Source organism: Gossypium arboreum, chromosome 1 (genome assembly GCF_025698485.1).
Source record: "Gossypium arboreum isolate Shixiya-1 chromosome 1, ASM2569848v2, whole genome shotgun sequence".
Classification (NCBI taxonomy): domain Eukaryota; kingdom Viridiplantae; phylum Streptophyta; class Magnoliopsida; order Malvales; family Malvaceae; genus Gossypium; species Gossypium arboreum.
In genome coordinates, this window is record NC_069070.1 from 231,913 (window position 1) to 510,017 (window position 278,105).

Here is a 278,105-nt window from a genome sequence, read left to right on the forward strand (position 1 = left end):
TTATAAGTTAAAAATTTGACATAATCCAAAATTTTTCGTACAAATTTGTACGAACCTGACATTTTGGTACTTTTGGAGGAGTAGCTAAGTTTAAGATATTGGAAAATTTATTGAATCCCTTTCTTTTTTGCCAAAAAAGGGAAAAAAAAACCTTTGATGATTGCTTCATTCAGTGAATAAAAAATAAATAAATAATAAATTCACGGTAAGTAAAATTCGTACTCCCAATGTATTAGAAAGGAAAAAAGTTTGACATCCACAGCCTACTACCATTAGGGAAGGGACCCATGCCAATGTGTTAGTTAAAGTTGGATGAGACTATACTATTCTTGATTCAATTTCTATATTTATATTTTATCTACTTAAATTACATTAGTAGTAACTTTATTAGTAGTAAATTTCTTTTCTTTGGATAGTAGAGTGACTAAAAAAAAAATTTACTAATAATTGATCGAGTAACTGAAAATATTTTTTTGGTTTTTCCAATATATTCACTAGAATGAGTCTAATGACTAATTTTTCGTGTTTTATAGGCCCATTAAGGCGATAGACATTGACGACTAGTTTTAAAGTTGCTCCATACTCAAAATGAGGATCAGACCGTCAACCAATAGTTAAGGTAGGAAAGACTTTTGCCATCTCATCTAACCTCGCGGTTCAAATTTTATTTTTTTAAACTTATTAAATTTAAATATTTAAGGACTCAAACATCCTAAAGGATGATTTAACTAATTTGAAATTGAAAAGTCATACTTTAATTAATATGAAATAAAAATAAATTAAAATTATTATTTGAAGTTTGAATGGAACAATAATTTTTATGTTATGGAGCAATAATTATTACTTGGACAAAAAGAAATTCAATTTTCAACGTGAAAATAATTATCAAGTTCAATAATTAAATTAGATAAAAAATATTAAAGTTAAAACTTAACTTAATAAAAAAATTTAAATCTTAATACGAGAATAATTATCGAACTTAGTTCAAAAATCAATTTAACCCAAAAGCAACGAATTTTCTCTTACAATCTGTAGTCCTAGATTAAAAAATGTGCATATTCCAAAAGGGTTCAAAAATTGGACTTGACTTCAACAGGCATTTAAGTCCAAGTGGAAGTGGTCAATAATAAAATTGGTAAGAAGTCTTATCATGTGTGACTAAAATTAAATGCAAATTTGTATATTTTATTATTTTAAATGTGAAAAAGTGGAAAATAAAAATAAAAACATTTTTAAAAAATTACTGTGTTTCATAGGAAAGGAAAGTTAAATTAAAATAAATCATTCTACATTAAAATGATAAAACATCATAAATTGAGTTAAATTTACAAATAATTTATTTTACTTATTATATAAAATACGGAATATGGATTTGAATTAAGGTAAAAGATTTAATATTTAAAATAATTAAAATTATACATAAAATTCGATCTCGTGTATAATGTAATACATGAATTATGATTTTCGTTCAAATTTATGTATAAAATTTCGATTTGATTCAATTTTTAAAAACGCTAACATATATAACGCCTTTTTATTTTTACATATTGTATATACAAATAATTATATTTATACAATAGATTACAACCAATTAAAATAAAAATATCATACTACAATCAAAAGTTCGCGTATATATAATTACATCAAAATAAATTTATACATATCATATTATAAAACTTGTCTTGAAATGCAATCAAAGGGAAAGAAAGGGTCTTGCTTAGAAGGATTTACTCCAAAGCCAACTGTGGTTTTCTTGCTTATAAAGATTTGCTCAATCGCTCCCTCTCTCACAATTCTTATTTATTTAAAGAAATCTTATTTAAAGAGCCAATGCCATTAAGCCCACAACAATAATGTATTAATTAATTCAACCATGCAACCATGTACATCACCTTCTTTCTTTCTTTTTTTTCCTATCCACAACATTTATAAAAATATTATATCTGAAATTAAAAATCAAAGGTCCAATCAGTTTAACTAATTTTGTATAATTAAAAATCATTATCGATAAAAATATTTTTAAAATTTGTCAAAATTTTAATTAATTAAAATGAAAATTAGAAGTCCAATTAATTATCTTTCGATTCAGTTCTTATAGCATTGACCTGCGCTTAACTATAATTATAAATAATATTAATACGATGTCACTTTTATATTTTCATAATTTTATATTATATTTCGTATAATTATAACTTAAAAAGGAATATATAATAAAATAGGGACGAAATAATTTAAAGGAATCCAAATGAGAGATTAGGTATCTTAAGGATAAAATTCAACCCTCTTGGGGGATTAACTAATCTTATACTACAAAAAGGTGAGTCCCCAATATCCCTCCACCAATGATTAAGAGCATTAAAAAATTGAAATGAGAAAAATAAAGGGGGGGGTTAGCTAACATCCAAATCATTATCAATGTTACATCATTAATTTTGAATTAGTGGTGTCTTAATCAGCTAAAGATTTGCGCGTCGTCGGTCGTGTCTTTTGGGCACGGACAAGGTCGTCTTACAACAATGGTTGATGACAGTTGTGGAAATGGTATGTGCCAGGTGAAATAAAATAAAATAAAACTTAGGCAAGAAGGAAAAATATTTGATTTCAATTAGGGGAAGTAATTCATAGAATTGTAAATTAAAAGTTCTAGGTTGGAATCTTATAAACGAAGAAAATAATTTTGAGAAAATTTTGCTTTGTTTATAGATTAATTTAATTTAATTTTGGATTTAATCGAAGTTTAATATAGCTATTAGATATTGAATATTGTTGATGGAGTTAACTTATCCAGAAAAATATTGTTGAAGATTGTTGATTAGTTCCTAATAATTAAATATATTATGTCACATACTTTGATAGACCTAGCATGCTGTGGGAGAATGCTCGATGGCGGGGACCTAGTTCACAAAGCTAGGAGAGCCTCAGCTGGTAAATTTGCAAGACTTGAGAAAGAAGTGTCAGTATATAGTGTGTAATAATTATGGAGCCCACTTGCATATAGCGGGACTCAAACCAATAACCTGAGGTTTACGCAGGAAATAATAGTAGAGCTGAGCAAAAAATTTGAGAAAATCGAAAAAACTATTCGAACTGATATTTTGGTTTGGTTCAGTTCAATTCGTTTTTGGGTTGATGTTATCGTTCAAATTGCACAATTTAGTTCGGGTTCGATTTTTCTACATGGAGCCCGTTTTATTCAAATTAAACCGAATGAAAAAAAAAATCATATTTAAAGGAATAATTCTAACAGAATAATAAATTAAAAATTTTAATATATATATATATAGTCTAACTCATTTACCTGTATTATTATTATTATTATTATTATTATTATTATTATTATTATTATTATTATTAAAAACTAGATATGATCATACAAAAGTTAAAAATTATAAAAATATTTCATAAAAAATATTACGAAAGTAATCTAGTGGAATAAGTAAAATTATTTAAATATAATAATTATAATTATAATTTTAAGAAAATAATTTATTAACCTTTATAATATGTTATTTATAAAAAAGTAACTACACACAAGTTGTTAATTAAAACTAATTATAAAATATTATATAATATTTTAAAATTATTTTACTATTTTAAAATAAAAGATTTATTTTATATTAAAAATTAAAAATAACAATAAATTCAATAAAATTTAAAATTCGATGAAAAAGAACGTCCAAACATCACCAATTCAATCCGATTTTCAATTTTATGGATATTTTTCTCGAAACTTCCTGCCTTCATTTATGCTATAGGGACTTGATTTAAACTCTATGTTTACATTTTTGTCACCATGCTAGAAAATAATTTCAATTTTCTCCGTCAAATTTTCCAATAAGCTACTTTGTGACAAATCTCAAATCAATTGGGAATCTAATTTCAACGAAAATCAGTCACCGACCGGGTCTAATAATCCAAATATTGATTTCAATTATTAAAATTACAAAAATTGACCGATTTAAATAAGGTTAAATTTACCGGACAATCAATCGAATTTTAAATTGTTTAGATTACATCCTCAAAATCTCAGTATATAATCAATTAACATTTTTCATCAGTTTAGCCATCAACTTGATTGTTAAATGTTAAATTGAATCTGATGTGCAGCATGTTTAAGATACCGTATCAAAGTTCAAGCACGGTATACCTATATTTGTGTTTTTTTTTTCTTTTTAAGAAGTAACATTTCAAAATTTGAATAGCGCTTTATATGTATATTTTAGCGGGTCAAATTCAATTTATTATTATAGTAGATACACAATTGTTTAAATTTTGATTCACACATCTTAAATATATTCCACATCTAATCCAAATTAGCATTTAATGTCTAGGTTTTTAGTTGCACTGAGTAGAAGAACCCAATTGATACAATACTAATACTTTATAGGACTCAATTGGAATGTTCTGAAGTTATAAGATCAATTTAAAATTTTGATAAAATTTTAAAGATATTTAGTGCAATCGACCTATTTTTATAGAGTTTACAAGTACTAATATTATGAAATAACAAGTACAAACAAATGTTTGAGCAACTACAAGTAGAACTAAATCAATACAAGGCACAAACATATGAAAACCTAGAATATAACTGAATTAAAACCCATACATGACAACAGTAAATGGTGAGACTTAAGACCCGTACATGACAATTATACATGGTAGGACTTGAATCTTCATACTAAAAAACCTAGAACCTCAATATTTGTCAACCAGGCTAATGCCTCGTTCACATAATGATCCTATTTAACTATAAAAAGAAAATGCGATAAAAAATCGATAAATGTTCTTAAATAGGGACTTGATCAAATTAGTCCTATACTCTTAAATGGATCAATTTAGTTCATGTATTGTTAAAAAGAATCAAATAAAACCAAGCTGGAATAGATTTAACATTTACTGTTTAAAAATGTCATTTACTGTTTAACAAAGTTAAATGAAAACTTTTTAATAGTATAAAGACTAAATTGATCCATTTAACAATAAAGGGACTAATTTGATTTAATCATTATAATATAGGGACTTCCTAGATATAAAAATTCAGGCCATCAAAAGAAGGGGAAGTAGAGATTTGAAAGGAAACACATAGGATATAGAGTTAGAACCAATTATAGTGTCTCTATGTAGTTTGTGAAAACATAATGAGGAATTATATGTTAGCTCATCTTTTGATGAATAAATTATAATTTGGTCAAATGCATATGATTTCAAGGCAAAGTGAAAGATGCTACATGCTCAGTACCATTTTCTTTTTTTTCACATTAAATAAAGAGTCATGAAAGATGCAAGAATCCTTATCCATTATATTTCAAATAAGTCCCAAAATATATTATATTATATGAAATTCATCATTAATGGGGGAATTGACAGATTCTTCCATGTGCCTACATTGATAACAATGTTTAAAATGGGAAAAACTTGGGATCCTCTTGCATCAATTTTAGAATAATTACACCCTTACCTTAAACAAATGAAAGTGGACATATAATGTAGTGACACCATGTGCTTTTGGTGTCTAAATCAAATCCTAACAGTTAAATTATCTTTTTGGTCCTTTTATTATGTTTATATTTAAAATTTAGTTCTTATATTTTAGTCTGATTCATCGTTTATTTTATAATTTTATTAGTTAGTCTAAACAGTACTGAACAAGATTAACTATTTGAGTTAAAATATTGATTTGTCGTATAAAAAATAAAAGTTTGCATGACGAGTTGTAAGGGATTTTAAAAAAATAATCCACATCATTATTTTAACAGAATAGCTAATGGTGTGTTATAAAGTTGGATTAACTAATGATATTATAAAATAATTAATAAGTATAACAATTTAAAGTATAATGATTAAATTATAAATTTGAATATAATAAAGGGACCAAAACCACAATTTGACATGTTATAACTTATTTACAATTGATAATGACAGAAAGAGAAAAAAAAGGGCCTGAGAAACCAAAATTGTAATGGGAAAAGAAATTTGGTAAATGATTTAATTATTGAAGTCTAATTTTAGGGTTTTCAAAAAAGAATTAAAAAAAAACCATGAAGATAATGGGTTTCTTCTATTTTGTGCTTGACCAAGTCTATTTTTAACTCAAATTATGTAATTATTACACGTGGAAAAAGTAAAGAATAAAATTTTGAGAAACATTGAATTCCAACATAGGCGAAATTAATAGTAAGAAATAAAGACCTTCAAATTTCCCTCTTCTTTCTTTTTTTTCACCAATGGTCCACCGAATAACATTCTTGGACTTCCCTAAATTTCATGCATGGTGACAGATCATTCAATTTAATACTTTCTATTGATTCACGTGGTTTAATTGAATAAATTATTAAAAATAAAAATAAAAATTTTTAAAATAGAAAAATTCAATTTAATTATTGATTTAATTAGTTCATAAGTTCATTGGTTTGACTCTTTATTTTGAATCGATATCCCAATTGATTTTTAATCTAATTCCTTAAGGATGTGAATGATACCTTAACTTAATAATAATAAGATGATTTGAAGAATCCTGAGATTTAACATCAATATCGTGACAACTTCTACCTTTGCTAGTGATCAAATAAATAAAGTTAGTTGGTTATTCATTACGTATTTTCATTATTGAACCAATTAATTTAACTGAATTCTAATATATTCTAATTTTCTTTCAAAACATATTTATCATATATAATATACAGATTTTAAACCAAGATTCAAACATTTGACTTCTACGTAGGAGCGATAGTGAGAGAAGCAGTTGGTAGGGCCTCGATCTCTTTAAAATAAAAAAATTATTTTTGGTCATTTAAAATTTTATAATTAGTAGAAAAATTATATTTTAATCCAAAAATAATAAAATTTTGATTTACTCTTTTAAAAATTATAAAACTATAAATTATTAAATTAATAAAATTATATTTTAATTCACGTAAAAATATATAACTTAATTTCGAGATACTAAATTTTTGTTTACTTTTTATACTAAAAAATCGATTGAAACAACCTAAGTGATTGATATTAAATTTGATTCAATTAAGACAATGGAATAAAATAAAAGAAATCATTGATGAAATCAATTTTTATTTTATTTTTAAATGGAATGAAAGGAAGGAACACTAAAAAAGATGCCGCCATGCAATCATAGCCGACACGTCTTAACTAAATCCCACGTCGCGGCCCTTAATTTGCTCAGTGTTTATGGAACAATGAAAAGAGAAAAGCTTTATTAGCTTTGAAAAGGTCAAAAGCTTAGCCCACCGTTTTGATTTCACACATTTGAATTTTTAAAAGAAAATGTAAAATGTAAAATATATATATATATATATATATATATATGCATCTACCAAATTCTAATACGAAACTTCTCTATTTTATTATTTCAACTCAAACAAAAACAAAATTATTATAAAAGTGCTTATATTAAAAATCAAATTGTAATTTATCACTTTTATTAAAAAATAAATTATTTTTTGTTAAAATTTATATATTTCTACAGTAAAAATTAGTATGATTGATGAATAATAATACAATTACATGTGACGTGTCGTATTATACATCATGTATACATATAAAAACCAATTTATGTTTTGATTTATAAATGAGATAAAATATAATTTAACTTCTAATATAAAAATTTCTACGATACTTTTATCCCATACATAATATATACGTCGAAATCACGCATGATGAGACATAACATAAGTTGCTGAATAATTCAAAACCTCTACTTTAACCAACATTGCCACTTTTGAATTTTAAATATATTTTTAATTAAAAATAGACCCCTTAAATTTTATACTACATCTACTACTATTTTTGACCATATGACTTCTAACTTTCAAGTTTTTTATTTTTATATCCTTTTTCCCTCCTCAATTTCAGCTCATGGGTCAATGTTTTCTCCTCCCTAATCAAAAGTTAAATTTGGGTAAGTGACTCAAATCAATGTAACGCACAAATAAGGAACAAAAATGTGTATGGCAAAGGAAAGTTCCACGTTGCTGTCCTCCCAATACCCAAAAGTAGAAAAAAGCAAAAGCCGATGGTTTATTTATGGGGTATAATCCTTTTACTATGTTAAAAATTCTAGATTTAATCTATTTATCTAAATTTAATGTAATTAGATCTTCTCTACTTTTATAATTTACACAAAATTTATAATTTTACCGATTTGGCCCTTAATTTTTCAGCAAAATTTGACCTTTAATCATTAAAAAAATCATTTTCCTTTTTTTTTTGCTTGGAAATGTTGGCTAAAACATTAATTTTTAACATTGTTGTTGGTGTGATAACTCGTATAACAGTCTATGTGCACATCATGTTAACATAATACCATTGTTTTATATGCCATGTAAACAAATAATTATCATGAAGTACGCGTGGATTGCTATCCATGTCGTCATGTTTAAAAGTTTAATATTTTAGTTAATATTTTTTATTAAAAAACATCATTTCGACTCTTTTTCAAATGGTTAATGGTTAAATTTGACTATTTTTAAAAAGTTGAGAGCTAAATTTAACTAAAAAAATCAAATTGGAAAAAAATTAATCATTAAGGACCAATTTTAACATTATATCATAATTTTATTAGTAGATCCATATTGATACCACGATCTTCATAGACAAGTTTAAAAGTGTAGTGCAAGATAGACTCTCGGGGATTTAAATCCGTGAGATTAAGAGTTTGTCTCCCGTGCCATATCACTTTAATGGTAGCAACTAATCATATAATCAACGATTGAAATAAAAAGAGAGAAAAAGAAACATCAATTTATCGTTAATCATGCCATGTATTATTTGCATTAAAAAAACACGAGTTTATTTTTTAACTAATTAAACTCATTTCAACATCAAAGGAGCGAAATTAATTTTAAGAGAAAAACAACGTATTCAGTAATCAATTTAAGAAATTTTAAGTCATTGACGCAACTTCCTAGTTTTAGACATAGCTTGATCAAACGACTACAGTCTCATCATTTCTGTCTTTTAATCACAACCATTGATTTAAAAAGGATTTTACGACATCTTACTATAATAAGATTTCACTTTATATGTTATCTAGCAAAACATCTTCAATTTCAATACAATAGAGGGACTAAATCCAAAATTATACCTTTTAATTTTTTAAATTTTATTTATAGTTTTCACATTTGGATGTGGATGCCACCATGTTTTCACATCTGAAAAAGTAAAGGGAGGGGCCTCTCACCAAATTCTATTTTGTTTATTTATCTATATTTTACGAGCTACCTGCTTTAGTGATAAGGCACAAAATGAGAGGCCAACTTTGGGTTTAGGGCACCATAGAATATGAAGATTCTCCATTTTTGTCACTTTGTCAGCTCTACCTTTTGGTTTTTATTTTACACCAATTTTCCTGACAACTGTTTTTCAAGTATTCTTTTCTTATTGTACTTTTTAGCTAATTTCTTAGAATAATTAATTTAATTTCTTTATTTTATTTATAAATTAATTTTATTTATTTTTAAATATATTAAATTTGGATTATTAGAATCTTTTAAATTCCCCACCTCAGCAATGACAGCCTTTCCTTTCCCCAAAAACACCTTATCTATGGAATTTATGGACAAAACTTTAGGTGGAACCATGATGTCATGATTCACCCAAAACATGAATAAATGTTAGGAATACATGCCCATATACAAATTTCCTATATTGTTTCAAATAATTTTCTAAAAAATTAAAATATAGGTAAAAAAATGAAAAAGAAAAACCCCACTAGGATGTATTTTTCAACTTAATAGAAATATACTAATATATGCTAATTGTTTTTTAATGATTTTTATATTTTATAATAAAATATATTATTCAACCAAAATTCATCACTTACTATCATTTGATTGTTATAAATTTTATATTATTAAACCAAAAGATGGAAACTATTAAGGGTATAATTAATTTTTAATTAATAAAAAAACTTAATTAAGTACGAATTTTATATAATGACTCAATAAAAAAATAACTTTAACGTATAAAAGCTTACGTATATGCTTGTTTAGAGTTAGGGTATGTTACAAATCTTAAAAAGAAAAAGAAGTTAATAGTGACGTTTACGGTCACTAGAACAATTAATGAACAAATATTAAATAAAGAATCTTATATTAAGTAGAAGTTAAAATATAATTTTACCATATAAATAAAAAGTTAAAATTTAGTTTTTAATGGTGGGATATTAACTTTGATTTTTACTTAAATGTTAGTGAATAATTATGGCCTAATAAATACCCCATGACTAAGTTTGCTAGCTATTTTTCCAAGTATTGGCCAAAAATTTGAGCAATTTTGCCATATTTGTTGTCTAGAAGGTTTGATTTGCTCAATGATGTCAACAAATGTGCTACTATTAATGTTGATTTCTTCTTCCTTAAAAAAATTGACTTAGTAAATAGAAAATGATTGGGTTAAGCAAAGACACATAGCTTTAACAAAGTATTGACTTGGGTTTTCTTTTTCCTTTTTGAGGATTTTTTAAATATATTTATTCATTTACACTTAATTGTTTAAACTCTTAACTTATGATTAGTTTTTAATGTGTAAATACTAAATTGACTTTTATTGTTTTTAAAAGTTAAATTTCGATAATTAGTATTTTAAAAAGAGTTTAAATTTTTTAATAAAATGCTAATTAAAACATTAGTTTTTTAAAAGATGTTGACATGACAATCCACGTTGCAATTCACGTATATTTTATGCTAACATATAAATATTTTCCTTATGTGTAATGTCAAAAAATAATTTAAAATTATAAAAAATATTCAGAAATAAATAAAATTTAAGAATTCAAAAAAGTTCATAAAATTTTAAAAATAGAATGAAGTACTCGTAGATTGCAATGTAGGTTGTCATGTTTAAAAAATTTAATGTTTTAGTCAGCATTTCAATTAAGAAAAGCAATTTGACTCTTTCTGAAATGTTAATGGTCAAATTCAACGCTTTTTAAAATGATAAGGATCGAATTTAACTAAAAAAAAGGAAAAGAAATAAAGATCAAATCGACAAAAATAAAAATACTAAGAGCTAAATTTATTATTATTCCTTTATAATACTCGGTAGATGAAGATATTATACATCTAAATCTACTCGAACTTACGTGATTCAAAACTTTCCTAACAACATTGATATCAAATCAATTAATTTTGCAAAAAGGAAAAAATATAGGATCTAATTGCTTTATAATTTGATGTTCTATCTTTCCTAATTATTGTATCATTTGTTGGGTCCATTTTGCTAAAAGGACTAGACATAACTCAAATGGTTTTTCAAACCTCCAACAAGAAAAATAATAACCCTATGGTCTAATGCCATGCATCTCTCAATTCTTTTGAAGGGTTTTTGATTGCATGAAACAACCAAGATTTTGAGGAAAGTTGTCAAAGTACTTGTCAATGTTTTTGTTGAAAGGGCCATGCTTGTGGGACATCATTACTATTTACTTCAAAAACCCCCCAAATTCATGACATGATTAACTTCAATATGTTTTCTTTTTCTTTTCTTTTTTTTTGTCCCAAAATTTTGAAAAGAAATGTGTTTAAAATTAACATAAAAGTTGGTGAGGTAAATAACCGACAATCCTTTTAACCAAAGAATGGTGTTAATATTGTATGTTCATTGAAGTTTGGCTCGATTTAAATTACGGATTTTATATTTTATTTATTTTATCTATAAAGGTGAAATTAGAAAAATTTTCTGAAAAATCGGGATTATGTTATATATTTTATGGGAGTTAAAAAAAATTCACCATTGTATCAGTTTATACTTTTATAATTTTCAGGACTAAATTGAAAATTGAATATTTGAGTGAAAACTATAAATTTATCATGTATTAATTTATAAATTTATAAAATTTATGAGGTTTAAAACAAAAATTTCAATTGATGCAGACCCCTTGACTGCCTCCTCCTTTCACCCCTATTCATCCATTTTTTTATATAGCTAACCTAAGCCCCTGACACATATTATTATTTTATTTTACTATCTATATTATTAATTTTTTTGAAGGATTTTATTATTTTTAAAACATAAATCATTTAATTGTTTTAATATTTACATTGTAGTATAGCATATTTAATTTTTCTTATGATATAAATTATGTACCATATAAAATAAATGAAATAAAAACATGAGTTGGGTTAGACTCAAAATTTAATTATTATTTTAAATAATTTTATTTAGTTGATTAATGAAGTATCATGTCATACATAATTATTATTATTTTAAATAATTTTATTATAAGTTCTGATCATATGTTATTTTCACACAACACTTTAAAACTTATGTCTTCTTATATTGATAATAATATTTATGCCATACATAATTATGAAGTGTATTTACTTGAGTAATTAAAGAGGAAGCAAAAGTTAAATTCTAAGTTAAATGGGCTTTAAAACAAGCTTTGCTCTTCCTTTTCAAATTCAAGCTTAGACCCAACACTTATAATTACAACTATTGTTTTAAAAACCCAGTCCAACATCCTGCTTTAATTACAGTTATTTTTCTCCTCATCATAGAAAAAAGGTCTTAGATTTTTAATTGGTCAAAATTTAAGTAGCTTATATTCTAATTATATATTTCATATACACCTTTTTCATAAAAAAATATTATAGACAATTAGATTTATGACATACCCACAATAGATGAAAAAAATTTATATAATAATTATACTTGTTAATTTTTATATAGAAACTAAAATTTTTATATGACGGTGTCTTTCGTTATTGATTTATAAAAAATATGAAAAATACAAAATCGCTCACATCATTATTTAATTTGTTCAGTAAATAATATGATTTTTTTGGTAATTTCATAACTGAGTTGAGACCTGGTTGATGGTGATACCTAACTCAGTAAAAATTAGTCCTTTTGAGATTCGCCATTTGTGGTTATTATTCTTAACAATATCGTCTTTAAAGTTTGAATCTAAGTTGTCCTCTTAAGATTGCAAAATAATTTACCATTATACCTTACACTTTTGACATTTATTTATTATTTTAATATGTATATTAAAATTGTGACACCACACATCCAACACAACCGTCGAATCTGAGTGTGTGACAACACATTACATTACCAAAGCAACTGTAACCATTTCAACATAATTTCACTAGGTTTAATTCACATATACCAATAGCATATCAAATAAAACATTAATAAAATCATTTACATGCATTTATAATGTTTATATATCTTATTTAATCTAATTACAGAATCATGCTAAGTTAAAATCAGAGTTAGGACACGAATCTAAATTCTCTTGTCAAAATTCAAGATTATGTCTCGAGACAGGAGATTTCATATCTCGAGATAGGCTGTAATTTAATTTAAAAATTTTAACTTTGAAATTTACTTGTCTTGAAACACTAAAGAGTGTGTCTCGAGGCAATGTCTCTTATGTCTCAAGGCCACCTCCCCTGTTTTCCTATTTTGCTTTGATAGTTGGATGCCTCAAGACATGGAGTTCCTGTCTTGAGACCTAGAGCAGAGAAATATCTATTTAGCTTTCATGTACTTTGTCACAAGAGAAAGGTCACTTGTCTCGAGACTCAGGAACAATTGTCTCAAGACCATATAGATATATCTCGAGACTATGGTCTCGAGACCACAGGGTTTTGAATGCAAAAATCATGTGGATTTTTGTTCTAATGGTCTCAAGACATGTTCTTTCTATCTTGAGACTTAATGATTAAATAGTCAAAATCTTACACTTTTAAGTGTCCAAAGCCTTAACTAAATAAACCTAAACATCTCTAAAACATACCACAAATCATATTCATCCAATTAATCTATCGTAACATATAAAAATATTACCAAATCATAACCTTCAATACGTAATTACCAAACCAACCAATTTGCATATTCAAACTCATGAAACCAAGCATAATCAACTAGTAATCAAAAGATAAAAATTCAACCACAATAACATTATAGGTCACTTACCAAAAGTGCCACAACTAACTTAGGTAACAAGTCAACCAACCTAATTACATGCCACATGACCTTAAAACATGAATATATACATACAAAATAAGATCTTAATAAATTTCGAGCTGAGTTGGTATTGGATGCTTGACCGGGAAACATCTAAAACTTGAATCTAAAACATGCGCATGGAAATAAACAAATATATACATTGAGTGAAGTATACTTAGTACTGCTAACATAATTGGAATTCAAATATAAACATAAATAAATCATATAAACATCTATATATCAAACATAACATATTAATCGATAACTAAATTTGATACCAATTTCATTAGCATGTATATACTATGAAATCAAATAATTCTTTATCATTTGATTTTATTCATTTCATTTAGATGCCCTTTCATATAATGAGATTCTCTATGCACCCTTAGGATATTTGCATCTGAATAATTATATCACAATAATATTTCATACCAGCATTAATATCTCACTTCAAATACATATGTTTTGAAATATAATCTTGTACATGGCCACGACATACCAAAGTCGCAATCTCAAGCCCAGACACCAAAGTGAGGAAGCTAAGTCGTATGAGTTCCAAGTAGCGACACCAGAAGATCATGGCCACAGCATTGAAGCTCCCAAACAACCCCCGAAGCCAACTGACGAGAGTGTTGAAGAACCGAAGCCTGACAGGTGAAAAACTGCAGAGACAAGTTTTTGTCCAAACTAACTTAAGTCACTTTTAATTTAAGGGCATAATTGTCAATGTTAGGTTAAAACTGCAGGCGCGATTATTAACCAAATCAGATATAAGAACGGATACTCGGATTAATCCACCATTACACCAAATCCCACCAACCACACTAGTATAACATGCATATAGCATTGAATGTAACACGCACAAGGCGTTAAATATAACACACGTAAAGCGTTGAAACTTCCACCTATCAAATGGACCCTATGGCATGCCAATTATACCATTAACTCTATCCAACAACGTTAATAGGAAAAATTTCATTATTAATTTTTGTATATCATCAAACAAGCATTTATACATGCAAATCATATGCTTACGATCACAAATCAATTAATCAAGTAATATGTGCCTGTCAAACGTAATCATGTTGATAGTTTATGTAACAGCCTAATTTTCAGTGGTATCGGGAATAGAGATTTGAGATCACTAAATCCGATGGGTGAGTTAAAAATTTAATAAATTAATACTTATGAGTCAAATGCGAATATAAAAGCATTTTTGAATTAGTGAATTTGGTGATTTAAAAGAATTAATTAGGTAAATTGGGTCGAGAATGAGGTATCAAGACCTCAACTTCATAAATCGAGCCATAAATATTTTTAGAAATATTTATGGAGTGTTGGTGAGGTAGTAGTAAAATTTAGTCAGAAAATTTTTACGTTTGGGTGGTTAATTAAATAAAAAGGACTAAATTGAAAAAGGGTGTAAAAGTTGCTAGAAGGATTAAATAGCTCAATTGTCAAATGAGGAAGGACCTAAAGTGAAAATAGTCCTAAAAGAGATATTTTGGGCGTCAATAGCTGAGAAAAATCAGGAAATGGATGAAATAAGGGCAAAATTGGAAAATTGCCAAAATTGGCTAAATAAAAATAGGACTAAATTGGAATATCTAGAATTCTCTTCATTTCTCTTCATATTCATCAGCTGAAAAACAGACATGGAGGAGGGTTAAAGCTGGTTTTCATACTATAGCTTTATGTAAGTTTAATTCTTGCTTTCTCCTTGAAATTTTTATGTTTTTGTGACTTTTACAACTAGGTCCACTTGTTGAATTCATTAGTTTTTGATTCTATGAAAGAAATTGAAAGTTGTTATGAATATGTGCTGGAAGTATATGATGATTTGGCATGGAATTAGAGCTTTAAATTATTTATATGCTGATTTTATTGAAAGAATTGAATAGAAAGTGAATGTTTGGGACCTAATTGTAAAAGAGTTTGAAGTTAAAGTTTCATATGGAAATTCTGAATTTCAAAATTATGAAATAACTTATAATGTCTAGAAAAGTGTTAATTGAGAAAATTATCTTAATTGAGGGTTAATTGAGTAAGGACTGAATTGTATGAATTGTGAAATTTGGGGCAAAATGGAAATAAATATTTTGCACTAAAACTGTTTTAGACAGCAGCAGTATTCTAACTTTGAAAAATCACTAAAAATTATAGAAATCGAATTAAAGGATGAATAAAATATGAAATTAAAGCTTATTGAGTCTAGTTTCTTATAAAAGAAATTATGTAAGTAATGGAATTGTAAATCATCAGATACAATAACTTTTGTGAGACAAGGTCAGAATGATTTCGAGTTCCCCTGTTCTGACTTTGGAAAATCATAAAAAATTGGATAAAAATAATTAGGGGCTTAAATTTATATGTTTAGAATCCTGAATGAGTCTATTTTCAAGAGAAACAAACAAGGACATCATTCGAATCCTGTACAAGAAGATAATTAATTTTTAGTGAAGAAGGGTTAGAACTGTTAGACAGCAGAACAGGGGAGACTTGAATGAATAAACTATATTAATTGGCCCAACAAAAAATTATGAAATTTTTATGGTAAGAAGGTATATGAGTCTAGTTTCAGAGAAAATTAGCGGATCTTAATTTGGAGTTCTATAGCTCAAGATAAAAATAATTTAGTGACTATGACACAGATGGATAGCTTGAATATTCACATAAGTAGATAATGAAAATTATGGATAATGTTACTTACAAGTGTGTTGTTTATACTAAGGATGTGGATGGAGAGGAGGAGGAGGAAAATATACATATATATGAATGACTCGTGTATAAATTGATCACATGCCGGTTATAATCGATGAGTATTGGATTAGAAATGATATAATGTTTTATTTGGAATATTTATTATGAAATTATGATTATCGTTATAATACAAAATTGAACTTGTGAGTTTATATGGCTAAATTTTAGTGATTATTTGTTAATTTTATGAATTTTATGATGAGTTATTTCATATGTATTGATGATAAAATCATGAATAATGTAAAAGCATGAAAATTGAATAAATGATCAAATTGAGCATTTCATTCGGTGACAAGATGAATTGAAGGAAATGACCATGGTTGGACCATGGAAACAAGTGATAAGTGATAGCTTCGCTACACTTATCGATCAAGGACAAATGAAAGTGATAAGTAATAACTTCGCTACACTTATCGATTAAGGACAAGTGAAAGTGATAAGTGATAGCTTGGCTACACTTATCTGATCAATGGCAAATGACAAGTGAAAAGTGGTAGCTTCAGCTACCTGATCAGTGAAAAGTGGTAGCTTCTGCTACCTAATCAGTGAAAAGTGGTAGCTTCGGCTACCTGATCAGTGAAAAGTGGTAGCTCGGCTACGATCGATGAAAATGGTAGCACCAGCTACTTGATCAGTGAATAGTGGTAGCTTTGGCTACAAGTGACAAGTGACAAGTGACAAGTGATAAGTGACAAGTGACAAGTGATTTCTGTATAAGACCATATCTGGGATATGGCATCGGTGTGATATATGCTACTGTATAAGACCATATCTGAGATATGACATCAGTGAGATATGTGATTACGTGTAAGACCATAGCTGGGCTATGGCATCATTATGTAAAGATGTGTAAGACCATAGTTGAACTATAGCATCGAAAAAAAACGAAGTACTCAATTCCGTAAGATGTTCACTAATTTGAAGAAGTTTGGTAAGTATTACATGGAATTATGTGACATAAGGAAATACGAGTTAATGAGACATGAGCATAAAACTTGGTTGATGGATGAATTCATTTGTGATTATATATTTCTACGCCTTGAGTGTATTATCCGTATGAATTGGTACTCCAAATGAGTTAATGAGAAAACTTCTAGTATGAAATAATCTGAGTTCGAAATGAAATATCATGAAAACGTACTTGAAATACATTGGTAAGTATTGTATATGCTATTTGAATTCATAAATGCGGAAAGCAAATGTATGTGGAAATATAAGATGATGATATTTGTACATGGAATTTATTTATGAATACTTACATCAAAATTTATATGATAAATTTTAGTGAACATTGAAATTGGGCTCAATAAGTGATTTGGCAATTTAAATCGTAATTGGTAGGAAGAGTTAATGAATTGCATATTTATGAATTGTTACGCGTATTTGTCTGAAATACGAGGAAGTGATGGTAATTGATACATGGAAATATGAAACTATGATATATATAAAAACATGGAATATGTTCGATGAATGTGTTCATTCATAATTATAGAATTATGTACCTCATGTGTGCTATTTGCATAAAGATGATATTTCAAATACTTTGGTGAATAAAGCTTAAATATGAAATAGTATGAAATCGAAACAAATTGTTATGAAAATGTGTTTAAATTATCTGTAAGTGTTTCGTGCTTCTCAGTAATGCCTCGTACTCTATTCCAGCGACAGATACGGGTAGGGGGTGTTACAGTTTATTAGTTTCGATCACTTAACAAGTCAAACAAATACATTTAGATATTTAATGAACTCAAATTATGAAAGCACAAACAAAATTAACTATTCATCGACGACTTTTCCATTCCCTTTGCTTTTTGACATCCTCGCGTCGTCTTTAGTTACGTACGGAAAATTTAGATGCTCAAATTCATTAGTTTCTACAACTCGAACATTAAAACATTCTAATTAAACATAAATTTCTTATTCATTTTAGTCCCTATGAACCCCAAATATCCAAAATGCTCGTTTCTCACAATTTTCCTTATCAAATTTAAATATTGCTAAATAAATATACTACAGGACCTCCTACTATCTTTATTCATTATCAATCCTCGAAGTTTTTATTCTTTACAAATTAGCCCCTACTTACACATAATTTAACTATATAATCTAAGCTTGATTCAAGCTTAATTTAACACATTTTACAACAATTTCAACATATTCTATTATAATCTAACCTAGTATAAACATATATGAATTTTAATCTTTAACCTTATAAGTTTTCCCAAGCTTTCATCAATGGAAATTTAATTTCATATAAATACTTACTAATTCACTAAATTAACTAATGGATTCTTAATAACTATTGTCTATTAACAAAATTCTATTGAAATTTAAGGAAAAGAACTCACTAATACTTGATGCAAGGTGCGACAATGGTGGCTTGATGAAGGAAGAATTTCTTTCTTTCTTTTGTTTGTTGTCTTAGCTGAACAAGGAAGAAGAGAATTGAATTTCTCTTTCATCCTACAACTTTCATATTTACATGCATGATTAGCCTAATATTTAACTTAATTATTTCACTAATCAATGGTTAATTAAAGCATAAGATTAGTTAATGGAAAATGATGAAAATATTGATAATTAATCATGTGTCATAATTTACAAATGGTTTATTTGTTAATATAACCCTTGTTTAATTGCCATTTAAGGCACTCACTAAATATTTATATTTTAACAATTTACAAACTCAACTCAGTTGACTCAATCCAAAACAAAATTTCACGACTCTGCTGACAATTGAATCGTTATAAAAATTTAAAAATTAAATTTTGTCACGCCATGATTATGGAATCTCCAAGGAGACTCCAAAGTCATTAACTCTATAAACATTCTGCTAATGGATTACGCTATTTGCTCCTCAGATATCAAAATTTATTAAGCTAAATTAAAAAAATAAGTTAAATCCCAACATATATATTTTTTTAAATTTCACTAATACAAATATAAATACCTTTACTATATTAGTATTATAGGATAACATGTATATATCAATGGATATTTATGGTTGCTATTGGATCGTGCAGACCAACGGATTTCTTCTATTAGTATACGACAGTTTATTTGATAATCTAAACTTCAGCATAACAAAAGGACTAAAATCATAATACGATCAGCCCAAATGATTAAGTCAAATACTTAGGTTTATTATAACTAAAAAAATTTAACAAAAAAAGGGCAAGAAAGCTGAAGTCAATACCCGAACCACCCACCCTTGCTAATTGGTGGCCTTTACCATTAAAAGCAAAGGGTCACAATTGGTGCGCTCTTGACTTCACCTATAACCCCCCAAAACCAAAGTTTTCAAATTTAACCCTCCATCATCATTACACTCTTTATTTACCACAATAAAATTACTACAAATCCCAGTGCATGATTTTCAGTAAAATTACCAATAACTTCCTCAATTAGTTAACAAAATTAAGGATGTTATGGGTAATTCACCACTCCCCAACACCCTATTTTTCTTTACCATTGTCACCTTCATTGCAAGACCCGATGCAGTTGTTACTCAAAGCACTACTGATTTGTTGAACGGTGGTGCATAAATGATTGTTAATGGCAGCAATGCTCGACAGATTGATCTTTGCCGATGGTATTGTGCTGGCTAGAACTTGAAGTCCGACGGTGAGTAAACTTCCTGTTGTAATATTATGCCCATTTGCTTCGTCTTTACACCCACCATCATTCATCAGTTCCATTGGGGTTATAAAAAAGCCTAAGGGAAGCAATGGGATACACGACGGGTCCTCGCCGCTCATCGCCAGCTGAACGGAATCCACGTCTACGGTTGAGTACACGATGAGGCTGCCGGATTTGTTGGTGCAGCTCTCTTGTAGCATTAGGTCTACGTGTTGTGATGAGTTGCTGGAAACCTGTGCATTTGAAGGTTATAGGGTTTTAGTTCCATGTCGAAAAGGGGGGGGGGGTGTTGTAGAAAATTGAAGTGAATTACGTTGATTCTAAGGAGTGAAATGCAATTTCCAGGATGGGAACCATTAGCAATATGAGCCACTTCATGTAAGGCATTCCCATTTGATAGCACCTCCAGCTGCATCATAGTATATTACCAAGTTTAGCATCATAATACAACATGCCAAAACACCTACATTTATAGAAAATATATGAAGTAAAATGGGTGTTTTTACATCATCTTAAATAGAATATATTTACTAGCAAGTATTATCAATTTGATTTTAATAGATAATATAAAAGCATAGAGTGAAATTTAAAGTAGAGGGGTTAAATTCGGAATATGAGTATTGTAGAGCAAAATTAAACCATAGAAAAAGTAAATGGAACCTGAGCTCGGCGGCGTTCATCCCTCAAAAGATCAAAGACATGGTGGTGAGGGTAAGGCAGCCAAGTGGTGGACACAGCACAAAGAATGAGTCCATTGGGTTGACCTGCTTCACTCACTTTCCTTGTGGTGATTCTAACAGTATCATCGGAGGAATCAGGAACAGCTGTCCAAACCTGACCACTGCAACTGCTGATGTTCACACAGAATGTTCTTATCATCCTTTGGGACAGTCTCATTAGATTCTTCCTTGCTTCTGGTGATGGTATCACTGTTTGTGACAACGATATTGGTGTAATGTGAATCTCATGGTATTGAAAAACCAAATAAAAAAGACATGACAATATGTTAACAACCTCCAATGTCGGGGATATTAGTGGCCATGAGACTAGCAATCCTTTCGCATTGTCTCTCTAAAACAGCTAACCAACGATTTGCTCCAAATGCCATCCCACTGTGTACGAAGTGGCTGAATATTTGATGGATTGGTTTCTCTTCTATCTCTGCATGTTCTACCCACGTTACCTGCATATTTTCAGTATGCAAAAGTTATTCAATTTTAAAAAAAATCTCAACATAAAAGTTCTAAAAATCGAATGGACGCACCCGTGAGTAGCCATTAGGCATGTCTTGAATCAAACAACCAGAAGGCCTTCTTTTGTATAAAGGAAATGATGTTTGTAAACTGTTATGAAAGCCATCGAGTGGGAAATCAACGATTGCCCAATACGTTTCATCTTCTACATTTTGTTGTTGGCAATATCGTAGGAAATATGCCTCTCGCGTGGGCACCAATGGCGACAGCACATGCAATTCAGCATACATCTGCACAAATAAAACAATATTAAGTCGGATTATTACAATAAAAAATTGAATTAACCTTCTGATACGAGTTGATACCAATTGAAGGCAACCGTTGGTTCCCGAAACACCTTGTGATATAACTTGAACACATTTGGCTCTAGCTACTAATGAAGGAAACAGCTCCATCCATTTGTTCTACAATAAGGAGAAAACACACAATTTAAAGCGATATTGTTGCAATTAACTATAGTATTATATGAAATTATAAGGAAATGGGAGCTTACGGCATCCACAAATGCATCTACCAAAGTAATGCTATTCATTATAACCACTGAACTATCACGGCTAGCTTCGGTCCTGAATTCACTTGAGCGTTGCTTCAGATTTAGTGGCCAGTGGAACATTCGGATATGTTCGTCGAGGTTAAGCACTTCCTTCCCGGTTTCGTCGTTACGAACCCAAAGGGGTTCGTTTGTTCGACACATCTTCACGAGTTCATCGGTGGCGGACATAGCGAGTTCCATTGCAATAGTTTTCTCCTCTTCCATTAAGATGAGGTTGTTATTGTCGGGATAAGAGGGTGTTTCGGACAAGATAGGAGGAGGCATAGGTTCAAGGAATTGTCTTGGATATATGTTCATGTCCAATTCTAATGAAGGTGGCATCAATGCACCCATTGTTTGAATTGGCCGACCAATGTAGCGTGAAGCTATAGCGCACACACGTTCCAACTGTCCAAACATATATTATATTGGGATAATATATATAATGGTAAAAGTATCATGGACATCCTTACAATAAGAGTTTGATTGCATTTTACTCACTCTATTAAAAAATTAGATAAAATAGTCATTATACATTAGGTGAATGAACAAATTAACCTTTTATGTTGAACAAATAATCAAGGCATGTGTACCTTATGCTGACATAAAGGGATCAATTTTTAACAATAGAAATAAGTGAAATTTTTAACAAAAGGACTAGTTTGTTTTTTATGTTATGTATATGGATTAATTTTCTCATTTTTAAATAGTGAGAGTAAAATGCAATCCAACTCTTATACATAGAGAAAAGTAGAAATGTTGATGAAATAACCTCTTCACCAAGCCGAGCATTCTCAATACGAAGTTCATCAAAAGAAACCCCACCAGGCACAGGTGGACCACCACAATTTGGACAAACGAGTTTACTGAGTTCAGCTTGTAGCCTGTAAAACTCGCTCTTCAAAGAATCATTCTCAGCTCTAAGTATCACATTCTCCGATCTATCTTGTTGAGCCTAAGCATTGAAAAACCAAAAGAGTGATAATGTGTTTAAGAGGTCGAATGAATGAATTTAGATATTAAGTGTAGTGAGAAGCACATGAGCAGGTAAAGGAGTTTAATGATGAAACCCCAGTAGTCCATATTAATGAATTACAGACTGTATAGTTTACAGATATACAAAGACTAACACAGCAGTGGAGTGGCCCCAAATTAAATAACATCCTTCCTTTTCTGCTCCTACCATTTTTCTCTAATAAAAGGGTATAGCTGTTTAGGGTTTTAGCTGGTTTTCATGCAAATGCCATCAATGCTTTTTCCTCGGGACTCGTTTTTTTCTGTTTTGTGTTAAATAAAGATTAATTATGATGTGCTTACCATTTAAAACAGCAACGCTAAACAAAACACGGTTTTACCTTCATCTGAGTACGCCGGTTTTGAAACCAGAACTTGACTTGTCGTGGTTTCAGGCCAAGTTCTTGACTCAGTTTCATCCTTTGTTTGTCATCTGGATGAGGACATTCCTTAAAAACACTGCAAAAAACACCAACACCAACATTCTTCTTTAAAAACACAAAGATTTCTTAGAATTATATATATATATTTTAAAGAAAAATGAAATTACGCTTCCAGTTCTTGGATCTGATGAGCAGTGTGTCGGTGGTAACGTTTCTTCTTCAATGGCTGCTCAGTGGTTTCTTGTAATTCACTTTCGGAACCACTTTTCATCTCCTCTTTTCCTCTCAACAATGACCCATTTTCTTCTTTCTATTAAAAATATATAATAAAAACATAAAATAAATGGTTTTTTTTTCTCTGCCTGTAAATAACATGAAATAACAAAATAAAATAAAAAAAACTTACAGGGATCATAGGAGGTAAAGGCTCCAAAGGCAAGTAAGTGAAATTAGGGTTTTGAAATGTTGATGTAAATAAAGTTTCTGAAGACACCACCAGATTCCCTCCCATTGATGAAATAGCTTCACAATCTCCATACATTTTTCTCCCTCTTTTTGTTGCTCTCACAGTCTTTGCTTCACTTGAAACGCATTATATATAAGCAAATATGTATCGCTCCATATATATACATATATAAACAAAGAATTATTGGGAAGAAGACAGTAACATATAAGAAAAGAGCAAATTATATAGTCTAAAATTAAGTGCTAAAAAAGGTAAATGATGTGATCTTTTCCAAAATGAAAAAGACCACTGCTTCAGCTTCAAAAAAAAAAAAACCAAAAATTAATATAAATTAAATTAAAGAAAAAAACTACCCAAAAAAAGTTGAAGAAGGTGGCTTTACAATATACAATGAAAACCCACCTTGAACCAAAACTTGAGAAATTAAACCAAGCAGAAGAAAAAAAATGAAAAGTAAAATAATAAATAATAAAAATGTAGGAGTAAATACCACAACTAATGTTGTCGGTGTTTTCTTTTGCAGAAGAAGATGAAGAAGAGAAAAAGAAATCTCTCCCTCTATTTCTTTTCTTTTCTTTGCTTTTTTACTTTGATTTGTATACCTAAAATAGACACTCTCAGCTCTCTCTCTCTCTCTCTCTTGCTTCTTCAAATCATATTTTGTTCTTAATTGCATTGCACATCCTTTATTTTACTGTCCAAATTTTAAATTTATTTTAGAATTCCAAAAAATAATTAATTAAGTCCTTAAAATATGAGTATGGTCTGCTCATTAGCCTAGTTGTTGGCTTGGATTGGATGTGAAACTGAAACTAAAAAAAATTGATAGTGGAGCATGTTCAAAATATGTGGATCAAATTGTAAAGATTTTGGAGGTCCCTATATTAGGATTTAGATTTCATTTTGTCCCCTTTACTTAAAAAATAATCAAATTAGTCCATTAGATCAAAGAGTAAACAAGCCATTTCTGTTAAAATTTCATCCATTTCTACTTTTAAAAATTAACTTAGTTGATGGAATAATCAGTCAGTTACACGTGACGTGTCATGTGTACCTTGTGCTTATATAGAGAGACTAGTTTTTACGGTAGAAATAAGTGAATTTTTAAACTAAAAGAACCCGTTTGCTCTTTGATCTAACGTCTATGAAGTAATTTTCCCATTTTATGAGTAAAAAATATAAAAATGCAATCTAACTCATCGTACAAAGAGCTCCATGATATTGTTAGTGTACTTGTGGCATGGGATAACTAGGATATTTTAACTTCAACTCCAAACAGCACTTAAAACCTAAATTGATAGCTAAACTGAGAGAAGAAGGACTTAATTGATATAAAACATAAAACTTAGAAAACTGAATTTGAAATATTTAAAATCTAAAGTACAAATTAGAAAACATTTAATGCAATTAAATACAAATATTAATACAAGGATATTGTAACTGCGGTTTCAGATAAATCCAAATTTTATTACAGTCTGATCCTCTCTTCCATACGTTTCCCAAAATGAAAAAAAATAATAAAGTAATTGAAAGTCAAACATTTTTCTAAATTGATGTTTTCCTTAATACACGCACATGCCTATATCGTGAACTTAAAGTTCCTCTGATTTTGATTCCTTATTTACTTTCACGCTCTCTTTTCGCGTACGTTATTTTTGCTATTGTAGTTTTTTTTACTTGGGTTAAAAACGAAGTCAAAAAGAAAAATTTAGGAAGTAAAATGTCAACGTTGTCAAATGATCCTAGCCGTCCATTAGGAATTGTGGGTAGAAAATGTCAAACGTAAAAGGATCAAAGCCGTCCGTTTCTTTTAGAAGTGGACCCCACAAAAGAAATCTTAAAGTTAGTGAATAATATTAAATATTATTAACGAGTTAATAAATTTAAAAATTCTTAAAATAAATAGAATAAATTACACTAAACTATTAATATGTTTACGTTTTAATAATTCACTTTCAAAATGTCACAAAATGGCCATTGAATTACTCGAAAATTTTCATTTAAGTCACTAGGATGTTAAAATCGTCGTTGTACAACCTTTTCTATTTGCATCACATGCACCAATCAAAAGCTTTCCTTTCTTTTTTTTTTTTTTACACTTTAGTTTTTTTTTTCCATAAAACAATTTTGAATTTAGCAAATTTGCAAATTAAAATCCAAACAATTTTTTTCTTCGATCTTTGATACTAACCATTAGATCGACTTAGATCTAAGGTATGTTCTTTTACTTGTCGATAAGTACTAATCCACTATACCAATCGTCGTTTAGAACTCGCTAGCCAAACTTCTTAAAAAAATTAACAACTCAGTGACTTGAATAAAAAACCTTTAAATAGTTCAGTGTCTTAAATGAAAACTTTTGAATTATTTAGGGACCATTTTGTAACTTTTGAATTTGAATGACTAAAACATAAACTTACTAATAATTTAACGACCTTAAGTGTAGTTTATCAAAAAATATATAACTATTATATTTTACCAGGTGATATCTTGTGGTTTATTGATAGCTTATAAATTTATACATGGTTAATGCATCAAATATGTAAATGGTGAAGTATTATTGAAAATGAAGTCCTTTTGTCAAATTTTGTTATTAGTTCCTTTGCTATGTATAAGTTGAGGGTTTAGTTTTTATGCTCTAATTTAGTTATTATATTTTTTGAATTTTGAAATTTCAATCCTGACCAAGTAGTAGTTGTTGAATTTGTTCTCTCTAGAGTCTTACGCGACAAACATATCACAAGTATAATGTCACTCTAGCTTGCTATATCCGTTTATGAATTTAATCACTTGTGATGTTTATAGTGTGACATACTTAAATCTTGAGTGGATGGTAGACTATGTGTGTGTAACTTAAACACTTTGATGTAAGTGAAAGCCTAAGTTCAAATAGAAAAAGAACTGAAAGCCAATGTGTTTGGTGTATGACTTCTACAATATGTAGCATCATTCACAACAGTGAAATTCATAGCTCAAGATAATGGTAAAGGATATATTGCTATAAAATAACGGAGTAGTTCGTGGAACAAGAATAATAGAGAAGATCATTTGGTTGAAAGTTGAGAACAATGAATGTCTGTTAAGCTAAAAACACATGTACGAATTCGGTTAGGGTTTATTGCTATAAAACATCACAAACATGTCATTTTTCAAAATTTTAATTTTCTGTTGTGCAAGAAAATCGTTTTCAAACCAAAATTTTTCCAACAGTTTTCTAATGAACTGATTAGAGATGTAGTTGATGTTAAACTAACAGAGAGCATGAAAAATTCCCTGGTTTCTCCTATAAATCAAGAGGAGATTAAAGCTACAATTTTTTTTTGATGAATATTGGTAGTAAGACTCCTAGACTAGATGGGTTTTCAACAAAATTTTATGCCTGGTGATGAATGTATTATATGGATTATTGAATTTGGCAGGTCTTCATGGAGTGTTTGGCTATCATCCTATGTTCGATGTTTAACTTTTTTTTGTTGATGACCTTTTGGTATTCACTAAGGGCAACTCATAATCTATCTTGGTAGTTGGAAATGCATTAGATTTGTTCTATAAAATATCAGGGGGTTTTAGTTGAATTTTTTCAAAAGTGAGTTATATAATGGAGGGGTTGGCTCAGATGAGTTGTTTTCAATTGTGGAAATTACTGGGCTAAAGATTGGAACACTCCTAGTGCATTAACTTAGGGTTTCACTTATTGCACAAAACTTGAAGAGTGGGAATTGTGATTCTTTATTGGAAAAGATTACTAAACACATTTAAAGTTGGGCTTCTCAATGTTTATCTTATGTTGACAGACTTCAACTTATTCAATATATATGTTTTGTTTAGTATGCAAAACTTTTGGTGTCATATTTTTCTTCTTCCCTCTAAAGTTATTAAAAAGGTGAATAAGTTGTGTAATTCCTTTATTTGGAAAGGGCATGAGCTTTTTTCTAAAGGTGCCAAAGTTAGTTGGGATAAGGTATATTATCCTAAGGCAGAAGGTGGTCTCGATTTTAAGAAACTTTCGATTTGGAATAAAGTTTTCTTGATGAGATGTTTGTGGCTTATCCTAATCAAGGTTGGCTCTTTCTGGGTGGCTTGGTCTAATCTATATGTCATCAATTGTCCAAATATTTGGAAAATGCAGTCTCTACCTAAGTATAGTTGAGCTTGGAAGAAGTTTTTAAAGCTTAAGGATGTTATGTTGAATTTATGGGTTCTACCAAAGCATATAAAGCTAATAGAATCCAGGAAAGAACTGGAAAACAACTTGACAAAATTTCTTGGCATATAGTGGTATAGGGGAGCCCTACAATTCCACGACATGCATTCATCACATGGTTATACAAACCTTTGGAGAACTGCACCCCAAAAGCTAGCTATTGAGGTTAGAGAGCCTAAGTCCATATAAATCCGACTAGGAAATCCCTTATTTTCTTATGTGGGATCCAAGTCTCATTCCTTGCAATTGGCATATAACAATCCACCATGCTTCGTAGCCTCGTCACCCATGCGAACTAGCTTTGCGCTAGCTTAATCTAGCCTCAGGCGAACACTGCAACGTCGTCGTCACCACCCACACCACACGATTGCAACTGAGAAACATGATGACTGACTCTGATAACACGTGATATAAACCTTTGAAGAACCACCCCAAAAGCTAGCTATTAAGGTTAGAGAGCCTAGATCCATATAAACCCCGCTAGGAAATCCTTTATTTTCCTATATGGGATCCATGTCTCATACCTTGCAATTGACACATAGCACAGTCCAAGACAAGTTACACAGTCAAACTGATACTTTATGTTGTTTGTGTGACATTAAGGATGAGTCGAGTAATCATTTATTTGTTTCTTATTTGTTTTCTAACTTGCTTTAGGTGAGAATTTTGTTGGCATGTGGGGAGTTTTTGTGGCATTAATCTTGTGCTAATATATTGAACTAGGTTTTGGAGTATGGGAAAAGGAAGTCCCTAAAAGTCACTATTGTAAAAGTTTCTTAGAATGCTTTCATTTACTATGTTTGGCAAGAGAGGAGTGAAGATTGCATGGAAAGTCATCAAGGCAAATTCAATTCTTTTTAATTAGATTAAAATTAATGTAAGGTTTGAGGGCTAGTGGTATGCTTTATTTTACCTATTATATAAAGCTTTTCTATTTTTTCATAGTTGAATTGAAATATTCACTTATCCAAAAAAAAATTTAAAAAAATTGTGATGAACCTAAATTTAAAACAAAATAATTTTAACAAAGTTAATAGTTAGACTTGAAATTTGAAATCTGAAATGTAGTGGACTAAATACTAAAAATAAAAGTACAATGACTATATTTTAAATTTGTAAAGAGTACATAAACTTATAACGTATTTTAACCGAACTAGAAATCATAGTGTGAAGAAGTGATGGGCTTTGACCCTAGAGTATATGGTCAATCCCAAGCGACCATTTATATTGATCCAAGGCTTTGAATCATATATTATACATAAAATTGGGTGTTGTCCCAACTAGCCAAGATAATTATTGTCATGCAAATAGGTTGGTCTCTAGCTTGCTGAGGTAATGACTGTAGATAAAGATAATCCATAATTGTAGGAGTATTAGAGGAATAGTAATTATTGAACAAAAAAAGAAAAGAAAAAGAGTAACAGTAACTGATTTGAATAAATACACAAAGGGTGAAAGTGGAGTGGGTGAGAAATGCTGTACCAAAGTAAATGTTAGGGGTGGGGAGGGGGAACTGTAATTGAATATATGGGTGCTTGTTGGAACCAAAAGTCAGCAAAAAGCAACAGCCCATGAAATGTCACAGTTGTGGGACATTTCATCACTCCCATTTCGCATCATATATATTTGGTACTTTTCATATCGATTTTATAGTTCAATTTTATGATTTATGGCTATTATTCTGGCGATGTCTTCTCCTTATGAAGACAGTATATATTACTATTGTATTCAACATTTGTTATTAATGAAAAGATAAAAAAAAAAATCAAGGGGCAATACAAGTTTGAATATTAAAGATGATGTTTTTAGGAGGAGAAGTTACGAGCTTTGCACATAGATTGTTAAATAAACATGAAAAATACAAAAATTCGAAAAAAATTAAATTTTTTTAAAGAGAAATAATATATAAAGTTTTCCTCTTTATAATGTACTCGTTTATTTGTTAAAATTTTGGTACAGAGATGATTATTACGCACTTATAATAATATTTGATTCTTTTTATTTAAATTTTTTTAAAATACATAATGTATTAATAATATTAATTACTAATATTCAGATCATGTATTTAATAAAATTAAAAATATAATTCTATTTATTTACTTAATAAAATATGATTAATAGATTTTTATGTAAAATTTAAACATTTTATTGAAATAAAATTTTAACTAAAATTTATGATTTTTTATTGCAATTATGAATAAAACTAATTTTACCAAAATTTGAGATAAGAAATTGTTACAAAGAACTGATTGAGTAAAATGTGTAATCCATAGTTGATCACAATAAACTTTGATTGATATAATAAAATATTATCACAAAGGGTGGTTGTTAGTAAAATGTGGGGTTTTTCCCTAGATTTGTTGTGATTAAATTCAATGTTTGCAATGATTGATTTTAACATATCTGTTGTAACTTTAAAAAGACACATGAACATTAATAAGTAAGATGAACAAAAAAAAATCACATTGGGAAGTAAGGATAAAGATATTAAATTATAATTTTTTAATATAAGTAAACGATTACAATACAACAGGGAACGAAAAAAATGGTATATAAACACAGAGATCAAACCTTAGAATTCATGCTAATCAATTAGAGGTGGATCCTGAAAATTTTTTTAGTGGGTCAAGATTAAATTATATATTTTTATGAGAGTTAAAATGTAATTTCATCATTATATTGACTTTTATCTTTATGATTTTCAAAAGGACTAAATCAAAATTTTAACATTTTAGTGGGAGAAGTATGATTATGGTATATTATATTTTAACTTAAGATTTTATAAATTTGAGGTCTAAAGTAGTGATTTTTTTTATTTTAAGGGTTATTTAAAAAAAATTGAGAAGAAATAGAAAAAGAGAAAAGAGAAGTGAGGTTAGAGGGTGGCACCCCCTACTCCCCTTACATTGAGTGCATTAAATTTAGGGTATAGCTAGACATTTATTGCATTTATATGATACAATAAGGTATAAGTTTGATATGTTAATTAAGTGAATCTCATATTAATTACTGCCTCATTCATAGTTTATTTATGTTGTACAATTCTACAACAAGGAAGCAAATATAATATATAGTTTTGTATGAGAATATATTATATAGTAATTAATTAGACCACCATAATAATCCACTTAGAAAATAATAATAATTTAATTTGTGTCCAACAGTACTCCACATTTATTTTATCAACTTATTTCTCATTCTCTGGTCATATGATATCATCAATGCCATTAATTAATTAATTAATTAAATACATGCATTAGCATTGAATATATAATAATAACTTGGAATCAATTACCTTCTCTATTATTATATAATAATAGCAACACACGTACACATCCACCCCCAAGTGTTAACATTAAATATGGTCTCAATGTACTTTCTAACATTTGAAGCTTTAAATTCGTATTTATATCTGAATTTTTAACATTTTTATTTATTTAGTTTGAATTATTTAATTCGATATATACTCATAATAATTGATTCCGATTATAATTATTGATATAACTATAACTTAAAAACACACACCCATAAAAACACTAAATTTATTGGTCAAAAGTGATACTTTGAATCTAGTTAGTATGAAATTTGAGATTTTTGAATTTGGTGAAGGTTATTTTGAGCTTTAAGTTATTTGAGTTTATAATACGAGTTTTTTGATTTTTTTTTTGTACTTTTTCAAATCAATTAGGTTTTTCGAGTCTAGTAATATCAAGTTTGAGTTTATTTAAACCATTTAGGATTCAAATCATTTTCAACTTCAAATTATTAATTTTTTTATGGTCAAATTGATTTGATGGAGTTGAAAATTCAAATCATCAAATCATATAATTTCATAAAAGGAATCATGTTTATTTTTATCTTTTAACACCCAAGGTTGTATTACCATTTCCTCATTTGGTTTTGAGCTTCATAACTCTCATCATTTAAATCCAACATCCTTTTTTCATGAAATTAAGTATATTTATATAGGAAATTTCCAAATTACAAAAATGTCAAGTGTATGTATCTAAAAGCAATGATGAACAATCTAATCCATGAATGCAATTACTCATTTGCCCAACTTTTGAATCAAGTATTAATTAAAACGTCTAATGTTAAATTGAGTGATAAGTAATTTTATAAATAAATAAATCTTTTATTAAAGGATTTAATTTAACTTAATTTTGATTTTAAATAAAATTTAATATGATTACTAAATACCTAGAAAAGTAGCTATTGCTTTAATGAAGTTGTTTAGTAAATTCAATGTACCCTAAAAGGAAAAAAAGGAAAAGAAGATAGAGAAAGAAAGAGGTGGTCCTTGTGATGAAGACACCCTTGGATTTTAGCACAAATGGTCAAAACCCCATTTATGTCTTCACATTTATGCCAAAGTCTCCCTTCCCTTTAGATTTAATAATTTGTGTATATACTTGTGATGTATAAATATGATTATTATATATTAGAGGTAGAATATAATTTTGAACCTTCAATTTACAAATTACTTCTATTTTGGTATTTGTATCTTTTATGGTCCCTAAATTTGAAAAATATAAAAAGTTTAATGATGTGACGCTACGAGATTATATTATATCATCACTTAAAAATTAAAAAAATTACATAATTTTTCAGGTGATGATGTGGTATAATCTTAGAGTGTCACATATAGTATTCTGATAATCAGATTAGTGGTTGAACCGATTAGACCATTGGTTCTTGATTTAATCAATTTGATTGATTCGAAAGTTATATCAATAATGATTAAATAAAAAAAAAAACCACTTTTTAAATATTAAACTAGTTCAATTATTGTTTTTTGTCTCAGTTTTGAGCAATTTTCAATTCAATTGATTCTTGGTCCAATCAGTTCCACTGACCAATCCAGTCATGTTCCAAGAATATTGGTTACATCATCAAAACTTGATGAAATCTAAGTTCATGTACCAAAGTGGACTTAGTAAAAAGTTCAAGGACCAAAAATTAGATTATCCCTAAAAATAAATAAACTTTAGTTAAATTGGTAAAATTAAGCCTTTAAAAAATGATGATTTATGTTAAAATCTTACTTTGTATTGATTTAAATTGTTTTTATGTAAATTTTATATAAAATTATAAAAAAAACAATCTCAAAATAATATTTATTATTTTATAATTTTTTAATAGTTTATTAATTAAATTGAGACATATTTTATATAGCATAGATATTAAATGTGTTGTTATATAAAAATATATTAATGCATCACTTACACTTTCCTTAAAATTTTGCTAAAAAACTATGAAACTATTAATTAATACTTGTAAGGAGGAGTACATTACTCACCTAAATCCACTCAAGTTTGTATCCTTTAAGATTCTTCACTTACTTTTTATGTCTTAAATATGTTTATATTTAATAAACTAACAAAACATAAATTCTTCATTTATTTTATTCTTTTTATATTTTAAATTATAGTTATTAAATTGATTAATTAAAATAATTTTTTAATATATAGTTAAAAATAATAAATTGACAAGATATTACATATATGATAATATGTGTTTGCTCTAATAAAATTAGCGACTTTTGTTTCTTCGGATTAAAATTTTAAAAATTAAAAATTAATTAAATAATTTTTAAATTTATTTATTAACTTGTTAATAATTATTTTAATATTGTTCACAAACTTCCATATTTTTTTCCTGGGGGGCCCACTTCGGACGGCTTTGATCTATTTAGCCTTTGACATTTTCAACTAACAATTCCTAATGGACGGCTGCGGTCGTTTGGCAACCTTGACTGTTTTCTTTACTAAATATTTCGTTTTGACTTCGTTTTGAACCAAAGTAAAAAAAAGGTAAATTACACACAGGTTACTAAACTATTAGTAAGTTTATATTTTAATCACTTAACTTTAAAAAGTTACAAAATGATCACTAAACTATTCAAAAATTTTCGTTTAAGCTATTGAGCAGTTGAAATTGTTTTTATCTCCAATCCTCGACACTGATTGTTAGATTGACTTGGATCTAATGTATATTCTCTTACACGTTGATGGGTATTGATCTACCATATCGATTGTTGAATTGTCCTATAGAGCTCGCTAATTGAACTTTAAAAAAAATTAATAGAAAAGTGACTAAAATAAATTTTTTTGAATATGTAATGACTTACAAGAAAATTTTTTAATAGTTCAATGATTATTTTATAACATTTTAAAACTAAGTAACCAAAATGTAAACATACTAATAGTTTAGTGAGTTAGAGTGGAATTTGACAAAACATTTACAATAGCAAAAATAACGCACGCGAAAAGAGAGCGTGAAAGTAAGGAATCAAAATCAGAGGAACTTTAACCTCACGATATTGGCATGCGCGTGTATTAAGGAAATTTAAATTTAAAAAATGTTTTGACTTTCATTTACTTTATTTTTTTTTCATTTTGGGAAACGTATGGAGGAGAGGATCAGACTGTAATAATATTTGGATTTATTTGAAACCGCAGTTACAATATCCTTGTATTAATATTTGTATTTAATTGCATTAAATGTCTTCTAATTTGTACTTTAGATTTTAAATATTTCAATTCAGTTTTCTAAGTTTTATGTTTTATATCAATTAAGTCCTTTTTCTCTCAGTTTAGCTATCAATTTAGGTTTTAAATTGCAGTTTGGAGTTGAAGTTAAAATATCCAAGTTATCCCATGCCACAAGCAAAGTAAAAGTATCATGGAGGCCCTTGTACTATGAGTTATATGCAATTTGCTTTTTTTACTCATAAAATGGGAAAGTTAGTCATAGACGTCAGATCAAAGAGTAAATTGGTGCTTTTGGTTTAAAAATTCACTTCTACAGTTAAAAACTGATACCTATATATCAACTTGAGGTACATATAGCACGCCTAGTGTAACTGTCTGATTATTCTATCAACTAAGCTTGTTCTTAATAGTAGAAATGGATGAAATTTTAACATAAAGGACCGATTTACTTTTTAATCTAATTGACTAATTTGCCTATTTTTTAAGTAAAAAGGGCAAAATGTAATCTGAATCCTGGTATAGGGACCTTCAGAATCTTTATATTTTGATCCACATCCACTATCATTTTTTCAGTTTCAGTTTCACATCCAATCCAAGCCAAGAACAAGGCTTATGAGCTGATGATAGAATTAATACCATACTTATATTTTAAGGACTTAATTAATTATTTTTTGGAATTCTAAGATAAAATCAAAATTTGGACAGTAAAATAAAGGATGTGCAATGCAATTAAGAACAAAATATGATTTGAAGAAGCAAAAGCGAGAAGAGAGAGAGAGGGGACAGAGCTGTGAGTGTCTATTTTAGGTATACAAATCAAAGTAAGAAAGCAAAGAAAAGAAAAGAAATAGAGGGAGAGATTTCTTTTTCTCTTCATCTTCTTCTGCAAAAGAAAACACCGACAACATTAGTTGTGGTATTTATTCCTACATTTTTGTTATTTATTATTTTAGTCTTCATTTTTTTTTTCTTGTGCTTGGTTTAATTTCTCAAGCTTTAGTTCATGGTGGGTTTTCATTGTATATTGTAAAGCCGCCTTCATTCGACTTTTTTGGGTTGTTTTTTTCTTAAATTTAATTTATATTTTTGGTGTTTTTTTTTTTTGAAGCTGAAGCAGTGGTCTTTTTCATTTTGGAAAAGATCACATCATTTAGCTTTTTTTGCACTTAATTTTAGACTATATAATTTGCTCTTTTCTTATATGCTACTGTCTTCTTCTTCCCAATAATTTTTTGTCTATATATATATATGGAGCAATACATATTTTCTTATATGTAATGTGTTTCAAGTGAAGCAAAGACTGTGAGAGCAACAAAAAGAGGGAGAAAAATGTATGGAGACTGTGAAGCTATTTCATCAATGGGAGGGAATATGGTGGTGTCTTCAGAAACTTTATTTACATCAACATTTCAAAACCCTAATTTCACTTACTTGCCTTTGGAGCCTTTACCTCCTATGATCCCTGTAAGTTTTTTTTTTGTTATTTCATGTTATTTACAGGCAGAGTAAAAAAAAACATTTATTTTATGTTTTTATTATATATTTTTGAATAGAAAGAAGAAAATGGGTCATTGTTGAGAGGAAAAGAGGAGATGAAAAGTGGTTCCGAAAGTGAATTACAAGAAACCACTGAGCAGCCATTGAAGAAGAAACGTTACCACCGACACACTGCTCATCAGATCCAAGAACTGGAAGCGTAATTTCATTTTTCTTTAAAAATATATATATATAATTCTAAGAAATCTTTGTGTTTTTAAAGAAGAATGTTGGTGTTGGTGTTTTTTGCAGTGTTTTTAAGGAATGTCCTCATCCAGATGACAAACAAAGGATGAAACTGAGTCAAGAACTTGGCCTGAAACCACGACAAGTCAAGTTCTGGTTTCAAAACCGGCGTACTCAGATGAAGGTAAAACCGTGTTTTGTTTAGCGTTGCTGTTTTAAATGGTAAGCACATCATAATTAATCTTTATTTAACACAAAACAGAAAAAAACGAGTCCCGAGGAAAAAGCATTGATGGCATTTGCATGAAAACCAGCTAAAACCCTAAACAGCTATACCCTTTTATTAGAGAAAAATGGTAGGAGCAGAAAAGGAAGGATGTTATTTAATTTGGGGCCACTCCACTGCTGTGTTAGTCTTTGTATATCTGTAAACTATACAGTCTGTAATTCATTAATATGGACTACTGGGGTTTCATCATTAAACTCCTTTACCTGCTCATGTGCTTCTCACTACACTTAATATCTAAATTCATTCATTCGACCTCTTAAACACATTATCACTCTTTTGGTTTTTCAATGCTTAGGCTCAACAAGATAGATCGGAGAATGTGATACTTAGAGCTGAGAATGATTCTTTGAAGAGCGAGTTTTACAGGCTACAAGCTGAACTCAGTAAACTCGTTTGTCCAAATTGTGGTGGTCCACCTGTGCCTGGTGGGGTTTCTTTTGATGAACTTCGTATTGAGAATGCTCGGCTTGGTGAAGAGGTTATTTCATCAACATTTCTACTTTTCTCTATGTATAAGAGTTGGATTGCATTTTACTCTCACTATTTAAAAAATGAGAAAATTAATCCATATACATAACATAAAAAAACAAACTAGTCCTTTTGTTAAAAATTTCACTTATTTCTATTGTTAAAAATTGATCCCTTTATGTCAGCATAAGGTACACATGCCTTGATTATTTGTTCAACATAAAAGGTTAATTTGTTCATTCACCTAATGTATAATGACTATTTTATCTAATTTTTTAATAGAGTGAGTAAAATGCAATCAAACTCTTATTGTAAGGATGTCCATGATACTTTTACCATTATATATATTATCCCAATATAATATATGTTTGGACAGTTGGAACGTGTGTGCGCTATAGCTTCACGCTACATTGGTCGGCCAATTCAAACAATGGGTGCATTGATGCCACCTTCATTAGAATTGGACATGAACATATATCCAAGACAATTCCTTGAACCTATGCCTCCTCCTATCTTGTCCGAAACACCCTCTTATCCCGACAATAACAACCTCATCTTAATGGAAGAGGAGAAAACTATTGCAATGGAACTCGCTATGTCCGCCACCGATGAACTCGTGAAGATGTGTCGAACAAACGAACCCCTTTGGGTTCGTAACAACGAAACCGGGAAGGAAGTGCTTAACCTCGACGAACATTCCCGACTGTTCCACTGGCCACTAAATCTGAAGCAACGCTCAAGTGAATTCAGGACCGAAGCTAGCCGTGATAGTTCAGTGGTTATAATGAATAGCATTACTTTGGTAGATGCATTTGTGGATGCCGTAAGCTCCCATTTCCTTATAATTTCATATAATACTATAGTTAATTGCAACAATATCGCTTTAAATTGTGTGTTTTCTCCTTATTGTAGAACAAATGGATGGAGCTGTTTCCTTCATTAGTAGCTAGAGCCAAATGTGTTCAAGTTCTATCACAAGGTGTTTCGGGAACCAACGGTTGCCTTCAATTGGTATCAACTCGTATCAGAAGGTTAATTCAATTTTTTGTTGTAATAATCCGACTTAATATTGTTTTATTTGTGCAGATGTATGCTGAATTGCATGTGCTGTCGCCATTGGTGCCCACGCGAGAGGCATATTTCCTACGATATTGCCAACAACAAAATGTAGAAGATGAAACGTATTGGGCAATCGTTGATTTCCCACTCGATGGCTTTCATAACAGTTTACAAACATCATTTCCTTTATACAAAAGAAGGCCTTCTGGTTGTTTGATTCAAGACATGCCTAATGGCTACTCAAGGGTGCGTCCATTCGATTTTTAAAACTTGAATAACTTTTGCATACTGAAAATATTAATAAAAAAAAAAAGTGCAGGTGACGTGGGTAGAACATTCAGAGATAGAGGAGAAACCAATCCATCAAATATTCAGCCACTTCGTACACAGTGGGATGGCATTTGGAGCAAATTGTTGGTTAGCTGTTTTAGAGAGACAATGCGAAAGGATTGCTAGTCTCATGGCCACTAATATTCCCGACATTGGAGGTTCTTAATAAATTGTCATGTCTTTTTTATTTGGGTTTTCAATATCATGAGATTCACATTACACCCATTTTATTGTCACAAACAGTGATACCATCACCAGATGCAAGGAAGAATCTAATGAGACTGTCCCAAAGGATGATAAGAACATTCTGTGTGAACATCAGCAGTTGCAGTGGTCAGGTTTGGACAGCTGTTCCTGATTCCTCAGATGATACTGTTAGAATCACCACAAGGAAAGTGAGTGAAGCAGGTCAACCCAATGGTCTCATTCTTTGTGCTGTTTCCACCACTTGGCTGCCTTATCCTCACCATCATGTCTTTGATCTTTTGAGGGATGAACGCCGCCGTGCTCAGGTTCCATTTACTTTTTCTATGGTTTAATTTTGCTCTACAATACTCATATCCCGAAATTTAACTCCTTTACTTTAAATTTCACTCTATGCGTTTATATTATTTATTAAAATCAAACTGATAACACTTGCTAGTAAATGTGTTCCATTTAAGATGATGTAAAAAAATAAAAGATTAAAACACCCATTTTACTTTATATATATTTTTATAAATATAGGTGTTTGGGTATGTTATATTATGATGCTAAACTTGGCAGTATACTATGATGCAGCTGGAGGTGCTATCAAATGGGAATGCCTTACATGAAGTGGCTCATATTGCTAATGGTTCCCATCCTGGAAATTGCATTTCACTCCTTAGAATCAACGTAATTCACTTCAATTTTCTACAATCCCCCCCTCCCTTTTTCGACATGGAATTAAAACCCTATAAGCTTCAAATGCACAGGTTGCCAGCAACTCATCACAACACGTAGACCTAATGCTACAAGAGAGCTGCACCGACAAATCCGGCAGCCTTGTCGTGTACTCAACCGTAGACGTGGATTCCGTTCAGCTGGCGATGAGCGGCGAGGACCCGTCGTGTATCCCATTGCTTCCCTTAGGCTTTTTTATAACCCCAATGGAACTGTTGAATGATGGTGGGTGTAAAGACGAAGCTAATGAGCATAATATTACAACAGGAAGTTTACTCACCGTTGGACTTCAAGTTCTAGCCAGCACAATACCATCGGCAAAGATCAACCTGTCCAGCATTGCAGCCATTAACAATCATTTATGCACCACCGTTCAACAAATCAGCAGTGCTTTGAGTAGCAACTGCATCGGGTCTTGCAATGAAGGTGACAATGGTAAAGAAAAATAGGGTGTTGGGGAGTGGTGAATTACCCATAACATCCTTAATTTTGTTAACTAATTGAGGAAGTTTTTGGTAATTTTACTGAAAATCATGCACTGGGAATTGTAGTAATTTTAATGTGGTAAATAAAGAGTGTAATGATGATGGAGGGTTAAATTTGAAAACTTTGGTTTTGGGGGGGGGGGGGTATAGGTGAAGTCAAGAGCGCACCAATTGTGACCCTTTGCTTTTAATGGTAAAGGCCACCAATTAGCAAGGGTGGGTGGTTCGGGTATTGACTTCAGCTTTCTTGCCCTTTTTTGTTAATTTTTTTTTTTAGCTATAATGAACCTAAGTATTTGACTTAATCATTTGTGCATGTCTAATTATGGTTTCAGATCATAGTCCTTATCAATTTTATTTAAAGTTAATTGTATTAAACATTTATAAATTATATCATTTATTTTAAGTTGGTCCATAATTTTTAAAATATTTTAATTCTATCTTTAAAGTATCATTCTTATATTAATAAAGTGTTTTTTTGCTGTTATACCTCTATGTGTCCCCTCACGTGTCATAAATGGACAATCCACAAGCTCAAAATGTCCATAATGGCGAATCTCCTAATCAAATGAACTTGGAGAATCTTTAACCATAGCAACATGTTGAACACTTATGGATCAGTTCATCATCGCTAGATGCACATGGGATCTCAAACTTATTGATAACTCAGTTGTTTTAAGAAGTCATATTTTAGAACATTACATCATCATTACTGTAAAGGAATAAGTTATAACTCCACTGTTAGTGAGCTCAGGGCACGTATTTCTTATATAAAAGCTCACCATAACATATGAGAACAAATTAAGACAGAGAAATCACCTTTCCCTCCCCCTCCTTCTCCTCCTATTAAGACCAATCTCCTAGGACATTTTATCACCATCTTTGCCCAATCGAGGGTGAACCACAACCATGGCATCCAACTCCTCCTCCTTGTTAATTTCAATGGTTAACAATTACTAAAATCATTAATTTAACTTTTAAATGTTAATAGCAGAAAATGTAACGAAAATATGTAAAACAATATTAGTTTTAAGTGAACTTTGATTATGTACAATTTTATATATAAAATTGTGATTTGATGCAATTTTACAAATTATTTTACATGTATTCATTTATTTAAATGTGTACAGTTGAATCAAAATTAAAGTTGTATATATACAAATGAACCGCAATTGAGTTTTATATATATAATAGCACCAAATCAAAGTTAATGTGTTAAATTGCAAGTTGAATTAAAATTCATATATGAAGTTAATATTTATCTCTAATTTTACACGGGAATAAGTGAATCTATGTCTAGACACTATTTCTTACATAATTAATCTACAAGAAAATAAATTCTATGTTGTATAAAAAAATTCAATTGAAAGTTAGAGAAGAGCACTATTTTCCCGAAAGTCCCTGCTTAGTTTTACGGAAAAAACTATGGAATCTAAAAGGACCTAAATTCAAAATATACAAAATTAGAAGCAATCAAACCTGTTGAATTCACAAATCTAAAAGAGAATGAACATAGATACATGATTTTTCATCCAAAATAAATTTCGAGATTGTAAGATTTTTCAGTACTGGAAAAAAAGTCTAGTCTTTTTCCAAACTTCATAGTAATGATTGAAATGGTAAGCACCGTCATCTCTGATGATCCATTGGCAATCATGGCATTGCAAGAACACCGTGAACGCCCAGAAAGCGCCATAGGTTTCTTCGTCGATGTGAATGTAACACCAGCGGAGCGGGAAAATTAACTCCACAAACGACCACGTTATGCTGTCCCCTGGTTCCATCTTTTGCAATCCCTTGTATTCCCCGCTTTCGTCGAATCCACACTTTAAGTAAACGCTGTGGCTGGCTTCGTTTATTAAGGTCACAGTCACCGTGGGGAAAATACTATCAAGGAACGCCGATGATCGGATTGAAAATGACAAAAGTTGAAAGGTAATTAAGAATGTGAAACCTATGAATTTATGGTTACCGGCCAACATGGCTATGGAATTTGTTTTTCAAGTGCTTCACCTCAATACAAGGACAAATATATGTGATTTTTAAGGGAGGAATTTAGGGCTGTAGAGAAATTTAAAGATATGTGGTATTTTTTACACATACTTGTAGTTGTAAATTCATTTGTGATATGTGGTTGTCATATACTGACGAAAGAGATTAATCGTTATAACCTTCCAAATCCATTGATAATATAAAGGCTAAATGCCAACAATACTAATAGTCAAAAGGGTTGCTCCGACAAAAAATGTATCGTTGCTAATGGGGTTAGTCAGCATGATTCTTGTCGTAACCATTTTTTTGAAAACGGGTATCGACTTGGAGAAAAACGAAAACGGGAGTCGCCACCAATCTTTTTAGGTGTGATTGGATCACCTTGTAAAAGTGGTTGTTTTTAATAAATGGTTTGATTTATTTAAACAACAATTTTGGTCCACGTAAATCAAGAAAACAGGTTCGGGAGTCGGTTACGCACAGGGAAGGATTAGCACTCTTGTAACGCCCAAAAATTGGTACCTAGTTGATTAATTAGTATCTTAGTGTCGAAAATTGAAAACTTGAAAGACTTTGAAATACGATCCCTCTTTAAAAAATGCTCAAATGTTAAAGACCTTCTCGTCTCAAAATATAAAATGTCACATCCAGTAAGTTAGGACACGACGTCTTGAATTTTCGAGAGCGAGCTCGCCACTTAAAGTTTGCGTATTTTAACTTATTAAAAGGATATTCGTTTGTTTAGAGTAAACGAGAGAAATCGAAACCCAGTGAGTTAGGGCACGTTTTCTCGAATTCTCAAACACCGAACATTGCCTTTATTTTCGAAGAATCTTATTTCGAGGTAACAAAATGTCATACCCAGTAAGTTAGGGCATAACACCTCGTATCTCCAAGAATAAACATTTTTCAAAACTCGTATCGCGATTTAAAAGAGTATTCTGTTATTTAAGTTAAAGGAGAAAAATCGAAACCCAGTAAGTTAGGGCACGATTGTCTCGAATTACCAAATACAGAATATCACTTTTATGAAAGAATTATTTTAAGGTGTCGAGTAAAAAAAACATAATGTGATTTATAGTAAAACATAAAAGCAAATTACGGTACTAATACGTAATAATAAGCACGATAGTGTCAAACATAGTAATACGAGCAATTATGAAAGGTGAAACAATAGCAAGGCTAATAAACAAAAGCATGAGGAAAATGAAATGATCGAATACATAAGTAAATTATCGAAAATAAAAATGAATAAAACATGGAACAACAAATGGCAACGATAACGAAAACGATAACAATAATAATATAAATAATAGTATAAAGCGATAATAATACATATAGTATTAAACATGATAATAATATCAATAATGTAAACATGGAACATATATATGTAAAATACGTAGTACTAGATTAAAAATAAAAATATAATATTTATTGAAAACAATGATAATATATACAAGAGTAACTAATAATAACGATACATAAATACATACATGCACGTATTGAAATATATATGTAATAATAGAAATAATAATAAGAATATACGTGGTATTAAAATATATGTACATGATATAGTTTTAAGAATATACACAACATGCATGGTATTAAAATGGTATTAAAAAACATAATACATACATATAAGTATTGATAAAAAAATGCTAATACTAATAATGGTCATAGTAATTACAATAAGGATGATAATAATAATATTAAAGTAAAGTAAACAAAAGTAATCCCATATATCAATATATATATACATGTAATGAAAATACACACTACTATATAATAATAATAATAATAATAATAATAATAATAATAATAATAATATAGAAATACAAAGAGCAAATATAATAAAAATATTAAATAATGAAAAAGCAATGCTATATATATAAAATATATATATACGTGTATGTACATAAAATATACACTAATATATAATAATAATAGTAATAATAATAATATTAAAATGCAAAAAGTAAACATGATATAATAGTAATATTAAAATAAAGTAATTAAAATAATATTATATATAGAAATGTACATACGTACACATGTAATAAACATACATTAATCAACAGGAAAACAATAGAAGTGCTAATAAAACTAGTATTAGAATAAAAATAAAAAATAAATGCAAACATAATAATATAAATAAGATAAATAGAAACAATCAAAAGCAATAGAAAGGATATAATTGAATCTAAGAACACAATTTTGGGGCAAATCGTAATAAATAAAAGAAGAGGGGATTAATTCACACACGCAAATAACCATGAAGGACTAAAACGGACAATAGCCCTTTGTCCCAAAACGCGCAGCTTCAAAGGGACCAAATTGGAACCGGAGTCAAATTCCTGGGCATAAATTAAAAACAGAACAAAAGAAATTTAAAAGCAAGAAATTGCGGAAGGGCTAAACGCGCAAATAGCCCTTCCGCCAAAATAAACACGCGGATCTCTTCCAGGCGAGTCGGGTCTCTGGGTCGGCACCTAAACGGCACCGTTTTTGGGTCTGGGTCTGGGCATGAAAACGGTGCCGTTTTAGTAGGCTATAAAAGCCTAAAATTTTCCAAAAAAATCATTTTCATCAGATTTTAAAAAAAAAAAAGCAGGAGAGAGCTCTCCTCTCCTCTCCTCTTCTCTGAAGATGGCGAGGACTCCGGCCACAGGCCCGATCATCGCCCGCCGTAGGTGCCGCCGCGCCGGCCACCATACACGGTGGCCGAAAATCGGAAAAATGGTAAAAATTTGATTTTTTTTATTTTTTAAAGTATATTTATAATATATGTATATATGGGTAAATAGATTTAAAAAAAAAAAGAAATCAACGATAATAATTAAATAAAATCACCTTGGGCTATTTTGATTTTGACTCTCTGTTTGGGATTGCTTTTCTGCTTGGTTTGTTATTATTTTCTTTGAATCACTGTTTGTTTACATTAAAAAAAAAAACTCTTTCCTACAATCCGGTTGTCCCCCCTTTACATAGAATTTTTAAAGGCTTTTATAGCCATTTACAAGTTGCTTGTTGATGATTATTTCTTCTCTCTGCAGGTGCAAGTTGGTAGTGGTTGGAAATGGGTGTGTTGGTGAAAGACAACTGGTAAAGGAGTAGGTGGCCAAGGTGGGGCGACGGCTAGGGTTCAGCACCACTTTTCTTTGCTGAAAATTGTTTAGGCTTGGGCTAGGGTTTTTTTTAATTTTGGGTTTGGGTAGTTCTAATTTGGGCTGGTTTTGGGTATTGGGTTTGGGTAGGTTTAGTTATTGTAATTGGGTAGTGGGGGTTTATTTCGGGCCAAAATTGAGCTTGCACAATTCTATAGCAACGATCAATAATCATTGGTATATATACGTTGTTAATTCGTCAATAAACAACATGTTAATCACAAGTGTAACTCGATTTGTTTTTGACACGTAATATAACTTGTCATGTTTATTTGGCATTTCTTTTATCGAAAAATATCGGAGTCTTTAAGCAAATTTTTAAGATTTTCTACAACACTTTATTGAAGTGAAAATTTTCACTTAGTGTTGTGCTGGGCTGATTTGAGTCGGGTTAAGTAAAAATTTTAAGTTTAGATTTGATCAGAAAAATGGGTTTAAAATTTTGTCCAAATTCGATCTAGATGAAAATGTTAAAACTTGAGCTCGGTTTGGCCCACCAGATTAAATTTTGTATATTATTTTTATATAAAATAAATTTAAAAATATAATGCATCAAATACACTAAAAATATTAAAATAAATATTTCCCAATAAATGAAAAAAATACTTAAATAATACTAATATAAATGCAACTTAACAAGCAAATATATCTAAAATAGTATCAAAATTAATAAAAAAACAAGATTTATACAATATTCAAATAATAACAAAAAATAATAGCAATATTATAGCAAAACAATGAAAAAAAATATGGTAAAACAGTAAAAAAATTAGCAACATTTTTTTTTTGCAAATTCGGGCCAACCTCGGGCCAAAAAAGCTTATTCGAGGTCTGACCCATTTAGAAAACAGGCCTTATTTTTTTTTGTCTAAACTCATTTTTCGAGCTTATATTTTTGTCCAAACCCTCTCACTTTTCGGACAAACCTTTGGGTTGGACCACTCGACCCGGCCCATGGACAAGTCTACTTTCAATGTGGTCAAAGTTTCTTTATTTGAAGAGATTTATTTCCTTAAGAATTAATATTATTAGAGAAGATCTCTACTAATTCTTTTCTATATTTAGCTAAATTTAAAGAGATAACAATCATATTGATTGTAAATTTGCAAGTCATTATATGCTTATTTAAGATAATGCGAGTGAAGAACTTATTTTAGTACAAAATATTGTATACAAACTATCATCATTATCATTATTCACTTTGTAAACAAGCTTTTGCATTGCGTTGCCAGACTTTTATGTTCATTCATTACTTGGTAAAATTGAAAAAATGAGAGGAAAAAAACTTACTTATGTCTCTCTCTCATTTTCTTTGATTTTATCATTTAAATTTCAAATGATTTATTTTTACGTCGTGGAATGAAAAAATGGTAATCTCTCTTTTATTTTTTCTTCTCGCTTTTCTTTTCTATTAAGTACATACAAATTTTTTTTTCCACAAACACGAGGATGACAAGTTCTAGATCCACTCCAATAAACTATATACTAATAAATCCATAGGTCGTTATAATTAAAGCGAGTTGTAAGTAATATATATGATTTTTTTATACAATATCTATTACTATCCATAATTCGTAACTCTTAAATCAAAGGAAAATACGTTCTTGAATTCACTTTTTTTAATTGTTGTAATAACAACTGTACTAAGTGAGCTAATAATTTTTTTCATTAAATTTCTAAAGTTTAATATTAAACCATGGACAATGAATGGAAAAAGAAAGGCAACACATGGAAAGAAATAATAGAAGAATTTGACTCACTTGTATTGATATTATTAACTATGAATGTGGCATTATAAGAGAAAAGATCGATTAAGTCTTAACTCGATTGGTATGGGTATTGTTGTCAATGTAGGAGGATATGGGTTCGAGTGCGTTGAAACGCATTATCCTCCTACTTATGGATTGGGGAGGGGCTATGGATAGTTTTAAGCATTGTATCAAAAAGAGATTAATGATCTAGCTAGCCATTAAATCTATCCTTTGTATTTGTTATGTATGTAAATTTTCGAACCGATCCGATATATCTATCATATCGATCTAAGATATTACATATATTAGTATTTATTGGATGATTGGATTTTTTAATTTATGTCAAATTTGACATATATAATATATATATATGAATAGAACATAAAATATTACACATATAAAAATATACTAAAGGTTTTACCCTCCCAAAATTTAATATATATGAAATATTAAAATTATAAACTAAACCAAAATAATTAAATAATATAAACATTTTAATTCTTAAATATTGTTGTCATTGAATATTAGATCATCTTTGAATAAAGATTCAACCATGAAGAGCAATTATTGTAAGTAAGGTATTGAAATCAAATCATGCTAATTAAAATCAATTGATAAAAATGATTATAATAAAATCAATTCAGAATTGAGATTTGAATACTTTAGGGATTAAAGTGTGAAATAACCCAAAAGTGAAAGCAAAGAATTTAATGAAGGCAGGCCAACAATTTAATTAAACCAAAACCACTCTCTGTTACCAAATGCCATCATCTCTGCCCATGACCCATTCAACACTCAACATATTATTTTAACTTTTGTTGTGAATATAAGAATATATGACTTTGGGTGTAAATATAAGAAGATGTGGTTAGGGTAAAGCCAGAAATTTTTTTTTAGAAGAGGTCGAAATTAAATTTTAATTTTTAATAGTCTATATCTTTATAATTTTTAAAGGATTAAATCAAATTTTTAATACTTCTGGGGGAGCCAAAGTGCAATTATACTTTTACTAATTTAAAATTTTAAGATTTTCTAAAGGGCCTAAATAAATAATTTTCTTTTTTAAGGGGGTCGAGGCCTCTGCCGACCTCTTAAATATGCCACTAGATGTGAATTTGAGAGTGAGTTGAAACACATTATCTTCTTATTTATGGATAACGCCCTAACGGTTGATGATAATATTCTTAAGGCAGCAAGAATTACGTGCACCAATCACGGAATTGCTCCAATTTTCAAGTATTTTTTTCTCTCTCTACAAATTTTCTACTACAAATTGAAAATCAAAGGCGTTAGCAGGAGGATGATTTTAATTATTAATTTTTTTTATAATTAATATTTTGTCTCCACGGTGTGGTGTGTGGACTTTTTTCATCCTTCTTCTAAAGGGTCAAATTATGATTTCAGTCCTTTAATTATACTCAAATTTGAAATTGAATGTCAATGTTATTTTTTCTCATTTTATTATATTCAAATTTGAAATTAAAATTTAAAATCTATATTGTTAAATCCTCTCATGACTTTAAGGTTTAGGAGTGTACTCGAGTCGAGTCCGAATACTGACAAGTTTGAGCTTGACTCAGAATTCGGAGTTCAATGCTTGGCTTAAGCTCATACGTATTCAAGCTCGAGATAGACTCAATAGTTAAGCTTAAATTAAGTTAATAATATATTAAGGGAAATAATATAATTTAATAATATAAAATAGGGGAAACTACAAGTTAAGTCACTTATATATGGTTCAAATTACGTTTTGGTCATTAAACTTTAAAAAGTTATGATATGGTCACTAATGTCAGTTGTTTATTACATTTTGATCACTGAGTTGTTACCGCTTGTTACGATGATTAGGGTAAAGAAGGAAGGAATTTGTGAATCTTGTGATGATTGAAGCTAATAAAGGTTAAGGGTTATGGATGAATGATTATATCGTAATTTTTTAAAGTTTAATGACCAAAATGTAATCTAAACCATACATAAGTGACTAAATATGTAGTTTAACCTATAAAATATTTAAAATATATATTAAAAATGAAAAGTTCGATAAGGTTCGCCAGTCGTTCAAGCTGAATATCATTGAACTCAAATTCGATTTAATCAATAGCTGAAACTCGACTCAATAATTACTGAATCAAGTTCGAGTTTTTTCAAGTCAAACTCAAATAACTTACAAGTACCGATGTCTCATTTTCACCCTAACAAGATTCAAGAATGAGTAAACAAAATATATATAATTTAATTTCGTATAGTTTCGGATCTACTTTTATAGTTTTATTAATTAGCTGAAATAGGTAACATAGTTAACTATTCTAAATAAAATACTAAAGTGGTTTTTCTTAAATAATCTCATTTGGCTTATTAAAAGAGTACTTAACTGCACTACTGAATCATCAAACTATTACCCTCATTTTAAATTAGTCCTTAAATTTCAAAACATTCAATTTACATCATCAAATTATTGAAGTAATATTAATCGAGTTCTTTCATTATTGAAGTAATATAAAATCGTTAATATACAATATAAAATTTTATTAGTCATGCTCTCTTTTATTTTTAAAAGTTATGCAAAAGAGTTTTAATTTTTTAAAATTCATTTTAAATTATACAATATAAAATTTGACATGTCATTGAACGTTGAAAAGCAATTTTAAAAACAAAATGACATGATTAATATAAAATCGATAATTTAAGGATGTAATTAAAACATTCTAAAATTTAGAGAACAATTTAAAATAAGATCTTATTTTGAGGATGTTTGGTAGAATTATCTCAAAATTTTAATAATAATAAAAAAATAAAGATTGACCTAGAAAGGCTTTTCCATTTATTCCAATAATTTTTCGGTTAGTTCTATTATGATCCGGTATTTGGGTTAGTCACCGGTAAGCAAAGTAAAAACAGATCCATCAAAAATGGAGGAACAACATTAATATCGATTTTCAAAAACCAATCTTCAATTCTCTTACAACACTCTTTCATGTTCTTCCACCTAGTTTGACTTTCTTTGTTCTTGTTTTCTTTTAAGGTTTTTAGAACATGAGCGACAAGGAAGAACCAACCAAGCTAAACGACGAACAAATCGGCGAACTACGTGAAATCTTCCGTTCATTTGATCGGAACAACGACGGTAGTTTGACTCAACTCGAACTCGGTTCACTCTTACGATCTTTGGGTCTAAACCCGAGTTCCGATCAAGTTGAAGCGTTAATACACAAAGCCGATACGAACAATAATGGGTTAGTTGAATTCTCGGAGTTTGTTTCACTGATGGCGCCGGAACTGTTATCGGAGAAATCGCCTTACAGTGAAGAACAATTGAAACAATTGTTTAAGATGTTCGATAGGGATGGTAATGGATATATCACCGCAGCTGAGTTGGCTCATTCGATGGCGAAGTTGGGACATGCGTTGACGGCGGAGGAATTGACGGGGATGATTAAGGAAGCCGATACCGATGGGGATGGGATGATTAGCTTTGAAGAATTCTCGAATGCGATTACTTCAGCTGCTTTTGATAATTCTTGGGGTTGATGGTGAAAAAATATAGAGAATTATTTTTGTTATGTTCGGCTTCGTTTTATGTTTTTTTTTTTTTGTTATATTGTGTAGTTTAATAATGGAGAATTTTTAATTTTATTTTTGGTGTTTATTATAGTGTTTTTTCAGATAATAGATGAACTTTTATGCATGATAATCATAGATCTTGCATAGTAGTATCTGTTTGTTGGATTAAGATCTCCGGTGGCATCTCCTGTTATACGATTTACGGTGTGTACCTTTTTAGTGTTGTATAAATATTCTGTTTCTCTCACATTTTGCAATCTTTAAAAGCCAATAGCCGTCGCCAGTGGCCTTATGGCCGGTCGTCAGCCCTCCTCTCCTTTCTCCTATCTCCCTCCCTTCCCTTTTCCCTTTACTCTCTCCTTCTCCCATCTTCCTCTCAGTCCTCTTCCTTTCCTTTTCCTCTTTTTCGACAAAATAACCTGGTCTCTCCCTCTTCCACTAGGCTTTCAGCCTCCAGAAAGGTGGAGGAGAGACCCTCAACTTCCCTGTGGTCTTTCCATGGCTCTCTTCCAAGAGCTTGTCTCCTTTTATCTAGTCGGGAGCTTTCTCGATGTCATTTTTGTTTGTTTTGGCAGGAAGACTATGCGGGGTTGAGCACCATTAACCTTTAGTCTTGAAGGCTTGTGCATGGTGATGTCGATTGAGCTGCTCTGGATCTCTGTGTTTCGAATGCTGATGTCCTCTCAAAGGCTTAGGATTTACAATAGTCGGTGGCACCAACGTGCTCTACGGTGTCAATGGCGATCCTCGTTAGTAGACTTGTAAGTTGAGAGTACGACAGCTTCACAGAGATTGTGGTCCCCGTTTGCATCTTACGGTGACAGATTGGAAGTGGTGAGAATAGGGTTGTCTCCTCTCGTGTTGGGTTCGGTCATTTCAACTCTTGTATTTTATGTTTTATTTTCTAGACTTTTGGATCCTTGTACTCTTTGGATGTCGATATTAATATCCTTTATTATTATTTTTTGTGATTTACCGATTAGATGGCCTTAAGTAAAGTTTTGAATGCATATAGGGTAAAGTATGACGTTAGTGGTTGTATTTGTACAGAATTTGATATTTGGTTGTTCTATTTTAAAATTTTATTTTTTATTTTTAATTTAAAATTTTTAATTAAATTATTATGTAGTGTCTATCAGAATTTATTAATCTAACATGTTAATATGTTAATTTTTTTTTCAATCATATTGAAGCAACATAATTAAAATTTTAATAATTAAATTAAATTTTTAAATAAAAAATCAAACTTAAAATTTAAATTTTAAAGCATAAAATTATATCTCAAATTTCATCAAACTAGAATTAACAACTAATTCATATATCATTCATCCATTTATTAACAACAAATTATGTAAAAATGTTCCAAAGGTTGAGATGGTTCCAATTAGCAATGATTTCAAATGTCAATGTTACATATGAGAAAGTAGTGCTGCATTAAAATAAGAGCCTTACAACAATGATTCACAAGTATTAAAATCATTATATAAATTATTAATAATTCAAAGTATGAATATATATATATATATATAACACCTTACACTAACTCGACACGAAAATAATGACATAATATGACCAAAAACATGGATTATTATCCTAAGTAAACCCAGTTTAGTGGTTCTCATGAAAGTTTCATATTTTTGAAACTCCATAAATGCAAGCAGATAAGGTCTTTCATCTTCACTTGCGCACCATCCATTGCATTATGTCCTTTCTAACAACTCCCTGGTCTCTCGTGTAGTTCATCCTCGATGCGTCGGATCCGTTAATGCTCAAATGCCGGCACCGATTCATGTTTCCGGTAGCAGTTGGCGGTTGCATCATCATTGCAATGGTAGTAGGGAAGGACTTAGGCCATGTACTTGTTAATGAACTAAAAAGATGTCTACCAGCATCATGGTTTCTAGGTGACTGGTTGCTTCGCGGAGTTTTCGGTGAAGATGTGTTTGTCACTTGCTTTGGCATGTTCATTTTTGCTTTGTCAGTACCGTGGTTGGGTTCTTGCTGAGGCGGAGGACCTCGGATTTGAGCTGAAGGTTTTATTTTATGGAGCCAGCGGAGGATACAATCACCAAGGTTTCGACCAACTTCTAAGTCTCTATGCTGTATATTCCTGTGAACCTTGAGTGCTATGTCGAATACAACACGCGTTCTTCTGGTTGCGGAAATAGGTAACAGATTCCGAAAGAAAACAGGAGTTAGCGAATGCCGTTTCGAGTCCTAATCTTTTGCAACGTTAACCAAACATATGATATTCAAGACCATGGTTTCCCCTGGAAATGAAGCTCACTACAAATCGGTTTACGTAGTAAGAAAGGTTCTACCTTAGTACAAGGCTGATGCCCCCGTATAAAACGGGCGAGAATGGGATCGAATAAAAACATGGAGGAACAACAAGATCACAAAATTAAAGTTCCTGCAACACAACACTGATGGAAATCTAGGAATGATCCAAAAGTAAACAAGACCACTACAGATCGGTGAATCAACTACTAACGGTTACATAGTAAGAAGGGTTCTACCTTAATAGCTTCGAGTAAGTAGCTAGGCTAGGCTGATTCCCCCGTATAAAACAGGCAAGAATTCAATCGAATAAAAAGCATGGAGGAACAACAAGATCAAAGAATAAACGATCCTGCAACACAATATGGAAGGAAAATATGGGAATGAATCATACATTACAACGAGTTCATGTGTTTCACACTCGAGTAACATAACTGTACCTAACTGGGAAGGCAAAAGAAAGGGGGGTGTTGATTTATGTACAGATATGATAGGCTTCTTTCCTCTCATACTTTAGCAACTTAAAGAAAAACTTAGATAGTTATGGAATTGTGACTTCAGGTAGCACATTCATACGGTCCTACTCGGACTCTTCAGTTTTATTGAAGTACCCGTCTCGAACATATGAATATGGGAATATGACCTCTAAGGATCTTTCAAATGCATAGGAAAACTTAGCGTTCATATGCTTGGTTAAAACGCAAGACATGTGTGCTGGGTAAAGTTATGCTAAACAGAACTAATAATACAGTGTGTTCACATAATTACCCCAAACTAAAACCACCTTTGCTTGCTCATTTAACAGTTGAAAACCAAATACATCTATGATCTAACTCATAAGAAATTTTCAAAACTAAATTCATACTATACCACAGAAAAGGAATCAAATACAAATAACCTTCGGCCAAGTCAAATTTGACGGTTGATTCGGTTTTATAGTGGTTAAAATAGATCAGCTATAAATTTTCATAATAATATATAAAATTTTAATCAAAACCCACCCATAGAAAAAGAAAAAGTTGATGAATAGACTTCACTGATTGGACCGACTAATGTTAATTGAGTTGAGACCTAAGTGTTTTGGTTAAAGTATTAGGTTAGTCAATTAAGTCAACGTCAGTTTTTTTTAACTAAACTAACTAATCAGACCAATTCCTCTTCCCTACCCAAAGTATTATACAATTTTTACCACTAATTGAGTTGAGACCTAAGTGTTTTGGTTAAAATATGTATTTGCTCAAACTTATATCCTCTTGATTACAAATTGATTTAAGATCCAATCCGTACCAAGTCCTAATTTACTCACAATGATGGTTAATTATTAGTGAATGTACTTAAGAGATCCTTCATTATAAAGATCTAATCAAATTAGTCCCTCACTATTAAATGAATCAATTTAGTCATTTTATTAAAAAAATCAAATAAGATCAAATTAGAATATAGTTAACATTTATTGTTTTTAAGACATTTTTAAACCATAAATATATATTAACTATATATGTTACATTTGAACTTATTTGATTTGTATAGAAACTAAATTAATCTATTTAATAATAGATAAACTAATTTAATCCAATTCCAACGGTACAAAATTTTGGAGATTAAACTTATTTGATTAGTATAAAAATTAATTTAATCCATTTAATAATAGATTAACTAATTTAATCCGAGTTAGTTTTTCAAGCGTGATATATTCCTGAATTTCATTGAATGCTCAGAAAACAAAAGATTCTTCAAGGTGCCTCATCATAGCCTAATACCTATTCAACCTCAAGCGCTCATTAACAAACAGAGAACTAAAAGTATTTCACGGTTAAGTACTTCCAAAAATTAATCAAAGCATATTCTTCTTCATACAATGCAAAATCAATCAATGCCAAAAATTATATGAACCAAACAGATATTTAAAAAAAAAAGTAAAAATTAAGAAAAAGAAAGCGAGAAATCTCTGTACCTTTGAACAAATTGTTGAAGCCGTGGCTGGTTACGACTAATAATCCGTCGCTGAATCTTCAAAGCAAGCTTGTAACTTCGTTTAAGCCCCAAGAAATAAGCCGATCCCAATGCGATCTCCCACAGCACCATTTTTTCCTCTTTTTTTACCCCTCAAAAATCAAAATCCCTGTTTATCAACAGCTTTATTCTTTATAAATCTTCATCAATGGAATTATTTTTTTTATTTTACTTTTTTATTTTTTGCTTTTGCAGCAAGTTTGAAAATTGTTCGTTTTCTGGTATTAGGAGCCGAATCTTCGATCTCGCACTGACGACGGTTTCTTTTTATTATTATTATTAGGTTAAATTCTGCTCTTGGTCCCTAATTTTGCGTAAGTTATAGATTTAGTCCTTATATTTTAATTTGAAATTTTTAATCCCTGTATTTTTCAATTTTTGAAATATCAGTCTTGGCCAAATCAAATTGTAGCAGTTAAATATTAAGTTAAATTCTAGGTATAAATATCAAATTTATACATTAACTTTGATTTCTTGCAATTATACACTCGAAACTTGATTTGTGGTTCATATTTGTACATATAACTTTGTTTTCTATTCAATTTTATATACTTAAAAAATGGCTATAGACATTTAGTTTCATATTGAATTAACATAATTATTTGTGTATGTAATATATTAAGGTAAAACGGTGCTAATTCGATAATGTTGTTAGCGATTTATGAAATTTGAATAAAATCAATTTTTCATTTATAAAATCATAGAAAACCAAAGTTCATGTATGACATTACGTATTAGATCAAAGTTCGTGTATAGTCTTGATTTTTATCCCTAAATTCCATCATTTATAAAAGGTTAAATCCTGCTATTAGTCCATTTACTTTGTGCATGCTGTGAATTTGATCTCTATATTTTAATTTGGTCATTTTTAGTATTTGTACTTTTCAAATATTGAAATTTCAGTATTGGTTAAATTGTAGTTGTTAAATGTTAAGTTGAATTCTATTATTTATAAAAGGCTAAATTATGTTATTAGTCCATATATTTTAGGAAAATTGTGGGTTTAAACCCTAAACTTTAAATTGGTCTTTTTTAGTCTCTATGTTTTTTAAATTTTAAAATTTTAAACCTCACTAAACGATAACTGATAAATTCATTAAATTCAATTATTTCCAAAATCTGATCCGATTTGATTGCTACTTTTTGGGTAAGCACTAAAATTTTAAAATTCGAAAAGTAAAATGACTAAATTAACCTGTTCTAAAAGTACAAGGACTAAATTTAATCAAATTAAAGTATATGGATTAGATCCATAACTTTCAAAAAGTATAAGGACTAATAGCATAATTTAACTTTTATAAAATCATATGTAACAAACATAACAACACATGTGTAATACCATGTTTGCTTGTTATTTCCAAATATATATATATCGTTTTATATTAGTTAATAGATTTAATAACCTATATTATAATTGAAATTTTCAAATTTCGAAAAGTATAAGGATTAAATATGACCAAATTGAAAAACAAAGACTAAATTAATAATTTATTCATAATATAGGTACTAATAACAGAATTTAACCTTGTCATTATTTTTGTTAATTGTTTGAGTTGAGCTCACTGCTAAAATCACCGAAACACCGATCACGACCGTTGATAATATTTGACTTTTTTGGCCAAATTTTAGAGTTTCTTTTTAATCTTTTCTGAAAGGCTTTAATATTGTAAACTTGGACAAGTCAACCTTTTAAATATTCAAGCCAATTTTATGTAAATTTTGGTTATTTTGAGTTCTATTAGGGTTTGTGTCATTGGGTTTAAGATTTGTATTTTTTAGATTGAATTATTACATGTTGGAATTATATTACAAATCATTCTGAGTTTGAGTTTGAGTTATTTGTATGTAGTTATTTATTTAGGTCATTCGAGTTGGCATAATGTTAAATTTAACTTTTAATATTTACATCTTTTATCATTTTAGCCCTTTATTCTTTATTTGAATTAAATTTGGTCGTTAACCTTTTAAAAAAATTAGTTTTTTAATAGAAATATTGACTAAAACATTAATGTTTTAACGATATTTGTGTGGCATCCTGCTTGGTGGTCCACCTATACTTAATGCTAATATGATACTATTTATCTTACATTTTATTTCACTAAATAATTTAAAAAGTATAAAAATATTAAATAAAAATACACAAAATTTTTAAAAATAACATTGAGTACATATAAATTATCATACGAACGATCATGTTAAAAAAATTTAACGATGCAGTCAACATTTTCATTAAAAAGAAATAATTCAAATTCTCTTGTGCTCAACAAGATTCGGCATTAGGTATTAGTCGCGAGACTGTTTAAACGAAGCCAACTGATGGAGGTTCAAAGTGCAACATCGACGCTGCCACGCATGCTTTACATGGCGTGTCAACCTTTACTGCTATTTTTCATGACCATGCTAGTGTCTTCCTTCTTGGTTATTCTCACGGGCAAAGCTAAAAATATTTTTAAGGATAGGGAATTAAATTGTATATTTTTATAATAATAATAAAATTTTATTATTTTAATAGTTTATATTTTTATAATTTTTAAATAATTAAATTAATTTTATTTATTTTTTGGGGCAAAGTACAATTTATCATATACTAACTTAATTTTTTTAAATTATAAAAGACTAAAAGTAAAATTTTTCATTTTAAGGTGTTGGGCCATTGCCAATTCCCTTGATACCATCCCGGTTATTCTAGCTCTTTTCCTTGTGTTATGGAGTCAAGCATGGCTTAGGAGTATTTTCTGGGCTATTAAGGATATATTTTCTTGGCTTAAGAGTTTGAATTATGACAATATGATTGTTGAATCTGCTTGCTTGGATGTTATGATGTTATGAAGGTAAGTTTGGTGTTTTACTCCAAGACTGTGTAATGTTGAGATCCTCTTTTCAACATCTATCCTTCCAGTGGACACGACAAACTGTTAATAAATAACTCACGAGCTTATTTGGGTGGCGCCAATAGTGTTGAAGGACATAGATCTGGGTATACAAAGTAAACCAACTGGCTTCGGTGTAGTCATCCCCCTACTTTAGTTGATTTGGTTTGTTTTTTGCCAATTTTATTTTATTGAAATTCGTGTTTTACTTTAAAAAATAATAAAGGATTAATAGTAAGATTCCAGTATTTTTTTTAAAATTAACGTAAAATTTAATTTAAAAAATAAAAAATAAAAGCCAAAACCATAAAGAGATATATTATATTTTTGGAGTTGAAATTATTGTGAGTTTAAATGTAAATATAAATCGTACCAAATTCAATCCGCTTGCATTTAGGTTAGTTCATATTCAAAATCGACAGATTGAATAATTAAGCTTTATACACCTTGACTTTATTACACTGCTTCACGTGAATTCTCATTAGGCATAATTATTTATTTGGACCTCTAATTTTATAAAAAAAGTCATTTTAACTCTCATCTAATTTTTCATTTTTTTTAGCTCTTAAACTTACTCTTTTTATCAAATAACTCCAAAATAAATGTAAAAGTTAACTTGTTTTAATTTTGCTGATGTTGCATACACGTGGATAACACATTAGTATTTAATTAATTTTTTAAAATTTTAAAATTCAAAAATATATAAATATTTTAAAATTAAAATTATTAAAAATTAAAAAAATTATTTTGTAATATTTTTAAATTTAAAAATTAATTAAATGTTGATGTGTCATTTACATGACAATTTACATATGTGCCACATCAACAAAGTGAACAAACATTAACTTTTCCATCTATTTTGGAGTGATTTAAGAAAAAAATACAAGTATGTCAATAAAAGAAGCAAAAATTAAATAGAAAGTTAAAATTATTTTTTGTAAAATTGAAGGGTCAAAAAGTTAATATGTCACTATATCGTTATTTTGTTAACTATGCCAATTTTTAACAGTATTAATAGATGAATTTCTTAATGAAATGACTAATTTGCTTTTTAATCTAACGTATAAAGATTATTTTTCTTTTTTCTTTTTGGGGTAGAGGAGGTAAATCCAATCTAACTTCTAATATAAGAGTTAGATAGTAATTTTACCAAAGTATATGATATTAATTTAATCGTGCCAAAAATTCTTAATCCTTAAGATTTAAACTTAATTACGTTTCTATGACATGAACATTTAATATTAATTTATAAACCAAGCATTGAAGAAAAAAGAAAAAGGTAAAAGATATCACTCATGATCTAATCCTTTTACATATTATTGGTTAAAATTTGTTATTAGTCTTTATATTTTGAAAAATTTAAAATTCAATTCATAAATTAGGAAAAGGTTACAATTTAAATTTTTTAATTAAAAAAACTAAGTTCCTAATAATTAAGTTATGAAGTTATACAATTACACGAGTAATTGATGACAAATCTTGACAAAGAAAAAACTATTTATGTCAACAATTGAATTAAATTTTTAAATAAAAAATAAAATTTTCAACTTTTTACTCTATTAGTGATGAATGCAATGTTTTAGAAACCATATTTATGCGTAAATTAATTAAATCATTTATTTTCAGTTCAATCAATTCTATAATAATTAAGTAAATAATTAAATTTTTATAGAATTAAAAAAAATATTATAATTTGGTTCAACTGGTTCAATAGACAATTTTATGTTTAGATTTTTGTCTTTTATCGATTTTGAATGATTCACTCAAAAGTCGATTCAATCATTTTATCTAAACCGGTATATCAACCAATTCCTGATTCAAACTGTTTCAAAGGAAAAGTGGGTTTAAATACACTTGAACCGACATCTTCTTAATTGCCGCAATAGCAATGGTGCTAGTTAAACTAAGACTCAATCGGCTTGAAACTTTAATTTTGAATTATTATCTTATTCATGTATTAATTTTCTTTATTCCATAATTCTGTCCATGTCCCCCAATTTATGGTAAAACTACCATAAGGGCCCCTATGCCATTAGTTAGATTGTATTTTACTTTTTTTTATTAAAAAAATTATAAATTAATATCTATACGTTAGATTAAAGAACAAAGCAATTTGATCTTTTTGTTAAAGAATTCCATCCATTTTTGCTATTAAAAACTAATCCCTATACATTAACATGAGGTACATATGGCATGTTCATGTCACTATCTTGTCATTTCGTCAACTACGCTAATTTTTAACAATACAAATAAATGAAATTTTTAATAAAAATAACTAAATTGCTTTTTAATCTAATGTACAAGACTAGTTTACTCATTTTTTTAAGTAAATAAGCTAAAATACAATTTAACTTCTAATGCAGGACTTTCAGGATAGTTTTACCTTAATGTATATATTTTTGGTAACATATATGCCCAAAATTTTAGCATATCCTTCGTCCTTACAATCTTTTAAAAAAATAAAATTGATTCTATATCATTAATTAGTATATTTATTTTGATTTATTAATTAATTTTAGAATTATTCTTTCCTTTTTCTTAAAATACCCGATAATTAATCAATTAATGCTTAATTAAGATAATATACTCTCAGCTAAGCAACGACGGCTTAAGAAAAAACCTAAATTATTAAGCCGACTGTCACACATAGTCATTTTCCTTCAAGAAAATAATACTCAAAAATATACATCTTTTGTATCGCTTCACCTCTTTCAATTATTTTTTCACTCACTAAGAACATGCAAAGACAATCCTTAGGCTCGCCTACCTCTAAGCTCCATATCCATGGAGGAGAAGAGATTACCGGAGCAATCGTCGACGACGATGACCACCGCAAAGACAGTAAGTCTCGCCGATTGACGTTTTCGGCTTCTTCTTCTTCTTCGTCGCCGTTGTTGTTGCCGTCGTCTCCTAAGTCTGAGAAGCTCATTCATCTCATTCCTGTTCTTACTCTCCTTTGCTTCCTCATACTTTACTTAAATTCTCACAGTCCTTCGCAATCTGGTACGTTCTTTTCGGTTCTCGAGATTAGGACTCGAGGCTACTCATTTAATCTTCGTCGTTCGTTTATTTTATTTTGTTTATGTTTCAGATTTGGCAGCTTTTAATGGATTCAAGCATTCCTCAAAGCATTTAGGTATAATGCAGCTTCAACTCACCTTTTTTTTTTCTTGAATTTTTTTTAATTTTCATCGTTTTCTCCAGATTCACGTGAAATCGGCGAGGTAAGCCGATTTATGGAGTTCCGGAGAGGCGATGTTTTGGCGATTCGAAGCCAAAGGAACTTGCAAGAACTCGATAAGTACATCGTCAAGTCTCGGCCACACCGGAAAGTCGCCGATTTCTAAGCGGCGTACCGTCGGTTCATCTTTCTCTCTCTTTCCGCCGTTGTTTCGTTTCATGCTCTAGCTGACTATAAGTCCACACGTGCTGGTCACACTTGCACGTGCGAGGCATTTTTTTGTTTGCACATGTAAATTTAAATTGCATGTTAATTTGTTGGCTTGTGTGAGGCAAATATCTTAGCTGGCGCTACGTGTGTAGGGCTTGATCGTCCTTGTTCACATAAAAACATATAATTTATATATTCTTGTATATAAATTAATAAAAAAATAAAAATAAAATGGAAGAAACTTTTTGAAAAATAAAATACTTCAAATTAAAAATTTCGAATCGGCTAATGTGCGCCTTTTGGGAGTGGTGGGCGTAAGTTAGTGAAGGAGCATAGGGTGGAATCCAGCTGGAAAATTCAGACCGTTATTACTCCTCGTGTTTCGGTTGGGATGCCAGCTAGAAAGTTGTACTAATCGCAGGAACCTATTAACTGCTCCAACAAGGATAATCCTACTATTTGATTCAGTGATTTTTTGGGTCTAATTTAATTTTTAGTCCTTTTATTATGCTAAAATTTAAGATTTAATCCCCTCACTTTAATTTAATATAATTGGATCTTCTTTTATATTGTTATCATTAGGTTTTGTTGTCAGTAGCTATTGTTAATTTAATATGGATTTTTAAAAATAATTGTTGAATGGTTCATTGAATTTTTCTAATAATACAAAATTAAATAAAAAACCTCTCCGGCCCTTTTACTTCCAATATCGAATAAATTGGACATTCTAAAAGACCACAATGTTATTATTTTTTGTCTATTATACATAATTTTGGTTGGTATGGTGTCATATTTAGCCATTAATGTTTATATACAGAATGTATAAATTTTATGGTCTAAATTTGTTAAATTAAAATTAAAATAATAGAATTTGTAAGCTTTGGGAGTAAGTTTATTGTTATACTAATCAAAATTATATACAGTTGATGAAAAATATTAACGTCGTGATTAATTGTTTTAGTTACTCATTATCAAAATTGATAGAAGTTAAATTACTCTAATTTTTTATACACAATAATTTGCTAAATATTGAAATTAAAAAATTAGAGATATTTTCACCAAAAGATCACTTTAATATTTACAATCTATATTTACAATCTTTTAAAATTGACAAAAATAAATTACTCTCTATTTAAATAAATTAATTTACTCAATATCGAAATACCTTAAAAAAATATCGCTTTAATATCTGCAATTATTGTTATTATTAATTTACCAGCTCTAACTATAATTAAAGTGTGTTTAGGCTTTAAAATATTTAAAAACTTTGGAGTTAGTGGGGGATTTTATTGATAAATTTTAAGCTGCTTTATGAGTGATGGAGAAAGCAATGGTGGTTTGGATTAGAACGAGAGGGGTTACACGTGTCAAAAGTTGAGGTATGATGTTACGTCAACAACAAGCCACAAAAATTGTCGGTGGTTACCCAAGAATCCAATTGGTTCAAATTGCCTTGTATTCCTTGCTTTCGCCATTGACTTTACTGTTTGGTAAAAAGAAACATAATTAGTTTTAACAGTGAAAATGGAATTTTTTTTTCTTTTCACACTTTCGATATTCCGTAAACTAATGTCTTCGGATCCCATAGTTTTTTCATTTCTTTTTGTGTTTGTCGTGAAAATGAAATGAAAAGTAAGCTAGAAATGCAATGCTTTGTATGGTTTTATTTGTACGTGTCTGCCATGCAATGCAGGGTTGATAATAAGAAGTGGTGATTAATTTCTGGGGTTTTAATCAACATGTTTGAAGTTTTAGTTTTTTTTTTAATGATTAAATTTAAAATTAGTGTTAATTGAAAACTTGATATTATTAGTTTTTGTTATTACGTATTTGGTTTGATTGATTTTGGGTAATATTTAAAGTTTATTTCTAAATCATTAATTGAAGAAAAACGTGTTTATGTATATTTGAATTCACGTTTTGCATATTATTGCAATAGTAATATTGTTGAGCTAATATTTAAATTTAAATTTTAAGAAAAATCGTAATTCAAATTTAAAATTAAAAGAGCAATTATAATCGATAATTAATAGATCAGACTCGTTGACGATCTTAAAAGATAATTAAAAAAAAATAAAATTCAAAACTAATACAATTTGTGGGCGTTTTCAGCTATACAATCATAAGTCTAAAGTTTGACTATTAAGCTTAGAAATGAGAGTATAATAGTAGTTCTCAATAATTGAGCTGACGAAAATTATGGTCTACATCCACATATGCCTCGGTAGAAAGTGGATTAAAGACTCGAGACAGAAGACGAGCACAATCAACTCACACCATGCCGTCGGAGTCGCGCACGATTACCCCGCACGCTCCTTTCCTCTCGGTTGTCCTCCAAACAACATCTAAGTCTAAGCTTGAGCACATCTCCACTATGTGCTTCCCATTTTGCAATAATGGGCTGGATGGGCAGCGTCGGCACATACAACAATATGTGCACCCTAAAGTCCTTGTGCAACATTTGTTGTCATAATCAGTACAAAATTTATTATTTTTGGATGTTCTAATTCAGTTTTAATTATTGAGGTAATGATTACAAAACTTGAGAGGCAACCTATTGTAGTCTAACACCCAAATTCTAGCAGCCCACCTTGTGGATTTGATCCTCATTTTCTTAACCTTTCTTTTTCAATGAATTAAATAAAAAATAATAAACGAATGGATGCTTTGCAGATAATGTTGTGCGTTTGGTAGGTTGCTAGTGGACCCCGGCGTCACGATTGTACCTCAAAGACACTGTCTCCATATAGCAATATTTACGGCGCTTACACCTTTGATACCCGAGTTTGATTATTATTTTAATATTTTTATTTAATAAAGTATTATATTTTGGTATTTAATGATAACTGCGGTAACATTTTAGTGTTTAATTCAGGTTTTAGAGTTGATATTATAAAATTTATAATTAACTAATAATATTTGCAATTAACTTTTATCAAACCTACTCTAAAATCCAAATTAAATCACATTCATAGGATTGTATTTGACAAATTAAAAAATTCACAATTAACACTAAATTTATTGTATTAAAAAGTATGAAAATTAAAGCTAATAATATTAGCAATTAACTTTCATCAAATCAACTCTAAAGTTTAAATTAAACACTAAAAGTTAACACCGTTACTTTTAAGTTTTAAGTATCAAAATGTATAACTTTTATTAAATACAAGTACTAAATTGAAGCAAAAAATAACCTAAATATCACATTAAAAACGAAAACCGCAATTTATTCTTGGGGCTAAAATAAAAGTTTTAAAGTTAAACCCAAATTCTAATTAGGGGCAATTTCAATTTTTAGTTTCATTTTCTTGGTTTAAATTAGTTAAGCTCAATGTTTGAAATATATAGGTTAAAATAAACAAGATTTTACTCTTTCTATTAGGTTAAAAATCTCATTCAAATTATACTAAATTTAAGTAGAGGGATTGAATGTCAAATTTTAGCATAGTAGAGGGACCAAAAATAGAATTAGACCAACAAACAAACATAGTTTATAAGGGATATAGCATGGGTACAAACAAACATGTTCTTCAATTGCCAGAAGCACAAAAGGTAACTTATGGCCAAATCAACGTATTACCACATTCCGCATGAGCGGAACATGTAGTTGCTTCGTCGACAACAGCGACATTGGTGACCACCGTCGGAATGACATTATCGCTACCGCGAAAACAAAGTGCGGGGGGACAAGGACATGCCTGAAATAAAGTACCTGCACTCAAAAAATCATACCACATGTGCAATTGATCACTCAATTAAATTATCTCATTCTAATATCAGAAGATTAGGGTTTAAAAAATATGATTTTTGTTAAGAGAAAGTCGGACTTGTTTTGGGAGAAGTCTTTGAAGTGTTGTTCAGGGAGTCGATAGACTCCACAACGGTGAAGGTATTGTGCGCAGGGTGTCTATGCTCAATTTTATACTCGAATTTTATCTCCAGACTCCGTAGAGAACCCTTGATGGCATATTAGAAGTTTTGTATTTAAAAATTAAAGTACAATTGAAAATACATATTCAAATTTAATAAAAGTGGGTTAATATTTTTTTAACAATATTAGAAGAATAGAGGAACCAATGGCAAAATTAGACCATATTAATTAGTAAATTTAAGCTTTTGAATAAAGATTCCTCCACCAACCCCAAACTATGGGCTTTTTATTTTATTTTATTTATTTACCTACTTTTCTAAGTTGTTTAAACCACAAGACACATTTGCATCTTATATTATTTATTATCATATGTGTTGCATGTATGCAAAACTATCGATTTAGGCCAGATTAATTTTGAGTCAATTTAATTTAAAATTTTCGAATTATTTTAGATTTAAGTTGATTTTGATTAGAGAAGTGTCATATATATCATTATCTTGATTAATGCTTTCTTCTAGACCTATTAATTTTAAATGGAACCTGAAAATTTGATTCAAGTAATTTAAATCCAAATTCAAACCAACTCAATTTGATTATTAAAAAAGTTAACAATCTGAATTTGTCCAACCAAAATATAAATTGAGAAATTAATTAAAACATGAAATATTGTAAACCCAAAATAATTCGAATACTAAATTCAAACCGAACAAAACAACTCAAACCTAAAATAATCCAAATCTGAAATTGTTCCAACCCAAAATTACCCAAAACCTGCATGAGTGTAACATGTAAGTTTGGCACCAACGACAACATTGGTGGCCACCGTCAAGGGCGTAGATAAAGGCCAGGCCTTGGGTCAAGGGCATAGCTAGAGGGCAGGCATCGGCTCCCTTGGCTCAATAAGAAAATTGCTTTATAACCCTTCCCTAAAATTAAAAGATTCAATTTAGTCCTTTTAACCTTTAATTAAATGAAAAAAGTTTATTTCAGCCCTTTTAAAAATTTAAAATTTAATTTAAACATTTTTAATACAAGATTTTTAACTTCACCCCTGACTACTGTTGGATTGCCGTTATTACAAGAGCAAGCTAAATAAGTGCCAAACTCCGTCGTTCGACTCAAACCCGAAATGACCTAAACTGACCCAAAACCAAAGCCTCAAACTCAAAAAGACCATAAAAATAAACTAGAGAGAAGACTAAGAAACAGGAGACAATCTCCAAATCAATATCAATGGACACTACATCTATCATGAAGCTTCAATAATTTTATAACAGAGTATACATTTAAAATTTAAACACCAATTTCAAGTACCTTATAAATAGATCCTAAATCATCATTTCTAAGAACTACAGTTCAATTGGAAGTGTTTACCTGATCAATGGAATGAAAACAACAAATTCAAAGGGGCATATAATGCAAAAGGATTTCACTTTTTGCAAACTTTCAATCCTCAAGTCACTCCATTGCAATGCTTGATCCTCCACTGGTATTAAAAAGCTACAAAGGGACATTAACAATGATAAAGATGAGAGCATTGATTTTAAGCTCACTCAATGCCCAGTTCAAAAAGCGGAGGTAAATATTATTAATACTAGGCTTTCCAAAATCCGAATCCGAGTCCTTATTTCTTCCTTTGTTGGTCCGAAACTCTAGCTCCCATAATCTTACAAACAGGCTCGTCTTTCGACCGAAGAAACTTTAGAGCAGGATGAACCTTGAGGTCTCCTACTAACAACTTCTGACCACCATCCAACTCGCTTAAATCAACATCAATATATGGAGGAATAATGTCTGGCGGGCATAGGAACTTAACGGTTCTCTTGATAGTATTCAAGAACAACCCTGAAAAATATTTAAATATATGCATGAAAGAATTATATTAGTTATAACAATATGGGAATGCAACAAATAAGATGGTAAAAATACTATAGAGGCTCCTTTACTAGGAGTCAGATTGCATATTGTTCTCTTTAGTCAAAAAATGGGCAAATTAATCAACGATCAAAGGGTAAATTGGTCTTTCTATTAAAATTTGCATCCATTTCTACTGTTAAAAATTGGTCCCGGTACATTAGCATGAGGTACATGTAATTGTCTAGTTTTTTAATAGTATAAATGGATGTAAATTTTCAGAAAAAGGATCAGTTTGCTCTTTAATCTAATGTCTAGGGACCAATTTGTCCATTTTTTACTAAAGTGGGCAAAATGCAATCTTGACTCCTAGTACAAGGGCCTCCATGATTATTTTACCAAAATAAGATTCATATGGACAAAGTAAATTATATGAAATATATTAACCTTTGAAGTAAGGATTTACTTAAAGGCAACATAAGATTTTGAGACAAATATTTAATGGCTTACATCAAACAAAATGCTTCACTCGCTCGTTCCATCTAAAACTACTAACAACAATAGTGTGAGCACTGAGCACACCACTAAAGAGCGAGGCAACGTTTCTCGTACATACTAGCAAGTTATTGCGTTGAACAATCTCTGAATGTCTAACTGAACATCCTTACATAGGATGATCAGAATTAACATGAAGGTTATTCATACGTACTAGGGGAAGTTTAAAATTTAATATACCTATACATTATCATAAAGGGCTAATAGAAACCCGAGATAATATGAAAAACTAACACCTAAGCCCTTCGATCTCGCCACTCATAGTTCGCACTTGGACATACACTTAAATCCAAACTTTTAGCCATTTTAAGAAAAATTGGTGGATAGAGGCGAAAACAAATACCAAAAAATTTGCAATTAACATTTCACATTTACAGTCCACATAATCGAAACATTTAAGATTCAAGTATCAAATCCAATGAAGTTCATTGCAATATTTTTACCTTTCCTTATTCCAGGGCATACATCTTCTCCTCTAAACACAAGAGGAATATCCACTTTCAGCAAAGCATTGGAAGGTGCCCGTATGAAGGTTACATTAAGAGGTGCATCAGTCCCCGCATGCAAATGAAGCTGAAACATCGATTCAAAGTTATATATACATCCAAATTCAATGGAAAATACAGCCGACTAAAGGAAAAAAGAAAACCCAAAAATCCCAGTGAAGCTGAAAAATTGACTCAAATTTTTATATATACATTCAAATTCAATGAAAAATACAGCCAATTAAAGAAAAAAAAAACAAAAATCCCAATGAAGCCGAAAAATCGGTTCAAAGTTATATATACATTCAAATTCAATGGAAAATACAGCCGATTAAAGAAGAAAAAAAACCCAAAAATCCCAATGAAGCTGAAAAATCGATTCGAAGTTATATATACATATTCAAATTCAATGGAAAACACAGCCGATTTAAGAAGAAAATAAAAAGAACCCAAAAATGCCATTACCATTCTAGGAAGAACCCGAACTTTCTCAATCAAATCACCAGTCCCAAACTCCGATCGAACTTCAAGATCAAAAAGCCTAGAGAGAAAAAACGATTGACCCAGATGCTTAACCAGTTTTCTGATCTGATTAGTTTGAACAGATATGAGTCTCTTATTGCCTCCATGTTGACCATCTTCTTGTTCGAAAACGATGCTTGGGACTCGACCCACTTTCCTTTCTTTGGCAGAGATGTTTTTGCCGGAGGTTGAACGTGGAATGGCAAGAATAGTCTCGGCGTATTTAGGGTCAGGTTTGGGGAAACCTTCAAGGTAGGTTAATGGAGATGGTGAAGATGATTGGTCTAAAGCAAGAGCGGCTTGAGAGAAGAAACGGAGATGAAGGGTTTTGTGGGAATGGGATAGTGTACGGTGGATTAACGTAGCCATTACCGGTGACTGCAAAAAGAGGGGTTGAGTTTAGGGTGTGGGGGGGTTAAGGGAGGTTTTCGTGTTCGATGGCTGAAAATTTTGGGGGTTTAAGGAAAATGGGCCGAAAATGTTAAGGTTCGGCCTTAGTTTTCTTTCGGTTAAGTTCTGCCATTAGTCACTATACTTTGCGAACGTTATGGATTTAGTCCCTATACTTTAATTTGGTCATTTTTAATGCTTATATTTTTCAAATTCTAAAATTTCAGTCCTCTCCAAATAATAACTATTAACTTCATTAAGTTAAGTTCTACTATTTCTAATTTTTTTCGGCAACATATTATCATATATGTAATGTCATTTCATCTTTGTTATTTCCACATATTACTCATTAAAAATTCAGTTAGTAGGTTAACGAAAATCATTTGTGTCAAGACCAAAATTTCAAATTTCAAATTTCAAACAATATAGGAACTTAAAGTTATCCAATTGGAGAATATTGACTAAATCTACAATCATATGCATGGTACAGAACTAGTAATTGAACTTAACCAAACGAATTTAAATGCTACTATTTGGGTTAGGATTGAAATTTCAACATTCGAAAAGTACATGGACTAAATCCAAAAATTTTATAAATTACAAGGATTAAAACTAGAATTTAACCTATTATATGCTACTTGATTTGAACAACATGTAATCAAATTAATCAAACCATCAATTGTTGGTTTGACCGATCCAATTAATCCGAGTGGTTCAAAGGAAACAAATTATCAAAAATAAAGAATATTTAAAAAATTATATAAAAGAAAAGGTTTAACAACAATTCAATAGGTTTTTTTTAGCTTTCTCCAGGTTTGCGGCTCAATCAATTTTACACCTTTCGCTTGTTTAGTAGGTCAATTGATTCCTAGTCCAACTAATTCAATTTGATTCAAACAACACTAATTTAAGTATAAAAAGACATTAACTCTAATATATTTAATCTAAACACTAAACTAAATTGGATTGATATGATTTAAACTCGAAAAAGCATTTCAAAATAATTCTAGCTCAAAGTAATAAAAATATGAAATCATTTCACCTAAAAATAGACACCTAACCTTAAATTATTGTGTTAAATTTAAATCCATTACAACACAATTTTTTAATTACATAATTACTAAATGAGAATTTTTTTTATTTTAAAAATCACATTAACAAATTTAACCAAAAAATTAACACTATATAAATACTCGATGTTGGCTACTAACATTTTATTTTTTATTTAAAATAAAAATATTATATTTTAGGAAATCTTGCTATTAAACATATCACTTCTAAAATTCAAAAATACAAGGATTTATAGCATATTTTAACAGGATGAATAAACATTAAACCTAATAATAAACTTAAACTAACTTGCCTACACGTAATCCAAACGAATACAAATATTCATACAATGTGACATTACATAAATCCAATCAAAAGGTGAAAATTTACCATAATAAAAACAAAACAAATCCCAAAAACCAAAAAATAAAAGGAAAACATCAACAACAATGTGATGCCAAGAAGATAAGTAAATATATGAAATGCTAAGGTATAGACTTTGGCCTCCACAACTATTTACTGAAGCAGCAAATCAAAGGATCAAACCTTGTGCAGGTGCAGGCTTAGATGGTTGTTTACTCGAGGCAGAATCTTTCGGGGACTCGGATAAATGAATCTGCGCAAAGTCATCAACCACTTTCCGTTTTCGTTCTTCTTCAGCTGCTCCCACTTTTTCTTTTGTCTTTTGGCCAACATCTCCCGCTGCTTTTGCAACCTTATTGAAAGCATCCGTTACCCATGTAGCACCGGCGGATATGTACTTGTTCTTCATAATGGCAGATCCTGCACCGCTGACCTTTTGCTCAGCAGTGGCAAATGCGGATTTTGTTTTCTCCGAAACGTGGAACTTTTGATCCATTTCTTTTACTTTGTCAGTAATAACGGTAGTGCCGGCCTGTATCTTCTCGGTGAACCCAATTTTCTTGTCGAAGGATGCAACTTTGGCTGAGGCTGTCGATGTTAATTGGTGCTTCTCGTCAAAGGTTTTTGCCTTGTTGATTGTATCTTTGCCTAAGATGAAGCCCTTAGCAAGCATGCCGGTGACAACATCCTCAGCTTTTCTAATAGTCGAATCAGCACCACTTGGAGTTTTATTTTGTGTTGCCTACGGAGAAAAATATTTTAAGGTTTTGGTTTGGCATTTGAACTATTAATAGAGCATGATACTTACAGGGGGCTGTGCGAAAGCGGCCGGAGGCAGCTTGTAATCTGGAGCTAAAGAAATGCTAACAGATAGACCAACTATCGTTGCTCCCTGAAACACAAGTACTTAAATCACTTATCTAACTTGTGTAGTATAGAGAAAAAGTTGGCAAGACAATCAACACAAGAATACAAATGAAAGTACCTAGCAAGTCCCTCAATTATAAGGAACAAATTAAATTAGTTCCTCTATCATTAAATGAATCAATTTAGTCTCAGTACTGTAAAAAAAGAATCAAATAAGACCAATTTCAACAAAGCTTTTATGGATCTATAAATTGAATCTTTTGTTCGGAGAAGAACTACAAATGGAAAATATAATTTTCATGTCATTTTTTAAACTGTATATGTTAACTCTATTATAACTTGGCCTTATTTGATTCCTTTTAATAATATAAGGACTAAATTGATCTATTTAATAGTAAAGGGACTAATTTGATCCTATCTATATAATAGAAGGACTTAGAAAATACGTCCACCCATTTATTCATGTCAGTCAAGCAATCATTTATAACTTAATACCATTGCATAGTAAAAATTCTATACTTCAGAGTAAAGTAACAATACTACTATTTCCCTCGAAACCGATATCCGGCTTAGCTGTCGACTTGGTATAGTTTTAGGAGAAACCTACAGCAGAACATTTTTAGAGTTTCGATGCTTTTTCTCGTAAGTTTTGTGGGTTCTGTGGTACCAAATGGTAAAAATATGACTCCAGAAAGGAAAGTCTGATATTCGATATAAAAAATACAAGCTATAAATAGATCGATAGTAGTTAAATATTTGCACAAGAGTCACACTGCATATTGTCTTACGTTATGAATATCCATAAAGAAACCAAAGGCAATCATTTCCAAACAATCAAACAAGAAACAAGATGCGCTATATTGGAATAATTGATAGTATGAAGTTGAATTACCGAAAGAAGAACAGCGGTCTCTGCTCCTTGCAAATCCTTGAAAGTAATATATGCAATTTGAGACCCTTCATCACCTCTGCATAAGCATATAATAAACTTTATATCCATAGAACGGCAATTTACGAAAAAAGATGATAGGAACTAAAAAAGCAAGCCAACCTCTGCATTTCGACATATTCAATATCACCAGAAAAGGAAAAGAACTCTTTGATGTCTCGCTCGGTTGCTTCTAAAGAAATATTGCTGACTTTAATGGTCTTAATCTGCAATGACAAAAGAAAACATTGACTTATTGAATCCTGATAATAACTAGGCTAAGAGAAATAACAGTTATCAACCTAAATTAATCAATTATTAACAAAATTCGAACCCAAAAACCTGATCTGTTAATCAGCCCTAAACCCAACTTGATCATACAAACCCAAAGACTTGAACCAAAACTGACATGAACCCAAAAATAACATGAATTCGAAAGGATCCAAACTTGTAATGACCCGAATTGGAAACCTCGAGCCTCAAACTTGAATGACCCTAAACGCAAAATTTACCTGAATAGAAATGTGTTGAGGGGAGGTCAGACTCGCAATGGGAGAAGTCTTTCAACCCCATCAAGGCCAAATGCTCACATTTCCTTGGTGGGCGAGACACTCCCACTCTGTGAACCCGTCGAGGGCTCTCCACGGAATTGAGAGACAAAACCCAAGAATAAAACCGATCACAGACACTCCAGTCACAATACCTCCACCATTGAGAGGTTTGTCAGCTCTCAACGGACAACACTTTGAAGACTTCTCCTAAAGCAAGTCCAACCTCCAGGCGACAAAATGAATTGAAAATTTTAAAATTCCAAACTAATTGAACCCAAAACCAACCTAAACAGCACAATTGACACGTCTATCTCCAAGTATGAAATCCATTGCTATATAAAGTACAATTCAACCTCAACAAGCTTACTTGTAGAATACAATGGAGCAATCACATGCACATAAACTAAAAATAAGTACAAAGAAATTAAGTGGGCAAATCTAGAATGATTCAACTGATGCTATGGTGAACAAGAAATCATCAATTTCTTACTGCCAGAACCAGGGACGAAGACACAAGGGGCAGGCAGTGGATTTAGCCTCCCCACCCCCCCCCCCCCCCCAAAAAAAAAAAATGGTAGATTTGTCATTTAACCCCTTAAATTGTTATAAAATTACAAGTTAATATAATGGTATATTTGCATTTTGGCCCCCCAATCACTTACAATTCATCTCTGGCCCCTCTAAAGCAAATTTTTGGCTTCGTATCCAGAACACTTAAGCTTCCTTATATCACTCTTTTAGCTATACAATAATACAAGTGCATTCAACAAGCTGGCTTACTATCAAAATTCTAAAAGGATTAAAAGCTATAATTGCTAATTTGCTATTAATGTCGGCAAACTACAATCAATCTTCTTGGTTTTTGCTCCCATAAATTCAAGTCTCCATTCTTTATCAAACATCTAACAGTCAATTTTTTCAGCAGTATTAGCTCATTAATAAAAAAAAATCCATCACTAATTAAGTACTTCCCAAGGATCCAATGAACCTCAGCCTTAGATTAAGCAGAAAGTTACACCAACTGTTGGATCAACAAAGAAATGAAGAAAAACCCAAAGTTTGGAACAAAAGAAACAGCAGAAACTATGAACAAAAATCATATTGCAAATGGAGAAATCAATTAAAAAAAGAAATGAAAGGAAAAGAAGAACTAACCGATGCCATGGTCAAAGAAAAATGATAAAGTTGGGTCAATGAATGAAGTCTGTCTTAAGAAAGGAAAAAATGAGGGATTTTTACTTAAAGGCATAAGCCATAGGGGGGAAAGCAGATTGGAAGGCAAGGGGGGTTTGGGCACGTGACAGGGCGTGGGAGAGAAAACAAAGGCTAAATGGGAGGGAAAGGAAATGCCAATGCATTGCTTGCCCGCCGGAAAATGGTTACACGTGCCCGAGAGAAAAAAGAAATAGATAAATTACACTAATAATCACTTAATTATTAGTATTTTTTAATTATTTAATTATAAAAAAATTATAAAAATGATCACATTATTATTTAGCTAACTGTAGCAATATTTAAAATTAATATAATAGTAACTTTAACCCTCAAAATTTATAATTTATATCAATGTAGTCTTGATTCTAAAAAACCTCAATATTTACCTATTGTATAATTTATTTTATTTTTCAATTTTGCTTTTCTTTATGCATTGATGATTAATTTTAAAAGATTGAAAAAAATAAAATTTATTTTAGATTTTTGGGTGTTTTCCTTTTTGTATATTTTCAATCAAATTTAATTAATAATTTTAATATTTTTAGCTTTTTAAGTGAAAGTGTTATAAAAAAGTAAAACTGAAAAAAACACATGATGTATAAATATTGAGAATTAGATTTTTTAGAATCAAGACTAAATTGACACAATATATAAAAATTTAGGATTAAAGTTACTATTATGTCAATTTTAAGATTTGTCGCTCTTAGTGATAAAAGACAAAATTCACTTTTTATAGTTGAGGATTTTAAAAAATTTATTAATAGTTCAATAATTATTTTATAACTGTTTATAGTAATTAAAAATAATTAATAATTTAATGATCACCAAAAATAGGAGAAATTACTTTTTGGTTACTAATATTAAAAATCTGAGTCCATAGCAAAATTTGAACCCTTTGCAAATATTTAGTCCTTAGATTTAGTAATTTTTTATTCATATTTGTTTGTGAATTTTGTAAGGTCTTTCTAATTTGGTCTTTGCATTTGGAATTTATTAATATTTGAATTTTTTAAATAAAAAATATATTATATGTAAAATAAATTAAGTGATAATATGACATAATTTAGAGTATCATAATGTTATTATTTTTGAATGAAATTCAAATTTAATAATCAAATTAAAAAAAAGTTGTCTAATTTCAAAGTGTGGACCCAAAAAATTAAGGACCGAATTAAGAGAATTACTAAATTTAGAGAATTAAATTGATTTATCTCTTCTCAAAATGAGCAAAGTTTGAGATAATAAAAAAAATAAGAAGAAAATCAATGACCCGAATACCATTCACCATCCGAAGTGGATTTCATGATTCACCTATCATCATTCCTAGCTTAAGGTCTTGCCCTGACTTGTGCCCACTCAATAATAGAAAAACAACCTAAAATAGAATCTTAACACTAGACCTATTCATGATTCAAGTTTTTTGGTTCGGTCCGAAAACTAATTTGAAAACATTTGAAAAATGAGAGGATTTTGGTTAAGTTATAGGCCCAAAAATAGGCTTTGACAAAAAATAATGCCCGTTTAAAAAAGGAGTTAGGTCTTAAGTAAGGCTTTTGGCCAAAGCTTGGCTCGATCCGACCTAGATATGAAAAAAAAAAAACCTAGTTTTTTTATTATTTTCTTATTTTTTTCACTATTTTGCTACCATTTCACAATTACATTGTTACTATTTTGTTGTTATTATTTAGATATTATATAACTCTCGTTTTATTGTTAATTTTTTTATTATTTTCCACATTTGCTTGTTAAGTTACATTTATCTTAGTGTTATTTAAGTATATATATATTAATTTATTTTCAATTTGTTGAGAGATATTTATTTTAATGTTTTAATATTTTTGATATATTATATATTTTTAAAATATATATAATTAATCTGAGCGAGTGGGCTCGAATTTTGATATTTTTATTCAGGTCGAGCTTGGACAAACTTTTAGACCCATTTTCAGGCCATGCCTAACAAACGGCCTAAACTTTTTGTTGGACCGAATCTGACCCGACCCATGGACACCTCAATCTAACACTATAAATAAGTATCTTGGATAAGAGAACCACAAGTGCCTAATATTGATATTAAATTTAGGACAAGATTGTGGGTTTTAAAATTTTTATAAACCTAATAAAATTTTTAAAAAATTTGTGTACAACTCAAATTTTAATAATTCTTAAAGGTTTAATATGATTTCTAAATATATTAGAGGATTTAATTAAAATTTTCAAAAAATTAAGAATACACTGAAAATTTTCAAAAATTCACTTCAATGACCATCCGTTTATTAAGATAAACTTGATTCAAGTCAACTTCAAGTTTTTAAAATAAAATTGGTGATCAAACCTGTCAAACCATTAATTATCATTTTAATTGATTTGTCTAATTTAAATAAATAAATTATTAAAATATATTAAAATTGATTCGACCAGTTTGAATAAATTCACGATCAATCAAGTTAATCTCTTATTACTGAATGATATGATTTACATGCTCCATTTTTCTTTTTCACCTAATCAAATATCATATAGATAAATAAATAGATAGATAAAATATAGCCATGATTTTTTAATTATAAGGATTTTTATGTTAATTGGATTTTATTATAATAAAGATTATTTATAGGTTTGAAATTTTAGAGAAATAAAAAAAACATTTATTATATATGGAATTTATAAATAACAAATTAATGTATTCCAAAATCACTTTTCATCTATATTTAGTTTAGGAAATAAAATGATTTAAAACATATTTGCAAAATATATAAAAGAAAATTTATTTATAATATCAATAAAATAATTTAATATATTTTAATTCATACATAAACTTAGCTAAGAAATTAGTATATATGTAGTCTTCTTTTTTTCTTTAACAGCCTTCTCGCCGTGTTTGTTATTTTCCCACCCTCTTTCCCGAAAAAATTTAATCTCAAAATTTTCTAGGGAAAGCGAGGGTTTATTACAAACACAGCTATATAGTGGAGCAGTAATCATGAGCTTTCGAGATCTGGAAGCCGGACGGCCATTGGTGTCGAGGCAAAACCTGATCAACGGCAAGCAAGACGCCACGCAAGCAGTAGCCTCTGGCATTTTCCAGATCAACACCGCAGTCTCCACCTTTCAGCGGCTCGTCAACACCCTCGGTACTCCTAAGGATACGCCTGAGCTCCGAGAAAAGCTGTGAGTTCTTGCCCAATTCAATTGCCATTGCAATTTTTAAGTGATCACATGATTTCAATTTTCTTAGTCTTCTGATTTTGATTCAGAATACACGAAATTTTGGTTTAATTTTGTTCAATTGCACTTAGCTTAGCTTCGATCTTCTATTTGAAAGATTTAATTACGGATGATTCACTTGTTTCTTTATATATACTGCCAGTTAGCAGACTACTTCCTTGTATTGCGTGGCAAGTAGTTCTTTCTTTCGAATTTCTTAAGTGATTTTTTACTATATGCTAAATTATATTATCAGTGTTCAGTGTAGCTGATATGGTTAACTTGGCAGGCATAAAACAAGGCTACATATTGGGCAATTAGTGAAGGACACTTCGGCTAAACTTAAACAAGCTAGTGAAACAGATCACAGTGCCGGAATTAGTGTAAGTTCGGGATGATAAACTTGGTGTTTTCCATTCATATACACACATACATATATATATATATATATTCATTCTATTATGTTTGTGGCAATTCATGCATAGATTAATGAACTTATTGCCTAAATCGCTTGATCAGGGTCAAAACCAAAAAAAAATTTGGATTGAAATTAAGTTATATATTTTATGAGAGCTAAAATCCAATTTTACCATTGTATTAGCTTATATCTTTATAAACTTTAGGATTTTCACGGGGCCAAAATGTAATTTTATCATGTATTAACTTATAATCTTATAGATTTTGTAGTGTTTGCAAGTGCAAATTTTCCATTTTAGAGGGGGCCAGGGACCCTGCCTGCCCCTCTTTTCTCTCCCTCCCATTTCTCTTGAGGAAGTGCTCGATGCCTTTTAATTCCTTTAATTAATTATAGGCCAGCAAGAAGGTAGCAGATGCTAAACTTGCAAAAGATTTTCAAGCAGTTTTGAAAGAGTTTCAGAAGGCTCAACGACTTGCAGCTGAAAGGGAAACATCATACGCTCCATCTGTTCCCAAGGCAGTTCTTCCTTCAAGGTATCTAACTGTAGGAAGGTTTATCTGTAAATAGATGGGTTGTAGTGCATTCAATGTTTGGTGTTCATGGCATACACGAACAATTATGATGGTTTTAACAAATTACTTATAAAAATCTATATTTATTATTGATTTTCTGCAATTTAACGGTTGCAAATACAAAGGATATGGTGGTCACTTTTGTGTTACACTTTAATCATGATTTAAGTGTTTGCATGTTATTCTTATGCTCGATGTTTGTTCCTGTTATACACAGTTACTCGGCTGATGAGGTAGATGTAGATTCAGATGGAGGGGCTGTACAGCAAGCCTTTCTTCTGGAATCAAGAAGGTAAGTTCTCTTTATAAATTCTTGTGAATCATCCTTTACATATATCATGCAGACTTGATCTTTTTTCTGGAATCTGGAGATGGATTTTCTTGTTTTTTATTCCTTTTTGTTGTTCATGGTCATTAAGCAGTTTGGTTCAGTTTTTTATATAGATTCTGGACTTATATGAATCCTCCATAGTCCAGGCCAGTTATTTTTCCTGGTATGTGTGTGTTTGCGTTCGTACACTTTTTTCCTGTTTGTTATATGTATATGCATGTATTAGATTAGAGCATCATAATCAATATAGAAGGGCAATACATATGAAGGATTCTAATTACTTAGGAAGGGCAATTTCTCATATTCATTCCTTCAAGCCATTTATAGACACAATACAGGTTTTCTATGATTTGTTCCCTGATTTTTGGAAAAACTTTATGTGATCCACCGTGCTATTTGTTTGTAGACTGTTTATCTGTTTTGTTATCATAGTATTTATTTTTATGAATGTATTATCACACTATGGCCTTAGTTTTGAAAATCTTCTTCTTGCAGACAGAAGGTTTTGCTGTTGGATAATGAGATCGCATTTAATGAGGCTGTCATTGAAGAAAGAGAACAAGGAATTCAAGAAATTCAGCAGCAAATTGGTGAGGTGAATGAGATCTTCAAAGATCTCGCAGTGCTAGTACATGAGCAAGGAACTATAATTGGTAAAGCATTTCAGTTTTTGCATTAGATCACGATGAATTTTCTGACCATTTAGGTTATGTTTTTAAAAGTAACGAAACTCAATCTATTCTGCAGATGACATTGGGACTCATATCGAGAATTCACGGGCTGCCACTATACAGGCTAAATCCCAACTTGCAAAAGCTGCAAAGACTCAGAGATCAAATTCTTCCCTGGTAACATGCAATGCTCTGATTTTTATGTTTTATTGGATTCTAAAATTTTGCACAGTATGTAAAGCTCCATCATGACTAACGTACCCACTTTGTTTGTCCCCCTTTTATTGGGGGCCATTGGACATAGTGTGCGGTCGACTTGTGATCTCAACCAAAAAGTTTCAACCTTGATTTACCCAAATTCAAGCTCGATTCAATATGATTTGACTCAAACCCGAAATAGCTTGAATCTGAAACAAATGACCCAAACCGGAAATGACTTTTCAAGTAAACCAAAATGACATGAACTCAAGATGATCTGACCCGAAAATCTCAAGTGGCCTTCTTGAATGATCTTAACTTGAAATGGCTTGAACATGAAACAACCTGAATGCAAAATGACCTGAAAATTTTAAAATTCCGAATTGTTCCAAACTAAGATTAACCAATCCACAACCAATCTGATGGATCTAGTCTATGGCTTCTTTCCTTTGGTGGACATGTGAATCCCTATTGATTGCACACCTGAGTTGTCTAGTAAACTGCCGATGGGTAAAAGTATCATAGAGGCTCCTGTACTAGGAGTTAGATTATATTTTGTACCTTCTAATAAAAAAAAATGGGGTAAATTAATTCTTATACATTAAATCAATGAGTAAATCAATCATTTTTATTAAAAATTTTATCAATTTATACTGTCAAAAACTAATGTTGTTAACAGAATAATCAAATAGTGACATGTAGTGTAACACCTGTATCTCACGATGATGTAGAAAGACTAGTTTTTAACGGTAGAAATGGATGGAATTTTTAGCTGAAGGATTAATTTGCTTTTTGATCTGATGTATAAAGATTAATTTATCTATTTTTTGAGTAGAGGGAGAAAAATACAATCTGAATTATAGTACATGGGGGTCAATAGTACTTTTACGTTGGTTTCATCATCGAAAGCTCCCATAATCAAATCCATCCAAGAACTTAATTCGCTACTCGTTTTTTTGGGCAGACCTGCTTGCTTATGGTGATATTCGGAATCGTGATTCTGATTGTGGTCATACTACTAGTGGTCTAATCCCAAACTAAAGATCATCTCAGCAACGAGACGCTGATCTCTTCGCCTATGTATTTGATTATGTTGTTCTATGAGATATGATGGCCAACAGGAGTTCACTCCTAGTCTTAGTATAATATATTGCGTGTAGCTCTATCATCCATTATCATCATATGTTTGTTCTTTGGGAGGGCGGTGTGTTTCTTTTCTGAAAGTTGGTGTTTGGGTTTGTAGAATGTGTGCTACTGCTTTTTGTGTATTTTACCCTTTTGTTTTACACTTCTTCTGATATTTACTGTGGTAAGAGTTTTAATTCTTTGGCTTTCGTGTCAATATGCAGAGATACATACATATATATATGCATTTGCATAGTCTTATTTCCATGAAATTGTGATTGTGCTACCTTTTTGTATATTTCTTAATGATACCTAGAGAACAATTTTATCATGTAGAAATTGACATCATGTTTGTTTACTTTTGGGTCACCTTGGGACATAGGGTGAGCAGAAGTTGGTTCAAACTGGTTTAACCCATGGTTTTTGGTTAAGCCGGTTCAAATTGGGATAAAAAAAGCTTAAGTATCAAAGTGAAAAAATAAATATATTTCGAAAGTCAAATCATGAATTAAGCCAAATTAAAAATTCTGTTAAACCCTTATAAAATCATTAAAAAAAAAGTTAAGTTAACCATCTCAACGTTCTTCCACTTTAACTGCTATATTAGTTGCAACATCATCAAAATTTTTATCAATTGATTTTTGAATTATTTTCGATTAAGTATTTTTAGTACTATATCTCAATTTATTTAATTGAATCAAACTGATTGATACTCAAAAATTTGAATAAAAAATTTTGATTTTAACTTTTCTACAAGATATCTCTTCTTTGTTAGTGCTCAACTAAAACCTATTTAGGTGTAATTTATTTCTCCAAGTAAAAAAGTTAAATACAGGGTTTAGATTTGCAGTCACAAATGCAAATTAGTGCTCTTAATTTTCGATGCAAATTGAAAAACTTGTTAATTTGAAAACCCCCAAAATAAGCCTCTGATCAAACGATTGGAGAAACCCTCAAACTACAAAAAAAAAAAAACGCCCTCAAAATTGATGAATCCTTCATCGCAATTCAAAAGTGCCATTCACAAAAGGGTGATGAAGAAGCTCATCCACTGTCCCTCTGTTTCTCCAATCTTTCTCCAAACACCTTCTCACAAAGCTCCTAAAATATGGTGAAACCGTTTCTGGCATCTGCGGCCTTTCTCCGAAGCATATAGCGCACATCAATGCTGCCCAGTCGGGTTTTTCTCCGAAAGCGATTAACGGATAACGACCGACACAACATTCCAACACCACCACACCTAGCGACCAAATATCGCCAACGAAACCATCAGCATTACCCCCATTCCACCTCTCAGGATCGACCCTTTCAGGGCTCATGTAAGCGCATGTTCCCATGAACGTATCGTAGGCGTTTCGTGTGCCTACGACAATCTTACTCACTCCAAAATCTGCGATCTTCACTTCTCCTTTCCCATTTATCAATAGGTTCGATGGTTTTATATCACCATGCACGATTTGCATTCCGTGTAGGTATTGTAACCCTCGCAAGACACTTCGGGCTATCCCCGAAATTACATCTTCAGGCAAATTTGCCCTCACCCGAAGTTCGTCGTATAACGATCCTCTTTCCATATGTTCCATAACGAAACAAAGCTCTCCTCCAATAGTATCGAACACCGCGAAGCATTTCACAACAAATTGCGAATCAACCCTTTTCAAGATTTCAGCTTCGCATGCCGCTTGATGTCTTATGGCGGTGTTTTGATCAAAACGAAGTACTTTCAACGCGTAAACAGATGAGCTTTTACGGTTCCGGACTTTGTAAACAGTGCCACCATTGCCATGGCCGATAACCGAGAGCCTTTCAAGGTCAGAGAGGCTTTCGATGTCTGGAGATGTTGGACCAATGGCAGATAACAATGCCGTGTAATGAGACTGTTGCAGGAAATCGGCTGCCGGCAATGGTGGTAGCGATAACCGGAGTCCCTGTTGGTGCCTTCTCTCCCTAACTAGTGCCATTTACACACTTGTAAGAAACAATAATGATAGATCAAAATCAATCTAAGAAGTATAAATACAAGAGATGTTATGCTGGGCAGTGATAACTCCATGATTTATGGAACTGTAGGTTATGTGAACCTTTGTTAGTTCTGGGACTAACACGTGTCTTTTTATCTTTTTTGGGTTTTTTTTTTTTGTAAGATATAAATGTATTCTCTCTCTAGTAACAAGATGCCAATTTTCATGGATAATCGTTAAACAATAAACATGTGCTTCTAAAATTAAGATCTCAAATGCAAAATAAGGGGAAGAGATTTTTATTTCAGCAAATAATGATAATAATAATAATAATTAGACAAGAGGTCCCTAAACTATAATCTAGATCTTAAGTAGGTCCTCCATTGACCTAGCTGTTAGCTTAGACATTACATACTAGTTCGAAACATTTAAAATACAAGGATCAAATTCAAAACATATATATACATACGCATGGATCGATTAGATCTATCATATTAAAAAAAATAACCCTCCTAAATTTTAATACAATATCTATTTTTTTAACATGCTAGATACAAGTTGTCCAGGTATAAACATGTTTAAACTTTGATTCACATACTCTGAATATGCATCATGATACAATAGGCTAATAGAAAGACTTGATTGATACACTACTGATATACATTTGGCATTTGAGGACTAAATTAAAATCGAAAGCATAGTTCGGGGACATCTAATGCAATTAACCAAAAGAAAAAACTTTAACCACACAAGGGATGTAAGTAAATATTAGTAGTAAGGTAAGGTTAGAGAGTTAATAGGATCACAACGCGAAATGGAAGGCCAAACCATGTAGCAGTCCTTATTCCCCATTAACAACTATAACAAAAGCTTGCTAAATAAATCGAACTTCAAAAAGTTACGAATATAAGACAATCAAGTATCAACTTCATGCAATAGTCCTAATATCTAAAAGCCTCTCATTGCCTGCCCCAACGAATAAGAACAAATGTATATGCAGTGTAATATTGCATAATGTGCCCCTTTTAAACTATATTTTTTGTCTAAAAATATTTTTAAAAAAATTTAAAAAAAAAAAGAGGAAATGGGGGTCTTGTGCAATGTCTAATTTTCTACAGATTTCATGCTTGATACAATCATATTCTAATCATTTACAAAAATAATCCAACATTGTAACAGTTAAAACTGATAGGAACATTCATGGAACAAGCCACAAACAGAAACCCATGCAAGTTATATATACATAAAAGGTAAAAGTAAAACGAGGGCCCTTGTATTAAGAGCTAAATTGCATTGTACTCCTTTACTCAAAAATTGAACAAATTAGTCTTTATACATTAAATTAGAGAGCAAATTAGTCCTTTCTATTAAAGATTTCATCCATTTCTATTGTCAAAAACTGACATGACTGACAAAATAATCAAATAACATCAAGTCTACCTCATTCTAACACACAGGGACCAATTTTCACAGTAAAAATAGATAAAAGAGATAATGGAGACATTAGTCGTTTTCTGACGCCTAAAATAAGAGGATCATGTGATTATAGAAGTAAACAAATATAACTTTCGCGTTTACCTAAAATAAATGAAGGTAATGTACATTTTGGTACAAAGGCTTATGACCCGTTGTTATCAGATCCAAGAAGACCCATTTGTTCTGTAAGATTATCCATATGCTGAGATTCGTCCCATCCTTTGTCCATTGGCTGCCCTTCATTTCCCTCGCCTTTACTATCCATTGGCGTTGATTCAATATCCTCAGGCTCTGGACTTGGCACAAGAAGGTCTTCCCAAAAGGCATCTATGTCAGGAAGGTCATCAAGTTGGAAGGGAATTGAACCATTTACAACTAATGTAGAGGGATCAATAAATCCACCATTCCCAGTTTCAGATTCCACGTAATTTTCTGCTGGTATATCAACAATGCTTTCTTGGACCATTTCCGGCATTTCAGAAGCCTCAGGCATACTTATATCTGTCTGCGGAATGGACATGGATGCTGGCTTTTGTGCTCCAACAAGTGCACTCATATCTGGAAATCGCGATGTTGTAATTTCTTCGGAGGATGTTGTACATGGGGAAGGTTGTATTTCAGATATTGCAGCTGAGGGACTATGCCCCGGAATCCATGAAGTAGCTGGCACATACGTTGAACACCCTGAAGTTGGTGGGACCTCTTTAAGAGTCACCCCTGAAACACGGCTTGCAGAGTTACCACCATCCAATCCACTGGATGCTGACACACCATCACCGATCAGGAAATTCTCATGATTCTTGTTAAAGGAGTCCAGCCTGGGAGAGGAATCCCCTTTCATAATCTGCATCAGCATTTCTTTCGCCTCATTCAAAGGTTGATATTTAATAATCTGTCCATCAGATGCAGCAGAAGTATCATTACCATCCTGCTTGAGCCTCCTTTTCTTGTTGGCTTCACTTATGCGCCTATTGCTCTCATTTTGTTGCTGGACAAATTGAGCCAAAAAGCCAGGGCTCTGCATAGCCTTTGCTAAGAATGACATCATCTGCTGCTGACGCTGCTCCATCCCCTGAAGACGTTGCACCATGGCCTGCAGCTGGTTATCAGTAGCCTGTTGCTGTTGCCTCAACCTAACAAGTTCCTGCATAAGCACATTCTTGTCTCTCTTAAGCCTCTCAACCTCTTCCTCAAGCCCAAATTTCCCAACCTCAACACAGGCACCCACAGATGAACTCTGTCCATGTGATTGCTGTGTCTGCTGATGACCGTGGCCATGAGCTGGCTTTCGCCGGCTAATGTTTCGAAGTAGGTGTTTCTGACCTCTTAAAAATCCCTCATTTGCAAATTCCCAACGGTCTGGATCAACCTTTCGAAAACCCTGTCAAAACAAAGAGGCAAGAACAAAATAATTTGGAGAAAAGCAGATCACTCAGAATAATTGTTACTAAAACATAACACTAAGTAACTAAAGTAGGTATGAAGCAAATGTCAGTGCCAATTAGAAGAATAAATATCATGTCCAAAATATGATTCCATTCTCCCTTAAAATGCTAAAGATTTCAAGGCAATACCATTCAACAATAAATCATACTTGGTTTCAGAATTCAGCAGCTGCAAGCAACTTGTCTCAGCTTCTGAGTAATGGTGCAAGTATCAGACAATTAACACCATTTTATATACATTTTCACCTAAAATTTTTAAGTGAAAAAAACATTTCCCATTTACCACAGACAATCACTTGTTGGATGCCACAGATTTCCCATCTCCATTCCAGCAAAATGATTAAACTATCAATCAAGATCAGTATTCACTGTTTATATTAAGAAAGCATGCATTTGATGTGGCACCTACATTTGGAACATCATAAACAAAGAAACATATAACTCAACTCAAAAGGAAATCAGGGCAGGATCATGTCATAAACCACCGCCAAGAAAACCAGTGGTTTTACTGTTTTAAAGAGATGGCAGTGGATAAACTGATACTTATAGAAGAATCATGCAATTAACAGATTACTTTATCTTCAATTTTGTTGCTAGCCAAATGCAGGTAGTAGAACTTAGTCAACACTCAACACAAGCGGTAAAAGTGTACATAATGATATAAGCAGTAGCTGTATTGCCGCATTATGGTGTAGTTTGACGGGTGCGAAAACGAATTAAAAGTAAAAACAACAATTTGTTTCCCCCTAAATCTAAATATCTTTCTCATCTCTTCCTTTCTTCTTCTTCAAAATCATTCTTCATTGATACATCTTCTTTAGTTTTCCGGAATTTCTTCATTTCCGTTATCTCTGATATTGACAATCAAGCTGAGTTTCCATCGTATAAAGTTCAGTAAAAGTAATGTATAAAAAGCAAAAAAGATCTTAAATCAGTAATCCTCTAATGTTCCTTTTCCTAAATATTCTCAGCAGTCTTATAGATGAGTCGATCAAATCCAAACGATTAACACGATTTGGAACAATTTCACATACGCAATAAATCCTAAGGAAGACGAGGGAAAAAAAAAACTTCACAAATCAAACTAAAAGAAACAAAATCAATTAAGATTTTCCATTTTTTGTAATAAAGTCAAGTTCAGATAGTAAGTAAAACTGAGTTCAAATATAAGCGAAAGGTAAAAGAGAAAAAAAGAAAAAAAAAATGGCGTACGTAAGTGTTTAGTTGCCTGACGAAGCTTGAGAAGTTGTTATGCTTGAAATACTTAGGCAAAAGATCCCGTGCGAACTCCGGCGGGTTCCAAACAACGAAGCTATTGTTAGATGGGCTCCAAGAAACTATAGCATCGGTAGCAGGATCATCCACCATATCGTAAGTCTTACTCAGGAAAGGAGGTGGAGTGTTAACACTTTGCACCGGCACCGGTTTCGGCGCCGTTTGAGGTTGCGCCGTCGTTTGAGATTCTCCGCCGCTCGTCGACGCATCGTTTTGGCTGTTTCCACTGCTACTCACTCCATCCATTCGACTTTACCAGCTTTTTTATAATTAAAAGAAGTGAAAATCGGGAAAATTTAAAAAAAAAAAGCCAAAAAAAAAAAACAGAGAAAGGGTTCTAGGGTTTTAAGAGATTGTTAAGTTGCGCCATTGGAGGAGATTTGGGATTTTTTTAGGGATTTTGAAAAATGTGAGACTGAAAGATAGTGGTGGGGAGCAGAGAAAACAGACAGGTGGCTGTACGGACAAGACTGATATGGCGTTTTATAGGGGAGATGACAAACCGGCACGCAGCGGTTTTTTCCTTTTTTGGGCTTTTTGAGTCACGAAAATTAAATCATATAAGGGCAAAATTAATAGCTAATTACTTCATTTTCTACTTTATTTAGAAATTTTTTTTTTTCTTGATTTCAATATTTTTTATTTTTATTTTTAATTAATGTTTGTTAATTTTTTTATTTTAATTAACAAACATATTGTTTTCAAGTTTTTATTTTATTTTTAATTAATAATTTATTTATGTAGACAATGTAGGTAGAAAAATAAAGATTTAACATGTAAAAATTATATATAAAGAAAAATATTAAAAAAGAATCAATTGATATATTTTTAAAAATAAATTTTCTTTTCACCTACATTGTATTAATAAAGAAATTATTTATTAAAACATAAAATAAAAACTTGAAAACAACATGTTTGTTAATTAAAGCATTAATTGAAAATAAAACAAAAAAAAATTGAAAGCAAGAAAAACAAAAAGTCTAAATGATGATTTGAACTTAGTTACATATTAAAAAAATATTTTTCATAAAATAATTTTTAAAACACATATACTGCATGACGCGTTTTTTCTCGTAAATATTTAAATATCTTTGTTGATGGTGAAAGAAATAATTTGCATGCTAGTCATGTTTAAATTTATTTTATCTTTCTTTTATTTATACATTTTTAAGAAAAAATAATTAAGGAAGCACGTTATATATAATTTGGTATTTGAATTTAATATTTTTTTATGTAATATTTACATTTTTATTCAATATGATATTTGTATTTTACAAAAGTTATAAATTTTTTTACATAGAGATAATAATGTTAATTTTTAGTATTTAATTCGGGTTTTATATTTAATTTGATGAAAATTTATAATTAGCTAATAATATTAGCGGTGAGTCAAGGGGGCTGGCAGGGCTTTAACCTCCTAAAATTGAAAATTTTCTATTTAAACTATTTATAATTTATAAAAATTTAAATTAATAATTATAAAATTACATTTTGGTCCCAAAATAATAAAATGATTTAATCCTTTAAAAGTTATAAAGCTATAGACTATTAAAATAGTGAAATTGTATTTTACTATCATAAAATATACAATTTAATTCGATCCCTAAAAAATTTTTTTGACTCATACTTGATATTAGCAATTAACTTTTATTAATTTGACTTTAAAACTTGAATTAGATCATATTCATCGATAGTATTTGACAATTTAAACACAAAATTAAATAAATTCATGATTGACACTAAATTTATTCTATTAAAAATCATGAAAAAAATCAAACCTAATAATATTAGTAATTAACTTTCACCTAATCAATCCTATAATCCGAATTAAACACTAAAAAGTTAACACTATTACCTTTTGATATAAAATAATATATAACTTTTATCAAATATGAGTATTTTATTTAATAGAAAAAATAACAAAGATACCACGATAGAAAAAGAAGTGTCAAACTCGGATACCAAATAATATGTTTAGCTTTAAGGAAAAATTTAAAAGTTATACTTTCAGATAATCTTATATTCTGTTAATTAATCAACAAAATCTTTACCTTTTAGGTAAATGAAACTAAAGTTATAAATAATATTACACTTTGATAATTCTATTATCGGAAGTAATATTTTTTCCTGTGAATTAAAAAGCATTTTGATTTATCTTTACGAGTTTGCATCATTTTAAATTTTGTCATTTAAATATTTTTAATAAATTGAATAATTAAAATGTTGATTTTTATGCTGAAATCGAAGAATAAAAATGGTAGTTGTAAATGACATAATTGTAGTTGGCTTAAGATCATCATGTCATGAACATTGTAGAATATTATGCTTCTTGCTTAAGCGCCCTTTTTATAATATTGGCTATAGTAATATTCCATGATTTTTCATAATATAAGGCTTCAATGTCATTCTCCTTTTAAATCAAACTATATAAAATTACTTCCTAAAGTTAATAATTTTATATTTTTACCTTCAAAAATTATAAAATAGTTAAAAGTATGTAAAAATAAAGTAAAACCGACTAAATCGGTTGAACTGATTGATTTCGATTTAACTGGTTGGTTTATTCTATTGCGGTTTTAGATCTATTGCAAAGGTGGGTAAAATGGTTTAGTTGGTTCAGTTTTTTATTTTTGTTAACTAAATTAATCGACTTTAAAATTTTATTGTTTTAAAATATTTAAATCCAACTCATATTCATATATATATTATTACCTGAGCCCAAACCCCCAAAAAATAAGTAAAGGTGCTTATGGGCTGGTTTGGGCTAAGCCTAAGTATGATATTAACATGCTTTATATTTTTTCAAGTTCGGCTCGGGCTGAAATATGAGTTTAAAGTTTTTCTCAAACCCGCCTATATTTGCAAAAAAACTAACCTAAGCTTATTTTAGACCCGCTCATATTATTATCATTTTAAATTTTTTTTATTTTATTTTAATATTTGATGATTTTATACATTTTTATTTATTGAAAATTCTTATATAGTAATCATAACATTATTTTAATATTTTACATTAGAGTAGTATTATATATTTAGTATAGATTTATTTTTAACGTGTTCTAAATTACATAATATATAAAAAGTATATAATATAAAGTATTATAAACTTAAAAATGAGTTAAGTTGGTCGGGTTTGGGACTTGAATGTTCAAGCCCAAGCCCAACCTATATTTTAATTAAGAATAATTTTTTGCCAAGCTCATTTTTCGAGTCAAACATTTTTACCCAAATCCTCTCAAATTTCGAATGGACCTGAGTAGATAGTCCGACTCATGAACATGTCTAAAATTAAGTACTCCTAATTATATTATATAAACTCAAACCCAACTAAAAAATTAAACCCAATACAAAAAAAAAAAAAAGTAATGTCGGTTAACTGACCATCTAAAGCCAGTTCGATTTATTTGGCTTTATTCATAAAGCTAGTTGATTTTGGTTTCTAGAAAAATGAAGTCGATTAAGTCAATTTCCAGATTTTTTGAATTGAACTGACAGTTTGTTAACATTTAAAAATAGTTATTGAACTATTTAAAAGTATTTATTTAAGTTACTTAATTATTTGAAATTTTTTATTTAAGTTATTTGGCTGCTAAGGTTTATTTTTATTTTGTAAGTTTTGCTAGCCAGAGCCAAGTATGATTCGATAATCGATAGGTAGATCAGTACCCATTGACAAGCAGAATAACATACCTTAGATCCAAGTTGATCTGACGATCAATGTTGGGGATCGGAGAAGAAAACAGTTTGGATTTTAATTCGCAAATTCGAAACGTTCAAAGCTGTTTCATGAAAAAAACTGAACTGTAGAAGAGAAGTGCAGACGACGTGAACAAAGAAGGTCATAGAACAACGATTTTAACAACTTAATAACTTAAATGGAAATTTTTGAATAGTTCAGTAACCATTTTGTAACTTTTTTAAGTTGAGTCATATTTTAATGATCTTAGGTGTATTTTGCCCATAAATAAACAAAATCCTTAATTTTCTTTTTGAATTGTAGTAAGAAATTACGATTAAATTACAAATATAAATATATATTCGAGTAATCATAAATATTAAATTATTATAAACAGATTATCCACAAAATAAAATCAAGCCATTACAACATAAACAGATTAAAATCAATACAATCTCAACTAAAACTAATAAATTAAATTAAAACTTACACATAATAATCACATATAATAAAATTCAAAAATTAATACATATAATTACACAAAATAAATCTGGAAAATAAATACTGGTTTTCCCAAATGAGCCATAGCGAATAATTTCTCTGGCAAGACATTGCACTTAGCGACTTTGATGAAACATGAAAAGAATCACATGTACGGTGTTGATGTCAGATAAACAACATTAATTGATTGCATGAACCCACAACTGTCCCTTGGACCCAACTAGGGTTTAAATTGATAGCAATGTTTTCGAATTGATTTTAATTTAGAGAAGTTATTTTCAGTTTAAATTATTTTAAATTAAAATTATTTTTATATTCGAATCATTAATTTAAATTTAATAATTAAAATTTTAAATTAAATCATTTTAAATTTAAATTTTTCATATATTTATTATTTAATTTAAATTTAATATACAAATTATTTTGAATTGAAATAACAAAGTCTATAGGGTTCAACTAATTTCAAAAGGGTTACATGTGATTTTATATTTTATATTTAATTTATTGAATAATATGTTTTACAACCTCAAAGATAAATATTTTTATTAATTAAATAAGATATGTATAATTTATAATAAAAGTAAATTAATTTTGAAAAATAATTCAACGATTAAAATAACAAATTTAAAGTAATGAAAATAAAAAAATAGAAATAATTGAAACTCAGAATAATTTGTCATCTATGAGTCAAAGTTTTATCTATAAAGCAACGAGGACACTAAGGGGTAGATAGGGGCCTTGGCACCATGTCCCCCTCAAATGAAAAATTATCATTTTAGTCCCTCGATATTTTTAAAATTACAAGTTAATTCAATGGTAAAAATACACTTTAACCTCTCTTAAAGATTAATTTTTTAGTTTAACCCTTTAAAATTCTAAAATAACATACATATAAAAGATAAAATTGTGTTTTAACCCTTTAAAATTTTATAATTTAATTTTGATCCCTACAAATAAAATTTTGGCTTCATCCTTGCTATAAAGTATACTTATTTTAATGTTATATTGCTTTTCACATATGATTTCAAAGCATCATGGTAAAAAAAAATTCACAATTATGTAAGTATTATTAAAATCATGAATTAATTGCACTAAACATCCTTAAACTATGAGCCTTATTTTAAATTGGTTTTCAAATTTTAAAACATTCTAATTATATCCTCAAAATGTTGATATTAAACCGCAACCTACTGGGTTAATGAAATTGCTATATTTCATAATTGTGCTGCTTTTATGAAAATCTTATAATTGAAATAAATGCAAACACATGGGTTTATGCATAGTTGGGTAGATTTCCACATCAAAATTGAATAATTGAAGGATTCCTTTTTCCCTCGTGAAAATTTGTAATACCAAATGATATGATTGTTGGTTTAAATGAGAAGCCCATGGCCCAAGAGAAAAAGCTAAAACTTTAAAAATCCATGACTTAGGAGTTCTCCACATGACACTAACAGATAGGCACAATACTTGATTTAGTGACAAATAATAAATTTAATAAAATAATGTGAGAAAATGTTATAAATAAATAAAACAAAGTATCGTAGAGAGAGATGACGGGGAAGAAGGATGAAATAGATGTCGGAAAATAAGTGCAATGGTGGGTGGTTGTAATGGAAATGATAGGTGATTAAGAAAAGTGAAAAGGGTACTGGTTATTTTGAAACTCCAAGCCATCCTCTCTGGGATATACCAATAGTGGACTTTTGCATTGTTGTATGTGTTTCTAACAATTCCACTTTTAAGCAGTGGCAAAACCAAAAAATTAGTTGAAGTGACAGAGATGAATCATAAATTTTAAGGGATTAAAGTATAATTTTACCATTTTGAAAAGTTTCTTTTAGTGACAGAGACAACACCATTGCATACCCCTGCTTTGAAGTAATCTAGAGTACTCTTTGTCATTGCATGCTAAAGAATATTTCAGAAGCAGGAACTATAAATAAATATGTTAATCTGTAAAATTTTATCTTAAATTGTTTAAAAGTATATTAAGTAATGAAAAAAAAAATTCACTTCATTTAAAAAAAATTAAATAAAAAGACCCTCTTGCTTTATGTTCCTTTCTCCCAAAGTATTTTGAATATCGAACCCTTATGTTGGATATGTAGAGATGCTAACAAGGTTACTATTTGGATTGCTCGGACAACCTTGTCACAAGCGGATTACCATGTTTGGAATATCTTTTCGACTAATTTAGTTTCTATTCTAGTTCATGATTGTGTTTCCTTTGTGAGTAATGTTGGAAGGGATTTAAGATCAAGTGTATGAGATAAGCCTATTAACTTGGAATAGTTTTATTCCTCAAAACGTCATTCTCCTTCTTATTTTTTAAATATTTTTTAATAATTAAAGTCTTAACATGATTTTCAAATGATGATGTTATTGGATTGAAAAGAAGAAACTTAAAAAACAAGAAGTTGCCATTTTAGGTATTTATGGACTTCCACCTCACTAGCAATGACATGCATTTGATTCAATGGCCCCTTTTGTAAACCACCAAGCCTAAACTTGTTCCCTTCATAGCCATAAATTTCAATTTCTCTATAACCATAAGGTCAAATATTCTACATTGTATTCATAACGGGTTTAGGTATAAAGGCGAAGCTAGAAAATTATTTTAGGGCAATCAGAAATGAATAAAAAATTTTGGGGATTAAAATATAATTTTAAAATTATACTAACTCACGACTTCATAAAAATTGAACGGATTTTCTATTTTTTTCTCAAAAGTTCTTCTTTCTATTTTACGAAAATTAAGAAGTTTGTATCTTTACCTTAATTTGTCATAATTTCGTTCTTTATTCTTTATGAAAATCGAGAAGCTAAACTTTAAAAAAAAAATTTAGAGGCGAAAGAGCAATTTTATCATTACACTAATTTGTGACTTTATAATGATTGAAGGAACTATATAAACAACTTTCCAATTTAGCCACTGCCAATCTCCTTGTCTTCACCCCTGTTTACGTATTATACATTGTCGATATATAAATTTATACATTGATATTAAACCGTATGATAATCTTTTTAACCATTAATTAAACCTTTTCATATATAATCCCTCATGATTCTTCATTATTAGTATATGCAATTATAAATAGCACAACCTATTATAAATAGGTTCTGCATTAAATCAATCTAAAATTATTGATCCATAAATCCTAGGTGGTTGAATATGTCCCGGTGCTTATGACAAAATTTGAAATTTAATCCTATATTCTATAAAGAGTTAAAAATAATTTTTATTTATTTTTACTTACTATTTATTATAATTATTAAATTCATAATGATTTATTTCTAAAGTTGGTATGATTGCATAAATTTATTGATGGAAAATTTTGAACAGTAAATACTAACAATACTAAAGAATTTTTAACTTTTAAAAGGATTAAATTTCAAAATTTATCAAAATATAAGGACTGACGAAAAATTTTGACCATTTTGGATGTTTCATTTACTGTTATATCAAAGCAAGGCAAACAAGGTTCAAACCTCAGATCCAACCAACTCTTGATGCTAAATTTATTTCAGAGAGAGAATGTAGAAGATAAAAAAGAAAGAGACTTGATACACAATTGGTCGAATTTTCTTTTTTGTCCCTCTATTATGCTAGAATTTGAAATTTAATCTTTATACATTAATTTAACATATAATTTAATACTACTGTTAATTATTTCAATTAAAATTATCACATATATTTTTCTTTCAACACATCTATTTCAATACACAAAAAGAAAATGTCTACATGATGAGTTGAAAAAATAACTAATGGTGCTGAATATTAGGTCTAATTACAAAGTTCATCCTTTTACTTTATGAAAATTGATAAGTATCTTTACTTAATTTGTCATAACTTGGTTCTCCTTTTTTTTACGAAAACAGAGAAGCTAATCTCAAAATTCTTTGCAAAAATCAACTGTTGAATAATTTATATAAGCAAAAATCAATTATTTAAGTTTTTGTTTTTAACAACAACGTAATTAACTTCTCGATTTTCATAAAGTATAAGGATCAATTTTTAACAAATTAAAGTAAATTGACCAACTTCCCAATTTCCACAAAGTAAAAAATGAATTTCATAGAAGATCTAAACATTTCAACTAACAAATGGTGTCATATAAAGGAGAATCAATTTTTTTTTGGAAGTTTCACTATTATAAACATAAGATTTTCAAGAATACAATACAAGTACAAATATATCCGCAACCAATTAAAATATAGAATTAAATTAATATAAAGCACAACAGACAAAGAACTGAACCAAACCAAATCTGAAAGAACCGAACAAAACCCACACATGATATACTCACTTGGTGAGACTGAAGACCTACACATCGCAATTGTGCATCGAACCTTGATACTCAAGAACCCAGGGTCTTTGCTGCAAATTTAAGCATAATAAATGGACCAAAACTATAAATTTGACCCTTTTTAATGTTTCATCATTATTAATTCAACCGTCACACACACCAGAAAGGAGACTTCACTTAGAAACTGTTTTTTACAGCTCGTTTAAGATTGCAATAAAAGGTTCCATCTACTTCACACATATACCGCTCCTCCATTCCCTTATTATATTCCATTCATTATTTACAAACTCCTCTATATCCCTTTTTGTATTTTTCAGACAACAAAAAAAAAAAAAATGACACCTCCGGCCGGTTCATTTTCCGGCGACCGAGATGATGACGGCGATGCCACGAAGAAGAAGAAGAAGCAACGGAAAGTTCCATTGTTGAAGCTGTTTTCATTTGCTGATTTTTATGACCATGTGTTAATGGGATTGGGATCACTAGGTGCATGTGTGCATGGTGCTTCGGTGCCTGTTTTCTTCATTTTCTTTGGCAAATTGATTAACATTATAGGAATGGCTTATCTTTTCCCTAAAGAAGCTTCTCATAAAGTTGCAAAGGTAAATTTCGAGTCGGGTTGAGGGTGAGTCGGTTCGTTTGAAGTATTGTCTGTCGAGTAGGATCTTTATGGAGAGTCATGTACGGTTGCAAAATGGGCTGCAAGGAAGAAACCAGCAAATTAATTTGGGGATTAAAGATAAATCATAAATTATTAGGGGTTAAAGTGCAATTTTATCATTATACTAACATGCCATTTAGTAAAATTTAAGAAACTAAATGACAAATCTACCATTGAGGGGGTGGTAAGGCTATTGTCTACCCATTTGTTCCTTGAAAGGGCACCTTGATTAGTGGAGATATAATCCGCAAGAGTTCATGGGAAATGTGGTAGTATTGTGCGTATTGTTAATTATAGAGAATGCGCGTGGGGGAATTAGAACCACCAACTACTAACACTTTTCCCATGAGCTATTGCTGATTGTATCTCCATCAACCGAAGTGCCTCTCCCAGGGATGAAGACAAAGGGGTAGGCAATGGCGTTGGCCCGCAAAATGGTGAATTTGTCATTTAATCTCTTAAATTTTTATAAAGTTACATGTTAGTATAATGATAAAATTACACTTTGACCCCTCCAATGATTTATGATTTTAAAATAATTTTCTGGCTTCGTCTCTACCCCCTTCCGTAACCGTACACAACTCTCCATAAAGACTAAGGACAAAATCCCGATACAGGAATAATACCTCTGATTGTTAGAGGTCTAATCGATTACCTGATAAAACTTTTCCAAAGGAACCGGCCCACCCTCGATAAACCTTTAAACGGACCAACCTGAGAATAATATTTTTAAGTGAATATAATGCATTTCTTTTTCTTTTTTTTGCAGTATTCGTTGGATTTTGTATATCTCAGTGTCGCTATTTTATTTTCATCATGGATAGGTACGTTAATGTCTGTCTCTCTGCCTTAGGTGAAAACACTTTATCAATTGATTTGGTTTTAGTCCCTCTATTGTATTAAGTTTTAGGATTTAATCCTTCTACTTTAATTTAGTATAATTTGATCTTTTTACTTTTTTAATTTTATTAATAGATCTAAATTGAAGCCAATGCTAACTGGTATGGTTAAAGTGATAATTTTTAATTGTTATTTGGTCACATAGGTTTCTTGAAAAATTCAATCAACTATGTTCAACCAAAAATAAATTTACATGACGGTCTAACGCTTAAAACTTTTTTTTAAAAGAAAATTAAAGTTGGAAAAACTAATAATATTATAAAAGTTGGTATCAAATTAGGCCAAATTAAGCTTGGGGGACTAAATTCTAAATCAAAATTTAACCAAAATTAATCAAATTTTACTTTTGGTCGATCATATTCCTAGACTACCCATAACCCCAATCAATCCCTAAATAAGAATATCTTCACGGGGTGAATCTAAGGGGCAGTAGCATTGGCCCCCCTTAAATGGCAAAATTGCTTTTATGTCCTTTTAAAAGTTTTGAAATTATAAATTAGTATAATTTTGAAATTACCTTTTGCCCCTGCCCCCCAAATTATGATTTGATTTAGGCCCTCCTAAAACATTTTTCTACCTTGCACATCTTCCAAATGTTGCAAACAAAAATGATATCAACCGAGTTAAGACTCAGCCGACCGCTTTTTATTGTACTTTACGAATAACTTTGAATATGAAATTATAGAGGTGGCTTGTTGGATGCATACCGGAGAAAGACAAGCGGCAAAAATGAGGATGGCATATCTAAAATCAATGCTAAATCAAGATATAAGTTTATTTGACACAGAAGCTTCAACTGGAGAGGTCATTTCTGCAATTACAAGTGACATTATTGTTGTTCAAGATGCCCTTTCTGAGAAGGTAATTTTTTTTTTCAAAACTCAAGCCTCTTTAAGGGAAATATAAGGTTAATTTATGGTTTTGATCCATCTACTTTATTTAGATTTAGTTTTTACACTTTATTTTGGTGAAATTTGATTTTTTATTTATAATGTTGTTAGTTATAATCCAAGTGGTTAACATAGTTAACTATTCTAATTAAAATGTTGACGTGATTTGAAAAAAAAAAACTTTTTACACTAAAAGAAACCCAAGTCAACGTGATGAGTTAGAATATTAAAAAAAAAAATTAATGTAAGCATCAGTGGTAGATCTTACCACTAAGTTTCGGGACTTAATTAAAATTATAAAAATTTGGGAAATTTAATTTTGGGTGCTTAATGAGATTTTTCATAATTTTTGAGGGTCTAATTCAAATTTTCAAAATTTTAAGAGCCTAGTGAGAATTTCTAAAACTTATAAGGGCCTAATTAAAATTGTTAAAAATTTTGAAGGGCTTAATGATAATTTTCCAAAATTTTGGGGGTCAAAGCCCCTAGCCCTGATTACATTCTGCCTCTTGTTAGCTTTTTGATTAAAATAGTTAGGTGGAGAGCTAATTAATGATATTATAAAAGTTAATGGATAAATTATGCCATAGAGACTAAATATCAAATTTGAATATAGTAAAGGGACAAAAAAATGTAATTTAACCAGGAAATCAATGACCAAGGAAGAAAGTAGTTGAAAACTTTGCCTTTATAAATGTATAAATTGAATGAAATTTGCAACACTTACTAGCATTTATAAGTGGGTTGGTTTGTTGGGTGATTTACTACATAAGGGGTTCTATAATTATATATGTATATACTTTTTTGTCAGCTTGGTCACAGCAAATCTTAAAAATAATGGTCATATAGGATAGGGATGGTTGTTGAATATTGATTGCTTCTTTCAATTACTTTTTATTTTAAACCAAAATGAAAAAAATAAAATATTCGGGTGTTAATTTGATAATTACAAGTTAATTTAAATACCCATCTCCAATTTATACCTTTTGTACTTAAATGAAGAAATGTTAAATTGTGAGGGTGGAATAGCTAGTTTTCTAAGCTAAAAAAAGGTCTAATTTGCTCTCAGTCCCTGTATTCTTTAAAATTTTAAAATTTGGTCCTTTTACTTTTAACACCAATTAAAATTAAATTCTAACCCATAAGATTGTGATTCGTACATTTGAATGTTACAATGCTATATATATTCAAATATAATGAAAATACATTAATAGTATCATCAATTGGGATTTAAATATTTACACAAGTACAATATAAGTACAAATATATGTTCGAGTAACTACAACGTAAAATCAAATTAGGGGTGAAGCGAGAAATTTTTTTTTTGGGGAGGGTCAGAATCGAGTTATGTATTATTATGAGAGCTAAAATACAATTTCATCATTATAGTAGCTTATATTTTTATAATTTTTAAATGATTAAATTAAAATTTTATCATTTTAGGGGTGAAAGTGCAATTTGACCGTTTACAAATTTATAATTTTATAAAATATAAAAAACCAATGTAATATTTTCCCATTTTAGGGAGCCCTGACGAACAAAAAACCATACATGGCATATACATGATGAGACTAAATTCTATGAAATAAAAATAGAGTGACTAAATTCATACTTACTAAGAGTATAAGGACTAGGCGCATAATTAAACCTTAAAGAAAATGCATGCATGTAAAACGAAACTGTTGCGTTTAATTTGTTTATGATGCTATCTCAAACGATTTATTTTCTCTGTATTTTGAAATTTTCTTTCTCGATATTCTCTTCAGCCAAACAAAAAAAGAATTGTTTATGATGATGAAAGATGATGATGGCAGGTTGGGAATTTCATGCATTATATAAGCAGATTCATAGCAGGTTTCAGCATTGGCTTTGCTAGAGTATGGCAAATCAGCCTTGTAACTCTCTCCATAGTCCCATTGATAGCCCTTGCTGGTGGCATTTATGCTTATGTTGCCACTGGTCTCATTGCTCGAGTTCGAAACTCATATGTCAAAGCTGGTGAAATTGCAGAAGAGGTCAATTCTTTTATTTTTTTTCAATTCCCCCCCTCAAGATATTATCTGCCACTGCTGAAAGTTGAAGCTTTTAATATAATTTGTTTGAATTTTGCAGGTGATTGGGAATGTAAGAACAGTACAAGCATTTGCAGGGGAAGAAAGGGCAGTGAAATCATACAAGGATGCTTTGATGAACACATACACGTATGGTAAAAAAGCTGGGTTAACAAAGGGTCTTGGCCTTGGTTCACTGCATTGTGTGCTTTTCGTTTCGTGGGCATTGCTTGTTTGGTTCACAAGTATTGTTGTTCATAAAAACATCGCAAATGGTGGGGATTCTTTCACTACAATGCTTAATGTTGTCATTTCTGGCCTGTAAGTCCCTTTTCTTCACTGAGGACATTTCACAAACACTGATATGCAACTTGAATTTTTAGTATTCTTACCGGTTGGATCTTTGTATGTTTATTACTTGGTTTTTTGTTCTGTTTCAGGTCGTTAGGACAAGCGGCACCAGACATATCTGCGTTTATTCGAGCAAGGGCAGCTGCGTATCCTATATTCGAGATGATAGAGAGGAACACAGTTAGTAAAACCAGCTCGAAAACGGGCCGTAAACTAAGCAAAGTGGAGGGGAACATTGAGCTCAAGAATGTATCTTTCAGTTATCCGTCTCGCCCCGATGTGGTCATCTTCGATAGGTTCTGCCTTAACATACCTGCTGGAAAGATTGTAGCTCTTGTCGGAGGGAGTGGCTCGGGGAAAAGTACGGTCATATCATTAATCGAAAGGTTTTACGAGCCACTTGCAGGAGAAATATTGTTGGATGGGAATAATATCAAGGACCTTGACCTCAAATGGCTTAGACAACAAATTGGTTTGGTTAATCAAGAGCCTGCTCTTTTTGCTACTACCATTAGGGAGAACATTCTATACGGAAAAGACGATGCTACACTCGATGAAATAACGCGTGCCGCAAAACTTTCTGAGGCCATTGCCTTTATTAACAATCTCCCTGATAGATTTGAGACTCAGGTTGGTGAAAGAGGAATACAACTATCAGGTGGACAGAAGCAAAGGATTGCGATATCTCGGGCAATAGTGAAAAATCCATCTATTCTTTTACTCGATGAAGCAACGAGTGCCCTTGATGCAGAATCCGAAAAGAGTGTGCAAGAGGCACTTGATCGTGTGATGGTGGGACGAACGACGGTGGTGGTAGCTCACAGGCTTTCTACTATTAGGAATGCAGATGTGATTGCTGTTGTTCAAAGTGGGAAGATTGTTGAAACCGGTACTCATGATGAGCTTATTTCAAACCCGAACAGTACTTACTCTTCGCTCGTTCAGCTTCAAGAGACATCGCCTTTGCAACGCTACCCTTCACAAGGTCCTACTTTAAGTAGGCCACTCAGGTATATTTTCAATTGGATCATTTTGATGACCTTTTTGTATTACGGTGCAGCGAGTTAGAAATCCCGAACCAGTGAAATCCAGGGCTTCTTGTTCGTTCTTTTCATACTAAAGCAGGCACTCTTATCAAGTTTCTTGAATGCTATTATAGTGAAGAGTTCATTAATTAGAAGTTTCCTTTTCTTTTATAGTGTGAGTTATTCACGAGAATTATCCCGAACAAGGACGAGCTTTGGTGCAAGTTTTCGTTCTGAAAGAGACTCAGTTAGCCGTGCTGGTGCTGATGGAATCGATGCAGGGAAACAACCTTATGTTTCACCTGGAAGACTGTATTCTATGATAGGACCTGACTGGTATTATGGGGTCTTTGGTACCGTTACCGCATTGATTGCCGGAGCTCAAATGCCTCTATTTGCTCTCGGGGTTTCTCAAGCTCTCGTAGCCTATTACATGGACTGGGAAACAACGTGCCACGAAGTCAAGAAGATCGCCATCCTGTTTTGTTGTGCTTCTGTCATAACGGTCATCGTTCATGCAATAGAGCACCTATGTTTTGGCATCATGGGAGAACGACTCACTCTTCGTGTGCGTGAAGGGATGTTTTCAGGTAATATGAGACCAAGCCTTTTCTTTTCCTACGATGTCTCGATTCTTATTTTCCTCTTATGACTACGATTTGCAGCCATCTTGAAAAACGAGATTGGATGGTTCGATGACTTAAACAACGCAAGTTCCATGCTTGCATCTCGTCTCGAAACCGACGCCACGTTTCTAAGAGGTGTAGTCGTGGACCGGACATCGATTCTCATACAAAACGTAGGCTTGGTCATTGCTGCCTTCATCATTGCATTCATCTTAAACTGGAGAATCACACTTATTATCTTGGCCACTTTTCCATTGATCATAAGTGGTCACATTAGCGAGGTTTGAACACCCTTTCCCACCATTCATATACATATACATATACATATACATATACATATAGTGATGTTGTTCTTGGTATGGTTCAGAAACTATTCATGCAAGGCTACGGCGGTAACTTGAGCAAAGCATATCTAAAAGCAAACATGATCGCCGGCGAGGCTGTCAGTAATATGCGAACTGTCGCTGCATTTTGCGCTGAGGAAAAGATCCTTGATCTTTATGCCCGTGAGCTCATAGAGCCTTCGGAACGTTCATTTAAACGTGGTCAAATTGCAGGGATATTCTATGGGATTTCCCAGTTCTTCATCTTCTCATCTTATGGCCTTGCCTTATGGTATCAAAGTTTTAGCCATACATATGCATAAACATATACATATACATATGCATAAGTTTTTTGGTTTTGATAATTTGTGTAGGTATGGTTCTGTTTTAATGGGGAAGGAGCTAGCTAGCTTTAAATCGGTCATGAAATCGTTCATGGTGTTGATTGTGACGGCATTAGCCATGGGAGAAACGTTGGCACTGGTCCCGGACCTTCTAAAAGGGAACCAAATGGTGGCATCGGTGTTCGAGATTATGGACCGGAAGACGCAGGTTGTTGGGGATGCTGGCGAAGAGCTAACAAATGTGGAAGGTACCATTGAGCTAAAGGGTGTTCACTTTAGTTATCCGTCGAGACCGGATGTGGTGATATTCAAGGATTTTGATCTGAAAGTTCGTTCAGGGAAGAGTATGGCGCTTGTGGGACAAAGCGGATCCGGTAAGAGCTCAGTTCTTGCTCTTATACTTCGGTTCTACGATCCAACATCTGGGAAAGTGATGATTGATGGTAAGTTTGTCTCCGACACTCTCCGAAATTTAAAGACACGGTCATTTTTATTGGTTTCTTATTTGCTAAATTGTTGCAGGCAGAGACATTAAGAAACTAAAGCTCAAATCCCTTCGGAAACATATCGGATTAGTCCAACAAGAACCAGCTCTTTTCGCCACTTCAATATACGAAAACATCCTATACGGCAAAGAAGGAGCATCTGAATCTGAAGTGGTCGAAGCGGCTAAACTCGCCAATGCACATAGTTTCATAAGTTCCCTCCCCGAAGGTTACTCAACAAAAGTCGGCGAGCGAGGGGTACAACTCTCGGGTGGTCAGAAACAAAGAGTAGCCATTGCTCGAGCTGTCCTCAAGAACCCCGAAATCTTGCTGCTCGACGAAGCCACTAGTGCTCTCGACGTCGAGTCGGAGCGCGTGGTGCAGCAAGCTCTCGACCGGTTAATGAGGAACCGAACAACGGTAATGGTGGCTCATAGGCTGTCGACAATTAAAAATGCGGATCGAATATCGGTCATTCAGGGTGGACGAATAATTGAGCAAGGGACACATTCGAGCTTAATCGAAAATCGGAATGGACCGTACTTTAAGTTAATCAACCTTCAGCAGCAGCAGCAAATGGAACAATAGTGTCAAATTTCAGTAAGAAAATGAAGAAACAGGTTATGCAGTTGCTTTGTTTAAATATTTTACTTTCTTTTTTTCACTAAATTTGGATTCATCTTAACTAGAGCCATTCTTTCCATATGAAGAAAATAATAATAATACATATGGAAGAATATTGTAACAAGTGGGATTTTTTTACAATAACATGGATATGATTAAAGGTGTTAATAAATCAGATTGGATTGAGTTTAGGTCGAATTTACACATATTACATTATCATATTTTATATTTGTTTCAATCTAATCTGACCCAAATATAAGTCTTAGGTATTTAAGTTTGGACAAGTAAACCAACCAAAACTAAATATCTTATATTGGTAGGGTTAGAACCCATGGCATTAGTGGGTAAGGGTATGGGTTCGAACCCCATCAAGACCATATGCTAAACATTTCCTTGGTGGTTAGGCGCTCCCTAAATACTTTTAACCCTTTTGAGTTTTCCTTAGAGTCACGGAGCCAACCTTGGGCCTAAAATCAAGCATAGACATTCCATACGTAATACCTTCGTTCGAGGGTCCGGTCAACTACTTGATGGGTGGCACCTCAAAGACTTCTCTCGAAAGAGAGCCGACCCCCTCAACAAACACAAATATGAACTGATTGTAAAATAAAATAATGACCCGAACCTAAAATGATTTTAAGTTGAAAGTTAATGCTTAAACTCAAAATAACCCAAACCTGAAATGACATAAAAATGATTGTAATTCGAAATGATCCAAGCACGAAATGACTCGACCCATCAACTCAAGCCTCAAACTAGAATCACCCAAGTCCAAAATGACTCGAACTTGGAATTATGGTTTTAATCTCTCTCTATATCTTGATATTTGGGATTCTCCAATTTGGCATAATTTGATTTCTTTACTTTTATAATATTATAAGTCGGTCTAAATTGACACTACTGTTAATTGTTGACATTCAAATGATGATGCGATTTTTTTTAACATTCTTAAGCATTCAATTGGGATATAAATTTACGATTAGTTAAATATGGTTGATTGGATTTCCACATGCCCTTGACTATGTTATCAGTTTGGACATACTAATAAATTATAAAAGTAGAGAGGCCAAATTATAACAAATTAAAGTAAAAAAAAAGGGTTAACTCTCAAATTTCAATATAATAGAGGGATTAAAACAAAATTAAACCATTTTTTTTATATTTATACCCTTGGCATCAATATATTTACAACATAGTATAATTTTTGGCCCTTGAGCTTGGCAATTAGGTCCACTTTGGTACTTAAACTTAGCAACTAGATCAATTTTTTGGTTAATGTGCTTGGATTTGGTCAAAATTTGATGATGTGGCCAATGTTCTTGGAACATGATTGGATTGGTCGGTCGGATCAATTGGATTGAGAATTGATTGATGTATTGGTCCAAACAAAGGGGTTGAACTGATTGAATCAACAGAAACTACTCGAAACTGGAAAAAATAAAAAAACCAAGACAAAAAACAATAGTTGAACAAGTTGAATCAATTTAATATATTTTTTAATATTTTATGAATTTTTAATTAATTATTGCTGGTCTAACAATTGAACCAATCAAACCGATATCGAGAACAAGTAGTCTAATTGGTTCAACTGTGGGTTCAATTATTAGAATACTGTATGTGACGTTCTAAGGTTGTACCAAATCATCACCTGAAAATTTATATAATGTTAATTTTCAAGTAATAATATAACATAATCAAAGAGTGTCATGTCATCGAATTTTTATATATATTTTTAAGTTCAGGGATCAAAATAAATTTAATTACTAAATTCAAGTATCAAAATAGATAAAAAAAATTATAAATAGTAAAATGAATCTAATTACCCGTAGCCAAAAATTATATTGTCCTAAAATCAAACGAGAAAGTGAAGCAAAAATAGTAATTTTATTACATTATAGGATATTTCTTGCAAATGAGTATAAGAAAATTAAAAAGATTTGAATGTTTGTACAACGAACTTGAGACAGCAATTTAGACCATTGTTTTTGATCAGTTTCTTGTTCAGAGTTGACTGTTCTTTTCTTCTTGTCGTTTAATCATCGTAGTCCAATTTTTGATAACAAAAGCAAACTGTCCCAAACTTTATTTATTAATATTTTTTTAAATGTTAATTTCATATTAATTATCTAATTTAATTGACTTGCTAAACAAGAATATGAGCTAAGAAAGTTTGAATTAAAATAAAAAATAAAAAAATAAAAACAAGCAGATCTTAGTCTATATTTTCTCATTGACTTTTTTATTTGTGTAAAGTCAAACATTTATATCTTAGTTTAGAAGTTGAATTGCAAAAGATTCGTGTTCAAATTCGATCTCTAATCTAATTTTCAACAGTATAGTCGATTTCGATTGTTTCGGTCTGTATGTAACGTTTCGATAACAATCCCATTTGTTTGTAATTATTTTTTGATGTTATAAAGAAACGATATACTTATAACCAAATTTTAAGATTTAAATTATGTCTTTAATAAAATTTACAAATGTAATTTCATTTATAAAAGACGATTTTCATTTAACGAGATATGAGTAATAGAATTTTTATATAAAACTTAAACAATTTATTAAAACAATATATTAATTCACGCCTTGTTTGATAACTCATTAAAAATTAAATCAACTGAAAATTAATATTTTAAATAATATAATTTTTAAGTATATTTGATAACTAAACATAAAAAGCAAATGATAGAATTTTTTCAACGAAAAACTTAAAAAATGATAAGTAGATAAAGAGCTACTTATAAGTTAATATATAATTTTTTTCAATTGTTTTTTATTTAATTTATTTTTTAACATTATCCTTTAAATATTTTGCATTTAAAATTTTAAAAATCACATTTATCAGATAATTTAATTATAATCCGTACTTAGTTTTAATTTTAAGAGAAAAGACTATTGTCGAGAATTAATTTAGTAAAATCTGCAGTTCAAGAGTTTAATTAACCTTGCGTTACCCATAGGTTTTTTTTTCTTTTTAAAGGGTTGGTAAATGTTTGGTTGTTTTGAAGTTAGAAATGGATTTAATTTGACCAATTAATTAATTAATTAATCCATAACAAGTCAAATGTAAATTCTCTAATGTTTACGTATTATTTAGGGTTACTTTTTAATTATTTAATGATATTTCAATAATTTTTTATGCTGTTAATACATAATTTTGATAAATTTTTACCCTAAACTTTAAACTCGAATCTAAGTTCAGGATTTAAGTTTGAGATTCAAGGTAAAAAATTACCAAAATTATATGCCAATGATATAAAAAATTATTGAAATACCATTAAATAATTAAAAATAGACCATAAATAATGTAGTTAAAAATTCCATAAAATAATGTATATATACATTTATAAATAAATCCAAAATTTTTTTTTATCACATTGCTAAATTTTACTGAAATTTCAAAGTCATAACTTGCTTGAAGAATGCCAGACTGGAATTAATTTAAAATTTACAAAAAAGAAAGGCTGCTTTGTTAATTGGGTGATCTACCCATAAAAAGGAATAAATGAAATTAATAATATTATAGTGCGGTCTGTTTGGGGGATTAATTAAATTATATGAACATTGAACATAAAATTAATTGATGCAAATGATGTCAATATTTGTTGGAAATTGACACCACTGCTGACTGATAAGGAAGCTGCTTAGAATTCCTTGTGAGGGACTCCAATTCTTATAATATGATATTCCTTCATCTTCTAATTAACCTTGCCTCCACTCATGACATACACAATGACCAAATCAAATGAAATTATTTCCTACTTTTGTGACAACATTTTTATTGTGATGATGAATCTTCAATATCAACTCGATAAATCCTTTGATTTTTCACTTTCATCCAAGGATTGTCTTAAACTCGATCTTATAAAAGGAATTTAATCTCTTTTCCATTAGCTCAACATAATTAGAGAGTGGTTTTCTAATTTCTTTTTGAGTTTTCTGATTATTGAAATTTTAGAGAGAACTTCTAGCTTCAAGTACTTCTCCTTATGCTTTGATTTCTAAATTTCTAAACTTGTGCATCTGTGTTACATGGTTTGGAGGTTATAGTATTAATTAACTGAAAGAGAGTTCTTATTTAATTAAATTAGAAATAAACAATAATTATTTAGAGTTTGTTAATTTTGCTAGCTAGATATACATATGTCTAGTAAGTTGCAACTAGATCAGGTGATTACTCCAAGTAAAATCAGAGATGGGCACCAAAAATTTGTTTGTGCAAATTGGAATCTTCTTATGTCTGTGGGATTTTACCCTCACTCGTCAATTAGCAACCTTATTTTTATACTCTAAACTGGATTACTATTCTCTAAGAGTTTCCCTTGAAATCTTAGGTGTAAACCATTACAATTTAAGTACTCAACTAACCTAATACAAGTCGTGTATATATACAATTCATTTAATTTGATAAGTTACAATCAATTGCAGTCACATTTTCACATGATTAGCCACATAAAAAGGTTTTCAATTATCTTTATAATGGTTGAGGTCTTCAATTATTTTAAGTTACAATCAGTTATAATCGCATTTCCACATAATTAGTCATATAAAAAAGTTTTTAATTATCTTCACGACAATTGAGATAAAATTTGAGATCTTCTTAATATTCAAAAGTCAATATAATCAGATTTTCTAAAAAAAAAATTGGATTACATTGAAAGATTTTAATTTGATCCTTGCTTGATTTCTTATCATCATGTTTTAGCATCATAGAGGTCCATATAAAAGTATCGGAGTCCATGAAACAAAGGCTCGTGCAATTTTGGATATAAAAATGTGTCAAGTCAAATAAGTCAGGTTTTATCCAAATTTTAGCTATTACGCAAAGTCAAACTAGTGTTGTAGCTAGGAGACAAAACTACTCTAACATACAGGGTGAAATTAAAATTTTTTTTAACAGGTCGAAATTAAATTGTAATTTTATAATAAAAAATATAATTTTATTATTTTAATAGATTATATCTTTATAATTTTAAAGGATTAAATCAATTTTTTATATTTCAAAGGTCAAAGTATAATTTTACCTTTACTAATTTAAAATTTTAAAAATTTTAAAAGAGCCATACAAAAAAAATTCATTTTAGGGGAGCCAGGCCCCTGCAAGCACCCCTTAGTTTCGCCACTGAACACACACGCTGAGTTCTGATTGATAAAAATTTCTCTTCTACAATATTGATTGAAGAACTATACCCAAATACATTCCCATTTTACTAGATAAATGTTAAAACTACACATGAACTTTAAATTGTTGTGCAATTTAATATATAAACTTTGATTTAGTGTAATTATACATATGAAACCTTATTACGATTTAAATATATGCATGAAACTTTAATTTTGATTCAACTATACAAATTTAAAGATATAATATATCAATTTAATTTTACATTAGATATGTATACTTATTTGTATTGCAATACGATACTTAAAATGGTGCTATATCAACTATTATGTTAATAATTTTAAAAATTAAATTAAATTAAAATTTCATATATAAAATCAAAATTTATATATAACATTGCATATTAAATTAAAATTTATGTATAATTAATTACTGAATTACAATTATTTTGTTCTTCAAATAAAGAAGTTATTTATGAGACAAATAGTAAAACTATTATGCTTCAACTGCCATATCACAAAGTGTTGACCCATTTGCAGCTGATAATTGTCAACTTTTTATTATATAACTATATATTCACTTAAAATTAATATCACTAACATTGCATTATATTATATTTTTAAGCGAGACGTAGTTTCAAATTTTAGAGACAATAATATCAATGGAACAATTATGAATCTCCAAAAAATTTAAGCTAAAGTCTTGTTATTGACCAAAAACAAGTCCCTAGGCTTCCCAATATCACGTGCTTGATAAAAGTTCAACCAATTTCATCGTTCAAATAAATTACAATCTTGTAATACAATTTACCTAACCCTTGTTATAGGGTTCATCATCCCAAAAAAGCACTACTTAAAATAATAATCATATGAGCTGCCACGTTACTTCCCTGAGAAAACTTGTAATAATATTATAATACAACAAAAAGAATGTTAAATGACATCAATAGTTTGAAATCACACAGCCCCATGCAGCCTATAAAAATCACCTCCATTCTTGTCTCCTTCACCAAACCACCATATACAAAATTGGAAAACCCTTATTTTCCTTTGTTCATAAGCAAACCCTTGATATTTTAACAATGGGTAGGTCTCCATCTTGTGCTGATGATGCTAATGTGAAAAAAGGGCCATGGACAGCAGAGGAAGATCAGAAACTAGTGGATTACATTAACAAAAATGGCCATGGAAGCTGGAGGATTGTTCCAAAGCAAGCAGGGTTGAATAGGTGTGGCAAAAGTTGTAGGTTAAGGTGGACTAATTATTTGAGACCTGATATTAAGAGAGGGAAGTTTAGTGAAGAAGAAGAAAGGCTTATTATTAACCTTCATTCAGTCCTCGGGAACAAGTACGGTGATCAAACTTTTTACCATTTGGTTCAATAGATTTTCTATGAGAGTTGATTGTTTTGTTCCCTCTACTTAACAAATAAGTAAATTAATCTTTATATGTTAAAATAAAGAGTAAACTGATCTTGTCTTTTAAAGATTTCATCCATTTTTATTATTAAAAATTGGTCATTTACATCAGCTTGAGGTACACTTGGCACGCCATGCCAATTTTAACAGTAGAAATGAGTGGAATTTTTAACAAAAAAGACCACTTTACTCTTTTAAGTAATGTATAGGGACTAATTTGTTAATTTTTTGAGTAAAGGGGCAAAATGCAATTTAACTCCTAATACAAGGGCTTCTATGGTACTTTTATGATTTTTGATATATTTATGATTTGATGTTGAAACTTGATTTCCATGATAAAAGTACCACGGAGGCCTTTGTACTACACAAAAAATGGACAAATTAATCATTGTATGTTAAATTAAAGAATAAATTAGTTTCTTTATTAAAAATTTTATCCATTTTTATTGTTAAAAATCCGGTTCTTGTATGTCGGCATGAGGTGCACATGTAGCTGTTTGGATATTTCTTTAGCTACCCGCCAATTTTAATGATAAAAATGAATAAAATTTTTAATAAAAATATTCAGCTTGCTTATAGTACAGGGGTAAAATATAATCTTACTTTTAATTCAGGGCTTGCATGATACTTTTACTGTTTGCAATAAATCTATGATTTGATGTTAGAACCTTGAAACTTGTTTTTGTCGCAGGTGGTCTAAGATTGCTGCACATCTACCAGGGAGAACAGATAATGAGATAAAGAATTTTTGGAACACGCGTATTAGGAGGAAGCTATTGAACTTAGGGATTGACCCTCATACCCATAAGCCAAGAACTGACCTCGATCATCTTTTGAACCTATCACAATTGCTTTGCGTTGCACAATTAGGTAACACTATGAACCCTTTAGATGCTGCTTTTAAACTCCAAGCTGATGCAGCTCAACTAGCCCAAGCTCAATTGTTTCAAAACCTAATGCAAATCATGAACACTAATAAGGCTGCAAATGTTGAGAGTGATGGGTTTCTTACATTACAAGAAAACACAAACCCAATACCTCAAAGTATCCCAAACAATGGTTTTATTGCTGGTGTAGTCCCTCAAACAAGTGACCCATGGGGTTTGAGCAGTTCCTTTGAACAAAGAGAAAATCCAGTACTTCCTGGGTTAGTTTCAATATCACCAGAGAGTAATTCAACAATGGAAAACAAGGGCAATAATGAAACAGATTCCACCATTTATGAAGCTTGGGAGAAGTTGATAATGGAAGATGATGAAGCTGATGGTGGATCCTATTGGAAAGAAATGTTGGAGTAGGTGTTTTTTTCTTGGATTCTTTCATTCATGATTTCATTTTTCATTTTTTCAGTTTGTTGTTTAATTATTTAATTTAAATTTAATTTAATTTTTTTTGCTCTTGCAGCCTTGCTTCTTCAACCTCTTCACCTATCTCATGGTAGACCACCATTAGGTTTAAGGGACAAAAATGAAAGAAGAAGAAGAAATCCAAATTCATTCATTATTTTTCCATTTTTTTTGCTAGAGTTCTTTCATATACTTTATTCATCTATTTTATTCATGTAGGAAGCTTATAATTCAGCTACCTCTTTGTAAATCTTAGAATTTTTTTTTTATTTTTAATATTGAGGGTGACTAACCCAAGCCAAAATTAAGGATGATACATGGAATTATATCATGATATTGCATTTTCATATTTATTTTACGATATATGAAAGTTTTAACTTTTTTATTTGCATTGTTTTCCAACAATATCATCTCTAAAGTTTAAATCTAAATTCTTTCAATGTGATATGCTTTTTAACTTTTAATAATTCATACAAGTTATATAATACTAGATTTTATTATATCCACGGGTAGATGAAAGAACACGTAATATTAATATTATATTTATAAAAAAATTAATCAACAATTGAGTGATAGATAAAATAGTAAACTGCTTTTGAATTAACTCAATTAAGAAAATTACTTAAAATCATTTTTAAAATAATAAAAATTATTATAATTATTTTTTTTGTGTGTTTTAATGTTTTTATGATAAAATTTTAAATAAAACAACTTTAAAAACAAAGAATTTTTCATTATATTAGGTCTTCTACTGTTGCATCAGAATGAATAACAAATGATAATCAATGAAAAATGTTTGTGATTAGTATTAATAATTCAGTTTTGGATATTAGCATTTGTTTTTGTCACTAAAAGTCATTAATAGTAGTTGAACTGTTGCCTTGTACCTTTGTGAATATTTTCCGTCGGAAATAACCTATCAAAACCATCACTTAAAAAAAATAAAAATAAAAATCGAGAGTTAACTAACAACGTTTTGACATTATTGGTAAATGTTAAGATTTTGGGTTTTTGAATATTCAAGTTCAAATCTCATTATGCGTAATTGTCATATGTGAGTCTTTAGTTCTAGTATGTGTTGTCGCCATATTTATCTCGGATGGACTAGTTAGACTGAAAACCAATTGGTATATTAGACTTACTAGTTCGGACAAAGGGTTGAACCGATTGGATATTGAACTGCTTTGAACTGAGATAAAAGAAAAACTAGTTAAGCTAATTGTTGAATCAAATTTTATAGCTTTTAATAATTTTAGTTTTTATGAATTTTTAATAGTTTATTTAATTAAAACTGGACTAACAGTTGGACCAATTGGACTGAGAATCGATGGCTTAACTAGTTCAACCATTCGTCTGGTTCCTAAAACCATGGTTGTTGTCGTTCATGGATTTTAGTCTAATGGATCCATTTTAGTTCAAATTATTCCGATTCTTAGTCCGTTTTGTATTGATTTGTTTCTACTTTTAAAATTGTTCAAACATGTATTTCTGATTGTTGAATGATTGAGTTGCATTTGTACTTATAAACTTAAAAAAAATTGAGAAATCAAAAATCAATTCGACATTGTAGCGTTTAGACAGTTTTAATTCTTGAAATTTTTTTGAATATATCATAAATTGAAAGATTACATTATGAATCAAATTAAATTTTTTTTATTTAATTTATAATTGATTTTATATATAAACTCTAAAAGCTCGACGATGTGACACATGACTTAAAGAACTTATATTAGTACATTGTCAACAAAATTGACGACTTATCCTACAAACATCAAGAAGAAGACATCTTTTCGAAAGTTATATAATTCTCTATAATGTCTTTATTTCTCTCCTCACATTTTTTCACTCAAATTACATCAACACACTTAATATCTCTATTCTTGGGATTCGAAAATTATAAATAATTTAAGCATTGTATCAATAGTAACATATATAATCTTCACCTTTAAAGACCCAAACCTTTTAAAAAAAAATACTGCGTGGGCAGTGGGCAGGAGGCGTGGCCGTGACGGAGGCAAAGCAACGTCGTGGTTAAAACTGAAAAACACATGGTTGTTGACCAACAAAACCCAATCATTGTCTCTCTCTTTGTCACTTTTGTCTGTGTTTATGCCTTTCTCCACCATTTCACATGCTTATCGTGGCCTACGTGTCTCCATCTCCGCATGTTATTACCATTTATCTTTCTTACATTTACAAATAGGGTATACTTGGCACTAAGCTATTATTAAATTTATATTTTAGTTATTTAACATAAAAGAAATATAAAATAGTCATTAAATTATTTGAAAGTTTTTATTTAAGTCACTAGACTATTAAATTATTTTTTAAAGTTTAATTAGTGAGTTTCAAGTAACGATTTGACGATCGGTACGATAGATAAGTACTTATTAATGAGTAGAATAACATACCTCAATCCAAGTTGATCTGACAATCAATGTCAAAAATCGAAGAAAAAAATTATTGAATTTTGATTTACAAATTTATGACAATCAAAACTATTTCATATAAAAAGAAGCCTAAACTATAAAAGAGAATGAGAAGAAGAGCTTTCGATTTGTGCTAGCGGTGTGAAAAGAGAAGTCCATACAACAATGATTTTAAATGCCTAATGACTTAAATGAAAAATTTCAAATAATTTAATGATCATTTTGTAACTTTTAAAATTAAGTGATTAAAATATAAATTTACTAATAGCTTAGTGACCTTGAGTGCAGTTTACCCTTACAAATAATAATCAAACAAGAAATAATATCAGTATTTCATCTCTCCTCACAAGGGAATTTGAAACCAAAAGAGAGAAATGGAAGGTAGAGAAGAGGTAAAAGAACCCAAACCCAGTTTCCCTTTAAGCTTATGGGAACTATCTGTAGCTTCAACGGTGGTGATTGGTTTCCTTTTAGGCCTTGCCGGCGTTTATCTCACCATGCCTGCATCTGATTATAGCCTCCTCAAATTCCCCAGAAGCCTCGAAGATCTTCAATTACTCAGGTTTCCCTTTATCCTTTTCTTTTTTTCTTAATTTGGGGGTGATTTAAATCTATTGCTCTACTGTCTTTTGTTAGTGATTGTTAATGTACAATGAAAAAACTTGTGATATTTTTGGGGAAGAAACTGTAGGAATGTTTTGTTTTGAGGAAGGTAAATTATACTATGTTTATGTTTTAGTGATTCAACTTAAAAAAGGCATTGTGTAATTTGTTTTACTTTATTTTATAATTTACTTCTCATTATGATATTGAGTTAATTTTTAAAAAAATAAAAAAAATAAAAATTATTATCTTGAATTTTCAGGTATTTTTATTTTTATATTTTTAATAAAATTTAATTGTTAAATTTTTTAACTTTTTAATTTAAATGGTCACAAAAGAAAAGTAAAATTAAAAAAAATCAAATTACATGTAAAATTGAGAGTTAAATTTTTAAAATCAAAATTAAATCAATATAATTTATAAATATTAAGAGTTAAAATTGATATTATGCTAATTTTAAAATTTCTATTGTTGTTGTTTGTAAAATGTATGATACAGGGATCACCTTGAAACTTACACAAGTGACTACACCATTCAAGTGTTGGTGGGATATTGTGTAGTTTATATTTTCATGCAAACTTTCATGATCCCTGGAACTGTTTTCATGTCATTGCTTGCTGGAGCTTTGTTTGGTGTGTTCAAAGGTGTAGCTCTCGTTGTTTTCACCGCTACTGCCGGTGCTTCTTCATGTTATTTCCTATCGAACTATTTAATTTTATTTTTTTTAGTTACCAATTTGCTAACAGCGATGGCTTTTAAAATTGACAGAATAGTAAATTTTAACCCTCTAACATTTAATCATTGTGTCAATTTAGTATTAATTCTAAAAAAAATCTAACCCTCAACATTTACATGCATTGTGTAATTTATTTTTTTTGTAGCTTTGCTTTTCTTTGCTATCCCCTTTCATCCAAAAAGTTAAAAAAAAAAAACCAAATTTAGCTAAAATATACAACAACTGAAAATACCCAAAAATTCAAGATAATAATTTTCATCTTTTCTCATACTTTTAAAATTAACCCTCAATATCATAAAGAAAAGCAAAATTGCCAAAAAAATAAGAGACTGAATTACAAAATATGTAAATGTTGAAGATTAATTTTTTTTTAAAATCAAAATTAAATTGACATAAATGATAAATAATTGATAAAGATCATTTTGTGACTTTTCATAGTTAGGAGTAACTAGTAGTATAGTTTACCCTTTTCGATTTAAGCCATTTTTGCTTACTTTGAGGCTTGAGCTAAGAGAGTGGAATAAGTTTTTGAACTTCATGCTTGTAGGTAGCTCAAAGAAGAGAGTGTTTATTGAATTATATGCTTTTCCTAAGGCTTACACCGACTTTACCGAATACGTTCATCAACGTTGCTTCGCCTATCGTCGACATCCCTTACCGTATTTTCTTCCTTGCAACTTTTATCGGACTTATCCCTGCTGCTTACATTACTGTCAAGGTATGTAACTATAGACTTCCATGTAAAAGTCGCAGTGAAAAACCATGGTGTTCTTGATTAATAACTCGAGCTTCACTGTTTTATCTGCAGGCTGGAATAGCTCTCGGCGAGTTACAATCGGTAGGGGACCTTTATGACTTCAAGTCAATCGCTACTCTTTTCATTATAGGAGTTGTTTCCGTCACACCTACGCTTATGAGCAAGACCAAATCGTAATGTTCGATCGACCATGCTTGCTTCTTGTACATGGTACTTCAATCTTCCAGGTAGTCATCAGTGTTGCTTTTTGTAATGCAATGTGCTTTGGTTAATGAAATTCACTGCCATACACCATGGTCATTTTCAGTCCATATGAGGAGAGGAACATGAGAAGAAATTAGGGAAAGGCTGTTACTTGTTTTGATTTCATTAGTGTTTTAGAAGCTGTATATCCTTTGAAGTTTTTTATTATTACCAATGAAACATCTTTCTTTCTCAGTGTTTTGTCCTCCTTACGTTAGTAATCTCCCAACTAACTAATGGTAAATTTTTTTTTGTCGTTAACTAATTATGAAAAGTTACACTATGGTCATCCAACTATTCAATTTTGTCTAACAAAGGCAACTTTTAAAATTAACATAATAATAACTTTAACCCTTAATTATTTGATTTTTTTGGTCAACCGTCGTTAAATGACCGATAGAAAATTGACGAGGTAGCTTTTACATTGACATGATAACAACTTTAACCATCAACATGTATACATTGCTTCAATTTAATCTTGATTCTAAAAAATTGAACTTTCAACATTTACACATCGTGTAATTTGATCCCGAAATCCATGCATGTGTATGTATATATCTTGGTAAAAGTACCATGGAGGCCTTTGTACTAGGAGTTGATTGCATTTTGCCCCTTAACTAAAAAAATAGGTAAATTAGTCCTTGTAAGTTAGATCAAATAGCAAATTAGTCATTTCTATTAAAAATTTCATTCATTCTATTGTTAAAAGCTAGCGCGATTGACGAAATATCCTAACAGATAAACGTGACGTGCCTTTTGTATCTCATACAAACGTACATGGACCTTTTTAATAGTAAAAATGGATGAATTTTTTTAAAAAAGGATCAATTTATTCTTTGATTTAACGCATATGACTAATTTATTTACTTTTTTAGTAAAAAAGACAAAATGCACTCCAATTTTTGGTACAATGATCTCCATAATATTTTTAATTATCTTTCATACTTTTAGTAGTAGCACTTTAAAATAAATAATAAAATGCTTTATTATTTGGGTAAACTACATTGGTGGTCATCCAACTATGAATAAGTTTCCTTTTTATCACTCATCTATGAAAAGTTACAAAATAGTCATTCAATTACTCAATTTTTTTTCTTTTTAGTCACCCATTGTTAAATGATTAATGTAAAGATGACATGACAACTTTTAAAATTGAAATAATAATAAATTTAGCTCTCAATGTTTTCACATTGTGTCAATTTAGTTTTATTTTTAAAAAATTTAGCCCACACATCACCTAATTTTATCTTCTCTTTTACATACAAAATGTGTAAATTAAAATAAATACATAAACACATTTAAAAAAATCCATTTATTTTTAAACTAGACAATCATAAATACATTTTTTTAAATTCCTTTTATTATTAAACTAAACAATCTTCAAATATATTGGTTTCCTTGTACTTCAAATAACTAAAATTTGATATCTCTCAATGATAATTAATTCATTTTTTGTTAGTTTGAGTCGACCATCATTGATGAAGCAGATTAACACTCAAAATATTTTAACCAATTAGGCTTACAATTGGGTTGAATTAATGAAGCGTGTATTTTTTTTTTTATTCTCAAGCAATTGAATCAACTATTTTTCATTTTCAACATTTGGATCATTCTATTTCTTGTCGATGCTCATTTTTTCATTGAATCAATGCAGGGACAATGTCGAAAAGGGTTACAGAAAAGCAAAAGAGCAAAAGGATAAAATTACACAATGTGTAAATATTGAGAGTTCAATTTTTTAGAATCAAAGATTAAATTGGCACAACTATAAATGTTAAGGGTTAAAGTTGTTATTATGCCAATTTTAAAAGTTACCACATCAATTTTCCATTAGTTATTTAACAGCGGGTGAACAAAAACAAAAAAAATCAAATAATTGAATGACCATTTTAAAACTTTTTATAATTAAGAGACAAAAAAAATCTTCCTTATAGATAAGTAACTAGCAATGTTAATTACTCAATATTTTATTACTTTTTATATTCAAATTTGACATCACCCATCTCATAAACCACTCTAATCATAAACCACTCTAATCCAACGTGCTCTAAATGAAACATATAAAAACCAATATCCTTCACGCTTTTAATAGTAGCACTAAAGGTGTTTGTCGACCGTGTCGGGTTAGGTTTAGTTCAAGTTTAAGTATGATATTAATATATTTTATATATACTTGCTCAAGTTCGGTTTAGTTTAAAATACGAGTCTAAATTTTTTTGCAAACCCACTCATATTTTCAAAAGATTAACCCAAGTTTATTTTAGACCCGCCCATATTATTTTTTAAAATTATCTATATGATTTTAAGTTAATATTTAATAATTTTATATTTTTATATAGCCATCTTAACATTATTTTAATGTTTACATTAGAGTAGTGTTATATATTTAGTATAAGTTTAATTTTTAAAAGTGTTCTCAATTACATAATATATAAAAAATATTATAAACTTAAAAACGGGTCAGGTTGGACTCGAGCCTTGAATGTTCAAGCCTAAGCCCAACCCATATTTTAAACGGGTCTAATTTTTTTGTCTAAATCCTCCCAAATTTAGGACAAATCTATAAATCTGGACAAGTAACCCAACACATGAATAGATTAATTAATTAGCACTTTAAAATGAATATATTATTCAAATTTGACAAGGGTCAATTCTTAAACCACTTTATTCCAATATACTTAGATTACATTTTTATTATAATACAAGTTCAAATTTACACATTCACGTATATAGATTACACTATTATATAAGTGATACTATAAATTAAACTTGGATCTCGAATATAAATCAACTCATTTTACTTAATGGACCTATGAGTACTCAGGTTGATAATACATTTTTATTAAAACCCATAAATGGGAGAAACATAAATTTATTGATCACACTCCATGATCGGCATTAAGATTAGTACAAATTCATTGGGGGGACAATAATGGTGCCAGTTTCCAACATCTGCAGGAAATGTTGAATTGATTCTTGACTCACATTAAAGCTCATTTGCGATATTGATGGAATCGTTTTCAAAATCGAATTTTTACCGGCTATTTCTCCCGTTACCGCTCTGCAAATCAATTAAAAAAGAAACTAATTATATATATGAAAAATATAAATATATTAAGGATCATATAGAACTGGATAGGAATGGATATTGTCAAGTGCTCCACAACTGAACTTGCCATCCACCCTAACTTCGATACATCATTATTACCTTGGATGCATCTATTTTTGTCTCGTCTTATTTTATTTTGATTTTTTTTTTATGAAAGAAATATAGAATACATACAATTTTGTCATACATCAAATACATTATATAAAAGTAAGATGATAATTTTACTTTTTTAATAGTTATTATATATAAATTTTTTTGAAGTAATAGTTATATATACATATAAGACAGAAGAATTTAAGGTTTACCATGCAAATTTATTTATTTTTTACTTTTTAATAATAAGGGTTTAGAGACCGATTAAGTCTTAATTCAATTGGTCTGGTGTTGTTACCAATACGAGAAGACGTGAATTTGAGTGCGCTGAATCACATTGTCCTTTTATTTATGGATTAGGAAGGGGTTATAGGTAATTCTAAGCATTATATCAAATAGATCAAATATAATTAGAACTTATAATGAGATTGTTCAAAATAATAGATTGTTCAAAATAATAATAATACTAAAAGGGTAATAATAAGGGTTTAAAGTGAAATGATAATTTCATGTATTAGGATAAAATGAGCCAGGGTCAAGGGTGACGTCAGAAAGGGTAGGTAGAGTTTTGGACTCTCCTAAAATGAGAAATTTGTAATTTAGACTCTAAAATTTATAAAATTATAAGTTAATGAATAATAAAATTACAATTTGATCCCTTAAAATGATGAAAATTTGTTTGGGTCCTTTAAAAAAATTATAAAATAGTAAAACTACATTTTACCCCTCATAAAAATATATAACTAAATTTTGACCTTACCAAAAAAATTTATGACTTCATCCCTGATCAAAGCAAGCAATTATTAGAGCTGTTTCATACTCTGCCATCCAAAAAAACCACCACCCCGCCCAGAAGCCGGGTTTTGTCATCCCTAAAACATACATATATATATAGATATAACTAATTATAAAAGAAATAAAATAATTTGCTTACCTTGTAGATGTTACAATTGAGACCAATTCTATGCCTTGTTCATCAGCAGATACAACAACCGCGAACAACTTCGGCACCACAAATAATTGACTAGTTTCCACTTTAGTGTTCAACACAAGCTTGCCATTGATACCCACAATTTGCACTTCACCACTTCCTTTCGCGATGTAGCAAACTTGTGGCTCCGTTGCGTACGACGGTGCCCTGGTGGCGCAGCTTTCAAGCACCAAGCGACTAACATCAATCCCCACTTGTTCAAGCAAAGGAAACTCCGTACCCTTTATGGTAGTCAATTTGCCACCATTGTCGACTTCAACGTCGGGTTGTGAAGCATCCATGTTGTGGATCAAAATATTTGATACCTCCTCGTTCGGGATTGGGATTTTTCGTGCTTCTTCTTCACTAAGCTTGATAAGCAACACGCCCTTTTGGCTGCCAACAAGGTTTTTAGCCTTGTCGGCATTGATTTGGTAAGTTTTGGCAATGAATTCGGGGGAGAAAGCCCGTAAGTGACCTTGTTGTCCGGTTAATAAGAAATAGGTGATTTCTCCGGCGACATAGGCCTTGGTTGCATCAGCCATGAATATTACAACCACATCTGAATCTCCATAGTTGTACCATGATGAAACTGATCCACAGGGAATTGGTAAAACATCCCCTTTTTTAACACCTATGAAACCCATGTTTTCCTTTGTGTTAATGCCTGGTATTCTTAATGCAACTCCACATTTACCTAAAGATAAATCAAAAGTAATGTCAATATTGTAAGAACCGGATTGATGGTTGAATTCATTAGATTATCAATTTCTGACTCAATCAATTTGACACTAAGTTCAACAATAATTAAATAAATAACTACAAAAATTATAGCAACTAGTTTAATTGTCAATTTTCATTTCAATTTCTAATTTTATCAGTTGAGAGAGGTTCACTCAGAAATTTATTCAATCTCTTTATCTGGATTCATATACCAACCAGTTTCTAATCTGACTACCCGATCGGTAAGAGATCGGTAAATAGATTAGTGAATGCATTATACCGCATATGGCTTAACAGGGATGAAGAGCTTTAGTTTGGACTTGATATTTAAACCAAACTTTATGCTTTTGTAATTGTGGATAATACTTGATTTATTGGCCGCAACAGTTCACATAGTCATTTTAATTATATAAAAGATCCTTTTACTACACATTTTGATAGATTTAGTTCTACTGTAATTTTATCTTTTTTTGTCCTATACTTTTTTAAAATTTTTATTTTCAATTTCAGTCCTCGGGCAAACTTTTCCTCATTGATTCAACCAAATAAATTGATCTAGCTTTTATGTGAACATATTGTAATGTGACATTCATACTTTAATTTTTTTTGCAGCTGGACAAATATCATTTCTTTTTTCTTTTTGTCTTCCTTTAAATTATGAAAAGAAATGCAAAGATATATATATGCCATGTCATTGCATTTAAAAAAAAAAAAGCTTTGTCAAATGATTTGAAAGAATTAAAAGAAAAAAAAAATCAAAACTGAACATACACATTGAGGGGCAAGAAATGAGTAAATAATAAATAATAATAGAGGGACTAAATCCGAAAAAAACACATATTACAAGGACCATTATAGAATTTACCCACTCAAGACTCACCTTAAAGAACATAACCAACTTTGGAGCAATCGGCATAGTGAGGAAGAGCAAAGCCCCGAGGCTTCAACACAAGCTTACCAGCTGCAACTTTGGCCTCACCAAGGACTTGAGAATCGGCAGCTGCCCAGTGGTAGTACACGCCTGCTTCAGTCTCTGTGAACGTTGCCGGAAACTTGGGAGACAAGTCCATGTTCATTTTTCTTACCTTACCTTAATTCTACAAATCAGTTATACATGAAAAATACAATGAACACCCATATATAGAGAGAGAGATGGAAACATTGAGTAGCTTTTCAGTATAAACGTCAATTTGGTAATTACAACCATGTAATGAATTTCACTGAGAAAAATGAGGAACACTTTAAAAAGGATAAAAAGCCATTAGACGAACAGTTTAAATGAGAAAAATTAGGCTTTTATACATGTATTCAATATCATACCGAAATTGTTTCGATTTTAAACCGACATCTAGTAGTCTAAATTTTGTACGGGTCAAAAATTTTTAGACCATTTTATGTGTTTTAAGTTTAGTGTTTAATTAATATCGACTTGTACAAATGTGTATAGACATGTACTAGTTGATAAATTTTTTCATTTTTAAACTAACTTTTATTTTTTTATCTTAACCATTTTAGTTTTCCTATAATTACATTTAAAATTAATAATTATTAAATTAAATTATCAAACCTAATTAATAATTTTAAAATTTATATGTAATATATTTGCATGTTTATAATGTATAATTTATTATTTTAACAAGATAATATATAATTTATTAAGAAATTAAAAGTTAAAATATGCATGTGAAAATATTTAAATTAATAATTAGATTAGAAATATATGTGTGAAAATTATTTTAAAATATCAATAAATTTAAAACGATACATCAAACATGTCAATACCAGTATATATTTGTACCAAGGCAAAAACGATACGCCCATCGATACAATATTGAATACCTTACTTTTACTAGCGATGGCAACTAGGGGAGATGGATTTATTCTAAACTTGAACTTGAAATTTCATACAAAACCTGAATTCAATCTGCCCAAAGTTTTTTCTTTTTCATTATTACTTCATGACATGTGCCTTATATCCACTAATAAGTATCGGTTACAGTGGTAAGATACATTGTACTCCCAATAAGATAACGTAGTTTGAACATTGAAGATAACATTGTTGGGATGAGTAGTCACGAATCTTGAACATGAATTGGTAAACGTGGACTAAATTTATAACTTTGTACATAATACAGAACTAATGACACTTATTTAACGAAACAAATTTAACTGTTACATTTGAGTTAGCACATAATACAGGAAAATAAAATTTATAAATGTTGTGCGGAAGCGTGTGAAAGAGTAAAATTATTGTACTGAAAAATCACACTAAGTTCAATTCCCAGGAAAGAGAGGTAGATCACGAAGATCACTTAAATACCAAGTCTTTCCTAGCGAATATCCTCTATCGTAATTTAATAGCACAATAAATCACTACAATCATATTCACAAAATATGCAAAATAAATAATAAAGAACACCAGAATTTTAACGAGGTTCAGCAAATTTTGCCTACGTCCTCGGGCACTACCAAATATATTTCACTCCAAAATTACAAGTGAAATTTACAAATAGAGAGAGAATAATGCCTTAAGTAGAGAATGGCAATTATGGGATGAAGAAAGTAAGAAATGGTTAGGCCTATTTATAGTTGAGGTTCAAGGATCAACTTGCAATGTCCCTATACAATTAGGGACCGAAATTGCAATTATCCCATGCCAACTTTTAACCCAACTTGCCAACCAATATTACTTTCTACTTTCGGTGCCCACCCATTTTGACTTTTCAAACAAATGGGTGGGGTCCAATAATCTCCACCTTGAAGATTTGATTAGGATAATCTTATCTTCACACAATTCTTTCTGCCTTTGACAACAATACTTGATAGTGCCTTCTTCAACTGTTAAACTTGCAGGATATTAATCAAGTTCAAACAATGTTCAAACTTGGTTACTGTTACCACCTTGGTCATCATATCTGCGGGATTATCTGCAGTCTTGATCTTCTGAAGACAAATTTTCCCCTCATCAATAATTTCTCGCACAAAGTGGAAACGTACGTCAATATGCTTTGTACGTGCATGATAAACTTGATTCTTTGCTAAATGAATAGCACTTTGATTATCACAATACACGTTAATATGCTCCTGGACCAACCCCAAGGTTTTAGCCATACCTTGTAACCAAATAGCCTCCTTTACAGCCTCTGTTACAGCCATGTACTCGGCTTCTGTGGTTGACAATGCAACTGTAGACTGTAATATAGACTTCCAACTTATTGGTCCTCCAGCAAGTGTAAACACATAACCGGTGGTTGATCTTCGCTTGTCCAAATCACCGGCATAGTCAGAATCAACGTACCCAATAACACCTTTACCAAGTGTATTATCTTGCTTGAACAGTAATCCAACATCTACGGTCTTCTGAATATACCGTAGAATCCATTTCACAGCTTGCCAATGTCCTTTTCGAGATTATGCATATACCGCTCACTATACTAATCGCCTGTGAAATGTCTGTATTGTACACACCATTGCATACATCAAGCTACCCACTGCATTAGAATACGGAACTTGCAACATGTATTCTCGTTCCGTATTCGTCGAAGGAGATAGTTGTGCAGAAAGCTTGAAATGAGAAGCCAACGGGGTACTTACAGGTTTTGTCTGCTCGTTCATGCCAAACTGCTGTAGTACCTTCTTCAAATACTGCTTCTGAGACAAGCTAACTCTATCATGAGCTCTATCTCTCCATATTTCCATGCCGAGAATCTTTTTAGCTTCTCCTAGATCTTTCATCTCAAACTCGAGATTGAGTTGAGTCTTCAATCTTTCAATCTCAATTTTGCTCTTAGATGCTATTAGCATATCATCAACATATAAGAGCAAGTATATGAAAGTTCTTTCTTGTAGCTTCTGAAAATACACACAATGATCAAATTTGCTTCTTGTGTACCTCTGCCCTTTCATGAACTGATCAAATCGCTTGTACCACTACCTCGGAGATTGCTTCAATCCATAAAGCGACTTTGTCAGTTTGCAAACCAAATTTTCTTTTCCAGCAACCTTGAATCCATCTGGCTGAGTTATATAAATTTCCTCTTCCAAATCACCGTGTAAAAACGCGGTCTTCACATCAAGCTGAACTAGTTCAAGATCATATTGCGCAACTAAGGCTAGCAAAATCCGAATAGACGAATGCTTCACAACTGGAGAAAACACTTCATTGTAGTCTATTCCTTCTTTCTGAGCGTAACCCTTTGCTACCAATCTAGCCTTGTATCGAATTTCATTTTTATCAGGAAATCCTTCCTTCTTTGTATATACCCATTTGGATCCAATTGCCTTCTTCCCCTTTGGTAATGTCACCAACTCCCAGGTCTTATTTTTATGAAGAGACTGCATTTTTTCATTCATTGCTTGCTTCCACTTTACACCATCAGGGTTACTTATTGCTTCTGTGTAAGTAGAAGGAACATCATCATCTGTAATTGGAAGTGCATAGGCCACTATATCATCAAAGCGAGTAGGCTTTCGAATCTCTCTTCTTGGCCTTCTATATGCAATTGAATCTTGTTGCTGTAGAGGTTCTTGGGTAGGAACCTCTTCATCATTTGTCCCTTCAATATTAGCTGGATCATCGTTAACCTTTTCAAGCTCCACCGCTGCAAAGTACTTACTGGTTTTGTCATCCTTTGTGAATCCTTGTACTTCAACATGGTTGATTCATCAAAAGTCACATCTCTCTGAAAACAATTTTCCTTGTATCGGGACACCGAGACGGTATCCTTTTACTCCATCGGTTATACCCAAGAATAATGCTTTCTTTGCTCTTGGGTCTAACTTAGATTCTTTACATGATAATATGCAAGTGGAACCAAATACATGTAAAGAATCATAATCGATGTGATTTAACGATCCACATCTCCATAGGAGTTTTTCCATTTATTGCGGTGATGGCAAACGATTAATTAGATGGCAGGCATATGTAACTGCCTCAGCCCAAAATTCTTTGACCAATCCAGCATTAGACAACATACATCGAACTTTCTCGGATAGTTCGATTCATGCGTTCTGCCACCCCATTCTGCATGGTGTATCCCGAACATGAAGTGTCGCACAATGCCCTCATCTTGGCATACTTGTAGAAATGGATCGTTTTGTACTCGGTACCATTATCTGATCGAAGTTGTTTGACCTTTCGACCAGTCTGAGTCTCCACCATTTTCTTCCATTTCAGAAATGCATCCAAAACTTCACTTTTTCTTTTCATTAGATACACCCATACTTTTCTTGAATAATCATCAACAAAAGTAACAAAATAGTGCATACCTCCCAAAGAAGCTACTTTGGTAGGTCCCCACATCATCGTGAACGTAGTCCGAATTCCTTTCAGATTGTGAATTGTTTGGACCAAATTTTACCCTCTTCGCTTGCCCGAACACAATGTTCACAGAATTCCATTTTGCAAGAATTTGCACCTTTCAACAAGCCTTGCTTCGCCAATGTCTGCAAAGCTTTTTCACCAGCATGTCCCAATCGCATATGCCATAATCTAGTAGCCTCTGAATCTACATCTTTTGTAGAAACTGTTGATGTTGATCCAATAACTGTACTTCCATTTAAAAAGTACAAGTTATTTCTTCTTGTGCCTTTCATCACCGTAATTGCCCAGCTACTACTTTTAGTAATCCATCTCTCAAAGTGATTGTGAGCCCTTTAGATTCTAGAGCCCCTAATGAGATGAGATTTTTCTTCAGGCTAGGTACGTAGCGAACATCTGTCAAGACTTGGATTGAGCCGTCGTGATTCTTCAATTGGACTGTACCTACTCCCATTATCTTACAAACACTATCATTGCCCATAAGAACAATTCCACCTTCTAGCTCTTTAAGGCTAGAAAACCAGTCCTTATTAGGACACATATGGTAAGTACATCCTGAATCCAAAATCCACTCATCCGTTTGACATGCCATTGCCATGCCAACCAAGCTAAAGTCCGACTCCTCATCATGCTTCACACACATGCATTAGAAATAGCCTTGCCCTTTTGTAGCTTAGGACAATTCTTTTTCCAATGCCCTTTTTCACGGCAAAAGGCACATTCATCTTTGGCAGGTCTCCCTTTGGACTTTCTCCTTCTACCAGATTCTGTCTTTGTGTGAACGACCTCTTCTTCGTTAAGACTTCTGCAGCTTGTATCTCTGTGATCTCTTTTATCTTTCTTTCGAGTCTCGGATCTATACAACACACTACTGATCGCATCAAATGTGATCGTGTCCTTCCCATGAAGCAATGTGGTGGTAAGATGATCATATTCATCGGAAGGAATTCAACAACAATAATGCCTTGTCTTCATCTTCAAATTTCTCATCCAAATTTAGCAAGTCTGCTAAAATTTTATTGAATGAGTTCACATGGTCATTCATCGACATACCGGTGCATACGTGAATCGATAAAGTTTCTTTTTCATATAAAGCCTATTTTCAAGACTTTTCGTTAGAAACTTTTCTTCCAGTGTATCCCATAACTTCTTCACGATGTCTCCCTCATGACAGAGTACTTCGCTCTTTGGCCAAACATAGGCGGATTGTACCACACTCTGTCTATTGATCTTGGCCCACTCTTGTCATCCATCTTGTCGGTTTTTCTTCAAGGGCTATATCTAGCTCTTGCGACATAAGACATCCAGATCTCACATTGCCACATACCAAAATTATTGGTACCGTCAAATTTCTCTACTTCAAATTTTGCATTTGTCACAGTAGTCCTTGCTGATGACAATGCTGCTGCCATTTTTCTCCTCAATCCCAACTACTGTATACGTGAACAGTACTGTATACGTGAATAGTGTTGTATACGTGAATAATACTGTATACGTGAATAGTGTTATATACGTGAATAGTGTCGTATACGTGAATAGTACTGTAAACGGTTGTATTCCCCAAGTACGAATCTGGCTCTGGTACCAATTGTTGTGCGGAAGCGTGTGAAAGAGTAAAATTATTGTACTGAAAAATCACACTAAGTTCAATTCCCAGGAAAGAGAGGTAAATCACGAAGATCACTTAAATACCAAGTCTTTCCTAGCCAGAATATCCCTCTATCGTAATTTAATAGCACAATAAATCACTACAATCACATTCACAAAATATGCAAAATAAATAATAAAGAACACGAATTTTAACGAGGTTCAAAAATTTTGCCTACGTCCTCAAGCACTACCAAATATATTTCACTCCAAAAATTACAAGTGAAATTTACAAATAGAGAGAGAGAGAATAATGCCTTAAGTAGAGAATGGCAATTATGGGATGAAGAAAGTAAGAAATGGTTAGGTCTATTTATAGTTGAGGTTCAAGGATCAACTTGCAATGTCCCTATACAATTAGGGACCAAAATTGCAATTATCCCATGCCAACTTTTAACCCAACTTGCCAACCAATATTACTTTCTACTTTCGGTGCCCACCCATTTTGACTTTTCAAACAAATGGGTGGGTTCCAATAATAAATTTGAAAAATACGTTTGATTATTGATATGTAACAATCAAACCGACAAAGACAACACAACGGGGTCGACAATCACACTGAATGAGGCACGTTCAGGATGCTATTATAAATAATGCTTCTACTATTGCTTGTTGCTAGGTTTGGTTAAACATATGAATCAATAATCTAAAAATAATAGAATATTTTGAGTAGGGATGAAAACACGATTTGATTCAATTCGATAAAAACACGATTCGATTCAATTCGATAAGGTTGAAATTTTTTAATTTTAAAATCTAGTTTCGGATAGATTACATCGAGTTTAAATCTACATTTAATCGTGTCAAAACATCATTATATATATAATATTAAGTTTAAAATTTATGATACTAAAATTTCTATTAATATGTCGTGGTCCTAGCATAATTATACTTAAAAACAATTAATGGTATCATTAAAAAATTAAAATAATAAAATTATCATTTTATTTTGATAAAAATAAAAATATGAAATTCGAGTCAAATTAAAGTTGAATTTATCTTTAATTTTGTGAGTTGGGTTTAGAACGAATAAATTAATATATAATTTTGGATCAAAGTGGAATCAAGTTATATTGGGAGTAGATGAGATTGGGGTTGGGTGGACAAAACCTTCACATTCAGATTGCCGGCCGATTCAGTGTACAAAAACAAATTATTTGTATGGTCCAAGCAACAAGCGAATACAACAAAGTTTTTAGACAATATATAGAGGTAAAAGAGAATCACGACTAAGTGTAGAGTAGCCTATCTTTGTTGGGTCTCTACACAATTTTGAATAATTCCATTATTAGTAAGATAACATTGTAAATAGGAAAGAGTTTCCCTTCCATACATGATCTCTTCGATAATAAATCAATCCAAACCCTTCTTTTTATTTAGAAGCTTGTATTCCTTAACATATTTTCTAAGAAAATACAGAGAGTTGTATGGAGATAAAGATTCATGTTTGTAGATTCGAATCCACCCATTTGAGAATAAATAATCTCTCTATTTGAAAAAGATTAGTTTACAGATACGATAAATTCGATTAAGTTCAAAATTTGTTGCAACGAATGAGGAAATAAAAAATGAAATAAAGAAATCATAAAATTAGTTTTTGTTTACGCAGTTCAAATACAATGATCTTATGACTTCAGAATTTAGGATATACTCTTATTCAATCACCAAATCAAATAACTGTGATAATCTGTTTATATTAGCTAAAGCCCATAACCCCTTACAAACTAAATTCATGTAACCTCAATAGAGAATAATTAATCACTCGACATACTCCAGAAACAACTCTCGACTTAAAACAAATTAGTTCTCAATACAAGAAAAACAAACAAGGCTAGTTACATATATTTGAAATTATTGTAGATTTCCAGCTCTCCAAGTCGTGAATCACTTAAGGAGGATGACACTAATTTATAGGTCGAATAATAGTAAGATATTCTCCTCCGAGAAACAGATAAATCCTTGACAAATTCATTAAGAAAAATTGATAATTATCTTTTAATTAATTCTTCATTCAACAAAGTGATAATGATAATAATTCAACTCTGATCCAATAACCTTATGGCCTCAACTATAAGAACAGTTGGGGAATTAGAGTTTTAACCGAACATCAACTGATGTTTTATCATATATGCCGCATCTTTGTAAGCCATACTCATCATATATTACATTTAATGTTATTAAATTATTAAAAATATATATTTTAGTTATTTAATTATAAAAAGTTATTAAATTATTCGAAAATTTTTATTTAAGTCACTAGTTATTAGGTTTTTTGTTAAAAAAAAGTTTAGTTAACGAGTTCCAAGTGACGATAGAATTTTGGTTTACAGGTTCATGATATTCAAAATTGTTTAATAAAAAAGCTGAACTATAGAAGAGAAGGAGAAAGAGAGCTTTCAATTGGTGCAAGCGGTGAGAACAGATAAAACCATACAATAACAATTTTTATAACCCAATGATGTAAATAAAATTTTCAATAATTAATTAATTATTTTGTAACATTTTAAAATTAAATGACTAAAATGTAAATTTACTAATAATTTAATAACTTTGAGATATAAATTTTTTGTTCATAGCACATCCTCTTTTTTCTCTCAAAATACGATATCTTTTATGAAAAAAATATATAATATTTTTCACATACATTGAAAAGAAATTTTTATATGTAAATAATTAAATTAATTAAATTTTAAAAAAATCTTTAGTAAATAGAAATTTGAAAGTCTATTTGATTGAAATGCTCCCATGGGGACCACGGCCCGGATGAGGGATGAATGCACCAGCGCACAGCATTAGTAGAGTTGGAGATTTTACGGATTACAAATAATTTTTGACTTCGTCCCAAAACATGCCTCTTGTTTTTTTGGAGTATAAATAGTTTTATCAGGTGTATAAATGTAATTTTCTTTCTTGTTTCCTGCTTTGATCGTTTGCTTAAATCTTATTGCATATATATATATATATGAGAGCCTCGAAACAAGACATCAAGTAGAAGAGGATTGTTGTCAACGTAAACTTTACGAGTGTAAGCTTGCTTCCTTGTGATAAACATTCGGTTTTTCATAGAGCATGTTTGCTAATCTTATCAAGGATTCTTTCATGATACATTTTTTTATTATAGGCGAAAAATTATCCATATCCAACTCGACTTGAATTGATTCAATTTATTCCTAATATAACCTGATTTTGATTCGATCCGATCTAAAATTAAATATTAATTTACCTGCCCCGAATCCAATGAAAAAGAATTTAATATAAAATTTATTATCATTTATTTTAAACTAATATTATATATAAAAAAAAGGTATTTTGGTAATTAGACTGAAATGGATTTTCCTATCCCCGATCTTGACCCGATTTGAAGAATTAAAGCCTCGAAATCTCTACCCAAAAACATATAAAAAAGGTAAAGCCCATCAAAATCCCTAAAAGCTCGTTCCTTTTTTTTTTCTATTTTTTGGGTTCTTGGCCCATGACTTGCCACAACAATGGTAAAGCCTAACCCATTTACAATCGTCGAGTCCACCAGGTTTTCGGCTTTTGACCCATTCAAGGTGAAAAATGGTGTTTGGCTAAAAGGTGGGAGAATTTACGCTCGCTTCTGCAATTATTTTTAAATTTTTTTGTGTTAGATTATAGAAACTTGATTCTAGTTTCTGCATTTTTTTTCCTGTTTTACTAGCTTAGCTCTGATCTTCTGTAATAAATTCACAACTGCGTTTTCAAACTCTTCGTCAATGGATTCCTTCCCAAGATCTTTGAATCCCAACAAGCACCTAAGAGAACAGTTAGTTACTCTCTTTTTTTTTTCTTCTCAAATTTCCCAATTTTTTTAAATTTAATCTTATAATTGCAAATCCTATTGAATAAAATACTATAATCTACAGATTCGTGAGCAATTTGCCTGGATCTTCCATGCTTGAAGTCTCCGCTCTTTTGAATAATGTAGCTGTAAGTTTATCGACACTTCAATTTCATTTTAATTTGTTTTATCTCTCAAATAAATGTGTGTTATTTTTAAAATTTCTTTTCAATTTTATATTCAGCTTCTAATGCTTTTGCGGCACACTTTCTGCTCTCAAACAGTGAATGGTAAAGTTATCGATTTCTTTGTCTCTAATTGAAATGATTTATTGTAGAAACCTTGTTCTTAAATGTTTTAATTAAGGCCAAATATGCAGCCCGTCCCTATATTTATACTCGAATGAAATTTGAGATTTAGTTATTGTACTTAAAATGTTAAAATGGTTAATACTTACTTTTTCAGTTTAAGAATTTGCAGAAAATATACTCATACAATCTTGCAAATCATTATGAACTTAGTAGTAAGCAAACTTTGATAGAAAATACTGTATGGCCAACTATTGAACTAAAATTTTTACATTCAAAAAGCGGATATAATTTTTAACTTTTCTTTTTTTGAGAAAGTATTTTTTAACTTTTAAGGGCAAGAGTAAGGTGTTGTTTGATAAGCTGAAATATTAAGTTTTGAATTTTTTAAGAACTAAATTTATATTAGAAAATTGTTTGCGGAATTAGTAAACCCTATAATAAAATTACAAAAAGTTTAACGGTTTGTCAAACACACCCTAAATCTTAAACTTTGCAAAATTAAAGCAATTATTGACATATTTTCACTTTTTAATAAAACAATAAAGATCAGAAATTCAAAATTTATATGGCTTTGTAGAATTCATGAGTGCTTATCATTGAATCTGTTTGAGCAGATGCTTGTAGGAGTTTAAAGTCTTACCTAGCCTCAGTAGCTTTGGATTATGTCTTCATTGTTCTACCCACACTCTTAATTTTCACTGTAAGTACTCCCAATTCGCATTCTAAAGATTTTGTTAGAATCCCCAAATTCGACTTTTGTTGTTTGATAAAAGAGTTATTGGTGTAATAGGTTCTAGCAAAGTGGGTATACATATGCATGATTGGGTTATTATTCTTGCTGATCTTCTTTACTGCAGTCAAAAGGTAGAACTTGATGAAAGTTTCATATATGCATTATTTCTTCAATCATTACTCATTATTCTACAGAGAACTGTGTTTTTGATGTAAAAGTATATTAACTCAAAGCCTTCTAATGCAGAACTTACTCTTTGCCTTACATGGAAGGACCTAATGCTTCAAGGGCAAGCATATCATCTTATAGGGTTGTTACGGTATAGTGTCTTACCTGCTTGTATATTATGCTAATTGGTTTCTTTTGAAATTACTATCTTTGCTTAATGTACCTTTTTGAATTTGTGACAGATTTTCAGTGGGAATTTATTGATATTCTTTGTCACTTACTTGTGTATCTTGGCTGTTGGTACATTTTTTAATTTGTAATAAATTTTCAGTGGGAAAATTTTGCAGATGTTTATCACATGCTTGTGTATCTTGGCTGTTGACTTCAGAATATATCCTAGAGAATATGCTAAGACAGAGACTTACGGGACTAGCTTGGTAAGATATTATCAAGGTCGTTAATATTTTTCTTTTCATCTTCATGCATATTATTTCTTTTTGCTAATAATTTAGTACTAAGTAGGTAAATTTACAGCTTTTTAGAGGTAAAACCCATGTTAACATTTAATCCTATACCCTCGTACATAATATTTTTGTTATTGTTGTTCTCATAAGGGGTCTTTACATCCTTTCAGAAAGATTTTGTTATTGTTGTTCTCATAAGGGGTCTTTACATCCTTTCAGAAAGATTGTTGTTCTCATAAGGGGTCTTTACATCCTTTCAGAAAGATTTTGTTATTGTTGTTCTCATAAGGGGTCTTTACATCCTTTCAGAAAGATTATTATGTATGAGAAGTGGATGTCTACATTCATTCACTTTGAAAACTTCTGAACTTGTCCTACCAATATCTCAAAACTTATTGAATTTGTTTGTATTTTCAGTAAACTTCTATGTTTTTATCCTGGAAAATAGCAATCCCAAATATTTTATCATATTAATGTTTTTGAACCTTGCATAATTTTTTTAGATGGACCTTGGAGTTGGCTCCTTTGTGCTAATGAATGCAGTTACTTCACGGCAAGCACGAAAGATCAAATCATCAATGTGAGTCGTTATATTTTCCAGATGCTGGTGTTAACTTCTCATGTATATTGCTTACCATTGTAAATTCTTTCTCTTCTGAGCATACATTATAATTTTGGCATCACAATTTTCTTTTGTGCATGCAGCATATCTAAATTTGGTATGCAGTATATAGATGTATATTATTTCATATCTATGTTCCACTAACTTTTCTCAATGCTTCCTAAGGAGTTGGTGGAAGGCAGCCTTTAAATCTACAACTCCACTACTACTGTTAGGATTTGCTAGACTTGCTTCTACATTGAGTCTAGACTATCAGGTAGAATATATTTCTTTGCGCTGGACTTTTTGTAATAATAGTTGTTTGCAATGGAATAGGATAAGTTGTGTACTATATCTACTTGCTAATATAAAACAAATGGAACTCTGGGAGATGTCTAAAATAATGCTCCAAACCAGTTTGTACTCAAAAGCATTTTGCATAATAAGCATAGAATTTATACAGACTGGTTTTAGTTAAATGACGTCTTTCTTAATGTTGGTAGCTCAACATTTTAGCTGTTGATGATTGATGATCAACACTTTTTTTCGTTTAATGGAATTTCTCCCTTGTAGGTACATGTGGGGGAATATGGAGTCAACTGGAATTTCTTTTTCACACTTGCTGGTGTATCTATCCTTACATCCATTTTAAATGTTCCCGCAGAATATTCTGGAATTCTTGGTTCAGTAATTTTAGTTGGTATACCTTCATATTTATGAAGCTTGTTTTTATATTCTGGTATTTGCTTTTTGATTGGTCCTATACAGTAAGTTGACTTTCTAACTCTCAGGGTACCAAAGTTGGTTGACTAATGGGCTAAATGTTTATCTTCTTTCTAATGAAAGGGGTACGGATGTCATAAGCAGAAACAAGGAGGGAATTTTTAGCTTATTTGGTAAGGACAATTTAGGACTGTACCTAATGTCCCATCCCATTGCTGTATGCTTTATCATAGTGTTTTTATTTTTTTGCACCTACAGCTTTATTCTTGGATATGTTGTCTGTAAGATTCTTGAGATCCCCTGAGAAAAAGAACTGTATTCTTTGCATTTTGATGTCGATCTTCGATTCAAGTCTCATCTAGCTGAAAAACAGCTTGTATTGATTAGAAGGATATTGAAAATGATAAGGGGAAAAGAATTTCTATATTAATTTTTAGGACCATTTCTTCCATTGGAGATTTGTCTTCTTTCTACGGAATAATAGGCTACTAATTGTTCTTTTTCATCTAAAAAGAGTAAAATGGTGTCATGGTCTATGCAGTCGCTTTTTATTAGTAACTCTTCTCATCATGTCATCTTGATACAAGATTTTGTCAAGTGATTACTTGTTATCGTACCCAGGATACTGGGGTATGTATCTTGTTGGTGTTCAGGTCAGCTACTATCTCTTCTTTGAAAATCATACTACCAAGCAGCGAAGCAAGCATGAAACACGAATCAGAATCTGCCTTCTTACTATTATGTTTTGGTATATATAACACTCATGTCGTTTTTGTTGCCAAACTTGGTTGTGTTCTTTCCTAAAAAATTGATTGCATGAAGAGTGACCTGATTTTTGTAACCTTTGCTTGTCGCAGGATTTTAACGTTGCTTATAGACAGATATGTTGAAAGAATTTCACGTAGAATGGTAGGATATCGTATATTTACTAATTTGTAAAACTACTTGGAATTCACAATCATGATTCACTAAACCGTGCTATGCAATTTTTGCAGTGCAACCTGGCTTATGTTACTTGGGTGGTGGCTCAAAATCTACAGGTTTTGCAATTTCTTCTTCTTCTTCCTCTCTTTTTAAAATTTCTTGAGTTAATTGCACCAAACAGCCTCAACCTATTGACCTTATATCAATAAGGTCTTTTCATTACTAAAATCATTAACTGTTAACCGAGACATCAGATCTTATGTGGCATAATTTAAAATGAAAATTTTAAAGAAAAATATTGTAAAAATGGATGTTGAAAAATCTTGGTTTTGAGGGTTTTGAAGCTTTTAAATGAATTATCATTCACTCTTTCTTTTTCTTTTTCTTTTTTTGTTGTACTTTATTTTTATTTTTATTTTAGAAGTTATGCAGCAACATTTTACTTTTCTTTGAAATTTTAATTTTAAATTATATCATATAAGATTTTACGTGTTATTTAATGGTTAAATTAACAGTTTCAATAATTTGGGAATGTAATTAGAACGTTTTGAAGTTTGGAGACCAGTTTAAAATGAGTGTCATAGTTTAGGGATGTTGGATGCAATTAACTCAATTTCTTTTTATTACATTTAAGAAGAGGATTGGATGGTACTGGTTCTATGATTATATGTGCTTGTCAACTACAAGTTTGAGTGAAAAACAAAGACATTTTGTGAGCAAAGTGTCCTTTTCTTCTAAGATGTATTTTGGTGGAGCTATTAAACTTAGTTTGAAATGTGTAGAAATGGTGTCAATATGGTAAGACTCTTAAGGGAAATTTATTTGTTTCTACTTAGGTATCTGAAGATTGACTATCAACCATGACACTGCTAGGAATTTTTGGGTTTGAATTACCATGTTTGTTCTCTATTAGCCTCTCAAGAAAAGTTCACTCAGAAACTTTGTTATACAAATTGAACCCTTGCCTGTTTACCTTTTTTGGTTGTCTTTGGTTATTCTGCTTGTATTTGGATAGTAAGAGACGGAGCAACATAAGTTTTTGGTATACTTGAAGAACATAGATGCAATTACTTACACAAGATAATTGAAACGCTTGTTGGTGTTTCATTTAGTGTTTCAAATCCTAATAATAGAAAAATGTCCTGGTCCCTTTGAATGGTGATGGATGTGTGTAGTTTTATTATCTAGTATCACATGAGTTGCATAGCTAACAAAAGGTTTACCAATTGCTTCAGGTATTAGCACTGCGATTGCTTGCCGATAACATCATCGGGCGCAAAACTTTATGTCTTGAAAGAGCATTTGACCGAAATTTATTGGCTTCCTTTCTTGTGGTAAATTGAACATCCCTCTTTTTGGTAAAAGTACCATCGAGGCTCTTGTAGCATAAGTCAGATTACATTTTGCCCTCTCTACTAAAAAAATGGGCAAATTAATCCCTGTACGTTAGATCAAAGAGCAAAGCGATCTTTGTGTTAAAAATTTCATCCATTTCTGTTGTTAAAAACTGATTCTTGTACGCTAGAATGAGGTACATGTGGCACGCTACGTGTAACTGTTTGGTTATTCCGTCCATGCCAATTTTTAACTGTAAAATGGATGAAATTTTTAATAGAAAGGACCTGTTTGCTCTTTAATTTAATATATAGGGATTAATTTGTCCATTTTTTAAGTAAATGGAGCAAAATACAATCTGACTCCTAATACAGGGGCCTCCATAGTACTTTTACTCTCTCTTTTTTTAGTCATGTATGTGCTTAAAGACTCCTTTATCGTCGCAGATCATCATCTTGCTAAAAAATAAATAATGGTAACGGGTTTTCTTGTATTTGATCATTTATGCAGGCAAATCTGCTAACAGGCCTGGTAAATTTATCTGTGGATACCATATTTGTGTCGCCATTATCAGCTGTTTTGATCTTGGTTTCTTATTCTTTGACATTGTGTTTTGTCATGATACTCGTAGATTTTTCTGGGGTGAAATATAAATTTTGGTAGGTTTAGGGATTTGTGTTATACAATACAAAAACATGAACCTATTAACTTTGGGATTTTAATTTTATGCCTTTATGAACTAGGCTCCTTTTTGTTCCAATGTTAATTAATTTAAAATTCTTGTACCATTGTTACTTGCTAGATATAGTTCATCTATATGTATATGTAATCTATTTGTTCAATGAATTTTGTGTTATGAATGATTTGGAATTGTTTTGTACTTTTATTTTTATGAATTTAGTCTTTTTAATTCTTAATACTGTTAATATTTTTTGTTAAATTTATTGGTATAACATTTTAAAATAATAATAAAAAGACTCTCTTGGTATCAATATAATTAAAGAAAAATGTTGTAATAAATTTAAATTTAACAAAATAATTTTAAGAGGGTTAACAATTAGATTTAAATTTTAAATTTTAAATTTTAAATTTTAAGTCGTAAAAAGTTTTTAAAATATTAACTCTTGTTAGGTACTAAGTATAAACTTTTGAACAATAAAGGTTGATATTTAGTTTTATTTGATTCTTTTTAAAATACTAGAAGTAAATAAGTTTATTTAATGGTAGAATTTACTAATTTGATTCAATCCCTATAATAATGGGACCTACCAAGTAATTTCACTAAAGAAAAAACATATAGAGAGAATGTTACATTTACAAATTACTTTCCTGATTCATCAAAGAAAAGTTGGAGAGAATGTAACATTTACTTTCCTCATTTGTATACACTGCTCTGAAAAAGGATGGAGAAATATGAAATCCCAGTGAAGATTTAAGACTCTTCGGTTTGATCATCGGGTTCCTTTTGTCCCGTGTTTTCATCTCCGGGTTCATCGGCTGTTTTCTCACTGAATTTCAAACGTAGTGGCCGGTCCATCAATTCCTGCAAAAACGAAGAACGATGGAATGCATGACAATGTGTTCTCATTCAAGCTGATAAACAAAGAAACTTATGATGAGAAAAAGTTTCATTAACAAAGTGCATAAACATTACAATTTAAGTCCTTACCACAGTAGGTAAAAGGGCCATATTTGTCCTCTATGGCCCTTTTACCTACTTCATATTAAGTATCGGATTGCATTCTATTATTTACACTAGTTTTTAACAGTAAAAATGGATGAAATTATTAACAAAAAGAACCTGTTTCCTCTTTGATCTAACATACAATGACAATTTTGTTAATTTTTTAAGCAACGAGGCAAAATACAATTTGACTCCTGACACAGAAGTCTCCATGGTAGTTTTACCTATATAGAACAAATCTGATTAGTACTTACCTTCCCATTGAGAGTAGAAATTGCAGCTTCAGCCTCTTCTTTTGTGGCAAATGAAACAAAGCCATACCCTGCAGACTGTCCTGATGGGGTACCGAATATAACTCTGGCCGAAACCGGGTTGAAGGTCGAGAAAAATTCTCGGAGATGACTCGACCGGACTTTCCAATTAAGATTCGATACGTAAACCTTATGGCATATTTCGCGAGAAGGAAGTACAATCGGTTTAGATGAAGCTGGTGAAGGTCTCTTTAATCTCTTTGCAAACTCTACCTTTACAATTCTCCCTGAAACTTCCTGCACAAGAAATCATGAAGGTACATACAAATGGAAAGCAATTTCTTGATAAAAGTACCATAAAATATCCTTTTTACTCAAAGAACCATTTTGCTCTTTTTCTCATTAGATGAGACAAAATGCAATTTAACTAATAGTATAAAGGTCTCCATCGTACTTTTATCATAACTTCTCTTATTACATTTAAAAGAATATGAGCTAATTAAAGAATAACACGCGTTAAAACATGTTTGAATCTACTACAACAACAATGTTAACCGAGTTAAAATTCAATCGGGAAAATAATTGAATATCATAAAACTTATAAACCACTGACATAAATGAGACCTTCAAATGACTATCACAAGATTTCCTTTAGACTAATGTAAACAATTAAAATGTGTTGAACCAAGTTGATTAGCAGAGTATATAAATGGCAGACCTTTAATGAACATGGTAGAGAAAAATAAAAACATATCCTTCAAGCACAAAAACTAAACAAAAAGAGTAAAAAAAGTTTAATTCTACTATTAGTCCTTATACTTTGCAAAAGTTCTGGATTTAATCTTTATACTTTAATTTGATCATTTTTAGTCTCGATACTTTTCAAAGTTTGAAATTTCAATCATTAAGTTCATTAGGTTATGCTATTTTCGAAATCCAATATAGCAAACATATTATCATATGTTTAATGTCACGTCAACTTGTTACTTTCATATGTTACTAAAAAATTTGTTAATGGATTAAGGACGAATATTTGTATCAAAATTGAAATTTCAGAATTCGAAAAGTATTGGAACTTAGAATGATTCAATCGAAAAATACAGACTAAATCTACAATTTTATGTGTAGTACAAGCCTAGTAATTGACTACTCCTATTTGAGTCAAACTAAATTGACCAATTCAAAAACTACAATGACTAAAATTGATCAATCTAAAAAGTAGAGACTAAAATTAAACAAATTAAAGTACAAGGACTAACAGTAGAAATTAAAAAAAAAAAACACTTACGTGAGAATCAAGGTTATCTACAGCAGCTTGAGCTTCATCACCAGAAGCCATAGTTACAAAAGCAAAATTCCTACTTTTCCCATCTGTTTGCTTTATAATCTAAAAACAATACACAATTCCACATAGCAAACAAAAGGAACCATATCATAAATCATCACAAATTTATATTTTTCTATAAAAAAAATCACTAAAAAGGTATTTTTTTGGGAAGGTACCTCAACATCTTTAACATTCCCATATTGGCCAAAGAGATCTTTGATATCATCAACAGTAAAAGCCCAAGGCAAATTCAAGACAAAGAGCTTTCTTTTCACATTTGGTTTCTGGGTTTTCTCTGTTTCAGCTTCAAAGCTTATTTCTTGCAGGGTAGAACAGAGTGTAAAGCTCAGATTTTTATGGGTGATGATTAATGGAGAGATTGAGAAATTGTGGGAAAACAGAGGGGTAGTAGACATTGATACATGGGAAGCTAAGGAACAGAGCTTTGTGGGTTTGGGACATAATAGGGTTTTAGGGTACCATGGAAAGGAAAGTGCTGCCATTTTTTATGAGCTTGTAAGTTTCAGCAGCAAAGATTTCGACTTTGGGAAAGATTTAAACTTTGGATGAGTGGATAAGAGATTTTATTTGGCAGATTTAACAATGTCATTTTCATTTTTTTTCAGATTTTTTTCCAGAATTTTACAACATTTTTATGATGGAGGACCGAGCTAAGTTGTGTTTTGTTAATTTTTTTTTACCAATTAATAGTATTAAAAATTGGCGAAATTGATAGTGTTATCTTGTACTAATGTATAGGGATTAATTTTTAATAAAATATTTAATTTATTTTTTGTTCACATGTATAAGAATTAATTTACCTATTTTTTAATAGAGGAGGCAAAAAGTAAACAGATCCAACTATAAAAGGTTGAAAATGGTCACTGAATTTTGTCTTTTTTATCACTGGTTTAAAATTGGTGTAATAGTAATTTAACCCTTAATATTTATACATTATATCAATTTACTCTTGATTCTAAAAATTTAACTCTTAACATTTACTGATTGTGTAATTTGGTATTTTTATATTTTTATTTTTATTTTTGTAATCCTTTCACCTAAAAAGGTAAAGAAAAAGATCAACTAAATTTGATTGAAAATATAAAAAATAAAAATATCCAAAAATCCAAGATAATAATATGCACATTTTTTCATTCTTTTAAATTAACCATTAATGTCACAAAGAAAAGCAAAACTACAAAAGATCAAATTACACAATGTGTAAATGTTGAAGGTTAATTTTTTTAAAATCAAGACTAAATTGACATAATTTATAAATGTTGAGGGTAAAAGTTGTTATTATATCAACTTTAAAAGCTGCCATAGTTAGCCTACTGGTGAAAAAAAAGACAAAATTAAATAGTTAAACGACCAAAAAAAATTTACTAATAGTTGATTAATCGTTTTATAAGTTTTCGTAGTTAAGTGACTAAAAATAAAATTATCAATAGTTGAGTGACTACTAGTGAAATTTATATTTTTTCTTTATTCATATGTAATTAGTGACATGTAATAAAAAGCAATTAACATGTCATCGGTTTATTAGTTACAAAAGTATTATACGTTGTAAGAAGAAGAAAAAAACTTTATATATTTATATTAATGAATTAACACAAATTCATGGCAAAAGATAAGACCATCCACGTAAATTTGAGTCAGCCAAAAGTAAAAATTTGCTTAATTAATGAGATTCGTTCAGTATTTAATATAGAAAGTTAGAAATTTTTGCCACCATTTTAGCTTGAAGATAAAAAAGATTGATTTTTTTCTCTGTCAGCATCCAAATTCCAAAGAACCCTAAAACAAATCAAATCTTTATTAAAATGGAAAGTAAAACTTTTTTCATTTTAGTACATTCTTCCATTTCTATAAATTCTCATCTCTTAAACAGTCTCATTTCATTGCTTTTCTCTTTTATTTTTTTTTTCTTATATAACCCTTTCATTTTTGCTGTAAAAAATGGTGACTATTTGCATTGGCAAAGGTATTTTGTTCATTTTATTTTATTTTTCATTTCATTTTCAATTATGATTAGAATTTATATGATTTTAATATCATTAATAATGTCATTTACTGGTGTTTAGTTGATCAAGCAAAGGGGCAAAAGATTCAGCTCGATGCTAATGAATTGGTATCAAATGATGAATTTGCATTGCCTGAAAAGAATGCTTTTGGAAACTCATTTAGGTAATATATATACATATGTATGTATGTGAAAGTTCATGATTCAGTGCTATGGTTATGTGAAGAACTAGGAGAAGTAAAAAAAAAATGGGTGCAAAGGATTGGTTTTGTTTTGAATTTCAGGTTTTGATTGGGAAGGAAGCAATGGAGATGTATTTATGCATGCATGTATGTGTGCGTGTGTGTGTAATGGTGTTTTTGAATATAGCTAATTCACTGTTTGTTGAAATGACTGACAGGGATTATGAAGCAGATAATGGGAGAAAAGACATTGTTGAGCAACATTACAAATCAAGTCATATTAACCAAACCTATGATTTTGTAAGTGAAAATGTGTGTATATATGCAAAGTTGATATATTAACATATTTTAATTACATAATAAAATGTATAGGTGAAGCAAATGAGGGAAGAATATATGAAGCTTGATAAAGCTGAAATGGGGATATGGGAATGTTGTGAACTACTCAATGAAGTTGTTGATGATAGTGATCCTGATTTAGATGAACCCCAAATTCAACATTTGTTGCAAAGTGCTGAAGCAATTAGAAAAGATTATCCTAATGAAGATTGGTTACATTTGACTGCTCTTATTCATGGTAAAATAATACAAAAATCCTATAAAAATTTTCATTTTCGGTGAAAGCATCATTGAAGCTTTTCTATTAGGAGTAGGATTACAGATTGCATTTTATTATTTCTATTCAGAAAATGATAAATTCATCCTTATAATAAGAGCCTCTGTGATACTTTTATCTCATGGTAAAAAGGTACGATAATTTTGCTTTTACAGATCTTGGAAAAATCTTGGTTCTTCCAAAATTTGGAGGGCTACCACAATGGGCTGTTGTTGGTAAGTGGTAGTAAAAAAAAAGATCTTATATTGCTTTAATGCCAGTGTTTCATTAACAAAAATAGCTTGATTATAACAGGTGATACATTCCCCGTGGGATGTGCATTTGATGAGAGCAATGTTCATCACAAGGTTCTTTTTTCTTTTTTGATCAATTTAATCATTTTTTTTCATTAAAAAAAGCTATGATGAATTTGTGTAAATTGACATACCATTTTTGTTTGTAGTATTTTAAGGAAAACCCTGATTTCAACAATCCAAAGTATAATACCAGAAATGGAGTTTACATTGAAGGATGTGGACTAGACAATGTGCTTATGTCATGGGGGCATGATGATTATATGTACATGGTATATATATATACATTTTGACCCCATTAATATAGATCCTTCTAAGCTAAAGTACTCAATTGTTTCTTGCAACGTCATAATGCTGTAATGCAGGTTGCCAAGGAGAATGGAACCACATTGCCTTCTGCTGGATTGTTCATCGTCCGATACCATTCGTTCTATCGTAAGCATTTTTTCTGATATCGATGCTGTTTTGCCTCCAAATATCATAATCCATTTTACTTAATTTCAACATATTAATTGCAGCATTGCATAAGTATGGAGCTTATTCTCAGTTCATGAATGAAGAGGATAAAGAGAACTTCAAATGGCTTAAAGTATTCAAGTAAAGTGTGTTTTTTTTTTACTCAAATTTACTATACTGTTAATTTATTCGGAATTCGGGTTTGAATCTTGTGGACTATATTGTTAGGAGCAGGGTGGCCCTAAATTAGGAAATTATCACTTTGATCTATTTAAATTTTATAAAATCATAAGTTAATAAATAGTTAAATTGTATTTAGACCTTTCAAAAATGATATAATTTTAATTTAATCCTTTAAAATTTAAAAAGATATAAGCTTATACGAAAAATTTGTATTTTAACTCGTGTAAAAACGCAAAAGTCAATTCCCCCTATAAGGGGGCAGGCAGTGGCCTTGGCCACTCAAAAATGGCTAAAGTGTCTTTTAGTCCCTTTGAAATTTATGAAATTACAAGTTAGTATAATAGTAAAATTGCTCTTTGGCCCTTTAAAATTTATAGTTCATCTCTTGCCCCCAAATGTAATATTTTAGTTTCGCCCTACCATGAACCCAAAAAAATTAGTATTTATGGATTGTAAAATTGACTTGGATTGACTTTTTCATGAAATTATGACAGCAAATATGACCTTTATAGTAAAAGCAAACTCTTGGTTGATGTTGAGAAGGTGAAGCCATATTATGAATCCCTCATTGCAAAAGTCAGCTCTTTTTACTCCAATTTTCCCTTTTTTCCCCTTCAATCAATGATAAACTCTAAAGTTTTCATATTTGATTAAATGCAGTATTTTCCAGCAAAGCTGAAATGGTGAAAAGCTTCAAAGGCTCAAAACACAGCTGATATATTTATGAGGATCTTAATGCCATTTTCATATGTTTTTTTTTTATATATTTTTAGTGTGAATAAAGGACTTGTTTTGTTTATTAGTAATAAAGATCCTTGAATTATTATTGTCAAATTTGCTTGTGGGTTTGTTTAATTTGTCTTAATCAAATCAATGTTAAGACCAAATCATTTCTAATTATAGGGAAGATCATTGCATGATGTGGTCTTCTATTTGATGCAACAAGGCATATAAGCATGTGCATGAAATTTAGTTGATTAAGGAAGCATTGGTAAGTAATCAAAGTTGAAATAAAGAAGCAAAGTCTAAAAGGTAGTGCAAAATTTTTAAAAAAAAATTCTAATTACATCCTTCAACTATCAATGTTATATCAATAAAGTCTTTTCATTATTAAAATTATTAATTTAACTATTAAATGAAACATCAAATCTTATGTGATATAATTTAAAAGGAGAATTTAAAGAAAAGTAAAAATTTACGGCAATCATTTTTTTCTTTAAAATTTTGATTTTAAATTATGTTACATGAGATATGCCATCTAATTTAACAGTTAAAATTACGATTTTAGTAATTGAAGGACTTTATTGATACAACCTTGATAGTTTAGGGATGTCTAGTATAATTAACTCTTTTATAAATTTTAAGAACAAAATTAAATATTTAAACTAGTTTAAATTCAATTGAAACGGTCTTTTATTTAGTTTAACTAATGTTACACTAGTCTCATAGTACCGGTTAAACTGATTGGATCATCAATTTTCGGTTTAATTGGCCGGTCCAATTTTGTGTTTTTCTTGAGATTCTTTTCTTTTCCCTTTTCAAAACATAGTACTAAAAAATGATTATAAAGAACCTAAAAAGAAGCCCTTTAAAATTTGTTATAAACTACTTTGCTTTAGTACCTTTCTTGGATCCAAAGCAAAGAACAAAAACTTGTGGGGATTACATAACAAAACCTCTATCTTATACCCCCTTTGGCAAATTCCATTTTCATTATTCCCCCCCCCCTTCCCTTCACCAAAGGCAAAAAAATGGCATTGAGCAACAATGTGATAGGTGCAATCAACTTTGTTGCTATGTTGCTCTCAATCCCGATCCTTGGTGCCGGAATCTGGCTTTCGAATCAACCGGCCGACTCTTGTCTTAAAATTTTGCTATGGCCTGTAATAACATTAGGTGTCTTAATCTTGGTTATGGCGCTAGCAGGTTTTGTAGGAGCATTTTGGCGTATCCCATGGTTACTTATGGCTTACCTTGTTGGCATGCTAGTGCTTATCATATTGCTTGCATGTTTGGTTATTTTCACGTATATGGTCACCATTAGAGGGTCAGGTCACATTGTTCCTAATAGGGCATATTTGGAATATCACTTGGAAGATTTTTCAATATGGCTTCAAAGGAGAGTACGAGGTTCTTACAAGTGGGAAAGGATTGAAACATGTTTGAGTTCAACACAGATTTGTCCTGATTTGAACCAAACTTATACAATGGCTATGGATTTCTTTAGGGCTTATTTGACTCCCATTGAGGTAAATCCCCCACTTTATCTGCTTATTCTGAATTGCAGGATTTATTTTGAAAAGGGTTAATTTCATAAAAGTTCCTCGAACTTCAAAATATTTTAATTAGATCCTTAAAGTATCAAATATTACATCAACTATGTCATTTCTGTTAGCATAGCTGTCAATTTAGGTGTTTAATGGCAGTTTCGGATTGTCATCGATCATTAATCAAATTAAAAGAACCTAGGGGTAAATTTGGTTCAATTTGGTTGGGTTCTTAGTTTTGAAATTTTAGACTTATTTTAATAAAATGAGTTTTATTTTTGGTTTTGGATATTATTTGATAAAATTTCAAGTCTTTTCATAAATATTTTCAAATATAATTTTTAACTAAATTAAAATAATCAATAACTCTTATATAATTGTTCTGTTATAATTCGGTTCAATTAATTTAATCGCCAGCTCAAAAATAATTAAAATTAATAAAAATCAAAACATATTAAAATTTTATAAAACCATTTCAATCATCAGTTTTGTCTCAATTTTTAATTTTTTTACTGGTTCCAAATGGTTCTCTCAAATGCTAGTTCAACCCCCCACAGGTGAAGCTAGAAAATTACCTTAAGGATGACTTGAGATAAATTATAAAATTTTAGTGGGCCAAAGTATAATTTTACTGTTACAGTAACTTGTAATTTCATAAATTTTAAAGGGGTTAAATGATAGATTTATTATTTTTGGAGGCTAAAGCCATTGTCCACATTGTCTATGCCCATATTTAGCCCTATGTCTAGACTAATATATAGACCAGTTCTTGATTCAACCGGCCAATCTAATCCCATTCAAATGACACTAAATAACCGTAATTTCCCAGTGTATTCTCTCAACTTTTTATCTTTATGTTCTTAATTTTGTTTTACAGTCAGGGTGTTGTAAGCCACCAACAGAGTGTGGATACACATTTGTGAACCCAACAAATTGGATCAGTCCCATTAACAACATTGCTGACCCTGATTGCATTCAATGGAACAACGACCAAACAAAGCTCTGTTATAGCTGTAATTCTTGCAAGGCAGGATTGCTAGCAAGTTTGAAACAAGAATGGAGAAGGGCCGACATAATATTGCTTGTAACTCTTATTGCTTTGATATGTGTGTATTTAGTTGGGTGTTGTGCCTTTAGGAATGCCCAAACTGAGGACATATTTAGAAAATACCGACAAGGTTACTCGTAAGCAGGTAACTGTGTGGGTTTTAGTCTTTATAATATGTGCATGTTGCGGGATTTAGTCTTTATAATTTGATTTAATCATTTTTAGTTTATATATACATATATATATTTAAAAATTTAGATATTGATTCAAATGGTAGTTGTTAAATTTGTGAAGTTAAATCATGTTATTCTTGAAATCTTATACAGAAAATATATTATTACATATGTAATGCCATGTTAGTTTATTATTTTCACGTAATGCTCAAAAAAGAAAAGCGATGTCATTTTAGTGAAGGGTAAACTACATTAGTAATCACCCAACTATTATTTGTTTTTTTCTTTTTTGATCAACTAACTATGAAAAATTACAAAATAGTCACTTATCTATTCAAATTTGTCTTTTTAATCACCCAACTATCTTGGATTTTTGGGTGTTTTTATTTTTACATTAGTCACAACTATTGATCAAAAAAGATAAAATTGAATAGCCGGGCGACTAGAAAAGAAAAAGAATTATAGTCGAGTGACTACTGATATAGTTTACCCTTTAATTAATGGATTTAACTATTACTATTTGAATAAGGACTGCAATTTTAAAATAAAAAAAGTATAAGGACTAAAATGATGAAATTGAAAAATAAAAACTAAATCCATACTCAGTTCAGCAACTATAAGCCCAAAACTGTAGAACTAGATTGAACTATTTTTATTTGACATACTTAATTGGACTCAAAATCAGGCCGAAGTCTATGGACCTGGCGTCCAGACAGGACCAAAATATGTCTTTCATTTCTTCGACTTACAATAGGAAAGTAGAATTAGTTGAGTGTTAGGAACATATTTTTGGATAAGATATTGCCTGCTTTACATGGGATAATAGCAATACTTATGTCTTCTATTTTTTGTTATCTTTGTCCGAAACCAAGGAAACAATAAGTATTCCCATCACTAGAGCTATAAATTATTAACTAAATTTGATTATTCAATTCGAATTCAAATTCAATCCAATTTAATTAAAAAAAATTAAACAAATTGAATTCATTTAAATTAGAGTTGCTTAAAACTGGCTCAAAATTAAAACAATTCAAATCTTAAAATGACTTGAACCATAAATTATCCCTAACAACTAACCAAAGATTGCTTTGGCCTTCAATGTGGTAAAATTGTCCTTTTAGTCCTTTAAAATTTTATGCAATTACAAATTAATATAATGGTAACTTTCTTTTGACTCCCCTTGAACAATCTTGTAGATTGGCCCTTGGAAGTAACTTGGATTGACATGAATTTGAAATGATTAAAATTTAAAATAACCCGAACACGTAATGACTTGAGTAAAAAAACCCGAACCCTAAATCTTAAGATAAAAACAACCCGAACATTCTCCCCCCCCAAAAAAAAAGAAAAAAGAAAAATACCCCTTTAATCCCTTGAGTATTTTTAAAGTTTTAAATTAATTTAATGATAAAATTATATTTCGACTTTTTCTAAAATTTAAAATTAAATCATGCCCTCTCCAAAAATAAAAAATTTATAATTTAATCCATTATAAAATTTTATATTAATATAATAACAAAATTATATTTTTAACTCACTAAAAATTTCATAATTCAAATTCAACTTTACCCTTCAACCCGAACGGTAAATGAATTGTGTCGAATTCTCGTCACTAAAATGTCAGTGATGTCATGTCAGCCAAAATAGACACACAATTACAAGAGGCATTGACTGGTTCAAAGTTTTTAAGTCAATTGCCAAAAGCCGAGGGCTCGTCGCATGTACTTGGCCACAACTTGCAGTCTACACTTAAGTTTGTGGTGGGGGTTTGGTAGGTTTGCAAGGACTGGACTCTGTGTGTGGGTCACTGAATGGGACTCAAATTTCAAACCGTTCTTTAATGTAAAACAATGGTAACAAGCTACTTGACTTTTCGTCCTTCGATTTCAGGTCACAGGCTTAAATTGAACACAAATGAGGGTACCAAGACATTTTTTTAGTCAATATGACTCATCCTATGCATGTCTAGAAATTAAGGTTCAATATATGTTTTTGGTCTTGTATTATAGTGAATTTCTCACTTTAATCCTCTTATTATTGTCCATGTGTTCTCATTTGATTGGTTTAAATGGTCAATGGGCTAACGTGACTTATGGAATATTAAAAGTAGGGGTCAAATTAACTAAAAAATATAATAAAATGATTAAAGTGAGAAATTCATTATAATATTAAAGGATTGATTTTAGATCAAATCAATTTAAGTTGAGTTGATTTGAATTTTAAAATATTTGATGAACGCCTCACATGGTGCACTGAATCACATATCAATACATACTATATTAAAGTTAATTAATTTCTTTAAAGTGTTTGCCCATAATTATATGTTTAGGGTTTAGAATTTATGGTTAATGAACTCGGTATTAATTAATAAAACCATTGTTAAATTAACTAGCTAGAAGCTTTACTAAATCTTATTAAATGAATTATAGGTTGAATTGTAAAAGATTTATATTCGATTCTTTAGTTCACACCCATCCCGAATATCTTTATTTTTTAATAAAAAATCTATATGCTAGTTTCAACTTTTAAAAAAACCAATTATATAATAAAGTCATCGATTTTGGTTCTTCTATTAGGTTTAAATTTGTGATTTAATTAGTCCATAAGTTTTAATTGATTTAATTAAAATGTTGATGTAAATTTTTATTATTAAAGATTTATTTCAACTTATCATATTGTTGGGTTTTTTTTTTGGTTTAGGAAAGAAGATGTGTTTTCATGAAATTAAAGTTAGCATTTAAATTAAAAAATAACTATTGTTGTTAACAAACTAACTACATTATAAAATTATAGGTATCAAATTATACCAAATTAAAATATTGAGACTATCCTTCAAATTTAAGCATTGTAAAGGGACCAAAACTAAAAGTTGACCATTTTTATTCAATTAATTTTTTATAGCCCCATGGGGAATGATGTCAAAGCTTTGTTAATTCAAAACAATGATGGTTAAGGAGAATAATTAGTTCATTAATGGAATCAATAGTCTAATTGACTTTGCTTCCTACAGTTTTCATGGTTGCTGTCTTAAAACACCAATACCGGATACCAAGTTTCTATGCCCCAAAGTTGAAAAAGACACAGCACTATGGTAATAAATTCAGACAACAGACATACTTTTTTGGGTCAGAGAGATTTGACTTATCCTAATCCTTGTAATAGTCAAAGGCTCATGCTAAAACATTTTTGTAACCTCTTGTATCATCGTCTTTAGGAAATCTTGTGGTCAAATTTTGGTTTTTTTTACACTTTAGTATGTTAATTCGGGAATTAATTTCTATGTTTTAATTTTTCATAATTTCATCCTTTTAGATTATTTCTAATGTTATTGTTGGATTCTGTACGTTGGTAGTCAGAAAAAGATTAGATCAATTTTTTGGGTAAAATCTTACTGTTTATAGAGACTAATTTTTTCGGGATTTCTAATCACTTCTTCTAATAAATTAAGGGCTTATATGTGTGTACTATGTTACTAACTTTTTAAGTTTACGATGGATTAAATAGAATTTGGCTTGAGAATTAATTTTTTTTTTGAAAATCAATCAAGCCCCTTTATGAAGAAATATCCAATTGAGTCCTCAAGAAAATATCAATACGTAGAATATAATTACATTTAATTACATATTAGTCACCTAATCTTGACAAAAACACATTAGCTATATAATTATACAATATATAGGCCATATTTTAATGTACCACATGCACAACATCTTTACGGATTTTCTTTCTCTTTTGGTAAGATTCCATGCCTAAAAAACGGATTATTTATATGTTAAAAAAAGTTAATCATTATTGCATTTAACATTAAATATTCTAAAGGCATACTTGCTAGTAAAAGTATTATGAAGGCTATTGTATTACGAGTCGTATTAGATTTTGCTTCTTTTATTAAAAAATTTGAGTAAATTAATTATTATACATTAGATTAAAAACTAAATTGGTTATTCTGTTAAAAGTTCCATCTATTTTTATTGTTAAAAATTGGTCATTGTACATTAACATTATATACACGTGGCACATCGTGTAGCTTTTTGGTTATTTCGCCAACTACACTCGTTTTTAACAATAGAAATAGATGAAATTTTTAATAGAAAGGAACCGTTTGCTCTTTGATCTAGCATACAAAGACTTGTTTTCTCATTTTTTGAGTAAAGGGAAAAAAATGCAATTGAACTCCTAGAATTTAGGGAGGAGATATAAGCAACTAGAATTTCCCTTTTAATCAAAGTGATAGGAGAAAGAAAGATGGATTTTTTTTTAATAGAATATGTTATTTATTATGATTTAATGGTAAATTTGACGAAATTGATAAAAAAAATGGTAAATTTATTATAAAAATAATATCTAATTATTTGTTATTATTTCATATGGTCTTGCTTTTGCAAGTAATATCTAATTATTTGTTATCCTATCTAGTTTGGTGGATGCTCGATTTTTTGTCGATTTTTTCCCACCGTTTTAGACCATCCGAGGCTGATTTTCTTATCGTATTAAGTGTTTACAATCACTCCAAATATGTCGTGCTTGAGTTGTGACAGTCTGACAGAGCCAATTATTAACGTGCCATAATGGTTCATTGATACTGAGGCTGAAGCCTTTGTTGTGTTTATGGAGTTTGTCTTTCATCGCATACGACGGGGGTTGTTGTTCCCCCTCCCCTAATGTATGATCCTATTCATGAAATGAATTAATAAATTTCTCTTTAAAAAACATATTACTTGAACTATATATCAAAGAATCGAAGAATTTGATTAATTAATTATTGTTTCATTTTATAAAATAAACTAAAATTATTAAAATGGGATAAATGTGATATCAAAATTACCTTTATATTTTACAATCTTAACACTATTAAAATATAAAATTACTAACTCAAAGTAATTATTTAAAGTCAAACATAGAAAGTCCTATACTTGAAGCAAATGCTACCTCCAAAAATCACTTCTTAGTAAAACAAATGATGAAATAAACTAGATATAAGCTTTTTCAGAATACTGTTAAATCTACACACCAGTTTTGACTTCAGACAAACATATTTAATTCACAGTTGACTTTTTTGTTCATCTCTGAAATGTGAATTAATTGTTGTAGCCAACTCCAAACTAACAAAAAGTAATATCTTCATTAAGGGTCAAATATATATATATCTTAATTCTTTTTCCACACATTTGTCTCCCAATGCGAAATGATGTCAAAGTGAAAATAATTAACATTGATTAAAAAGAAAATTATTTGATTTTAATTTTCAACCCAAATATAATTTGAGATTGAATCACACTAATTGTGTTATTATTAGAATTTTTTTGTAATTTACCAAAATACATAAATAATATCCAAAACTTTTGGACATAGAATTTGACTCAATTGATTTAAACCCATTTCTCTACTATGATTTTCTTTGCACTCCAACACTGAAAAAATTAATTGGCATTCAAATAAATATTCACTATAATCTTTGTGCTTCAGCACAAACATGTTAATTCAACTAGTTATATTAATTTTGGATTGGATCAGTCTAAATCAGATCAATTCATGTTTATGACTTGGTACAATAGCGAATTTTAGCACTTGAGGCTTAAGTTTTTTTTATAAGATTTGGGATTTAATAAGAGTTTTTAAAAATTTTAATAGATCTAATTAAAACTTTCAAAAGTTTTAGAGATTTAATGAGAATTTACAAAAGAATTTGAGGGCTCTAATTAAATTTTCTTAAAAAATTGAAAAACGTAACGAGAACTTTAAAAAATTTTGAGAACCTAATTAATTTTTTTATGAATCTAATGAAAATTTTCAAAACTTTGGGGGGATGCAACTCGGCTCGTTACAATCCACCCTTCCTTAGACATTCTCCATTAGGATTTAGAGTTTTAAGGTTTAAGAATCTAGGATTTAAAATTTGGGTAATTATTTGACAATTTGTGGAGTTTTGAGACTTGTGAATGAAAATTTGTAAGTGCCTTATTTGTTTATATAGTAAATATTTTTTGGGATACATCTCAAAACTATACATGAACTTTAAATCAATGTGCAATTTGATGTATAGACTTTGATTTGGCGCAATCATACACATGAAACTTTGATTGTGGTTCAAATGTATACATGAAACTTTAATTTTGATTCAATCATACACATTTAAAGAAATAAATACATCAATTTATTTATATATTGGATAAATATAATTATTTTTGTATGCAATATAACAACATAAAATGTTGTTATGTCAATAATTGTGTTAATAATTTGTAAGAATTAAATCAAACCAAAATTTCATGTATAAAATGTACAAAATTAAAGTTCATGTATAAAATTACACATTAGACCAAAGTTCATGTATAATTTTAAATTTATTCTTATTTTGTTTATTATACCCTATAAAATAAATTACGTCTCAACCTGTTTATAAAGTTTATTCAAATAATGCATTAGATATTCTTTTTAAAAAAACGAATTAAGATTTAAAATAATAATTAATTGAATCGAATTTTCAAATTTGAATTTATATGGACAACTTAACGTAAGCATAGGGGAACAATTTTATGAGGGATGGCTCATGAAGCCTATCGTTGGCCAGTTATTGCCCACCCTAAACCCTATCCAATAATAATATCACAAAATGTGCTTCAACAAAAACCAAAAGCCAATCAAATCCAAATAATAAAACACATTGGACAGTTAAACAATTTCATATAAAAATCGAAAGCAATTTTCTTTTAGAAGGGAGAGGTCCTTCCAAGATGGGTTCCATAATATATGATTGCAAAAATGTGACCCTCAATCATTGACACCATATGGGGGTTTTGATGAAGGGTTTGCATCACAATTAAATTTTTTTTTTAAACAACTTTGGCATTTCAGAAAAGGGACCTAACATTAATGCCTAACTAAGCACATTCGTTCTTATCCACTCAATCAACATCTTCTTTGCCTTTCACCATAATAATAATAATAATTTTCTTTTCTCCAAAACAAAGATAAAATTTGTATTGGTTTAAGTTGATTAAATGTATGTCAGTAAAAGAGGGAGATGGGTGAAAGGTGTGATGTCCTAAGAGAGAGAAATTCATTCTAATGTCTCTCAATGGGATTTTATATCGAGGGCTAAGGTGTTACGTAGAAGCATCCTATTGGTAGACAGCTCATTCTGTAACATGGTCTTGTAGGATATTGATGTGATGTTATAAATTGAGTTAGTTATAGACGATAGTTGTCTTGTCAATACAAGATCTTTAATAATGGCGATAGATGAATAGTATAGGAAACGGATACATCACTCAACAAAGGTGGTATAACAAATCTAGAACTCATTCTCTTTTGTAATGTAATCGGAAAAATTTTATATATGAAATTAAGACCTAGAAACAATTTGGGGATCCTCATTTAGGTAATTACTTAGTATAAGAGGTTAAGCTAAAATAATTTTGTTATTGAGTTGTATTTCAATTTTTTAAAAATAAGATAAGTGTCAAAATCTCAATTCAGTTTGTGGAGTTAAAAAGTTTCATCCTGTAAATATATCAAATAATAATTTTATATAAATTAATTTTTATTATTAAAGAATCAATAATATTAATAAAACAAATAATATAATTAAAGTAAGTGTAGAACTATTTTATATTACAAAAGAAAAACATAAACTAAAATTTGCATTAAATATTGTATTTTTATGAATATATAATGAAAAATAGAATACAAATATATTGATTTTTTTATAATTATAATTTAAACTCAAGTAAAGATGAAAACCCAACAGGGCATAATTTGGGTTCTTAAATATATAGATTTAATTGAATAAAAAGGTAAAAGAGATATAAAATTAATGAAATTAAGGATTTAAACTAAAATATTTCCAAATTTATCATTTTTATATAATATAGAGAATAAAATCAAATTTTAAAAATTTTGGGGATGGGTACCTCTGCCATTTTAGAAGTAGATAAAATTTAGACATTTCCACAATCACAAACATTTGTCATAATCTAAACCCCATATGATGACATAATGGTTAAAGTGTTTACCGTTTCAAGTGTGATTTAAGTTCGAGTTGTGCTGGTCTTATTTATTATTCAAGATTTACCCTATTCTTGTATTTCACCAAAAATAAAATGCAAAGTAATCCATGTTATTGTCAATTGAACGACATGCATAGAATCTAAGGGTTTTATGTATATTTTGATAATTGAGTTTGATATTTTTTTCCCAATACGATACTTATGTTATTTTTTTGTTCAATGTGGTATTTGTATTCGACAAAAGTTACACATTTTGGTACCTAAAAATAACAATGTTAACTTTTTAGTGTTCAATTTAGATTTTAGAGTTGATTTGATAAAAATTCATAATTAGCTAATAAATTAGCAATTAACTTTATTTAAATCAACCCTAAAACTCAAATTAGATATCATCCATTAGATTGTATTTGAAAAATTAAACACATAATTAAACAAATTCACAATTAACACTAAATTTATCCAATTAACAAAATCATAAAAATTCAAACAAAATAATATTAGCAATTAACTTTTATCGAATCAACCCTACAATTCAAATCAAATATCAAAATTAACCTCATTACCTTTGGGTATCAAAATACATCACTTTTGTCAAAAACAAGTATCAGATTAGACCAAAAATTATATAAGTACCACATTAAGAAAAAATGTCAAATTTATGTACCAAACGATATGTTAAACGTAAAAAAAATTTGATGAATTAACTTTAAATTGAAAACCCAAATATAATTTAAAAAGGATAAACTCAAACATCTCAAAAAAATGTACAACATATTAACTTTACTATTAAACTAAAATCTGAATTAAATTGGTGAAGTGATGAATGACAAATGAATTAATTATGAATGTGAAATTGTTGATCGAGTGGGATGCTTTATGGACCCATATTTGGTAGATGGAAATTAGATGCCAAAGATCGGCTATATCCTAGAAATATAAAGCATATAAGATAAGGATTATTAAATTAAAATAAACGACAACATGGTTGTGATCATAGGGACCCTATTTCATGTTGTATTTTATTGCATTAAAGGCAAGTGATGAAAGGGTTCCAAATAAAAAAAAGCATATTAGCATCAAACATCATGCATATGGTGTGTATTTTGTTTTTGTTTTTTTCGAGATTCTCTTACATTCGATAGTTATATTAAATTTTAATTAAATTTAGAATTAAATTAAATTAAATTTATAAATAAAAATATTTTTTATTTACAAAATTTGTACTCGAGATTTTATTTAAAAAAATTAAATTTATTATAATTTTACATGGTGTGTATTTCATGTATACAGCATGATGGATCAAATCAATTCAAAAGGATGGTGGAGTGGTATCCCCTTTCACCACTTCCCTTTTCCCTATATGGCCATATTGTGATATCCTACAAGGCCACCACCACAATAGCCACTAACACACAAATATTTTTAATAATCAAGACGATACTAATCATAAATTTAGTTCTTTGCTTCAACAAATTAGGGATGAAGTTTATTAATTTATACATCTTGTATGGTTTTTGGGTTTGAGGTTCCATTGCCATATTAATGAGTTGATTCTAATGGCCAAATTTTGATTTAATTTAGTATAATTTTGGTTCCTCTACTTTAATCGACATATATTTAAGTTGTACCTTAATAAGTTGAGTAAAACAATAGTATATTTAAATTAACAAATTTCACTAAAATTAAAAGATCTTATTTAATAGAATTGATGTCGTCTGTCATCTACGTACCTAGTAATTAAATCTTATCAAATTATATTATCGATCTAATAAAGAAACTTAGTCTCTATGATATCCGATGACATTTCACGAATAAAAAAAAAAATGTAGCCTAAGGGAGATCCCCTTAAATACATCTTTGAAGCACAACCAAAGCAGCCAACTAATCTCCTTCTCCAACTCTGTCCCTGTTTTGGACTCCTTTTCTTTTTCATTTCCCTCAGCAAGGGCAAATGTAAAGGAGTAGACAGGGGCTTTGTCTCTCCCCAAAAATAAAAAATTAAATTTTAACCCTCCAAAAATTATTAAATTATAAATTTATATATAATAAAATTATACTTTAATCTTTAAAATAAAAAATATTTAATTTTTAAAAATAATAAAATTATAAATTAATATATGATAAAATTATATTTTAACTTCTTAAAATTTTTAAAAAAATATAAAATCTTAACAATAATACGATTATTAAAACTTAAATTTAAACTACACTTAAAACGATAGATTCTCTAACTCTTACGTCAACACATAAAACATCTATATAGCATACATTAATTGAACATGATATATATTACCTCCAAAAATTGACGCCTTGGGATTTGTGAGAGCCAATAAATCAATCAATCATCAAAACCATGCTCCACGCCACCAGTTAAGAGATCCAAGGGTCAGCATCTAATGACAGTTTGACGTGGCCCACGTTCTAAATATGTAATAAAATAATCCTACTTGGCTAACAAACCAAAAATAAAGTATCAAACAAACCGCCTTTCAAGAGGCGGCTTACTTTATTCACGATTCCAAGAATCAAGACACCCATCCATTTCACGTTTGACACGTGCCAATCCAAATCATACTCACCTCACACGTGCCACCCCATATATTTCTTTACATAATTTTTAAATTATTTAAGTTTTAATTATGATTTTTAATTTTTTAAAAGAGATAAATTTAATTAAATCGAGTCAAATTAATCGAATCAAATTTCAACAAAAATCTTAATTATCACATAACAATTTTTATACATTTTAAGTTAACGTAATTAAATATAAAAAATTAAAGTTTAAATCTCAAAAATAATATTACGAGAAAACATTGCAAGTACAAAGTAGAAGAGTAATAATTAAAATCTTGTTTCATACAAGAAAGTAAAAATCTTCTTAAAATAAGTAAAAGAAAAGAAGCAATCAATCATACAACATACAATCATTTTATTTATTTATAGAAAACCCTTCCATCCTCTTTATAACACTGTTATATTTACATATTCCATTCATTCCCCAATCCCCATTACAATTTGCCAAAACCAAACCCTTATGTACACAATGTGAAGAAAAAACGAAAACTAACCTATTCGACGATGATAAAAGATTTATATTTAAGTCTTCAATTCACATCGATCTCGAATTCGATCTTTGGACAATCCTAATCCTATGCGTGGGGCTTATTTTTCCACTTTGTTCTCCCACTTGTATGTTTTTTGCTTGCTTCTATTTACAAAACACTTGAGAATGGGAGGGGAATGTGACAATGCCGGATCTTTTTTAGGGAAAGAGTTGTGGTGGGGCATTGTGGCCATCACATTGTGTATATGTCTAAACTTTAAGGCTATGGAGCTTTAATATTGTATGATTAGTCCTGCCATTGGAGCTCGCTGGGGAATCCCTTTTCTACGTTTAGCATTTCGGTAATTAACCGAAGTCGGAGGGGGCGTCGATGGACTAAAACTACGAACTTTGTTGTTGTTGTCGTCATTCTTCCTTGGATTACCATGGCTACTACTACTGTATGAATCCTCAGAGTCCGACGATACCATCGCTAGTTGCCTTTTCTTCTTTTGAAAATCCTTTGACGTCCCAACAATCTGCATTTCAATCGCGTCAATTCCAAACTTTAAAATCATTTCGATTTCATATAACTTCCGACGAATTTAAAATTTAAAAGCAGCAGGCAGAGGCTTGACCCCAAAAATTTATGCAATATATGATCAGATTGTATTTTGGCCTAAAAAAAAACTAAATACCTTCCAAAATATACATCATAATATTATATTTTGAGCTCTCAAAATTTTATAATTCAATTTTAGTCCAGGTTCGGGTCTAGATTCAAAATAAATCAGCATTATTGTTGATTACACAGGCGAATAAAGTTGGAGGCAGTAAGGAAAAATGGAGATGAACAATTAAAAAGTAGATGAAAGATTAAAAAAAAAAAATTACCTTGCAACCAAGGGAGCAAAACCGAAAGTTATCAACAAGGCTACGATCACAGACTTCACAAGTATTGATAACACCTTTACCAGGCCTTGGTTGAGGCCTTTCATTGAGGAAGACTACCTTAGCACTGTTTATTACATAAGTTTGAACACCAGATATGTCCAAATATTTTTGTATCTCAGATACCCTTATTACATCATGGTACGAAGATCTCCTTATCTGTTCCAAAACAAAATCACATTAGCAGTCGAGTCAATACCCTGTTTGGATGTTGAGAAAATGTAAGGAAAAAAAAACCAAACCTGAATGTAATTATGATCCCTGTGATAAGCAAGGCAAAAAGAACAAAGAGAACCATTCATACAATCCAAGCAATACATATTGCATTCACTCTTATGAGACTCAATATGAAGCTTGCATTGAACAAAGAATTGTTCTTTCAATAAAGGTTTCAACCATGGCGGCCACTTCTCGTTATTGTTGTCTTCTTCATCAGGTCCACCACCTCCCTATACCAAAAAAAAAAAAAAGACACCATTTTTCATTAACACCCGTTTTTTTTTTCAGTGAATACCCAAATCAAAACACCATTTTTTTTTCATTAAACCACACTTTATAAAGATTTTACCATGATTCTTCTGTTCTTAGGCTTGATTTCACGGACAGTGGATTCTTGATTTTCGATCGCCAGCTTGAACTTAGTTTAAAAAAAAAAAAGAGACTTGTTTTGAAGTGAGATTTTAGAGAGAGAAAATATTGAAAATGGGAATTAGAAGGGGAAGAAGAAGGGGATGTGGTTCTTATCTAAAGCAAAGTCCACACCCGAACCTTAAGTCGGAAGCTGAGTCCGAAGCTAAGTGCGTTGAAGTGCAAGGAACCGACCTCCACCTTCCCTTTTAATTTCACTTTCTTTCATTTTCACCAACTTTGGTCTTATCATTTTATTTAATTATTTTTTATAAAAAATGTGATTAATTTATGTGTTAATAGACACCCATTATTGAGTGGACAATGTTTTCTTTATATGATTAAATTTTAAATTAGTGATTTATGATATTGTCTTTTTCTTTTCTTATTTTAATGTGATGGAAGGATAGATATGAAACTACTTTCAATAGTGAATATATAGCATCAAATGTTTGTATCTATTTTAACATAAATGGAAATCCTATCCACCATTTATTTATTTATTTTTACATGGATTGTGTATATATATTTTGAGAATAAATCTAAGTACATATGTATCAAAGTATAAATTATATGATCAGGTTAGATTATTTTACACGATATTGAAAAAGGTTTAAATATGTATTTTTTTATATATGTGATATTCATATTATATGTATTTACCTTAAATCTTACTCTACTCATCTACATCGCTAATCTAACATCAGTAAATAGATTAAATATGTTGAATTTTTGTTCTTTCATATCCCTCTTCTTTGTTTTGAAGCCTTTTGAAAATTTTAGTTTGTGAAATGTCATTTTATTGATTATAGCTTCACAAAATTTTTCAAAATGAAAGGGAAATGAGGACAGATTGGTGGGAAAAGAAAAACCCAATTCATGAGAGTTTAGGCGTTTGGATTTTAGAGTGTAGAATAGGGAGGAAACATGTTGATATCAAGGTTGGCCCTAACAGCATGAGGTTTGGTTTTGGTCGGTCATATTTCTTGAGAATTATTGCACCATTTACATCATCAAAACACACACACACACACACAAAATAAGAGATATTTTTTTAGTTCTAATTATGGTTTTAGTTTATTTGCTATGTAGAAATTTGTGATTTTATACTCTTATTTTATTTTGATATAGTTTGATTTAAACTTGTTCATGGGTAAGGTTATCTGCCTAAATTTGAAGGTTCGCTCAAATTTTGAGAGTGTTTAGACAAAAATATTAGGTTTAAAAAATAAGTTTAGGCAAAAAATTAAGCTCGTTTAAAATATGATTCATGCTTGGGCTTGAAAAGTTCGATGTGCAACTTATTTGTTAAAAAAATAAAATAGAGAGGAAAAATAGGGGATTTGTGGGGGCAAAGGATCGAGGGTCGAAGAACTATACTTCTTATTTGGACATTGATTATAATAGGGTTGTTTAACTCTTAAAATGTGGGTAGTCGAAAACTTGTTTTTGTTTTTTGTCAATAGTAGCGAATTTTTCCTCCTTTGTCTGTGACTTTCCCCAATAAGAATTTTCTACGTAAGATCTACATGTTCTTATTTTTTTTTCTTATTACTTTACAGTCATTCTTACTACCATTATTACTACTATTATTGACGTATACTATAACAATAAATTTAAAAAATCCACATTTAAATTGTGTTTGAATAATGTCAAAGATTTAGGTAAAATGAGGAAAGGATCCCATCAATCATTCTAGGCATAGTGTAGGAGTTAATTCACTTCACCAATTAGTTGATAATAGATCAAATTCATGAATCATCACTTTCAAATGACACTAAACTACCAATTGGACAAATTGCTTCTTTAGCAGTCTAATTTCATTGTATTGTAACTAAAATTGTCTAAAATATGAATTATTTGTTTGTTATGATTATGAATTTGAGTGGATACAAAATATTTTTTTATTTATAAAAATACTTTTTAGATTATTCTTAATTTCAAACTTGGATAAATTAATTGATCTAAAAATAATATTAATGTCATTATTAATTATTTTAGCTACTCAAATTTTAAATTAAACGAAAAAAAACTATTAAATTGCTTTTTTAAGAGGACAAATTTATGTAATTTAAAAATTAAGAGGTAACCTAACAAAATTCAATTCTAGGAGAGTCTATTTAAATTAAGTTATGAGAATATAGGAATATTTTGATACTAAAATAAAATTTTGAATTTAGTTGACCGACTACCAACATTCTTATTATCCAATAATTGTCAATTTGTCATTGATTGTCATTATTAATCTAATAGATAGCATGTTTCACTTAAGGAAATGTAAACAACCCATTAATTTATACTAAATTTATGGCGAAAAAATTATACAACAAATATATTTATTAAAATTTTTATATAAATTATTAATGTTATTGTACATGTCATGCATGTAAATTTTTAATCGGTCTAATATTTTATTATATTGATATAAAATAATGTATATATTATATTATTTATTAAACAATGAAAGTTTTTACATAAAAAGTTAAAATTTTTATTTATGTCAAATTCAATATGCATGATCTATATGAATGAATGATTATAAAATATGACGGTTAGATCTTCAAAATATTAACTGTACAAAAATATACAGAAAGGGTGTAACGATGTAAGTGAATCCCTCCTCATTATAGATTCTGACCATATCTACTCTTTGTGATATAATATCTAGAACTACCCATAACTCCTCCTCATCCCATAAATAGGAGGAAAATATGCGAACTCACGTTCTTCTGCATTGACAACAATGTCCATACCAGTTGAGTTAAGACTCAATCGGCAACCTATATCTTTAATTTCATAACAAATTATAATTATATGTTTTTTATATAATCTTTATTTTTTACTAATAACACTTTTTTAATCCTTCAATTAGAAATAAAATAAACTTAAACGTGTTCAAATCCACATTCTATACTAATGGAGTAAACGAGAATCCAATTACGTTTGGAAAAGCTTTTCCTTTTTTCTTTTTCTTAATTTACAAATAATAAAACCAATATTTTACGTCACAAAAAGATGAATTGAATGGATATATTCCAGCTTAGCTAATTGATTTATGTAACAAACAGAAGGTTTTAAGCCACAAGTATAAGGTTTATTCCCTTTGATTTTTAATGCTAAGCATTTGTTCCTAAGATATATATTTTCGATAATTATCAATGCAAGAACAAGATGCTCTAAGGGTAAATGGAATATCTAATTAATTAATTGTTCTCAAATTAAAACCCAATCAAGGGCCTCTTTCATAATTTCTTCAATCAATTGAAATTTTCAACTTTTTATAATTTAATTTTTTACAATTAGTTTCTATATTTTTTATTTTGTGCAAATGACCTCTTTTTCTTTTCTTTTCTTTTGGCTTCTCTCTCTATTTTCTTCCCTTCTTCATTTCTTTTAACGTAATTTTTCTATATTTTTCATTTGTTAAAACTATGTTAAAAGAAATGGAGAAAGGAGGAAAGCAGAGGTAGAAGCAAAATGGAATGAAAAATAAAGGGAAAACAAAGGAAAGTTGAAAAAACATAAATAAAAAAATTAAATTGCTCAAAGCGAAAAAATATGGGGACCGATTGTATAAATTAACCTAAATTTTTTTTTCTGAAATGATGATTTAATGTGTCACGTCAGGTTACCATTACACCGTTAATAACTCAGTGATTAAAATGTTACAAAGCGTTAACGTAAGTGATTAAAACGTAACATTTCAAACATAAGTGACTAAAATGTAACCTTGAACTAAATAAAAGTGACTATTTTAATAGTTTACCTAAATTTTATAATTTAAATTAAATACTTAATTTATTAACATTAAAATTTTAATTTATCAATCAATACCTAAATTTAATTTCTTATGTAAAATGATTTAAATATAATAACATGCACTTAAAACACAATGATCAAATGCTACCTAAAATATTCAATATCAATGATCTTGATTAAACAAATAATAATAGGTGAGTAGAAATTACCAAGGTACAAAATATGTTTATAGTAAAATTAATACAATAAAATTTCACAAATCTTTTATGAGATTTCTTGTGAAAGAAGGGATCTAATTATTTTTCTTCCAAGTAAAAAATCACCCAACTATTTATATTTTTAATGTTGGGTATGAAATTTCTTTTAACATGCACATGAAATTTATAACTATCAACCTTACCAAAGGTGTTTATGGGTTCTACATATTTGAGTTAGTTCATATTTAGTATTAATATTATGTATAATTACTTAAGTTTGATTAGATTTTAAATATAAATTTTAAATTTTATCCATATTCATCTATATTTATAAATAGTAAATCTTGTTGGGTCGTGGGTAGTCTCATTATGTGGGAGCCTACTTCCATAAGTGTGTACATATATAATTTGTGGGGTTGATGAAAAAAACAAGAATATGTGTGTGCTGCAAGTAAAAAAGAAAAGCGGGAGAAAAAACAATCTTTTTTTTTTACATAGACTGGCCTTTGTATTTTCTTTGATCAAAGCTCCACATGATATCTATTGGAGTTGATTTTTTACGGTAGGTAATAGACTTGAGGATATTTAATGTGTACGGTTCGATTTTCGTTTGGGGTTCTGTAGCTTCGAGTTTTCAGCCTTCAAAATCAATTCCATTATGGTGATATTCTCAATTTTTCTCTTGAAGTTTGCTTGAAATTATTTGTTAATAGTCTTGTTTAAGTTCTATACTTTTTATTGTGGCTTAGTTGTAATCTTGCAAGACTTTGATTATAGTAGAATTTTTGGACTTTCAAAATACTGTGATTTTTACCCTTTGCTTTAAAGGATTTTTTCATGTAAAAATTATGTGCCTCGATTTACTATTTTTCCTTGCAATATTGTGATTTATTTGCTTCTATTGTTGATATATATTGTGTTATTAAATTTATAATAATTATCAAATTGATTTTCCAAGAACAAAAGAATATCAATTGTGCTTCCACAATATTTCATCGGGTTCGAATTCGTCCCAACAAATCCAATCCCGTTTAAACCCATCCATTTTTAAAAAAATTATTATTTTATTTTTATTACAATACATGTTTTTTCCTTTTATTAAAATTTTAAACATAAACAATCAAACATATTTTTAATATTTTCATTTCAATATGGTATATTTAATTTTTCATATAATATAATTTCCAAAATATATATGATAAAACAAACATATTATAAACTTGAAAATGGGTAATATTAGATTTTGATTTAATATGCAAATACAAGCTCGATTCATATTTGAAACGGGTTAAAATTTTTTACCTAAATTCATTTTTAAATTTAATATTATTGTTCAAGTTCTCTCAAAATTTTGAGTAAGTCTTTGAAATTGACAGATACTACAGTCGTTGAACAAGTTCAAACTTAACATACAATTTCTATATATTGACTTAAATTTTACCGATAATTTAAATTTTAAATTTCGAATTTTGGTGTTAACATCTCGATATAAATAGAATATTTAAAATGAATACTCAAATATGTAATATACATATCGATAAAAATATAGATTAAAAAGTGTAGAATATTTAATTTTCTATTATACATTTAATGATTATATATAAATAGAGATTGTATTAGGTATAAATTATCTTTAAGTCATATGATGGTATTGATCACTCTACTATATTTAAAATTATGATTAATTTGTATATTTTTATTTTATCTAATTTTCTCCTCTATTATTTATAATATTAGTGGTTGGTCCAAATAATTAATATCATTAATCATTTTAGTGGTTGATGTGAATTTTTAAGACACTTATTCCAACTCACAAATTATAATATAATCCATAATGGTTTTAAATAAAAGTCGCGTTAATATTTTAATTTAAATAATTAAAATATTAATTATTTAAACTAACTAATAATATTATAAAAATATAAAAATTAAATTATATTAAAAGTTAAATTATAAGATTAAATTTCAAATCGAAACATAATAAAAGGTTGAAATTGGAATATGATCATTTTCTTAAAACTAAAGAAGTAAGACAATAAACACGTGTAAACAAGATAGCCACGTGTTTGGAAAACAATTAATTTCATGAAATTTCTATTAAACCAAAATTATAATATTAACTATTAATTTTTATTTTCATGAAAATTAATTGTATTAATCAAGTTCAAATCTAATAATATTAGTAATTAATTTTCACTAAATTAATTTTAAAATTCAAATTAAATTCTAAAAATTAGTGTGATTATTTTTATATCGAAATATATAATTTTCACTAAATATAATTGTCATTTTAAATTTAAAAATAAGAGTGACCAATCAAACTCACATATTGTATTAAACATAAAATTTTAAAAGCAATTGTTTGATTATTTATGCATGTATGACTTAATTGTTTGGATAATCTTATGTTGGTTCATGTTTTCCGAAGAGATAAGAACAGAGAATAAACAATTTAAATGCATGAACATAAAAATAACATGGTTATATGTATGTTGGAAAACATGTTTTATTTTATCTTCTTTGCTTAAATACAACTTATTCTAAACTGCTATCAACCTTTTCTTTGAGAAAGGAAGTTTATATGATGTGTAAAGTAATAAATTTATAAAAGTAAATGTGATTAGGTTAATCAGTAATGTCAATTCAATCAAATTTTTAAATGGTAATTCGATTATGGTATACATACGATGTGGGTGAAAATATTATGTATTATTTTCATAAAAAGAAATTGATGCAGAAATTAAATGTGGTTTTTATTAAAATATTTTGAGTTCAAATATCATAATTTTAAGTAACAAGTGTTGGGTGCAATGGTAAGGAACATTAAACTCTTGAGGGAGAACATAGATTTAAAACTTGAAGATGACAGTGTTGAAAGGAACAATTACAAACCCCAAACATGGATAATAAAATGGACCATACAAAAAGAAATCCCATCATTCTAATCATGTTATGTGTTTTTTTCTACATTTATCAAAATATAAAAGGACAAACATACTTTCAATATAATATTTATTACTTTGTAAAAAAATAGACTTTTATTTAGTTTTATAATTAAAATAAAATTTAATTAATCAATGATACCGATTTAATCAAATATTAAAATACGAGATAGATTCTTTCGAAATTACTTAGTAAGTTTGTATATATATAGGATATGAACAAAAGCAGCATTATATCATTGCAACCCTTCATTTGACCAAAAATAAAGACAAACTAAACTCAATTATAGCCGTCATGCTAAACAACAAAAACTCTCTACATTATCCTCTAATTAATTTCCCAATTTTTTTTCAATGAAATCGGAAAGCAAATCAAGCAAAGTAAGCATTTTCTTCCTAAAAAATAAAATGAAATGAAATAAACAACGGCTGAAAATGGAGAAAATTAATATTTAAAAAGAAAATAAGAAAAAAAAATTAAATAAAGAAAATGGGAATCTGTAACACCCTTAACCCGTATCCGTCGCCAGATTAGGGTTACAGAGTATTACTTGAACATAAGTACAATTCCGAACATCCTCATGTTAACACAGTTCATACTCATATATATATATATATATATATCATTAAAGTAACTAATTAAACTATTCAATGCTTAAAACAAAATTTACACATAATGTAATATTTTAAACTAAAACAAAAATCACATTAATCTTTTACTTATTCGACTGTGCAATTACCTATACAAACTTACTGATTTCGGTTAATTAACAAGCCACATAATTAAGCATATTTTTATTTTATAACCAAAACATATGTGCAAAGAATATTATATACATATATATATATATGTCGAAACCATTCCTCGATTTAAAATTTTTAAAATTTTAAAAAAAGGTAATCGACTTTTGAAAAACAAATGCATGGAGTCGCCACCGATCTTTTGTTTTGGTGTGATCGGATCACCTAAAAATTTGGTTATTTTAATAAAACATTTATGATTTACTAAAACAACAATTTTGGTCTACAAAATTTTAGAAAACGGGCTCGAGTCGGTTACACATGAGGAAGGATTAGCACCTCACTACGCCCAAAATTGGTACCAAATCGATTAAATCATCATCCTTATGTCTAAAATTAAAATGTTTTTGAAATGTGGCTTTTTAATAAAATTTGAATAACCCGAGTTAATCGTCAAAATCTTCTTGTTTCGATGTCCGAAAATTTATAATTCGAAAATCACGAAAGGATGCTCAACTATTTAGTCCAACGAAAAATCGAAACCCAGCATAGTAGGGCACGATTCTTCGAATTCCCAAACATTGATCATTGCCTCACTTTGGAAAATACGAGTGAAATCCCGGAGAGATATTTGATTATTTCAGTCAGACGGGAGATTGCAACCCAGCACGATAGGGCACTATTCCCTAACGCCCAAACATCAAACACTTCTTTCGTTTTAAAGGGTTTTAGAAAACGTGGATGAAACTTCAAAGGATCTTCGATTGCTTAGAATAAATGAAAAGCGCAACCCAACACGATAGGGCACGATTCTCAAATATCCAATCATCGAACATCCTTTGTTTTGAAAGGTTTTTAATAAGCATGAGTGAAAACCTAAAGGAATATTCGATTGTTTTTGAGCAAACGAGAGATCACAACCCAGCATGATAAGGTATGATTCTCGAATCATCAAACACCGAGTATTGCCTTTATTTGCGAAAAATCTTATTTCGAGGTAACAACATGTCATACCCGGTAAGTTAGGGCACCACACCTCGTATCTCCAAAAATAAACATTTTTTTTAAACTCACATTGTGATTAAAAGGAATATTCCATTATTTAGGTTAAATAAGAAAAATCGAAACCCAGTAAGTTAGGGTACAATTATCTCGAATTACCTAATACGGAATATTACTTTTATGAAAGAATTATTTTAATATATTGAGTAAGAAAAATAACGTGATTTATAGTAAAACATAAAAGCAAATTATAATATTAATATGAATAATAACATAATAGGTGCGACGTTGTCAAAAACGATAATATGAGTAATTATAAAAGATGAAGTAATAGCAAGACTAGTAATATGTAAATATAAACAAATGCATGAGGAAAATGAAATGATCAAGACATAAGCAAATTAACGAATAAATGAAAATGAATAAAACATCGAACAACAAAAATGGCAATAATAATAATAATAATAATAATAATAATAATAATAATAATAATCTAACGAGAAAATAATGATAATAATATATGAATAAAAAAAATATACATACGATACCAAAAACATATTCATAATAATAGTATTGAATATTAAAAGTATATATATAATAGAGACAAAAATATATGCATAATGTAGTATTGAAAGTATTTACATGGGATAATATATATAAAAAAACATATGAATAATGTGATATTAAAATATATACATAAAATATAATAAATATATATATATATATAATATAATATATACATAATATAGTATTAAAATATATATAATACATGCACATTAGAAATAATAATAATAATGTTACAAAACAATTATTAATAATACTTCATAAATATTTACATACATACATATATATATATATGTTAAAAATAAGTACATATTAATATTAAGATGATGATAATATTAAAATAACCATTGATAACTTTACATATAAATATATATATATATAAGTATGATAATAGTAATTATAATACTAATACTAATAATAAATACAATAATAGTCGTAAAAATAAACACAATAATAATCATGAAAATAATGTGTACATGAAAAATAATAATGATATGATAAAAAATGATACGATATAATAATAACGTAAAGAAAATAAAATAATAATATTTATAATAAAAGAAAATAAAAGAGTGTATTTAAAAGCATATATATAATATTATTGGAACTAATATTAAAATTAAAGTAGCAAAGATAATATAAAATCAACTTAAATTAAAAAGAGACTAAATTCAATTAAAAACGAAGTTTTGGGGCAAATTTAAAATAAAAAAAAAAAAAGGGCCTATTTAAATGCGCGTGAAACAACAGAGGGCCTAAAGTGCAATAACCCCTTTATAAAATGCACAAGATCAGCTAGGATTAAATTGAAAATTATGACAAATTTTGGTGCCAAATTAAAAATAAAAATAATTTAATTGCAAAGTAATAAAAGCGGAGGGCTAAACGCAAATAGCCCCTCCAATGAAAACACGCGATCCTGAAGTTGGAGCGGGTCGGGTCGCGGGTCGGCCATGGGTTAAGAGTTAAAATGACGTCGTTTTGGCATTAGTGGCTTAAACCCAAAACGACGTCTTTTGATGAGGCTATATAAGTCAAAATTCCTAAAAAAGCTCATTTTTCCCATTTCATAAAAAAAAAACTAACCCTTTCTCTCAAACTCTCAAGGCCTTCTCCTCCGACCAAACTCCGGCTCCGTCATGCACGGCCATCACCGTCAGCCACCGCGCCGGTGGTCAAAAATTTCAAAAAGGTTTTTTTTTTTATATATTTCTTATATATATACCTTGATATATTTTAATACATGAATGAGAAGAGATGGATTCGAATAATAAAATAAAAAGAAAAAAAGAAAAGAAAAAACCTTAAGCCGGTTTGCACTTCTTTTTTTTTTTGATGGCTTTGTTATTATCCTTTTTTTTGTATTGCTTGCTTTTTTTTTTTAAAGAAAAATCTTCAGAGAGATTACACTTTTTTTTTCTTCAATCTCTTTTTTTTTTTAAAATCCCCCTCCTTTTACAATATTATTGTTTTTGTACCCAAAAAAAATCCGGGATTTCAGGCTTTATAGCCGAAATACCATGGATTTGCTATTATCTATTTCCTTGTTTTCTTGCTTCTTTTCTGCCTCTTTTTGTTTTTTCTTCTTTTGGCTTTTGCAGGTGTAAGTGGAGCAAGTGGAGGTGGCTAGGTTTTTTTTCTTTTTTTTTTTTACTGAAAATTAGTTAAGGTTGTGGGCTAATTGGGCTTTTAGGGTTTTAATATTTAGGCTGTAATTGGGTACTGTATTTATTTATTTGGTTTATTGGGCCCCGGGCAAAATTTGGGCTTTACAGCTGTCCCTCTTTGCTCATTGTCGTGTAACAAGAATGGAGTAAAGACTATAAAAAGGACCAAATTTGCCCGGTCTGGTTAAATCTCAAAATTTGCTATCTTCAACTTGATTCTTGAAAACTCAGGAACACCGATCTGTTATTTTCGATCTGCTCTCCGCCGCTACAGAGACGCCAAATCTGTTATCTTCGATCTGCTCTCCGCCGCTACAGAGACGCCAAATCTGTTATCTTCGATCTGCTCTCTGTTGCTACAGAGACGCCAAATCTGTTATCTTCGATCTGTTCTCCGCCGCTACAGAGATGCCAAATCATCTTCGATCTGCTCTCCGCCACTACAGAGACGCCAAATCTATTATCTTCGATCTGCTCTCCGCCGCTACAGAGACGCCAAATCTGTTATCTTCGATGATTGGATTGATGAGAAAATAGAATCCTGGGTCGCGAACAGTGACCCAAATCTATTATCTTCGATCTGCTCTCCGCCACTACAGAGACGCCAAATCTATTATCTTCGATCTGCTCTCCACCGCTACAGAGACGCCAAATCTATTATCTTCGATCTGCTCTCCGCCGCTACAGAGACGTCAAATCTGTTATCTTCGATCTGCCCAAATCTGTTATCTTCGATCTGCTCTCCGCCGCTACAGAGATGCCAAATCTGTTATCTTCGATCTGCTCTCCGCCGTTACAGAGATGCCAAATCATCTTCGATCTGCTCTCCGCCGCTACAGAGACGCCAAATTTGTTATCTGTTTCAAGGAAAGTCAGATATACTATGCTTTAGCATGTTACCCTACTGTTTAGGGGATAAAGGCACATCGATCTTCATTGTCCCTTGAAGGACTTAAGCTGTATAATGCAAATGAGTTCATGCCTAATGATTAGGATGTCATGACTCGAATGAGCTAAATGCTCCTAACTAAATGAATGATTACGAATGTATAAATATCATGAGAGTGGTTTCTTTTTAAACGTTTAAGGTATCATTGCTAGTAGTTCATCCGGGTTCTATCATCGATGCACTATCGTGTCTTCCTACTTAGTCGTTATCTTTGATAGAAGATTCAAAGAAATAGTCACAACTTGGACTATTCTTTCTCCAATGTTTCCCGCTTTTGAGTCTGGTTAATTCTGCCTAGTGGCCCTACTTCAGGTCCTTGTACTGTTTAGAAACTTTCCAGAGTAATATGCGTAACCTCTTTTATGTGAATATTATAAGTCCAAAAATCGTGATTTCAACAAAAAAAAATGCTCAAAAGAGATTATCATAATGGACAAGATGGAATTTTATTGAGCAAAGCTTGAAGTGAATACATTAAACAGGACAACAAATCTGGTAAGGCTCAAAATAAAATGAGGAAAAGGTGCCCCAGATATTGCAGCACGAGCTTCACTATTCTAGTTTCTCAAAGGCTCATTCGTATCAAATGTGTGTTCAGGAGATCCCGCGTCTTTTGTTGATGCTCCAAGGTGTAACATTCTTCTGTCTTGCTAATTTCGGGAGGACAAGACTGTCATATGCCCCATATTCAAAATTTGAGCTACCCGTTTTCGGGTTTTCAACTCAAAGGCCCTTTTGGTTCCAAAGTGCCCTTTGCGGGTTTTCACCTTTCCCCTTTTTTTTTTTGGCGAATTCAGAGAGCCCTTTGCGGGTTTTCACTCTGGCCGCCCTTTCTTCAGGTGAAATACTTCTTGACCGAATCCGAGTTTACAGGATTGGGCAAGTTTCTACCATCCATCCTGGCTAGAATCAATGCTCCTCCAGAGAAAGCTTTCTTCACCACGTAAGTCCCTTCCCAATTAGGCATCCATTTCCCTCGAAAGTCCTTCTGTATGGGAAGGATCTTTTTCAAAACCAGGTCTCCCTCGTGGAATTCTCTAGGGCGAACCTTTTTGTCACAAGCCCGCATCATTCGCTTTTGGTACATCTGACCATGACGGATAGCTCTTAACCTCTTTTCCTCAATTGGGTTCAATTGATCATATCGAGACTAGATCCATTCAGCTTCTTCTAACTTTAACTCTGACAACACTCGAAGGGACGGGATCTCGGCTTCGATTGGCAACACTGCTTCCATTCCGTAGACCAAAGAGAAAGGGGTTGCCCCAGTTGAGGTTCTGACTGACGTTCGATAAGCAAAGAGGGCAAATGGTAACTTTTCATGCCAGTCTCTGTAGGTTTCGGTCATCTTCCCCACAATTTTCTTAATGTTTTTATTGGCCGCTTCCACTGCCCCATTCATCTTTGGGCGATATGGTGACGAGTTGTGATGTCTGATCTTGAATTGACTGCAGACTTCCGCTATCGTACTATTGTTCAAGTTTAATGTATTGTCAGATATAATCTTCTCTGGCATTCCATATTGACATATAATCTCCTTTTTTAGAAACTTGCTCACTGCCGACTTGGTCACACTAGCATACGAAGCGGCTTCTACCCATTTGGTGAAGTAGTCGATAATCGCGAAGATGAACCGATGCCCATTGGAAGCTTTCGGCAATATTGGTCCAATCACATCCATGCCCCACATAGAGAATGGCCATGGAGAAACCATGACATGCAGCGGTGAAGGAGGCACATGAATTTTGTCTCCGCAGATTTGACACTTATGACATCTCTTAGCATAATTGACTCAGTCTCCTTCCATGGTGGACCAATAGTACCCGAATCTCATAATTTGCCTGGCCATTGTAAAGCCATTAGCATGTGTCCCACAGACGCCTTCATAGACTTCTTCCAAGATTTTCTTAGCATCTACAGTATCTACACATCTTAGTAGCACTTGATCCTTTCTTCTTTTGTATAGGATATCTCCATCTAAGACATAGTTGATGGCCAATCTTCTTAGTGTTCTTTTGTCATTCTCGCTTGCCTGGTCTGGGTATTCACGATTCTTCATGTATTGTAATATATCGTGATACCAAGGGTGATCATCTCTCTCTTCATCTTCTTCAATATTATAACAGTGGGCCGGAGTTCCATAAATGCTCATCCGGATGGGTTTGACATCTTCTTGTTTGTTCACCTTGATCATGGAGGCTAAGGTAGCCAAAGCATCAGCCATCTGATTTTCGTCTCGTGGAAGGTAGTGGAAGGTAATGTCATCAAACTCTTTAACCAATTCCAAGACCAGCTTCCGATAATCGATTAACTTGGGGTCTCTGGTCTCCCATTCTCCCTTGAGTTGATAAATCACTAGCGCAGAATCTCCATACACCTCTAGCACTTTAATCTTGCGTTCTATAGCTGCACGGACTCTCATGATGCATGCCTCGTATTCCGCCATGTTATTCGTACAATCAAAATCCAATTTACTAGTGAATGGGTAATGATCTTCATTTAGGGATACCAAGACGGCCTCGATTCCATTGCCCACAACATTTGACGCCCCATTGAAGTTTAATTTCCAAGGAAGTTCTTCGAGGGCACCTTCTTCAGTGGTAGCAACACACATTAGGTCTTCATTCGGGAAGTCAAAGATCAAAGGCTCGTAGTCTTCCAAGGCTCTACTGGCCAGAAAATCTGCTATTGCACTTCCTTTTACTACTTTCTGGTTCACATAAACTATGTCGAATTCAGAAAGTAGAATCTGCCATCGGGCCATCCTTCCATTCAAAGCTGTTGACTCCATCATATACTTTAAAGGGTCCAATTTTGAGATAAGCCAAGTAGTGTGATATAACATATACTGCCTCAGTCTTCGGGTTGTCCAAATTAGGGCACAACACAACTTCTCTATCGGCGGGTACCTTACCTCACATTCCGTGAACTTTTTACTGAGATAGTAAATAGCTTTTTCTTTCCTCCCCGACTCGTCATGCTGACCCAATATGCATCCCATGGAGTTCTTGAATACTGCCAAATATAGTATCAACGGCTTATCGGGGTTAGGTGGCATCAGTACCGGGGTGTTGGATAAATACTGTTTGACCTTGTCGAAAGCCCTTTGGCATTCTTCATTCCATTCACCTGGGTTATGTTTCTTGAGGAGGCGAAAGACAGGGTCACATTTCTCGGTCAGTTGTGAAATGAACCGAGTAATGTAATTTAATCTTCCTAGAAAGCCTCGAACTTCTTTCTGAGTGCGCGGCGGGGATAGCTCTTGTATGACTTTAACTTTGTCTGGATCAATCTCGATCCCTTTCTCACTAACCACGAATCCGAGCAACTTTCTAGACTTGGCTCCAAAGGTACATTTGGCGGGGTTGAGTTTTAGCTGAAACTTCCTCAACCTCAAGAACAATTTCCCCAGGACTTGTATATGCTCCTTCTCTGTTCGAGACTTAGCTATCATGTCATCAACATAGACCTCGATTTCTTTATGCATCATGTCGTGAAAAAGGGTTACCATAGCTCTTTGATAAGTTGCCCCCGCATTCTTCAGTCCAAACGGCATCACATTGTAGCAGAACGTGCCCCACATAGTTACAAATGTGGTTTTCTCCATATCTTCAAGATGCATCTTAATCTGGTTATATCCCGAAAAATCGTCCATGAATGAAAACAGTGAGTGTCTCACCGTGTTGTCCACTAGGGTGTCGATATGAGGTAGTGGGAAATTGTATTTTGGGCTGGCTTTATTCAAATCTCTGTAGTCCACACAGATTCGCACTTTTCCATCTTTCTTAGGGACAGAGATGATGTTGGCTACCCAATCTAAGTATTTTACCACCTTCAGGAATCCAGCATCAAACTGCTTTCGAACTTCTTCCTTTATTTTTAGCAAGACGTCGGGCCTCATTCTTCGGAGTTTTTGCTGAACAGGCTTACACTCTTCTTTTACGGGGAGTCGGTGCACCACAATGTCAGTGTCCAACCCGGGCATATCTTGGTATGACCATGCGAAGACATCTTTGAATTCTTGAAGTAATTCAATGAGGTCTCGCTTCATCTCCGCAGTGATACATGTTCCGATCTTTACCTCTTGTCCTCCTCCTAAGCTCACAATTTCGACTGATTCTTTGTGAGGTAGGATTTGTTTCTCGTCTTATTCTACCATCCTCAACAAATCAGGAGATAGGTTACAACCTTGGTCATCGTCAAAATCCTGATAATCATCCATACACACATCTTGCTCGAAGGGAAATTCTGAGTCGCTAGCAGTGTCACTCGTATCATTAATATCTGGGGACCTGTTATGAGGACGAAGGCAGATACAAAGAATCAAAAGAATTCGAAACATTTATTTGCGTGACATGATTATGAATGACGAATGAAATAATATTTAAAAGAATGTTTCAAGAATAAAAGAATTCGAAAGTAATCATTTGTATGGTTATGAATGGAATTGAAAGGAGGACGAGATAACATTTGCTCAAAAATGATAATAACCATGCATTTTACTAAAATGTCATTTTTAAACATCGGCCTATTTTACAAAAGATTATTATTACTCCTAGGCCTAGAGCAATAAGTGTGTTTTGGACATTACTCTGAATCCGTTCTAAAAACTACAGGAATCTCTTCTGCAGTCCAATTGTCTAGAACACTTCCAGGCGTGCAGAGGCAAATGCCCGACAAATTCTCTCTTTCGGTCTCCTCTTCGCATATGACGTTAATGTCCAAGCTCTCCAGCCTTTCTTCTATAGCTCCCGTCATTAGTGTGTCTCTCTCGGGATGAATGATTCCCCCGGACATAAATGTTTTCGATATATGGGGGAATGTCATTGGTTCCCACTTGATTTCCTCCCCCGTTAATCGAGCTCTTCTTCTTTCTTGCTTCTTTTCCAGCTCCCTTCTCCTTTGTTTCGCATCTGGCTTAAATCCTAAATCGAAGCTGTCTCTCTTGTCTTTCGACATTGGCGTTTCAACCCTTCCTTGCAGATGTCTCCCAAGTCCCCTTCCGGATAGGGCCCCTCTTCCGATCATCAGCTGGAGGCTCATCCTCATGATTTTGGACAATTTTGGCACCGAAATTTTGCTTCCCTCGGCAATGAACATCGCATTAACAAATTCCAAAGATCGAAATGAGCATTCGATTGCTTCGTCATCTGTCTCCAAATAGGGTGCATTATTGTTCACAGTTGCAATAATATCCTCCTCAGCCTTGACCGTTATCAATCTCCCTTCCGATACTAGCTTCAATTTCTGATGCAACGAGGAAGGCACTGCCCCAGCCGAATGTATCTAGGGCTTTCCCAACAAGCAATTGTATGAGGGCTTGATGTCTATTACGAGGAAATCCACCTCATATGTGTTTGGCCCAATCTGAAGAGGTACCTCAATTCTGCCCATCACCTTTCTCTCCGTGCCATCAAATGCTTTTACGATGTCCTGGCACTCCTTCATGTGAGAGCTGTCTATAGGTAATCTATTCAGCATGGTCAAAGGCAGGACGTTCAAAGCTGACCCATTGTCAATCAGTACGCCTGGCAGCGTGTACCCTTTACAGGGCGTGGTGATATGTAGAGCTTTAGTCGGCCCCATGCCCCCGGGTGGTATCTCGTCGTCATTAAAGAAGATATAATTGTCGGCACTTATGTTGTTCACCAAACAGTCCAGCTTGTTAACGGAGATGTCATTGGCAACGTATGTCTTGTTTAAGACCTTCATTAGCACGCTACGATGAACTTCCGAGCTTAGAAGTAAGGCCAACACCGAAAGACAGGCTGGTTGTTTACGTAGTTGTTCCACCATGCTGTATTCGTTATGCTTTAGGAATTTTAAAAACTCCTTAGCCTTCTCTTCGTTAACTGGCTCATTAATAGGCTTGGTTGCTTTTCCCTTCATTTCCTCAACCACTTGTGCTTTTCCTTTTGTGGGCTGCACCTCCTCATTCACCGTATCGTAACGCCTCCCGCTACGTGTATAGAAACCCTTGCCTTGGTCCCCTCCTGAAGCGTCAACCGGGCTCTCCTTTCCCGGCGTCATTACACTGTAATCATAATTCTATGGGACCTTTTTGCTGTCTTTATAAGGGAAAACTGCAGGTCTTTGGATTATGACCCTCGGTGGCATTTGTACTCCGGCTTCATTATTTTTGGGTCTCGAAATAATCACCACGAGATAGTTAGGCGTTCGATTTTGTGCCGTCGATTCTCCCCCCGATGCACATATATCTCCCTCTACGGGGTTTTCGGTCTCTTCATAGAATTCAATTTCTTTATTGTTCATCATGTTTTGTACTAGGGCTCTGAACTCCACTCAATCTTGGATTTCATGCCCCACCTTGTCGTGAAACTCACAGTAGTTTCTCTTTTCTTTGGATTCTTCCCTCGAGTCCAACACAATGAATCCTCTCTTGGCCATCTCCTTCCATACCCGCCGTAACGGGGTCCTGACTTCTGCCACCTCATACTTGGTCTTCTTATTCAAGCCTTCACTTATCCCATTCACTCATTGGTCGGTATGATTGGGGAGTGGTTTTCCTGCTACATTGGGCGTGGCTGGGTCGTCAAATCTCACAATCCCCACCTTAATGAGTCTTTCAACTACTTTCTTAAACGCAGTACAATTCTCGATTGAGTGCCCGGTAATTCCCGCGTGGTATTCACATTGGGCATTTGTGTCATACTATTTGGGATACGGGGGCTGCAGTGGCTCTAGGTAGAAAGGGGATACTACATGAGCGTTGAACAGGTTCTGGTACAACTCCCTATATGTATTGGGTATAGGGGTGAATTGTGGCCTTTCTGTGTTCTTCATCGAATTGGATTCTTGTCTTATAGAGCTTTGTTGATTGGTAGTCACCGTTTTGGGTTGATTCACGGTAATTGACTTAGACTGCCCCTTGTTGAATGTGCTCGTGTTGTTCACTTCATTGTCCCTTTTCCTTGGGGCCGACTTTCTGGCACTCTCTCCCGACTCTATTTTGCCACTCCTCACAGTATTCTCGATCATTTCTCCCGTCATCACTATGTCGGAGAAGCTTTTTGTGGTGCTTCCTAACATATGAGTGATAAAAGGGGCTTTCAAGGTGTTGATAAAGAGCATTGTCGTCTCCTTTTCTAGAAGTGGCGGCTGAACTTGTATGGCCACCTCTTTCCACCTTTGTGCATACTGTCTGAAGCTTTCATTTGACTTTTTTTCCATATTCTGGAGAGTGATTCTGTCGGGGGTCATGTCCGTCACATGATTGTATTGCTTCATAAAGGCCTGAGCCAGGTCCTTCCATGAGTTAATCTTGGCTCGGCTCAATTGATTATGCCACTTAGACGCCGCTTCAACCAGACTATCTTGAAAGCAGTAGATTAGTAGCTGGTCATTGTTAACATATCCCGTCATTCGCTTGCAGAACATTGTGATGTGTGCTTTAGGGCAACTTGTTCGATTGTATTTCTCGAATTCAGGCATTTTGAATTTAGGGGGGAATACTAAATTTGGGACCAGACTCAGATCCTTGGCATCAATCCCTTGATGATGATCCGCACTCTCCATGGCTTTGAATTTTTCCTCGAGCCATCTACAACGTTCTTCCAATTGTTTTTGCGAATCCATCCTCTCTTTTTCCTCTTCAGCAGCTTCATCCAAGTTGGGAACGGGCGGATAGTTCGGGTTGTTGACAAAGTTAGAGCCTGAGCCGGCTTGGAAGTTCATTGGAATTGAAGCTCCAGCCTGAACTTGCTGGGGTATGATTGTGACCGATGGTTTTTGTAGGTTAATCTCGGGCTTCATCGATACATGCGTCGGAGTAAAGCCAGGGGGTATTGGAGATCTTCATTCGTTTCCTCAACTTGGTCCATGGGGCCCTTTCCCTTATCCATTCCTCTCAACAGCAATTTGGATAACTGGAACATCATTTCTCTCTGGGACTCCATCATTTGCTCCTTCATCTCTCGTTGAATCTTGGCTAGCTGCTCTTCCATTTGAGACTGCATTTGTTCTTGCATGTCCTTTTGCATTTGCTCCAATTTCTCGAGTCTCTTATCCATTAATTTTTTTCTTGTACCGTAGGAGTGCGTAGCTGGTTAGTTTTCGTTAGTTTCCAGGTTACTGAAATAGTTTTTAATTAATTAATTAGAAAACTCTTATGGCCTTTAATGCATAATGATATGATGTAATGCAAATGCATGAATATAAAGGAGGCATCAATTTTGATTCAATTGCCCTTAGAAAATTTCACTCGAAAGTAAAATCTTTTACATAAAGTCGAATTACAAATAAAATTTCGCTCTAACACTTAAAGTCATAATTTTTCTAAGCAACGAGGCCAGCTCTTGTTCGCGATCCGACTCCAACTCATACTTCACGCTCAGTATGTCCGCTTGAACTGCTAAAGTTTGTAAGTAGTCTGCTACCTCCCGAATTTGGGTTATGGCTTCCCCCATAAGGTAATCTCTGTTTCTGACTTGGTCTTGTGCATGGTGAAGCTGCTCTTTCCAACGATCCTCGTTTGCCTCGAAAAACTAGATCCGCATCTCACAGTTCTACAGTGATGCCTCTAACTCTCCTATTCTTCCTTTCATCTCTTCTATCTGGCTCAAGCTTGCCCTCAGCTCTATTGCGGTGTTGCGGTTTCGGTACTGATGCAGAGACTTCTCGAGTTCTACCACTCTAGCCCTTAATTCACCTCGCTCATTTCTGCTCTTCGACAGACTCTTCTCCAAATCTTCGTTTCGTACCTGAGCTTCTCGAAATTTTCTTTCCCACCGATAGGTATTGGCTTTTTCTTCTCAAATTTCGTGGCGCCATTGTTCAAAAGTCTTACCTAAACCCGCAGTCCTCATAGATAGGCGCAGCTTCTTGTAGTCTGTCTTCAAGCTGTTTAGGTCTTCTTCGGCCTTAGTTTTTCCTTTTCTCCATTTCTCAGCCTCTGACCTCTGAACATCAGCGTCTAACCTTAGATGCATCTTCTCTTCTTCTAACTGTTCGATCTTCTTCCTGAGCTCCGAACTCTTCTTCTCAAAATCTTGCCTTATAATTTCCAATTCTGATGGGGCGATTTGTAATTGTTCCCCAATAGGTCGAGCATTCTCCAAGCTTGGCCTAGGAATATTATCATTAATCCTCTTCCTAAACCACTCGCTATACTCGGGCGTTACTATGGAACTGACGGCTAACCTCTTCATCCAACAAGTTTGCTTTCAAGCATCCGATAACTCCCGAACTCTCTTCTTATAATGAGCACCTTTAAATGAGAATTCACTCTGAGCAAGCCCATAGGTTGTGGGTACAAATTGCCTCGACTTATATTGCCTCAAGGCTAACAGTGGAGTATACCCGATAGCTCCCCAAATTCCTAACAATGGCACCCAATCGAAGTTACCACATCGGTACATGATCTCTTCAGGAACCATCCAATAAGCTCTCCACTCGATATCCACCTCCTTGAGGTTCTGAAGAATGTCCATCCACTTCTCCTCTGAGATATCCTCTCTCCTCTGTATAGCTGCTTCTTCTTTCAATGGGAAATAACCCTCGGAGAAGACTCGATAGGAAACTTTGTCTACCTTCCAAAAGTGCCCGTGGAACCATGCCATCAATAATTGTGCACATCCAATGAATCGCCCCTTGCTTGTCTTCCTACATGAGCTCAAAGATCTGAACGTTTCTGCCAATATTACCAGTACTGGTGTGATTCCCTTTTCAAGGCGATCAAACAAGTCAATGACCGCCTCGTCTACGTGCCTCAAAGCCTTAGGAAAGATCACTAATCCGTAGACGCTTAAGGTAAATATATCAACCCTCTTTCTTTCATTTGGATGTGTCAAGATCAAATCTTACAAATTCTCCCAAAGGATACATTTGCTATCTCCTTTTTGCTGAATCCGAGTAATGACCCAAGGCTCGCTCATCCCAGAAATGCTCATAAGTTTCTTCACGAAAGTCTGACTACTAAAAACCCGAGCATAAGTCTTCCGGACCTGAATTTTGGGACACCTGAGTAAAGTAGTGTATTCCTCCATGGTAGGTACCAAATCTACTTCTCCAAAAGTGAAACACTGGTACGCTGAATTCCAAAACTGCACCAAGGCTCGGAACAAATTCTTATCCACTTTAATGTCTAGCAAGTAGGATACGTCACCATAATTTTGGTAAAACAATTGCTTGATTCCTTTATTCCAACTAGCCCAAATGTCTCTCAACTCTTGCAGCTCGTTCTGTACTACATTGACACGAGTGAAATCTTGCAACTCCGATACATACCCTTCTACCAAGCTATCCCCTCTCTCCGATTATAGCCTCTCCGACCATGCACGAATAGCCACATTATCCTTGACTTTACTAAGAAATTCATTCTCCATGTCAAATTTTCTAACTTAGTAATTGAATACGGATTAACGCCTCCTTTAGTATGCAATGTTATGCAAAAAAGACAAAACCAAACAAAACACCGGCTAGTGTCAAATAATAGCGATAGAATGCAAGCACATAAACGATAATTATGACGTATATAGGGGTAAGTACTAAGGCTCGACGCGGCTTCATCCAAGGATGGTTCCTAAGGTTTACTATATACGGTTTAGTTCTAGAGATAAGGTACCCGAACCAGCAGATTCCTCAATCCTCACCCATTATAGGCTCATATAGATCGAGTTCGGTTTAGGGCGATACATTTCCCTATGACCATGTGGAGATGAAAATCTCACGAAATCATAGGTACGGATGTACCTCGGAAGTAATCTACTATCCCATGCGGAGGTGAAAACCTCACGAAAGCGTAGTTTCTTACTCCTACTTAGAAGGTGTGACCACGGTGGTCATGCAATGAAATGCAGTGCTTTTTTACAAGACCCAGACTAAAACAATCACACAATCAAATGCAATCGAAAGATACATGATTTTTTTTTAAAATGAATTTTCGATTTTCAAAAAAAGGACAGTAAATAATTGATTTTTATGGCTCGACTCTCAAATTCCCCAGTGGAGTCGCAAAGCTGTCGAAACCATTCCTCGATTTAAAAATTTTAAAATTTTAAAAAAATGGGTAATCGACTTTTGAAAAACAAATGCATGGAGTCGCCACCGATCTTTTGTTTTGGTGTGATCGGATCACCTAAAAATTTGGTTATTTTAATAAAACATTTATGATTTACTAAAACAACAATTTTGGTCTACAAAAATTTTAGAAAACGGGCTCGGGAGTCGGTTACGCATGAGGAAGGATTAGCACCCTCACTACGCCCAAAATTGGTACCAAATCGATTAAATACTGTCCTTATGTCTAAAATTAAAAATGTTTTTGAAATGTGGCTTTTTTAATAAAAGTTGAATAACCCGAGTTAATCGTCAAAAATATTCTTGTTTCGATGTCCGGAAATTTATAATTCGAAAATCACGAAAGAATGCTCAACTATTTAGTCCAACGAAAAATCGAAACCCAGTACAGTAGGGCACGATTCTTCGAATTCCCAAACATTGATCATTGCCTCACTTTGGAAAATACGAGTGGAATCCCGGAGAGATATTTGATTATTTCGGTCAGACGGGAGATTGCAACCCAGCACGATAGGGCACTATTCCCCAAACTGCCCAAACATCAAATACTTCTTTCGTTTTAAAGGGTTTTTAGAAAACGTGGATGAAACTTCAAAGGGATCTTCGATTGCTTAGAATAAATGAAAAAACGCAACCCAACACGATAGGGCACGATTCTCAAATATCCAATCATCGAACATCCTTTGTTTTGAAAGGTTTTTAATAAGCATGGGTGAAAACCTAAAGGAATATTCGATTGTTTTTTAGCAAACGTGAGATCACAACCCAGCACGATAAGGTATGATTCTCGAATCATCAAACACCGAGTATTGCCTTTATTTGCGAAAAATCTTATTTCGAGGTAACAACATGTCATACCCGGTAAGTTAGGGCACCACACCTCGTATCTCCAAAAATAAACATTTTTTTAAACTCACATTATGATTAAAAGGAATATTCCATTATTTAGGTTAAATAAGAAAAATCGAAACCCAGTAAGTTAGGGTATGATTATCTCGAATTACCTAATACGGAATATTACTTTTATGAAAGAATTGTTTTAATATATTGAGTAAGAAAAATAACGTGATTTATAGTAAAACATAAAAGCAAATTATAATATTAATATGAATAATAACATAATAAGTGGGACGATTGTCAAAAGCGATAATATGAGTAATTATAAAAGATGAAGTAATAGCAAGACTAGTAATATGTAAATATAAACAAATGCATGAGGAAAATGAAATGATCGAAGACATAAGCAAATTAACGAATAAATGAAAATGAATAAAACATGGAACAACAAAAATAGCAATGACAATGAAAATGATGATGATGATAATAATAATAATAATAATAATAATAATAATAATAATAATAATAATAATAATAATAACGTAGAAAATAATAATAATGTTACAAAACAATTATTAATAATACTTCATAAATATATACATACATATATATATATATATACATATATATATATATATATATATATATATATTAAAAATAAGTACATATTAATATTAAGATGATGATAATATTAAAATAACCATTGATAACTTTACATATAAATATATATATACATATAAGTATGATAATAGTAATTATAATACTAATACTAATAATAAATACAATAATAGTCGTAAAAATAAACACAATAATAATCATGAAAATAATGTGTACATGAAAATAATAATGATATGATAAAAAAACGATACGATATAATAATAACGTAAAAAAATAAAATAATAATATTTATAATAAAAGAAAATAAAAGAGTGTATTTAAAAGCATATATATAATATTATTGGAACTAATATTAAAAATTAAAGTAGCAAAGATAATATAAAAATCAACTTAAATTAAAAAAGAGACTAAATTCGAATTAAAAACGAAGTTTTGGGGCAAATTTAAAAATAAAAAAAGAAAAGGGCCTATTTAAATGCGCGTGAAACAATAGAGGGCCTAAAGTGCAATAACCCCCTTTATAAAATGCACAGCATCAGCTAGGATTAAATTGAAAATTGCGACAAATTTTGGTGCCAAATTAAAAATAAAAAATAATTTAATTGCAAAGTAATAAAAAGCGGAGGGGCTAAACGCGCAAATAGCCCCTCCAATGAAAACACGCGAACCCTGAAGTTGGAGCAGGTCGGGTCGCGGGTCGGCCATGGGTTAAGAGCCAAAACGACGTCGTTTTGGCATTAGTGGCTTAAACCCAAAACGACGTCGTTTTGATGGGGCTATATAAGTCAAAATTCCTAAAAAAAACTCATTTTTCCCATTTCATAAAAAAAAAAACTAACCCCTTTCTCTCAAACTCTCTCAAGGCCTTCTCCCTCCGACCAAACTCCGGCTCCGTCCGCCGCCGGCCACCGTCGCCGGCCACCGCGCCCGCCATCTCGCCCGGTGGCCGGAAATTTCAAAATGTTTTTTTTTATATATATTTCTTATATATATACCTTGATATATTTTAATACATGAATGAGAAGAGATGGATTCGAATAATAAAATAAAAAAGAAAATAAAAGAAAATAAAAAACCTTAAGCCGGTTTGTACTTCTTTTTTTTTTTGATGGCTTTGTTATTATATTTTTTTTTTGTATTGCTTGCTGTTTTTTTTAAAGAAAAATCTTGAGAGAGATTACACTTTTTTTTTCTTCAATCTCTTTTTTTTAAAAAAAAATCCCCCCTCCTTTTACAATATTCTTGTTTTTGTATCCAAAAAAAATCCGGGATTTCAGGCTTTATAGTCGAAATACCATGGATTTGCTATTATCTATTTTCTTGTTTTCTTGCTTCTTTTCTGCCCCTTTTTTGTTTTTTCTTCTTTTGGCTTTTGCAGGTGTAAGTGGAGCAAGTGGAGGTGGCTAGGTTTTTTTTTTTTTTTTTACTGAAAATTAGTTAAGGTTGTGGGCTAATTGGGCTTTTAGGGTTTTAATATTTGAGCTGTAATTGGGTATTGTATTTATTTATTTGGTTTATTGGGCCCCGGGCAAAATTTGGGCCTTACAATATATATCTAAAAGTCATGCACTTATATATATATATCATTGCCACGCCATGAACAAAAGCATACCAAAATTATACATTAATAGAACCCACAAATTATATACACATAATCACTCAATTTGATCAACTTATATTCGGCATTTGTACATTATAACATGTACAATCAATTTTATAATTGTAATTAAAGTACTAACATATATGTTATACAACTTTCATAAACATTAAATCACTTTAAGTATACATACATTTACCATGCAAACCATACCAACAAAATCAATTCATATTCGAACATCCACGTATCTCATTAACATTTTTAAACCATCAATAATCAAACCAAATTTCATTCATTCAAACATAACATAACCTATTAATCCATATCATTTCCGAATACAAGCACATAACATAACTTATAATCAACCATGGTATTCGACATAATAATCAAAATAAACTTAAACTAATATTCAACCAACATCGAACTCAAGCATAGCAATTAAGCCATTCTCTCATGGCCTTTATGTACAATGCTTTCAAAACAACAAAATCTCCCAAACTATTATCCTATACATGCCATAATGTTAACTTAGGATTACTAAGAAGGGGTACCAAAACGTTGCAGACAGGTGTGATGATTCCGAGGATGGTTCTGAGCAGGAAGCGGATCAAAAGAAATCTAAACAAGAGACAAGTAAGCACACCAAATGAGTTTTCAACTCAGTAAGTCGTAAGCCATATAATGCAAACAATTAACTGAATATGTCGATCTAGAAACTAGAAAGGTCCATAGATTACAGAAATTATCAATTCAACTACTAGTCAAGTCTTACCATTAACTCAAAGTATCATATAACCGAATACCTTAATTCCTTCCTACAATATTTAACAACGATGAAATAGATGCATCCAAGTACCTCTGATTCAATTTTCATGTCTCCAATCTCTTATTTTTATCAACAACTAATTTCGCTCACCTAATGCTCAAACAAGGAAATTCGCACCCATAGTGCCATGTTAACCCGCACACATAGTGCCTTAGTAATTCACATACGTATTGACATTTAAATCCGCATACATAGTGCTATACAAGTCCGCACACATAGTGCCATACAATTTCGCACACATAGTGCCATTCAAATTCGCACACATAGTGCCAAAGTCAATTCGTTTTTAACAAAGTGATTTATTTAATTAACTAAGTATAATCGGTCACATGCCTTTCAATCAAAAGAATACGTAAACGAGAGAAATTCTTTCACGATATGCATACCAATTATGTATATAATAATCAAGCTTAATGGATTTTAGACTTACTTTGTGTTGGATGAAACAGTTCCAATCGTCTACTCGATGTTCTTTGCTTTGCCCTTGCTTAAGTCCCCTCCTTTGGGTTCTTGAGCTAAAATAAATAAATTAACTAATTTAATTACATGGCTAGTTAGTTATATCCCATAACATTAATGATTTCATATCACAAGAATCACACGGCTAAAACTTGATTTTTTATTTTTTTTAATTTTTTTTTCACCTTAGGCTTTTAAGCCATTCGGCTATTGATCACCTAAGACCACATTACTCTCCATAATCCAATCAATATTTCAATAAAACACCTATATATATATGTATATACGGTAACCACCCCTTGCTAATTACTCACATATATAAATATATCATATTCAACTATATCAATCCATGTATCTATCACATTCGGTTATAAGACATTCACCTAAATATCACATTCAACTATGATAATAGCCTTTATATACATATATATACTTTCAATAAATTCATAAACCTCATTAATGATAAATTCAATTTGACTTAATTGCTTAAAAACTTACCTTGGGTATTAACTTTTGATAAAAACGATTACTCAACTAGCTTCGACTTCCCCCGATCCAAATCAACTCTCTTTTGATCTTGAGCTAGTTAAAAGAAATTTAAACTTATTTAATTAATTAACTAACTCAATACACTAAAGAAATACTTAATTGGTTAATTTATGCAATTGCCCCTCTCATTTTATGCTTTAAACAAATCGGTCCAAAACATTTAAAACATCAAGCAATTATTATTATTATTATTTTCCAAGACACACTTAGGCCGAATGCTCTTCTAGTTCACAAGAGTCCTCCCAAATTTTTTTTTTTGAAATTTAGTTACACAATTAATTAATTTACAATTAATCCTTAAATGCTAAAAATCATATAAAATTTCAACCCAAAATATATTCATCTAACACTTATAATTAAATTTGTACTATCAAACTCAAGGATTTCATAAATTCTATCAATGGCCGATTGCAAAATCTATAACCATTTCAAAAATTATCACTTGGGCTAGATAAACTACTTAACATCAATTCAAAATATGCAAAAATTATAAGAAAACCAACTCCAACATACCTTAGATTAGGCTTACATATAACCGAAAGTTTGAAGCTCTTTCTTTCTTCTTTTTTTTTTTTTCGGTAATATCTTGGATGAAGACATGCAAACCTTTTTCTTATTTCTTTATAATATTAATAACTTTACTAAATAAATTATTTTACACATATTTTCTTATTAATTCATTTTTATTTGGATTATTTAATCATTTGCTAACATAAAAGTTTATTTAATTGGACTTAGTGGAGGAACATCATTACTTGGCCAGCCACTTCATGCATTATGGGCATTTTGACATGCAAACCCAAGCTTTCACACTTTGTAGTTATTCGATCTTTATAATTTTCCTATCATATTTTCCAAGTTTCTCAACTAAGTCCTTTCAAGAAAATTCACATTCCTAAGACTAAATTAAAACATTAAATTTTTCACACATACACTATCATACATAAAATATATGCAATTAAATTTAAAATAAATTTTTATGACTCGATTTTGTGGTCCCGAAACCACATTCCGACTAGGGTCAAGTTAGGGTTGTCACAGAATCTTTCTCATTTTAATTGTTAGTAAAAAAAATCCTCTCCATTTTGCCACATTGATTACACAATTAAGGCTACTTCAACTTGGATGATTCAAATTACATATGTTTTTAGAGAAGACAACAAGGTAATTAATGAATTGACATCAACAACGTCTTCAAGGCCTTTAAGTAGGTATATTTTTATGCAATCACTAGATGAATTTCTACTATTACTGCATGATGATAAATCTGGCATAACTTGGTCTTGCCTAGTTTAGTTGTGATTTTATCCTTCTTCTTGTACAAAAAAAAAAAAAAAAATCCCCTCCACCAAATCCCATTGATATTGTATATGTATATAGGAATGAATAAATTTTGATTTATTAGTAGAATTTTGAAAAAAGTTTGAATTAAATCAAATTGAATTCAGATATTAAATTTTGAAGAGTCTTAGTCTAAGTATGAAATTTGTAATTGAAGATAATTTTTAGAGATAGAAGATAATTCTTAGACAAATTCTATTTGAAACCTTCAGACGATAAAATATCTAGATAAACCTCTTGAATTTAAATGATTTTTATCCCATTTTACATGAGGCAATTTTAAGAATATTTGAAGCCTATATATATATATATATGAATGGTTCATTGGATGTAAGGTTGATGAAGTTTGGGAGAGTAGATATGTTCATTATTAATAACTTTTATGTTAGAAAATTTTATTACTTTATTCACCTTTGATTGATTAGTTAACAAACCTTTTAAATATATATTTTTGGGAGAGTTCATATTAAATGTACTAAGGTGGGACTACAATTATCCAAGGGTTATGGTAGATTGGGCTTGAATCATTGCTTGTGTCGTGAATTTAATAGTGGATTTCTTCTTTGAGTAAAACCCTATAGAGATAGGTGATGCACTAAATTATTTACCAATTTACTTGTGTTTATTCCATTATTTATTGCTTTGTTCATACGGTTGTGCCAATACTAGAGCCAAAGCTTCGTGTACCACAACTTATATAACAGTCTAGTCAGATGAACTTTCAATTGGTATCAGAGCCTCTCACCTAAAGTAATTGATGAGATAGCAATCAATAATGAAGTTTATGAAAGAAGGCAGTTCGACTATATAGCTACCACTCTTGGGTAGATACAATTATGTCTACCATAAATCTCAAATCAATGCTTTTATCAAATCATTATAGAAATTAAAGCATGAAAAATAGTGTTGAATGGATGAGATCCTGCCCAAATTGCTAAAAAAACTGCAAAGAAACCCGAAGCAAATTGAACTGTCAAAAAAGATAAGACTGCAAACTATAACTCTAAAGCTTTGTATGTTATATTTAATGGTGGAAACACACGATAATTTAGAAGAATTTCTAAATGGGCCTCAGCACAAGAAGCCTATAACATTTTGTAAACTACCTATGAAGGAACCTATAGAATTAAAATGTCTAAACATCATATGCTCACTACTAGGTTTAAGTTTTAAGAATGTGTAAAAATGAATCTATTTATGAGTTTTATGTAATTAATTTCTAATGAATTTAATCAGTTGGGATATGATTCCAATAATTATATGCTAAAATCTATTTACTTTGTTTGAAAGTCTTTTGTCCTTTGAAGCTTCTTTCTCATAAACATGACAATATGATTTTTATAATAAAAGATCGAAAAATTACTTTTCCATACAGATGATAAGTGTAAGAGAATGTATTAAAATAAAATTAACTTTATTTAATTATGTTTTCTGTAAATATTTTTTAGTAATGAAGATTATTGTAAAATATTAAACAACATGAATATTATATTTTATTTAATAATGATAACTTAGGAATGCAAAGGATATTCAATTGTCTTAGCTTGAATAAAAAAATGATGTATTTCTTGATAATTTTCGTTTCTTTCCTCTCCCTCGCTTTGATCCAAACAAGAAGTTATGATCTTTTGGTTTTAATAGTGATCTCCATAGGACATTGTGAAAGCTTGGTATCCACTTTTACCATTCTTCTTGTGGAACTCACAATTGCCATAGTTTTTTTGTTTCTTTCTTTCTTCCAAGGGTTCACCATCTTGAAAATTTGAGAAATGAGAAATCCATTACCAACATAAAAAATCATCTACTCTAATTTCTTTCACTATTTTATTTTGAATTTTGATTAAATCGATAAAGCGTTAGTTTCTTTTATCTATAAATCTGTTAAATCCTTATCACTCCACTCCATTCCACAATAGCTAATTAATCTACCAAGTTTTTGTAGGTTTGGGTTCTACCCAATGAGGTTATCTCATATAATTGTGTGTAGAATTTGACTTGGACTAAACATGTTAGTGCCATTGATTTAAATATTGTGGCCTAGCTTTGACCTTGTCTTCTTATTTGAAGCTTACCCAAATTAAGGGTCCCATGGCGATATGTTTTTTCGTACATTGAGATTCGGAATAGGGAATAAATTTTATAAAATTGAAGTTATGAATATTAATGTCAATTTTAGACTTAAAAGTCTTTCAGATAATTTGAAATAGTTTTAAGGTTTGGTTTTTATTAGTTTGGGTTTCTAATCGAAAATAGATATAGTAGTAAAATATATTACATTTTCAATAAGAGAGTTTATATTCGAATCTTGAAAACAATATTATTATAAGCGGTAGTCATGAATCTGAAATAATAAACTTTCAATATGATAAATTGGGCCATTTATATTTTAAATCACTTAATTTAACATAAATTTTTTATTAAATTATGGCACAACCACGACTTGCGTGAAAAATATTATGTAAACTATTGTATTTATAAAATATATAAAATCAAGTGTGGCTTTAATTGAAATATTAAATTGAAGCTTCAAAAGAACATAATGTCTTATTGTACCAAAAAAAAGCATAATGTTTGTTACATTATAAATTTACTTAATAAATTAATAAGCTTTTAATCATTTCCTAATTGAGTTGATGTCTTATTGACTTGTAACACAATAATAATATAGATAATATAGATATAAGTTTGTCATACAGTAATAATCACCAACTCGAGACCCAAATAAGCTTCGGGTCGCTGACCTGCAACCCTACAAGACCCAACCAGATGGATGCACACGAGATGTACAACGAGAGGACAATTAGGGGAGCTCGCGATATTAGCTCGTAAGAGTGGAAGGGAGTTTGCAGTCCTAGCTTGCATACACCCAAGGAGTTCGCATGGAGAGGATGGCGAGCTCCAGCATGCTACTCGGAACGATACACATGTCCAACATGTCCGAGGCCTGCTCAGAGTGTCAGTCCTATGAATAGTGAAGTTAAGTCATGAATAGTGAAGTCAAATCATGAACAGTGATAATATGTATAAATACCTGAATATTTCTTTAATAAGTTACACAAAATTACTAAACAAATTACAAACTCTAATTTACTCAAATTGACATCATTGAGTTTCTATTACTAATTAATTCACTTATACTCGCTCTATTAAGTATCTTATGAAAAAGTTCATTCAAAATGCATATATGTTAAGTTCAATTACTTAAAATCTAAATTGCCTAGATAGATTCAAGATTTTGTGTTAGCAAATGTTTCTTAAAAGAATAATCAATGAGTTAGGCTTTAACATAATGAGAATAGGCCCATGGGTTTCTTAAACTAGAAATCAAAATTGCCCATGGGTTAGTTGTTGGCAATGCTCAAAGAGACAAGTAGGAACAGATGAGAGTAGGCCCATTGGTTTCATTTGGATCAATAAATTTTAATTAATCTGGATTTAAATTTGATTATAGAAAGTTAATAATCTAAATTTTTTCAAATGGAACTTATAATTGACTAAAATAAGAAATATCATAATTTAAAATAACTTCATCTCCAAATAACCTAAAAGTGAAATTATCCAAGCATAAAATGATTTCGAACAAGTAATCATAAATGACTTGAATTGAAGATGATTTGATTCTAAAAGATTTAAATAATTGAATCGAAAATATCCCTACTCAAAAGGGTAAGAATCCAAAATAATATTTTCAAAAATTAAAAAAATATATTAAGAGTTAATTAATATATATTTGCATTTTTTATATTTATGTTATTTTTGAGTTTATACATGTTACAAATTAGTTATATATAGTTTTTAATGTATTTTTAAATTTGATATTGTGTTCATGTCGTTTGTTTTAATTATTTTAAATTGTATATATTAGGTCATAATTCATTTCATATTTAGAATTCATTTAAAGAATACATATATTTTACTGTTCATATTTGAAGATTGTAGTTACCCTCCTAACAATATCGTCTCCAAGGTTTGAACCTCCTACTTAGGAATATAATGTGACTTACTATTGCAACCAATACTTGTTGGTTGTAATGGTATTATTTCTTAATTTATCTCATATTTTACATAATTTTCCATACTGATTCAATATGTATATTCATATTATCAAGTAGTACAAATTTAAATAAATTTTGACATATTAATGATTATTTTTTATAGAGCTTTAACACATTTAATATTTATGTCATGTACATTTATCCCGACATTCCCTTTTTTTTCCCATGCATCATTGTCTTGATTCGTACTCCCATTATCGACTGCTTTCTTCCTGGGTGAAGCTGACTCTTCACATTCAGATTGGACCTCTACTGGTTCTCTCAATCGAGAACATGGATGAGACACCGTTCATGCAAGTCTAGAACCTCATCAATGCGTTTGGAACGATCTGTAACAATCTGTATATTTCCTCTCATAAACGAGCTGGGCTCTTTTGTTTTTTTCAACCATGTTTTAAAAAGTTTAAGATATTCCACGCATGTATTGGAATACCGAAACATGATAGCCATACTCTTCCTTGCTCTACTATGATGGATTCGGACCATACCTGGATTCTTTCAAACCCATTTATCCAGTATTTCTTTATCATCTTTCAGGGTACATTCGATACTAGTAAAGACCAGTAGAACCATCAACCCAGATATCCTAGTGATATTAAACCCTCCCAATCCCGCTTCTCCCATCGCCTCTGCCTAGTTTTCAACCTTAACAAAGCTATTACACCAACCTATCAAAACACCATAATCAAATAAAGTTCACATTCAAAACAAAAGATAAAAACTAACTCCACACTATGTTCTTGGATTAACCTTCTAAGTCTCCAGTGCAGTCCCCAAATTTTTATTTTAAAAATAAATTATATGTTTATCCAAAAATAGATAATAGTAAATGATTCATATTGGAGGTTATTTAAGTGTCAATTAAAGAAAATATCTATGCAAATGTCTACGCCAACAAACCTTACCAAACATATGTGCCTGCGAGTGAATATATATTAGAGATAATAATGGAGTGAGGCATGTTCAAATGTTACCAAATCTCTCATCAGCCTTGTAGTTGGTATGTTTTGTCTATTGTTCGCTTCATTTCACTATAGATATATAATTTTAAAAATCATTATCATCTTTATGTTAAAGATATTCATTTCATTATCATCTTTATGTTAAAGATATTCATTTCCATCCCGCTTCACTCCATCTCAATTTGATTTATGCCAATTATTATTGATACTTTCAATCTATTTAAAGACAAACAAATATTTAAGTATGATTTTGCAAAAAAAAAAAAATTAACATAAAACATCCTCCACAATTTTCTAAACACAAAACATAAAATTTCATAAAAAATCAAACACATCTATTTTTTTTTCATTTTTTACCATTTTAATAGTTATATATAAGGGCAAGATAATTTCATTTAGCGGAACACAATGATGTGAGACAACAATTACTATAATAGCTTCATATTTACTGTTAAATAAAAAAAAAACTTCATTCCATTCAGAATGAACCAATTTGAAATTTATTGGGAAGTTCAATTTTCATCATTCTTAATATATATGAACAAGCCTAACATATAAATCTTGGATATGAACCGAAAGTACTTGAAGTCAACCCTTTCTATAACAATCCTATTTCTCTATCAAAATTTTGTCTATTATAGAAAGGAGATTGTTATACTCCTATAACTTAAAAAGATAATTATTGTAAACCTACAATAGAATTAATATCATGAATTTTCATCAAATAAAAAATAAATTAAAAAAAAGAAAGTGAAAATCAAATCAACAAAATTGAATAATGTATAGCAGGTACATGCATTATTGCTTTTATGCATCTTTCTATTTTACATTCTTTCAAATAATTAATTATAAAGTTCATAAATTTAATAAATTCAATTAATCAATATAGGTTATTAAATTTAATTAATTAATTAATTTTTCATGAGTTAATAAATTTAAGAAATCAATTTATAAGTTTACAATGTTCCAAATTCATAGTAAAATATTTAATTAAGAAACTTAATAGTTTACTAAATTAATATATTTAATTCCATTTCCATTCATTGAGAATTATTTTTATTTAATAAAATATGATTAATAGATTTCTCTAAGTGAAATTTAAACATTTTATTGAAATAATAATTTAATTAAGATCAATTTTAATAATTTAATTAAGATCAATTTTATTTAATAAATTATAATTAATAGATTTGCTTATATAAAATAGTTATAATTTTACTTAAAATTTTAAATAATATGTTATTATAAAGAGTTAATTTAATAAAAAATGTATTATAATTAATTCTACTTTAAATTTAAATGTTATAAAAATATTGTTTTTCTGCAACCAATTCAAATACGGCAATTATTGGCTTTTTATTATAAAAATAACTTCAATTTTTTATTAATTACAAAAATACCTATTTTTTATTATGTATGTATATGACTTGAAATGAATAATGAAAATAGGTGGAGCTAAAGAGGTCGATGTCACCCACTTATCACGTCAGCCAATCATTAGCTGTTAGAATTAAAAAAATTAATTTTTTAGATGCTATCAATTTATTTGATGTCACCTATATAAATATCACCTCTAATACCAATATTTTTATAGGCCAAAAAATAAATTTTGAGGAGGTGTCAATCTATTTAATACGACTAATGGTAGAATAATGGTGGGGCCGCGTCACCTCTTTTATTGGATCAGACTTTTTTTTTAAGTGATTTTTATTTTTTTAAAACTTAATTATTTTTTTTATTTAATGGTGCCATACAGAATGATGTGATCATCATGCTGTCGACATTTTTTTGAATTTTTAAATTATATTTTTAAAAGAAAAAATAATTTTTATTTTAGTGGTGTCATTTTTTTTGGTATAACCACTTTAGTGGTGCTATTGAGAATGACATAATTACCTTCTACTCTCAAAATTTATTTTTGGCTTATAAAATACACAAAAATATTAATATTGAAAGTGATATTTATACAGGTGAAGCAAAATAAATTTGTACCACTTAAAAAATTAATTTTTTAATTCTAATAACCAATAATTAACCAACGTGAGAAATAGATTAGGTGAATATTTTTGGCTTTACCCATTCTCAATATTTATCCTCAATAATTGCACTCCCACGAACTGTTCCTTTATTTTTATTTTGTGTGGCTTTGGTGTTTGCTACTCAGCTTTAACTCTCCCAATGTCCGTCGCAAACCACCATGGCTGAAGCCACCACCCAAGTCCTCATCTTTACCTACGGGACATTGAAACAAGGCCATGGTAACCACCATCTAATACAAGACCTTATCCTCCAACAAGACGCTATCTTTTTAGGCTTTCACGTCACTCATCAACCCCACCCACTCGTCATAGGCCCACACGGCATCCCCTACCTCATCAACGTCCCTGGACATGGCCACCAAGTCAAAGGCGAGTTATACTCCGTGTCAACTCGTGGACTGGTCCGACTCGACGAACTGGAAGGAATCAGCATAGGGCATTATGAGAGGTTGCCTATTGAACTGTATGAAGAGGGGAAAGAAGGGGTTTTGGTTGCTGCTGAGGCGTATTTCGCCCATAGGAGCTTTGGGGAAAGGCTTTGGGAGAGGAAAGGGAAAGTGGGTTTAACTGAGTTTGGAGAAGAAGAGGGAAAAGGGTATGTTGGAATAGAAGATAGGCCTCATGGGTGTGATGTTCTTCATGATATTACTTCATTTCTTAGCTATAATAGTGAAGAATTGTAGTTTGTTTCTTTTATTTATTTAGTTAATTTAGATATGAATCTATTAAACATAATTGTATGCTTACAAAACCATTTGCACACTAACCGGGAAACAAAGGCAAGCATGCTAGCCAAGAAACCTTCACACAGCTAAGGGGCTTCTTGTCTCGTGCCATTACCATTTCATCTGAAGTGGTCAATTCCACGCTCACCCGTATTCCCGGTAGTGCGATTTCGGATTTCACTTCTGATCTCTGCTGGTTTGGCTCTTTGTAGAAAATTTGTTGTTTACGCAGTTTTTTAGCTGTACCAAAGACAGATGTCAATTGGTGATTGGTTTGTCTTGTGATGTTTCAGTTATGATTAACTACTCATAATAACATATCTTAGAGATTGATTCAGATCTGAATCAAAGTTATCAACTTTTCAAGTTTAATTGGTCGGATCAAATTAGGTAAAATTTGAAAGTATATACAAGAGATTTAAGACTTATTCTGTGCTAAACAAAGAATTTTTTTTTTTTTTTTACTTATTATCCTTCTAGTTTCATGGAAGGTTGATTGTAATTAATGTAGTATGTTAGCAAGTTTTAATTTCTTATCAATTGTGAAGACATATATGGGTTATATATTAAATTGAGAGCAATTAATCTTGTTTATTGATGAATGTTTCATTTGAGCTTGTTGAGTGAAAAATTAAGTGTTTTTCTTGGTTAATGTTATAAGTTTTTAGAGGAAATATAGAGGAGAATTGCTTAGATCTTATGTACAAAATTGAGAATTCTAATTTGATGAGTATTAAAGATTGTAATCACTTGTTTTACATGTTGCTATGATAGTGGATTTATCTCTTTGGGCAAGACTCTGCTGATGTAAGGAAATCAAATTGCGTAAACATATCGAATGTTCATTGTTTTTTCTACTTTGTTCATACTTAATGTCTGAAGTAGTTGACACTAGTCACTAGCACTGCTTCTAATGTTGCTCTTGTTGTACTTGCAAATATTGGTTTAGATCTTTCAGCTGTTTATTGTTCATGATTGTGCTTGTAACACATTTCTTTTACAATTTTCGGTAAGAGTATTATGTAGGCCCTATACTAAGAGTTAGTTTGCATTTTGGAGTTTACATTTTGGCCCATTTACTCAAAAAATAGATTAATTAATCTTTATACATTAGATCAAAGTAATTTATTCTACTAAAAGTTTTATATATTTTTACTATTAAAAACTGGCATAGCTAAAAATATAACTAGAACTCATTTTCTATTTTTTAAAAGAATGGACCAATTTGCTCTTTGATTCAAATTACAAGAACTCATTTACCATTTTTTAAGTAGAAAGGATAAAATGCAATTCAACTATTAATACAAAATCCAACACAACTTTTACCACCCTTTTCCTATGAGATCCACAAAAATACAAATGGTGTTGTCTGCTGTGACTTTGTTTCCATAGTTTTGGGTTATAGTTTGTGCAGTCTTTAGGCTTATTATAGGGGGATGATCGGTAATCAATTTTACTTCGCTTGAAACTTTTTAATAAAAAAAATTCTATGTTTCACATCTTGGTTAAAGAGTCACTTTGACCCATGTTCCAATAGCTATATATGTTAGACACTGCTCCACCTTTGTCTAATTTTCTATAGATTGAGCTAATTGACAAGATGAAACATTGAAGCCTGTGTAGAAAATGCTTTTCATCTATTTTTTGGTACAACTATGGAAGCCAATCAGACATGTAGGAGTTTTTGTGACAAGTCATTACTCTCTTTCCAAAAACTATAAATATGATCAAATGTGTAGTGCACTCACTTCTTTTTTCTGAGTAAAGGTATTTTAAATTTATTGATTCGCAGAAACTAAGTACATAGTCTAGCCCATTAATCACGAGGGCTCAAGGAAAACAACCACACGCCTATCATAAACACAAAAAACACACTCGGGTAGCAAAAGCAAGAAAGTTAACAAAATGGATTAAGCAAAATATTGCAAAGATCAGAGTCTATGCTAGCCCCTACTTTGGCAAGGTTATCAGCATCTATATAAGCAATGTGAGATATATGACAAATTAACCAAAATCTGGGGTAATCCTTCCTAGTGAATCTTCTTAAAAAATTCCCACTAATATCTTGTGCCAGATAAGGATGAGTGCATCACTTGACAGCAAGATCGCAATCAGATTCAATAGCTAGTTTATGAGAAATGTGCCACTTGAAAGCAAAGAAATATAAGCTCTTTCCATTTTGAGATTAATGCATTTTGTCTACTTTTTTAGATCCATTCTTCTCCACCCAATCTTATGATATTTTCAACTTGAACTTGCATATTAGTCTATACAGACAGTTTCTACAATGAAATATAAAATTATGAATAGTATCTTGTAGCCTAGCCTATTTGTCAAAGAAAAAGCCACAATTTGCTGACCAATGCTGTTTGTCTATTATATAAAATAAATGAAAGTGGATCTATGGATAACAACTTCACTTAATTTGGGCTTAGCAAACAAATCTTGCAATCATGTTTATAATCATTGATTTAATTTAATTTAATATAAATGAACAAAAAATTGAAATTTATGAACAATTTGTGTTAAACATTGTTTAGGGTTCTTTTGGTAAGGTGAAGGGCCGTAACAATTTAACAAAATAAGATGTTGTGGAGAGATAGTGCAGAGGAAGATCAAAGCAAATTTTGAGAAATAAGTGCGGTGGCAAGCAGTGGTGGTGAAAGTAATAAGGGTTTGAGAGGAATGAGAACTGCAGTGGTGGTTGTGATTGTAAAAAATAAAAGTTATAGAGATAATATTTAGAGAGCTAAATTTGCTAAAAGATAAAAAAAGTCTTGAATGTGACGTTCAAACTTCTATTTATAAACCTTGAAAAGGAAAGTTATAAAGAGAATGTGAGTGAGCATGAACCTGCTAAAATGGTGGGTAACAGGATTGAAAGTAGTTACTTGAACGTGAAAAAATAGAAAGTAACTTATATAGATGATAGGTATAATGATGGTTAATGAAAGTTGCACTCACTTGATTTTAGCAATGAAAGACTTCAAAGTGACAGTACAACGTTTGTTCATTAAAGAAATAAGAAGAAAGTACTTGCATTCTCAAAAAAAATATAAAAAAAAAATTCTTAACAATTTCCGTATTTAAACCTCAAAGTCATGCTCTCTAAAACATCTTAAGAATAGAATAACTCATAAATCCCGCCAACCTGCTATAGTTATTTCCAAAAAGTCATTCCTAGTGAAGTTATTTCCAAAGGTACTCATGCAAGGAATAATATTTCCCGAAATTACTTTTGATTGGACAGTTAATAACCAAAACAATCATCTACAAACATTACTTTATTCTCCTCATTTCCTAAAAACCATCCCTTGAGAATATTTTCCTCATTTCCTCATCTACAAACATCCACTTGTGTAGGGATAGAGTTAAGGGTAACAAGTAGGACCTTGTCCCAATGGTCACTTTAAACATTGTAAAAGTTTAAACTAATTTAATTATAAAATTACATTTTTTCATTTCAAAAAGAAAATTTATAATTTAATATGTCGAAATTTTACATTAATACAATAATAAAATTATATTTTAACTTTCTAAAATTTTATAATTCAAATTGTGACAAAAAAAACTAACTTCACCCTTACATGATGAAAGTTAAACTCGAAATCTTAATATTTTAATATCTCATCCTTACCATTAAATTAAAGTAATAATTAATTAAATTGAAAAACTCAATCGTATGTATCACATTAATTGGATTTAAAAATGGCATAAACGATGTTCTTCGAAATAAAATAGGGAAAAAAAAACTAATAACAAAAAATAGACAGAGAATATTTAAACAAAAAAAAAAAAGGCAGAGAGGTGAGAATGTGCGTGCATTGGTGTATTTTAGTAGTGGCAGGATATTGCGATCCACCTTTTGTAATCTATTTTTCTTTAAAGGAAGAATATTTTACAAGTGTATATACAATTGGGTGCGAATACAAAAAAAATTTATGGGTTGAAATTAAATGATAAATTTTTATGAGATTGAAATTTATTTTATAATATATTAATTTATGATTTTATCTTTTCAAAGAAATTAAACATAATTTTTTTATTTTTAATTTAATTATTTAATAAGGATTTGTATGATAATTTTAAGACTTGTCTTCTCAAATTCGCCTTGCATACAATGGAAGTACAGTGCATAAAATTGAATCAAATTATTATAATACAAGGTGGTTGAAGAATAAAAGATAATTTAAAGAAAACTACATATACATAATAACATATGATAAAATTAAAATCCACACATATTTTATTGCAATGGCAAAACTTACACCTAAATTTTTAAGACCCAAAACTTCAACTTATTAATTTTATATTATGTTGTATTTTGATGTCCATTGCATGAGTATTGATTATATATGTGTAATGGTCCAATTGTTCCCAACTATAGGTTTTGTTTTTTTTTCTTTTTCTTTTTGAGTGCTTCAAATCCCAATCATTCCAACCAATGGAAGTGGGAGTGAGTATTTGTGTAGAAATCTACCAATTTAGCTGAAAAGTTTGACTTCTTTTATTATGTTTTTATCATTTCATCGGATTTGATTTTGGTAGAATTTAATTTATCGAAAATTTGACGTAAATAAAAAATAATTAAAATTTTAGAATACTCAAATCTAAAATGATCTAACTGTTATAAAATAAGGAAAGATGGGGAGATTAAAGAGCAAAAAAAATATGAGAGCAATAGAGAATGAACTCTATTGATCAAAAGGAATGATTACAATGTTTGATCAGAGTCTCTATTTATAGGCATAAAAAATATAAAAGAAGTAGAGATCTAATTTTAATAACTATTAGAATTTAAAGTACATTAAAATTTTATCTTGATCATGATGGACATCCACTTAATAGGATATTCATAACACTCCCCCTTGGATGTCCATTGGTAGATAATGTGCCTCGTTAAAACCTTATTAGGAAAAATCCTGTGAGATAAAAACCTAATAAAGGAAAAAGAGTACACAATCTATAATACGCATAATCTGCTGCCTCATTAAAAATCTTATCAGGAAAACCCAATGGGACAAAACCTCAGTTAAAGGAAAAAGAGTACAACGCGTATTTACTCCCCCTCATGAAAACATAACATACTTTCTCATATACTACGTATTCAATCTTGAATACTAGTTTTTTAAATGACTATTTGAATGTATTGCTAAGCATTTCTAACACCATTCTTTTGAAAATCATGAGTGAGGAAAAATTTTGGGGAAACATATTTTGATCTCTTCAGGAATTTCAACAATAATCATAGCAAACTTTAATATGCTATGATCTTTCTATAAAAATACAAATAGGTATTTTGAATCATTTTATAATCCTCTTTTAACTTCTATTGACTAAGTCAAATTTACCACATATGTTCAATTATTTCAATTCATATAAATGATAAATTTCCTGAGAACTTCAATATGCTTCTAGCATTTTAAATCCTTCAAGGATTTTAATATAAACTTTACTATATAGTGATTCATAAAAGTTTGTAACAATATACATTAGACGCAAGTTAAATCTTTTATAAATTGTCAATTGAATAATATATCTAAAGATTATTGCATCCACCACAAAAGAATATTATATCTTTTCATAATCAATGCCAGGACTTAGCGAAAAAATTCATATTTTTATTCCGCTTTTGTAAAACTACTTTAATTGCACCCTCACTGGCTTTATACCTTTAGATATTTGGACTATTGGTCCAAAAACTCCACAAATTTAATTGTACTTGAGTTGCGTCTTTCTATTTTTATCAATTTATTCTATATCTATATTTCTCAACAGGTTTATTCAGGATCCTCCTTTTATTTCATTATAATAATACTGCATACAAAATCATTGTCGACCACTTTTATCATTCGGTTCCACATTTTCTCGAATTGACATAACTTATTAAGATCTCTTATTTTCATTATTTTAAAATTCAATTTTAGGTACCTGAATCTCTTCTGAGGTTTTACTTATTAGTTATGTCTTGGGTCTCTTCTGGAGCACCCGCCTCTACTATATGACCATCTAGAATAATTTTCATCTTTAGAATCGATCAATCTATTATTTATTCTAACTGATTGTCTTACTAGGACTTTGATTCAAATTAAAATATTAGATAGTATATAACACTTGTTTATTCTCATTAAGGTTGTAAATACATCTAACAGTTAACTTGTAATGAGTTATCTTTATTGAACTTCTGGTTCAATTACTCTCCCCCTAACTCATTACAAGTTATTGTTTCTCTCCCCTTAATGTTGGGAAAACTGACAACTCATGTCGCAATTAAATATCGAATTAATTGGTCAAAAATATTATAAGGAGACTCATATAAATATACATTCCAATCTCTTATTATGACCTGTGCATTGTGGTGGAGCAGTTGGAACATATACCGCACATCCAAAAATTTTAAGATGGGAAATATTTGGCTCTTAACCAAAAATAAATTGTAATGGGAAATATTTATAATTTATTAGCTTGATGCGTACAACATGTAAATCAATAAAATCTCATGTTGAAATAGAAATTTTTGTTCTCATAAGTAATGATTTAGCTATTAGTTGGAGGCATTTGATAAACGATTTAGCTAAATCATTTTGTGTGTGAACATGAGCTACAGGATGTTCAACTTTTATCCCAACTGACATGTAATAATCATTGAAAACTTGGGATGTAAACTCACTAACATTAGCAAGATGAATTGTTTTAATTGCATAATCTGAAATTGATCATTTAAACAAGTAATCTCGCAAACGACAGGTTGCGAGTTGATAACGCATGTGATTATTTTGTAGATGCATCTGCCAAAATCATATAATATCAAAATCATCCACATGGTGGATGAATGGGCCCATATTCATTTCAAAAATGCAAGACATTAAATCTCAACTTTAGCTAGTGAGTTTCTAATAATCAATTTTCATTGAGAACAAACAACAAATGAGAATTCTTTAAATTAAAGAATCTTCTGATTCTTTAATTGAATGTCCATATGAATTCTCAATTAATTTTCGCATCATATAAAATCCAGGATGGTTTAACTGGTCATGCAAAGTAGTAAACACATTTGTATTAGTAAACTTCTGGTTTGCTTTAACATATGTTTCAATTGTAGTAAATTGTAACAAATTTTATTATCATTCCTTTTAATTTGTATCCACATATAAGTACTATTATGACATTTACTACTGGAAATGTCTAAATTAATGTGAAGTCTATAATGCCACCAAGTTAATAAATATAATTTCCAAATAATTGTATGCAATATTCGCTTCAAGGAATATGCCAAAATCTTCAAATGCCCAAAAATCTATTAATAGCAAACTTTGAGAGTGAATCTTATTTTCCATGTGTATAACATGTACATAACCAATGGCTTTTCATACATAAGTTTTCTCTCTTGCAAGTTCTCATCAGTAATATTTTACCACGTAATTTTAATTGATAACTTATTCTAAATATTGTAGAGTTATACTCACAGTTTTTAAAAAATACTTGTAACTTTAGATGCATCCAACCACAATAAGCTTTAGATAGAATTATCATATTCTATTGCTCATGAGTAGATCTTTTACAATTAAATATTTTGCTTTCAACCCTTTAATAGGATAATGACAAAAGAATATCATAAATATTATAAATTAATAATTCAATCCTCTTTTTTTTATTCATATGCCAAAATCTTCAAATGCCCAAAAATCTATTTTCCAGGTGAACAACAGGTACATAACCAATGACTTTTCATATATAAGTCTTCTCTCTTTCAAGTTCTCATCAGTAATATTTTACTACATAATTTTAATTGAGAACTTATTTTGAATACTGTAGAGTTATACTCACAGTTTCTTTTAAAAAACTTGCAACTTTAGGTGCATCCAACCATAATAAGTTTTAGATAGAATTATCATATTCTATTGCTCATAAGTATATCTTTCACAGTCAAATATTTTGCTTTTAACCCTTTAATAGGGATGATGACAAAAGAATATCATAAATATTATAAATTAATAACTCAATCCCCTTTTTTTATTCATATGAAATATAATCATTTCCTCATTCACAATCTCAATATGAGATCCATTACAAATAACTTTTAAAAGTAATGCATTAACCATCACAAATTTTGTGCTTTTTAGATACTAATATAGTAGCTCTTTTGGAGCTTTCAACTAATTTTGTACTATCAAATATTAGAATAATATTTGTTTATTTCAATACCAAATAAGATAAATATTTTCTATCTATAATGATAGAATTCATTCCTACATTTTCATATCCTTCCTCAAAGAATATTAATGAAACAAAATATTTGGGTATACGCCACATATATGGCCAATAATATTTCATATCACATATTGATAACATAAGTTATCTTTACACTTTAAAGAATTATCTTAAGAACTCACATATTGATAACATATATGTTCACTTTTAGTGGTCCATTAGTATATCTTTTATTTTCTTTATGTTTACATTCACTTTGGGGAATACAACAAATCTAGTAAGACAGACTTATAAACATCCCAATAGATTCTTTATTTCATAATTACCATTGCAAACATGCGTGAGATTTCAAATCAAAATCTATCTATGCATGTTGTCATGATTAGTCTCCAATTATAATAAACAATAAATAAAACATAGTAAAATATACTTGAAGATCTTTAGCATCATCGTCATCACTAGAAGGTATGAGATAGTTCGAAAATATTCTTGATTTCATATAGATAACGATATCAAATCTTTCACTATCCTTAAGAACAAGAAGTAAAATAAGTTAATCAAAACAATGATAACATATAATGAAAGAAGAATGAAAAATAATAATCAAATATGAAACATTAAATAAAAGAAACTTCCTGTAAAAACTTTGCATCTTGCCATCAAAGAAATTGAAAATCATGGAGGATAAATTTGATTGTCGATAAAAGGAACTATCACTTTGAGCAAGACCGTGATGATAACGTGTTATAAAATAAAGAGAGATAGAGATAATAAAGAATAAAGAAAATATGAAAGCAATATAGAATGTACTTTATTGATCAAAAAGGGTGGTTACAATGATTCATCAAAGTCTCTATTTATAGGCATAAGAAGTAGGAAAGAAGTAGAGATCTAATTCTAGTAACTATTAGAATTTAAAGTATACCAAAACTTTATCTTATGGACATCTACTTAATAAGATATTCATAACACTCCCCCTTAGATGTCCATTGGTAAATAATGTGTCTCATTAGAACCTTATTAGGAAAAATCCTGTGGGATAAAAACCTAATGAAGGAAAAAGAGTACATAATCTATAATATGCATAATATGCTGCCTCATTAAAAATCTTACCAGGAAAACCCAATAGGACAAAACTTCGGTTAAGGGAAAAAGAGTACAACGCATATTTAGTCTCCTCATGAAAACATCACATATTTGATCATATTCTACATATTCAATCTTGAATACTAGTTTTTCAAATGGCTATTTGAATGTATTTACTAAGCATTTATATTACCATTCTTTTAAAAGTCATGAGTGAGGGAAATTTGGGGAAATATATTTTTATCTCTTCAGAAAATTCAACAATAATCATAACAAACTTTAATCATGATTCTTATATAAAAACAGAAATAGGTATTTTGGATCATTTTATAATCCTCCTTCAACTACTCAAATTTACCACATATATTCAAATTATTTTAATTCATATAAATGAATAATTTCCCAAGAATTTCAATATGCTTCTAGCATTCTAAATTCTTCAATGATTTTAATATAAACTTTACATATAGTGATTTATAAAGGTTGTAACAACAACCATTAGATGCAAGCTAAACCTTTTATGAATTGTCAATTTAATAATATATCTAAAGGTTATTGCATCCACCCCAAAAGAATATTATATTTTTTTCATAATCAATAACAATACTTAGCAATAAACTTTATATTATTGTTCTGCTTTTGCAAAACTATTTCATTTGCACCCTCATTGGCTTTATACCTTTAGATATTTGGACTACTGGTCCAAAAACTCCTCGAATTTAATTATACTTGAGTTGTGTCTTTCTATTTTAATCAATTTATTCTATATTTATATTTCTCAATAGATTTATTCAATATTCTCCTTTTATTTCATTATTTCAATAATAATATTGCATGCAAAATCATTGTCGACGACTTTTATTATTCGGTTCCACATTTTCTCGAATTGACATAACTTATCGAGATCTTTTATTTTTATTATTTTAAAATTCAGTTTCAAGTAGCTAAATCACTTCTGAAGTTTTACTTGTTAGTTATGTCTTGGGTCTCTTCTGGAGCACCCGCCTCTACTATATGACCATCTAGAATAATTTTTATCTTTAGAACCGATCAATCTATTATTTATTCTAACTAATTGTCCTACTGGGACTTTGATTCAAATTAAAATATCATATGGTATATAACACTTGGTTATTATCATTAAGGTTGTAAATACATCTAACAGTTAACTTGTAATGAGTTATCCTTATTGAACTTCTGGTTCAATTATTCTCCCCTTAACTCATTACAAGTTATTGTTTCTCTCCCCCTAATGTTGGGAAAACGGACAACTCATGTCACAATTAAATCTCAAATTAATTGCTCAAGAATATTATAAAAAGACTCATATTAATATACATTCTCAATCTCTTATTATGGCCTGTGCGTTGTGGTGGAGCAGTTGGAACATATACCGCACATCCAAAAATTGTAAGATGGGAAATATTTGGTTATTGACCAAAAATCAATTATAATGGGGAGTATTTATAATTTGTTAGCTTGATGCGTACAACATGTAAATCAATACAAGGATAAATCTCATGCTGAAATAGAAAATTTTGTTCTCATAAGTAATGATTTAGCTATTAGTTGGAGACATTTGATAAACAATTCAGCTAAATCATTTTGTGTGTGAACATGAGTTACAAGATGTTCAACTTTTATCCCAATTGACATGTAATTATCATTGAAAACTTGGGATGTAAACTCACCAACATTAGCAAGATGAATTGTTTTAATTGCATAATCTAAAATTAATCATTTAAACAAGTAATCTCGCAAACGATAGGTTGTGAGTTAATAACACATGTGATTATTTTGTAGATGCATCTACCAAAATCATATAATATCAAAATCATCTACATGGTGGATGAATGGGCCTATATTCATTTCAGAAATGTAAAACATTAAATCTCAACTTTAGCTAGTGAGTTTCTAATAATCAATTTTCATTGAAAACAAACAACAAGTGAGATTTCTTTAAATTAAAGAATCTTCTGGTTCTTTAATTGAATGTCCATATGAATTCTTAATTAATTTTCACATCATATACGATCGAAGATGGTCTAACTGGGCACTCCAAATAGTAAACACATTTGTATTAGTAAACTTCTGGCATGTGTTTCAATTGTACTAAATTGTAACAAAATGATAATTTTATTATCATTCCTTTTCATTTGTATCCACATATAAGTACTATTGTGACATTTACTACTGGAAATGTCTAAATTAATGTGAAGTCTATAATGCCACCAAGTCAATAAATATAATTTCCAAATAATTGTATGCAATATTCGCTTCAAGGAATATGCCAAAATCTTCAAATGCCCAAAAATCTATTAATAACAAACTTTGAGAGTGAATCTTATTTTCCATGTGTATAACATGTACATAACCAATGACTTTTCATACATAAGTTTTCTCTCTTGCAAGTTCTCATCAGTAATATTTTACCACGTAATTTTAATTGATAACTTATTCTAAATATTGTAGAGTTATACTCATAGTTTTTAAAAATACTTGTAACTTTAGATGCATCCAACCATAATAAGCTTTAGATAGAATTATCATATTCTATTGCTCATGAGTAGATCTTTCATAGTCAAATATTTTGCTTTCAACCTTTTAATAGGGATAATGATAAAAGAATATCATAAATATTATAAATTAATAATTCAATCCTCTTTTTTATTCATATGAAATATAATCTTACTAATTTTGTATTATCAAATATTAGAATAATATTTGTTTATTTCAGTACCAAATAAGATAAATATTTTCTATTTGTAATGATAGAATTCATTAGTATATTTTCATATCATTAAAGAATATTAACATAAACAAAATATTTACGCATACGCCACATATGTGGCCAATAAATTTTCATATCATATTGATAACATAATTTATCTTTACCCTTTAAAAAGTTATCTTGAGAACTCTCATTGTTCTCTTATTCATTACTATGTTCCCAGTTTTAGTGGTCCATGAGTATATCTTTTAAATTTTTTATGTTTACATTCACTTCGGGGAATGCAACAAATCTAGTAGGACGAACTTATAAACATCCCAATAGATTCTTTATTTCATAATTACTATCGCAAACATGCATGAGATTTCAAATCAAAATCTATCTATGCATGTTATCATGATTAGTCTCCAATTAATAATAAACAATAAATAAAATATAGTAAAATATACCTAAAGATCTTTAATATCATCGTCATCACTAAAAGGTATGACATAGTTTCAAAATATTCTTGATTTCATATGGATAACGATATCAAATCTTTCACCATCATCTTGTTGTCAAAGATATTGAAAATCATGAAGGATAAATTTGATCGTTGACAAAAGGAACTATCACTTTGAGCAAGATCGTGCTGATAACGTGTTATAAAATAAAGAGAGATGGGGAGAATAAAGAACAAAGAAAATATGAGAGCAACAGAGAATAAACTTTATTGATCAAAAGGGATGATTACAATGTTCCATCAGAGTCTCTATTGATGGCATAAGAAGTATAAAAGAAGTAGAGATCTAATTCTAATAACTATTAGAATTTAAAGTACATTAAAACTTTATCTTAATCTTGATGGACATCCACTTAATAAGATATTCATAACACTAACATAAAATTTCAATTAATAAATCCGAATGACATAAATCCTAAACAATTCAACCTCGAAATAACTAAATTTTAAAATAATTTGAATCTTTTTAAAACTTGAATTATTCAATCCAAAATCAATCTAAAAGTGTTGAAATTGCTAATTAAGTTGTTACGTTGAGTTGAGACTTAATGAAAAAAAATTAAAATGCATAGTTCAAATCCAATCATATGTCTGTAGGATCTTGCTTAAAGAGCAATTTACTATTATTTACACAGTATAAATGATAATTTAAACCTTATTAACGTTGGTTGCAACCTCATTAAGTCTTTTCCATAGGAATGCACAGGGGCGAAGCCAGGGGGGCTGGCATGGGCCCCAGCCCCCCCTAAAATGTAAATTTGCTCTTTTAGCTCTTAAAATTTTTTAAAGATTTTAAATTAGTAAAGGTAAAATTACACTTTGGCCCCCTTAAAATTATAAAAATTTGATTTAATCATTTACAAATTATAAAGATATAAACTATAAAAATTAAAATTTTATCCACCCCTAAATATTTATTCTAGCTTCACCCCTGGAATGCATGGTACAAATTGCTAAAATAATTTGAATACAACATAAATTACATTTACAAATATTTCTTGCAACAAAAAAAGTCCTGTTCACTTAATTCCACACACGATACAATAAAATAAGTCTTCAATACATAAACATTGTAGTCCAGTTTAATCCACACTATTATGATCATAATAAATAATTTTTTTGGTAGAAAAATACAGCAAAATAGCGTTTATAAGGTAAAGAAAAACATTAACGGGCGACATTGGACATAGTAGTAAGATCGTCATCAAGTAATTCTTCGATTGAGACCGAAGGTTCTTCAAACAACTGCAAGCTATTGTAATTTAAGTTGGCAATTTTAGCCATATGATTGGCAATTTTGTTGTGGTCCTTAAGAATATGTTGAATTCGCAATTTCCAGTCGGCATAAGAATTGATGGATCAGGCGTAACTCTGACATCCTACTATTTGTAACACTTCCAATTAGGAGTATTTCAACTAACAAAGCATGCATTATCACATTTGAATTCTAGCCGTCTAAAACCAATCTCCGATGATATGATGAGTCCTTCTAAAATCATTAGAGTTTCGCTAATTAAATTACTTATAATGATATAAATAGTATTATAGATATTTATCCATAAATCCCTTGAATCGCATATTCAAGTTTCATTTCTCGTCAATAAGTCTTCTCCTATAATATTAAATAATTTGCTTCATCGTGCATTGGCCAGTGTGACTAGAATTGATAGGAGCGAGTGGGTACGATTGATATAAATAAAAAATATCACCGATGTGAAAGAGAGTGTTATTTATTTCGCTTTAACACAGATATAATGCGCACCGACCTACACGACCAGAACCAGTGCAGAACCGAAGGGACAATCTCATCTCATCCAGAAGAAAAAAAGGTCAAGGAATGGACCAATGAAAACTAAAAAAGAACATGCAAAAAGAGGAAACCTAACATTTATATAATTCAAAGGCATGGAAAGTAAAAAAGCTCCACTAGTCAAGCAAAGTGAGATGGAGTGGACCCATTAATGGAGGGATGAGATTATTATTGGATTTGGAGGTGCTGTATATTGCATGTGCTTTCCCACTACTCTCATGCATGCGCTATTGTTAATGTTTCATGTTTTGTTGGAGATAAGAGTTTGTTATATCTTTGAAGTGAAGCAAATGCTTCAGACATGAAAGTGAAAAAAGAAAATATCAGACAATAGTTGCCAAACACCAGATTCTGGTGACAATCATCTGAGAATGCTGTTAGCTTTTCGATATGATAGGGGAATTGTTATGGAAAATGGAATAAGATCTTAGCTTTGGACCCATCGTCTCCAAATAGTATACACGGTGTCAAGATATGAACTGTCGATCCTTGTTGTGATACATATTTCGAAATTGTACACTTTGCATATATGTGGAGCGAAACCAAGAATTTTATATTAAAGACTAAAATAAAATAAAAAATTTGTAGTAAAATAGATTAAATTGAATTTTTAAATGGGTAATTATTTGATACATATAGTGGAGGTTTTTAGACTTTGCAAACTGGTTGAGAGTGTGACAAGTATCACATTTATTTATGTAATTATTTTTTATTACACTATATAATACATTTGTCAAACCCTTGAGTCATTACATATAATGTCTCCCACTTATAAATAAAAATAGAAGTTACTAAGAAAAGTTTATGGCTGATTTCTTGTGCTGCAGCTTGTTGGACAATATGGATAGCAAGAAATGTGCTGGTTTTTGAAGGTAGGAGAGTAATGGAAAATTTAGTTTTTCAAACTAAGATGAGGGCATTGTTGTGGATTAGATCAGCTCATAATGAACTTATGATACAGGAGAAGTTTTGGTGGTTTACTCCACAAAGGTGTCGAGTGGTGTCCCACAAACTCAACTCAACTGTTTCCTTTTGGAGACCCCCTCCATATGGATGGTTAAAATTCAATGTATGTGGTATAGCTAAAGAGGATAAAGCCGGCTGTGGAGGAATTTTGAGAGATTTGGAGGGGATGGCAAGAGGGATATTCTCTGGTGCTGCAGGTACAATGTTGCTGAGGAAGCTGAGATTGAAGCGGTGAAAATTGCTCTCGAAGTGTTTGAATCGACAAGCTGGAAGTGTTCTAATTCACTGGTAATTGAAGTAGGCTCTGCGGTGGTGTTTTCTTGGTGTATCAACAAGGGGCTGAGACCTTGGTCGCTTCTGGCAATTTTTTCAAAAATTGAATCAACTAAGCGCAAGGCTAGATCCATTATCTTCTCTTTGTGGATAGGAATGGAAACGACCTAGCGTTCTCATTGGCTTTGTCTAGGGTAAATCGGACTCAATAGCTTAAAGCTTGATGGTGATTTTTGCTTTGTTGAGTAATTTAATGTTGCTGGAACTATGCTTTAATTTTTTATGTAATTTTATTTGGATACTACTCTGCTTTGTTACTATTAACAGAGCAGTGTGAATGTTGCGAAAAAAAAAAAACGATTGGTCTATGGAATGTCGTCATTGTCGGCTAGCTCCCTATTCCTTCTCGTTCTAGAGATTAAGTGATCATTCAAAGGATATTAATTACATGGTGGAAACATGGGTTTTCGTTTATTTCACAAATAGCATAAGATTCAATTTATTATAAAGAATATTTGGTGATACTATATAATTGATTATTCGTTGTTGAATTAGTTGAGTATTTATTAATATTTTTTAAGTATTAAAGTTGTAATCTTATATTAATAGTTTTATTTTGTGGATAATCTGCCCATTTACATCCTTTTATGAGACCAATAGCATTTCACCTAATTTTTAAAAAAAAACAAAAGAAATATTAGGTTAGAGGGCTAGAAACTTAAAATTTTTTCTACATTTATTTGGAGTATAGATAATTCTTTTCTTCTTCTCTCATCAACCAGTTAACCAACAATAAGAAAATGATATCAAATTCTACAATTTTAAAATTTTAAGCAACAGATATATTATATGTATTTAAATCTCAATTATCAAGCTATTTATTCTATTGTTTCATTTTAAATGATTGAACCATAATATTAATAACACTAACATGCTGTGCAAAGAAACAATACTAATTGAGAACCCAAGCAGATAATGGGATAAACAAGTTGATTAGACACATATTATGTTAATGAAGTTAATGAGTTACTAATTGTAGCGACGTAAAAAAATTTTTTGTTTCGCTTGGTCGCTAATTGTGGCTATTTATTAAACATTTGAAAACCAACTTTCGATTTCATTAACAAAGGGAGTCGCCACCGATCCTTTTTTATAGGTGTGATCGGACACCTAATAAAATTATTTTAAAACAAAAAGAAGGCCAAATTTAGGTCTACGTGAAAGTCCAGAGAAAAATTGGGGTTCGGGAGTCAGTTACGCGCGAGGAAGGTATTAGCACCCTCGCGACACCCAAAATTGGTATCTCCTAAACATGTGTTGACTTGATTTTCAAAATACGAGTTCAATATAATATTTAATCGTGATCCGATTGAAAAATGAGAATTTTAGTTTTCGATTTTTTTTAGAAAGGGTGTCCTGTTTTTTAACACAAGCCGAATTTCACCCAACATAGCGATGAAATCGATGGCTTAATATTAAATCGGTACATTGCCTTATTTTTAAATTAATTAAAACATGAGAAAAATATTCCTAAAGTGAGAAATTAAAATAGATAAAGGACGCAAAAAATGATATCATTAATGAAAAATATTAACATGGAATACTAGAATATTAGAATAACAATAATAATGATATTTACAAAATAAAAACAAATCATGTACTAATAATAAAATAGGAAAAATGATATATTTGGTAATAATAATATAAAATAATAATATGTACATAAAAATACATATATATATATGCATATAATAAAAGTATGTAATAATAATAATAATAATATCTACAATAAAAGAAAATATTAGGAAACGTACATAAAAAATATATACATAAAAATTTACAACAATAATATAAAATAATGATATGTACAAATATATATATATATATACATATGTACATAAAATATACACTAATATAATAATAGTTATAATAATACTAGCAATAGTAATAATTTGTAATAATAATATATACACAATATGGTATTTAAAATATATATATATATGTATATATAATAGTATCTAAGAATATATACATAAGAAATATATAACTAATGGCATTAAAAATATATACATAATATATATAAAACACTTAAAAAAAAGAAGGGGAAAGAAGAGAGAGAGAGGGGGAAAGGAAATCCGGCCAAGGGGGCCGATCACCGGCGATCGTCGGTCGTCATTGTCGTGTCGTGGCAAATGCACCACCACATACAGTGCCGGAAAAAAATTTTAACAATATATGTATATATAAAGAAAGAAAAAACAACACAAAAAAGAAAGAAAAAGATTCAAAGAAGAGGAAAAAAGAAAAATGCAACCTTTTATTGATATTTTTTGTGTTCAAAATTTGAAGGATTTTGTGTTTTTCCTTTTCAATCTTTCTAAAAATCCCCCCTCTTCCTTTTTTTTACATGATTTTTGAATGGCTTTTTATAGCCATCTTTTACATGATTTTCTATTATTTTTTTTTCTATTTTGTAGGTGGTGGTGGTAGACAATGGGAGGAAAAATGGGAGGAAAAATGGGAGGAAAAATGGGGCAAGTGGGAAAGTGGTTAGGTGGCTAGGTTTTTTTATTTTTTTTTTTGTTAGGTTTTTCTTTTTTCTTCTTTTTTTTGGGTTAGGTTTTTCTTTTTTCTTTTTTTTTTTTGGGTTAGGTTTTTTTGGGGGGGGGCTTAATGGGCTTTTGAATTGGGTTTAATATTTGGGTTTTGTAATGGGTTTGGGTAGATGTAAATGGGTCATGGGTTAAGGGTTTTAGTGGGTTTAGAGGTTTGGTTGGGTTTTGATATAATCGGGCCCGGGCAATTTGGGCTTCTACACTAATAATTTTATATGTATCAGCCAATATCAATATGCTTTACATTACAAGCCATTGGTCCGACTCAGATATCCATCAAACTAGAAGGATAAAGAAGAGGATGTTAATTTGTAGGCATTATTACTTGAAACAAATTGTGGAATGAAGCTTAAATTTTTTAAATAAATAAATTTAGGTGCCAGCATAAGCACACTAGTGGGTTTATTGGTGTGAGTTTAAACTTCTTACTGCCGACTTGATAACTTTTGGGGGCATCCAGAAGTTATACCTTTTGCATGTGCTAGCAAGCTTTCACCCTTTCAATGTATCATACGCGTATTTCCCTTCTAGGCTCCAAGCCAATCCCTATAAATACCTACCTTCACTTGCATTCTAAATCAAGGTGAACTGAAACGTTCTCATGGGTATCAAGAAGATATTTGGAGCAATTTTCTTTGTGTTATTAGGTATAGGTATCTGTTCTGCAACTAGATCTCTCCTTACTCTTGATGAAGTAGCTTCTCGTCACCTTTTAGGCATTGTTCATGGAGGTGGCATTGTTGGTGTTAGCTACAAAGGAGGAGGTGGAGGAGGTTCAGGAGGCGGAAGTGGAGGTGGAGGCGCCTATGCAAATGTAGAAGCAGGAGCTACTGGATATGGAGGTGGCGGTGGTAAAGGAGAAGGTGGAGGTGGCGGTGTTGCTGGATATGGAGGTGGTGGAGGAGGTGGCAATGGTGGTGGTGGAGCTAGTGTAGGTGGTGCTTCTGGATATGGTAGTGGAGGTGGTGTTGGTAGTGGTGGCGGGTATGGAGAAGCCGGTGGACATGGAGGTGGTGGTGGCAGTGGTGGTGGGGGAGGTAGTGCAGGTGGACATGGTGGTGGAGCTTCTGGATATGGTGGTGGAGGTGGTGAAGGAGGTGGAGCTGGTGGTGGTTATGGAGGAGCCAGTGGACAAGGAGGTGGTGCTGGTGGTGGCAGTGGTGGAGGCGGAGCTAGTGCAGGTGGTGCTTCTGGGTATGGCAATGGAGGTGGCGAAGGAGGTGGAACTGGTGGTGGTTATGGAGGAGCTGGTGGACATAGAGGTGGTGCTGGTGGTGGCAGTGGTGGAGGCGGAGCTAGTGCAGGTGGTGCTTCTGGGTATGGCAATAGAGGTGATGCTGGTGGTGGCAGTGGTGGAGGCGGAGCTAGTGCAGGTGGCGCTTCTGGGTATGGCAATGGAGGTGGCAACGGAGGTGGAACTGGTAGTGGTGGTGGCTATGAAGGAGCTAATGGACACGGAGGTGGTGGTGACAATGGTGGTGGAGGAGCTAGTGCAGGTGGATATGGTGGTGGAGCTTCTGGATATGGAAGTGGAGGTGGTGAAAGAGGTGGAGCTGGATATGGAGGAGCTCGTGGACATGGAGGTGGTGGTGGTGGCGGGAGTGGTGGAGGCGGTGCAGGAGCATATGGTGGTGGAGGGGCACATGCAGGTGGATATGGCAGTGGAGGAGGAGCTGGAGGAGGTGTTAATGGTGGTGCAAGTGGTGGTGTTGGAGGTGCAAATGAGGGAGGATATGGAAATGGTGGCAGAGCTGGAGGTGATGAAGGTGGTCACTATTAGCCTTGAAAGTACCTTGTCACCTTTATCATATATTAAGAGTATTAATGTTGTTACAACTGGTACTAAAAAAAAATAAGTGTAATTTGATTACGTAATCCAAAATATTTAAAAATATTGTATGAAACTTATAGAATCCAAATAGATGATGTTAAAAGTTATATCATATGATAATATTGAAATGAATCTATCGTTTTCTAATGATTTACATCTTCTCCTACATTGTTCATATGCATTTTGCCTATCTAAATTTATTTATATTAACCCAATATAAATGGATTGTTGTCTTGTCTTCAATTCGAAGGTTATGTGCATGGTCGTAATGTTTTGCATATTACAATTATTCTAACCCATGATGAAACGGTATACATCTATTGAGAAAGGCATTACAAGCTGAAGCTATATATGGATGGAATTGTATGGCAAAATCTTTTTGAGGAAACGTACGTTGTTTAATTGGTTGAAATGAACAAATATACAATAATATTACATTGTTTTTTTAAGTAATAATAATATATTATTTGATTAAGTAAACAATTGTCAAAAAATGAGTAAGTAATTCAGTTTTAGTGTTAGCTTGATTGGCATCAACATTGTTGTCAGCACAGGAAGACGTGAGTTCTAGTGCGCTGAAACGTATTATTCTCCTATTTAAGGATTGAGGAAGGGTTATGGATAGTTCTAAATATTGTATTAAAAAGAATAAATATATTAAACAACCTAGATTATGTTATTTTTACAATAAATTAGTATTTGAATGTATTAAGAATTTTAGAGACCGATATGTAGCTTTCTATTTTATTTGGGTTTATTTTTCTAAATTTTATATGACAAAATAGTGGTCAAATTTCAATTTTAATCCTTATACTATGCTCAAATTTAATATTTAATTTATATACTTTAATTTTTAACATAATTTAATTCATCTACTTTTATGTTGGATAATGTATCGGATATGAATAATTATGGTACTTCTATACCTAAGAATTAAAGTAGTATTCTCTCATTGTTCGGTGCTTGGTTGTAGAGCACCATACATGCAAATTAAAAGTTCGTAATTGTAAATGTACTCACTTGGCTAATTTTTTTAGTCACTAAATTTAGGTTCATTGTTGAGATAATTAAATGGGTTCTTAGGACACAAAAACAGGATTGGCCTATTTATGGAATGTGGTTAATGTCAGCTTGCCCCCTATTCCATCTCGTTCTAGAGATTAAGTGATCATTCAAAGGATATTAATTACATGATGGAAACATGGGTTTTCATTCATTTAAAAAATAGCATATGATTCATGAACCAAAAAAAAAAAAAAGCATATGATTCAATCTATTCCTATTTAAGCCAAAGAAATTGTTATTAATAATTTAATAAACCCAAAAGAGTAGTTTTACGTGATTGTCAAATCATGACTAGAAGTACACTCGGACGAAAGCATACAACCATCGAAATTAAGCAAAACCCATTATACAATTAGAGCACACCTAAAACAGTAGCAACTACATTCAAATAGGTACAAAATACTGCTGCATGATAGTCTTAGAACCACTCCAAATGATTCGGTGAATCTTCTTTGCTGAAACAACAATAAAGCAATCATCTCAATCGAACTCAACGATGCTTCGCCATAACCATATAAAGCCTTCAACAACATTCATCAATCACCAATATGCAAAAATAAATATATATATTTGAGATCGAAAGCATCCTAACTTTGCGAACGAATCTGCCATCCCGTAAGCATCTCTCCCAATATTTTTAAACAATACCTCCACAATGTAAATAAGTGTAATACGTATGGATGAAACAAACATCTCTTATATTACCATGAAATGCGACAATGTAAAAAAAAAAAAAAAAACACTTTCCAAAACCTCCAAAGCCTCTGAACATGATTCATAATCAAAGTATTCGTTAGTTTAGATGGTTGAGTATTTATTAGCATTTTAATTTGTAAGTATTAAGGTTCGAGTTTTATACCAATAATTTCATTTAGTAGATGATCTGCAAATATCACATTCATCGCTATATCAATAGCATGTCTAACCCTGAATTGCGTAGTCTCCTCTCACCTAATTTAAAAAAAAAAAGGTTAGAGCACTAGAAACTTAGAATTCTTTTCTTCATTTGTTTAGAGCTTTGATAATTCTTTTTTTTTTCTTCTCTCATCAACCAAAGAAGGTGGAGCTGGTAGTGGTGGCAGCTATCGAGGAGCTAGTGGACATGGAGGTGGTGGTAGCAATGGTGGTGGAGAAGCGAGTACAGGTGTATATGGTGGTGGACCTTCTGGATATGGAGGAGCTGGTGGACATGGAGATGGCGGCGGTGGTGGCAGGAGTGGTGGAGGCAGTGGAGAAGGTGCTAGAGGAGGTGTTGGTGGTGGCGTAAGTGGTGATAGTGAAGGTGGTGATGGCTCTGGTGGTGGTGCATATGGTGTTGGAGATGCACATGAGGGAGGATATGGAAGTGGTAACGAAGACAGAGGTGGTGAGGGTGGTCACTACTAGTCTTGAAAGTACTTTCTCACCTTTATCATATATTAAGAGTATTAATATTGATTGTTTAAAGTGAAGAGGAAAATTGTGCATGGGATGAAAATTGGTAATTCGTGGTTTAGTGACCCTAAGGTGTTGAAGGAGAAGATGTTTAATTCTTCTCATTATGTAATAACGTCTTTTTTACAGGTGTGGTCAAAAGTTTATTGTGGATTTCAGTGTCAGCGGCTTGTTGGTCGGTGTGGCTAGTGAGGAACGAGTTGGTGTTCGATAGAAAGTGGCCTACAGTGTCCAGTTTGGTTTTTCATTCAAAGTTGCGGGCGTTGATGTGGATTAAATTCGTGCATGAAGAATTAAGAGTGGTTGAGAGAATTTGGTGGTTTTGTCCATATAGAAGCTGGAGTGATATTAGGAAATCTAGGTTGAGTGGAAGGTTTTGGTGTCCTCCGAGTGTTGGTTGGGTAAAATTTAATGTTTGTGGTGTGGAGACTAAGGATGAAGTCGGGTGTGGAGGGGTGTTAAGAGATTCAGATGGGGTGGCAAGGGTATTATTTTCTGGTCCTTTTGTACCGAAAGGCTCCTTTGAAACTGAGGTGGGTGCAATTAGCATGGCTTTGGATGTGTTTTTAGCGATGGGGTGGCATGGTAAAAGCTCTTTAATTATTGAAGTTGGTTCCATTGAGGTGTTTAGTTGGGTTGAGAACAAAGGTTTGAGACGGTGGTTGCTGTATACTTTCTTTAAGGAAATTGAAATCAGGTTGTCTAGAGTTGGCAATGTTTCCTTCTCAAAAGCGGATAAGCACAGTAATAAGATAGCATTTGTGCTAGTGGTTGCAGGTTTGAAAAGGCCGGGTATGTTTATATTGGCAGCAACCTATTGTTTGAAAAGTCAAAAATAATGGGTGTCAGAATTTTGGCATCGAAAATAAGAGCATTTATGGCACCGAAATTTAGTTTGAAATTTGGCATGGGATAATTACAATTTTGGTCCCTAATTGTATAGGGACTTTGCAAGTTGATCCCTTAACCTCAACTATAAATAGGCCTAACCATTTCTCATTTTCTTCATCCCATATTTGTTATTTTCTACTTAAAGCATTATTCTCTCTCCCTAGTTGTAGATTTCACTTGTATTTTTGGAGTGAAATATATTTGGTAGTGCCCGAGGACTAGGCAAAATTTGCCGAACCTCTTTAAAATTCTAGTGTTCTTTATAATTTATTTTTTCATATTTTGTGAGTGTGATTTTAGTGATTTATTGTGCTATTAGATTACGATAGAGGGATATTCTGGCTAGGAAAGACCTGGTACTTAAGTGATCCTCGTGATCCACCTCTCTTTCCTGGGAATTGAACTTAGTGTGATTTTTTAGTACAATAATTTCTCTTTTACATGCTTCCACGCAACAATTAGTATCAGAGCTAGATTCGTACTTGGGGAATACAACCGTTTACGGCACTACTCACGTATACGGCACTGTTCACGTATACCGTAGTTGGGATTGAGGAGAAAAATGGCAGAGGCATCATCATCAGCAAGAACTCCTGTGACCAATGCAAAATTTGAAGTAGAGAAATTTGACGGTACCAATAATTTTGGTATGTGGCAATGTGAGATCCTGGATGTCTTATGTCAGCAAGAGCTGGATATAGCCCTTGAAGAAAAACCTGACAAGATGGATGATAAGGAGTGGGCCAAGATCAATAGACAGGCGTGTGGTACAATCCGCCTATGTTTGGCCAAAGAGTAGAAGTACTCTGTCATGAGGCAGACATCAGTGAAGAAGTTATGGGATACACTGGAAGAAAAGTTTCTAACGGAAAGTCTTGAAAATAGGCTTTATATGAAAAAGAAACTTTTTCGATTCATGTATGCTCCCGGTATAGCGATGAATGACCATGTGAACTCATTCAATAAAATTTTAGTAGACTTGCTAAATTTGGATGAGAAATTTGAAGATAAAGACAAGACATTATTGTTGTTGAATTCCCTTCCTGATGAATATGATCATCTTACCACAACATTGCTTCATGGGAATGACATGATCACATTTGATGCAGTCTATAGTGCGTTGTATAGATTTGAGACTCGAAAGAAAGATAAAAAAGATCACAGAGATATTAATGCAGAAGTCTTAATAGGAAGAGGTCGTTCGCACAGCAGTAAATCTGGTAGAAGGGGAAAGTCCAAAGGGAGACCCGCCAAAGATGAATGTGTCTTTTGTCGTGAGAAAGGGCATTAGAAAAAGAATTGTCCTAAGCTACAAAAGGGCAAGGCTATTTCTAATGCATGTGTAGTGGAGCATGATGAAGAATCAGACTTTAGCTTTGTTGGCATAGAAATGGCATGTCAAACAGATGAGTGGATTTTGGATTCAGGATGTACTTACCATATGTGTCCTAATAAGGACTGGTTTTCTAGTCTTAAAGAGCTAGAAGGTGGAGTTGTTCTTATAGGCAATGATAGTGCTTGTAAGACAATGGAAGTGGGTACAGTCCAATTGAAGAATCACGACAGCTCAATCTAAGTCTTGACAGATGTTTGCATGTACCTAGCCTGAAGAAAAATCTCATCTCATTAGGAGACTAGAATCTAAAAGGCTCACAATCACTTTGAGAGATGGATTATTAAAGGTAGTAGTCCGAGAATTGACGGTGATGAAAGGCACAAGAAGAAATAACTTGTATTTTTTAAATGAAAGTACAGTTCTTGGATCAATATCAACAGTTTCTAAGAAAGATGTAGATTCAGAGGCTACCAGATTATGGCATATGCGATTGGGACATGCTGGTGAAAAAGCTTTGCAGACTTTGGCGAAGCAAGGCTTGTTGAAATGTGCAAATTCTTGCAAATTGGAATTTTGTAAACATTGTGTTCTGGGCAAGCAGACGAGGATAAAATTTGGTCTAGCAATTCATAATACGAAAGGAATTCTGGACTACATTCACAGTGATGTGTGGGGACCTACCAAAGTGGCTTCTTTGGGAGGTATGCACTATTTTGTTACTTTTGTTGATGATTATTCAAGAAAAGTATAGGTGTATCTAATGAAAATAAAAAATAAAGTTTTGGATGCATTTCTAAAATGGAAGAAGATGGTGGAGACTCAGACTGGTCGAAAGGTCAAACGACTTCAATCAGATAATGGTACTGAGTACAAAAATGATCTATTTCTACAAGTATGTCAAGATGAGGGCATTGTGTGACACTTCACTGTTCGGGATACACCACAGCAGAATGGGGTGGCAGAACACATAAATCGGACTATACTGGAGAAAGTTCGGTGTATGTTGTCCAATGCTAGATTGGGCAAGGAATTTTGGGCTGAGGCAGTCACATATGCGTGCCATCTAATTAACCGTTTGTCATCAGCTGCAATAAATGGAAAAACTCCTATAGAGATGTGGACTAGTAAATCTGCTACTGATTATGATTCTTTACATGTATTTGGTTCCACTGCAAATTATCATGTAAAAGAATCTAAGTTAGACCCAAGAGCAAAGAAAGCATTATTCTTGGGTATAACTGATGGAGTAAAAGGATACCGTCTCTGGTGTCCTGATACAAGGAAGATTGTTTTCAGTAGAGATGTGACTTTTGATGAATCAACCATGTTAAAGTACAAGGATTCACAAAAGGATGACAAAACCAGTAGTATTTTGCAGCAGGTGGAGTTTGAAAAAGTTAACGATGATCTAGCTAATATTGGAGGGACAAATGATGAAGAAGTTCCGACCGAAGAAACTCTACAGCAACAAGATTCAATTGCATATAGGAGGCCAAAAAGAGAGATTCGTAAGCCTGCTTGCTTTGATGATATAGTGGCCTATGCACTTCCAATTGCAGATGATGATGTTCTTTCTACTTATACAGAAGCAATAAGTAACCCTGATGGTGTAAAGTGGAAGCAAGCCATGAATGAAGAAATGCAATCTCTTCATAAAAATAGGACCTGGGAGTTGGTGACATTGCCCAAGAGAAAGAAGGCAATTGGATGCAAATGGGTATATGTAAAGAAGGAAGGATTTCCTGGTAAAAATAAAATTCAATACAAGGCTAGATTGGTAGCAAAGGGTTACGCTCAGAAAAAAGGAATAGACTATAATGAAGTGTTTTCTCCAGTTGTGAAGCATTCGTCTATTTGGATTTTACTAGCCTTGGTTGCGTAATATAATCTTGAACTAGTTCAGCTTGATCTGAAGCCGCGTTTTTACACGGTGATTTGGAAGAGGAAATCTATATGACTCAGCCAGATGGATTCAAGGTTGCTGGAAAAGAAAATTGGGTTTGCAAACTGACAAAGTCGCTTTATGGATTGAAACAATCTCCGAGGCAGTGGTACAAGCGATTTGATCAGTTCATGAAAGGGCAAAGGCACACAAGAAGTAAATTTGATCATTGCGTGTATTTTCAGAAGCTACAAGAAGGAACTTTCATATACTTGCTCTTATATGTTGATGATATGCTAATAGCATCTAAGAGCAAAGTTAAGATTGAAAGATTGAAGACTCAACTCAATCTCGAGTTTGAGATAAAAGATTTAAGTGAAGCTAAAAAGATTCTCGGCATGGAAATATGGATAGATAGAGCTCATGATAGAGTTAGCTTGTCTCAGAAGCAGTATTTGAAGAAGGTACTACAGCAGTTTGGCATGAACCAGTAGACAAAACCTGTAAGTACCTCGTTGGCTTCTCATTTCAAGTTTTCTGCACAACTATCTCCTTCGATGAATACAGAACGAGAATACATGTTGCAAGTTCCGTATTCTAATGCAGCGAGTAGCTTGATGTATGCAATGGTGTGTACAAGACCCGACATTTCACAGGCAGTTAGTATAGTGAGTAGGTATATACATAATCCTGGAAAAGGACATTGGCAAGCTATGAAATGGATTCTACGGTATATTCAAAAGACCGTGGATGTTAGATTACTGTTCAAACAGGATAATACACTTGGTAAATGTGTTATTAGGTACGTTGATTCTGACTATGTAGGTGATTTGGACAAGCGAAGATCAACCACTGGTTATGTGTTTACACTTGTTGGAGGACCAATAAGTTGGAAGTCTACACTACAGTCTACAGTGGCATTGTCAACCACGGAAGCCGAATACATGGCTGTAACAGAAGCTGTAAAGGAAGCTATTTGGCTACAAGGTATGGTTAAAACCTCGGGATTGGTTCAGGAGCATATTAACGTGTATTGTGATAGTCAAAGTGCTATTCATTTAGCAAAGAATCAAGTCTATCATGCACGTACAAAGCATATCGACGTACGATTCCATTTTGTGCGGGAAATTATTGATGAGGGGAAAATTTGTCTTCAAAAGATCAAGACTGCAGATAATCCCGCAGATATGATGACCAAGGTGGTAACAGCATCCAAGTTCGAACATTGTTTGAACTTGATCAATATCCTACAAATTTAACAGTTGAAGAAGGCACTATCAAGTATTGTTGTCAAAGGCAGAAAGAATTGTGTGAAGATAAGATTATTCTAATCAAATCTTCAAGGTGGAGATTATTGGCAGCAACCCATTATTTGAAAAGTCAAAAATAATGGGTGTCAGAATTTTGGCACCAAAAATAGAAGCATTTATGGCACCGAAATTTAGTTTGAAATTTGGCATGGGATAATTGCAATTTTGGTCCCTAATTGTATAGGGACTTTGCAAGTTGATCCCTTAACCTCAACTATAAATAGGCCTAACCATTTCTCACTTTCTTCATCCCATATTTGTTATTCTCTACTTAAAGCATTATTCTCTCTCCCTATTTGTAAATTTCACTTGTATTTTTGGAGTGAAATATATTTGGTAATGCCCGAGGACGTAGGCAAAATTTGCCGAACCTCGTTAAAATTCTAGTGCTCTTTATTATTTATTTTTGCATATTTTGTGAGTATGATTGTAGTGATTTATTGTGCTATTAAATTACGATAGAGGGATATTCTGGCTAGGAAAGACCTGGTACTTAAGTGATCCTCGTGATCCACCTCTCTTTCCTGGGAATTGAACTTAGTGTGATTTTTTAGTACAATAATTTTACTCTTTTACACGCTTCCGCGCAACTGTTTAAGGCATGGTGGTGATTTTTTGGTGTGATTGTGTTCCTACATATGTGTTTTGCAAGCTGATATGTGGTTTTATGGGGTGCTTTGTGTAGGTTTTTGTTCTACTTTGAGGATTGTTTAACAAACGGGGTTTTTTGGGGTTTTTGTGGATTATTGTTTGCTGTTACCTGTTTGAGTTTGTTTTTTTGATCTTGAGTTAGGGTCGTATGCGTTGGGGGAAAGTTTGTATTTTGTTGAATGTTAGCATTTCTTGCAAATGCTGATATTTGTAATATCTTGATTGAGCGATTTAATTTAGAATTTAAGAAGATTATTTTTAGGGATAAATTTTAAAGTTATACATTAAATTTGATTTAATACGTAATTTGATATATGAATTTTTTTATAGTGCAATTATACATATGAATTTTTATTGTGGTTTAAATGTATATATGAAACTTTTATTTTAAGTCAATTATACACATTTATAGAAATAATTACATCAAATTATTTTTATATTGGATAAATATAATTATTTGTGTATGTAATATATAAACATAAAATGATGTTATATCAATAATTGTATTAATAATTTGTGAGAACTGAATCAAATCAAATTTTCATTTACAAAATTACACAAAACCAAAGTTCATGTATAAAAGCGCACTTCATATATAATTTTAAAATTTATCTTTTTCTTTTAGACACGTAATTTAAACATAAGTATTTATTTGAACATTAGACCAAAATGTAATAATCACCATTTTTCATCCTTATTACAATTTTATCGGCTAAAATTGCAAAATAATAATAATAATAATAATAATAATAATAATAATAATAATAATAATAATAATAGAATTATCATAAAATTTTCAATTCCAAACAATTTCACTCCTCATGCACTTATACGATTTGAACATAACAATCATTTTTTTCTTTTTCTTTATAATATTTGTGTTATTTTATATTTAAATCATTATGAACTTGAAGTCCAGCATTTGATCTATTGGTCAAAGTTGTTGATCATATATCTTTAAAATGTGAGATCAATTTACAAGTCATCCTTATGTGGTAATTTAAATAAAGATGTATGTAGATGTGTGAGTTTGAAATTCTATTGTTTCAAAAAATCATTATGAACTTAAATTTTCATTTATGATTTATTTTATATAAATTTTGATGCATTCCTATATGGGAGTCATGTTGATGTTATCATATCATGTTAATGCACAGCCTACAGTGTGTCTTGTAGTGGAGTTTTAGATGTTGGCACATCTTTCTTCACACCTTGAAGGCAATCTGGGCATTGTTGCGTGTAATTGTTGGCAGCTTTGAGCAAGATTACATAAACCAATCTGATTTTATTAGAAGATAATCATTGTTGTTTGAATTAGTATAAATCAAGAAGATTTTCAGCTATGCAAGGCAATACATTTCAATAAGAATTGTCCTTACTGGCCAAGACTTTTTTGACTGAAAATATGATGCATATATCAAAGAGATAAACTGAAAATAATGATTGGCTCATGTTGTAGTGAAGATAAAAGGGTGAAGATCAACAGTTAAAATTATCAATTGAAGAATTATTTCATTTATCCCTTGCATATATGGAGATCATCTTTATCAAACCTTATAGCCTATTTATAGGCAGCTAGGCATCTTACTTAATGAGATATATATATTCCTTTAAGTACCTAATTCCAATATCAGTTCATGTTGAGAGGAATATTCGAGTGATTTATATTTTCACTTTTATGTGATTTATTTTCTATGACGAGTGAGAAAATTTACATTAAGTGTATTTGAGTGAGGATGCAATTATTCTAGGGTTAAAATAAATTGGAATTAAATCATTACTTATACTATTAGATTTAATAGTAGAATTTTCCTCTGGGTAAAGTGTATCTAAACTGCATTAACAACTCTTCGTGTTATGTTTTCTCCTTCTATCCTTATGTGTATCAAACTATGTGATAAAAAGTGTTCCGTTTCACTTGTCACACCTTCCTACTAGATTTAGTATTTTATTTTCAATTGGTATCAAAACTCACCACCTAACATACTTCAGTGGCACTAGTGTCTAGTTCATAGTCGTGGACTGCATGAAAGAGGAAGGTTCAACCGTATGACCACCACCAGTTGATGGATCAAACTGTGCTTGTTGGAAACCCCGAATGAAATCATTCATCAAGTCAATGAATAAAAGGATATGAAAGATTACTTTGATTGGATGGGAGTCGCCCTACACTAGGAAAAGTGACGGAACTCGAGAAGTAAAACTAGAAACAACTTGGACTGCCTAGGAAGAAAGGTTTGCTAATTACAATTCCAAAGCTCTTAATATTATATTTAATGGTATAAAAAGGCAAAGAATTCAAGTGAAATACTAAATGTGTTTCTGCCAAAGAAGGATGAGACATTCTCGAAAGAACTCATGAAGATACTTTTAGAATGAGACAGTCAAAACTACAATGCTCACAAACTGGTTTAAAACCATATCCCATTTATATTCAAGACCTTTTGAAATCACTAACAAAGCTTTTGCTCTTAGTAAATAATAGTCTTTGGTGAAATTGATACAAAAGGTTGATGGTTACTATTATAGAAGAAGCAAAAAAAACTTCAACATTATGAAAATAGATAAATTGGTTGGCTCATTACAGACATTCAAGCTGAACTTTAAAGAAAGCCCAAAAGATAGATTCAAGAAGGAAAAGAATTTGGCTCTCAATGTTGCTTCTAGTGCATATGATTCTATAGAAGAACTTGCACATCTTTCCAAAATTGAGTAGCATTTTTCTAGTGAAATATTTCATATATCCTTTCTCAAATAAATAAATTAGAATTGAGGAGCAAAGAAATACAAGAGTTTTCTTTTAATCAAAGGGATGAGAGAAACCAAGTTGGAGTACAGTAGGGGCAGAGGGAATTTCCAGTGAAGCAGTGAAATGCATAGAGATGGGCCAACACTGACACTGAGAAATGAAAGCTAGGGGAGCGAATGTGATTAGATACCCCTGTAGTCCTAGCCGTAAACGATAGATACTAGGCGCTATGCGTATCGACCTGTGTATTGTAGCTAACGCGTTAAGTATCTCACCTGGGGAGTACGTTCACAAAAATGAAACACAAAAGAATTGACGGGGGCCTGCACAAGCCGTGGAGCATGTAGTTTAATTCGATGCAAAGTAAAGAACCTTACCAGGGCTTGACAAGGCGCGAATCCTCTTGAAAGGGAGGGGTGCCTTTGGAAACACGGACACAGGTGGTGCATGGCTATCGTCAGCTCATGCCGTAAGGTGTTGGGTTAAGTCTCGCAACGAGCGCAAGCCTCGTGTTTAGTTGCCACCATTGAGTTTGGAATTACCCCATATTTCAAAATATGACATTGTTGGGAATGTGAGATAACCAACTCAAGTTAATGTTTGAAATCCAAACATAAAAATCTTAAATTAGAATCTCACATCATCCTCAGCGATATTACATTCCTTAAACCAAACACACTCTTATTATCATGTAAACAAGGCTTTTCAATATTGACAGGATCATAAAACTCAAATTAATTAACCTGAAATATGAATCTAATTCTTCCTATTTCAACCACAAAAATCACAACTAAATTGTTTAATTGACCTAAAAATGAACCTAAAATTATAACTATCTAAATATGAAATTATTCGACCAAGTAATTTAAATGACCAAGAATAATGAAACTAAATAATGAAAACCCCAAATGATACACCTCAAAGAAAGTGGTGTAGAAAGAAAAAGAAAAGGGATAGATAGGCAAACAAAGTGAGATGGAGTGGACCCACTAATGGAGGGATGAGAATATTATTGGATTTGGAGGTGCTCTATTGCATGTGATTTCCCACTACTCTCATGCATGCGCTATTGTTATTGTTTATATTTTATTGGAGATAACAAATCTTCTACCATCTTTGAAATGAATCAAATGTTTCATACTTGAAGGTGGGAAAGAAATAGATAATAATGGCCAAATACCAATTTTGCTTAAGACAATCCTCGGAGAATGCCATCAATTTTTGATATAATAGGGCAAAGATGATATGAAGAATGGAATAAGATCATCTTTAAATTGTTTACTTTAAGATTTAAGGTTTAAGGAGGAAGAAATTTAAAAATGGTTATGAAATTGGGTAGTCTTTGATGTGCATATATATATATATATTTGCTATTAAGTTAGGATCCTAACTAAGATTTGCTTAAAATATGGCGGATAATACCATCAGGTATCCACAAGGCTATACCTAAGAATTAAAGTGGCATTCCTCTTTGTTCAGTGCTTGGTTGGAGAGCACCAAATTTCACACGGATCATGGAATACATAAAATTTTTTATAAATTTTAAAATAATACATAAAATTTTATTAGATATGGAATGTTATTTATAAATTTTGATTTTATATAATTTTATATATGAATTTTTATTTAATTTAATTTTCATAAATTATTAATACAGTTATTAATATACAATCATTTTACATTTACATATTGTATACATAAATAATTATATTATCTAATATATAAATAAATTTATGTGTTTATTTCTTTAAATATATACAATTGAATCAAAATCAAAGTATCTTGTACATGTATCAAATTAAAATTTGATATATATAATTGTACTAAATTAAAATTCATATATCAAATTATAGATTGTATGAAAAAGTTTATGTTATTTTTTACCAAATTTAGTTTCAACTGTTGAAATAATTGGTTGGCTTCCCTGAAGTGGTGCTTTTCTAAATTAGACTCAAAAACAGGATTGGCCGAATTATGGAATGTGCTCATAGTCAGCTTGCCCCCTATTCCATTACATTCTAGAAACTAAAGGCATCATTCAAAAGATATTAACTACATGTTGGAAAATTTTGGAGTTTTTTTTATTTCAAAATTATATAATTGATTTGAGTTTGTTTTAGTAAATTCATGGATCATTTATTATTATTTCAGAGTAAAATTAGAATATGGCAAAGGATGGTATGAAATAGGGACGTCAAATCATCAGATCTTCTTTTTAATAGCTTAATATCATATATGTATTTTTATCTTCGAATTTCAATATTTTCATTCGAAAAAATCAAATCTAAATGAAAATCTTAAAATTCAGAATAAAATTACTGATGTGATATTAAACTATTAGAAATGAGTAATATCCATGTTTCATATAATCCTTTCTCGGTTAAAATATATATAACAATTAAATATAGCTTTGGTTGAGGTGGTAAAGTTGAGAATAAAAATTTATAATGTTTTGGGTTTGAATCCCATTATGAGAAAATATTTTCTAGATTGTATATAAAAGATAAATTATCCTCAAATAATACCTTATTTTCTAAAATAAAGAACTTTTGGTAACATTGTTGATAAGTGATACCAACTTAATTAAAATATTAAATATAAAACTAAAATAGTCACATCTTAATCCATAGATATTTATATTACATATATGTTTTGGAAACAAAAGTTAGCTTTCTCATGCTTGTAAAAGTTCCATTTAAACCCCAATTATCCGGCAAGTGAATCTATTGTTTCATTTTCAATGATTTAAGCAATAATGTTAATTATTCTTACATGCTTTGCAAGAAACAATACCAACGAGAGAATCCAAGTGAGATAAACAATACTATTGTCAAGTTGATCTAGATTATCATGGTAAACGAATTGTTGAGTTGCTAACTTTACCATTGGTCTGACTCGGATATCCATCAAACTAGAAGGATAAAGTAGAGTATGCTAATTTGAAGGCATTATTACTTAAACAAAACGAGGGAGTAAGTTTCAATTTAAATAAATAAATAGATTTGGGTGCCAGCATATGCACACTAGTGGGTCTACTGGTGTGAGTTTAAACTTTTGTCTTACTGCCGACTTGACAATCTTTGTTGGGGCACCCCACAAATTACCTTTTGCATGTGCTAACTAGGTCCTACCTCTCTCAATGTAGCATACGCGTATTTCTCTTTTAGGCTCCAAGCCAATCCCTATATATACCCACCTTCACTTGAATGGTAAGCCAAGGTGGACTAAAACGTTCCCATGGGGATCAAGAAGATATTTGGTGTTGTTTTCTTTGTGCTATTAGGTGTAGGTATTTGTTCTGCAGCTAGAAATCTCCTCACTCTTGATGAAGTAACTCCTCACCTTTCGGGCATTGGTCATGGTGGTGCCAATGTTGGGGTATATGGTAATGGCGACCTTGGAGGAGGAGGTGGAGGAGGTTCAGGAGGTGGCGGTGCACATGCAAATCTAGGAGAAGCCGGAGCTGCTGGATACGGAGGTGGTGGTGGTAAAGGAGAAGGTGGTGGTGGCGGTCCTGCTGGTTATGGAGGTGGTGGAGGAGGTGGCAATGGTGGTGGTGAAGCTAGTGCAGGTGGATATGGTGGTGGAGCTTCTGGATATGGTGGTGGAGGTGGTGAAGGAGGCGGAGCTGGTGGTGCTGGCGGGTATGGAGGAGCGGGTGGAATTGGAGGTGGTGGTGGTAGTGGTAGTGGTGGTGGCGGAGCTAGTGCCGGTGGATATGGTGGTGGAGCTTCTGGATATGGCGGTGGAGGTGGCGAAGGAGGTGGAGCTGGTGGTGCCGGCGGGTATGGAGGAGCCGGTGGACATGGAGGTGGTGGTGGTAGTGGTGGCGGTGGAGCTAGTGCAGGTGGATATGGTGGTGGAGCTTCTGGATATGGCGGTGGGGGTGGTGAAGGAGGTGGAGCTGGTGGTGCAAGTGGACATGGAGGTGGTGGTGGTAGTGGTGGCGGTGGAGCTAGTGCAGGTGGATATGGTGGTGGAGCTTCTGGATATGGCGGTGGAGGTGGCGAAGGAGGCGGAGCTGGTGGTGCCGGTGGGTATGGAGGAGCCGCTGGACATGGAGGTGGTGGTGGTAGTGGTGGCGGCGGAGCTAATGCAGGTGGATATGGTGGTGGAGCTTCTGGATATGGCGGTGGAGGTGGCGAAGGAGGCGGAGCTGGTGGTGCCGGTGGGTATGGAGGAGCCGGTGGACATGGAGGTGGTGGTGGTAGTGGTGGCGGTGGAGCTAGTGCTGGTGGATATGGTGGTGGAGCTTCTGGATATGGTGGTGGAGGTGGTGAAGGAGGCGGAGCTGGTGGTGCTGGCGGGTATGGAGGAGCCGGTGGACATGGAGGTGGTGGTGGAAGTGGTGGTGGAGGAGCAAGTGCAGGAGGATATGGTGGTGGAGGGGCACATGCAGGTGGATATGGCAGTGGAGAAGGAGCTGGAGGAGGTTTTGGTGGTGCAGGCGGTCATGGTGGTGGTGGTGGAGGTGGTTCTGGTGGTGGAGGTGCCGGTGTATATGGTGTAGGAGGTGCACATGCAGAAGGATATGGAAAAGGTGGTGGAGCCGGAAGTGGTGAGGGTGGTGGCTATTATCCTTAAAAGTACTCTATCATCATTGCAATTCACCAAGAGCATTAATATTGTCACTACTAGTACTAAAAGAAATAAGTGTAATTTGGTTACAAAAACCAAAACCTTGAAAGATATGGCAAGAAACTTTGGAATCGAAATGGATGGTCTTAAAAGTTGTATCATATGATATTCGAATGAATCCATCGTTTCCTAATGATTTACATGTAACACTTTGTTCATAAGCATTTTATCAATCTAAATTTATTTATAACAGAGAACAATACATGCACGGCGAAAGCCCCTTTCACATGTCCCAACGACAACGTAGGAGTCCTAGTAATAGCCTACATTTTTCATTGCAATATGAAACCAAACAATCAGGCATGTTTTGCAAATTCACTCTACAACCTAATTTTTCAGCCTTCACTCTATCTGTAATTTGCTCACTTCCTGTTCATCAAACACAGTAATAACATCAACATTTACACATTAGTAATAATCAAAGAAAACACTAATTTGTGTCTTCGTGAGGGAATTTTTACCAAAATATCTTAGGAGAGGAAAAGAAAGTGAATGAAACTAAAACCCAAAATGTATTATGTGTATCTTATCTGGTTATATGAAATATGAACAATTTATTGCAATAAGGAGCTATATATTGATGGAATTTATATGAAAAATATTTTTATATAATGTTGTTGCTAAAATTTTAGGAAATTTTGGATTTTGAAAGATAAAAGGCAGTTGTAAGGATAGGCAAAAGCGATGGCTAGAAACATTATTACAAAATATTTATTGTAAATGTAAATAATGAGATTCAATCCGATCCATCAATTTTGATTTAAAATTAAAATTCATTTAATTTATTTAAATTAGAATATGATCTAATTTAATTTTATCATAAAAGTCAATATCATGAATATCCACAACACCAAACTGAAAATATTCAAAACATAAATGATCTAAATATTAAATGATATTACTTCAGCGAAAACATTAGATTCGCAAACTTAAATAATCCAAACTAAAAATATTGAAACTCAAATGTTCAACATTATTCATTAAATCCTTCATGACGGATTGTTGAGTTGGTATAGCCATTAAATATTTTTGTATAGTGTTTAGGCAATTCAAAGAATTTCTAATAATTGGAAGACCAAATTTGGTCTTACTCAATATATCTAGTCCATGTACTTTAATTTAGCATAATTTAGTCTTTTATTTTTATAATATTATTGGTTAATCTAAATAGTTAATATCAGTAATTATTTCAATTAAAATATTAAGGATAAATTTAAACACACTTTTAATTCATCACATTTAAGAAAAAATTTATGTCAATATTTTAATGAAGTAATTAATGGTGTTAACTATTTGAATTGATTAATGTTAATATAAAATAGATCAAATTATGCCGGGGAACATCATTCAAACCGAAGAGGGCTTTGCCCAAAAAAAATTCGTTATACCCTTCAATTTTTTTTGAAAAATGCAATTAGACCCCTCAAAACTTTCAGAAATTCTAATTGAGCCTTTTCAAAGTTTTTAAAATTTTAATTAGATCCTCCAAAGTTTTTAAAAATCTTAACTAAACTCTAGTTTTTGAAAAATTTCATTACGCCCTTAAAATTTTTGAAAATTTTAATCAAATCTCCAAAATTTTTTGAAAATTATAAGGTGATATATATTGTATGTAAACATATGTTAAAAATCCAAGAGTCCATAATTACACAATAACATGAATACAAATAACTCAAACTCACAACATTGTCAACGGAACAATGAGCCTTATTACTGGTTTACTTATCTATTACAAAACAAATTGTTGAAATAAGTAAACTATTTTTTTTTTTTGGGGGGGGGGGGGAGGTTACGTACAACTCTAGTTGGCATGTTTACATCCTACTCGGAGTCATACTATCTGAGATCTAATTTTAGTGGTTTTTTTCTACGGTCCGCCATCATCGATGATTGAAAGAAAAGGAGTTAATCGTCGTCGTCTTTTTCGAATTCTTGGTCTTCCAGAATTCGCTTCAAAGGTTCCGAAAATATAACCACCGGAGTAGCCAACCAGGCTGGGGATTCACTCGGAGTGTGCTCTCCGCTATCGATCATCGGACGACCTTTGATCATGTCCATATCGCCTTCCTCGCTCATCATTACCATGTTGCAAGGTATTTTTTTAGCAAAGTATGCCCTCTTCTTTCTCAAATTTCGGTCGCTGCATTTCCAAAATCAAAAACTTTAGTCTCTTCCAAATATCAATAGTTGGAATTAATCTCTTTGTTAAATGAAAAAATCATTGTTAGTTAAAATTTTAGTTTTAATCACTCAATTTTTTTTTTAATTGTCTTTGCTTTTATCAAAAAATTCTCGATTTCATCTCTACTTATTATACCAGCATATAAACAAAAACAATAGTCTAAATTTAAAGTAAGCTACTTAGGATCTAATATCTTATCAAAAAAGGGGCATGGACAATTAAAAATTGCATTGCCAACAAGATGATCACTAAGCAGACCGACACGTCAACAATGCTAGATAGTCAACTGATAAACAGTTTATGCGCTGCTTGTCACAGAATAACCCCCTGATAGCCCAATGACCAAATACAACCCTCTTTCTTACTCTTTAAACTCTTTGTTTTTCACCTACTTTTTATAAACATAAGTATTGAAAAATATTTCAAAGTACAAGCTCTAATACCTTCTAACACCTTTTAACTCATGTTTATTTTATCGAAACCTTAATTTTTTAAATTCAAATCATTTATCTTGAAAATTATCTCTAAATATGATCCACCACCTCAAAAAATAACATAACCAAAAAGAAAATAAATCAAACATTGTATGCGTATTCGAACTCACCAATCAAAAACAACCCAAGATGCTCGAAGGTTAATGATTCTTTCGACAACAAGCGATGGCAATGGATAACCCATTACAATTTCCTTTTGTAATGTAACCTATCAAATAAAATATTGAATGCATTTATTATTTGTAAATCTTATAAACCAAGGTTAAAATATTTTGTTAGTCTTTATACTTGTATAGAATTTGAGATCTAGTCCATGTACTTTAAAATTAAAAATTTAATCCTTCTACTTTTCCAATTTAAGATTCCTAGTCCAATCATTATCGTTATTGGTATTTTTTGTCAAAATTTGTCAACTTATCATGTTTGTTTCCTATCAATCATATACCACTTCATATGATAATAACTTAATCAAAATTCCAAGTTGACAAGTTTTGGTAAATATATATATATATATATATTTGCAACTTTATTGGCTTGACTAAGATTCTCAAATTAGGACTTCAATTTTAAGTTTTTAAATATAGGGACCAGGGGTGAAGGGAGGAGGGTTGCCAAGTCCTTGGCCATTTTAAAATGAGAAATTGCTTCCTTAGGCACCCAAAAATATTAAAATCTCAAATTAATATATAATAAAATTATAGTTTATCCCTCCCAAAAATGCTAGAATTTTAATTTAATCATTTTGAAAATCATAAAGATATAAATAAATACAATGATAAAATTATATTTTAGTTCTCATAAAAATGAAAACTTAATTTCAACCTCCTAGAAAAAATTTTAACTTCACCCTTAACTGAGACTAAATCTCAAATTTAACCAAATTACATAAACTAACCACATATTTTAACCTAAAAATCAAAAGAGATGAAATCCAATACCCCATGTCTTTTACAAAGGTCCATCACTGCTTGCAACTTTATATATTTGGCATCATTTTTCCACTCATTTTTCTCTTTTATTAAAGACAAATGCTCAAACTCCAACATCCATACATCTTGCCATGTCTTTGAAAACACTGCAACAAACCCAAAATGATCAGAACACGAAATTGAATGATTTGAAAATCAAAATGAATTAGAATTGCTAACTTACGAGGGATATTTAACCACGGCATGAAACCGACGAGCGTGACAATATGACCCGAGGCACTAACATTCTCGAGCACCCACTCCAGCAGCTCGGTTGTGAATTCCTTAAGACCATTCATGACAATCACAACATTTTTAGGTACATTTACAGAGCCCGGTGAACTAAGATCAACTGCCAATGATTCTTTCTTTTTTCCTTTACCACTAAATCTTGGCAAAAATGGATAATACTTACGTCTCCCACTAAATTTGATAGGAAGAACCATTTTTATTTTTATTTTTTGCAAAAAATGATGGAGATGTAAACGGATTTTTGGACATGCCCTTGTTTTCCTTTTATAGTGATTTTTGGGCATTAATTTTTTGTAATGAAAAGATATTTTTTAAAAAAAAAATTGATGGAACCAAAGACAAGGACTTTCAGCATAGTATATTTGAGGATCACTAGGTTGGGTTTTTACAACGGAAATTCCAATATGATATTTTGGAGCAATAGAGAAAGGCGAATGTACATGGGAAAGTCCCTCTAACGAACTTGATCTTTTTATTATTAAATGGATCAATTTAATCTTTGTACTATTAAAAAAATCAAATAAGACTAAATTGGAGTAGAATTAACATTTATTATTTATCAGAGCTAATATTTTTAAAATTTGGGTAAACTACCCCATTAATCACTCTAAATAGCGTTCGTTTTTATTTCGGTCACCTCAATTTTTTTATTTTTTTTTGTTAATTTGATCACTCCAAAAAAATTGATCAAATTGGTTACTCCACCATTAAATGGTAACGACAATGCATTTTCACATATTGTTTCGGGGTGATCAAAATAGGAACAACCCTATTTAGAGTGACTAACGTGGAAATGCACAGTCAGCATTCTGTTACCATTTAATGGTGGAGTGATTAATTTGATAAAAAATTTTAGGTGACCAAATTAACAAAAAAATTGAGATGACCAAAATAAGAACGACTTCTATTTAGAGTGGCTAACTGGGTAGTTTACCCTAATGTTTTTATTGTTATGTAAATAAAATATTTTGTTTGGAATTGAATTGTCATTTAAAAGAATAATTCTTAACACATTTTTTATATAGAAAGTGTTAACTTTGTTACTATTTAGACTTATTTGATTGTTTTAATAATATAGAGATTAAATTAATAATAGAGGGACTAATTTGATCTGGCCCCTATAATACAAGGACCTATCAAGTACTTTAACCAATAGAGAAAAATGTGTTTAGGCTTTGGAATCCAGTCTCTAGATTTCATCGTTCGGAGGAGTTTTAATTGAAAAAAGAACACCAAAAATGGAAACTATTCTGCTGAATGTAAACATCGAATTCTCCCCAACTAAACTTTGAGAATTATTTATTTGCTCAAAGATGGATTAATTGGATCCGGAATTAGTTCTGATGCAAAATAAAAAGTTGAGTTAATTAATCTACAAACAGGTATGAAACAATTAAATCGAGATTAAATGTCGGTAAAATTAGTGGTTGAATCGATTTTTTTTATTTTTTTTATTTTTAATTTTTATCATTTTTAAATAATTTATTTAATTAAATTAAAAATTAATCAGATCTAGAATAGTACTCTAACGAGTTCAACTATCGATCTAATTTTAAAATTTTTGTTTATTTTATTTAAGAAAAGTAAATAAATTATACATGATAATTCACTTATAAAATTTAAAAACTTATCTACTAATATACTAAAAATTATCCATGAAACTAAATCAAATAAAAAAAGTATTCTTTACCATAAATGAACATAGAAAATTTAGTATCACAAAAACATTGCTTCTAAACTGAATATTTGAATTTTTAAAATATATTTTCACGGCAAACTATTTATACTCTATTTAATTTTAAAAGTTATAAATTAATCATTGAACATATTGCTTATTGGTATGTTAAGTTACTAATAGACATAATATGTAGGGACATGTAAATTTATAATCTATCACCTAATTATTAGTAATTTATAATTTGATCACTCAATTTTAAAAATTACAAATTTATCATTAAACTATTAGTAAGTTTACAAGTTTAGGTTTTAGTCGATCAATCTTTACACCATTATTCCATAACCCAATAATTCAAATAATATCAACAATAATTTAAGTCTAAAATCCAAGCAAAGCCACTCTAAACCTCATGCATCATCTCTAATCTAACCAACTCAACAACCCTTCATTATTAACCCACTCACCCTTTTCCCTTCGGCCAAAACCATAACTCAAGAAAAATTTACAATCAAGCTATTCACACACATTTACCCCCAACCAGCAACTAAATATCACCACAACCACAATTAAAGCAAACAAAAATACAAATAAAACGAATAACAAGAAAGAAAGAAAGTCTCTTATTTCAACATACCCTAAACAAGACCAATAGAAGTAGAGGGGCAAAATAAAATCAAATAAAAGAGAATCATAATATCAAAAATAGGAGACTCAAATGAACCAAATTCAATCAGGAATTAGTCGGATAATTCAAAGCAACAAAGACTCAATCCAAAAAATTAAGGAGAAAGTCTCACTAAGAAGAGAAACATATCGAAATTAGGCGGTCATTTGAAGGCAATGAAGGGAGACTCGAAAACCTCTCTATTATGACTTTGCATTTAAATCATCAGAATATCAGGACATTTCAAGAAAAAAAAAATCATAAAGTTGAAAGAGGAAGGAAAAAAAAACTCTGCTTTAGTATATTTCTTTGCCAAGGAAATTGAAAGATTACTAGATTACGACTGTAAAAGAGGTCTCGGATACCTTAAAACTTTTGAATAATTCAATGAGCAATTTGTAACTTTTTTTTAAGTGACCAAAATGCAAAACTTAATAATAGTGAGTTAATGACAATCAAACAATAGTGAGTTAATGACAATCAAACATTCGTTAGCAACTTAACAACCCAATGACTTGAACGATAACTTTCACATAGTTAAATGACTAATTTGTAACTTTTTAAATTAAATGACCACAAAACAACCTTGGGTGTAGTTTAGCCTTTTGAGTTAAACTCAATTATTTTCATGAATGAAAATAATATTTGAGTTTAATTAGTTATAATAATAGCTTAATTGACCAAAGATCATTAGCTTAAGAGTTCTTTTAATTCAATAGCTTGTTTATATATGTTAACAGATTTTCAACAAAAATAATATAGTTAAGTAGCCAATTTGAATGAAAAAGAGGACCTAAAAGCAAAGCAAAGCAAAATTCACATAAAATAAAATCAAATAAAAATAAAATAAGTAACCAAAATATTATTTTAATTTTTAACTTCTTACTAAAAAGAATTTATACCATATAAAAGTCTTGAAATATTTACTTCCTCAAAACAAAATCCCAAACTTTACATTTTTCCCTTACTAAAAAAAAAAAAAAAAGATCAACCCCTTTAGCCATCATTGTCTCCTAAAAAAATGGAACCCTTTATGCCATATCATACAACCAAAATGAGCATAAAAGATATAATGGACTTCATATACTCCATGTTTTTACCTTTGAGATTGATTATGGCCATGCATACTGACAAAGGGTGACCCTTTTCTGAGTAGATGATCATCTTCTTCTCTTCATTTTACCAACAGGTTGTAAAGCCAACAGAGCCATGGATTTCATACCTCGTTGACTCAACATTCTTTTAACATGTCTCATTGCTTCACTTCTTCTATGAAGCACCCTAGGCCTATTGACTGCTCTTCTTCGATTAATGGCACACTTCTTCTCTTTCGAACGGAAACGTTGAGTGTGTACTGAAAGAGTAAACCATCTCATCGCTCGTGTTATCCTAGGAAAAAGCGTATTACGTAACAAAAACTTAATATGAATCCCATTCTTTTACCTGAAGAGTCCCTTTGACACTTACCTGGTAATTGAGATCTGAATGGCATTCGAGGGAAAGTACTCTGATTGCTGTTGTTTTCCCCGAGATTGGATGCAGTAGATATACTCATCGGACTATCATCGCTCAAATCAATAGACTTTGGCTTGGATTCACTACGGGGTCCGGAAATCCCCTTGGTAACAACACATGGTTCATCAAGCTCAAGCATCAATTGTGTTTCACAAGAGAACTGAATTGAAGTTTCATCAGCAACAACTTTAGATTCATAGCCATTGGTATCGGTATTATTTACCGGTTGGAGATCGGAGACGCATACAATATTATCAAGAACAGATTTTGGTGAAGGATCAGAAGTACCAAGGTCCGTACAAGGCTTTTGTACTTCTATTGCAGTTGATAACCAAGGTATACCCTCCCTAACATAGAACAAAATGTAGGCTTCTTGAGAAAGCACTTCTCCTTCCTCAACACTAGTAACCTGCAAAAGATAAAACGTGGCGCCATTATACACCATTCATTCAAGTTTCATCAAAACATCACTACATAATCACATAAATAAGATCCTTCAAAGTTTATAATTTCAGTTAATATTACATTCAATATGCTTGCAGCACAAGCAAAGTTTTAAAACATTGGGGTGATTGAACCCCCCTTTACCTTAATAAGCACGAAAATTCTAATCAAGAAACATATATCGAGACTAGTTGGAACAAATTTGTTTGAGTTCTTACGATTGAATCATTCAAATTATGCCACGTATCTGGAGAGGACCGAATGTAACAAACGTAATGTCCAGAAGTAGGGTTGTATCCAGAGTGCTTCACAACTGCATATAACTGATACTTCAGTTCCTCCTATTACAAAACGAGCACAAACAATATGAGTTTAGCAGTTTTGAACACTAAAAAAGTGGTATAATTAATCCAAATAGACCATATAAAGCCGACCCCAAAGCAAATGGTGCTACTCACATTATTACTTGTCTGATTGACACTAGTGTAAGGCTGCAAATCCAACTCTAACGGGAAAACAATGTGCTTGTCGATCTTCTTGACGTAGGTTGCTTTAGTCTTAAATCTCTTCAAGTGGAATGCTGCAACAGAAGGAGCCTGGTCTAGCATAAGTTGTTTTTCAACCGACACCTTGTCTTCACAATTCTCACACCTGAACTTTGCAACCAGATCATCTATCTTTTCCACCTTGGTGAAAGACTCTAAAGCACTCGGAAGGGTGTCAACATCTTCGATCTCCAAACTCAAATCAATCAAGGGCTCGTAACTGTAAGAAATGTGACCACAATTGCAACAGCATAGCTGAAACCATCAAAGTAAAGGTATAATCAATAAAAGACTACATTTCTCACTTACTTAGAAATGGCTAATCGAGATCAATTTGGCATTGTTCCTTACTTTGCTAACAAGTCGACCACCAAAAACCTTCTTAACTAAACAAATAGCCGGAGAAGACGAACAATCATCCTTTAGCTTTAAGTCCAAGCAACATTCTTCCAGCCTATTTAACAAGCACTGAAGGAACTCGTGAGCATCCTCTTGTTGATATCTCTCAAAACTAGGTGAGATATCTGGATTTCATGTGTCAAGAATTACAATTAAGAAAGAACTCTTTTCGATAGCACATTGATAACAAATATGGCAATTTCATCAAATTACAAAAGTTAAGCCTAACTACAAAATTCAATTTTGGAACAATAATTAACTATTCAACCAGAAATTAATAAGCAAATGACAAAATAAAAACAATAAAAAAGAAAAGGATACAGCTCAAATTGTCAAAAATTTTAGATGGTGAAACAACTCCTCCAGATGAATTCAATGAAAGCTCAATGTGATCATGAACAGCACAAAGTAAACAAAAGCTATTAATATTCCCTGACAAATCCAACAAAACTAAATAGTTAGAAACCCCGAAAGGATACACATACACATACACATATACATATAGGATTCACATGGCTGCAAATCATACCATCAACAATAGCACATTTAGGAAAAGAATCATCTATCCCTCATATCCTTCATGTCCATGACATGGTTAGAATTATGTTGCATTGCAATATACGTACATATATACATACACATACATATAGGATTCACTTGGCTGCAAATCATACCACCAACAATAACACATTTACGAAAAGAATCATCTATCCCTCATATCCTTCATGTCCATGACATAATTAGACTTATGTTGCATTGCAATATACGTACTTGTACACATAGACATACACATACACATACACATACACATACATATACATATATATACATATACACCAAAGGCGAAGACAGGGGGGCAGGCACTGGCCTTGGCCCCCCAAAAATGGTAAATTTGCTACGGAGGCCCTTCAAGTTTTGTCAAATCTTAAGCTAGTATAATGGTAAAATTATACTTTGACCCCCCCAAAAAGTTATTATTCATTTCTGGCCCCTAAAGTAATTTTTTGGATTCACTCCCAATATACACATACACATACAAAAGTTTAAAGGAAAGAGTTCTTACGTTGACAAGGCTTCTCATGATGATTTAAAGACCGAAGACCCAAAACAAAAGGAACAGTATGAGTAAAACATTGTAACACGGCATTGATAAAGCATGTGTTACCCAAATTTTCCAGCCCTGCACCCTACAAAATCCAATATCCAAAATGTTCAATTATTCAATCACCATTCAACCAACATATACATACGCACATGAATAATATAAACATACCACTCCAGTTGGTTCATTTGCAATTCTAAAACCTTCATTAGAAGGAACCCAAGGATCATGGGGTTGCTTAGAATCATAAGGGAGTAAAGCTAGGATCTGAGACAATTCGTATTCATCAGAAGAAGACGAAGGGGGTTGTTGATACGTTAACGGAAGCACGTTCAGACCTTCAGGATTCACCGCCGTTTCATCTTCGAGGAAGCTTTCTAACATGGTGGCAAGATCAAGGGAATCATTAACAGCCACCATTGGAGAAAAAGATGATGACCCAGATAAAGAATCGGGCACTAGAGACGGAACCTGATCGATTTGAGAGGGAGAAGGATCATTTGGTTTATCAGTATACGTTTGGGTTTCCATAGAAAGACGGTGATAAAAGCTTGCAATGAGTTTCGACAGAAAAAAAAGGAGTTTCGGGGAGATTAAGAATTATGTATCTCCAAAAGAAACGAACTTTGGAATCCCCAATCTTGCTGGAATAATTAAGAAGAATAGTGGGGTTTTCTTGGAGAACAATTTTGAAAGGGGGAGGGAAATTTTTTAAGCCGCCATTTCTTTGGTTTTCTTCTCCATTGACTGTATAAAAAATAGACTGCTTACTGTAGAAGGTAAATAAAAAGAGAGAACTGAACAGATCGTTTTGACTTTTGAGTTTTGGTCAAACCCTCTCTTTTTTTAGGGTTATTTTTTTTGTTTCCCTTTTCAGCTTTGTCGGTTAAAGAAAATTATTATAAAATGTGAGATTTCTTTTTTATATTTTATTATAAAATCGTTTCAATATTATTTAAATTTGATTAGGTGTCGATTGGGGTATTGATTCGGATAAATATTTTAGATCGGATGAGTTGAGAATTAGTATAAACCAGTTGAATCAACGATTGAACTAGTTGAATCGATTTTTAATATTTTTAGTTTTATTAATTTTTTTAATAATTTATTTAGACAATATTATTGAACCAAAAATTAAAACTAATTGAACTGATTAAAAAATATCAAAATCGAGTTTAACCAAAATAACACCCAAATAAATTTTTTTATCTTATATTGATAAACCCAAATTCAAGCCCAAATATCCTAAACAGATAAACCCAACAAAAAAGGGTAGGCATATCAATCAAAATTTTAAAGATAACATAACTTAATCGAATTAAATAGTAATTTTTTAAAAAATTTTGAATAGTTGGTGTCGGACAATTTAAGACCCATAAAACTGAGTTAGGTGAAATGAAGTTTGGGCTTGAAGCCTATATTTTCCTTGTTCCAAACCCAAAAATATTATCCAACCCCTAATTAATAAACCCTAAGATCAAAATACCCAATTTTTATCTTTGATTGATACTCTCTCCTTTTCCATTATTTTCTCCCCACACTTCCATAGCCGGACTCTTCTCTCTTCTTTCAAAGGAAGGGGTTTTTTTTCCCTATTAGGCGATCACCATGGATAAACAGCCATCTGCTTCAAAATCAAGAACACAAAAATCCAAAAAGAGGAGCAGAGATGATAATCAAAATCCTGGTGGGGCAAAACATGAGAATTTGCAAGTAAAAATCCAACTTTTTCAAGACCAACCAAACAAGATTCCACCTTTAGTTGCTTATTTCCCATCTGGTTACAACCCTCAAACTCAACAACGACAAGATGAAGAAGAACCCAATAACCAGAACAACTCACCCAAGGTCCCGAAGGTCAAGGTTTATAGAAACATGGCTCAAAGAAAGGGTAATAGGCTTCAAGTTGTGGTTAGCCCTGGTGGGTCAAATGTGGACTTTGTTGGGTCAAGTTTTACAGGTGAGGCTGCTGCTGCACAAGTTTGTAGGTACTCACTTGGGGTTCTTGATAAAGAGGCTGGGACTCTCAAAATTATCCCTATTGCTACTAATAAGGTAACATTTTTTCTATGTATATGTATGTATGTGTATTTTCTCATTTGTATAACTACTAGCTGTAAGTTATATAATGGAGATGTATGTCTATGTGTATGTGTATTCTCTTATTTGTGTAACTACTGTGCCTTAAGTTATATAATGTATGTGTATGTGTATGTGTATGTGTATGTGTATGTGTATGTGTATGTGTATGCTCTTATTTGTGTAACTACTGGCCTTAAGTTATATAATGGAGAGGTATGTGTATGTGTGTGTATGTGTATGTGTATGTGTATGTGTATGTATCCTCTTATTTGTGTAACTACTGGCCCTAAGTTATATAATGGAGATGTATGTGTATATGTGTATTCTCTTATTTGTGTAACTACTGGCCCTTAAGTTATATAATGAAGATGTTTGTGGTAAGGGAAATCATGTTGCTATCGGACAAGATGTTTATTATGGTTTTTAGTTAATGTAATTGGCTTTGCGTGATTTAATTGTAGATATTTAGATTGGAACCGAGAGTTAGAACTGCCGAGACTGCTAATGAAGAAGCTTCGAATTCCACAAAGAGTGAACTTACTGCCAATAGAATGGACAAGCTGGGAGAGCTTACTGCACTTTACGGAACAAAGAGAGAGAGAAAGAAGGTTTGGCCTTTTCATATTTCTTGGGAAGTGTAATTATAGATTCACATATATATTTGATTGGCTTTTTGAGATATCGGCTTAAGTGGTAATGCAATTGGTTACATTCATAGTTATACATAGAAATACCTAATTTTTTTTTTATGTAAATACGAGTACAACCAAGTGATACTTTTAGTACTATTACAAGGTTCTAACATCTTGTATAATGCAGAGGAAGGACGCCATCAATTTGAAGAAGGAAGTTGATTCTGAATCACAAAAATCTTTAGACAAGAAGATCGAGGAAGTTGCCTTTGACAAGGAGGCATTGGCAAACACCAGTTCCCTTATTGCTCGTAACATCCCTCCACACGATGTTTCTGCTACTACGCCCCTAGAAGCTTACCCGCTTGACAAAATTATTCTCAAAGGCGACTGGGATTTTCTTGGAGATATTTATAAGCTTTGGCAGGGTGGCGAAAAAGTAGAAACCAATGCTTATCCGCACTTTGTTTGCAACAGAATCCGAAAATTGGATGCAATTGAGGTAATGCTACGAGAAAAGACTTACCGAAACTTTTCATTGATATATTCTTACGTTGCCTTTAACTGCAGGACGAGACACAACAATGGAAACTCTCGTGCATACTTTCGTATATTACTCATCTCATGAAGTTCAGGGATCAATTCTCGATGGGACACGTTAAATCCGGAAAGAAACATATTATCCCAAGCATTATACATCATAGGTTCCTTAACCTGTTTACTGATCCAGGGTCTAAAATACTAGCAAGTGAAAAAATCAATCTCTTCATCAGTTATGTCTTGGTGCTCGCTTTACATGTTGATGGATTCCGAACCGATCCATCAGATATAGCACAGGATCTAAGGATCAGTAAAGTAGATTTAAGACAACATTTTCTGAACCTGGGGTGTAAACTCGTGCATCAGAACAGCATATTATACGCAACCCTTCCCGTCCCTCTAAACTTTCCTTCTCAGAATATAAGACGAAAACGAAGACAGTAGATGGATCGGCTGTCACAGATGATATTTCAGCGTGTCGGTCCATGGAGGTGGGTTTTTCGTCTTTGCGGTGCTAGTATTAACCATGCCGAATTTTGATTTATCAATGTTTGTGGTCATTATTTATTCAAGTTGATTGATAACTGATAAAAGGGTCTGCAACATTTTTTTTGTTTGGATGTTGTATCAAAGCTATATCAAAAGCCATGAATTAGCATTTTGTTTTGAGTGGTTTTTATATTTTTCATGTTTTTTATTGGAAACAGAGTGTTGTATGAGAATTTAGTAGCCAATAGAATAATTTGGTCTCTATTTTGTTATATCAAAGAAGAATGTCAACAAAATGATTTAGGGTTGAGGTTTGAGTATGATAGCCGGATGAATTCGAGTTTCGGGTTTGGGTTATTTTTGGATTATTTGGGGTTTGTATTTTTCAGATTAAAGTTATTACAAATTCAAACTGTTTTTTTTTTTTTTTTTTGATACCAACATGCTTAAGCGCCATTGCGTTCATGTTTTTGTTGCAACACATAAGTTAAAAGCTTAATTAAAATCAGGTAAAATTAATTGATTAATATTGGATTATTAATTAAATTAGAATTATTTACGTTAAAATGATAAAAATTAATGAAAACAACACAATGGAAAAATATGCCCTTTCAATTCTCATTATAGTTTCTTCCACGTTCTTAAAAAGGTGGCCATAATTGACATTTGATACCTTATTTGACAGATCTTATAGTGGTCAAAAAATTATAATTGTTTAAGAAACAACAAAATTAATTTTTATTAATTAAATTAAAGAGTAAATTAATCTTTTCTATTAAAAATTTCATCCATTAAAAACATAATTGATGAAATAAAAAAACATTTTAACAACAAAATTAAATAACAATTTTAACAAAAAAATAACTTTTTATTCTAACTACAAAGACAATCTTCTTGTTATTACAAGGGCGTTCATAGTACATTTACTGTTTCAAGTTCAACCCGTTAATTAATCCTCCATTTATAAACCCTAAAATATAAATAAATAAAAAGGGCAATCCCCAATTTATTCACTAACTAAACAATAATATCATATCATACTAATAATGAACGTAAAACAGGTAAAAAAAAAAAGAAAAAAAAAAGAGAAAGCAATATGAGAAAAGTTAAAAACAGGCAAAAGGCAATGTAGTTCAACTCCAACATACCTTTTCCTAATACACGCACAACATGACAACTTTGCTTTGGTTTACAGTTGATACACATACGAATTCTATACGAAAGGGTCCAATAAAAATACCACATTTGGTAATAGTGGTAACAAAGAAAAGAAAACCAGCCTGCCATGACATTTAAGGTTTTTTTTTTTTTTTTAAGATATTATTTGAGAAGAATTTTATGATAAAAATAGCTTTACATTCAGTACAAAAACATATATAGGCTGGTAAAATAACAAAACATGTTTTTTTTAAAGGTCAGAACACTTGCATTAAAGGATTCTGTCCTGGAGATCCGACATTAGTGTCGATGCCAATGAGCTAAGTTTCTTTCCTGTCTCACCAGCTATGTTCTTGAGGTTTGAGATATCTTGTTGGGCCTGAAACCGATAATGATAAATATATAAATGAACTTATACTCGATAAAGAAATATGGGGAATGCATAAAAGATGCAATTTAAAAAGCATACCTGGAAAGAGAGTCGATTGATTAGATCGCTAGCAGCGACATCAATAGAACCATCGGCAGAATGACCAAATAGATCAGCACTGGAGATGGCTGTTGAACCCTGTAAAAGACCAGGTGACTATCAGGTCTCAGAAAACCACATTTCATGGATAAATTACTTCCGGTTATGCGCACATATGAAAGAAAAAGAGGCTGTTAAAAAATGGTAGTAAAAGTTGGTGGTAGATAAGGATACAGTTAAATTATATCTGTCAAGAAATAAATAGCTACACAGCACGTACTGAGAATTTCTGCAAAGTAACTTGAGCATCATTGTCTGCTCTGGTATTATCACCAAAATATTGGGCTGATGAAATAGATTTTGCATTTGAGAACTTTCTCCTAGCTTCATCAGTTTCCTGAATCTGATAGCAAAAACGAAGCAATAAGAAACAAACCTGAATGGCAAAATAAGATACAAGCAGAAATAATGGCTAAGATTGACCCCTCCCAGGGGGGATATTATAAAAGTTAAAACACTTCTCATCCATCAAATTCTCACACATTACACTACATGAATATCTCCAATATGGGAACATTTCCTTTTCAAATTCTATGATTTGGAAGGCAAAGTGACACATTCAAGTAGATTGAAGGCTATGTCCTGAAATTTGATTTTCAAGGAAAAAAGTACCGCTAGCTAAAAGCATAACCAGACATCCTCATTAAGAAGTTGAAAGTTTCTAGCAGTACAGGTATTACAATTGACCTTGAGTGATATGGGGAATCATAGAGAAGAGTAAGATGTTCTAAAACCAAAAGGAGACAATTCCATTAAACTAATCAGCCATTTATACACACAATATTTAAGTTCTTTGCCAACAACCTCTTGACCAAGTGCCAACTCCCCGGAATTCTTACCCCTATCCCCAATTATCAACAAAAAATGTATATTTAAGTTCTTGGTCATATAACTTACTTGCACTTTTGAGGTATTTGAGCTTGATTTCTTCTGAAAACCACTGTCCATGCCAAATTCTGCAAAGAAGCTTGACGACTTTGGTGGAGCAACATGGCTAAGAATTTGTGGGCCACCAGAACTCGACTCAGAAGATTGATCATTGTCTACATACTCAAAACGAGATGGAAAAGTTGAGCTAACAGGTGCAGTGTTATTAGTAGGGGAAGCAACAGGAACAACTCGTTCTTCAGGCTTTTGATCATACAGATTTTCACTTGGCTGCAGTAAAAAAACTAGGTTATTAAGAAGGGCATTTAAAATAACTCCAAAAACATGTAAATATTCTAATCAAGATATCCTTATGATCATTCTGCAGTAATTGTATTGCTCAAGAAGGTCTGGAAGGAATACCTTTGAAGTAAGCTTTCTGGCACCAAGTCCTCCAGTTTTTCCAGTTCTTTTTGCACCTAGAGGCTTCTTAACAGTGCTGGTAACAACTTTATGAGAAGCTTTCGGTGAAGCGGGAAGTTCTACTTTTTCTTGCCCAACTAAAGAACTTTCTTTAGGAGTTTCATCAGTCTTGCTATTAAGAGGTCCATTGGGTGCTTGGGGTGACTGGGAAGCAACAGGTGATGAAGGCAAACCTGTCTCCTCTGCCATACTCTTAGCAACTTCTTTTGATAATATTTGCCTATATAAATCAGCTGCTCTTGAAGTATATTTGGCCTCAATTTTTCCCCCATCAGACCATCCATGCTGCTTAAAGAAAACCTGTGCACGGTTGTTACCTCCATAGATCATCATTTTCAATTGTTCAGTAGACCAAGAATCTAAATTTGTAGACCTGCATAAAATATACATGTTTTTCAAAGAGGAAAACACATCTAACAAAACAACTTAGCTTTTTAGGCCAATAAGGACAATCTCAACGCCTAAGAAGGTGGTGTGGTTTTGTTCCTTCAAATTTGGCTAAACACACCGACAAAACAAACAAAAAGAAGTACAATATAGGGAGGTGATATGCATATTGCATTGTTTACCCACAAAAGACTCAAACAGATTCGGTTAATACCAGATTAATCACTCTACAGAATGGGCTTATTCTATCAAAAACTCGAGAAAAATAAAAAGGAGCCTTTCTAAGTAAATTTTAAAACTATATCAAAGGAAGAACAAAAGCCGATACAGGAACAGCTTATCCCATTTGCATTATAAATAAAAAAGTCAATTTAACCGCATACTATCATACATAAACAATAGCCCCAAAAACCATTTCAGTTCAGGAATCTCTCCAAGACTAGAAACAAGAAGTGTGGGAACATCTCTGAACATGAAAATACATAATTCAGAAGCACGTAAGTAGAATACCAAAAACCAAATTTCCTCCTTTCATTCATTCCTTCAATTGAATTTCAAGAGACCCAAAACCGGATTACGATTTACAAATTTCCACACTAGACATCTCAGCTGTATCCATAAATTCCCTTATAAAACGGTTGTTCTAAAGCAAGACAAAAAGCCTTTGCACGAATAATTAAAAAGCATCACTAATTAACCAAAAAAAAAACACGAAAACTAAATCCAAAACGATATTAAAAATAATGAAACCTGACAAAGCTGATGTGTACACCGAGACTCCGATGAACGGCTGAGCAATCGATGCAAAGAAAGATCCCGTAAGTCACTGACGCCCATGTTGGATTCTTCGCATTACAATCGAAACACATCTAACAAAAAAATATATAAAAAATTAAACAAATCGAATATCAACTAACGGAAATTCCAGATCTGAACCAGATCTACCGATAAATCAATAGAACAATCATACTTAAAATTTAAAAAAAAAATTAAAAAACACCTTGTTTTCTGATTTTGCTTTCAGCTTTCTGAAAACGGCATTCTTGTCGGTCAGATTATCGGACGACGACGCCATCGATGGTTCTTTCTTTTCTTTCAATTTTTTTCTTTTTGAAATGTAAAACGAAAATATTATTTATATGTATATAAAGGAAGGATTTTTGCACTGAAGAGGGGTGGGATCGAATATCGAACAGCTCCTCTGGCTTTAGAATTTGAAAGATATATTAAAAAAAAGTGTAAAAAGCAAAATCAATTGCAATTGCAATTGCAATTGGATTTGGGTTTGGGTTTTTTTTTTTTTTCCTTTTTTGGGAGGAATGATTTGGTTTGATTATGTAATGACGATTGTGGCCTTTTTTTAATTAATTAAGGGTTTTTGGAAGGACGAAAATGACCTTGAAATGGCAGAGCTTCCTCCTTTCCTCCGTGGGTGGCGGTGGTTGGGCAGGAGTTTTTTGGGCAAACTATATCCAAGGTCACTAAACTATTAATATATTTACATTTTGGTCATTTAACTTCAAAAAAGTTACAAATTTATCATTTAATTATTTGAAAGTTTTCACTTAAATCATTAGAATGTTAAAATCGTTATTGTATGGCCTAATCCTTTCACACCACTTACTCGAATTAAAAGCTTTCATCCCCTTCTATTTTTACAGCTCAATTTCTTTTATGAAATAATTTTAAATATCACGAATCTGCGAACTAAAATCTAAACAATTTTTTTCTTTGATCTCAAAAACTGACCGTCAAATCAACTTGGATCTAAAATATGTTTTTCTACTAGTTGATTGGTTACCGATTATCAAATCATTATTTAGAGATCGCTAGCTAGTCTTAAAAAAAAAACTTAACAGCCTGGTGACTTAAATGAAAATTTTTGAATAGTTCAATGACTTAAATAAAAACTTTCAAATAATTCAATGACCATATTATAATTTTTTGAAGTTAAATAACTAAAACGTAAACTTACTGATAATTTAATAATATGAGTGTAATTTAACCTATTTTTTTAATGGGCTTAGATATTAGAAGGTGTAACTAACTAAGTCACCTCAATTATTGTTGATGGCTCAACGAATATTCATCCACTAATTAAACCAACCATAGGAGAATACAATGCTAAATAACAGCTTTATATCATAAAACATATTTTCCTACTTTTGAAACCTGCCATTACAAAGGATAATCACCTATTTCGAATATAGATTATAAAATAAATATGAAAAATATTTTAAAAAATTAATAAATGCGAGATCTATAATATACTATATATAATACTTTTGATTTAGTGTTATCTATTAATCGTGTATCAATTCATTTGTGAATTTAACAAAAATATATTCGTTTTATAAATCAATAAATATTATTTTGAGGGTATTTATACCTTTCTATATTTTGATAAATCGAAAAAAAACATATGAATTTGAATCGAAACCTTAAAGTTTACTCTCTCAATTTTATTATTTCAATAAAATTACGTTTCATTTTATAAATCAATAAATATTATTTTAAGGATATTTATGTCTTTTTATATTTTAATAAATCTAAAAAAACATATGGATTTATATCTAAGAAACCTTATATTTTACTCTCTCAATTTTATTATTTGAGCAAAAGCTAATTTGGTTTTCATGATAATTTTAGGGCAAATTATCTCCATGATCACTTTAAAATAGGGTATGTCCTATTTTGGTCACTCCAATTTTTTTTTTCAATTTAGTCACTCTAAATAAGATAATTATGCGAATTAGTAATTACCGTTAAAATTTTTGTTTTCTTTTAACGGATTGTTGATGTGCCACATTAGCACATTAAGTGAATGACGCATGGCATTTTTCTGTCGACTTTTGACTAAAGCTTAGGGACCTCCCTATAATTAGTCCAAAACATTTTCCGCTTAAACTTTAGTCAAAAGTCAATAAAAATGTCACATATCAGTCATTCAATGGGCTTGTGTGTCACATCAACAATCCATTAAAAAAATAAAAATTTTAACAATAATGACTAATTCGCACAATTACCTTATTTATAGTGACCAAAAATAGGACAAATCTTATTTTATAATGGCCATTGATGCCATTAATCCTAAATTTTAATAAATTTATTAAATAATTATTTTAGCCTATATTAAGAATGTGTCATAATCTAATATAGTATATGATATCATGAAATGAATCATCCTTATATTATTTATGCAATTCGTGTATGTATTATAATACAATGAAATGTAAGTGAATATAATCCAACCTTATTTGTTCTGAATCGAAATTACGTGAATAGAAATTATTGGTGAGGATATGTTAGAGAAAATATATTTATCATTGGATACCTCGAGTGTCCTCCTCCAATAGGATTATCAAGAGCTTAGATTCACAAAATATTCTAAACAAATTTCATGTTTACTTATGGCTAAATAAAATAACGAAGAAATTTACATTAATTTTAAAGATATACGTTACGTCGGATATCGTATTTGAAAAAAAAAACAAAAAACAAAAAAGGGATATGTGAAATACTTTATATTGTCTTTACAATTTTAAGCTAGAAGTTCAAATTAATATTAACTAGCATTTAATGTTTAAGTAGACACATGTTGATAGGAGGATGTAATTGGTATGTTATTCATATTTTGAGAACTCAATTATAATGTTTTAAAGTTTAAGGACTAATTTAAAATCTAGATCATAATTTAGGAACATTTGGTGTAATTAACCTTATTAATAAATTATTGAAAAAGTAAATGATAAAAGTCTAATTTTATCAATTTTAATCCCCGTACTTTATGAACTTTGAAATTTCAATCCTAATTCAGATGGTATCATAAGGATTTAATTTTTGTTCTCCAACTTGATCATTTTTAGTCCATATACTTTTCAAACTTTGATTAAAATGATATGACATTTTTGTGGGTCATGAAATGGATTTGATGTCTGCCATTTGAGTTAGATTTCAAGTTCTGAATTTGGATTCCGAAAATAGTGTAAATTGAGTGATAATACACACGTAAATGTAATATTCATGATTATTTCTCAAATCCATGAGTTTATTCAATTCCTATCTGGTAATGAATTTGAAATTCATAAGGAATTTATAAATTTGACAAATTAATACTTCTTATACGTCTCATGTATATACTATATAAAAATACAACTAATTTATTCATAATATATGCATTTCATTCTTACAATTCATATAGTAGATAAAATTCAAACCCAAATTCTTAAATTCATGTTCCCAAATGCAACATTAATGAATTCAACAAATACTGTTCAAGTCAAAACTAAAATCTCAAACTTCAAAAAGTACATAAACTAAAATTAATTAAATTAGAGTCTAAGAATTAAATCGTGAACTTATGCATAGCACGAGGGCTAATAGTAAAACTTGACCAATAATAAAAGATTTTTTCAAACAAGCTTCACTCTCGAGTCCATACAATGTTTGCCAGGGCCCCAATCTGAAACTATTATAATATGAAGACCTAAAGGCATTAATAGAGCAATACAAGACAAGGACTGAAGTGGGCTTTTGGCAAACAATTGGACCAAAATAGATGACTATGCAAAGCTTGGTCTCCCTATTTTAATTATCCTTATGGGTATTTGTCATACCAAAGTATAACCAAACCTATAATCCAAGAGGCTATAACCCAAATATAATTCAAGCCTTCAAGCACTCGGCTCTGCCAATTGTAGACCCAACAATCATTTGGGATGATAAGTAGCTACCTAAAATCAATAGGATAAACAAGCTGGTTATTTATAAGGTTGAGTAAGAAAAATTGAGAAATTGAAAATCAATTCAAATTAAGTGTTCTGTCTAAAATCAATAGGATCAACAAATTGGTCATTCATAGGGTTGAGTAGAAAAAATTGAGAAATTGAAAATCAATTCAAAACCAAGTGTTCTGCCTAAACTCAATAGGACCAATAAATTAGTCGTTAGTAAGGTTGAGTAGGAGAAATCGAAAAATTGAAAATTATCTCAAACCAAGTGTTTTGACATGGGTATTGTTGCCAATGCAGGATAACGTGAATTCAAGTATACTAAAACATATTATCCTCTTATTTATGGATTGATAAAAATATTAAAATAAAATAAAATAGAATTGAAGACCTTCCAAACTCACATTTGTTTACAAAAACTTAAAACTCTCTATGTGACTCAACTCACCTTCTTCAAAGTCTTTCTTTTTGTTTCTTTAATTTTTTTTCTCTCTCCAATCTATCTTACTAAATTCAAATAATATCTTAAATAAAACAAAACAATATTGAACAAATAAAAAGGTTATTAAATTCTAATGCATTAATTTATAATTAATTGTGGGTAAAAAGTGTGAATGTGGGAGATTTGAATCATCAAACAAGAGAGCCTCCTAAAGCCATTAATTAAGGGATACAATGAATTTGGATATATAAAAGTCAAAAAAATCATTACAATCTCATTTGGGAATAACAAGAGAAAATAGTTGGGCTTTAATTTCACATTACTATCATGATTAATTATGAAGGATAATAACACTTTTAAAATTCTAGAGTTTCACATTGAGGTGTTGATAATTGGATTAAGTTAAATTCAGATTTGTTTTATGTATAGTATTCGAGGGAGGAGATTAGTAGAGGTCTCTTAACTCTTTTATAATATTTTCACCTTTAAAAATGATAAAATATTTATTTAATCCTTTTAAAATATACAATTCAATTCGACTCTTGTAAAATAATTTTTGATTTATTTTGCATAGTATAATATTATATATAGTTGTTTAAATTCAATTTAATTTGAAATATAGTCTTCAAATTTTATTTAAATCCATCCGTATTTGTAAATGCTTATTTAATATTTAGTAATTATATATAACTTAATCATCGAAAAACATCCCAAAAACTGACACCTTTATAATTTATCTTCTATCTTGGAGGCCGTTGATCATCTTCAACCCAATTTGCTTTTAGTCCTTTACTAATTACATTATTGAAGAAAAGGAAGAAAGGGATTACACACATAGCAACCAAATCTTGAACTTCATGTAAATAAATTTGAGTCCCAAATAAATATTTTTCGGTAAAAGTATTATGGAAACATTTATACTAAGAGTCAAGTTACATTTTACACCTTCTACTCAAAAAATAGGTAAAATTGTCATTATACATTAGGTCAAAGTAAATTTTAAAAATTTTATCCATTTTCACTGTTCAAAACTAGTGTGACTGACAAAATAACCAAATACTTACACATAACATGTAACGTATATTTTATGTTGATATATAGGGACCAATTTTTAACAGTAGAAATAAATAAAATTTTTAATAAAATGACCAATTTACAACAAAATAACTAATTTATCTTCTTTTTTTTTCAGTGAAGATAGCAAATTACAATTCCACTTTTGAGTACAAGAACCTTCACTGTGTTTTTCATTGTGCCAATGGCATGATCAACAACATTTAATGTTAAAAACACTAGTGGTGACCTTAAAATATGGAATTTTGTTTTCCTTTTGTTGGTGACGAAATTGATACCTTTTCGAAAAGGCCAGGAACAAATGACAAATATTTCGTTTTCTAAACCTTGTGTGACCTCATAAAACACACATGTACATATAGCTCCATATTAGAAGGGTGGGGCAGCAAACAACTGTAAGGTTGTGACATACACGAGCAGCAAACGACAAGTTTACAGAATGCAAATATATGTACATGGGGGTTCTTGTATGTGATACATTATCAGTCAACAAATTTATTTATTAACAATGAATAATCGAATATATTGACATTAAATCATGAGGTGTGGCATGATTGTTCATTGTTACTTAGGGAGGATACTTTGGTTTTGACCAAAATGAAAGATTCAACTATAATAAATTATAAAATAATTACTCAACTATTTTGTTTTGTCTTCTTTGATCACTAATTATCTAACATAAAAATAAAAACACATAATTAATTAATAGTTAGATGATCATTTTATAATTTTTATAATTGATTGACTAAAAATAAAAAAAATCATAATTGAATGACTATTAATATAATTTACCCTATATTTATAAATATCATAGCATTAAATATAAAATTCAATAGAGTTGAGAGGTGTTGGGTAGAAAAAGGAAAAATGTTATCCACCCCTTATCTTAAAGTTTTGATGAAAGAGATGATGCAAAGATGTTGACCCTTCCCCAGAACGATGAGAAAAAGGGCTTGATGAAAGGGTTGAAATATGTAATTAGTTCATGTAATTTGATAAAATTTAAGATTTAATCCTTATACTTAATTCAATTATTTATTGTCATTAATAGATTCTGTTAAAATTTATTACTTTAACTATTTAATTTTTTCCAATTATATAATATGTCGTACGAAGATAACTTTATCAATACATCAATTGACAAAATTAGACAAAAAATACTTAATAATTTTAATATTTAGACTAAAATTTTTAAATCAAAAATAAAAATTAAATCTCCAATTTTATCCGACTATAAACAAATCATTGATGAGTAGGAGCATTTATCATTGACAGATCAGTCATTTATTATATATATTATTATTATTTTAATTTTTAAAAACATTTAATTTTTTTATTATACCTCATTTTATCTTTTAATTACAATAGTTTATTTCCAAACTAATTTACACAATTCCACTATAATTAACTTTGCTTATAGGGATTATAAAAATTTAAATGAAATAATTTTCTCATATATATTGTGTTTGATATTGTGATGGTGCATCATGAATCCAAACTTGATCAGTCGATTTAATCATAAAAATAATTAATCTAAATTTATTTAACTTAAAATTTAAATATATTTAAACTCAAAATAAACCCAGACTTAAAATGATTTAAATAAATAACTCAAAATAATCCAAATTTAAATTGACAAAATAACTTGATCCCAAAATCCTAAATCTCAAATCTGAATAACCTAAATCTAAAATATCTTAAATCAAAATAATTTATAAAACTTAAAACTTTATTTTTAACCCTATTAATTCAACCCTAAATCAACTCAATTCATTTAATTAAAAGATCTAACTTATTAATAAATTAAATGACAATTCCAACTATTTATCTTTTAATCTTATGGCCAAAATAGATTTTTACTCATGAAAAATAGAATACATTTCATAACTAGTATTTTATCTTTCGGAGAACAATCACAATAAAAAAATTGATCCATGTTGTCAGCAACAAATATGATAAAAAAGAAAAGAGAGTAAATTATGAACCATGGTTTATATGGTTGGTAGGCTTGGGTGTTTGATATGCACATATTTAAACAAATATTCACGTGCTATACTATTCGTTGTCAGCACTAACTCCCACACAATTTGGCTATTGACTATTTTTTTTTAACCCTTATCTCTTTAATTTTTACCCTTTTCTACCTATGGTATTTTCTTTTGCCACATAAAAAATTTACTTTTATACTAAATTGTGACATGGTAACATCAAATGGGCTATCTAAAGTAAAGATGAAGAAAAGAAAGGTCTTTTCCCCAACTTCCATTAACTTAAAAAAGATGATTTTGATCTGTCAAACTCTTCATACAATGAACTACTACTATATAAAGCTAGTGTTGGTATTTCACAACTTCTTTTCCCTCCTATAATTGGCTTTAGGGTTAAGTAAACTTTACCTAATTGTCAATGTATAGTACAACCATGCATGTGGACTATATAGTAAATGATGAGCTTTATCATTTGGTGATTTTTTTTTCTTTTGACTCGGTAAAGATATACCCATATCATACGCACATTATATTTAAAGGGAGTTGTCAAATAAAATCCTATCACTTATTCCCTTAAAAATTCAAATCTAGGTGGGTTCTATGAATAAACAACTCGTGACCACCGAGCCAATCATGAGAGTTCATCTTTTAGTGATAATTAGATGATAAAAATTTGAAGTGTCAAATCTAATTAATTATTTCAGTGATTATACTTAAAGGGTAAGAGGCAAGTAAGGGCATTGACGTTTAGGGACGACGCCAAAATTTTTGTTTTGGGTGAAATAAGATTATAAAATTCGGAAACCAAATCTAAAAATTTAGTATTTAAAAAAAGCTTATTTTAAATTATTAATTATTCAAAAGGGCTTAAATTTCAATTTTTTTCATTTAATCAAAGGCTAAAGGAACTAAATTGAACCTTTTAATTTTTTAAAAGGGCTATAGAGTAATTTGCTCATTTAAACAATGGGGCCAATGCCTTTGTTGGCTTTTCCTAAAAATGATAAATTTTAATTTGGCTTCTTTAACAATTGTAAATTTATAAGTTAATATAATAATACAATTACATTTTGGTCTTAAATTTTACCTTAAAAATGATAAAATTTTAATTTTATCTTTCTAAAATTGTAAATTTACACGCAAATACAACGGTCTAATCGGTATTCTTCTAAAAGCAAAAGACAAATAACAAAAATAATATTAAAATCGTTTATCGAATAGTTAACTGAACTATTGATACAATGACAAATAGTTATTTGTCTATTTTGAAAACAAACCCTATCAAATAGATTCAAAGTTCAAACCATGAATTCTATTTGGACTATCAAACCAATTTACATGCCCTCTATGGCCTTGTAGTTTTTTTTTTTTTTAAATTCAAACAAAAGCTTGAAAATTGTCTAGCATACAATACCTCCAATTTCACAATCATTGTCTACCCCATTTGAAAATGGACCATTTATTATACATTTCCTTACTCCACAAATAATTTAACTCAAATTAAGATAGGGAATTTTGTGGTAGGATTTTAATTTTAGTTTATCTTCCACATTCTTCTAAGTGATATTGGACCATTGGGGCAGTGTTCAATATATATCATGTTCATAACTCATCAGCATGGGTGCATTATCACATTACTTGTATATATAGTGACATTTCACAAATTTTATAAGCAAGTTGTCTCAAATATCAATTGGGATCCCTCATTTTGGTATATTATGTCCTCAAGTATGCATTTTTTTTTGTATTTTATATTTACGGATATAAAAATGAGCACACATGATAATAATACTTGATCAAATGTCAACAGTAAATCATATGTTGGCGTCTTATTAAAAATCTTAAAAATAAATATAAATAAATAATATGTTAATGATTAATTAAATTATTTACATATAGCGCCACATAATTCACTAATAACTTTTGAATTTATGTATCGACAATACATTAAATATAAATATTCATTGTAAAGTATGGGAGGCATCCACTTATATTGTCAAACTAAACTCGGGGTTTATTTTAGATCATAAGCTTGATTTCTAGACATCTCTTATTCTCTTAACTTATAAAAATAATTATATATTAAAAAAAGCTTTTAAACTATAATGACATATTTAAATAAGTCCTTATAGTATTTTTAAATCCAAATAAGCCCCTTTCTTTAATCTATACTAATTAAAACATTTACCTTTAATTATTTGACATTTTTTATGAGATGGAGTTTAAATTAATAAATTACATGAAAATTAATTGCTGATTTGGATAGACACATAAGTAAATATATATATATATATATATATATATATATATGTTTAAATAAACCATTATAGGTAATGTTTTTTAGTATATAAGTCTAAAACTTTTAATAACATATTAACTACTTATTCTATCATGATAAACTTTTAACATTAAAATTTGATCCCAAAAGTCAACTATGACAATTTAGCATTTGATAGGAGGAGCAGATGAAGAAAATATTATTGAAAAACTTTACACATTATTTAAAGCATCCAACACAAAATTAATAAATTTAAATAGAAATCTATTATCACTTCACCTATAATCATTTGTTGAAATAATTTTATAAATATATATGTATTTTAATATAAAATATTTTTCTTCACTCATATCGTGGATCCAATAAAATCTAATTTTATAAAATATTTTTTATGAATTTCACATTAATTATTGTATTTTTAAACATGGCAAAATAAAATACTAGAAAAAGGTAACGCCATGTCGATTAGAGCTGCCAAAATGGAAAAAGGGAAACAGAGATATCTCATTGAAAATAATTGAAATATAGATACGACTGACAAAAACGTAAAACAAAAAATGGGAAGCTACCATTCATTTCTATTGTTAAGTACAAATGTGACTGACAAAAAAATTTATACAGTGACATGTCGTGTATCACATGACCTCATATTGATGTGAATATTTTAATTTTTTTTAAAAATCTTAAAATTAAATAAATAATTATAATTATTTAAAAAACACACATTTTTTGTAACACCTCAATACTCGATCCAATCATTTGGTCTGAGTTACAAGGTGTCACATTTGTTGTCGAAGCAACTACATTCGACTTATACTATTAAAAGATTAATTTCAACCAAAACATACATACAATATACAATCGTTTCCAGGTCTAATAAAGCTTATGAAAGCTCTAAAGCTAACTTGAGGCCGAAATAGGACCAAATTGTAAAATTTCAAAATATCGAGTTGACGTCGTGATGTCAGGTGGTTCCTCGTTGTGACACAACATACTGAGTAGGCCTCGCTACAATAATCAAAACTTGATATCACATCGTGGCATGGCAACTTGGTCTCCTCGCGATAACCATCATTCGAAGTCGATGTGACAGACTGTTTCTACGAATTTCTAAATGAAACTTCAACCTGCAATTTCCAATCAACTAATATACACTTTCATACCATATTTTCAGCCAAAACATGCAATCATTATGAATCAAACATGAACAAAACACCTTGATCAATGGTATACCAATGCCACATTGCCTAGTTCAAAATAACCAAACCTTTAAACTATATGCTTAACCATTTAAGCTATGAACATAACAACATTATACATTTCAACCACACATTAAGCTCAATTATCTGTTACATTCATATGTCCAATTCTATATATATCAACATTCTAGTTCAAAAGTTCACCAAAACATATTATTATACCAAAATCAACCCTAGTTAGGTACATGCCACTCTTAAAAACAAAAACGTAATTATACAAGTTTTGCTGAATCGAGGATTGCTTCTAGGATGCTCGATTTACTGCTCGAATTGTCGGAAATTTACAATACTTGCACACGGAGAAAAACAAACCGTATGCTGAGCACATACGCTCAATGGCATTTCCATGATTCAAGACAAATAACACAAGTTTATGCATATGCACATATTACATTCAAAACCTAATCATGCCATTCAAGTAAAATTATTTCATTACGTATAGTCATACATATAACCAATCTTACACACCAATTCCTATACCAATTCATGTCAAAACTACCATTATTACATAACTTACTTATATTCATTTTATACTTCAATTCATCACATAAGTATCAAAGCATAACGTTCATGCAATTCAACAATTAAGGTACCATTCATTTCTTAATAACCCATTAAATAATAGCATAACATTAATATTTTGTATACACATATTCAATTTCGTACATTCTTTTCGACTAATTTTGAGCCTATTGGCTCTTTCAATATCATTCGACCCCCAGGGCTCGTTTTCGACTCTTTTTGTATTTTGTCACATAAAGCATTTCAATTTTATTTACCATTTCACATACCATTTAATCAATTCATATGTTTATAACCTTATTAACCAGACACAGATTTAGAACGGATACGCAGATCCACCACCCCGAGTTGCCCAGCGACAATGATCTTATACATGTACATACTACAACCCTGGGTTACCCGACAACGATGGTTTCCACATTCTGGTTATTCTGTCACCCGGGGTTGCCCAGGAACAATGACTTTACATGTATAATCTACCGCCTCAAGTTGCCTAGCAATGATGGTTTTCAATCAATATCCTGACCCTATGGCATGCTAACTATATCTGATTCGACTAGAACAATTAACAGGGTAACCAAATTTCTGATTCATTATATATAGTTCAAATCATAATTGATCATATCCAATTAACCATTAATTCATCAATTCATCATATAATCCAGTATGTTTCAACTCAATTTCATACCAGTTATCATATATCAATAAGATCATACAAATTTTTTTATTCTATTCAATTTAGTCCTTGTCTCGATAATCAATCTCAACCGAAGCAATTCAATTAAAAATCAAATAACAACTCAACTCAATGTTATATAATGCAAAATAATATGAATGTGTAGTAATTAAATTGATTCCGAATCATAGAAATACAAACCGAATTTCTGAGCTATTCGTTGACGACATTAGGTTTTCCTTTCCCTCTCGATAATTCGGTGTCAACGTTAGCAAAATAAAATTATAAAGAGTATAAATATTATCAAATTTCATTCAAATCGAAATCAATCACAATATCAATCATATTTTACAATTTATTTAATTTAGTCCCTAAACCCTAAACAAACATAACTTTCGATCTAAGTTTCGGATTGAAATCCAATTTCACGATTACTCATTAGGGACCTCATATTTTCTATTCTTACTGAAATTTCATGAAAATTTTATATTTTATTCAATTTGATTCCTAATATAAGAAACTAATAATTAAACTTTATAACTTAATACTTTTCTTAATCTAAACTTAATTTCTCAATTCAATCGATTTTTAATCCAATTCAATATCTTTTAATCTAATCAATATGATTTCAACAACATTAATTATAGCTTAAAATTATTATTTTATCCACTATTCTAATATACATATATATATTTTACTCATTTTAAAATATGTAAAAAAAACACATTCTGCACTATAATACAACCCCCTTAAAAAGTTACCTATGACAACTTTAATCAAGTACATTTGATTAGTTGGTTGATTTGATTGAAAATTAATTAAAAGGAAGGTTTATATTTTTATCATCGTATCTATGAAACTTTTCTAATACATATGAATCTTCACTGTGGATTTTATTTTATTCTATTGGAAAACTGGAAAATTAATGGAGAAGGAACCCATGTTTTGTTTTATGTTATGTCACCATATATACTTTGGTTGAATCAACCCACAAGTTGTCTCAATCAACAATTAACTATATAATAATTGTTTTTTTATTATGTCCTTTTTTAATTACTAAGAGTATAATAATCATTGCACTTGTTTAATCAAACACCATCTTCCAAATTAATCAATCATCACACAATCTATCTTCAATTTTCTTTTTTATAATTAAGAAAAGCATTTTGATTTATGTGAACATTTTATAAATCAAGAGATGGGGATCGAAAAGAACATTTAAAAAAAAATAAAATTAAACCAATGAGTTTTGAATTAAGGGCAAAGATGAGGGGCGAATCAAAACAAAATTTAGGAGGGTGGAATTCAATAATAAATTTTGAAAGATTAAAACATGATTTTATAGTGATCTTAATGCTCAATTAATTAATGCTTTTAGTTGAGTTAGTCTCACGAATTAATTGAACATTAAATCATTTAAAAATTATTAAAATATCTTTTCATATACAAAATTACATTATGATGAGGGTGTTTTTATTATTTTATACTTTATATAAAGTCAATAAAGACTCAATTATTATGAAATTTGAGTCACTAATGAGTTCCAAGTGACAAATTATCGATTGGTAGATGGATTAATACTCGTCAATGAGTAGAAGAATATAGCTGAGATCAAAATTGATTTGACGGTAAGTATCAAAGACTAAAGAAGAAAACAATTTGGATTTTGGTTCGTAGGTTTGTGACATTTAAAGTTATTTCATGAAAAAAAATGTCTATAAAAGAAAAAGAAGAATGAGAGTTTTCAATTGGTATTGGTAGTGAAAACAAAGAATACCATACAATAGTAATTTTAATAATTTAGTGATTTAAATTAAAAATTTTAAATAATTTAATAACTATTTTATAATTTTTAAAATTAAGTGATCAAAACATAAATTTATTAATAATTACAGATGAAATATTTGTGGCACAAATAGATGATAAAAAATGATGGATTTGACAACTTGGCATTTTTTGGCTCCATCATTATTACTATTGCAATTTACCCCATTGTCTTATTTTAACTAAAATTTTAGACACAAGCAAACACTCGATAGTTATCTAACTTTGTCTAAATTCAAAAAAAAACCTTAATTTAATTTGTATGATTTGATATTATCATATAATTTTGGGACACTTTAAATTCTAGGCGTGTGAAAAAGGTGATTAGACCTTTGCAACTTGCAATGCTTTTGTCAATTTATATACACATACACACACGGGTGAAATGCTTTTGTCAATTTATATATACATACACACACGGGTGAAGTTAATTTTTTATAAAAATAAATTATAATTTTAAGATAATAAAATATAATTTTATATTTTTATAATTTTAAAAATTAAATTAAAATTTTATTATTTTTAGGGAGTTTAAAGTATTATAATTTGAACTTTAACATGAATTATTCTAGCGATATTCATAACATTGTTATTTCGGATGCAATTTAATTTAAGGTAGTGATTTTTAGATTTTTTTTTCAAAAAAATCTTAAATTTTAAACTCTAAATTCGAGAGTTATTATTATTTATTTATAATATTATAATTAATTAATATTTAAATAAAATTATTAATATTTTTTATAATTCTTTTATTATTTTATTATTCAACTGTAAGGTGAAGGAGTTGTACACTAATAATGCATGAAAATATGTTTACATATATTCCAATTTTAGTGTCAAAGAGTGAATGATTGGCTTTGACTTTTCATTACCAATAACTAGAAACTGTAAATTGATTTTACGATATTGTCCCTTTGTTTACATGTTATTACAATTTATTCTATTTTAAAAATTATAAGTAAAATTATATATAATATTATAATATAAATATTAACAATATGTTAATATGTTGATGTTTAAGTTTAATAAAACATAAAAATATAATTTACTATATATTAATTAAAAGGTAGATATGTATTTCAAGATTTTTTGAAAGGGTATTTAAGTAATTAAAAATAATATAGATAGGTCTAAATGAGTTTAACTTAGTCATTTATAAATATAAACGAAAATAAATAAAATTTGTGGCCTCTTTTTCGGATAAGGCTTAAGTAATTGTGTATGGTGTTGATACCATATATGGGACCGGGCAAAGTAAAAAATAGGATAGTCAAAGAAGATATATATATAAATTTAAAATATAAGAAAAAATGTTAAGAAAGGGTTATATTCATTAAAAATTAAATTCAAAATTTATATTAGGTTTATAATAATTAAATTTTTTTTAATAATTTCATTATGGAATTTGATCATATCCGGCTCTTTTTGTCACAATGTCGGAATTACCATAGTCTCTCCCCAACTCATAAATAAAAGGATAATACGTTTCAACGCACTCGAACCCACATCATCCTATATTAATAACAATACTTATGCTAATCGAACTAAGACTCAATTAGCTAATAATTTAAGTTTTAACATATAATGACATATATTAACATTATTGTAATATAAATATATCTATTTAATTAATTAAAGTATAATTGAGATATTATACCCATAAAATTAGTGAGATTTAAAGTAACAATGTTACCAAATTTATCATGCAGAATTACAAATTCTATAAAAGATGTCAAATTATATGAAAAAAATCTATACGAAGCTAAATATATATTATCATATTTTTAGATAATTAACATGAGGGCTAAAATAAAATTTAACAAAATTTAGCAAGGCTTGAGCACTTGCCATCTCCTCTATTCTTGCCCTTAAATCTAATCCGAGCTTGGTCTGACTTGAACACAATAAATTAAAGATACTAAATGCCAGTTTAGCATTGCTTCTAAGAATTACCTTTAAAAAAAAATATTGTTAAACAAGATGATTTTAAGCTTTTTAAAAGTGCTTTTCAGATAAAAGAAAAGTTCTATGAAAGTATTTTTTTAGCCAAAAGTAGAAACAAAAAATTTTAGTTTTTACTCAAAAATATATTTTAGTCCAAAAGCACTTATAAGAATTAATGCTAAACTAAGTTTAACCCATTGACTCACTATTGTTTATATTTGATGGAGTTTAGATTTTTACAATAATGCAAATTGGGACTTGAAGGATGTAATTGGAAACAATACTATAAAGTTTAGCTAAGCTTTAATAATTAATCAAAAGGCAAAGAAAATAATAATAAATATAATAATAAAAGTCCATGTAAATATTGATTAGATAAGATTGATGATGGTATTTTTCACATGAAAAAGTGGTTTTACAAAACGTGTCCAATGATAAAAAAAATGATTTAATAAAATAATAAAATCAAATTCCACTAAGAAAGAATAAAGCAAACGTGCTAATATTTTATTTATAATTAAAAATAAAATCTGTGGGTAGAATCGATGTGAGTGCGTAATGGTTAGGTTATTCATCATTTCAAGTATGATTTGAGTTGGAGTTAAATAATTATATTCGGTATTAAAATTTTATTATATTTTTATAATTCACTAAAACATAATTTGTGGATAAGTTGTAAAACATTTTATTTTTTTATTTTTAATAATTAAATTTATTTATTAATTTTTTAAATTAAGAAGTGGGATCACTACTTTATTTAAAATTTGATTTAATATTTTTTAATTTTCAATTTAAAATGTACCAAAATGTTTTCATTTTAAGTAAAAGATAAGATGTCCAAATATTTGAGCTGCAAAATAAGGAAATTGTCAATTTGTCAAAATTTAAAAAAAATCTTGGCCCATTGTTTTTGAAAAATTGATTTATGAATGATTGATTTATATAGTATTGGATGGAATATTTTAACAAAAAAAATATAAAAGAATATATATCGTTTTTAATTGTCACTTCTTTTGTATTTTGTTGAAAATTTTGGAGCAAAAATTAATATATATTTTTATTAGTGTCAAGATTTTAGAATAAAGAATGAAATCTCATGTTCGGGATATTTTACAATCTTCTTGGTGATAAATAAAAGATAAAATTACATCAAATTAAATTGAGCGAAAGTATTGTTAATTTTGTCTTGTTGAAGGAACCCCAAAATTTCATTAGGTGGACATCAATAACCTGTAAGCTTAACCTCTAGGCTAAACTTAATTTAACTAAACAGTCAGCAACTAGATTACTTTCTTTGACCACTTCCAAATTATCTTTCTGAATTATGGCCATTCTGATACCTTTGTCAAGTAGAACAAAACTATCTAAAATACCTCATAATTCAGCCTAAAAATTTGTATATTTTCCCAAATAATGATTAAACCCCAAGATCCAATTCTCATACTGATCCCACAACACACCACTAATTGGAGCATTCCCATTATCTCTTGTCACTGCACCATCAGTGAATAAATACATCCACGTTCCATCCAAGGTTTCATGAGAACCAGAAAAATGGCTAATGCATTGATCCCCATAAAGAACACAATTAAAGGAAACCTTGACAATTTCATGAGTCGTCCAAATTATGTCTTAGAATATAAATAAATTCTTAATCTTCCAAATTCGCTAAACAATAAGACCCAAAAGGAAGGCTAAATAATTTTATTTTTATTTTAGTAATTTTAATTTATTTTACTTAAAATGAAATGAAATAATAATTAACGAATTAAATCCTTGTTTGGTAATATTTCAAGTAGATTTTCAACTCTATTGCTAGTAGTTGAGTGAAACTAATATTTAATCTATTATATTATATTTGTTTAGTAAAAAGAATGTAGTTTTCTTCTTTCTTTTCCCTAACTATTTATTGCATTTGTTGGATTTCAGTTTGTTTATTAAAAAATAGAAATAAAATAATTTAATAGAGAAATGCATTTATTTATTAGTACAAGAAGATACTACTAAGCAAATTATATGAGAAGTAATATTATATTTTGTTAATTAGATAATAAAAATAATCAAACAAGATAATTTAACATATCTAGAAATATTTCGATAATTTTATTATCAAAAATAATTTTATATTCCGTAGAAAGAAACACACTCTTAATATAATTTAGTCTATCTACTATTATAACGATATTAGTATGTTTAAATTGATAAAATCATTAGTTGTTGCGGTCAAAATGATGACATAATTTTTGGAAAACCGTATTTATTGTTTAATTTTGATTTTAGTCCGCTATTATAGTAAAATTTGAGATGGTAACTCTTTACTTCAGTTGCTATCATTTAACTGATGAAGCTGATTTATTGTTATTTTTATTTGATCATATAATTAAGATTACGTGAAAATCAAATCAATCATGTTCAACCAGTAATAAATGTTAATGTTGGTAGAGAGTTTAAAATTGTTTTAAAAAAAGATTGAGGGACTATAATCGAAATTTGACCCTTATTTTTCACTTTCTTCTTTAATAGTCACTTTTTTATTTCTATTTCATCTATCACCACTGATCACTGAAAAGAAAATCAAATCAAATAAATCCCTCAAATGGAACCCAAATAATTTCCATTTCCCACTTTTTGTATTTCCTGTTCTTCTTCTTCATCTTCAAGCCCACAATTTTTTTTAACAAAAATCTTATATAGTGATAGTGCAGGCGATGAATCTTTGGTCGGACGATAACACGTCGGTTATGGAATCTTTTATGAGCTCGGACATATCTGCTTTATGGCCGCCACCACCACCTCCTCCTCCGCCGCAGCAATCTCAGCCGTCCGTTCCTCTCAACCAAGACTCTCTCCAACAACGTCTCCAAGCTCTTCTCGAAGGTGTTCGTAATTGTTGGACTTACGCTATTTTTTGGCAATCCTCATACGATTACGCCGGCGCCGCCGTGCTCGGCTGGGGAGACGGGTATTACAAAGGGGATGAAGATAAAGAGAAAGCAAAGTCAAAAGCTTCTTTATCTACAATCGCCGAGCAACAGCATCGTAAAAAGGTTCTCAGAGAACTCAACTCTTTGATTTCCGGTTCAACCGCCACCACTGACGACGCCGTCGATGAAGAAGTCACCGACACCGAATGGTTCTTTTTAGTTTCCATGACCCAATCTTTCGTTAACGGCAACGGACTTCCGGGACAAGCTTTTTTCAATTCATGTCCAGTATGGATCGCCGGATCGGACCGCTTAGCCAATTCTACGTGTGAAAGAGCGAAACAAGGACGGGTTTTCGGTATACAAACGATAGTTTGTATACCGTTGACGAATGGTGTCGTGGAATTAGGGTCATCGGAATTCATTATCCAAAGCTCCGATCTAGTGAATAAGGTTCGAGCGCTGTTTAATGGAATTGAAGCTGAAACTTGGTCTATGAGCAACAACACTGACGACCCATCATCGTTTTGGATTAGTGATCCAAATAACATTAATAATCAAAATCCTAGTTCTAGTAGTTTAACTGAGAATCCGAGTTCCATTCATGGCGGCTTGAATTTCTACAATTACGGAAATACATTTTCCCATTTGTTGAAACCGGAATCCGGGGAAATATTGAATTTCGGCGAAAGTAAAGGAATCGGGAACGGTAATTTGATTTCTCGGAAGAAGAGATCGCCGAGTAATGAAGAGGGGATGCTTTCTTTTACTTCCGATGTGATGAAATCGGGTGGTGGTGGAGATTCAGATCATTCCGATCTCGAAGTTTCGGTTATTAAAGAAGCAGATAGTGCAAGAGTTACTATTTCCGCGGAACCCGAAAGGAGACCACGAAAACGGGGGAGAAAACCGGCTAACGGAAGAGAAGAGCCTCTGAATCACGTAGAAGCAGAGCGTCAAAGAAGAGAAAAGCTTAACCAAAGGTTTTACGCCTTACGTGCAGTGGTACCAAACGTATCGAAGATGGATAAAGCATCGCTTCTGGGGGATGCTATTTCGTATATTAACGAGCTAAAGATAAAGCTACAGAAGGTGGATTCAATGAAAGAAGAGCTGCATAAACAATTAGAAGAAACCAAGAAAGAAAGTCAGCGAGGAGGCCTCACCACGTCCCACAAATTACTAGAATTGGATATCGACGTTAAGACTATCGGATTAGACGCCATGATTCGAATCCAATCCAATAAAAAGAATCATCCAGCATCACGGTTAATGGCTGCCTTACAAGAGTTAGACCTCGACGTACACCACGCAAGCGTTTCCGTCGTTAACGACTTGATGATACAACAGGTTAATGTGAAGATGGGGAACCGATTTTACAACCAAGAACAACTTAGGTTCGCTCTAACATCCAAAGTTGGAGATCCAAGATAGACAATCATCCCACTAGTCTCTTCTCTTAGTAGTGTAATAAGCTCAAATAGGCCTTATTTTTGATGTTCAATGTTGTAGTGTATGTCATCCATGTATACATTATATATATATATATGTTGTTACATAGATTAGAACCTAGATGAAGATCTGGGTTTTGGTACCATGTTGTTCACTTTCAGACATTAATTCTTAGTGTTTGAGATTGTGTGAACATTGAACATGAAAATTTTACTTCAATTTTGTTTTGTCACCATTTCATATGCATTTTCTGTCGGTGGTAGTGTGATGTTTTGGGTACCATTTTTGGTTTGGGCCATTTTGGGTTCACTGTTTTTGACCATGCAATAATTTTTCTTTGCTAAAGAAGGATGTAGACCATTTTTACAAGCCTGATACCCACATGTATGAATGTTTCCAATTTTATATAACATGAAGAGTTTGGATAAAATTAATTTTAGATTGGATTATTTTTTGTTCGGGTTAATTTAGGTTTTAAATTTATTAATTTTTTTAGGGTTGGATTAATATATTATTTGGTACTTGAATTTGGTACTTAATTGAAACCCCAAGAAATTCGGGTATCAAATAAAAAAAAAATCAGCTAGCAAAGTGGACATTGAAGCAAAACGTAACTGCCAAATTGGAAAAAAGAAACTTAGCTATCAAATTGAACATTGAAGCCAAACTTAAGTAGTAAATAATATGTTAAACCCTTTTGAATTTAAATCATTTTGAGTTTACTCAATTTAATGCTTGCTTTGTTTCTATTTAGACAATTTCAAGTTCAGTTTATCCGATTTGTTATTCTAGTTTTCAAGTTGGGTCATTCTGAGTTTAGATGTTTGTTGTGTAGATCATTTTGAGTTTAGATTATTTTTTATTTTAATCATTTTTAAGTTCAGATTGGACGGGTTATAATCATTACTTTTTTATAATCAAATAGAATTGGTTCAGACTTGAATTTGAATAAATCATCCAAAATTTTGAACAATTACAATTTCAACTTTTAATATGAAATGATGAAGAAACAATCATATTTTTTAAAAATATATATAAATACCAACAAGTGTTTGGTACACTAATAAGGCACATTGCACTATTAAGTAAAAAATGCAAATTTTAATATTGAAAACGACATTGTTAAAAGGGACAACCAATAATCCTAAACATAAATGGTGAAACACTAATAAAAATGCCAAAAAAAAAACATCTTTTTAAATATAAATTAGATTTTATTTAAAACCAAAAACATATGTAGTTGTCTCTATGATACGAGGGAGAATTTTTGGTATTGTGCTAAGTGGGGTGTCATTTTTTTTTTATTTACTTCCTTTCATTTGAGTGTAGTAGCACAATTTTTAATTTTTTTTATACAATGCTTAAAACTATCTAAAAAGATAATGCACTTCATTGTACTCAAACCCACGTTTTCTTGCACTAACAATAATGCCGATACCAACTGAACCAAAACTCAATTGACAAGCATTTATTTTCAATTGTTCAGAATTATATTATATTATATTATATTATATTATATTATATTATATTATCACATTATAAAATTTTTCCGATTTAACTGTTGTAATGGTTTTCTCCCGACTAATATTCCCATTTATTAATCTAGTCTGATTCAAAAAACATTAGTTGAACCGAACATGGTAATTTGATAATAAATTTTTATATAGATTGAACGGAAAAATTAAAGAATGGATTAAAAACTTAAAAATTGATAACCAAAAAACCTCTTACTAAAATAACAAACAAACAAAGTTTATTTCAAGCTTTGCTTCAACACGTAATTCCTAAATATGCATTTTGGTACTTGGGTTCGAGGTTGAAATTGATATTTAATTTTTTTTATTTCAATTAGGTACTTGATTTTGGTTTTAAGGTTTAATTTGACACCAAAAGTTTATTTTGGTTCAATTAGATACCTGAACTTGACTTCTTGATTCAATTTGATTTATGAACTTGGCTTTTTTGTCCAAATTAGTGCTTATGATAAATAGCTTATTTGAATTATGAAGTCAAATTCAGGTACCAAAATGTATATTTAACCTAAAAGGAAAAATTATAGCACCTATTAGATGTTAAACTATTCAATTTAATCCTTTTTAGTCCTTTTAATTATATAAAAAAATTGCATGTCTGGCCCTTTCATAAAAATTAATAATTAAATTTGAGCGATTTTAGTTTTAGTTTTGGCTTTCCAAATATTTTTATTTTTTTCTTAATTTCCAGAAACAAATTTCTAACTTCATTTCTGCAAATTCCAAAAAAAAATCCAATCTAAGAGATAGAAGATTAAATGAATGGAACCATAGGTAATTTCCATATAGATGCTCAATTTAGATCATATGACAGATAAGGTGTTAAATGAATGGAGACATAAAGTAGAGGTGGAAATTCTACATTTTCTATTATGCCATAATAATCATTGAAGAAAAACAAGGAAATTATGAAGGAGAAAATTGTTTACATCACTTTTTTCTTTTCCAAATTTGACATGAGAATTTTTTTTTTCTTTTTTAAGTTGTAAAAATCGAATTGGATTGGTGATTCAATCAATTAAATTAGTTGCTTCATGAATTTGAAAATTAGAGAATCAATACATTAATAAATGAGAACCAAAAATAGGTTAAAATTTGTAAAATAGACCTATTTACACAGTTCGAGCTTGGGTAAAGATTTTTTTTATTATTCTTGAACCAATCTAACTATGAATTTAAATAAAATCGTTTTAAAATTATTTGTATTTAAATTTAATTATAAAATATATAAATATTAATATGAAAACACATTTTATTATTTTTAAATAGTAAAATACATTATTTAGACGGTGCAAGTTCGGTCTAGGCCTAAGCATGGCATGGAAATTTTTAAGAATTTTTCATAATTATTAGCGTTTTATTTTTGGCGGATTCCAATAATAAGATAAAATCTAAACAATATACGCGACTAGTGTGACTGGAACCCAAACCACACCTAAGGTGGTGAACACCTTAACCATCGTGCCATCGACTTCATATTAATTCTTTTTTAATTTTTCAAAATGGTTGGACCATAAATTGGGATCCAATCGATTAAACCTTTGGCTTGATTTATTCATTCATATAAAAACTTAACAACATTTTCTTAAAAATTATGAATTATTTCATATTCATTAATCAAATTTCTTATCATATTTATATTATTTATTAAATTATCTTACTTCTAACATATCTATCTATCTATCTATATATATATATATATATATATATATATTAGTTTTATAAAGCATAAACAATTTAATCCTGTTGGTACATAATTTGGAGCATGAAAATTGTGAAATTAAACCAAATTAAATATCCCATGAAAAATAAATTCATCCATCCATTTAATAATAATAAAGGTAAAGAACATAGTCACTTTAAAATTTTTGCATTCTTATTTTGGACACTCTAATATTCTTTTTTTTTGTCAATTTTAGCATTGTTGTTAAGAACCGGTCCTATTTTAGTCACTCCAATGTTAAAAATCAAATCAAATGTTGATTGTGCTGCCACATATATATATATATATATATATATATATATATACACATGTATTTAAATTAAATTTTGAAAAAAAATTAAACACGTGGCAACGGAGTCAACATTCCATTTGGTTTTTAATGGAAGGGTGACTAAAACAGAAAAAATTCTTAACGATAGTGCGAAAATTGACAAAAAAAAACAATTTAGAGTGATCAAAACAGAATTATGATAATTTTAGAGTGACTATCTAAATAATTTACCGTAATAACAAATTTAATTTGGTATACCAATAAGCAATTTTAACATTGTGTTTGATAAGTGTAAAAGAGGAATAAATGAAAAAATGGACGGAAAAAACTATTTTTATCGTTTTATTAGGTTAAGAGGAAAATAAGAAGACATAAAAGGACTATATATATATATATATACACATTTCTCTTTACAATCACATACAATTGTTCTAAACATAGAAAATATTCATTTTAATTCAATTTAACAATATTAGTTATAATTTTACCCACAATAAAATTTTTGGGTTAATTCTACTAGATATCCCCAAATTTTGGATCAAATTCTAAATTGCTCCCAAATTTCAAATTGTTCTAATTTAGTCTCAAAATATTAGTATCATATTAATCAAGTCCTTTTGCTAACCTAATTGTTAGGTTGAATGTTAAATATTAACTCAAATATAAAGTGGGGGCTGACTCCTTTGAGAGAAGCATTTAAAGTATCGTTCGCCCAACAGCTGGCCGAGACTCTAACAGTAGTAAGGTATTGTCCTCATATAGGGATTTTTGCTCAAGTGGTACCATAATTCAAGTATGTAGCTTAAGTGCCTTAGGTTGGTGGTTCAAGTCTCCTCGCACATAGGTGACTTACATAATTATTGCTATGCACAATAATGACACCAATTCTTTGAGCCTTGTAGGTCATATTTCCGTATCTTCACCAACTGAAGCGCTCTCCCTTCATGAACCCTTTAGGGATCTTAGCGGAGGAGAGAGACAAAACCCTTATACGGGGACAATATATTACCATTGTTGGTAGCTTAGTTGTCTGCTTGGCGAATAACACTTAAAATATTTCTCTCGAAGAAGCCAGTCCCCCTCAACACTTTTCTTTTTCACATTCTAAATGCTCCATATGTTAAAATGGGTTTCCACTTCAGATATGTCATCTGAACTAGCATTAAACGCCTAAAGTGATTGTTAAACTGGCGGAAGGGCATAATTGATATGATACTGATACTAGAGGACTCAACTAGAACGTTTTGAAATTTGGATACCAACATAAAATCCCGTCCATAATTTGAAGACATTTTGTGAAATTAACCCTATTTTTTTAGCCCACAATTTATAATGAAAATAGCGTATTGATAAAGATAAGCCCCATGCATCAATGTACTCTCATCTCATTTCTCTTCTTTTCATCTCTCAAATTCTCAAAGCTCCAATCCCTCCTCATCCCAGAGCTCCTCACCAACCTAGGTTTACCATCAGCCTCGAACGTCACTGCTCCATACGTCATATCGATTGTATTTGCTCGACAATGGTGACTCTTCTTTGGACCGAATGTCGGCATTACCAAATCATCATCGCTTGTGAGTTTTTCATAAGCCACCGGGCTTATTTCCGACCTAGCTCTATCATTAAAACCAATTTTCCTTCTATGTTTTGCCTTGCTACAATGATCCCTACTATTGTTTGAATCAATTGTTCTTTTAAGCATACGGCAATTCAAGCAATTGAGACTCATGGCTTTTGTTTCTTGAAGTACAAGGTAATAAAAAAAGGGGTTGGGAATTGAAAAATTGATTATGTTTTAGGGTTTTAATATTGAAAAAAAGAAGAAGCAAAAGGACATAACTAATTGAAATTAGCAGACACGTTCTTTCGTTGTGTATTGAAACAACTTTGGGTGTTTTAATTTGGACCTTCAAAGACAGGTTAGCCAAATTCTAAATTTGGTCTTCATGGGTTTTAGGTACAACTAATTGATACTGATGACTAGCATATCTATCGATTTTTGCAAGTACCACCAATTGAGGCATCTTTCGTAAATCATACACGGTTCTCTGTTGAGGTTGGGGATAAAATCTTGATTTGGGGACAATATTTCCAGTTTTTAGGGGATCTGATCGGTTGCCCAACAAACGACACTTCGAACACTTCTTTCAAAGGAATTGGTCGATCCTCAATAACACTCATATATGATATTGATGAGTTGATTGAGAATTAATGAAAGCTGCAGTTAGGGGTAAGCAAAATCCGATTCGATTCAAAAAAATCGATAAAAATTCAAACTTTGAATTAAATAGTTTGAATTATTTGAGTTAATCAAGTTATTCGGATCAACTTGAATAAAAAAATTAAGTTTTTCAGTTTAACAGTTTAACTCGAATATGAATTACACAATTCGAGTTATCTGAAAATCCGAATAAGAAAAGACAAAACTACGTCGTTTTAATAAATGTTTACTTTTTTTAAAGTTAAAATTCAAAATAATTAAGTTAAAAGGTAAAACTACGTCATTTTGATAAATGTTTATCCATTAAATTAAAAGGCAAAATCATTATATTGTTCATGTAGTTAAATAATCTTTTACTTCACCTAGTAGTTAAATAATTAGTCCATCTAAACGCAATATTAAGTATAAATAATAGAATTCGTTAACTCGACTCGATTTGACTTGAAATTTTTTGGCTCGATTCGATTTGATTTGAAAAAAATTCAAATTGAGTTCTGTTGCTAAAATAGGATTTGTCAACTCGGCTAACTTGAAAATTTTTTACTCGATTTGACTCAACTCGATTGAATACTCACCCCTACTTGGAGTAGTATTAGTGGAATTGGACTGGCTCGATTTGTCAAATCAATTGGATCTAGAATTGATTGGTATACTAGTTTAGACAAAAGGATTGAATCGATTTCTAAGCTAATTGCTTAAAATCAATAAAAACTGAAAATCAGAACAAAAAATGACAATTCAACCGGTTTATAAAAATTTAAATATTTTTTTATAAAATTTTAATTATTTATATATTTGTTATTAAACAAAAACTTGATGATCTAGTCAATTAGGCCACTAAACAATTGATCTTGCGAATATATGGGTTAGATCATTGTCACCTTAAAGTTTTAGCTATATTTAAACAAATTTGATGTTTCCTCGTTTTCAAGTATCATAGTTGTGGGGTCAGGGGTGAAGCTGAAAATTTTTCAGGGGCTGAATTTGAATTATGAATTTTAAGAGAGTTAAAAATGTAATTTTTTCAGTGTACTAACAAAAAAAATACAAATTTCAAGGGATTAAATTATAATTTTTTTCATTTTTTTGAGAGGTCATAATTGAATTTTAAATTCTAAGAGGGTTGAAATACAATTTTACCATTAGATTAAATAAAACTTTACCAATTTT

General features: G+C 30.8%; 28 protein-coding genes and 1 long non-coding RNA gene across 43 annotated transcripts; 16 read left to right on the forward strand and 13 right to left on the reverse strand.

Annotated features, from left to right (window-relative positions):
* Positions 1–19,763: 19,763 nt before the first annotated feature.
* LOC108465490 (homeobox-leucine zipper protein HDG5) lies at positions 19,764–24,697 on the reverse strand. 5 transcript variants are annotated; one of them, XM_017765823.2, is made up of 12 exons: positions 24,509–24,697; positions 23,959–24,123; positions 23,720–23,862; positions 23,511–23,628; positions 22,928–23,110; positions 22,117–22,563; positions 21,929–22,027; positions 21,635–21,853; positions 21,385–21,553; positions 21,031–21,299; positions 20,684–20,779; positions 19,764–20,603 (listed from the first exon to the last, which is right to left on the reverse strand). In XM_017765823.2, the coding sequence occupies exons 1-12, from the start codon at positions 24,692–24,694 to the stop codon at positions 20,187–20,189; spliced, it is 2,511 nt and encodes an 836-aa protein (XP_017621312.2). In that variant the 5' UTR covers positions 24,695–24,697; the 3' UTR covers positions 19,764–20,186. The 5 variants fall into 5 exon arrangements, with proteins under 5 accessions (XP_017621312.2, XP_017621310.1, XP_017621311.1 ...); XM_017765821.2 differs by having other exon boundaries at positions 23,959–24,128; positions 24,509–24,644; XM_017765822.2 differs by having other exon boundaries at positions 23,959–24,133; positions 24,509–24,638.
* Positions 24,698–35,414: 10,717 nt separating this feature from the next.
* LOC108466087 (homeobox-leucine zipper protein HDG5-like) lies at positions 35,415–40,422 on the forward strand. 7 transcript variants are annotated; one of them, XM_053025576.1, is made up of 12 exons: positions 35,415–35,632; positions 36,011–36,180; positions 36,270–36,412; positions 36,505–36,622; positions 37,023–37,205; positions 37,572–38,018; positions 38,108–38,206; positions 38,282–38,500; positions 38,574–38,742; positions 38,828–39,096; positions 39,365–39,460; positions 39,541–40,422. In XM_053025576.1, exons 2-12 carry the CDS (start codon positions 36,046–36,048, stop codon positions 39,955–39,957), a joined length of 2,295 nt encoding a protein of 764 aa, XP_052881536.1. In that variant the 5' UTR covers positions 35,415–35,632; positions 36,011–36,045; the 3' UTR covers positions 39,958–40,422. The 7 variants fall into 7 exon arrangements, with proteins under 7 accessions (XP_052881536.1, XP_052881539.1, XP_052881537.1 ...); XM_053025579.1 differs by having other exon boundaries at positions 36,016–36,180; XM_053025577.1 differs by having other exon boundaries at positions 35,416–35,632; positions 36,006–36,180.
* Positions 40,423–44,570: 4,148 nt separating this feature from the next.
* On the forward strand, positions 44,571–45,373 carry LOC128291835 (uncharacterized). Its single transcript, XR_008281777.1, has 2 exons — positions 44,571–44,724; positions 45,039–45,373. It is a non-coding gene; the product is annotated as an uncharacterized LOC128291835 (long non-coding RNA).
* Positions 45,374–49,654: 4,281 nt separating this feature from the next.
* LOC108465908 (probable calcium-binding protein CML18) lies at positions 49,655–51,440 on the forward strand. 2 transcript variants are annotated; one of them, XM_053025589.1, is made up of 2 exons: positions 49,655–49,779; positions 49,923–51,440. In XM_053025589.1, the coding sequence occupies exon 2, from the start codon at positions 49,934–49,936 to the stop codon at positions 50,426–50,428; it is 495 nt and encodes a 164-aa protein (XP_052881549.1). In that variant the 5' UTR covers positions 49,655–49,779; positions 49,923–49,933; the 3' UTR covers positions 50,429–51,440. The 2 variants fall into 2 exon arrangements, 1 of the variants encoding a protein (XP_052881549.1); XR_008279990.1 differs by having other exon boundaries at positions 49,726–50,665; positions 51,037–51,440.
* A 368-nt stretch (positions 51,441–51,808) lies between these two features.
* LOC108465907 (uncharacterized) lies at positions 51,809–55,006 on the reverse strand. The gene is made up of 2 exons (XM_053025310.1): positions 54,696–55,006; positions 51,809–52,613 (listed from the first exon to the last, which is right to left on the reverse strand). The coding sequence occupies exons 1-2, from the start codon at positions 54,824–54,826 to the stop codon at positions 52,139–52,141; spliced, it is 606 nt and encodes a 201-aa protein (XP_052881270.1). The 5' UTR covers positions 54,827–55,006; the 3' UTR covers positions 51,809–52,138.
* Positions 55,007–60,207: 5,201 nt separating this feature from the next.
* LOC108482057 (uncharacterized) lies at positions 60,208–61,273 on the forward strand. Its single transcript, XM_017785163.2, has 3 exons — positions 60,208–60,627; positions 60,716–60,760; positions 60,829–61,273. Exons 1-3 carry the CDS (start codon positions 60,363–60,365, stop codon positions 60,969–60,971), a joined length of 453 nt encoding a protein of 150 aa, XP_017640652.1. The 5' UTR covers positions 60,208–60,362; the 3' UTR covers positions 60,972–61,273.
* A 4,860-nt stretch (positions 61,274–66,133) lies between these two features.
* LOC108467303 (uncharacterized) lies at positions 66,134–68,771 on the reverse strand. Its single transcript, XM_017767921.2, has 3 exons — positions 68,246–68,771; positions 67,739–67,868; positions 66,134–66,731 (listed from the first exon to the last, which is right to left on the reverse strand). Exons 1-3 carry the CDS (start codon positions 68,669–68,671, stop codon positions 66,511–66,513), a joined length of 777 nt encoding a protein of 258 aa, XP_017623410.1. The 5' UTR covers positions 68,672–68,771; the 3' UTR covers positions 66,134–66,510.
* Positions 68,772–69,931: 1,160 nt separating this feature from the next.
* On the reverse strand, positions 69,932–73,841 carry LOC108454660 (binding partner of ACD11 1-like). The gene is made up of 5 exons (XM_017753196.2): positions 73,607–73,841; positions 72,024–72,127; positions 71,865–71,940; positions 70,914–70,997; positions 69,932–70,847 (listed from the first exon to the last, which is right to left on the reverse strand). Exons 1-5 carry the CDS (start codon positions 73,613–73,615, stop codon positions 70,275–70,277), a joined length of 846 nt encoding a protein of 281 aa, XP_017608685.1. The 5' UTR covers positions 73,616–73,841; the 3' UTR covers positions 69,932–70,274.
* Positions 73,842–76,503: 2,662 nt separating this feature from the next.
* LOC108476920 (syntaxin-22-like) lies at positions 76,504–80,457 on the forward strand. Its single transcript, XM_053025605.1, has 7 exons — positions 76,504–76,834; positions 77,160–77,253; positions 77,682–77,821; positions 78,078–78,152; positions 78,687–78,844; positions 78,939–79,039; positions 80,025–80,457. The coding sequence occupies exons 1-7, from the start codon at positions 76,647–76,649 to the stop codon at positions 80,088–80,090; spliced, it is 822 nt and encodes a 273-aa protein (XP_052881565.1). The 5' UTR covers positions 76,504–76,646; the 3' UTR covers positions 80,091–80,457.
* Positions 80,458–80,949: 492 nt separating this feature from the next.
* On the reverse strand, positions 80,950–82,218 carry LOC108456862 (mitogen-activated protein kinase kinase 10-like). Its single transcript, XM_017755586.2, has one exon. It carries the CDS (start codon positions 82,144–82,146, stop codon positions 81,184–81,186), a length of 963 nt encoding a protein of 320 aa, XP_017611075.1. The 5' UTR covers positions 82,147–82,218; the 3' UTR covers positions 80,950–81,183.
* A 1,289-nt stretch (positions 82,219–83,507) lies between these two features.
* Positions 83,508–86,803, reverse strand: LOC108456855 (heat shock factor protein HSF8-like). Its single transcript, XM_017755575.2, has 2 exons — positions 86,280–86,803; positions 83,508–85,003 (listed from the first exon to the last, which is right to left on the reverse strand). The coding sequence occupies exons 1-2, from the start codon at positions 86,586–86,588 to the stop codon at positions 83,765–83,767; spliced, it is 1,548 nt and encodes a 515-aa protein (XP_017611064.1). The 5' UTR covers positions 86,589–86,803; the 3' UTR covers positions 83,508–83,764.
* An 8,181-nt stretch (positions 86,804–94,984) lies between these two features.
* Positions 94,985–103,281, forward strand: LOC108483609 (ABC transporter B family member 2-like). 2 transcript variants are annotated; one of them, XM_017787098.2, is made up of 11 exons: positions 94,985–95,431; positions 96,260–96,314; positions 97,076–97,251; positions 99,095–99,295; positions 99,393–99,652; positions 99,772–100,692; positions 100,882–101,297; positions 101,373–101,614; positions 101,701–101,948; positions 102,031–102,443; positions 102,523–103,281. In XM_017787098.2, the coding sequence occupies exons 1-11, from the start codon at positions 95,165–95,167 to the stop codon at positions 103,071–103,073; spliced, it is 3,750 nt and encodes a 1,249-aa protein (XP_017642587.1). In that variant the 5' UTR covers positions 94,985–95,164; the 3' UTR covers positions 103,074–103,281. The 2 variants fall into 2 exon arrangements, with proteins under 2 accessions (XP_017642587.1, XP_052881585.1); XM_053025625.1 differs by lacking the exons at positions 94,985–95,431; positions 96,260–96,314 and having other exon boundaries at positions 97,124–97,251; positions 99,047–99,295.
* Positions 103,282–109,243: 5,962 nt separating this feature from the next.
* LOC108481774 (transcription factor MYB39-like) lies at positions 109,244–110,946 on the forward strand. The gene is made up of 2 exons (XM_017784856.2): positions 109,244–109,578; positions 110,340–110,946. Exons 1-2 carry the CDS (start codon positions 109,313–109,315, stop codon positions 110,944–110,946), a joined length of 873 nt encoding a protein of 290 aa, XP_017640345.1. The 5' UTR covers positions 109,244–109,312.
* Positions 110,947–113,685: 2,739 nt separating this feature from the next.
* LOC108482370 (uncharacterized membrane protein At4g09580-like) lies at positions 113,686–115,957 on the forward strand. The gene is made up of 4 exons (XM_053025567.1): positions 113,686–113,985; positions 114,525–114,798; positions 115,310–115,480; positions 115,571–115,957. The coding sequence occupies exons 1-4, from the start codon at positions 113,798–113,800 to the stop codon at positions 115,694–115,696; spliced, it is 759 nt and encodes a 252-aa protein (XP_052881527.1). The 5' UTR covers positions 113,686–113,797; the 3' UTR covers positions 115,697–115,957.
* Positions 115,958–118,445: 2,488 nt separating this feature from the next.
* On the reverse strand, positions 118,446–121,926 carry LOC108481775 (cocosin 1-like). The gene is made up of 3 exons (XM_017784857.2): positions 121,538–121,926; positions 119,899–120,631; positions 118,446–118,823 (listed from the first exon to the last, which is right to left on the reverse strand). The coding sequence occupies exons 2-3, from the start codon at positions 120,579–120,581 to the stop codon at positions 118,667–118,669; spliced, it is 840 nt and encodes a 279-aa protein (XP_017640346.1). The 5' UTR covers positions 120,582–120,631; positions 121,538–121,926; the 3' UTR covers positions 118,446–118,666.
* A 9,182-nt stretch (positions 121,927–131,108) lies between these two features.
* Positions 131,109–137,445, forward strand: LOC108480578 (uncharacterized protein At4g17910). 2 transcript variants are annotated; one of them, XM_053026381.1, is made up of 17 exons: positions 131,109–131,203; positions 131,307–131,411; positions 131,512–131,575; positions 131,671–131,716; positions 132,352–132,437; positions 132,528–132,601; positions 132,717–132,789; positions 132,986–133,075; positions 133,606–133,682; positions 133,890–133,980; positions 134,277–134,403; positions 134,495–134,599; positions 135,048–135,174; positions 135,284–135,335; positions 135,422–135,466; positions 136,586–136,684; positions 137,196–137,445. In XM_053026381.1, exons 2-17 carry the CDS (start codon positions 131,362–131,364, stop codon positions 137,346–137,348), a joined length of 1,359 nt encoding a protein of 452 aa, XP_052882341.1. In that variant the 5' UTR covers positions 131,109–131,203; positions 131,307–131,361; the 3' UTR covers positions 137,349–137,445. The 2 variants fall into 2 exon arrangements, with proteins under 2 accessions (XP_052882341.1, XP_017639107.1); XM_017783618.2 differs by lacking the exon at positions 131,109–131,203 and having other exon boundaries at positions 131,211–131,411.
* Positions 137,446–137,897: 452 nt separating this feature from the next.
* On the reverse strand, positions 137,898–140,564 carry LOC108480973 (RNA-binding protein CP33, chloroplastic-like). Its single transcript, XM_017784130.2, has 4 exons — positions 140,124–140,564; positions 139,909–140,007; positions 138,624–138,917; positions 137,898–138,228 (listed from the first exon to the last, which is right to left on the reverse strand). Exons 1-4 carry the CDS (start codon positions 140,448–140,450, stop codon positions 138,118–138,120), a joined length of 831 nt encoding a protein of 276 aa, XP_017639619.1. The 5' UTR covers positions 140,451–140,564; the 3' UTR covers positions 137,898–138,117.
* Positions 140,565–141,683: 1,119 nt separating this feature from the next.
* Positions 141,684–144,534, forward strand: LOC108482160 (inositol oxygenase 4-like). Of its 2 annotated transcripts, XM_017785273.2 has the most exons (11): positions 141,684–141,931; positions 142,032–142,134; positions 142,371–142,452; positions 142,525–142,729; positions 142,924–142,983; positions 143,063–143,115; positions 143,211–143,333; positions 143,427–143,496; positions 143,580–143,658; positions 144,195–144,276; positions 144,361–144,534. In XM_017785273.2, the coding sequence occupies exons 1-11, from the start codon at positions 141,907–141,909 to the stop codon at positions 144,385–144,387; spliced, it is 909 nt and encodes a 302-aa protein (XP_017640762.1). In that variant the 5' UTR covers positions 141,684–141,906; the 3' UTR covers positions 144,388–144,534. The 2 variants fall into 2 exon arrangements, with proteins under 2 accessions (XP_017640762.1, XP_052882936.1); XM_053026976.1 differs by lacking the exon at positions 144,195–144,276.
* An 868-nt stretch (positions 144,535–145,402) lies between these two features.
* Positions 145,403–147,314, forward strand: LOC108482695 (protein TORNADO 2-like). The gene is made up of 2 exons (XM_017785815.2): positions 145,403–145,949; positions 146,845–147,314. Exons 1-2 carry the CDS (start codon positions 145,452–145,454, stop codon positions 147,154–147,156), a joined length of 810 nt encoding a protein of 269 aa, XP_017641304.1. The 5' UTR covers positions 145,403–145,451; the 3' UTR covers positions 147,157–147,314.
* A 10,792-nt stretch (positions 147,315–158,106) lies between these two features.
* LOC108480245 (protein RGF1 INDUCIBLE TRANSCRIPTION FACTOR 1) lies at positions 158,107–160,052 on the reverse strand. Its single transcript, XM_017783158.2, has 4 exons — positions 159,760–160,052; positions 159,434–159,640; positions 159,135–159,350; positions 158,107–158,779 (listed from the first exon to the last, which is right to left on the reverse strand). The coding sequence occupies exons 1-4, from the start codon at positions 159,760–159,762 to the stop codon at positions 158,534–158,536; spliced, it is 672 nt and encodes a 223-aa protein (XP_017638647.1). The 5' UTR covers positions 159,763–160,052; the 3' UTR covers positions 158,107–158,533.
* A 35,938-nt stretch (positions 160,053–195,990) lies between these two features.
* Positions 195,991–197,034, forward strand: LOC108482613 (putative gamma-glutamylcyclotransferase At3g02910). The gene has a single exon (XM_017785739.2). It carries the CDS (start codon positions 196,118–196,120, stop codon positions 196,640–196,642), a length of 525 nt encoding a protein of 174 aa, XP_017641228.1. The 5' UTR covers positions 195,991–196,117; the 3' UTR covers positions 196,643–197,034.
* An 18,430-nt stretch (positions 197,035–215,464) lies between these two features.
* LOC108482502 (glycine-rich cell wall structural protein 1.8) lies at positions 215,465–216,847 on the forward strand. The gene is made up of 3 exons (XM_053027434.1): positions 215,465–215,582; positions 215,874–216,182; positions 216,237–216,847. The coding sequence occupies exons 1-3, from the start codon at positions 215,480–215,482 to the stop codon at positions 216,656–216,658; spliced, it is 834 nt and encodes a 277-aa protein (XP_052883394.1). The 5' UTR covers positions 215,465–215,479; the 3' UTR covers positions 216,659–216,847.
* Positions 216,848–231,206: 14,359 nt separating this feature from the next.
* On the forward strand, positions 231,207–232,742 carry LOC108481776 (glycine-rich cell wall structural protein 1.8-like). Its single transcript, XM_053025638.1, has one exon. The coding sequence runs from the start codon at positions 231,265–231,267 to the stop codon at positions 232,609–232,611; it is 1,347 nt and encodes a 448-aa protein (XP_052881598.1). The 5' UTR covers positions 231,207–231,264; the 3' UTR covers positions 232,612–232,742.
* A 1,779-nt stretch (positions 232,743–234,521) lies between these two features.
* On the reverse strand, positions 234,522–236,755 carry LOC128293051 (uncharacterized). Its single transcript, XM_053028148.1, has 4 exons — positions 236,494–236,755; positions 236,280–236,416; positions 235,452–235,549; positions 234,522–234,805 (listed from the first exon to the last, which is right to left on the reverse strand). Exons 1-4 carry the CDS (start codon positions 236,753–236,755, stop codon positions 234,571–234,573), a joined length of 732 nt encoding a protein of 243 aa, XP_052884108.1. The 3' UTR covers positions 234,522–234,570.
* Positions 236,756–239,798: 3,043 nt separating this feature from the next.
* On the reverse strand, positions 239,799–243,439 carry LOC108483610 (ubiquitin carboxyl-terminal hydrolase 20). Its single transcript, XM_053028157.1, has 7 exons — positions 243,080–243,439; positions 242,870–242,993; positions 242,128–242,238; positions 241,759–241,931; positions 241,321–241,662; positions 241,081–241,203; positions 239,799–240,827 (listed from the first exon to the last, which is right to left on the reverse strand). The coding sequence occupies exons 1-7, from the start codon at positions 243,437–243,439 to the stop codon at positions 240,288–240,290; spliced, it is 1,773 nt and encodes a 590-aa protein (XP_052884117.1). The 3' UTR covers positions 239,799–240,287.
* An 883-nt stretch (positions 243,440–244,322) lies between these two features.
* Positions 244,323–246,936, forward strand: LOC108483611 (DNA-directed RNA polymerase I subunit rpa49). The gene is made up of 4 exons (XM_017787101.2): positions 244,323–244,963; positions 245,452–245,598; positions 245,810–246,124; positions 246,193–246,936. Exons 1-4 carry the CDS (start codon positions 244,517–244,519, stop codon positions 246,604–246,606), a joined length of 1,323 nt encoding a protein of 440 aa, XP_017642590.1. The 5' UTR covers positions 244,323–244,516; the 3' UTR covers positions 246,607–246,936.
* An 844-nt stretch (positions 246,937–247,780) lies between these two features.
* On the reverse strand, positions 247,781–251,528 carry LOC108483732 (probable ADP-ribosylation factor GTPase-activating protein AGD8). Its single transcript, XM_017787293.2, has 7 exons — positions 251,076–251,528; positions 250,826–250,944; positions 249,629–250,061; positions 249,236–249,496; positions 248,559–248,681; positions 248,279–248,377; positions 247,781–248,188 (listed from the first exon to the last, which is right to left on the reverse strand). Exons 1-7 carry the CDS (start codon positions 251,148–251,150, stop codon positions 248,081–248,083), a joined length of 1,218 nt encoding a protein of 405 aa, XP_017642782.1. The 5' UTR covers positions 251,151–251,528; the 3' UTR covers positions 247,781–248,080.
* Positions 251,529–269,361: 17,833 nt separating this feature from the next.
* Positions 269,362–271,618, forward strand: LOC108480594 (transcription factor MYC2-like). The gene has a single exon (XM_017783645.2). The coding sequence runs from the start codon at positions 269,521–269,523 to the stop codon at positions 271,168–271,170; it is 1,650 nt and encodes a 549-aa protein (XP_017639134.1). The 5' UTR covers positions 269,362–269,520; the 3' UTR covers positions 271,171–271,618.
* Positions 271,619–276,083: 4,465 nt separating this feature from the next.
* On the reverse strand, positions 276,084–276,579 carry LOC108481777 (uncharacterized). Its single transcript, XM_017784859.2, has one exon. It carries the CDS (start codon positions 276,441–276,443, stop codon positions 276,084–276,086), a length of 360 nt encoding a protein of 119 aa, XP_017640348.1. The 5' UTR covers positions 276,444–276,579.
* Positions 276,580–278,105: the final 1,526 nt, after the last annotated feature.

Bases quoted from the DNA above. Each gene is read 5' to 3' on its own strand.
- LOC108465907 (XM_053025310.1), bottom strand. From the start codon at position 54,826: ATGGTGCTGTGGGAGATCGCATTGGGATCGGCTTATTTCTTGGGGCTT. The intron at 52,614-54,695 runs GTACAGAGATTT...TTCCGCAACCAG, and splicing joins CTTCAACAATTTGTTCAAAG to AAGAACGCGTGTTGTATTCG.
- LOC108466087 (XM_053025568.1), top strand. The intron at 37,206-37,571 runs GTTATTTCATCA...ATGTTTGGACAG, and splicing joins ATGCTCGGCTTGGTGAAGAG to TTGGAACGTGTGTGCGCTAT. The intron at 39,097-39,364 runs GTTCCATTTACT...ACTATGATGCAG, and splicing joins ATGAACGCCGCCGTGCTCAG to CTGGAGGTGCTATCAAATGG.
- LOC108467303 (XM_017767921.2), bottom strand. From the start codon at position 68,671: ATGGCTACGTTAATCCACCGTACACTATCCCATTCCCACAAAACCCTT. The intron at 67,869-68,245 runs GTAATGGCATTT...TCGATGTTTCAG, and splicing joins TTCGGGTTCTTCCTAGAATG to CTTCATTTGCATGCGGGGAC. The intron at 66,732-67,738 runs GTAAAAATATTG...AATATTTTTCAG, and splicing joins ATGCCCTGGAATAAGGAAAG to GGTTGTTCTTGAATACTATC.
- LOC108456855 (XM_017755575.2), bottom strand. From the start codon at position 86,588: ATGGATGGAGTGAGTAGCAGTGGAAACAGCCAAAACGATGCGTCGACG. The intron at 85,004-86,279 runs GTACGCCATTTT...TTGTTTTGACAG, and splicing joins TCAGGCAACTAAACACTTAC to GGTTTTCGAAAGGTTGATCC.
- LOC108480578 (XM_053026381.1), top strand. From the start codon at position 131,362: ATGGATTCCTTCCCAAGATCTTTGAATCCCAACAAGCACCTAAGAGAA. The intron at 132,438-132,527 runs GTAAGTACTCCC...TTGGTGTAATAG, and splicing joins CCACACTCTTAATTTTCACT to GTTCTAGCAAAGTGGGTATA. The intron at 133,076-133,605 runs GTAAGATATTAT...TAATTTTTTTAG, and splicing joins AGACTTACGGGACTAGCTTG to ATGGACCTTGGAGTTGGCTC.
- LOC108483611 (XM_017787101.2), top strand. From the start codon at position 244,517: ATGGATAAACAGCCATCTGCTTCAAAATCAAGAACACAAAAATCCAAA. The intron at 244,964-245,451 runs GTAACATTTTTT...ATTTAATTGTAG, and splicing joins TCCCTATTGCTACTAATAAG to ATATTTAGATTGGAACCGAG. The intron at 245,599-245,809 runs GTTTGGCCTTTT...TGTATAATGCAG, and splicing joins CAAAGAGAGAGAGAAAGAAG to AGGAAGGACGCCATCAATTT.
- LOC108482613 (XM_017785739.2), top strand. From the start codon at position 196,118: ATGGCTGAAGCCACCACCCAAGTCCTCATCTTTACCTACGGGACATTG.
- LOC108480973 (XM_017784130.2), bottom strand. From the start codon at position 140,450: ATGGCAGCACTTTCCTTTCCATGGTACCCTAAAACCCTATTATGTCCC. The intron at 140,008-140,123 runs GTACCTTCCCAA...TATTGTTTTTAG, and splicing joins GGAATGTTAAAGATGTTGAG to ATTATAAAGCAAACAGATGG. The intron at 138,918-139,908 runs GTAAGTGTTTTT...TTTCTTGTGCAG, and splicing joins TAGATAACCTTGATTCTCAC to GAAGTTTCAGGGAGAATTGT.
- LOC108482160 (XM_017785273.2), top strand. From the start codon at position 141,907: ATGGTGACTATTTGCATTGGCAAAG. The intron at 143,116-143,210 runs GTTCTTTTTTCT...TTTTGTTTGTAG, and splicing joins AGAGCAATGTTCATCACAAG to TATTTTAAGGAAAACCCTGA. The intron at 143,659-144,194 runs GTAAAGTGTGTT...AAATTATGACAG, and splicing joins AAATGGCTTAAAGTATTCAA to CAAATATGACCTTTATAGTA.
- LOC108465908 (XM_053025589.1), top strand. From the start codon at position 49,934: ATGAGCGACAAGGAAGAACCAACCAAGCTAAACGACGAACAAATCGGC.
- LOC108480245 (XM_017783158.2), bottom strand. The intron at 159,351-159,433 runs GTTTGGTTTTTT...GTTTTGGAACAG, and splicing joins GGGATCATAATTACATTCAG to ATAAGGAGATCTTCGTACCA. The intron at 158,780-159,134 runs GTAATTTTTTTT...ATTGAAATGCAG, and splicing joins TTTGCTCCCTTGGTTGCAAG to ATTGTTGGGACGTCAAAGGA.
- LOC108456862 (XM_017755586.2), bottom strand. From the start codon at position 82,146: ATGGCACTAGTTAGGGAGAGAAGGCACCAACAGGGACTCCGGTTATCG.
- LOC108482695 (XM_017785815.2), top strand. From the start codon at position 145,452: ATGGCATTGAGCAACAATGTGATAGGTGCAATCAACTTTGTTGCTATG. The intron at 145,950-146,844 runs GTAAATCCCCCA...TTTGTTTTACAG, and splicing joins CTTATTTGACTCCCATTGAG to TCAGGGTGTTGTAAGCCACC.
- LOC108465490 (XM_017765823.2), bottom strand. From the start codon at position 24,694: ATGCAATTAAGAACAAAATATGATTTGAAGAAGCAAGAGAGAGAGAGA. The intron at 20,780-21,030 runs GTTCCATTTACT...ACTATGATGCAG, and splicing joins ATGAACGCCGCCGAGCTCAG to CTGGAGGTGCTATCAAATGG. The intron at 20,604-20,683 runs GTAATTCACTTC...TCAAATGCACAG, and splicing joins TTTCACTCCTTAGAATCAAC to GTTTCCAGCAACTCATCACA.
- LOC128293051 (XM_053028148.1), bottom strand. From the start codon at position 236,755: ATGGTTCTTCCTATCAAATTTAGTGGGAGACGTAAGTATTATCCATTT. The intron at 235,550-236,279 runs GTATTGGATTTC...TTTATTTGATAG, and splicing joins ACCTTTGTAAAAGACATGGG to GTTACATTACAAAAGGAAAT. The intron at 234,806-235,451 runs GTGAGTTCGAAT...TTGGAAATGCAG, and splicing joins TCTTGGGTTGTTTTTGATTG to CGACCGAAATTTGAGAAAGA.
- LOC108481777 (XM_017784859.2), bottom strand. From the start codon at position 276,443: ATGAGTCTCAATTGCTTGAATTGCCGTATGCTTAAAAGAACAATTGAT.
- LOC108482057 (XM_017785163.2), top strand. From the start codon at position 60,363: ATGCAAAGACAATCCTTAGGCTCGCCTACCTCTAAGCTCCATATCCAT. The intron at 60,628-60,715 runs GTACGTTCTTTT...TTTATGTTTCAG, and splicing joins TCACAGTCCTTCGCAATCTG to ATTTGGCAGCTTTTAATGGA. The intron at 60,761-60,828 runs GTATAATGCAGC...CGTTTTCTCCAG, and splicing joins GCATTCCTCAAAGCATTTAG to ATTCACGTGAAATCGGCGAG.
- LOC108483610 (XM_053028157.1), bottom strand. From the start codon at position 243,439: ATGGAAACCCAAACGTATACTGATAAACCAAATGATCCTTCTCCCTCT. The intron at 241,932-242,127 runs GTATCCTTTTCT...CATGAAATCCAG, and splicing joins AATTTTTGACAATTTGAGCT to ATATCTCACCTAGTTTTGAG. The intron at 241,204-241,320 runs GTGAGTAGCACC...GTTTTGTAATAG, and splicing joins TCAATCAGACAAGTAATAAT to GAGGAACTGAAGTATCAGTT.
- LOC108480594 (XM_017783645.2), top strand. From the start codon at position 269,521: ATGAATCTTTGGTCGGACGATAACACGTCGGTTATGGAATCTTTTATG.
- LOC108481775 (XM_017784857.2), bottom strand. From the start codon at position 120,581: ATGGGTTTCATAGGTGTTAAAAAAGGGGATGTTTTACCAATTCCCTGT. The intron at 118,824-119,898 runs GTAAGCAAATTA...ATTGATTTGCAG, and splicing joins TCAATTGTAACATCTACAAG to AGCGGTAACGGGAGAAATAG.
- LOC108482370 (XM_053025567.1), top strand. From the start codon at position 113,798: ATGGAAGGTAGAGAAGAGGTAAAAGAACCCAAACCCAGTTTCCCTTTA. The intron at 113,986-114,524 runs GTTTCCCTTTAT...TGTATGATACAG, and splicing joins GAAGATCTTCAATTACTCAG to GGATCACCTTGAAACTTACA. The intron at 115,481-115,570 runs GTATGTAACTAT...TTTTATCTGCAG, and splicing joins CTGCTTACATTACTGTCAAG to GCTGGAATAGCTCTCGGCGA.
- LOC108483732 (XM_017787293.2), bottom strand. From the start codon at position 251,150: ATGGCGTCGTCGTCCGATAATCTGACCGACAAGAATGCCGTTTTCAGA. The intron at 250,062-250,825 runs GTTTCATTATTT...TATTTTATGCAG, and splicing joins GTACACATCAGCTTTGTCAG to GTCTACAAATTTAGATTCTT. The intron at 248,682-249,235 runs GTAAGTTATATG...TTTTGCTATCAG, and splicing joins CAAATACCTCAAAAGTGCAA to ATTCAGGAAACTGATGAAGC.
- LOC108481774 (XM_017784856.2), top strand. From the start codon at position 109,313: ATGGGTAGGTCTCCATCTTGTGCTGATGATGCTAATGTGAAAAAAGGG. The intron at 109,579-110,339 runs GTACGGTGATCA...TTTTTGTCGCAG, and splicing joins CATTCAGTCCTCGGGAACAA to GTGGTCTAAGATTGCTGCAC.
- LOC108482502 (XM_053027434.1), top strand. From the start codon at position 215,480: ATGGGTATCAAGAAGATATTTGGAGCAATTTTCTTTGTGTTATTAGGT. The intron at 215,583-215,873 runs GTCACCTTTTAG...GGTATGGAGAAG, and splicing joins TCTTGATGAAGTAGCTTCTC to CCGGTGGACATGGAGGTGGT. The intron at 216,183-216,236 runs GTGGTGCTTCTG...GCAGTGGTGGAG, and splicing joins TGGAGGCGGAGCTAGTGCAG to GCGGAGCTAGTGCAGGTGGC.
- LOC108483609 (XM_017787098.2), top strand. From the start codon at position 95,165: ATGACACCTCCGGCCGGTTCATTTTCCGGCGACCGAGATGATGACGGC. The intron at 99,296-99,392 runs GTCAATTCTTTT...TGAATTTTGCAG, and splicing joins CTGGTGAAATTGCAGAAGAG to GTGATTGGGAATGTAAGAAC. The intron at 100,693-100,881 runs GTATATTTTCAA...TTTCTTTTATAG, and splicing joins ACTTTAAGTAGGCCACTCAG to TGTGAGTTATTCACGAGAAT.
- LOC108481776 (XM_053025638.1), top strand. From the start codon at position 231,265: ATGGGGATCAAGAAGATATTTGGTGTTGTTTTCTTTGTGCTATTAGGT.
- LOC108476920 (XM_053025605.1), top strand. From the start codon at position 76,647: ATGAGCTTTCGAGATCTGGAAGCCGGACGGCCATTGGTGTCGAGGCAA. The intron at 76,835-77,159 runs GTGAGTTCTTGC...TTAACTTGGCAG, and splicing joins CCTGAGCTCCGAGAAAAGCT to GCATAAAACAAGGCTACATA. The intron at 78,153-78,686 runs GTAAGTTCTCTT...TTCTTCTTGCAG, and splicing joins TTTCTTCTGGAATCAAGAAG to ACAGAAGGTTTTGCTGTTGG.
- LOC108454660 (XM_017753196.2), bottom strand. The intron at 71,941-72,023 runs GTTGGCTTGCTT...ATGCTTATGCAG, and splicing joins GAATATGTCGAAATGCAGAG to AGGTGATGAAGGGTCTCAAA. The intron at 70,848-70,913 runs GTAAGTATCATG...TTTTCTCCGTAG, and splicing joins CCGCTTTCGCACAGCCCCCT to GCAACACAAAATAAAACTCC.